We start from the raw sequence: 288,358 nt of genomic DNA, 5'->3' as shown, positions 1-288,358 counted from the left end.
TAAGCTGAAACAAAGACATTTTAATGTACACACACCATATCTCTGTTTTAGCAAATTACTGAGGTTTTGCCATTTGTTGTGTTTTATGTTGCCAAACATTTATCTGCATAATAACTTGAAAACTACTGGATGGAAATTATTTAAACTTCATACAATGGTAAGAAAGCACAAATACTGATAGTGCAGTGTACAAGAACTATAACTCTATTTTAGCTTATTACAGAGTTATTGCCCTTTGTAACCTTTTTGTCCGGAGCATAACTTTAAAACTACTAGATGGAAATGGATAAAATTTCATACAACAGTAAAGCACTATGAAAAAAAGTGCATTATAACTGTGTCTTCACTAATTACAGAGTTATTGACCTTTGTTACATTAAAATGTCCACAGCATAACTTCTAAATTACGATGTTGAAATTGTATACTGGCAACATTTCTTTCGGACTGACAAAATTTCAGAGGTTGTCAGACCGAATGACTGACACTTGAATAAGTGTCTTTGACTTCCTCTGTCCAATATGACTCTGCGCTCACGGGCAAAGATAAAACAAGTATCGGTATGGAACTCTTTTTTTATTGTCTTCACATAATTTTTATTTCCTCTCTTGTTGAAGATGGTAGTCTGCAGCATGGAGACCTTGGCTTGTGATAATATTTAAAAATCCAATTTAATTATTTCTCACTTCAGATGGCACCATAAAACGTTTTCACGCTGCATTCAAGAAATAATGCTGCATTCTCCTCAGAGTTCGAGCAAAAAAATTTTTTTTAACTTTATTTTGTTTAACTAAGGTGGGAGAAAAACTACTATAGCTGCTCTTGAAAGATGATACGGTAGATTCATCTCAACCCTTGAGCAGTGTGTTCTGTGAAAACTGGGTAAACCTCGTTTCCGCAAAACACCCTCACTAGGGCTGGAATGAACCTATCTTACAATCTCGGCCATGGAAGATACTTTTAATCTTTCAAAATTTGTTGTAAGTTTAAACATAATGACGCTATATTTATTATGTGACTTTCACACGCTAAATATACACACAAAATGTTTTCCCAAAAGGACGGACAGTGGAAAACCGCTGCAAAACAACGTACCGAGAGATTAATATTGGTGATGTGATTGATCAATGCCATTATGGCAACTTTTGAAAGAGATTACCCCTGCTGAAAATGACAGTGCATCAATTGGCGAATACTTTTTTGGCTGGTTAGTGTGTGAAACGATCACATGACTTGCAAGTTGTTCGGAAGAAAAATTCTCAGCTGTTTATAACGGGGAAACTAATAAGATGAGTCAGCGAGTGAGACAATATGTCTGTTGCATATATTCTTGAAAGTTAATGTATTATCTGCAATAGTCTTGCTCCTGTTGATAATTCACTGATTGTTTTTAGGAAATACTGCATTTGCAGATTTTTGGACCATCTGTTGTTTAGTCCCTAGACAAATGGGAACTCTCTATAAATTGTGTTGGGGTCGTGAGGTCTAGAAATCTTGCGTGCAACTTGGTCAATTGGCTATAGAATATATAGGAAATTTATTTAGTGGTGTCTGACTTTATGCATTGCATCACAAATCAAATCCCATTGATTCTTAGGTGAGTGATTCAGGGCCACAATGACCTTCTTCAATTCAATTTAATTCAATATCTTTATAGAAACGAACAGCACCATGTTGACTGTTGATTAAAACTTTTTGTTCTCCTTGCACTATTTAAAATTTGGCGGTTAATAGTAAAAATGCTATTTTTTTTAAACATCCCTATTTCATCAAAAACACATTGGAATGTAATAAATATCTCTTGTTTTCTATTTGCAAAGACCCTTTAAACTAGAAAATATTTCTTGCACCATTTTATTCACTTAAAAATTTTCATCTGGAAGATGCATTTAAAATAACTATTATTACCATTATATGAAAAGGCATTATTCATACATTATAACAAACAACAAGATTGTTTACACAGAAGAATTTTATATAATGAATAAAGGTTGTTAGTATGTTCTTACAAAACTAAAGGGTTTGAATTACCCTTCTAAATGGGTCCGCCACTGTCCATAGCTATTGTTTTACCTAATTTAAATATATAACTACTGATAAAATAAATAAACATATTGGAAAACTTTTAAAATACTGCTTTCTTATTGGACAAAAGAAAATGTAAACCACTAAATATTTAAAAGCTGCAGAATCAAACCTGAAATCTGTGAAAGTAAACAATTTTGATTCCTTTAAATCACATATTTATAGTCCACATTTATTTCAAGTTCATTTTAACATAATTTCAAACTTAACTTTGAGAATGGCCAATTTTGCCATATTAAATGGTATAAATTTCTTTTTGTATTCATGATTTTTGGTATATTGTAACGGTAAGCAAAGTCTTAACTTTCTGTCATGGATGGAAACTCAAGAACAGTATTACGAAAACATTGCAAAATTAGACATGTTCTATTATTGTATGATAAAAGAGAACTAAGTTATACTCAAAGTTCCTTACTTACAGCGAACAGTCGCACTGATACAACATGCGAGAGATGTGTTAACGGGAAAACATTCTCCAACATCAGCTCCGAGGTGACGCCATGCCAGAACTGCACACTTTGCCCTGAGGGATGGGTGCAGAAACGTCCATGTAACGAAACTGGAGACACTGTGTGCATTTCAAAAGGTGATTTATTAGTGTTTAAACATGTATTTACATTAGGATCGTTCAAGCTCACCAGCTTGGGTTGTTTGAACTTTGAATAGGGTTGAAACAATGTCAGACCCATGATGGCGTCGTCCTCATATATGCATCCTGCTGAAACTTTAACTATGATCATAAGTCATAAATCATAAGAAAACTTGGTATAAATATTGCGACAGACAATAAACACAAGGTCCATAACTTTGGCTTTAAAAATACTTAAGTAATTCCCCTTGTTTGACGCGGTTACAGACAGACAAGCGTAATCGGTCGCTCTGCTGCGCTCTCGTTCGTTACTTTGAGCTGTCTGGAACTTCAATTGGGTTTGCTGGCGAGAACACTTAAAAAAGATTTTAAACTGTTTTACATTGACATTTGATGATTTTATTTCAAACAAAAATGAATGCTATTTTTGTCTTTTGATATTCATCTGCATTGATATCATATCAAAGATGGTTAGATTAGGCCATTAGTTCATTTGAAAAGTCAGGAAAGAGTCATCTATGACAGTTCTTGAAGCTGCATAATGAAAAATTTCCTACCATGCGTTAACAAAAACAAAGCAAAGAGACTTATTATTGATGATCTGGAAGTTGTTCCTCCAAAGATGTTGTCAGAAGAATAGCACATTTTATTTAAGAAAATATTCAACCATCTGCTTAATAAAGATATATACCATAAGTGCACACACACAGATTAACAGTTTTGGTGTTTATTTATTTTTGTCTCAGAATCAGCTTATTTTGGCACCATTGCCATAAATTCAGTCATATATGACAACTCAAAATAGAATAGATCGCAATTGTTCGGAAACCGCCAAATTCAATATTCTTATAGCATTAGTAATATCCATAAATTATCAATATTCGACCATAAATATGAAATTCTGCGATCTAGTCAGCATTTTTTATGCCCCCCTTCAAAGAAGAGAGGTATATTGCTTTGCACATGTCGGTCGGTCGGTAGGTCGGTCGATCCGACGGTAGACCAAAGCTTGTCCGAGTGATAACTCAACAATTCCTGGACATATGGTCATTAAACTTGACATGAAGGTTGGGCATGACTAGTAGATGACCCCAATTGATTTTAGGGCTCATCGGTACAAATAGTTTAATGGTAAAATAATTTTAAAGTTAGTCTGAGTGATATCTCAACAATGCCTAGACCTATGGTCATCAAATTTGATATGGAAGTTAGGCCTGACCAGTAGATGATCCCTATTGTGTTTTTTGGGTCATCGGGCCAAAGGTCAAGGTAACAGTGACTTTGAACGATAAAGGGTTGTCCGAGTGATAACTCAACAATGCCTGCACCCATGGCCCTCAAACTTGACTTGGAGGTTGGGCCTGACCAAACTCGACAATTTCTGGACCTATGGTCAAGGTCACAGTAACATTTAACGCAAAAAAGTTAACAAGTCTTCTCCCAGTGATATCTCAACAATGCCTGAACCTATGATCATCAAACTTGACATGGAAGTTGGGCCTGACCAGGAGATGACCCTTATTGTTGATTTTAGGAGTCATTGGGTCAAAGGTCAAGTTCACAGTGACCTTGAATGCAAAAATGTTTCAAGTGATAATTTGCCAATGCCTGCACCATGGCCGTCAAACTTGACTTGGGAGTGGTGTTTGACCTGTAGATGGCCGCTTATGATTTTAGGGGTCATCAGGTCAAGGTTACAGTGACCTAAAAGCTTGTCTGTGTGATAACATGTCAATGCCTTCACCCATGGCCCTCAGACTTGACATTTAGATTGCTTGTGACCAGCTGATGACTCCTATGGATTTTGAGGTCAAAGGTCATGGTCATAACACACTCTATCCTTAAACTTTGAATTGTCATAATCTTAAAACTGCCTCAATGGCATCCAATGTCAGTGACAAATCAGCTGTCATTTCGGTCCATGCATATTTGTTCTATTCGATTGTACATAAAATCTTGACAACATGGCGCTCAGGGGGGCATAATGTTTGACAAACATCTCTTGTTCATATTTTTTATTGGTTTCCAGTCATTATTAACGATAAAAAATGGCTGATTCGAAGACAAAAATTAATAAAAAATGTCAATGCAATCAATCCTTGAAGTGCATCTTTAAACCAATTATATTTACTTTCATCCGGATACAATGTTAATAATAATTAGTTTGTCTTTGATTTAATTCAGATGAAGTAGAGGAATACGGTGTTGGTCATTTTGTGGGAGCAATCTGTGGCGTAATATTTGCAGTTGCAATACTTGCTGTTATCATCATTGCCTTTTGCTGTCCGGAAAGAACCAATGAGGATCATCAAAAGTTATATAGAAGGTACTTGTCTTCTTACATATTTAAATATGCTTTTTAGCTTGCTGTTATAACGCACCATTTCTATTTCACTGCATTGCCAAGTAATGGAAATAATTTGAGAAGCTTTCTTAAAGAATGAAACCATTATTTATTCCGTCCGAGACTTCCAATACTTTGAAGCAATTCGTCCCTGGAAGATCTTTTTTTAAATAAATAAGGCATCCTTCTGTGTGTGGCAATTTGTGTTGCCATCTTTTTGTTCAACACATTTGTGTATAATTATTGTGACTCGTATATTGCCCAATGTTTGAACATATCATTTGCATCAGTTTTGTAAATACAATAGAATATAAACCAGAAACCAGAGTTCATTCTTGAATACAGCGAGTAGTAGTTATTTACCGAAATTAGTGTTGTTTAGGTAGGGGACTATTCAAATATATGTTAAGCCAGAAAGATTTTATCACCATCAAGCTGAAATATATTCTTAAACACTTTAAGTTGCACTCGCACAGAGTAACCGTTCTGACAAACTTTTTTGATTTTTTTTTTGTCATGGAAATTTGTGTAAATATCTGAAAACTAGTGATCTAAGACTGCTGACCAAATATCAGATTGCAGTTTTTATGCCCCCACAAAGTGGCGGCATATAGGGTTGCCCTTGTCCGTACGTACGTCTGTCTGTCTGTCTGTCTGTCTGTACGTACGTACGTCCCGAAGATTGTTTCCGATCTAATTCTTGAAAACCGTTTGTCCAATCCTCACCAAACTTTAAACACATGTTTGTGACCATAATATCTTGATCAAGTTCGATAGTCATGGAAATCGCTTTAGTCATTTAGGAGTTACGGCCCTTTTTTGCCAAAAATACTTCAAAAATATATGTTTCCAATCTAATTCTTGAAAAGTATGTGTCCAATCCTCACCAAACTTTACATACATGATTGTGACCATAATATCTTGATCAAGTTCGATAGCCATGGAAATCGCTTTTTTCATACTTGTGTTTGAAGATTAATGATTTATGTCACCTATTACAAAAGCATCTTAAGTTAAGATCTTAGCTTTTCCTTAAATTCAACAATTTCTTTAACTGATTTATTTAATTTGAAGAAAGTATTATGCTAATTGCTTATTCTGCAAAAGTTTGGACACTTAGTTTTTAAAAATGAAAACTTAATTATAAAGAGTTTGTTTTTTAAAGAAATATAACAATTCCAAATTTTACACTTAAGTTAAAATGTGTTAATGTTTTTATTAAGATGCTTCTGTAATATGGACTCTGTCTTATATCACTGGTTTCTATGCATATTTTTCCAAAAATAGGCTCGTTCCAAGACAAAAAAATAAAAAAAAGTTTTTAAAACGCTCAATTTGTGTGAGCCATTGGACATTCTTCTATATTTCCTTAACCTTTTAAGATTTTGTCACTTACTAGAGATATTGAACACTCGATGAAAATGATTTTCTTTCTATTCGTTGCAACTGGAAATATAGATGGATTATAGAAAAGTTGGATGAAGAAAAACAAGCCAAGCAACAACAGCCATTCATAGCGCCTCAATAAAAATGTAAGTACTTTTAAGCTATTCGAGCCATTGTTTGGTAGTAGCTATTGCTTTGGTTACTGCCAGTGGCAGTGGTGTCACTGTTAGTCATATTGCAAAAATCTTTATTGGCTATTACTGGTACATAAAAAACGTTAACATACTAATGCCAAACTTGGTACACATGTTATATATTATAATATTCATATGTATTACAAGACACAGTGCATCTGACTAATACATTTGCTTTGACCGACTGTTAAAAAAGAAACACGCCCTGGCGTCCGCTTGTAGTGCTCTTTTCGTATAGTCAGGGCACCTTGAAAACTACCCATACATTTAAGAAACCTCCAATATAATACTGATTATTCAAGAATATATAAAGGAGAACATGAATCTATAAAAAAGATACATTGCTATCAAAAATATATGTGCATACAGGGCGTCCAAATCTGTGTTTAATATACCAAGACTTTGAACTCTTATAATTGTACAGATATACAATATTGTTTATTGGTTAACAGTTTTGTGACTTCAATAGGCACTTAATTTATAATTTTAATATTTCGATTTCAGCATATCAAGACAGAAATTAATGAACTCCATTGGCGCACGTGATAGAACTTCATTGTTTAACTTTTGTTGACAGTTTTCTGTGTACAAATTTGCCACCTACCGGGATATTCAAGGGGTGGCACTAAAACTTGGTACCCAGTATCGATATTGGGAAAAGCCGACATCACAGTTTTTGATACCGGATTATTTTGATTCAGGGATTTTCGTCCCCATTGGTACCGGGTAATATTATATTTTCTTAAGAAAAAAAGAAGCGGATCGATGACATCTATACGGAAATTAATGAATAGTTCTGACCATGTATCGGTATGCTGTAGCTCACCAACTATGCAATCGCCTGTGACAAGTCATATCTATTTTTAGCTCTACTGGCCAAAGGCCAGAAGAGCTTATGCGATGGTAATGTGTACGTAGTATGTGCATCCGTGCGGTCGTGCGTCTGTAAACAATTGCTTGTGAACACGATACAGTCTTCAGTTTTGATTGTATCTCAAAGAAACTTGTACAGTATATAGATATCCATTAGAGCTCGGTTCCTTTCGAAAACCAGCCAGATCCGTCCATAAATGCCTAGATTATAGGCCATGAAAGTTTTAAAGAAATGCTTTCTATTTTTAGCCAGGTCTGCATGGGCGAATTCTATTTTTAGCCAAGTTTACATGTACATGTAAATTCAAGTCTAGAGTTAAGGGAGACAATTTGCAAGTCTAGGATTTTGAGAGACAATTTGCTTTTTGCTTCTGCAGCTGATATTGTGAATTACTCTGCCTTGTTCTTGTTGAAAACCCAAAGGCCATTTTTTAGCTTTAAGTTCTGTAGTTTGCACATTCATCTTAACAAAATTGGTTGTGAATGTTTAAGTTATGCACCTGGTGTCATTACTGGCCACACCCAGGGTGCACAGGTTTGGTAAACATAAATCTGGAAAGGTTTGAAAATCTTTTTGTGTGTTCGTGCATCCATCTCAACACAATTGATTGTGAATGTTTGTTCAAATTGATCAATGTTGTCCTAGGATGCCCTTGACTTTGACCTTTTGACCAACTTTTTTTAACTTCTAAAACTACAGAAATTTTTACTATGAGTACAGTTTTGAAATCATTTTTTTTTGTCAGATGACTTTTACTTGGCACATATTAAAATAGTTCATGCAACTAATCTGCTTACAATACTTTCTGGGCTCAGATGTTGAACGTGCTACGTTTTCAGGTAACCCAAACACAAAACATAAAGTATATGCCTGTTGCCTTTTGCCCATACATATATGCTCTGGATTGATATGACCACAAAAGCCATGCCAGTAGAGCATAGGCCCTTTTGGGCCTCTTGTTAGACTTAATGTTGGAACCCATGAAAATCTCTGGTTTGCCTTGCCCCATTCATTTCATCTTTTGATAATTATTTTGTTGTAGAATAGATCTGTATGATTCAGTATTGAATATGCCAGTTTTGGGTCTAAAGTACTCCTCAAAAACGCCGAAATGGTTGATTTCAGCCCTTCTGCTGCCAGGTCGATCATGCATGTCTAGATCCAGTTTGTTTGATTATATGTGATAAGAATATACATCTGTGATAGATATAGTCTATTTTTGCGATTTTTAAATTGTATATGACACAGTCAATACAATTGTTATACAATTATTTTAAGTTATCAGTTATGAATAACTCTTACCAGCTTTTTTTTAATTATTTACTGTTATATTCAATGAAAGGCCAAATTCGTATGTGGAGGAAAATAGTATATAAAATCATGCTCAGTTTGGGTTTAAAAATAAGTACTGTACTGTGAATCCTGTTTTAAGCTAACATTTTATTAGAAGGCATAATAAAAAATAAAAACAACAACAATGATATCAGTTTTTAAAAAGGATGTTACCCTTACCAAACCCTAACCAAACAATTTTGTTTTGCCCAAAGTGAACAAATGGTATACCATAAAATATAGAAATAATATATCACCTTAAAAATATGATTTCATAGCATTGTTGTTGATTTCATAGTATTGTTGTTGATTTCATAGCATTGTTGTTGATTTCATAGTATTGTTGTTGATTTCATAGTATTGTTGTTGATTTCATAGCATTGTTGTTGATTTCATAGTATTGTTGTTGATTTCATAGCATTGTTGTTGATTTCATAGTATTGTTGTTGATTTCATAGTATTGTTGTTGATTTCATAGTATTGTTGTTGATTTCATAGCATTGTTGTTGATTTCATAGTATTGTTGTTGATTTCATAGCATTGTTGTTGATTTCATAGTATTGTTGTTGATTTCATAGCATTGTTGTTGATTTCATAGTATTGTTGTTGATTTCATAGCATTGTTGTTGATTTCATAGTATTGTTGTTGATTTCATAGCATTGTTGTTGATTTCATAGTATTGTTGCTGATTTCATAGCATTGTTATTGATTTCATAGTATTGTTGTTGATTTCATAGCATTGTTGTTGATTTCATAGTATTGTTGTTGATTTCATAGCATTGTTGTTGATTTCATAGCATTGTTGTTGATTTCATAGTATTGTTGTTGATTTCATAGCATTGTTGTTGATTTCATAGTATTGTTGTTGATTTCATAGTATTGTTGTTGATTTCATAGTATTGTTGTTGATTTCATAGTATTGACCCTGTTAGTTTAATATATTTTATATCTCTGTGATAAAAGATACAGTCAAACCCCTTTGCCTAGAACTCACAGTGACCGGCGAAAAACCATCGAGTTTCGAAAATTAGAGCTGAGTGGTAATGCTATAACTTATTGAAACAAAATCGGTCCTTTTCATAAATTTCGAGGCAAAGAGGAAATCGAGCCAAGCGAATTCGAGCCAACGGGGTTTGACTGTAAATGACTATTAGGGTTTGTAAATTGTATGTTGATATTCAAAAAGGAATCTGTATGTTTGTTTTGGGACATACTTTAGTGATCAAGCTATGTGACGGACACCTGTGTTATACCGTATATACATTCTACTACTGGGATTCTACCATAGTTAATATTTCAATTCTAACTATTGCATATAATGTCAAGGCTGAGGATTACTGTGTCTATATTTGCATATTTCACTATATTAAAGATACATGTAATTAAAAATACTTTTTTACTGTGGTCCAAATAATGTTTGCATAGTTCAACTAATGACAAAAAAATTCATTATAAGACCAAAGTCGTATGCAATATTCCATTTTTAGCCAGATTTTTCATAGAAAAATTACGGGTTATAGAATGGCGAAAACCGGGCGGGCGGGCGTTAACGATTAATACAGTGGTAAAGCATAATGAGAGGAAATGCAGTGTACAATAACCATAACTCTATTCTTGCTTTTTACTGAGTTATTGCCCCTTGTTAGTTTTTTTTTGTCCGGAGTATAACTTGAAAAGTACTCGATGGAATTCATTGCAACTTCATACAATGGTAAAGCACAGTGACAGGAAGTGCAGTGTACAATAACCATAACTCTATTCTTGCTTATTACTGAGTTATTGCTCCTTGTTACTTTTTTTGTCCGGACTATAACTTGAAAAGTACTGGATGGAATTCATTGGAACTTCATACAATGGTAAAGCAAAGTGAGAGGAAGTGCAGTGTTTAAGAACCATAACTCAACCTAAACTAATTACTGAGTTATTGCCCTTTATTTGTTTGTATTTTCTGTCAATTGTTTTTCCAGACATTAACTTGCAAACTACTAGATGGAATTTATTAAAACTTCATACAATGGTAAAGCACAATGAGAGGAAGTGAAGTGCACAAGAACTATGACTCTATTTCAGCTTATTACAGTTTTACTGCCCTTTGTTACTTTTTTTCTTTTCCGGAGCATAACTTAAAAACTATTGGATGGGATTTAATAAAACTTCATACAGTGATAGATCATAATGAGAGGATGTGAAGTGCACAAGAATCATATCTATATTTCAGCTTATTACAGAGTTACTGCCCTTTGTTACTTTTTTCTTGTCCGGGGCATAACTTAAAAACTATTGAATGGGATTTAATAAACTTCATACAGTGATAGATCATAATGAGAGGGAGTGCAGTGTACAGGAACTGCAATTCTATTTCAGCTTATTACATAGTTAGTGCCCTTTATTTATTTATTTTTTGTCCGGAGCATAACTTGAAAACTATTAGATGGAATTAAATAAAACTTCATACAGTGATAGATCATAATGAGAGGAAGTGAAGTGCACAAGAACCATAACTCTATTTTAGCTTATTACAGAGTTAATGCCCTTTGCTACTTTTTTCTTGTCTGGAGCATAACTTAAAAACTATTGGATGGGATTTAATAAAACTTCATACAGTGATTGATCATAATGAGAGGGAGTGCAGTGTACAGGAACCATAACTCTATTTCAGCTTATTACAGAGTTACTGCCCTTCATTACTTTTTTCTTGTCCGGAGCATAACTTAAAAACTATTGGATGGGATTTAATAAAACTTCATCCAGTGATAGATCATAATGAGAGGGAGTGCAGTGTACAGGAACCGCAATTCTATTTCAGCTTATTACATAGTTAGTGCCTTTTGTTACTTTTTTTTGTCCGGAGCATAACTTGAAAACTATTAGATGGAATTTAATAAAACTTCATACAGTGATTGATCATAATGAGAGGGAGTGCAGTGTACAGGAACCATAACTCTATTTCAGCTTATTACAGAGTTACTGCCCTTCATTACTTTTTTCTTGTCCGGAGCATAACTTAAAAACTATTGGATGGGATTTAATAAAACTTCATCCAGTGATAGATCATAATGAGAGGGAGTGCAGTGTACAGGAACCGCAATTCTATTTCAGCTTATTACATAGTTAGTGCCTTTTGTTACTTTTTTTTGTCCGGAGCATAACTTAAAAACTATTGGATGGGATTTAATAAAACTTCATACAGTGATTGATCATAATGAGAGGGAGTGCAGTGTACAGGAACCATAACTCTATTTCAGCTTATTACAGAGTTACTGCCCTTCATTACTTTTTTCTTGTCCGGAGCATAACTTAAAAACTATTGGATGGGATTTAATAAAACTTCATCCAGTGATAGATCATAATGAGAGGGAGTGCAGTGTACAGGAACCGCAATTCTATTTCAGCTTATTACATAGTTAGTGCCTTTTGTTACTTTTTTTTGTCCGGAGCATAACTTAAAAACTATTGGATGGGATTTAATAAAACTTCATACAGTGATTGATCATAATGAGAGGGAGTGCAGTGTACAGGAACCATAACTCTATTTCAGCTTATTACAGAGTTACTGCCCTTCATTACTTTTTTCTTGTCCGGAGCATAACTTAAAAACTATTGGATGGGATTTAATAAAACTTCATCCAGTGATAGATCATAATGAGAGGGAGTGCAGTGTACAGGAACCGCAATTCTATTTCAGCTTATTACATAGTTAGTGCCCTTTGTTACTTTTTTTTGTCCGGAGCATAACTTAAAAACTATTGGATGGGATTTAATAAAACTTCATCCAGTGATAGATCATAATGAGAGGGAGTGCAGTGTACAGGAACTGCAAGTCTATTTCAGCTTATTACATAGTTAGTGCCTTTTGTTACTTTTTTTTGTCCGGAGCATAACTTGAAAACTATTGGATGGGATTCAATAAAACTTCATCCAGTGATAGATCATAATGAGAGGGAGTGCAGTGTACAGGAACCGCAATTCTATTTCACCTAATTACAGAGTTACTGTCCTTTGGGTCTTTTTGGTTAAAAATACTAGGTCACTAGCTCGAATCCTCGGTTTGCAAAATCTGATCATCAAATAAAAATCCGGCTTTAATGCGGCATTGCCGCATTGGCGTCTTGTATGATATATCGCATGCAGAATTCTACTACTGAATACATATTATGACAAAGCCGTATGCAATATTCTTATTTTTAGATCTCTAATATTGCTAAAAACATGTACAAAATTGCTGTAGGAGACAGCAAAAAAGGCTGCTTTAAATCGATCCTTAGCAATGTACAGTAAGTGTTTTGTGAGGGGGCGAAATGGGCAGTTTCAGTATTGACACATGGAAATTTTAATCAGCTTAGGTTTGTTTTATTACATATATATAATGCAAACATGGATGAGTTTACAAATCGTATTCAAATAATGCAGGACATCTTTCAAGCTTTATTTTACTTTAGGCCACTACTTTTATATAAATTGGTTTACAAAACCGGCGGGTCTAATTTTCCGAAAAGTACAAAAAAAATGAATTTCACTTTTTTTTCTTTTTTTTCCCCGACCGTATTGATTTTGGTGCGAAACGAAAGAAAAACGAACAGATAAGAGAACGACATTCGGAACTCCTCGGCTATTGTATCGAAAACAACCTCGGATGTATGCCGGTACATCAGTTGAAGTAGTCCGTAAATTTTTGAATAATATCATTAATTAAATGTAGTGTTTAAGAGTTGTATTCATTGCTCTCAGTTTAAATTGATTGCCAGTGAAGTGTATTATTGCAAACATGATTAAGATTCCCAAGAGTTAAGTCATACAGTTTAACAACTAATTCAGATTACTACGCGATCTATTTGCAGCGGACTTAAACGTACCACTTTTTGAATATGTAAACCGTCCAAATACATCCGAGGTTGTTTTTGAAAATAATGGCCGAGGAGCTCCGAAAGAAGAGAACGAATGCAGTAGATCTCGACTGGTTTGTTGTTCCGTAGCCGTTATGGCCAATTTATAGTGATAGCATGTGAGCCAGTCAACTGTTATGGCAGCGCCATTGGCAGTGGCGGAATTGACGATAGCAGTCATTCTTTGTATAAAATAATTAATTAAAATATGCAGGAGTTGTTAAAATAACAATAGCAATAAACATTGGAAAATTTAGCAGCCGACACAAACAATAATTGTCACGTGATTGTTGTTTTTCCCCGCCAATTTAGGTCATGAAAGTATTGTTGTTTATAGATAAAAAAATAAAATTGTCAGCGGCTGCCATCGAATTAGTAGACACAAATATCTGTAAATTTTGTGTGAGAAAAACGTTTTTTAACATTTTATGGTTAAATATCAAATAACAGTGCACTAAGTGTGAGTGGTGAAATCGAAAGTAAAATTTCTAAGTTGACACCGGTGACCTAGTTTCACAAGTTCGGTCGGTGGTGTTGACTATAAGGCTTATTTGTTCTAGTCATGTTAGTCAGGACACAATGTAAAATGGGGCGAAATGAACTGAGAAATCTCGCCAAACTTAATATATTTTTTATTACCTCCTCCTCCTCCTATGTGGTTTTATTATAGAATATTTTTATTTCATATTATTTACATTTTCTTCCAGTTAATGATTTCTATAGTTGATATACCTTTGTAATATCTTTACTGATTTTTACAATTCATGCCTTACTTGTTACCTCTTATAAAACTATTATGATCATTCTTTTTCCATCATATTTTATTGCAAAATATTGAATAATAATGTTTTAAGTACAATAAAAAATAAACATTTAATTTTAAAATAGACGTACCATATTTAGTATAGAAATGATTGTCTATTGGTATAGAATTGACTCAGATAACTTAAAATATCATTTCTTGATATTATAAACACAGGTATGTGGTTTTACTCTGTTATTAGATTGTTATTATATTTTTGACTTAAAAGCTTGGAATTAAATTAAGTTCTTTAAATAGGCTAAAATAAGTTATGTATATTGTTGTTACAATTATTTTGCAAATACCCACTGTTGACCTTATAATTCACTTGTACTATATATTAGTCATACAAGTTGTTTCTCTATTTAATACATTCATATTTATTGGTACCTTTCACATTGCTAAGCGTTATTATTATCAATATTTCCCAAATATTGTTAATAATCTTAATTGTCACATATTCATGCATTTACATAATTATGCGTATTTACCTTAATATTTAGTTTATTATAATTTGTCATTTAACCTTGGACAATAAACATCGGAAGTCTGATTTGGGTACTTGTCATCCTATTCACAGGGACGACCCCCTCTAGCAATCTTCGCTGTGCCGTCCTTCTGGCAGTAGTAGTCTGACACCGAAATTAGAGTCATAACAAAACCAGTGTGTTGTTTCTTACAAAATGTTTAGCTTTTATTTCCTTTCTTTATGTGTTGTGGGCGGTTTTATCCACTTATATATGATCTCTTGAAAAACTACATGTGTATATATATTAGTTTATAACACTTTGTCTTTTTTGAATAAATGCCTGTTTTCATTCAATCAACGTGTTTGTTTTTTCCTCCGTCCATACAAGTTCGCCTTAGACTGGTTTTCGTTCTGCATAACCTTGGTCAATATATAAATAAAAAGTGGCACTTTTATTCAAAATTTGAAATTGAAACAATATAAATGCAAGTTAAAAAAAGAAGTGACTAGAAATGAGTGTGACATGATATTCAGAATGTAATCAACAATATATGGTTTTGAAACACAGATGTGTCCTTGAAGTATGAAATATGCAACATGTAATACACAGTTTCATATTATATACAGGTACAGCCGAAACTCTTTATGTCGGCTTTGTCGGGACCTTGGGTAAAACGTCGAGATAACGAACATTCGACATATCCGAATTACAAAAAAGTATCACCAATCCAAACACATATATGAATTTGATATATGTCTGACATCCGATACCTTCAATTGAACGGTCTTGTTACGGTCGTGGAAACAGCAAAGGTATTATATAAAAATAAATTGATAAAAATAATGAAATATTTGTGCCAAATTAATTTAATTCACATTTATGGTTTACACATATCAACTATTAAACCACAATTACATACACTTATATATTGTAAGATAACGGTAAAGCACATATCTTATGCCCGTTTGTTTTCTACATGCAGTTTATAGAAATTACTTCGTCGCGTATCATGTCGAAAGTTGCAATGATGTCATCGTCGATTTAAATTGTGCGTTTCAATGTATAGCTTGATCAATAAAAGACTCTTTTATCAAAAACATAAAAAACACTTTAAATTATTCACACTAACCGATTAACCTCCAATTATGAAAGTATGTTATTTTGACACGCACAGTAATTTAGCGACATGCCGCAAACCTTCATGACAACCTGCACCTACAAATCGATCTACTGTTCGACATAAGGGAAAACGTGTTAAATTCGACCAATGGGACTGAAATAGGAGGTCGACATAGGCAAAAAAATCGAGATAGAAAAATCGACACAAGCATATTTATTTTATGTAGAATAAGAAGGAATAAAATCGGGACCGGAGAAAAAAGTCGAAATACCCGGAAAGTCGAGATATCCGGCGTCGACATAGCGAGTTTGGACTGTACTAATAAAAATAATAATAGTAAACCCTGAGAAATAGCACAAATGAATAGTTTGAAATGGGATATATGGATGTTTATTTATACTCCGACAAATGCGCTTGTTGTCGGTGCAAACGACATTGGCTGTAGATCAGCAGCTGCAATTGTAGAGGGAATAAAATGGAGAGCTAGGAGGAAAGCGAAAAGCCACTGGTCAATCATTTAAAACAGTGCTTTCTGCTATTTATAAGATACATGGTTATAATCATGTTATCTGGAAAGATATGTTAGTCTGTTGGTGCTGTTGTTAGACTTTTTTTTTATTTACCTCTACTTATAACAGTCATTGAAGTTAGACTTTCGGATGAACAAGCACGAATTCTTATACTTTTGTTTGGCATCAAATTTTTTAACAAGCCCTGCTATATAAATTTCTGAATTTGAGCAAGCCAAAAAAACTATTTTACAAATGCAGGGCTTGTCGGCTTGTGTTAATTTCGACCACTATTATAACTGCAATGTATTTAAATAATTTACAAAATATGTAACTTGTTTTATATACTTATTAAATAACATTTTTTTGTTCAAAATATGGAAAGACAATTTCATCCTCTGTTTTTCCTGAGCTCTGTTAAATTTAAATGTTCAATGGGATTTTATATTCATGAGCAATTTTCATTACGGTTCATTTAAGTTTCTTGCAGTGTGGAATATAATGATATTCCTAAAATCAACTACTTACGTTAATAATCTAGTAATCTACTAAGTATAATTGTGTTTTCTTCTTGCTAAAAACAAGTAAGTGGTCCTAACAGATACATTGTATTTTGAAATAAGAACTAGATGAGCACAAAGAATTTTCATTGCTACTCACTCTGAAGTATGTAAAGATACCTTTCGTGAATTTTAAGTATGTGAGTCACTCTTATAAGATAATTGGGTAAAAATTTCACAGAGAATATTTATGGGTATGTAATACATCATGAAGCATTTTGATGTAAACTTGATGAAGTATCTATATTCATTTTGCCTATGATATTGTTTTATTGTTGTTACTAGTTTTACATGTATATTTGCACATATTATATACATTCATAATAGTTGTTGAGTTTGTGCAATTATTTGCTGCAATAGGCCATAGTTGTTTCACTTGTTCTTACTTAACATTTACTTCAAAAATTACCTGACTTCATTTACCAAAGTCTGAAAGATGACAGTTCTTTAAAAGAAGACATTTAGAAATTCATGTTGTGTTCAAATCGCTTTTGTGAAATTGTTTATTGTTTATAACAGTTAAAAAATTATATCACTTGTTGGCCATGATAAACTGATCTATGTATATGTTTCTACAGTTTGTTGATATTACTTCAAAGCTTCTTTACCATTTCGTTCATAGCAGAGGGAGGAATTGCATATATAACAATTTTCATGCAAATTTGTGATACTTTATTCTGTGATACTCAATACTGTCATATATGATATTCTCATCTGTAAAATGACTTATTTATATTCATATGTTGTTTTGTTTTTATTTCTACTCATATACCATTAAGCAATGTATTCTGTATTCCTTGAATAAGTAATAAATAAAATCCATCTGAAATAGAAGTTAAAAATGTATGAAGAGTTACCATGTTTTCTTTTTAAGTCCCATTTCATTTCAGAATGGCCATTCAAAATTTTCTTAAACTATAGAAGAATTAACATATTAAAACTTATTGAAAGACTCCAGAATGTGTCATCCATCCACCTGTACTTTCTGTTCATAGGTCTAATTTTACACAGACTTAAATAGTTTTTTAAGGCTATTACAACTACATTTCTGACTTGCACCATGTTACGTTAGTTCAATACTCAGGAGGTAAAATATTCACATCATTTTATTTTTGCAAATGTTAAATAATGAATACAGTTTTCACTCCATATGTGGCAAAGACAAAAATGATAACATTTCCATTTCTACAGAGACAAGCTTTAACTTAACAAGAGATGTTTGTCAAACATTATGACCTTTGACATGATGACCCCTCAAATCAATATGTACTGGTCAGGCCCAGCCGCCATATCAAGTGTGATGACCATAGGTCTAGGCATTGTTGATTAATCACTCGGACAAGCTTTAAAATCCTTAAAATTTATTGCCACTGTGACCTTGACCTTTGACTGAATGGCCCCCTAGATCAATAGGGGTCATCTACTGGTCAGGCCATACCTTTATGTCAAGTTTGATGACCATACTTCAAGTTATTGACGGACTGACCGTCATGTGCAAAGCTTCGAAGGGGGGCATTAAAATATAAAATTCGACTTATAATATAAAATCACTAATAATTTTGAAGGTGCTTGATGTTTACCAGTTTGCATTATTGCAAACAATATTAAACCATACAGGTTTTTAAAAATAACGTTTGGCCACAATGCCTCTATATCGAAGTCCATTTTCGTTTGCTGGGATAACATCTGCCTGAGGCTGGTCAATGTCTGTAGCATCGTGCATGTTTGCCATGATGTCTCTACATTCAATGCCATAGTTATAATGATAAACACAGGCATGCCATTTCTGGTTCCAAACGAAGACCATACAACAAGCATGGGAATCGTCTTTTCAGCACTCCAAAATACCTCTCCACTGTTACCCGTGTTCTAACCAGTGCTTCGTTATACCTGAAAACATTGTCTGCCTTAAACTGGAATTTTGACCGCTATAAATAACACACTTATTTATTTTTTCATATACTTCTATGTCTTGTTGTAACAAGAGATGTTTGCCAAACATTATCCCCCCCCCCGAGCGCCATGTTGTCAGGATTATATGGCCAATTGAATGAAATATGCATGGACCGAAATGACAGCTGATTTGTCACTGACGTTGAGGCAGTTTTAAGATTATGACCATTCAAAGTTTGAGGATAGAGTGTGTTATGACCATGACCTTTGACTCTATGACCTCAAAATCCATAGGAGTCATCAGCTGGTCACCAAAAATCTAAATGTCAAGTTTGAGGGCCATGGGTGCAGGCATTGACAAATTATCACACAGACAAGCTTTTTTCATTCAAGGTCACTGTGACCTTGACCTTTGGCCAGATTACCCCCAAAAACAATAGGGGTCATTTACTGGTCAGGCCCAACTTCCATATCATATTGATGACCATAGGTCTAGTCATTGTTAAGTTATCACTCGGACAAGCTTTAAAATTATTTTACCAAGTTTGATGACTATACGTCCAGGAATTGTTGAGTTATCAATCGGACAAGCTTTGGTCTACCGACGTACCGACCGACATGCCTGTGCAAAGCAATATACCCCTCTTCTTCGATGGGGGGCATAATAAAGATATAAATCTCAAGTAATGCTGCTGCAGATTAAATGGTATATATTTGATTTTTTGAGAATAACAGAAAAAACTTGTTATTGTAGATACCTTTTTCAGAAAATATGATTAGTTTTATATTTCATAACCGATTGCATAAAAATACAGGTATTGACACAAATAAATAAACAAGAGCTGTCACAGAGACAGCGCGCTCGACTATTCCGCCGCTTTTCAGTGTAAGGATTGAAAAGTTTTGGCGAAACATGCATGGATCACTGTTAGATAAGATTTCAATGCAATACATGATGTGCGGAGATATTAACATAAATGTGGTTACATGCAAAATTTTAACCAGAATTTTTAAGTGTAATAAGAAAGGGCCATTAATTGCAAAATACAGTTATCTAACTTGGTTATTCAATTAGGTTGGGTGGTTGAATACCATTGTATAAAGTCTCAATGCAATACATCAAGTAGTTAATGAGATATTAACCTATGTGTGCTTGCACGCAAAACCTTAACCAGAATTTCTAAGTCAAATAATAAAGGCCTATTATTTGCATTAAATGCAAACTATAGTTATCTGACTTGTTTAATAAGGTAGGTTTGATGGTTGAGTAACATTGTATCAAGTCTCAATATACCTCAAGTAGTTGCTGAGATATTAATCTATGTGTGCTTGCACGCAAAACCTTAACCAGAATTTCTAAGTCAAATAATAAAGGCCTACCGGTATTATTTGCACTAAATGCAAACTAGAGTTATCTAACTTGGTTAATTAAGTAGGTTGGATGGTTGAGTACCATTGTATAAAGTCCCAATGCAATACCTCAAGTAGTTGCTGAGATATTTACCTATGTGTGCTTGCATGCAAAACCTTAACCAAGGGGTGACACCGACACAGACGCCGACGATTGGGTGAGTAGTATAGCCCTCCTTATTCTTCGAATTGTCAAGCTAAAAATAAGCATCTATACTCTACATAAAAGTAGTGTATGTGAACTACCTTTCTTGAGGTCCTGTTCTTGGATTCAGGTATGGTGTGAGATGGTATGGCTTACAGCCATACCCACTGTCTCCCAGTATGTACCCATTATGTTGGCCTACAATACAACATCAAGCAAATTATAACAAATGGTCAGTGTTCTGTTTCCAAGATTGATTTTAAAATATTGCAAATTAATACTGTTATTTCATAATCTATAAATCCACCTTTTGTGTGTGTGTGTGTGTGTGTGTGTATATATGTGTGTGTGTCTTTAGACCTTGCGGTATGAGGCAGCCAGGGATCGAACCAATGACCTCCCGCTCAATAGGTGGATGCATAACCACTAGGCCACGGAGACAGTTAATCAAGATTGGATTAAAGAAAAAAAATTCTTAGACAATATAAAAAATATTGACCTGACATTTTAAAGAACGGCCTAAGTTTATCATATAACATCATAATACCTCTTGAAAAAAAATCACATAAAAGCCATATTGACCAGTTTGTGTAAAGACCAGGAACCGTTTAGCATAAGACTTCAAAGTCTTCATAATATATCCCTAATAGGAGTCTAGTACTTTTATTATCCACCATGCACTGCTGTTTCGCTTATGTCGCACTAGTAAATTGGAACCACATCTCTTTTCCCTGATTCTGGAGGGCTGTGGTTACAATTGACTACCATTACTACCAACCTAAAGCAAAATAATTCAAAAGGTTAGAAAGTTAAACAAAACAAAAATCACTCCAGGTACCTTGCTCTAATTCTGAAGCAAGGCATGACTCTCTGAATATTCTCGAGTGGTGGACACTTCCTGGCCACTTGGCAACAACATTCATAAAACGAAGCTTTGCATCACAAACCATCTGAAATAGTACATATACAACAGTAGTAAAACTTGTATTCAAAGCTGCACCCTCACAAATTGATCTTTTGGTAAACCGTCTTCAAATCTTATAGAGAAAAAATATAATTTTAGGTCAAAAATGTAATGCTATGGAGAGGTGCCTTACCCTTATGGAAGAAATTTATGAATAATACATGAAAGACCTTAGTACATTAAAACACACTTTGGTTGTCCGGTATGCGACTTGCTTCTCATCTAGTCGACCCTGGTTCGATTTCCCAGCTTGGGTGCATGACTGCATCATGCCAGTGCATCAGTGTGAGATTGATTAGTGGATACCAAGTAAGACAATTGTATTCTCCAGGTACTCCGGACTCCCAAACAACATAAGACCACACTCTCTCATAAAATCCTGCCAGCGAGAATGAATAATATTATGCTTATTAATTAGTTTTACAATCATTGTTAAATGAATAAGTTTAAACTAGAACAAACTCATTACAACTTCCTTCCATGTACCTGCACATTGATCGAATGATACCCTTTCCTGTTTACATAATCGGCTTCAAACTCATGAGGGGCTCGTACACGTACTTGAGTGCAGTCTATCAAACCAATGACATTTGGAAATCCTGAAATTTTAGTAGGTTATTTAGAGTAACATTATATTTACATCATTTCTATTAATACTTAATAAGTACTGTACATAGTGTGTTTGCGGGATAAGAACCAGCTAGCTTTTACACTCTGCTGGTTTAATAAAGAGTCATGCTAATGTTTATTCAGTTGTGGATTTGAGCCCCACATTGAGTGCATTTTTCCTCCCATGTTTCTTTATACTAGAAATAACCAGGGAGTGAGCAGTATGCTTGGTGTGGAGCTCTGATCACAGCAACAATATCAGCTAACCCGTCAGTTGGTTCTTACCCACATACATGCACAGGCATCTGGATCATTGTTTGTCACTTAAATGTTGTTTAAAACCATTTTGGGTACATACAATGAGATAAACAACACATCTGAAGATATTTAGTGTCTTTCATATACAAAAAAGAAACAAGGTATGCAACTCGAACTTACCCTATTTCACGGTAGAGTCCAGTTTTATGCAAATTTCTTAACCAACATAATAACAATCCATTTTTAAATAAGTGACATGGAAAGAAGAGTCAATTACCTTTAAAATGGTGTGCGATATGTTGGTATATCAATAATGTCTTTAGACAAACAAGCATAATTCAATGTCCAATTCTCGTGTTTTTCTTTAGTCGGAAAGAGTACAGCAAATTCAAATCTTCAATTTTCCCCGTGTAAACAGTACTAATGACAGTCCTATTGAAGTTATTTTATGCTTCAGTGTACAGATAAATTAATTCCATTCCTTAATATCACCATAAGACTAACACCACAGTTTAAGAAACAACCGTATCAATCAATTTGCAATCATCACTGGCTAAGTTTTTTTAGATGTATACTGGGTGAGTTCTAGTTCTGGCTTCCATAACTTTAATGTTGATATTTTTTTGATGTTTACAACACATTAACATGTCCAAAAAGGTAATATATAACGTGTTCGCTGAAGTTCTTTAGCTAGGTGAGTAGCTAAATCGGAACAGTACCTAAATATGGAACACCCGTTATAAAAGCGTTTTTCCGATTGTGATCTGTTTATTTACAATTTTAATTAATATAGACGCATGCCTTAGATACACGTTCCAAATAACACGATACTCCGGTAAGTATTTAAAATACTGCTATCATTCAAAGTTGTTCATGTTCAAATGTCAGTACATGGCATGTGGGGGAATGACTTCATGCTTTCCACAGTTACAGCATACTGGTACACTCTGTATTTTTATTAATTAAATCATCAAATTTTACTGACAAAAATGACAAAAAAAAAGCTGGAAATAAAATAAATTATACGTTTACTTAAACAAAACATGTAACGTAAATGGACCCTGAGTCGTTACTTTCAGAAACATTTAATGTCGATCCTAAAATCTATCAAGTTTAAAGGTAGTTTTCTGTGTCCCAAATTGTAAACAGACATCTTTGGCACGTATGTTATCCTTTGCTTAACTGATATCTGGAGAATAATATAGTGAAAAGAACCTTTAAAGATGTAATATACAGCACTGACGACTCATAGACCACTAGAACCTTAACTCGTCAGCAGTTAATAAGTTTAATGCCTATAGGTCGGCACTGAGGTCTTTAAGTCGTCATTTATTTATTTTTCTACCCATCTGGGCCCCACATGGGTTTTGCAACAGGGCTCCATGTGGGTCCCATATGGGCAACCCATATGAGCTGAATGTGGGACCCATATGGGCCCCACATGGGTTTTGAAACTGGGATCGATTTAGGACCCGTATGGGCCCCACATGGGTTTTTGAGCAGGGCTTGATATGGGACCCATATGGGCCCACATGGTATTTGTGGGCTCTATATGCCATACCTAAGCAATTAATTTGGGGTAAACCGTTACTTTTGTTATTACAGGTTATAATATATTGATTCCAATTACCTAAAATATTTGATCTTGAGTGTTCACCTATTGCATTACTATCCATTCATTGATTATCTCTACAAACAGCTATGTAGAGAAGTACAAATGACATAATGTCAACATAATATTTCATTACACAACAAAGATAGCAATAATCTTATTAAGTTTATTAACATGAAAACATTAGAAATGTAAAACAAGATGCACTACACTAAAAAAGACAACAAAAATTACATACTGACAATGATTTTAAGATTTTGCGTAATACTGGCAATATAAAAGTGGCACACAAGAAAAGTGTGACTGAAATTATGACACATTTTTTTCAGTTTGGTTTGACAATACCAAGCTAAAACTATTTAGTACATTTATATGGTAATTTGATTAATAACTTAATAATAAGTGATAACTTTGTTTTATTGATTTTATCTGTCAGTTAAAGCTGTCAAACTGAAAAAGCGTGTCAAAACTTACATGTAAAAAAACATTTTTTAAAGGCTTTAACGACATTCGGAGCTCCTCGGCCATTTTATCAAAAACAACCTCTGATGTATTTGGACGGTTTACATACTCAAAAAGCGGTACGTTTAAGTCCGCTGCAAGTAGATCGCGTAGTATTTTTTTAGCAGTTAAACTTTATGACTTAACTCTTGGGAATCTTAATTATGTTTGCAATAATACACTTAACTGGCAATCAATTTAAACTTAGATCAATAAAAACAATTCTAAAACCCTACATTTAATTAATGATATAATTAAGAAATTTAACTGATGTACCGGCATACATCTGAGGTTGTTTTCGATAAAAATGGCCGCGGAGCTCCGAATGCTTTAACGAATGTGTTTAAAAAAATACACTAATCGAAAGACGCACAATTCTAATAAACAGAGCATGGAGTGCATCTACACATTTAAGTATAACAATATTGCTTAGACATAAAGCAGCGATTCAAACCAGAAATGAAATAACAGTTTCAAGTTCATTGGTACATTGGATTCAATCACAAAAGTCATACATGTAAAATAAAAAGAATTTAAAAGGAGAAAAATTAAACACAAACCAGAGCTATTGACTAACACAATTAATGCACCTTGTAATACTAGTAGTATAGATGGTCCTCCGTAGTCAAATTTGCATAATGACATCATCAATTATAAATAGCCCTCCGTAGTCAAATTTGCATAATGGCATTATCATTGAGATCTTGACAACATCCTCATATTTGGCGCTAATAAATTTGGTTTCGACCTAGCGTTTTGTATAATTAAGATTTAATCTATTTACATTAATAAAGGTAAAGTAGGTGTCTCGCCAGTCCAGCTTTTTTTAATAAACAGCGGATGACATGTTAATCATGTGAGTTTGATTGAGTAGCAGCAACGGCTGAAGAATCACAAAGCTTGTACTTTACGGGGACGGTCCGTCTTCATTAATCAAACACTTGAACTGTCAATGATCACTTAAAAACGTTCGCATGAATTCAGCAATTATGTTAAGAGCTCCTTTATATAAAGTCTTGACCCTTCGCGCCTATCATTGTAGTGAGATCAGTCATTAACACACACAAAGAAGTCAACTTCAGAGGTAACTACATTTATTGTACATACCAATTTGAAAATAAATGAACAAAACCTTGTACACAATTTTCAATAATCATTTTCTAAAGGAAATTCGCTAAGATGTATGTTATAAATATGAGTATGTACTTGATAGTTTTATATAGTTTTAAATAGTTTTAATAAAAAACATTGATAAAAGTAATGTAAATTCATAAGTAATAATGTTGGTTAAATGTTTGAAGCAATAAAACGTTATCTAGGCGACCATTTACAAAAGTCTTTGTTACATTTCTACTGTATGGTTTTATAAAACGTATTTCAAACAAAATTTCAGATAATCACTTGAAATTGTTAATCTTGGGAGACTACACGCCATAAGAAAGAAAAAAAACCACAGGCACTCTACAGGCAGTTCTTTGTGTCACTACACAGGCACTATACAGACAGTTCTTTGTGTGTAACTATTTTTAATAACAGCAGATGACGGTTAGGGTCAAGTGAGTGCAAATTATAACCTTCATCCGCTGACCTTTGAATAACCTTCATCCGCTGACCTTAGATGACTGAATGTCATTAAACGACCTATTCAGTCATTCACCTATCACAACCTAAACATTTAACCTTTAATAACATTGTACTGCTCCGCTAAAACAGCTTGACCATTCATCCGTCAACTTAATCATAGTGTTCTTATTAGAAAGAAAACATATTCTAATAACTGTAAACATAATATTAAGTATGGATTTGAGAGTGTATGATGCAAATCAGAGAATGATATATTCTTTTTTTGATGAGAGTGGATCAGAGTTACCATGGATATCTGATTGTGAAGTTTTAAGTATATATTGGTGGATGCAAACTAGCCATCGGCGTATCATAAACCTATTAAGACATTCCAACTTTCAAGCAATTGTCGATGAATACAATAGCAATGAGCCACAGTTACATGAAGAAACATATGAATTTATACCATATTTATTAACCTTCTCTCAAAGTAAAGATATTGAGGACTATATTCCTAGACAATAGTTTTAAACTGTTATATGTTACCTTGTTCAATAATTGTAAAAATCATGACACAAGCACACCTGGATGCGATCAATTTTAAAATTAATGCAGATGTTAGCATAGTGGCAGTTCATCACGAAAAAGAAAAATCAAAAATTAAATATATTCTATCTAATGAATGTGTCTTAAAACCATGGAAAAATAGTTCTGTCATCATTGTAGAAGACGGTTGCTGACGCGTAAGACTATCTTCAAACCAATTATTCAACTTGTATGATTTGAAGGAAACATTGTTGTTTTTAACTTCAATTGTTGAAAATCAGTGAAAATGAATCAAACAGATTGTATTTCTTTTCAAAGTGGTATTCCTTTTTCGGAATATACTCATCCAGTGTATTGATGAGGATCGCCTTAGCACTTATACGTTTTGGCCGGAGCAAATAATCCCTACTAAACAAAGTTTAGCCAAAGCCGGATTTTTCTATACCAATGTGGGTGACAAGGTGACATGTTTTAGTTGTGGAAAGACATTGTTTCAGTGGAAGTCATCCGATAACCCCTGGGCGGAGCATAGTAAACATTCAAAAGATTGTGAATATATAAAGATGGTTGGAGGAGATCCATCACATCATATTGCGTTTACCAACCACAAGAACACATCTTCAAATTCGTTTTTTCTTTGGAGTTAATGACAATGGCGTCTGTTTCAATTAATACATCAATCGAATTGTTATTTGAATCTTACTTCAAAATATTACATGCAAGGACAGTGTTGAACTCATTTCCAAAGAATGTGAAAGAACATTGTTATGGATGTCAATTTGATCGATTTAGTCAATCAGATCACACTTGTATAATGCGTACGGAGAGAGAAAATTTGGATTTGTTTTTCGACATAACACTAGATAAACTTGACTACAATAGTCTTATGTCTGTATGGGAGACATCTGTTTATCTATCAACAGAGGAGGCTGATCTCGTACGATTAAAGTTCTATTCACAAGGATGGAAAAATCAAATTGACTCTAATGGATGGAAGGAAGAACTGAAAAATACTGTTTTGAGAATGAAAGCAATAGATGATCGTTTACTTCCTATCAATGATGAACCTGATAGCCATTTGATTTACCCGCCTATCAATAAACAATGTGACATGTTCCAGAACAATTGTTTTCATCAAAACCAAACAGAAATGGAGTATTGTTCATTGTGCAGTGAACAACAAATGGACGAAGAAAAACATTTGACATGTTTTGAGTTCAATGATTAAATTTGACTTACCAAATTGTTTACATGTATTACTTTTATGTCCTTGAATAAATCGTATATAACCATAAATGTTTCATTTTCTGTTTATGTTTCCAATGAATGTTTGTTACTTTTACCAAGTACATTTTATTTATCTTTTATAAACTATCATTAAAAATTAGTGACAGACATTCAAGTGATTCATATTGTTCAATTTAAAAAAAAAAAAAAAAAAAATGAAATGCTGAACATGATAACTTGTCAACATTAGATTCAGATTGTTTTATAAGACAGATGACAAGTATTCAAGTTCACCATTCAAGATGAATGCACAACAAAAAGAAGACATATTAAAAAACTGTTATTTTAATAGTTCAATTATAGCATCATACAGAGGATCACAAACATTATATGCAATATTGAATAAAAAATATCCAGGACTATTCACAAAACAGTTCATTCGTCAATGGTTGGATAAACAAACTAGTTATGCTACTTCCAAACAGGTTCGTCGAAAGTTTAGAATGGCCCAAGTACGAGTGTCTTCTATTGATGAACAGTTTGATGCTGATCTCATGTCTGTAGGCAATCTGTCAAAAGAAAATGATGGAATTTTTTGATAGTTATGGACATTCACCAGGATATTACAATGATTTCTTTATCACATTTATTAAACAATTCAAAACTGTAGACTATTCTGACAAACATCTTCAAAGCAATTATTCAAATATTTGTGGACTGTATTGTTTATTTTATTTTATGTTAAGATTAAAAAATATATCACTAGTAGATATTGTAAATATGTTTCTTCTTCTAACTTTTCTAGAAATGATGTTTTTGTTTATGATGTTATGTCCAACATATTTTGTTATTGTATAAAAACATGTAAAAATAATAATCAAAGTAGCAAATCTAGAATTAAAAACATATAAAATTAATGTAATTGTTGTTTCTTATCATTTTGAGTTCATATCTTAGCAAAGGAATATATCTCAACTTTCATCACAATAAAACAAGATGGATAAAGCGACTATTAAATTTGAATGTCCCAGCACATGTATTATTGCTGGAAGTACTGGGAGTGGAAAATCAACATTTACAAATGAATTGCTGAAAGTGGCAGATAAAATATTTACCATACCACCAAAAAGAATATTTTATTGTTATGGTATATACCAGAACTTGTATGATAACATGAAAGCTACCATTTCAAATATTGAGTTTTTTAATGGTCTCCCAATGAGGGAAGATTTAGAAACATGGGCCACTGATTCATCCCACAAAGTAATAATATTGGATGATTTAATGAATAAAGCTGCAGAAAGTAGTGAAATCTCCAATCTCTTTACTCAATATAGTCATCATTTAAATTTCAGTGTAATTTTTTTTATGTCAAAATGCTTTCACTGCAGAAAAACAATTTCGCACAATCAGTTTAAACACACACTACTTTTGACTATTTAAAAATCACAGAGATAAACTGTTAAAACAAATGTTGGGTAGACAGATGTTTCCAGGACAATTACCCTTTTTTATGGACGCCTACACCAGGGCTACAGATAAAAAATATGGATACTTACTTGTGGATATTTCACCACACAGCAACCCTAGTTATAAGTTGCGCACAGACATCCTCCCACATCAGACTACCATCGTTTTCTCACCTATAAACAACAAAACATGAGTAACACTGTAAAAAAAGAACGCCTTTTCATTCAGTTTATCATTCAAACTAATATCAACCAACAAAAGGCTCTCATAAATACTATGACATCATCACAAATGAAGGCAGTTATGGAAATCATCTACAACGTGTTGCAAGGAACATTGAAGTTTTCAGAATTGGATAAGAAGACTTTAAGTAGACATAAAAATATAATTCGTCAATTCATCAAAAAGAGAGTATCAATAAAGAAAAGAAAGCGACTTTTTACAAAATATATAAAATTCATTATTTTATTGTTAAAGTCTTGTGAAAGAGAACCATGGCTCAAGAATTAGTACTTATTCCTAGGATGAAATATGAAAAAATGATTGAGCAAATACAGAATAAAAAGATTTTGAATTTCATAATAAAAGTTTGAAAATCAATAAACATGATAATCAAAGTGACTCAAAAATTATTCAAACTGGAGGGATGGATAATGATCAAATTGAAAACAAACCAACAAAACCTACTAAAAGTCATATGAAATTTTTTTTTATATGTGAAACAATCCATAGCACAATTTTCTCAAGCAAAGAAACATCAATCATCTTCATTCATTCAAGCAAAGAAACGTCAATCATCACCAAAGTGGATACCTTATCCAATATAATTGAAACAAACTCCTATTTAATATAACAAATTATGATTGGTTATGCATTGATAATGTGATGATAATAATTTTCATTATATATTTAGACTTTATTAAATTAGTGTTTAGTTTACAACTTACACAATGTCGTCTCAGGATAGATTTCTTGATGGGCTTGTTTTACAATATCCCACTGGTTCTGATAAATTGGAAACTGAAATTAAAAGTTTGAAAAGGAAATTAGAGGAGGTTGACTTTAGTGATGCTGATGAAAATGAGTATTGTCAAATGGTGGATAGAATTGACAAAAAGAAAAAGAGGAAAATAAATAAAGAAAATGAAACACCTGGAACTTATAATTGTGATGAATGTGATAGCAAATTTAATAGAAAGGCCAATTTTGTGCGTCATATGTTATCACATAATGCAGCATTTAAGTGTGGAATATGCCAGATGCAATTCAGACGCAAGGATTATTTGCAATGTCATGAAAAAAAAAGAAACATCATGGTGAATTTAAATCTGAGTATATATGTGGACAATGTAATCATAACTTTGATATTTACCGAGATCTTGTTGATCATGTTAGCAAAATGCATCAAGATACACAACATGGTGGACGAGTTGCATTGTCTGAAAACAATAGCATACAAAGTAACAATGAAAATGCAAGAGAATCTAAAGACAAACACGAAAACATGGATGATCAAGAAATAATCCAACACCCTCAACAACAACAAAATGCTATAGAAGATACAGTTCAAAACAGAACACTTTATCCAAGAAATGATGAAAAATATGACTTGTTAACCTTTTTAGCAAATTGTAAAAATGATATTATGAACTTTTTACATAGACGTTTAAAAAAAACATTCAATAAAATGGCATATTTCAACAAAAGTTGAACTGATCAAAGAAGATGCCGATGGGAATGTAACCGCAACCAGTACACCTCACTTTCGTAGCTTAACCTATTCTACATTGAATTGGGACACTTTTTCTGAGCATGACATTAATGAAGCTTTTCAAAGAGTGTCTAAAAGTTTGGAAAATTATTTAAAAGAAGCATCCGGATGGACTATAAGAAAAGTGATTCTTCTTCAGATGTTAACAATAAACTACTCACCAATAAAGGGTTCTAGCTATATGGAGCTGCCTTCAACTTTGCGAAAATCAAACTGCATTTTGAATATTGAAAACTCTGATCAGAAGTGATTCCTATACAGCATAATCGCTTCTCTATACCCTGCTGAGTCACAACCTGAATTGGTAAGACATTATGAAAAACACATACAAGAGTTAGACACAGCCTTTTACTCTCACATTAAAAAAGAACATATATCAGATCAAGATTATTTACATGCCAACAATGTATTTCAAAGCTTAGGTTGTCACAATTTAGGAGAATATCATGATATATATCTCAAAACAGATGTATTATTGTTGGCTGATGTATTTGAACAATTTCGAAACATGTGTTTACAACAGTATGGTCTTGATGCAGCACATTTCTATACAAGCCCTGGTCTAAGTTGGCAAGCAATGTTAAAAAAGACTGGTGTCTCCTTAGAGTTAATGACAGATATTGATCAAGTATTATTTATTGAAAAAGGTATTCATGGTGGGATTTGTCAAATTTCAAAAAGATATAAAAAGGCCAACAATGAGTTTTTATCTGATTACGACCCTAGTAAACCGAAATCATGGATCTCATATATTGATGCTAACAATTTGTATGGTACTATTATGTCACAAGAATCACTTCCTACTGGCTCATTTAAGTTTTTATCACAAAATGAAATTGAAAACTTTAATGTTAATACCTTTTCTGTTGATGGTTCAAAGGGGTATATCCTTGAAGTGAGTTTGCGATATCCTGAACATCTTCATGATCTACACAACGACCTTCCACTGACACCTGAAAGTAAACACATTGAGGTTGATGAATTATCATCATACACAAAAAGACTGTTGAAAAAATTTAATGGAAAAAAAATGAGATGTCACCACTTCCCAAAACAGAAAAATTACTAGCAACTTTACATGATAGGGGAAAATATGTTGTACATTATAAGAATCTACAACTCTACTTACAATTGGGTCTCTAGATTAAAGAGATACATCGTGTTCTGCAATTCGATCAAACATCCAGGATGAGAGACTATATTGATTTCAACACTGAAATGCGAAAAAAGCTACATCTACATTTGAGAAAAACTTCTACAAACTCATGAATAATGCAGTCTATGGTAAGAATTTCCTTTAACATTTTTAATATCCGAAATTAAATTATCCAAATTCAATGATACCATCCAAATTCAAATTTTTAAAATTCATTGTTATTGTTTTATTAAAAAGAATTAATTTATATATATATTAATCTAATATCACTTTACTAATTGTGACAGGGTCATTATTTACGACATACTGGTTTACGTTAGAGGGACTACTTTCTTTACTTTCGTTTTAATATATTTATTGTTTGACCTTTATTGAACTCCAGGGCTTGGTATGCTTGCAAATGCAAGATTTGATTGGTCAGTTGTTTTAACCGCTTTCCTTTAATTTTCGTTCGTCACAAGGTTGACACAACTTTTTCACTTGTCAAACAATATAGACATATATATTTTACTATAAATAATAAAGGATCAGGGTTCTAAGGAATATAGGATTTTGGTAAGTCTTGTTGTTTTATTTGTTTGTGGTTGTCATTTCGTTGCTATTGTTTCTAAATCAGTTTGATGTGGTTTCCGATTGAAATTGGGTAATTGCTAATTGCAGTGTTGTACTCATTCTCGTTCACTAGAGCGATTAAGTAAATACTCGTTGATTTATCATTGTCAACCTCTGATAGATGAAAATGTGTTTTAATAATAACTTCTTAAATGGCAGTATTGGTTATTTCTTCTTATATATATGTTATCACTTTTCCATACTTCTGGGCACATGTTAATTTAACATTGCAGATACCGTTTAAACATAAACCCCACACGAGTGCTTGAGATCGAGTGTTAGAGACATATAGTGGAGCTCAGTACCACATACTGGTAAGACTGTCATAATGTTATGTCATGTATGTTTGTAATGTTGTAATTATGTTTGTAACATGTCTGTACTGTTTTATGTTGTTTACATGTATGTTATTGTGTATTCATCCATGGTCATTACTGTAATACTTATATTCATGTGATTATATTATATTATATTATAACATGTAGTTATAATATGTAACATGATTAATATTCAGATGTCATATATTTTGTATTTTGTATGCTTTCAGGGCTCACGCTCATATATTTCTATGAAGAAATAATAAACAATAAAACGAACCTATTACCTGCTTATCAAGTGATCATTTAACCCCAACGATAAGCGCCCGGTAACATAATGAATTGAATAAATAAATAGTCGTAACACAAACCATGTTTAAATAATACTTGCTAGTTCTTTAAAGGGTGCAGGACGAAGTGAACCATTTCACAAGTGAACCAGTTCCTTAGTGTACCATTTCAGGACCAAGTGAACCACATATGTATTATATAGTGGCTATTGTGTGATGGCACACTGCCTGAAAGGTGATAATAACTAGTAATTATCGCCATTTGAATGCAAGACTTCACACATTTGCTACACTGTTAAAGATGTTTATTTAGCTGTTAGAAATTGACTTTTAAGCTTCATGACAATTAGTATAGTAGCTATTTTATGATAGTAACATAAATACAAGAGATGCATAAACATTATGATATTTATTACTTGGTGCATTCAACATTATTGGCTATTACTAAGGTGTTTAAAAATTCAGTATTTTGTTATTATTATATCATAGGCTCAGATTATCTTTAAAATGCTAGCGAAATGCAGATGGATCCAGCCGAAATGTCATGAAACACCCACACTTATTTGTTTTTGGTACATGACTGAGGTGTAAATAACAAACATAGAGAATTTTTGAACATATATGGAATAAAATTCAACAAAGTAGGATGTATTGATAATATATTCATTATAAGGATTAAATAAAAAGGTATTTTGTTTTTCATTTTTCTTTTCCTTTTTTCAAAACATTGTTATATCAAAATACATAATTCTAATAAATAAACACTTTGATATGATTAACAATTTATCCATATCATCTATTATTTCATTTATACTCAGGAAAATAAACTCTGAAACATAATATTTCATTAAGAGAATATTCCCTATATAACATATAGATGGTTCACTTCGTCTCACCAAGTGGTTCACTTAGTCCTGGTTCACTTAGGAAGTGGTTCACTTCGTCCTACATTCTTCTTTAAAATTGTTGTTGACGATATCTTATTTTTAATCAACTTTAATAATCGTTATCATTTTAGGTAGCAGTTAACAGTTTTGCATAGATGTTGCTAAAAGTTGTAATGTTGAAACTTACCATTATTTATTTAATTTTTTTTTTTGCAGGAAAGACTATGGAAAACGTTAGAAAACATAGGAATGTAGAACTCTGCCATCAGAAGAAGCGATTAATCAAACTCTCAGCCAAACCTACTTGCAAAACTCATAGGATTTTTTCTGAAGATCTGGTTGCCGTGGAATTACTTCGTGCCAAAGTGACAATTAACAAACCATTATTTGTTGGCATGTGTATTCTAGACCTCAGCAAACATTTGATGTATGATTTTTATTACAATCATCTAAAAGAAAAATATCCTAATATAGAACTCTTGTACACTGATACTGATAGTTTTGTTCATTATTTAGAATGTGATAACATATTTGATGAATATCGAAAACATACACATTTGTATGATCTATCTGAATTTCCAAAGAATCATCCATTGCATAGTGATGTCAATAAAAAAGTGCTTGGAAAAATGAAATCAGAAACAAATGAAAAAAGTGTATTTCAGAATTTGTTGTGAATTTCCAAGGAATCATCCATTGCATAGTGATGTCAATAAAAAAGTGCTTGGAAAAATGAAATCAGAAACAAATGAAAAAGTGTATTTCAGAATTTGTTGCATTAAAACCAAAAATGTATGCTTTTGCGTGTGATAATATTGAAGTCAAGCATTGCAAGGGTATTTCAAAAACTACAGTCAAAAACAATTTAAGACTAGATCATTACAAACATTGTTTAATCAGTCTAGAAGTTTCTCCAATATGTCAGTAATTCGTAGTCATAAACATCAAATATATATTGTAAAGACATTGTAAAAACTGGATTATCATGCTATGATGATAAACGTTTCTTACTCGAAAATGGTATTGACAGTTTGGCATATGGACATTATAAAATAACACAACATAGATAGATAGATACTTTTTATGTATAAATGATGGCATGTACATTTCTTTACAGAATAATCTTTAAGTTTTTAGATGAAAAAATAAAATAAAAATAAAATGTGATGTTGTATTTAAATAAAATAAAATTATTAGATAAATGTTTTGTTTTTTTTGATAATGTATTATTTTTATACACCACGACCTCTTCAGGGTCAAGCTGAATTTTTAAAAAAAAAAAAAAATAACGTTGAATAATAATAAAAATACATACTAAAAGCGATGTTTAAGAGTTTTATATAATACAAGTTCTTAAGAATATTATAATGAAATATTGAATCATTTTCTACTATCTATTCCAATAATTGAGTTGAAGATTACTATGATTAATGGGTTAAAAGAGAAACAAACTTACCAAGTCCCACATCAATTGAGCCTGTTGCTGGTGTTGTTGTTGCTGCTGCTGCCGTTGCTGCTGTTGGGGAGACTGTCCTCACTGTTAATAGCATTATGGCTTTCTTTTCAAAATATTAAAAATATAATTAATTTATTTTTAAAAAAGAAATCCATGAGTAAAAACATTATTACCTCACTAACACTAATATAGGTCCTCTGTGGTGCGTAAAACCGCACACACATTCACGAGGAATGTTTTCACCTCTTTCCAAAAACATACACAAAAAATCTTTTACTCTTTCATAATCAAGGAGATTAAACTCCTCAATTAACACAAACATATGACGAGAGCTAGACCCCCATTTACAAAACATTGAGAAGGCAATACATATAGCGTTGTCACAATACATGATGTATGGAAAGAAGAAAAAAATCAATGGTCATGGTTTTTATATCATTGTGTGACGCTGTATGCATGGCATAGTCTAATTTATCTATAATGAGAATCATTGTGTGACGCTGTATGCATGGCATAGTCTAATTTATCTATAATGAGAATCTGCACTTTTTAAAAAGAGATAACATTTCAAATGTCTCACCTCTAAAGTTGTTAATGTGGATGCTAATTGTGTCGTCGTCAACTGAAAATGTCAAAGTAACCATTTTTAATTTACATTTTATTAGATCATTGTTACTATTCAGCAAAAACTTTTTTAATAGATGTACTCTTATCGTTTAATTATATTTGGAGTGTTTACTTACTAGTGACATGTTGGTCAAAGTGGAGGACACACCTGGGGATGTATTAATCGACATCTGATGTTGATCGGAACAACCAGTTGCTCCACCCTGATGCATGTCGGTCTTTGTATCATTTGTTTGTTTAAAAGTTAGTATAGTCATGTATTAATAGTGCAATATGTTAATCTCACTTACCTGTTTTGAAAACATGGTATCATAATTGCCACCGATGTAAACCAAACAAGCCAGGTCTTTCGCTTCTTCATAGGTGAAAGACACACTTTTCGATTTGGTAACATCAAAATTGCCACCGCTGAAACATTTCGACTTATCCGAAACGTGAACATATGTTCTGTTGTTAAAAGAATTAAGACAAATTTCTTTTTGTTTTCCAAAATAGGCACGCGCTTTAACAACTCTTCCGAATTTATCATAGGATTCTTGAAAACCTGAAGCCATTTTCAAACTTGTATAAAAAAAAATTATATATCTTCTTCTTTTTTTTTACTTTGAGTGAAATAGAATATGAGAACTTATATATATGGTATTTGACAAGGCGTGGTTAAGTCAATGCATTTCCATATATGCAAAATATTTTCATGAAACGTGACAATAAAAAAGACTGTTTTAAATGAACTGTATAAAAATATCGACAAATAAAAAGCAATCTACATCATACGTGTCTTTCGACGAAGGCGTATTTTAAAAAAAACAGGTGATACATATGCATTATAAAATCAATTAGGAAATCTTTATTTTAATCTTACTGTATATGCATCAATTGAGACGTTGAATGGTGTTGATTTCAACATTTTCATTAAAAGTGTTGATCAATTATAGGTTTCACATTTAAACTGGTTATAATGTAGGATTTATAAACATTAAAACTTATTCATTTATAATCCTTACCCTTATTAATAAGTTAGGTAATTCATGTTAATCTTTTATACTTTCCACTACTTTTTCGTTGGGTTTATTAATTTTCACAACAACCTTTCGAGAAAACCAATCCACCGGCTCGGTTTGCTTTTGGTTCCCCGCTTGCTTTTTATTCGCTGCAAACGGGAAACAGAACAAAAATCAAAACAAAAACAGTTTGCAAAAGTTGGGTTTGGAGAACATCTCTTGGATAAATATCTTATTTACACAGGTAATTTTATTGTTTTCTTTTATTCATTATTCAGTCCTACGCATACTGGTTGAGTTTGTAAATTTGTAAGTACACTTTCACAAAATATTTTGATTCATAAACGCAAAACGTTCATTTCAAGCACAGTAAACAGGCGCGTAGGAAGGAAATTGACATTGGGGCTGCGGAAGTTTCTTTTTCAGTTTTAAGCATTGAAAGATGATTTCCAGTTAGTTCAGGTATCTTAACCTTTTTTCGGTTAAAATTACTTTATGAGCAACAGCGACATGTTAATTATTGTTCAATCATAAACTATTGTATTCACCAGTATTTATTTACTTTTAAATATTTATATTTGCGCAGTCTCACAATGTATGCTAAATAACAAATTAGCGCAGTTTACCTCGTCATAGTGAAGCCACGAGTGACTTCAGAACCATTGCGAGGTGAATGCCCCTTGTTCAGTTTTTTAGTGCCAAAAGATCTCTTTGGCCACAACAAATTGATCATTTGTTCTACGCATTTTGCCAATAAAAAGTAGGAGCGAGCGAGTGAAAAAAAAATTAAAAAAATAAAATTTATGGCAAATAAATTACAAACAAAGGTTCTCAGTTAAAAATGAAAAGGTTTTGATTGTATCACATGAAAATCTGTCTCAATATTTAACAAATGGCAATGAGATCCAGTGCTTTACTATTAACTGCAATTTAAACGTGGATATATTGTAAAGACTACATTCCTCATAGTAACATGCAATTATTCGAGGACCAAAAAGAAAACTATTGTATTCATTCTGTAACTTACTATCACAAAAAAACATTTTAGACTAGTAGGATAATTCATCATTTGAGCATTTTCAAATATTGGGTCAGGTCTAAATTTGAACTTCTTGAAGCACATGATAAAATTGTAGTGACTTTGACATCGCAGAAGATTGAAAAAGTAAATAACACAGAGAACATTCCTAAATAAAGAAACACTGTGGATTGAATTGCGGGACAACATACTTGAAGCAGTATCAAACAATTCTGCAAATGTGGCACGGTCATTATATTAGACCAGGTGGTGGAATAAAGATGTTTCCCTTTCAAGACCTCGCCTTGACCACGAACCTATGGTGTATAGGCCCGTGCCTTAAAAAAGAATAATACGATGCCCTCCAGAGCTTCAATGACCGTAAGAAACAGGCCACTTTAATAACAGGCCACTTTTCTACAACTCGGTCAAAGAAAAATGTGGATAAGCACAAAGAATTGAGAAAATTAAAACATTCATTTTACTTATAAAAGGTTTTATTTTCTGATTTAACTGATGTTATTTTCAAACTGTGTGTGTTATGCACTAGTCAATTGTAACCACGCCCCCCCGGTCCGGGGAATAGCGGGGACTTTTGGTCCAGCCAACCCCGGGTAAATCCACCGCATTCACCCCGCACCGCGGGGCCACCTGGAAGTTGAAAACACGGTTCATTTACCCGGCTATCCCCGGACCTGACTGGGTGGGGAAGGGGGGGGGGGCGTGGTTACAATTGACTGGTGCATAAATACAGAATGTTTCTAAAACATTTACAAGTGCTATTATTTTTATCTGTTTAAAACAATTATCAGTATATGAAAACTGAGAAATGCATTTAACAATTTAAAAAAATAACTCACGAAAACATGTTCAATGGTTGTACCGTAAGTCGTGTGTCCGTGTATTTTAATATAAGATTTGCACTCAAAATCCGATTTATTTAACACGAAATTTTGAGTACAAAACAATAAATTACTTAAAACACTCATACATCATTATTGCCTTCGACGCTGTGAAACTGTTGTTGTTTACTGAAGACTATAATCCATTGACTATGACACTGATTTTCACTTAAAACGTGTATTTTACATTACAAATACTGAAAGTTCAAATGGGTCCGATAGTCAGACCTGTGGGTACTATAGAAAAAGCCCTGAAAACTATGACAAATGCTTTGATCGAATGATTATACGTTAGCGTTCGACCTTTCAATTTTTTATTCAATAAATGGCAGCATAGTAATTTGGTCATTTATTCATGCCCTGTTTAATCTAAGACAGCTTTCATGCATTAACCTTTTTTTATTGGAACTGAAAATTAACAAAAGTTGATTGATAAATGTTCATAAAATGTTTGCACTTAGAATTGAGTGATTAATACACTATAAAACAATGCATATATTTTTTTATCCACAAACCGGAAATAGAAAATTGACATCTACGTCATCAGCTATAATTTTGCGTGAGGGCCATCTCAAGGATACAGTAGCAGTGCAGAAAACTCTCTTTTCGAAAAAGCGGGTATTTACAGAAAAATATTAAAATTCTAATAAAACTCTAAAAATAAGCATTTAAGAAACATACAATTTGTTGAATTCAGTGTGATCTTTAAATTATTTATTTCACTCGTGATTATAGAAAAACAATATTTTCACTTGTTTTTTAGCTCACCTGTCACATAGTGACAAGGTGAGCTTTTGTGATCACAATTTGTCCGGCGTCCGTCCGTCCGTAAACTTTTACTTTAAACGACATCTCCTCATAAACCGCTTAGCCAATTTCATCCAAACTTCACAGGAATGTTCCTTGGGTGGTCCCCTTTAAAAATTGATCAAAGAATTGAATTCCATGCAGAACTCTGGTTGCCATGGCAATGGAAAGGAAAAACTTTAAAAATCTTCTTCTCCCAAACCACAAGGCTTAGGCCGTTGATACATGGTAGGTAGGATCACCAAATGGTCCTCTACCAAGATTGTTCAAATTATGGCCCTTGGGTTAAAATTGGCCCCGCCCCAGGGGGTAATGGGTTTTCTCTATATGTTTATAGTGAAAACTTAAAAAATCTTCTCCTCTGAACTTACTTGGCCTAGAGCTTAGATATTTGTCATGATTTATCGTCTAGTGGACCTTTACAAAGATTGTTCAAATTATGGCATTGGGGTCAAAATTGACCCCGCCCCGGGGGGTCATGGGTTTTCTTTATATGTTTATAGTGAAAACTTAAAAAATCTTCTCCTTGGAACTTACTTGGACTAGAGCTTACATATTTGGCATGATTCATCATCTAGTGGACCTCTACAAAGATTGTTCAAATTATGGCCTTGGGGTCAAAATTGGCCCCGCCCCGGGGGGTCATGGGTATACTTGATATGTTTATAGTTAAAACTTCAAAAATCTTCTCCTCTTATCTTACTTGGACTAGAGCTTAGATATTTGGCATGATTCATCATCTAGTGGACCTCTACAAAGATTGTTCAAATTATGGCCCTGGGGTCAAAATTGGCCCCGCCCCTGGGTGGTCATGTGTTTTCTCTATATGTTTATAGTAAAAAAAATCAAAAATCTCCTCTGAACTTACGTTGTTTAGAGCTTAGATATTTGGCATGATTCATCGTCTAGTGGACCTCTACAAAGATTGTTCAAATTATGGCCTTGGGGTCAAAATTGGCCCCGCCCCCTTTGGGGGTCATGGGTTTTCTCTATATGTTTATAGTTAAAACTTCAAAAATCTTCTCCTCTGAACTTACTTGGACTAGAGCTTAGATATTTGGCATGATTCATCGTCTAGTGGACCTCTACAAAGATTGTTCAAATTATGGCCCTTGGGTTAAAATTGGCCCCGCCCCGGGGGGTCATGGGTTTTCTCTATATGTTTATAGTGAAAACTTAAAAAATCTTCTCCTCTGAACTTACTTGGCCTAGAGCTTAGATATTTGTCATGATTTATCGTCTAGTGGACCTTTACAAAGATTGTTCAAATTATGGCATTGGGGTCAAAATTGACCCCGCCCCGGGGGGTCATGGGTTTTCTTTATATGTTTATAGTGAAAACTTCAAAAATCTTCTCCTTGGAACTTACTTGGACTAGAGCTTACATATTTGGCATGATTCATCATGTAGTGGACCTCTACAAAGATTGTTCAAATTATGGCCTTGGGGTCAAAATTGGCCCCGCCCCGGGGGGTCATAGGTATACTTGATATGTTTATAGTTAAAACTTCAAAAATCTTCTCCTCTTATCTTACTTGGACTAGAGCTTAGATATTTGGCTTGATTCATCGTCTAGTGGACCTCTACAAAGATTGTTCAAATTATGGCCTTGAGGTCAAAATTGGCCCCGCCCCGGGGGGTTAGGGTATTCTCTATATGTTTATAGTTAAAACTTCAAAAATCTTCTCCTCTGAACTTACTTGGACTAGAGCTTAGATATTTGGCATGATTCATCGTCTAGTGGACCTCTACAAAGATTGTTCAAATTATGGCCTTGGGGTTAAAATTGGCCCCGCCCCCCTGGGTGGTCATGGGTTTTCTCTATATGTTTATAGTAAAAAAAATCAAAAATCTCCTCTGAACTTATGTTGCTTAGAGCTTAGATATTTGGCATGATTCATCGTCTAGTGGACCTCTACAAAGATTGTTCAAATTATGGCCTTGAGGTCAAAATTGGCCCCGCCCCGGGGGGTTAGGGTATTCTCTATATGTTTATAGTTAAAACTTCAAAAATCTTCTCCTCTGAACTTACTTGGACTAGAGCTTAGATATTTGGCATGATTCATCGTCTAGTGGACCTCTACAAAGATTGTTCAAATTATGGCCTTGGGGTTAAAATTGGCCCCGCCCCCTTGGGGGGTCATGGGTTTTCTCTATATGTTTATAGTGAAAACTTCAAAAATCATCTCCTCTGAACTTACGTGGCTTAGAGCTTAGATATTTGGCATGATTCATCGTCTAGTGGACCTCTACAAAGATTGTTCAAATTATGGCCCTGGGGTCAAAATTGGCCACACCCCGGGGCTGATGGGTTTTCTCTATATGTGTTATAGTGAAAACTTATAAAATCTTCTCCGAACTCACAAAGACAAGTAATGTCTTGATTTAAACTGGATAACATATTTAGTACACATACCAATTTTCAATATGGGCCACATACAACAATTAATAACAAATATATATATATATACATACACACGTAAAATCAAGTAGTGACAAGAGCTTAGATATTTGGCATGATATATCATCTAGTTGACTTGTACCAATATTGTTCAATCTTTGGCCCTGGGGTCAAAAAATGGCCCCACCCGGGTGGTCATGGGTTTCCTTATTAGCTCACCTGTCACATAGTGACAAGGTGAGCTTTTGTGATCACAATTTGTACGGCGTCCGTCCGTCGTCCGTCCGTAAACTTTTACTTTAAACGACATCTCCTCATAAACCGCTTAGCCAATTTCATCCAAACTTCACAGGAATGTTCCTTGGGTGGTCCCCTTTGAAAATTGTTCAAAGAATTAAATTCCATGCAGAACTCTGGTTGCCATGGCAACGGAAAGGAAAAACTTTAAAAATCTTCTCCAAAACCACAAGGCCTAGAGCCTTAATATTTGGTATATAGCATCATCTAGTGGTCCTCTACCAAAATTGTTAAAACTATCCCCCTGGGGTCAAAAATGGCCCCGCCCTGGGGGTCACTTGTTTTACATAGACTTATATAGGGAAAAATTTAAAAATCTTCTTATCAAAAACCACAAGGCCTAGAACCTTGAAAATTGGTATGTGTCATCATGTAGTGGTCCTCTACAAAGATTGTTCAAATTATTCTCCTGAGGTCAAAAATGGCCCCGCCACAGGGGTCACTAGTTTTATTACATAGTGTTATATAGTAAATCTTTAAAAATCTTCTTCTCCGAAACTGTAAGGCCCAGGGCTTAGATATTTGGTATACAGCATCATCTAGTGGACCTCTACCAGATTTGTTCAAATTATTGCCACAGGGTCAAAATTGACCCCGCCTAGGGGGTCCTTGTTTTTACGTAGTGTTATATAGTAAATCTTTAAAAATATTCTTCTCCAGAACCGTAAGGCCAGGAGCTTAGATATTTGGTATACAACATCATCTTGTGGACCTGTATCAAAGTTGTTCAAATTATTGCCACAGGGTCAAAATTGGCCCCGCCCTGAAAGTTATTTGTTTTTATATAGTCTTATATAATAAAACTTTAAAAATCCTCTTCTCCAAAATATAAGACCCAGCTTTCATATTTGGTATATAGTGTTACCTAGTGGACCTACACCAAAGGTATTCAAATTATTGTCCCGGGGTCAAATTGGCCTTGCTCAGGGGTCATTTGTTTTTACATTGTCTTGTCACTTAAACATCTTTTCCTCTGAAAGTAAAGGTCAGAATGACTCCATACTTGATATGTAGCAACCTTACATGGTCCTCTCTCAACTTTGTTCAAATGGTTTTGTTTGGCCCCTTTTAGGGGTCACCAGAGCAAAAAATAGAAAAACCTTTAAACAACTTGATCTTATTAACTGCTTGATGGATCTTCAAGTCTGAAGCATCCTAGCATGGGCCTCTGTCAGGTCTTTTCAAATAATTTTGTTTGGCCCCTTTTAAGGACCACCAGAGCTAAAATTAGTAAAAAAAACATAACATTTTCTTCGCATGAACCTCTTGATAGATCTTCAGCAAATTTGGTTTGAAGTGTCCTTGCATGGACCTCTCTTAAATTTGTTCACATAATTTTGTTTGGCCCGGTTGCCATGGCAACCTAAAGGAAAATGTCAACAATTGGTTATAATCATCTTCTTCTCCTAAACCGCTTTGACAATTTTGATGAAACTTCATAGGAATGATCCTTGGTTGGTGCTTTTTCAAAATTGTTCCAAGAAATTAATTCCATGTAGAACTCTTGTTGACATGGCAACCTAAAGGAAAAGTGTCAACAATTGGTTACAATCATCTTCTTCTCCTAAACCCCTTGGACAATTTTGATGAAACTTCATAGGAATGATCCTTGGTTGGTGCTTTTTCAAAATTGTTCAAAAAAATTAATTCCATGCAGAACTCTGGTTGCCATGGCAACCTGAAGGAAAATCCGCGCTGTGACTTTCTCTTATTTGGACAGATTTTAAAATGACTTGCCATATGTTTTCGACATACCAAGACAACGTGTCGTGTGCAAGACCCATGTCCCTACCTCTAAGGTGAAAGATACACTAAGTGTTTATTCACAATGGAATGCTGAATATGAGGGCATAAAGAGTGTTGGCTGTCATTTAGTATGATTGTGGTTTTTTCTATGCTCAGAGGCAATATAATATAACTTGCAATATGTATTTGACACATAAAGGCAAGATCAACTTTTTATGTACTTGTTCATAGATCAATGTCACATTGGGGGGCATTTGTCACATACTTTGACAGCTCTTGTTCAATATTCTTTGAGAAACAAGCTATGTTAAACTCTTTTACTCAGGTGAGCGATTTAGGGCCATCATGGCCCTCTTGTTTATAACACTCATGAAATAAATTAGGATCGTACTCTGAAATAAACAAGTGTCCTTTATTTATCGGAATATTTTATATCGAAATATATTTTCTTAACAATTGTTTTAATCATATTTATGGAAAAAATAATTATTTTATTGTTTTACAATTATTAAATTCAACTTCAACTTTCAAACTTCACAGTACAATGTGTGGTAAGAGTTATGGTTCTTCATAACTTTTTAAACAAAAACTACATATTTGTCATGTTTTTATATGCCGGTTTCAAAACATAAGTATTTTAGTTTCACCATTGGCATATGGGCAGGAGGCGTCCACTCCAGTATGTTGTCAGATCAATAGCTTTGTAACCCTTTGTCCAATCAGTTGAGCGATATAGGGCTGTCTTGGCTCTCTTCTAATTATATTAATAATTTCAGTATCTAATTAGTCATGATAATGATTTAATAACTTAATTATTACTGAACTACGTTATTTTCATTGACCACATTGAAAAATAAAAACCAGAAAGTTAAAAACACTTACATAACAAACCGCGTCTTCTTTGTTAAGATGTCAAAATTTGAAATGATGAAATTGAAAAAGTTCTTGTTCACAAGAATGCAACATTGATTGATGATACATAGAATAGATAAGAAGAGCAAAGCAAGGGTGATGAAAATAATTTGACACAGATTTAGCCCAGTATGTAATTGACAATGCTAGTATAGTTTTTGCTTAGAAATGAACTAATTTAATGTCATTTAATTTTGTCAGGGTTTCATTTCAATTAAGGATATTTGTTCTATTTTTCAGGAACTACACCAAAATGAGAATTGTGATGCAAATGGTTTGTTGTGTGTTCGTGCTGGCTGTATCCATAACAGCACAGTCAAATGACACTTATTATAATGTAGAACTTAACCATCAAATCATCCGTTGTCAAATGTGTCCGCCTGGCACTTTCTGGATTAAGCATTGTAGTCAGGACGGTGGCAATGCACAATGTGAGGACTGTCCGGATGGAGAGTTTATAACGGACTATAATCGAGTGTTTTATTGCAAAAGGTGTACTGAATGTACAAGAACTGATCAACCATCGGGTGAAGTTTTGGTGGAGGCATGTACACCGTCTCACAACACAATATGTGGGTGTAAACCGGGGTACTGGAGAGAAGAAGGAAAAGTCGGGGATTGCCAAGAAGTGTCGCAGTGTGAGCTCCGATATGGCGTGAAACAAATAGGTATGTTGTTTTGCATTTATCTCAAACCAGAGCTACAGATATATTTTTACATACGGTACACAATAGGCTTGATCCTAAATGCAGAACTTCAAGGCATGTAACATAACATTTAAAAAAAAAAAAAACAGACAAACTAAAATACAGGATAAGTCGACCATGAAACAAAGTTATTGACTCTACACATGTTAAAGTGACTAGCTCATGGATTGTAAAATGCACTTTTATTAATTACGAAATAAAGTGTGGCAAATTATAAGGGAAGCTGGAACCCTTCAGCAAATGTTGATATTTATTTGCTCAATTATTGTCTTTGAAGACCACAATTTTCATTAAAGCGTTTATATCGCGATTGAAAATAAATTACGGCTGCGGTGTTGCGTGATTGGTTGTTGACATTATCATGTGATGTTATCAATGTATCTTTAACAGGTCAACATATCCTCCACTTTTGTTAAAGTTCCGCTGGCCGTGTGGACTAGCCGGCTGATGTCTAATTATGCCCCCCTTCGAAGAAGAGGGGTATATTGCTTTGCACAGGCATGTCGGTATGTCAGTCGGTCGGTCGGTCCGTCGGTAGACCAAAGCTTGTCCGAGTGATAACTCAACAATTCCTGGACGTATAGTCATCAAACTTGACATGAAGGTTGGGCCTGACCAGTAGATGACCCCTATTGATTTTAGGGCTCATCGGGTCAAAGGTCATGGTCACAGTGACCTTTAATGGTAAAATCATTTTAAAGCTTGTCCGAGTGATAACTCAACAATGCCTAGACCTATGGTCATCAAACTTGATATGGAAGTTGGGCCTGACCATTAGATGACCCCTATTGTTTTTGGGGGTCATCGGGCCAAAGGTCAAGGTCACAGTGACCTAGAATGGTAAAAGGATGTCCGAGTGATAACTCGACAATGCCTGCACCCTTGGCCCTCATTCTTGACTTGGAGGTTGGGCCTGACCAGTAGCTGACCCCTATTGTTTTTGGGGCTCATTGGGTCAAAGATCAAGGTCATAGTGACATTGAATGGTAAAAGGTTGTCCGAGTGATAACTCAACAATGCCTGCACTCATGGCCCTCATAATTGACTTGGAGGTTGGGCCTGACCAGTAGATGAACCCTATTGTTTTTGGGGGTCATCGGGCCAAAGGTCAAGGTCACAATGACCTTGAATGGTAAAAGGTTGTCCATGTGATAACTCGACAATGCCTACACCCATGGCCCTCAAACTTGACTTGGAGGTTGGGCCTGACCAGTAGATGACCCCTATTGTTTTTGGGGGTCATCGGGCCAAAGGTCAAGGTCACAGTGACCTTGAATGGTTAAAGGTTGTCCGTGTCATTACTCGACAATGCCTGCACCTATGGCCCTCAAACTTGACTTGGAGGTTGGGCCTGACGAGTAGATGACCCCTATTGTTTTTGGGGGTCATCGGACCAAAGGTCAAGGTCACAGTGACCTTGAATGGTAAAAGGTTGTCCGTGTCATTACTCGACAATGCCTGCACCTATGGCCCTCAAACTTGACTTGGAGGTTGGGCCTGACCAGTAGATGACCCCTATTGTTTTTTGGGGGTCATCGGGCCAAAGGTCAAGGTCACAGTGACCTTGAATGATAAAAGGTTTTCTGAGTGATAACTCGACAATGCCTGCACCCACGGCCATCAAACTTGAATTGGAAGTTTGGCCTGACCAGTAGATGGCCCCTATTGATTTTAGGGGTCATTGGGCCAAAGGTCAAGGTAACAATGACTTTGAACGATAAAAGGTTGCCCGAGTACTCGGATAACTCAGCAATGCATGGCGCCCATGGCCCTCAAACTTGACTTGGAGGTTGGGCCTGACCAGTAGATGACCCCTATTGATTTAAGGGGTCAGAGGTCAAGGTCACAGTGACCTTGAAAGCAAACTCGACAATTCCTGGACCTATGGTCATCAAACTTGACATGAAGGTTGGGCCTGACCAGTAGATGACCCCTCTTGACTTTGGGGGTCATCAGGCCAAGGTCAAGGTCACAGTAACCTTTAACGCAAAAAAATTAACAAATCTTCTCCCAGTGATATCTCAACAATGCCTGAATCTATGATCATCAAACTTGACATGTAAGTTGGGCCTGACCAGGAGATGACCCTTATTGATTTTAGGAGTCATTGGGTCAAAGGTCAGGTTCACAGTTACCTTGAATGCGAAAATGATTCAAGTGATAATTGGACAATGCCTGCACCCATGGCCCTCAAACTTGACTTGGAGTTGTGTCTGACCTGTAGATGACCCCTTATGATTTAAGGGGTCATTGGATCAAAGGTCAAGGTTACAGTGACCTTGAACGAAAAATGCTTGTCTGTGTGATAACTTGTCAATGCCTGCACCCATGGCCCTCAAACTTAACATTTAGATTTTTGGTGACCAGCTGATGACTACTATGGATTTTGAGGTCATAGAGTCAAAGGTCATGGTCATAACACACTCTATCCTCAAACTTTGAATGGTCATAATCTTAAAACTGTCTCAACGGCATACAATGTTAGCGACAAATCAGCTGTCATTTCGGTCCATGCATATCTCATTCAATTGTCCATATAATCCTGACAACATGGCGCTCAGGGGGGGCATAATGTTTGACAAACATCTCTTGTTTTTATCTTGACTTTACCGGCGTGGGTTCAAACCCCACTTAAACCAAAACACTTTTTCTGCTATAACTGTATTTTTTTCTGCAATTTCTATATCAACAAGAAAAATTATGATAATATAAGTGTTTTCAGATGCATTACCGGAAAAACTAATTTTTGGTCCCAAAACATGAGCGAGTCACTTTAAGCAGCCATCTTCATTTTGTTCAGAACAGCTTTTTTCGTAAATTGATTGTAGTACCCGTACTGCCTTTAAGCTTCGTACTGATACAAACAGATAGCATTAGACCACTGTTATTTTTAGCTCACCTGAGCACAAACTTCTCAAGGTAAGCTATTGTGATCGTCCTATGTCCATTGTCCGTCATCATCATTTTTTTTTTTTAAATCTTCGAGTCTAAAACCATCAGGCTCATTCCCTTGATATTTGAAATACAGGATCATGTAGTGGTTCTTACCCAAGCTTGCTCAAATTTTTGCCCAGTGGTCTCAGGTTTTCTATGTATTTATATATATTAAGTGCTGTATTATCTTTGAAAATCTTCTCTGAAACTGCATGAAAATCTTCTTCTTTGAAACCGCATGGCATAGACATTTAATATTTTGTATATAGTCTCATTTAGTGGTTCTTAACCAAGAGTGTTTAAATTATATCCATGGAGTCAAAGCTGGCCCCGCCCCAGTGATATTGAATTTCTATATACTTCTAAATAGTAAGTTTTGTGTATACTTTTATGTTTAAATTTTATTCTCTGAAACTGCAAGGCGCAGACCTTTGGTATTTTGTATGTAGCCTCACACAAAAAACTATTTATTTAAATACATGTTGTCCTTTGTTACTTTTCTTGTCTGGAGCATAACTGGAAAACTACTGACCGGAATTTAATTAAACTTCATACAATCATAAGCTGAAACAAAGACATTTTAATGTACACACACCATATCTCTGTTTTAGCAAATTAATGAGGTTTTGCCATTTGTTGTGTTTTATGTTGCCAAACATTTGTCTGCATAATAACTTGAAAACTACTGAATGGAAATTATTTAAACTTCATACAATAAGAAAGCACAAAAACTGAAAGTGCTGTGTACAAGAACTATAACTCTATTTTAGCTTATGACAGAGTTATTGACCTTTGTAACCTTTTTGTCCGGAGCATAACTTTAAAACTACTAGATGGAAATGGATAAAATTTCATACAACAATAAAGCACTATGAAAAAAGTGCATTATAACTGTGTCTTCACTAATTACAGAGTTATTGACCTTTGTTGCATTAAAATGTCCACAGCATAACTTCTAAATAACGATCTTGAAATTGTATACTGGCAACATTTCTTTCGGACTGACAAAATTTCAGAGGTTGTCAGACCGAATGACTGACACTTGAATAAGTGTCTTTGACTTCCTCTGTCCAATATGACTGCGCTCACGGGCAAAGATAAAACAAGTATCGGTATGGAACTCTTTTTTTATTGTCTTCACATAATTTTTATTTCCTCTCTTGTTGAAGATGGTAGTCTGCAGCATGGAGACCTTGGCTTGTGATAATATTTAAAAATCCAATTTAATTATTTCTCACTTCAGATGGCACCATAAAAATGTTTTCACGCTGCATTCAAGAAATAATGCTGCATTCTCCTCAGAACTATTTAAAGAACGACTGACTATTTACATAATTGGAATCACTGCGCGCATATTTGTGACAAAACAAATATCACATAATCATACGCAAATTATTTTCACTACGCACAAAAGAGTTTGAGCAAAAAAAAATTTTTTAACTTTATTTTGTTTAACTAAGGTGGGAGAAAAACTACTATAGCTGCTCTTGAAAGATGATAGGTTCATCTCAACCCTTGAGCAGTGTGTTCTGTGAAAACTGGGTAAACCTCGTTTCCGCAAAACACCCTCACTAGGGCTGGAATGAACCTATCTTACAATCTCGGCCATGGAAGATACTTTTAATCTTTCAAAAATTGTTGTAAGTTTAAACATAATGACGCTATATTTATTATGTGACTTTCACACGCTAAATATACACACAAAATGTTTTCCCAAAAGGACGGACAGTGGAAAACCGCTGCAAAACAACGTACCGAGAGATTAATATTGGTGATGTGATTGATCAATGCCATTATGGCAACTTTTGAAAGAGATTACCCCTGCTGAAAATGACAGTGCATCAATTGGCGAATACTTTTTTGGCTGGTTAGTGTGTGAAACGATCACATGACTTGCAAGTTGTTCGGAAGAAAAATTCTGAGCTGTTTATAACGGGGAAACTAATAAGATGAGTCAGCGAGTGAGACAATATGTCTGTTGCATATATTCTTGAAAGTTAATGTATTATCTGCAATAGTCTTGCTCCTGTTGACAATTCACTGATTGTTTTTAGGAAATACTGCATTTGCAGATTTTTGGACCATCTGTTGTTTAGTCCCTAGACAAATGGGAACTCTCTATAAATTGTGTTGGGGTCGTGAGGTCTAGAAATCTTGCGTGCAACTTGGTCAATTGGCTATAGAATATATAGGAAATTTATTTAGCGGTGTCTGACTTTATGCATTGCATCAAAAATCAAATCCCATTGATTCTTAGGTGAGCGATTCAGGGCCACAATGACCTTCTTCAATTCAATTCAATTCAATATCTTTATAGAAACAAACAGCACCATGTTGACTGTCGATTAAAACTTTTTGTTCTCCTTGCATATTTAAAATTTGGCGGTTAATAGTAAAAATGCTATTTTTTTAAACATCCCCATTTCATCAAAATCACATTGGAATGTAATAAATATCTCTTGTTTTCTATTTGCCAAGACCCTTTAAACTACAAAATATTTCTTGCACCATTTTATTCACTTAAAAATATTCATCTGGAAGATGCATTTAAAATAACTATTATTATCATTATATGAAAAGTCATTATTCATACATTATAACAAACAACACGGAATAATTTTATGTAATGAATAAAGGTTGTTAGTATGTTCTTACAAAAATGAAGGGTTTGATTCGACGCAACTAACAGCCTATCTTTAACTTTTTTAGTGTCCACATTTTCTTTTTTAGAAATTACCCTTCTAAATGGGTCAGCCACTGTCCATAGCTATTGTTTTACCTAATTTAAATAAATGACTACTAATAAAATAAATCAATGTATTGGAAAACATTTAAAATACTGCTTTCTTATTGGACAAAAGAAAATGTAAACCACTAAATATATAAAAGCTGCAGAATCAAACCTGAAATCTGTGAAAGTAAACAGTTTTGATTCCTTAAAATCACTTATTAGTTAAATATTTATTGTCCACATTTCAAGTTCATTTTAACATAATTTCAAACTACTAGTAAACTTTGAGATTGGCCAATTTTGCCATATTAAATGGTATAAATTTCCTTTTGAATACATGATTTTGGTATATTGTAACGGTAAGCAAAGTCTTGACTTTCTGCCATGGGTGGAAACTCAAGAACAGCATTACGAAAACATTGCAAAATTAGACATGTTCTTATTATTGTATGATAAAAGAAGACTTTGTTATACTTAATGTTCCTTACTTACAGCGAACAGTCACAATGATACAACATGTGAGAGATGTGTTAACGGGAAGACCTTCTCCAACATCAGTTCCGATGTGACGCCATGCCAGAACTGTTCAGTTTGTGCTGAGGGATGGGTGCAGAAAACTCCATGTAACGAAACCAAAGACACTATGTGCATTCCAAAAGGTGATTTATTATATTAGTGTTAATACATGTATTTACATTATGATCGTTCAAGCTTTTCAGCTTGTGTTGTTTGTACTTTGAATAGGGTTGAAATAATGTCAGACCCTTAATGGCAGTGTCCTCATATATGTATCCTAAATATGGTCATAACTCATAAATCAGACGAAAACTTAGTACAAATATTGCCATAGGCAATACACAAGCAAGGTATAGCAAGGCCCATAACTTCGGCTTTAATAATGTTGCATTAATTCACCGTGTTGGACTCAGTTACAGACAAGCACAAAAGTGTACTTTGCAGCGCCTTTGTTCTAAACTTTGAGCTGTTTGAAATTTCATTTAGGTTTTGCTGGCGAGATACTCAAAAAATGATTTTAAACATTTTTTTAGCTTCACTTTCAGTGATATTGTTTCAAACAAAAAAAAGACTGCTATTTTTCGTCTCTTGATATTCATCTCCATTGTTATCATAGCAGAAATGGTTAAATTAAGCCATTATAAGCTCATTTGAAAAATCTGGAAATCGTACTCTTGAACAGTTTTAGAAGTATAATGAAATATTTCTCACCATTCATAAACAAAAAAACAAATCAAAGAAAATCTAAGAAAAAAGTAAGAGACTTACTATTGATTATGTGGAAGTTGTCCCTTCAAAGATGTATAACACATTTTATTTGAGAAACTATTCAAACATTTGTGTAATAAAGATATACCTTAATATATGCACACCCACAGACTGACTGTTTGGTATTTATTTTTTGTCTCAGAATCAGCTTATTTGGCACCAATGCTTTCAATTCAGTCATATAAGACAACTCAATTAGAACAGATCGCAATTGTTCGAAAATAGTCGAAATTTCTTATAGCGTTAGTATTGCTTTTATCCATCATTAATGATAAAAAATGGCTGATTCCAAGAAAAAAAAAATATAATAAAAAATGTCGATTCGATCAATCTGTGAAGTGCAGCTTTAAAACCATAAATTATATTTACTTTAATTGTACTGGTAACAATATTAATAATAATTAGTATTTCTTTCATTAAATTCAGATGAAGTAGAAGAAGACAGTGTTGGTGTTATTGTGGGAGCAGCCTGTGTCGTTATACTTGTAGTTGCAATACTTATTGGTATCATCATTGCCATTTGGTGTCGGGAAAGAACCAATGCACGTTGTCAAATGTTGCTTAGGAGGTACTTGGCTTCTTACATATATTAAAACTATTTTTAGCTTGCTATTATTACGCACCATTTCCATTTCACTTCATTGTCAAGTGAGATTAATATGGAAATAATTTGAGAAGCTTTCTTTCATTAAAGAATGAAATCAATATTTATTTCATCGGAGACTTCCAATATTTTGTAGCAATTCCTCCCTGGAAGATCATTTTTAATAAATAAGGCAAGCAGCATGACTGTCAGCTTACTGAATGTCTCTGTAGACCAAAACAGACACTGGCTTCTGAGATTAATAATACATTAATTACATAATTACATTATGCTTACCAGACACAACATCCTTCTGTGTGTGGCAATTTGTGTTGCCATCTTTTTGTTCAACACATTTGTGTATAATTATTGTGTCTTGTATATTGCCCAATGTTTGAACATATCATTTGCATCAGTTTTGTGAGTACAATATCAGAATATAAACCAGAAACCAGAGTTCATTCTTGAATACAGCGAGTAGTAGTCATAATTTACGGAAATTAGTGTTGTTTAGGTAGGGGACTATTCATATATGTGTTAGCCAGAAAGATTTTATCACCATCAAGCTGAAATAAATTGCTAAACACTTAAAAATAAGTTGCATTCTCACAGATTAACCGTTTTGAGAAACTTTTTTGATTTGTTTTGTCTTGGAAATTTGTGTAAATATCTGAAAACCAGTTATATAAGACTGCTGAACAAATATCAGATTGCAGTTTTTCATACTTGTGTTTGAAGATTAATGATTTATTGGGAAAAGCGTTACTAACCCTTTATGAAAAATGCATAAAACATTATTTTTACACGTAAATATGAAAACCTGCAGTTTGACTTTTTGTCACCTGGGGCCATATTACAAGTTAAAATTTTCTCTTCCTTAAATTCAACAATTTCTTTAACTGATTTATTTAATTTGAAGAAAGTGTTATGCTTATTGCTTATTCTGCAATTAAAGTATGGTTTTAAAAATGAAAACTCAATTATAAAGACTTTGTTTTTTGAAGAAATATAACAATTACAAATTTTACCCTTAAGTTAAAATGTGTTAATGTTTTTATTAAGATGCTTCTGTAATACGGACCCTGTCTTATATCACTGGTTTCTATGCATATTTCTCCAAAATAGGCTCGTTCCAAGACAAAAAAATAAAAAAAAGTTTTTAAAACGCTCAATTTGTGTGAGCCATTGGACATTCTTCTATATTTCCTTAACCTTTTAAGATTTTGTCACTTACTAGAGATATTGGACACTCGATGAAAACCATTTTGTTTCTATTCGTTTCGTAGAAGACATCAAGAAAAGTTGGATGAAGAAGAAGCCAACCAATAACAGCCATGCATTCACGTTACTGAGATGATTGAAGTAAATAGTAAGTACTTTTAAGCTATTTGAGCCATTGTTTGGTAGTAGCTGGTGCTTTGGTTACTGTCAGTGGCGGTAGTGTCACTGTTATAGTCATCTTGCAAAAATCTTTATTGGCTATTACTGGTACATAAAAATCGTTAACATACTAATACTAAACTTGGTACACATGTTATATATTATAATATTCATATGTATTACAAGACACAGTGCATCTGACTAATACATTTGCTTTGACTGACTGTTAAAAAAGAAACACGCCCTGTCGTCCGCTTGTAGTGCTCTTTTCGAATAGTCAGGGCACCTGTAAAACTACCCATACAAGAAGCCTCCAATATAATACTGATTATTCAAGAATGTATAAAGGAGAACATGAATCTATAAAAAGATACCATTGCTATCAAAAATTAATGTGCATACAGAGCGTCCAAATCTGTGTTTAATATATCAAGACTTTGTACTCTTATAAATGTATAGATATACAATATTGTTTATTAGTTAACAGTTTTGTGACTTCAATAGGCACTTAGTTTATAATTTAAATATTTCGATTTCAGCATATCGAGACAGAAGTTAATGCACTCCCTTGGCTTACGTCATAGAACAGCTGTGTTTTGGTGAACAAAAGTCATAAGTGCACGAAAAATGTCATGTTGGTGCTCGAACAATGACATCCTGACATTTGGAAGTTCCGAAACACAGCCTCTTGGATGTTTTATGATCCTGCTGGTTCAAGAAATCCACAAAACGTACCAGCAAATATTAAATATTTACCGAAAACATTTAGTAATACATATCATTGCAGCGGACACAAGCACATGCAATTTCTTTGACTCTGGTGTATATGATTGTTGTAACAGACTAGGATTAGCATCTCAGGGATGTGATTTGGTCATGGCTCCATGGTCCAACTAATAAAACTAAAACAAATACATATAAATGTTTATTTCAAAGTTTATTGGTTGGTTTTGGCTGTAACTTTTTTTGTCCTCAAAGAGGGCTTCCAATCAAGCAGTTTGCTCCTGTGGCCGTTTTGAGGCCTAAAGCACCTTCAAATACGCCGAAATGGTTGATTTCAACCCAGGGCAATCACATCTCTGCACATGCATGCCTTGGTCGAGTTTGTTTAATTATCTGTGATAATTTTGTACATCTGTGATGTAGATAGTTTATTTTTTGCGATTTTTAAATTGTGTACACTGTCAATACATGTTGATAATTGTTACAGGATTATTTTAAGTTATCAGTTCCAGTAATCATTGGACCATTGAATTCCTTCTTTAATCATATATTGGACTTTAAGTCATTTCAAAGTTCTGGGACATCTGGTGCTATTATCCCAATCCATAAAATGGCCCATCAATCAGATCCTAAAAATTACAGGAGAATTACTCTTTAATGGGTGATTTTAATGCAAGAAGTGGAACTCTGTTGGACTTTTTACAAATTGTTGAAAATATTGCACATGATAATTTTGATTTTGATACCAATTTTATTGAAATAGAAATAGTAAAGCGGAGTTCAATATATGTTTACTGGCTCCTTCATAACTACTAAGAATAGTCTTACTGATTATGTACTTTGTACCCCTGAATTATTAACGTTTGTTAGCTCAGTTGTTGTCCTAGATTTTGACCCACTATTGTCTGATATTGATAGGCCAGTTGAATTTTCTTTACGGGGTGTAAATACTATTAATACTGTAATAGTATGGTTGTCATTTGTCCGAAATGCATGTCCGAAATTTATGTAACTCATAAATCAATATACCTGTTTGAAGTAGATGGAATTTCCACTGCTGCATCACATTATTATAATCCTTAGTAATTGAATGAAATGTCTAGCAAATGCTTTCTCCATAACTCTACCAGATTAACTCGTAGTTTTGAGTGCCAGCATTGAGTCAACGCTGTGCACTTGTCAAACTTGTCCGCCATTTGCATTTTGTAGGTTACAGCGTAGTAAATTATTCAAATCAGTAAATCGAGTCATTTCTAACATTTAAATGTGATGTATTATTGTATTTATGTATGATTTATTGTATTGTTTTAAATTCATATTAATATGCTGTGTGTTATTTAAGGTATCACCCCAGATCTCTAATGCTGGGGAGCACTATTTCACTATTGTTCTTGCGGAATGCTGGTGTAATGCTGGGCTCACTTATCTTATAAGCATCACTGTTTTACTTCAAAGAAGTTAATGCTGCATTGTATTGTTAAAGAGTATATGTTAATTTCTCTACTTCAAGACTTTATATTCACCTTTTAAGTGAATATTATATTATCTATGTTTCATACAAAATATGAGCCGCATTACTCAGCCAGCGTTGCTGGTGAAAATACCCAATTCTAATGCCAGCAACGCCAGCATCAGCAACCACTATATAAGGCGATGAATTTTTGCGATGGAGTCAGTTGTCAGTAGTCACTCGTCTGTAGTCAGTCATCAGAGTAACCTACACTTAACTAAACCAGCCATGAAAAAGAGCTTTGCTGGTAATTTCTACATTATATAAAATTCTAACTACATTTAATACCTTAATTAACTACATATATACCTACAAAAATACTACTAGCATACTTAAACAATTTAAATACAAAACTGACTACTGCAGTACTGGTTCCATTGCTGACTCGTGTATTAAGTAATTGACTAGAGAACGTGAATAAATTAATAGAAATCCTGACAAATCTTGAGTTTCAATCTTGAATGATTAGAAATTTGAACCGCCTGGCTTACAATTTTGGTGTCAGAAGTGCAGATAATTTTATCTGAGCGATACGAGCTTTTCCTAGGAAATATATATTACGAACAAGTTTATTATGCACAAAAATCAACAACAAATAACATATATAACAAATTAAGTAGAAAAGATAACAGTTAATAACCATGAGTTCCCCTGACCCAGAGGTGTCTTTCAATTCCATTCATGATGACGATGACAATGAATCCCTCCACACTATTGACCAAGTAGATGCTGACCAGTCCAACACCAATTCTGATGACACACGAAACATCAATGTTGTTCATAATCCTTCCGTACCATTTAGATCCCATAGTCAACAAAACAGAACAAACAACAACAACCCATTTTATAACACCAGATCAACGGATCATTCCAGTTCAAATAACCATGATAATGGTGACATTTCTCGCCCCCCTAGGCTTGATTACAGGGTACCAGTCCAAACCTCCTCATAAAACCAGATGCCTATGATGGGTCTGGTATGTTCGACCATCATATGTCGCACTTCGAGGACTGTGCAGAACTGTCCCGATGGGATGAAAAAACCAAAGTCCTTGTCCTTGCGTCCAGCCTTAAGGGTACTGCCAGAAGTTTTTATATGTCCTTGACTGAAGATGAAAGAAGAGACTATAGGCTCCTCGTCTCTCGGTTGTCAGACCGGTTTGGTGGAAGTAGACTCCAAAACCTTTGGCTAGCCAAGTTTGAGGGCCGACGTCGCACACGTGGTGAGAGTATTTCCACTTTTGGATATGACCTACGCCACTTGGCTCAACTAGCTTACTCGGATCTTGATAGGTTTGCACAGGAACGCCTTGCCCTCAACCAGCTGTATAAACACATTTCAGCAGATATGCAGTGCAGGTGTATTGACAAGCAATGCAGAACTATTGTTGAAGCTATTCATGTTATCGAACAGTATGAGGCTGTTCTTGGCTCCATGCCTCCAGCAAACATCAGGGCTGTTGATGTTGCATCGCCTCAGTCCTCTGCTACGTTGGATGATACTGTTAAGCAGATCATGTCGCGCCTTGACAAGCTTGATAAATCACACAGTATGATGCAACGCCCAAACGCCACGTTTATGTTTTGGCTGTAAATCCCCCGAACATTTCTGGGCAGAGTGTCCACAGAATGTTACCCGTAGTGGTTTGCCTTCTTTCATGCAACCCCGTGAATACAATAGGTCTTTTGGGAGAGGTAGAAGTTCACAACCACCGCCACTTCTGCCTTCAGTTCAACCAAGTGCTCCTGTAAATTCCAGGTCAAGGCAGACCCAGGAAAACTAGTAAGCGCTGGCTCTGATGGCCAAGAGTCAGCAAGCTATGAGAGGCCTACAAAATCACAAGATGCTTATGTTCACTCAGCTCGGTCAGGTCATAGTTTCAATAAACTTGACAACGGCTTTTATGTCACTTGCAAGGTTGGCTCCCAGTCCATTAACTTCCTTATAGACTGTGGTGCAACCACTTCACTTCTTTCAGACAAATATCTTCATGAACTTGACCATAAATTTCTGTTTCACCTACAACCTACTACAAAATTTCTCAAAACAGTAAATGGGGAAAATATCACCACCAGTGGCAATGTTGATTTAGTTCTTGGAATGGGCCATGAGAAGTTTGATGTTCCATTTGTTGTTTGCGCTATGGATAGTGATGGCATTTTGGGCCAAGACTTTTTACGCAAACATGTGGATAGCATAAACTATAAGCGCTCATGTCTCCTGATTGGTTCAAATGAAGTTCCCTTGTGGACTGGGGGAAAAGCAAATCAAGTATGTCGGGTAGAGCTACATGAAACTGTTCGCCTTCCACCTAACACCAGAAAAAAATGTTTCTGTCAAAATTCCTCAACGAGAACATCTTGCACAATGTGGTTTCGTAGAGCCTTCCATTGAAGTGATGGCTGAAGAGGAAGTCTGTCTTTTGGGTGGTATAATTGAAACTACTTCAGAATCCTTGCATTTGAATTTGATGAACTATGGTAGCACTGAAGTCCTTTTCAAGAACACAAACATGGGTACATGTGAATCTTTCTATGCAAACACCACATAAATCAACCACATTGCAGCCGTTAAAGACGTTGAATCTCCTACTTCTCCCGATGAAATTGTCCTACCGGAACACCTCACTGATCTATACTCTCGTAGTTCAGAGCACTTAAATGACATTCAAAAATATGACTTAGCTAAACTCCTTTTCAAATACCAATTCACCTTTTCCAAAAGCGCTGAAGATATCGGTCACACTGATATCGTGAAGCATTCAATAAATACAAGAGATGCAGAGCCAATACGCCAGCCTCCACGTCGGTTGCCCTTCGCAAAGCGACAAGTTGAACGCGAGGAAGTTGAGAAAATGTTGAAGCGAGGTGTTATAGAGCCATCTGCCAGCGCCTGGTCTTCGCCGGTTGTCCTCGTCACAAAGAAGGATGGGACGCCAAGGTTTTGCGTTGACTATCGTAAGCTGAACGATGTCACCGTAAAAGACGCTTACCCCCTCCCCAACATCAATGACTGCATCGACGCTTTGTCAGGTGCTAAGTTTTTTAGCTCCATGGACCTCAACTCTGGATTTTGGCAGGTGGGCATGAAGCCTGAAGACAAGGAAAAGACTGCTTTTGCAACAACTATGAGATTGTACCATTTTACGGTTATGAGTTTCGGACTTTCAAATGCTCCTAGTACGTTTGAAAGGCTGGTCGAAAAAAAATTCCGTGGTCTCCAGTGGGTCGAGTGCTTACTCTATATGGACGACATCATTGTTCCAAGCAAAACAGTGACCGAGGGCCTCGAACGACTTGAACGTATCTTTATACGACTTCAGCAGGCGTGTCTAAAGTGTAAACCTTCTAAATGCATTTTCTTCCAAAAGAATTAAAAAAAAAATAAAGTCCTTTCTTGGTCTATGTTCCTACTACAGACGCTTTGTTGAAAATTTTGCAAAGATAGCCAAACCAATTCACAAGTTAACTGAAAAGAGTAGCAAATTCATCTGGTCTGATGACTGTTGCCGGGCGTTTACCAAGTTAAAACAAGCTCTTATTTCAGCGCCCATTCTCGGTTATCCTATTCCTGATACCAAGTTCATACTTGACACAGACGCTAGCAATTTTGCAACTGGTGCTGTTCTTTCTCAAGTCTATGGTGGAAGAGGGACCGTGATTGCTTATTTCAGCAAAAGCATGAACAAACATGAACATAGTTACTGTGTCACTCGTAAAGAACTTCTTTCAGTTGTTAATGCACTAAAGTCCTTTCATCACTATTTGTATGGTCAGCCAATCTTCTTACGAACAGACAATGCAGCGGTGTCCTGGATGCGGTCATTGAAGAATCCAACAGGTCAAGTCGCTAGGTGGTTGGAGACTTTGGGCACTTATGATATCACAGTTGTCCATCGGCCAGGACTTCAGCATCGTAATGCTGATGCCCTTTCACGATCACCTTGTACAAAGTGTTATAAGCAGCAAAGTAACCAAGATGAAACTGAAGAAGTATGTCATGCTGACCACGATGAAGTGTTGACACACGATACTAACTCCATGAGTGCTGTAGCAGACCTTGCTCGAGTAGTAACTAGAAGCCAAACTGACCCTTTATCAGCCTTTAAGCATACCACATTTTCAATCCATGGCTGGTCACTAGACAATATCAAATCCCAACAGCGGTCTGATTCTTCACTTCAGATTATTATTCAGTCACTTGAACGGTCAAGCAAGAGACCCTCTTGGCAAGCCATATCTTCCAAATCAAATATTGTCAAAAGTCTATGGCGAATGTGGGAACGCCTTGTCTTAGAAGATGGCTGTCTAATGCGAACATGGTTTGACACTGAGAAAAAGAATCACAAACAAATTATTGTACCACAGCAGCGACAAGCAGACCTTTTAAAGTATATGCATGATATTCCCTCATCAGCACATTTAAGCACAGATAAAATGCTTGAAAAAATACGTCAGACGTTCTATTGGCCTGGTATGTCCAGTGATGTTGAAAAGTATTGTGCACAGTGCCACCAGTGTGGTTCTCAGAAACCTTCAAAGCCAAAGAAGTCTCCACTTGGTTCTGTTCCTGTACTTCAGCCTATGGAACGTGTTGCCCTTGATATTTTTGGACCGTTGCCAAGAACTGACCAGGGGAACCAATTTGTCCTAGTTATTTCAGACCTGTTCACTCATTGGACCGAGGCTATTCCGCTGCCAGATCAACAATCTGAAACAGTAGCAAAGGCATTTGTGAATAACTTTGTGTCTAGATTTGGTGTTCCTTTACAAATACACACAGACAGAGGTACAAATTTTGTCTCTAACCTATTTGAAGACATGTGCAATTTATTACAAATTCATCATACCCGTTCGGCACCATTACACCCTCAATCAAACGCTTCAGTTGAGCGGTTTAATAGAACCTTACGTGTTATGTTGAGCATGTATTGCTCAGAAAATCAGAGAAAATGGGATGAGTTTCTCCCTCAAGTAATGATGGCATACAGATCTTCCATTCATGCTAGTACAGGGCAAAGCCCAAACAAAATTTTATTTGGACATGAAATTGTTTTACCCCTGCAGGCTTTTGTTGGACTCCCACCATTGGGTGTGGTCACACAGGATGGCTTGTCACCCCAGAAGTATGTGCAGGAACTCCGCAATGAGCTGGAAGCCTTCCATGAAACAGCCCGTGGGTTCCTGAGAAAAAAAAACAGAATATCAAAAGAGACACTATGATCTTACAGCCAGAAAGAGATCTTTCAAAAGTGGTGATATTGTCTGGGTGCACGACACTTCTCGTCGGCCTGGTGTCTGCACTAAGCTATCTGTAAACTGGAAAGGGCCATTCATTGTTACCAAAAAGATAGATGATCTTGTTTATCTGGTGAAGGGATCGGCAACAAGCCCTGCAAAATCAATTCATATTGACCGCCTAACAAAATACAAATGTTCATCCTTGCCAGCATGGCTGGTTACCATGAAAAGCAGTTTCAAATAGTTAATTCACCTAGTTCTGGAGTCCATGGGGAATAGTTATAGCCCACAAATATTCCTACCCATATACATCCATATACACATAATTACAGAAGACAGTCTGCACAATCAAGAATTTGATAAAAATATAGTAAAGCTGGATATTTCCATTGCGATATAGTTGCAGTTAGGTTAAACTGTAAATTCTTTATTTTGGAGTTAAAAGCGTGCACGTACTTGTTTTGGAGCGCTCCACCTCGGCAATGAGGGAGGATTGATCACCCACCCGCGATTTGTCGTTTAAGTTGTACCGTTGAAGCCCACTTGTGTTGTGACGTAGTCCACAGTGCGGCAGTCCAAAATATTGCAATGTTATTATTCACTAAACTCAGCAGTGGAACCATATTTATGTTATAATCAAATATTGTTAATGCATGTAATAAGATACAACATTTATTTGCAGGCAATAAAGCCTGTCATCAGTGCCTGTCATGCCCAGCCATTCACACCAATAGACGGGACTTGGTCCACCATATTATTAAGGAACACCAGTCATGCCAACTTGTTTGTCCATGGTGTACAAAACACGAGAAATCCTACCGTTACACACAGGATCTTCATCGCCATGTCAGATCCCAACATCCCACCATCTACGTGACACTTCCTCCCAGAGCCCTTTCTACATCCAACTGCTTCTTCTTTTCACGATGTCCGCAGCCTTTCATCAACATCCATGAAACTGTATCAGATTTCAACTCCCCAGAGGCCCATTTTGCGATGGACTGTATGGCACGTTGGTGCACAGGCCGCACCCCTGGGGTAACCCACTGGATGGAGGGTTGGAAGTTAAGCAAACCTACAGCTACCACCAAGTCCAATCTCAAACGCCCAGCCCCTGAGTTTACACTTAATTCGGTAGAATTTTCCAATGACGATGCTAGAATTTATCTTTCGTCCACAGATGACCTCTACAAAGTCCGAATACTGCACAAATCCCACTCCGACCCAAAGGTGATTTCACGGCTCGCCATTCTCTCTTCAACCCTCATTGAGAAATTCATCTCTCCTCCTCCCGCGCAATTCCATCCCTGCTCCGACCCAGAGGTGATGAGAGAAAATATAGGGTCATTTTTGGACATAAACCCCTGCCATCTGTCTGGCGTCTGGAGGCATCCATACCAGTTCAAACGACTCCCACTGCCCCCTACAGTACCAGAATTTCGCGCCCAAAGGATTGATCTTCAAGCAACAGCATCCATCGACCAATGCCCACCATTCACTATCCCTTCCACTACGTCATCTACATCTAGCAAGACATCATCCCCGCCTCAAACAGCCACAAGTTCAATCAACCAGTCTCCCGCCACTGATCCATCAATATTGGAGAGCACTCTTCTAATGAAGTCTAGATCGCCATCCCCAAATGTGCCATGTTCACCAATTCCCTCACTTAGTGACCTGAGGACACCTTCCCCACTGTCCATTGGGTCTCCTTCTAGAAAAGATGATGAAGTTACCCGTCTTTCATCATTAAACCTTCCAACAACAACAACAAATGCATCATCATCATCCGTATTGTCTAACTCAGTAGTAGTACCAACATCAACCGCTTTATCATCACCAACAACACCAGCATATGTCCCGTCTATTATAGGATTCAGACCCATCTCAACGCCCCTTCCAATGCCGCCAATAACCGAAGAGCCGCTCGTCCCTTCCAGCAACTCATCAGCCCACCTTATTCAAGAATCTTCAACCAGGCAATGTGATGGAATACCGCAAATCGCCCAAAACCTACTCCTAATTGGAAACATGCCGTTACTACCTCCCGGCAGACGCGAATGGAGTTACGTCCCAGAAGAAAGTGTCATGCTAACTCCCTCCATCCATTGGCCCCCAAAAGGCTGGAAAGACTACAGTCCTGAAGAAAAGGCAGTGGCCATTGAGTTTGCTGCAGCATCAATAGAAATGAAAGACGGGATTCACCCAATAAGCCGGCAAGTGCTTTTATATACATACAATCATCTTGTTCTTCCCGGAACCAACCTCCCTGCCGGGGACACTTCCACGAAAATGATGTATTATAACCATGACACAGTCAAAAACATTGCACTAGGCATCAGCCCATTCCCTTCAGCACTCCAGCGGAAAATCTTAACTTCTCTTTCACCCCCATCTCCAGTCGACATGTCTGCCTTCTCTGCTGTAGCCCTCCGACTCAGGAGTTCTTCAAAGTAGATGTTTCCTGATGTTCGCCCCTTGGACCGATGTCCCTCTTCGCCTCCCCGAATCCATTCGCCTCCCGGAATCTGATGTCTCTCTTCGCCTTCCCGAATCCCGATGGAACCCTCTTCCCTTTGATCGACGTCGCCACCGCTCCCCATCGACCTGAAAGGAAACCTTCAACTATAAAACCTTTAATAAGTAATAAATAGTAATATTAACAGTGTTTAAAAACTATTAAAGTACTCAGGAAACTTAAAGGACTATTGGCACCTATTTAAGGTGTAAGAGTAAGTTATTTTCAAGGACTAGAATACTAATCAGTTTTCATTGTATTTTTAAATTGTATTATGATATAGAGTTTGCATAATATATATATATATATAATGAGCCAACAAATACTTAAGATGTGTGTAATTCTCCTCTTTTGTTTGGTGCTTATTGGACTTTTTCTGAAAATCAAAGCACTGAAAGTCTTTAAAAGGTGTGTACCTGAAATAGATAAAAAGGTGTTATTATGATAACCTGCATTGTATGATTGTTTATTGTTATTTGTTGTTAAAAATTATTTCTTAATACTTATTCATATTGAATGCACCCCTTTTAACAACTTCAGGAGAAGTTTAATCTTTTAAGGAGGGGGAAGTGTAATAGTATGGTTGTCATTTGTCCGAAATGCATGTCCGGAATTTATGTAACTCATAAATCAATATACCTGTTTGAAGTAAGTAGATGGAATTTCCACTGCTGCATCACATTATTATAATCCTTAGTAATTGTATGAAATGTCTAGCAAATGCTTTCTCCATAACTCTACCAGATTAACTCGTAGTTTTGAGTGCCAGCATTGAGTCAACGCTGTGCACTTGTCAAACTTGTCCGCCATTTGCATTTTGTAGGTTACAGCGTAGTAAATTATTCAAATCAGTAAATCTAGTCATTTCTAACATTTAAATGTGATGTTTTATTGTATTTATGTATGATTTATTGTATTGTTTTAAATTCATATTAATATGTTGTGTGTTATTTAAGGTATCACCCCAGATCTCTAATGCTGGGGAGCACTATTTCACTATTGTTCTTGCGGAATGCTGGTGTAATGCTGGGCTCACTTATCTTATAAGCATCACTGTTTTACTTCAAAGAAATTAATGCTGCATTGTATTGTTAAAGAGTATATGTTAATTTCTCTACTTCAAGACCTTATATTCACCTTTTAAGTGAATATTATATTATTTATGTTTCATACAAAATATGAGCCGCATTACTCAGCCAGCGTTGCTGGTGAAAATACCCAATTCTGATTGGTTGCCAGCAACGCCAGCATCAGCAACCACTATATAAGGCGATGAATTTTTGCGATGGAGTCAGTTGTCAGTAGTCACTCGTCTGTAGTCAGTCATCAGAGTAGCCTACACTTAACTAAATCAGCCATGAAAAAGAGCTTTGCTGGTAATTTCTACATTATATAAAATTCTAACTACATTTAATACCTTAATTAACTACATATATATCTACAAAAATACTACTAGCATACTTAAACAATTAAAATACAAAACTGACTACTGCAGTACTGGTTCCATTGCTGACTCGTGTAATAAGTAATTGACTAGAGAACGTGAATAAATTAGAAATCCTGACAAATCTTGAGTTTCAATCTTGAATGATTAGAAATTTGAACCGCCCGGCTTACAATACTAATTACAATGTTGTCAATTCTAATGACAGTAATACCCAGAAACCTATCTGGGACAAAACTTAACACGATAAGTTTGTTAATTCTTTTGACATAAATACAATTGATTCTGTCTTATCTAAACTTGTACATTTGTCCGATAATAGTACAGATGTTTCTGCTTAGGAAATTATTGAAATAACCTCATCTATATCAAATATTTTATATTGATGCTGTGAAGGAAGCAGATATGCTAAAAACGTATGTAGTGTTTCGAAGTATCACGTCTTTGAAAAATAATCAAAAGCAATTCAAGCCTTGGTTTGATAATGAATGTAAGAATAAACGCTCCGAGTTCAGAAACCATGTCTTACTGGTCTTTGCTAAATAGGTATTCAAGCGAGAAAAGCAAAATAGTTTTAAAATATCTTCTGAGGCTTTCATTGAACATATTTGTAAGCTGAATGAAAATATTGAGGAAGCAAATGACTTTGACTATTTAATTACTGAGTATAATGTGGAACTCAACAAGCCAAATTCTGAAAACAAGATATTAACTGCTTTATCCAATCTCCATAATAACAAATAATGTTCTATGTTTGATAATATTCTAAATGAATAATTATATTAAACATTCCAAAGATATAATGTTAAGTGTTCTGTGTATGTTGCATAATATTATTTTGGAGACTGGTCTCCCCGAGGTGTAAAGGTATTATTATGCCCTTGTATAAGAAGAAAGGGGACATAAATGGCCCTGATAATTATAGACGTATAGCCATATTAAGTTGTTTCGGTAAATTATTTACAAGCATATTCAGGCTCAACATTTTTTAGAAGACTCTGGACATTTGTTTGAGGAACAGGCTGGTTTTAGAAAAAATACAGTACTTTTGACCATGTATTTACTCTATAAATTGTTGACTGATTTTAACTTTCACAAGGGTAAACAACTTTATTGTGCATTTATGGATTATCGTAAGGCGTTCGACTCTGTTGACCAAGTGTCACGTTGGCCAAAACTTTTAAGCACTGATATTAATGGTTAAGTATTCAAAATTATATACTCCATTTATAATAAAGCCAAGTCTTGTGTTAAGAGTAATAATGGCCTGTCTAGTTTCTTTGCCAGTTCATCTGGTGTCAGGCAAGGAGAAAACTTATCTCCGATTTTAATTTCAAATTTTCTTAATGCCTTAGTAGCACATATGTCTAAGCATCATAAGGGCCTGGAAGTTTTATCGGAGTCTATTCAAAACTCTTTGAGCGATGATACAATTGACGTCTATTTAAAACTGTATTTGTTATTATATGCTGATGACACAGTTTTTTTTTTATCTCCATCAGCCTCTGATATGCAGCATGCACTTAACGCTTTGTGTTTTTATGGTAAACTATGGAAATTAGAAGTTAATGCCAAGTTGTCATATTTTCAAAAGGAAAGTGTAGAAATCTGCCAGACTTTTATCATAACAATAATAAGCTGGATATTGTTGATAGCTTTAGTTACTTTGGAATTTGCTTTAATTATAATGCCAAGTTTAGTAAAACCAAAAAACTCTTATGTGATCATGCTAGCAAAGCCATGTATTCTTTTTATTAAAATCAAGGTCATTGTATCCTGGTATAGATATCCAACTTCAATTATTAGATACAATGATTGCACCTATTTTATTTTAAAACTCATTATGAGTGTTAAAAAACAACACCTAATGTTATGATTTTTGGTGAATTGGGTGTATTACCTATTAATCTTTTGATAAAGAGTAGAGTTTTGAATTAATGGTGTATAATAGTTAATAGTAAACAAGATAAAATTTGTAATCTCATGTATAAATTTATGTTTGAACTTCATAGAAATAATATTTATCAGTGTCCATGGCTAACATATATAAAAGAATTCTTAGAGCAGCTGGGCTTTTCTGAATATAGGATAAATCAATCTGCTTTATTACCACGTGTTTTCCAAAATATTGTTTAATCAAGAATAAAAGACCAGTATATTTAAACATGGTATGAAAAATTCTTCATATAAGTGAATCAATTATAGAATTTTTAAGAATGTGTTCAATGTTTAAAAGTTATCTAAAGATATTACCCAAAAATTTAGCTTTGTCTCTCTTTCATTATAGGTGTTTTAATCACAAGTTACCAATTGGTAAAGGTAGATTTAATAATATTGAACGTGTTAACAGAATCTGTCACCTGTGTCCTACACATGCTTTAGGTGGTTTAGGAATTCCATTTTATATTTGAATGTTCACATTTTTGTATTGATAGAAAGAAGTTTGTGCTTCGTTTTCTTCAAGGCCGAATACTATAATTTTTCAAAACAATGACAGTAATATCCTTCTTAAATTGTCTATTTTTGTGAGAAAAATAATGCTATAACTGTTGTACTAAAATCCCACCTTTATTTTCCATTAGAGTACTGACTATTGTAAAATATATTTTCAGAATGTATATAATGTTTCCTTAATTAACAAATACAATGTATTTGTGCATACATGTGTATAAGGTTTTCTGTTACTTGTTTGTTTTATATTACTTAGTCGTGCAAATTTATGTTTATGCACGTGTATTTTGTTTGTAAAACTAAAGCTGTAGATACAACTATGATACATGTTGTTTTGTTGAATGTATCATAAACTGAAGTGATCAAACTTAAATGTGTAGTGCTTTGAAATATACAGATACGTTATTATATTTTTTATAAATCAATATTTTATACCCTTTTATACCCCCCCTTGCTTTGCACATTTATTTCGGTAGGTCGGTCGGTCCGTCGGCAGACCAAAGCTTGTCAGAGTGATAACTCGACACTTGGATGTATGGTCATCACACTTCGCATGGAGGCTGGGCCTTACCAGAAGATGACCCTATTGATTGAAGGGGTCATCGGTTCAAAGTTGCAGTGACCTAGAATGCTGAAAGTTTGTTTGAGTCATAACTTGACAATGCCTGCTCCCCCCCCCCTCAAAGGGCTGTATCCGTCACTGGGTCAAAGGTCAAGATCATGGTGTGCTTTAGCTGAGTATTCCTTTCCTTTCATTAACCAAAGAACGCTTAAGCCCAGGGACATTAAATTAGAAGGAAGGTTGGTAATGACCAGAAGACGACGCCTTTTGTGGTCAGTGGATCAAAGGTCAAGGTCGTGGTGACCTTTAGCTGATTATCCCTTTCCTATTATTAGCCAAAAGACGCTTGAGCCCAGGGACATAAAATAAGAAGGCGGGTGGTAATGACCAGCAGGTGACGCCTTTTTATTACGAGATCAGTGGGCCAAAGGTCAAGGTGGTGGTGACTTTTGGCTGAATATTCGTGTTCGATCAATAACTAAAGAACGCTTAAGCCGAGGGACCTAAAATAAGACAGCAGGTTGGTAATGGTCAGCAGACGACGCCTATTGATTTTGAGGTCAGTGGGTCAAAGGTCAAGGTTATGGTGACTTTTAGCTGAAATTTTGCATTTCCAATCAATAACGTAAGAAAGTGATGGTTGACATACACTCCATCTTGCAGTGACGACGTATCATCTGCATGTACATACATGTACTCTGCTTGTAATAACTGATTCAGATCAATAGTTCTAAACTTCATGGGAAGGTAAGGTAGGTCATCATGAACATATGTTTCATAATCAAGGCTATCTGTCCATACAGGCCCATCAACTAATGGTTATATGTCCTAAAACAGGTCCAACTACTAAAAGCTTTATGTTCAACGGTCCTAGGGTTATATCGCACCAAGGAGCATGTGCAGTGGGGGAGCATGTATGAAAAACACGCTCATAGGGTCTAACTTTTGTAATATTTTATAAAAAAAAATATTTTTTTTGTTCTATTGTAAAAAGTAACTATCAGCTACACAGTTTAAATTATTAGGTTTGATATTTGATATAGATCTTAGCAAAATGGTAAAGTTAAATTTTACAAGCAAACTTGAAAAGGTGAAGAAATGTATCAGTTATTGAAAAAAGAAGGAAGTTAACTCCAATGGGAAAGATCACTGCTGTAAAGTCATTGTTACTTCCCATTTGTTAAGGATATTTTGCTTGAAACCAAAGGGAGTAAAAAAGTTTATTATGAATAGATAAAAAATAACGACACACCAACCTGTCAGGCTAAATTGAACATTGTTTTCCAGGATTTAAACTAAAAAATATATATATATATATATTCAATGGTTTCAGACAAAAAATATACATAGGATTTTAGCTACAAACTCACTTTTGAAAATGAATAGTGATATGCACCAGTCAAATGTAACCACGGCTCCCAGGCCCGGGTAATAGCGGTGACTTAGACTTTCGGTCCAGCCAAACCCGACTAAAATCCCCGCCTTGCGGGAACGAACAGAAGGTAAAATCCCCGCCAAATGCCTCCGCATCCCAGGGACCCTAGGTAAGGCCCATTCCCAGCTATATTTAAAGCGAAGCAAAACCACCGCATTCACCCGGCACCGCGGGGCCATCTGAAAGGTAAAAACACGGCCCATTTCCCCCGCTTTCCCTGGTATATCCCCGGACCTGGGGGGGGGGGCGTGGTTACAATTGACAGGTGTGATAGATTATGTAAATTCTGTTTGTATGAAGAGAAAACCTTGATTCATATATTCTGGAATTGTGAGATTGTTCAAAACTTAATAAACTGTGTAAAATATTTTTTATCTGTTCTAAATGAATCTTTCCAATTAAATTGCCAGACATTTTTGTTGGGAACCACTTGTAAAAATTCAAATAAATATAATATACTTAGTTATGAAATTAAAAAATACATTTATCTTTGTAAAATGAGAAAACTAAGACCATCCTTTATTGGGTTGAAGAGTAGTGTAAAACTTGCTTGGAATATTGATGAAAAATCAAATATTGAAGATAAAGAACTTAGTAATTGGTCAGTTGTAAAAATGTTTATGTATACCACATACGGTTTAAACAGTAAAAACTAATAGACTTTGTACAAGAACATACTGTTATATTTTCATCAGTTTTCACATACTTTCTTTGTTTATACATATTTATTACATTTATATAATTATATGTGTGTTCACCTTGTTAGTTATGTCATAATTTGTTTTAACATCTATAATAGAACTAATAAGATAAGGACGTAATAATTCAACTACTGACTATATGTATGCAATATTCCAGTTATGATATATCGTATTCAGAATTCAACTCCTGACTATATGTGTGCAATAGTCCAGTTATGATATATCGTATTCAGAATTCAACTCCTGACTATATGTATACAATATTCCAGTTATGATATATCGTATTCAGAATTCAACTACTGACTATATGTATGCAATATTCCAGTTATGATATATCGTATTCAGAATTCAACGCCTGACTATATGTATGCAATATTTCAGTTATGATATATCGTATTCAGAATTCAACTCCTGACTATATGTATACAATATTCCAGTTATGATATATCGTATTCAGAATTCAACTCCTGACTATATGTATACAATATTCCAGTTATGATATATCGTATTCAGAATTCAACGCCTGACTATATGTATACAATATTTCAGTTATGATATATCGTATTCAGAATTCAACTACTGACTATATGTATGCAATATTCCAGTTATCATATATCGTATTCAGAATTCAACGCCTGACTATATGCATGCAATATTTCAGTTATGATATATCGTATTCAGAATTCAACTCCTGACTATATGTATACAATATTCCAGTTATTATATATCGTATTCAGAATTCAACTCCTGACTATATGTATACAATATTCCAGTTATTATATATCGTATTCAGAATTCAACTCCTGACTATATGTATACAATATTCCAGTTATGATATATCGTATTCAGAATTCAACTACTGACTATATGTATACAATATTCCAGTTATGATATATCGTATTCAGAATTCAACTCCTGACTATATGTATACAATATTTCAGTTATGATATATCGTATTCAGAATTCAACTACTGACTATATGTATACAATATTCCAGTTATGATATATCGTATTCAGAATTCAACTACTGACTATATGTATACAATATTTCAGTTATGATATATCGTATTCAGAATTCAACTCCTGACTATATGTATACAATATTCCAGTTATGATATATCGTATTCAGAATTCAACTACTGACTATATGTATGCAATATTCCAGTTATGATATATCGTATTCAGAATTCAACTACTGACTATATGTATGCAATATTCCAGTTATGATATATCGTATTCAGAATTCAACTACTGACTATATGTATACAATATTCCAGTTATGATATATCGTATTCAGAATTCAACTACTGACTATATGTATGCAATATTTCAGTTATGATATATCGTATTCAGAATTCAACTCCTGACTATATGTATGCAATATTCCAGTTATGATATATCGTATTCAGAATTCAACTACTGACTTTATCAGTGTGTGTATACCACGTGATAAATTGCGTCAAAAATGCTACGTCGGAAGTCGATATTTTGATTGGAAAAATACTTTAAACAAAGATATTTTCACTATTTCTTCACCATTTTAAATGAAACATAGCGCAGTCTACGCCGCTTACGGAGCCCTACCTTCAGTCCTTTAACACAATTTGATTGCGAGTTTAGTTTCTTAAAACACTTCGACAAACCTTTTCACAATACGGCCGTCTGACGGAGCACTGTCAAAACATTATTTTGGAAACAGGTTTGTCGAAGTGTTTGATGAAACTGATGACCTCATCAAATTTCGGAAATAAAAACAAATGCGGTGCTCTTTAAGCGGCATAGACTGCCCTTTGATTCATTTAAAAAGATGTTGTAATTGAAAAGTAATCTTTGATTTAAGTCTTCATTTTAAGCAAATTTTTGCCTTCCGACGTAGCATATGACGTAGTTTATCACGTGGTATACACACATTGTCTATGTATGCAATATTCCAGTTATGATAATTATATCGTATTCAGAATTCAACTCCTGACTATATGTATGCACTATTCCAGTTATGATAAAATTGTATGTAGAATCCAACTACTGACTATATGAATGCAATATTCCAGTTATGATAGATCGTATGTAGAATCCAACTACTGACTATAAGAATGCAATATTCCAGTCATGATATATTGTATGTAGAATCCAACTACTGACTATAAGTATGCAATATTCCAGTTATGATATATTGTATGTAGAATCCAACTACTGACTATAAGTATGCAATATTCCAGTTATGATATATTGTATGTAGAATCCAACTACTGACTATAAGTATGCAATATTCCAGTTATGATATATTGTATGTAGAATCCAACTACTGACTATAAGTATGCAATATTCCAGTTATGATATATTGTATGTAGAATCCAACTACTGACTATAAGTATGCAATATTCCAGTTATGATAGATCGTATGTAGAATCCAACTACTGACTATAAGTGTGCAATATTCCAGTTATGATAGATCGTATGTAGAATCCAACTACTGACTATAAGTGTGCAATATTCTAGTTATGATAGATTGTATGTAGAATCCAACTACTGATTATAAGAATGCAATATTCTTGTTATGATAGATCGTATGTAGAATCCAACTACTGACTATTAGAATGCAATATTCTAGTTATGATAGATTGTATGTAAAATCCAACTCCTGACTATAAGAATGCAATATTCTTGTTATGATAGATTGTATGTAAAATCCAACTACTGACTATAAGAATGCAATATTCTTGTTATGATAGATTGTATGTAAAATCCAACTACTGACTATAAGAATGCAATATTCTAGGTTATGATAGATTGTACATGTATGTAGAATCCAACTACTGACTATAAGTGTGCAATATTCCAGTTATGATAGATCGTATGTAGAATCCAACTACTGACTATAAGTATGCAATATTCCAGTTATGATAGATTGTATGTAGAATCCAACTACTGACTATAAGAATGCAATATTCCAGTTATGATAGATCGTATGTAGAATCCAACTACTGACTATAAGTGTGCAATATTTTAGTTATGATAGATTGTATGTAGAATCCAACCACTGACTATAAGAATGCAATATTCTAGTTATGATAGATTGTATGTAGAATCCAACTCCTGACTATAAGAATGCAATATTCTAGTTATGATAGATTGTATGTAGAATCCAACTCCTGACTATAAGAATGCAATATTCTAGTTATGATAGATTGTATGTAGAATCCAACTACTGACTATAAGAATGCAATATTCTTGTTATGATAGATTGTATGTAGAATCCAACTACTGACTATAAGAATGCAATATTCTAGTTATGATAGATTGTATGTAGAATCCAACTACTGATTATAAGAATGCAATATTCTTGTTATGATAGATTGTATGTAGAATCCAACTCCTGACTATAAGAATGCAATATTCTAGTTATGATAGATTGTATGTAGAATCCAACTACTGATTATAAGTGTGCAATATTCTTGTTATGATAGATTGTATGTAGAATCCAACTACTGATTATAAGTGTGCAATATTCTAGTTATGATAGATCGTATGTAGAATCCAACTACTGATTATAAGTGTGCAATATTCTAGTTATGATAGATTGTATGTAGAATCCAACTACTGATTATAAGAATGCAATATTCTTGTTATGATAGATCGTATGTAGAATCCAACTACTGACTATTAGAATGCAATATTCTAGTTATGATAGATTGTATGTAAAATCCAACTCCTGACTATAAGAATGCAATATTCTTGTTATGATAGATTGTATGTAAAATCCAACTACTGACTATAAGAATGCAATATTCTTGTTATGATAGATTGTATGTAAAATCCAACTACTGACTATAAGAATGCAATATTCTAGGTTATGATAGATTGTACATGTATGTAGAATCCAACTACTGACTATAAGTGTGCAATATTCCAGTTATGATAGATCGTATGTAGAATCCAACTACTGACTATAAGTATGCAATATTCCAGTTATGATAGATTGTATGTAGAATCCAACTACTGACTATTAGTATGCAATCTTCCAGTTATGATAGATTGTATGTAGAATCCAACTACTGACTATAAGTGTGCAATATTCTAGTTATGATAGATTGTATGTAGAATCCAACTCCTGACTATAAGAATGCAATATTCTAGTTATGATAGATTGTATGTAGAATCCAACTACTGACTATAAGAATGCAATATTCTAGTTATGATAGATTGTATGTAGAATCCAACTCCTGACTATAAGAATGCAATATTCTAGTTATGATAGATTGTATGTAGAATCCAACTACTGACTATAAGAATGCAATATTCTTGTTATGATAGATTGTATGTAAAATCCAACTACTGACTATAAGAATGCAATATTCTAGTTATGATAGATTGTATGTAGAATCCAACTACTGATTATAAGAATGCAATATTCTTGTTATGATAGATTGTATGTAGAATCCAACTCCTGACTATAAGAATGCAATATTCTAGTTATGATAGATTGTATGTAGAATCCAACTACTGATTATAAGAATGCAATATTCTAGTTATGATAGATTGTATGTAGAATCCAACTACTGATTATAAGAATGCAATATTCTTGTTATGATAGATTGTATGTAGAATCCAACTACTGATTATAAGAATGCAATATTCTAGTTATGATAGATTGTATGTAGAATCCAACTACTGACTATAAGAATGCAATATTCTTGATATGATAGATTGTATGTAGAATCCAACTCCTGACTATAAGAATGCAATATTCTAGTTATGATAGATTGTATGTAGAATCCAACTACTGATTATAAGAATGCAATATTCTTGTTATGATAGATTGTATGTAGAATCCAACTACTGATTATAAGAATGCAATATTTTAGTTATAATAGATTGTATGTAGAATCCAACTACTGACTATAAGAATGCAATATTCTTGTTATGATAGATTGTATGTAGAATCCAACTCCTGACTATAAGAATGCAATATTCTAGTTATGATAGATTGTATGTAGAATCTAACTACTGATTATAAGAATGCAATATTCTAGTTATGATAGATTGTATGTAGAATCCAACTACTGACTATAAGAATGCAATATTCTTGTTATGATAGATCGTATGTAGAATCCAACTACTGACTATAAGAATGCAATATTCTAATTATGATAGATTGTATGTAGAATCCAACTCCTGACTATAAGAATGCAATATTCTAGTTATGATAGATTGTATGTAGAATCCAACTACTGATTATAACAATGCAATATTATTGTTATGATAGATTGTATGTAAAATCCAACTACTGACTATAAGAATGCAATATTCTTGTTATGATAGATTGTATGTAAAATCCAACTACTGACTATAAGAATGCAATATTCTAGGTGATGATAGATTGTACATGTATGTAGACTCCAACTACTGACTATAAGTGTGCAATATTCCAGTTATGATAGATCGTATGTAGAATCCAACTACTGACTATAAGTGTGCAATATTCCAGTTATGATAGATCGTATGTAGAATCCAACTACTGACTATAAGTGTGCAATATTCCAGTTATGATAGATCGTATGTAGAATCCAACTACTGACTATAAGTGTGCAATATTCCAGTTATGATAGATCGTATGTAGAATCCAACTACTGACTATAAGAATGCAATATTCTAGTTATGATAGATCGTATGTAGAATCCAACTACTGACTATAAGAATGCAATATTCCAGTTATGATAGATTGTATGTAGAATCCAACTACTGACTATAAGAATGCAATATTCTAGTTATGATAGATTGTATGTAGAATCCAACTACTGACTATAAGTATGCAATATTCTAGTTATGATAGATTGTATGTAGAATCCAACTACTGATTATAAGAATGCAATATTCTTGTTATGATAGATTGTATGTAGAATCCAACTCCTGACTATAAGAATGCAATATTCTAGTTATGATAGATTGTATGTAGAATCCAACTCCTGACTATAAGAATGCAATATTCTAGTTATGATAGATTGTATGTAGAATCCAACTACTGACTATAAGAATGCAATATTCTTGTTATGATAGATTGTATGTAAAATCCAACTACTGACTATAAGAATGCAATTTTCTAGTTATAATAGATTGTATGTAGAATCCAACTACTGATTATAAGAATGCAATATTCTTGTTATGATAGATTGTATGTAGAATCCAACTCCTGACTATAAGAATGCAATATTCTAGTTATGATAGATTGTATGTAGAATCCAACTACTGATTATAAGAATGCAATATTCTTGTTATGATAGATTGTATGTAGAATCCAACTCCTGACTATAAGAATGCAATATTCTAGTTATGATAGATTGTATGTAGAATCCAACTCCTGACTCTAAGAATGCAATATTCTAGTTATGATAGATTGTATGTAGAATCCAACTACTGATTATAAGAATGCAATATTCTTGTTATGATAGATTGTATGTAGAATCCAACTACTGATTATAAGAATGCAATATTCTAGTTATGATAGATTGTATGTAGAATCCAACTACTGACTATAAGAATGCAATATTCTTGTTATGATAGATTGTATGTAGAATCCAACTACTGACTATAAGAATGCAATATTCTAGTTATGATAGATTGTATGTAGAATCCAACTACTGATTATAAGAATGCAATATTCTTGTTATGATAGATCGTATGTAGAATCCAACTACTGACTATTAGAATGCAATATTCTTGTTATGATAGATCGTATGTAGAATCCAACTACTGACTATAAGAATGCAATATTCTAATTATGATAGATTGTATGTAGAATCCAACTCCTGACTATAAGAATGCAATATTCTAGTTATGATAGATTGTATGTAGAATCCAACTACTGATTATAAGAATGCAATATTCTTGTTATGATAGATCGTATGTAAAATCCAACTCCTGACTATAAGAATGCAATATTCTAGTTATGATAGATTGTATGTAGAATCCAACTACTGACTATAAGAATGCAATATTCTAATTATGATAGATTGTATGTAGAATCCAACTCCTGACTATAAGAATGCAATATTCTAGTTATGATAGATTGTATGTAGAATCCAACTACTGATTATAAGAATGCAATTTTCTTGTTATGATAGATTGTATGTAAAATCCAACTACTGACTATAAGAATGTAATATTCTAGTTATGATAGATCGTATGTAAAATCCAACTCCTGACTATAAGAATGCAATATTCTAGTTATGATAGATTGTATGTAGAATCCAACTACTGACTATAAGAATGCAATATTCTAATTATGATAGATTGTATGTAGAATTCAACTCCTGACTATAAGAATGCAATATTCTAGTTATGATAGATTGTATGTAGAATCCAACTACTGATTATAAGAATGTAATATTCTAGTTATGATGTATCGTATTCAGAATTCATCTACTGACTATAAGTATGCAATATTCTAGTTATGATAGATTTAATGTAGAATCCAACTACTGACTATATTCAAGTCAAAAGCCGTATTCAATATAACTTTTTAGATATCTAATAGTGTAATAATATGAAAACGAAGGATTCAAAATGTGACGGACATATACAATTATTCACGTGTTCACGTCGGAAACATCGGACATCATCCCTACATTTAGTGTTTTTTTTGCATTTTTAATACATGCTTGTTTTTTTTTCAAGTACTATATTACTTTTCATCTGTACCTTGTTTGTATGCTACATTGTATTTCAGTGTGTGCTTTTGTGTGTTTTCTTTGATCATGTCATTAGAAACCCCTAAAACATTAAGTGTTCATTGTAGTCTTGAGTCTATGATACATGGTGTTTCGCATTGAGACCCCGGCATCACAAAAATATCGTCAAGTAATAACGCAATCTTAAACTTTACCTTTTTCCCCACAAGTACAAATCATTCATCTTTATTCAAACTAGGGAGGAGATTTTATTGTTGAACAATTTGATTCTTTTTGACTTGCTTTGGAATCACACACACACACATACACACGCACGCACGCACGCACGCACACACACACACACGTGTGCGCGCACGCACTCACGGGAGCATGCACGCAAAATAAACAAAACAATACAAAAAATATGTTATGTTTTGAAGTGTTTAAGATGTTTTGTAGATATTTCTACGGTGCTTTTGTTTAGTTTTTTTTAAATAATTTAATTTTAAATACTACAATGCCATACATCTACTTATTAAAATCCCTCCTCCATTGTGGCTCTAAGGTTGGAGACCTTAATGATTTTGACCTCCAAGCTATAGACCACATGCTCAAGCTCAAGTAAATGATGGACTGAGTATACACATTTAAATGATGTGTATATTGTAACAGGAAAAGGTATTATTTCTTTAATTTACTAGTATTTCGATGTCGATAACCAGGCATAAAGAAGAGTTTCTTTCATACTGGGCGTGTGTTTCCGGTCATGTGACCAGTGCTGGAAAACTCATCTTTCACCCCCCCCCCCCATGTAGCGCAACAACGCGCCACTTCTTATTTCTTTTATTGCATGGGTAATGAAAAGAATAGTATGTCATTTGAATAAAGTGCATTCAAATATATGTGTATGCAATACTTTAAACTAAAATTGAAAATAAATAATTGTAAAATAAGCGAGTTTTAGTTATTTAAAATTACTACGCTTTATGACGTCACTAAACAACGTCGCGCGCGCTTTTTGGTGTAATGTACAAAAAATCGATTTCTACGTCTTTTTTCACAAATTGATCATTTTTGATATGCAAGAAAATTATCAATCATGTGTTTCCGGTTCGGATCAATAAATCCGACCCTCGGGCACGCTGCGTGGCCGGTAACTCGGCAAGCCTCGTTACCGGCTTTCTATCCGTACCGGAAACACATGATAGATACTTATAAACTAATATGGTGAATATATGTTGTTGTTTTCAAAGTGCCATTTAATCAGAACCAAGTTATTTTAAAACTTTACTCGGGGAAAAAAGGCCTTACGACACGGTATATCACTGAAAAATCTATGTGTATATTTTCATGTTCGAATTTTCCTTGTATTATATCATATAAAATGAGATTCTTCGCCAGTTACACTGCTACCAGTTTCATAATGATCTATTGTAAATAACATTGATCATAATTTATTCTTCCTTATTATTTAGGGGCAAGACATGAATATTCACAAAGTCGCCCCCTTTTACAAAGTCCAATTTCAAGTACCCCTAAATCCAACTAATTCCGACAATAAGCAGGTAATTGTAATGATTTGACAACAGCAATAACACAATGTTAAGCACGTTAAGAATAGCCGGTCACTTTGCTTTGCATTCATGACGTCGACATACGACGTCAACGTTCGTCAACGGCAGTAAGTTAATATGTTGTACGTGGAGACATAGATAGATATATTTATTTCAGTAAAATAATTTTATTTCTTTAAAATAAACAACATGTATATTAAATAACATTATACATACATGATATTATCAATAGCCATGACAGGCACACAGAACCAAGGATGACACAAAAAAGAAGTCCACGTCGCCTTAAAGGTAATTAACACAATTTACGGTTTGTAATGCTCTGACTGTGAGTGAAAGTGAGTAATCATGGTTTCTACGCTAGAACAGTTGATTTCCAGTCAATCGTTTGAGTTGCGAACGAAACGACTAAGAGCCAGCGTCTGTGTCCGGTCTGCCAATGGTTGAACGTTACGATTGCATGAAGTTAATATTTAGATGATCATTTATCTGTTAAATAAAATGTAATCTTCAAATAACCTCGCGATCATGGTAAAATCTTGAAATTTGGCTTTACTGTTTTTATATGAAAATAATGTAAATACCTAGACTTTTAATGTAGACCATTTTCAATATCAATCACGTTTTTGACGTTTTTTCCAATAATTGTATACTACTTGTAACTAATACCAATTTAACGCGTTGTAGCATGACTTGTTTTGTTGAGTATGATATTCATTTAAGGTTGATCGGTATACCCTATATTAACCGATTTCTGGTTAGAATCTAGTAGTAGCAGTAGATATACCCGATATTAACCGATTTCTGGTTAGAATCTAGTCGTAGCAGTAGATATACCCGATATTAACCGATTTCTGGTTAGAATCTAGTCGTAGCAGTAGATATACCCGATATTAACCGATTTCTGGTTAGAATCTAGTCGTAGCAGTAGATATACCCGATATTAACCGATTTCTGGTTAGAATCTAGTGGTAGCAGTAGATATACTCGATATTAACCGATTTCTGGTTAGAATCTAGTGGTAGCAGTAGATATACTCGATATTAACCGATTTCTGGTTAGAATTTAGTGGTAGCAGTAGATATACTCGATATTAAAAGATTTCTGGTTAGAATCTAGTGGTAGCAGTAGATATACTCGATATTAACCGATTTCTGGTTAGAATCTAGTGGTAGCAGTAGATATACTCGATATTAACCGATTTCTGGTTAGAATCTAGTGGTAGCAGTAGATATACCCGGTATTAACCGATTCCTGGTTAGAGTGTAATAGTAGCGGTAGAGGTATAACTGTCCTTTTTCGGGAGTTCAAGAGAACGTTCGAACCAACACTCGGATGAGATGCCCACTTAATAGCCAACTGAACACTGTCGTCCTTTTAAATCGATCCTCGCCTTTGATATAAAAAGGTCTATAACACGCCTATGGACTTTTTTTACCAGTTGCCTTTGCCCTCGTGGGGTAACGCTCTTGTAAGTTTATCAGTACTGCACCAGATATGACGTAGACAAGGTTTCAGTAAGGTGCATTCGCTGTGCATAAGGAGCAGCTTCTACACTGTACGTGTAGAGTTGCTGGTATACCGGTGCGCATCCGGTAGCTGTACAGTGTATCATAGAAGTTCAATTGTACCATCAATTATACACATGTGTACAGTTGCACATGTCAAACCTATGCTGCACATGTGACTAATTCTATTTATGACATCCGTACGTGGTACGGATATTGACGACCCATATCAGGGGGTCCAACGTGATTTGTGTTTGCCGAATTTTAAGTGAGGGAATTGTGTGAAGTCGAATCAAATGGCGGCGTTTGAAGGAATTTCGGTGTTTCAGGTAGGTATTTTCACCTTGTCAGTTAGTTACATCACCATTTTGGCAATATCAATACGCCTACCCGGAGACCACACGTGTAAGCGTCTCTCGTTTTTTTTTTTAAGTTTTTTTTTCTAGAGGCCTTTACAAAAAAGTTATTGAATGTATAAGCTAATCGATTGATTGTTTACAAAGTGAAAATAGAAAATTTGCGTGAGTTGAAACTGTGTTTTCAGTCCAAGTTTATGTTTATCATTCTTGTACCTATTTTAGCTATTTCTTATTATATTTTTGCATTATTAATCATTTCGACGGTTAATGCACTTACGTGGGCACTATACTACCGATTTTGTTATGTGTAAACACCTTTTGTGTTGGGCGAAGAAGTTTTATTCAGTTTTTGTGTAACTGACTAGCATTTTAAGTATTGTAATTTTAAAACATACAACTCTGTGTATTATGCAAGAAAGCCCAGCTTTCTGATAAAGCAGTAGATTAAAAGGGTTGGAAAATCATTTTAATAAGTTGATCATAACATTTTGCACAAAGGAAAATTATTCCTCTGTAATTATTTTGTGATTATTGTTTTTGAGCTAAATCACAATCATTTGTATACATTCAGAAGTAACCTTGAGGAAATATTTTATAAAGTTGCATCTTTTGTTATTTATTAAAGAGTTCTGCCATAATTTTGATACAATAGCGTACAGCCACTCGATACACTCCGCACACGTTAAAAAAGTGTCAGTAGTTAACTTCTCTTATTCAAATGTTTAAAACATTTTGAAAAAGGTTTTCATCCAAAATATTTTTAATGGGGGCATGGGGATGGGGGATGGCACGAACCACGAATTGATTTAATTCTCCATTTTTATATGTGAATGTTTACTTTGACACCCACTGGTATGAATGAACGCCGTTCCAGGACAGTGCCGGGACGATACGCAAATACAGACCCCTGGTCAACATTTTTAGTTGAGTCAATAAAATTTTAGGGGCGGTGGAAAAAGGAAACGGAGGGGAATGTAAATTGATTTATTGTCGCCTAAAAGAATTCATTGCATAATTATTCTCCCTGCATGGTATCTCGCGTATTTGATATTTTTACCTTGATCTGCAGGCCTCAGGGTCTTTTTTTAAATAGTGAGGATGCTTTCTTAATCCCTTGTATATTGTAAACAACAAGTAATTATTTCTGTCATTCGTAAATTCTGCTATTTATTTTGCCTTTATTAGTAATTAAGAAAACAGAAGTATTTTCAATCTGAAAAAAAACGTCATCATTTAGGCATGGCACAGCCGATTAATTTGAACTTTCAATATTTAAACTTTAAAGTAACATGTCGCTTATATTCTCAAGTTACTGTAATACTCTCTTTAAGATATTTTCCCTAACAAATATATCAACATGATTTAACATAATTTGGCATCATTTGAAAGGAGTTCATGTGTATTATGCATATATACAATCCCTCTTCGAATGGTTAAGAGAACATTCATGAGTATTTTGATGAGGAACGGTCACCATGACAGCTTTCACCCTCGTCCTAGAGAGACTTTTCTCCTTCAATATGAAAAGGTCTATAACACGCCTATGGACTTTTGTATCGCTAGGATACATTCTCTCGCCTTTAGGTTCATTGTAGAGACGTACCTGTGGCAGAATATGCGTAGAACGCATAGTTAGGTGTTCAGCAGCACCAGCAAACGAACCTAACAAACTGAACCGGTGGCTGAATGAGCACGTAAATTTTTGTAATTTAAACGATACCGACGTCGATTAAATTTATATTCACAATTAGTCCACAGACGCATCGGACCTCAATTATTGCAAATTCTGTCTGTTCTTATATAATTCATTATTTGTTATTGAACATTGGTGTGGGTTGGAACATTTAAATAAACATTGTTTTGGAAATTCGTGCTGCTACCATCAATATGTATAATGGTTTTAACACAGATAACGTATCTTTTTAACGGCAAAATATTCACATTATAAACAAACCATTAGTAATTCATCTTTCCGTATAATTAATTTTAAAAACAAAAGAAATGCCAGCTAATGCAGCTGCGTTTTAAATATAGTTTAACTACCTGTAACTATACATCATGTCTATTTATGTGCATTTCATCGATTAGCAAGAAATCCATTGCTTCAAAGGATCGTGCGCCGTCTGTAATATATTACATATTCGAAATAGATTGTTTGAAGTGCAAATATATGTTAATAATATGCAAGACCTCAATTTACGAAACAAAACTTTTTTTCGTTTTCCTGTTTTTTCGTGTTAACAAAACTTATTTCCAAAATATGTCGAGTGACTTTATTTTTAACTGCAATGGAAAAATGCCGAGAGCGTATTTATAGTGGTATTGATAAACTTGGCATGAGTAAACTTCTCTTTTTAAAATGATTACAAACAGTTTGAAATAGATTCTAACGTTCTCATAGCATACTCTTCTACATTGTATATGCTCCATTCAGTATACCGTATATACATTCCACTATTGAGATTCTACGGTACTCAGTATTCAAATTCTAACTATTGTTTATCAAGACAAAGACTGATATTGTCCATTTTTGCAGATAACACTGTTGTATACATACATTTTATTGAATGATACCTTTTAACTACAGACCAAATTCTGAATTATTACATTAAGGCTCAAGATGTAAGCGCGATTTTTTTTATTTATATTCGCTATGTAAGGCAAAAGTTTTATACAAAATTTATTTTAAGAGCTCTTATATTGTTATAAAGCGTATTTTGTTTGTTTAATTTCGACCTTATGTTTTCCTCCTGACCCTTCAACTGTTTTGCCGTAGTGTGGATTTTTTTCGTTATTTCCTGAACAAATGTGCATTTTTGAGTTAACATGTTAAAATATGACCATTTTATATTTAAAGTTTCCTACAATAGTTATATACCCTTATAATGGTCGCTTTTGTACAGAATCCAGGTTCTCAAAAAAGAAAAAAAGGTATGCCTACCACCTCCCTCCCATTTTTAGATGCTATTGAAAACATAGAAGTTCCTTTTTGGCCTAATATGAAAAAAAAGAAATACGAAATGGCGGCTATATACACTAATGCACCTGTTCCCAACGCGAACACCAGAATTTGAACGGTTCTCTATATTTGGCTTTTATTTTATTTAACATCATATTTCTTTTCATCTGCACCTTGTTTGAACGCCACTTGTATCTGTGCGTGTGTTTGTCTGATGCTTCGATATTGTCATTGGAAACACCTAGACCATTGATTAGTCATTCGAGTCCTAAGTCTATGAAACAGGCCTAAACATCACAAAAATACTCGAGTAATCGCTCAATCTCAAACTATTTTACCACAGATTCAAAATCTCTTATCTCTGCTCAAATTAGGGAGCATAATTGGTTGGTATTTATTTCGTAATGCTTTGCTTAGGAAATACACATACAAACGCACGCACGTACACACTGAAACAAAATCATAAATAAAAACAGCTTTATTGAAATGTTTATTCCTTTTTTCAGATGTTTTGTAATCATTTCTTAGGTGCTATCAATTCGTTTTTTTTTAAGATTTAATGTCGAGCATGTTTATTAAAGGCCATATAAAGGTTAAAAAACATTGGGTTTTCTCGCCAAACCGATTAAGATTTAAACGATGTGCCATGGAGTACATGTCCTTCTTAAAGACCCCGACTCTCGGGAGTTACCATGTCTCTCCATACCATAAACGATTATTAAAATGTATCTTATTTATATACATTATAAATAAACGACCTAGATATGCTTTGCCCCACCATACATTAAGCCTTATATAGCAGGCATTGACTGAAGTTTCGCTATGGACGCTGCTTGTCTCACGATCATGGGAACACAAACATCAATCAGTATGTGATATCTAGTACATTGTGAGTTCTTTTGTCACTAGGATGGCAAGGCATTACTCTCTCGAGGGGAGCACAGATAGGTTCACAAAGCCCCTTGTCGCTGGTATAGACTGCAGTTTCTTTATGGACCATGCTTGGAGTGTAGAAACACACATGGCTACCATGGCGCCAGCAAATCATCCAGTACACATACAAAAATAATCGGATCAAAATAAGGATCAATTTTTGGATCAAGATCCGTAGATTTTTTACGCCCATATCTTGTAAAGTAATGGTAGTTTTTATTTCTAAAAGTTCATATACATGCTATTTCAGGTCCACTTTTATTAACTTAACATTGCATTTTAAATCTTAGGACAAACACTGGAGAATGTTTGAGTTTTTAATTTTGATCCTACATATATAGGCGTTTTCTGTCACATATTTTAAAACGATCAACGCAATAATACGATAACAATAGGTAAGAATATAATAAAATAGAGGTTACCTGTGATATAAAAATCAATAGCAAAGAGGTATCCCGTGCCGCTATGAAACCGAAAGTAGGGTGTTTTATTGAATTTTACATATACTTTTGACAAATTATTGCAATTTGTATGAATATGATATATAAATGAATACATTTAATATGTATGGTGTGTACATAATCAAACCAGTGGTTCATTTAAGCCCGCAGAACATGCAGAGGCGGTGGGCGAGGCAAGACATATTGTGTAGATTATCGTGGAGTTGCAGCAATTGAATGATGGGCAGATTACAAAAAAGACACAGCTAAAATATTCTAGTGTTTCGTGGTATACTTCTTTTGCACATGACACGCCTCTTTGTATCAGTAGAATGAATACTGAATTGTTGTCCATCGCCGATTTGTTTTTAGCAGAGAATGACCGGTGCATGTACAAAAAGGGTACCGTTTCAGTAGAGTTCGCGAAGAGGGTACCGATATGGATACGCACCTTGGTTAGGGTACACGTAATGTTTTAGGGATCTCTAACAAGTTCGAAAACCGATTTTCAGCTGAAGGTAATCTTAAGGTTAACACAACATTGACCCTGAAGGTCCATATGCCGACCATATCTCATTATCCGGGTCCCAAATCGTAATATTATAAAAGGTCTACTTCGACAATTTTATCGGTGGGGGGACTTTTACTAAACTAAGATTTACACCCATGTATGTACACAGTGGCTTGATGATAAAGGCTCATTAAGATCACAATAAATAATTTCAATTAGCCAAAATTATATTTTATACATACTTGAACACGTATACCATCAAAATAATACATTGCCATAAACATAAAATAAAATTTGACAAAAATAAAAAATACCCTATACTGTAATATGAAACATATTACAGTGTATAGGGTATTTTTGAATTTTGTCAAATCTCATTTTAAGATTAATTGCCAAATTAAATAACTACGCGATCTACTTGCAGCGGACTTAAACATGCCGATTTCTGAGTATGTAACCCGTCCATATACATCCGATAATGTTTTCGAGAAAATTGCCGAGGAGTCCCGAATGGTTTTTTCTTGTGGGTAAACTCAAACCGGAAGTATCTTACTTGAAATTCCTGCGATTTGATTGCCTGACGGTTTCGGTGAGCCTATGTAATTGTTGGGTTACGCTCAGTTCCTACATGATATCATTGGTAGTGTTTACCCATTCATTCAACATCAGATTATTTTAAATAAGAAAAACATCCCCAGAAACGTTTTTCCGGAGCTTTGAGGAATCGGGTCCTAAGGTTCATAAACCAAGATATAAAAAATCCGTAGCCTACGAGTTTGAGGACAAGTTATTAAATACCCTTTCAATGTGCCCAAAGGTTTGTAATAACGGCATAACTTTTGATATATGGATGTTTCCTCATTAAAGTTAATAAGTTTGTACAATTGTTCGTTAATAAAGGTTGTTTTGTAGTAAACATATTTTATAGTTTTATTTTACAATAGTAATTTTTGCTTCCTGAAAGTAATCTGATATAAGACAGTATCCCTGTCTTCGTCCATTTTGTTCACTTTTCATGGGTAACAATGGCGTTTTAGTACAAGGAGTGCGAACTGTGTTATTACAATCAAGCGGTAAAGATGAAACGAGTGTTTTGTACGGTGCCACAGATGTGACGTCTGCAACACTTTATATATATACTAGTATATTGTGGCCACAACTACTTAGTAATGTGTATGTGTGTGGGTGGTGGTGGTGGGGGTGGGGGTCACGACTAACTTTATTCATTCAAAACTAATATAATAATCTCGGTCGCGATAGGCCCGGTATCAATGTCCACACATATTTACATATGAAAAAAATGAGTTTAAATCCGAATAGTGACTCAGTTTGAATCCAAAATTCTTGAGTACATGTGACAATGCATTATAAATGCAATATAGTTGATTGAGTTAATTCATTTTAATTTTACTCAATGTATTTCACTTAATTAACTGAAAAAGTATTTTTTATCTTTAAAACTAAAATAAAATACAGTTATGAACAATCGCTGAGTTTTGTTTCATTCCTTTGCTGGTGACATTCAGAACACACATCACATGTAAAATTCAAACAAAGATGAAACATTCAGGCCTTTTTTAACCATTACGTCTTGTACTGAACTGTAACAATTGCTTGACATGTTACTGTTATGGGTACCATTGTGTCTTACCCGGGTAAGGGTAGGGTTTTTACATCAAATTTCGCAATTAAAACGGTTATTTTTTTCAGAAGTACTCGCTCGTGTATTTGCGTAACGCTAGGTACACCGCATTAAGTATACCGTAAATGCATGTCTTCGACTGGGGTTCTGAACTTTTGCATATTCATGTCAAGGCTGGGACGAATTTTCTCTATCTTTGCAGATCTTTCATAGTATACACATGTATTCATATACATTCGATTGAAAATATCTTTTTAAGCGGACAATTATTTGTATGCAAACTTCGACCTAATACGATAAGGCCGTGTCAAGGCTGGAAAGAAACGATATTATGATAGATTGTTTGCTGAATTCAACAACTGACTATGTAAAAGGCCAAAGCCGTATGCAAAATTCCTTTTTACGAGCTCTGATATTCTTATATATAAAACAAAGGAAAGAAACATGACGAGTATTTACAATGAGCCTCATGTTGACGTCGGGAACATCAGACCATTTCCCTACATTCAGTGCAATCTTCATTGTTCATACGCGCTATATATTCTTAACATATGTATTTTGTAGTAGCTAATGTATTTGTTTGTATGAAACGTGTGTTTTTGTTTGTGCGTTTGTATGTTTTCTTCGATCATGTCATAAGAAACACCTTAACCATTAATGCGTCATTCTGGTCTTGTATATATAAAACATACAGTGTCGCATCACAAAAAAATACTCCAGCAATTACTCATTGAATCTCAACCACGACTCATTTAACTATAGATATAAACCTTTCATCTTTGCTAAAACTAGGGAGATGAACGCACGAACGTAATCGCGCACGCAAGCACGTTTGCACGCACGCACGCACGCACGCACACACGGACGGACGCGCGCACACACACATACACACGCACACACACACGCACACACGCACGCACTCACGCACACACAACAGCACAAATGTTAGTACGATTATGCCTAAAAATGCAACTCACACATACGCACGCAGGCAGCTCACATCCGCGCACGCACGCTCGCACGCAGTTCGCACGCAGCACACACGCACGCACGCAAGCACGTACGCACGCACACACATACACAGAGCTTATACGTATAGCTCGTATATTGGAACCAGTATACCTAATTATGCAATGGATTACATGTACTTTTATATCTTCCGCCTGCGTTGTACGTCCAAGGTTAGACGTTGGACCCTTAAATAACCTTGACCCCCAAACTCAAGCTATCCGAAAAGTATCCAGGTCAACTAAGTATACACTGTTTAAATAATGTGTTTACCTGTTATTTTTGTTCATCTTAACTTGCCGGTGATAAAAAATATTTTACTAGAATGGTGAACAATTGAGGTTTTTTTGTGTTTTTTTTTTTAATTTCAAGGTCCCATTATGAGCAGGCTCTAGTGATGTTTATACTTGACAGTTTTGCGACAGGGTTTATAACCAATAAATATGTGTATATGATCAAGTCCTTTTTTTCTTGTATTACATTGTATTACAACATACTGAAGGATATTCTTAGCTGGTCACACTGCTACCAAATTGAAATGATCTGTTGTAAATGACATGAATTCTTAGGCCTCCTTATCATATAGGGTAAAGACATGAATATTCACTAAACAGCCCTCTCAAACAAAGTCAAATGTAAAGTACACCTAAATCGAACTAATGCCGACGATAAGGTAGGCTTAATGAGTTGACAAGTCCACAATGTAAACCATAAACGGGCACTATACTTTGAATTCATGACGTCGACATATGACGTCATCGTTCGTCAACGGCAGTTTGTTAGTTTCATTGTACGTTGAGACACGTGGCCTAACAAAATGCGGTCTTACTGCTTTAACGCTTTGTATGTTGCTAGACAGCTATGCGTGTGAATATTCATAATTTCTACGCTAGATTAGATGTCGTTACGTCAATTGTTTGAATCCTGAATGAAATTAGGAAGAGTCAGCGCTTGTGTTTGCTCTGGCAATTGGTGTTCGATCGGATTACAGAAATATATTACAAGACCGATTCAATTGCGGATGTAAACATAAAATATAATTCGGACTCAAATGTGTTGGGTTTGGTGCTATATTTTTCTATTTCGGATATGTCGAATGTTCGTCATCTCGAACTTTTTCCAAGGTATCGACGACTTCGACATAACGAGTTTCGACTGAACTGACAGCTGAAACCCTTCAGAAAATATTGATATATGCTTAACTATCGTTTTTGAAGTCCACGATATTCAAAACCGTTGCTAACGCAATTTAGCAAAAGGCTGTACATAGTGTGGTTTATTGAATGACATTATCACATTCAATGTATTTAATAAAGTCAAAATATCCAACAAATTTTGTATGAGAGGTTGATATCTGTTTTCTATTTTCTTCTTGGCTACACTATTGTGGGTTACTGACTGAAAACCAAGAATCGTTTTCAATGGGTCCAATGTAATAAAAAGATTACCGAAATTTAACTTAGGGACATGTTCAGTACGGAACAAAGTGGCGAAACCTTTGGGTATTTTCGAAGGATATTTTGACCTGGTAAGTGGGTTTATATCACTGTTATCGTTATATAATTACGCATACCCGGGGGTCAGGCGTGTAAGCTCCTCTGGGTTGTAAATGACATGAGTTTTTATTCCTTCTATTAAATCAGGACATCAAAAGTGACAAAAAAGCCCTCTATTACAATGTCCAATTTAAAGAACGCCTTAATCAAGCTAATGTCAAGGATAAGGTATCCTTAATGATTTGACAACAGCTAAAACACAATATTAAGTACGTTAAGATCCGGCCATTTTACGTTGCATTTATGACCTCAACATATGACATCATTGTCCATCAACGGCAGTTAGCTAGTGATATGTTTATTGTACGTTGGAACACGCTGCCTAAAAACAGGTTTAAAGCAAAATTTACGTTTTGTAATGCTCTGTCCGTTCATAAATAGCCATTTTTAATATAAATGCGTGTAAGTATGTATGGTTTCTACGCTGGATCAATTGACTTTCATTCTGAGTACACGACGACGAGCCAGCGCCTGTGTCCGGTCAGCCAATGGTTAAACGTTAGCGGCACTTGTCTTCTTCATGTACTCGGTGGATCTTGAACAATGCATATTAAGCCCATTATGAACACAGCTGTCAACTTTATGTTTGTTTGTTTTTTAAACCGAGCAATTTGGGCTGATTGAGTATGCTTGCAACGCATTACTTCTCAACAAGCATTGTAAATCACCAAATAATATTGTTTAACCTACATATCAGTGTAGACCACCTGTAAGAGTTCACTTTTTTAAAACACACACGCACACACGCACACACGCACACACGCACGCACGCACGCACGCAAACACGCACCTTATGCACACACACACAAATAAAACAAACAAACAAAAAACAACATTTGTTACAATTCAAATTGTTATTGTCATTTTTTTAAATATCGTTATTGTCGCATGCCTTATCTACTGAGTGTTATCTTTAGTTTGATTGGTACGCTAGCGTTACCATTCCTGGTAAGAAACTAACAATGGAAGTAAAAGTATTCAAGTCCTTTTTCGGGAAGTCAAAAGAACGTTCGTTCATACTTACACTTCGGTGAGATGCTTTTACAATGACCAATTGTTAGATCGACCTTTGCCTTTAGATAAAAAGGTCTAGTTTGCGCTTTAGAGAGTTTCTACTCCGGAAGTCGTTCCCTTTATGAAGTAAATCATTCGAAATTACATAGTGGAGTAGCATTGATATCTTTTCACTAAAGACGCATCGGACCTACTTTTAGACAGAAGTGTCTGTATTTATATAATACAATATCTTTTATAAAGCATTGGCTAAGGTTTAAACATTTCCATAAACGTTGATTTGGAAATTCGTCTTTCTGTCATCATTTCACAATCCGGATTTAACACACATAGCGGATCTTTTTTATTGAGAAAATCTTCTCAATTTAACAAGACCTTTTGTTATTCATTAATATGTAATATTATTTTTAAAAAACAAAAGAAATAACAACTACAATGTAATGCAATCACATTTTAAATATAGTTGAACTATATGTACATAAACGTCTTATCTATTTCTGTGCATTTTATGGGAAGGTATAAAAACCGGACCTATAACGCCCCTACAGAGGCATAGGTAATAAAAACACGGGCCAAAGGTTTAACTTTTCATTTTTTTTATCAATTTATTAAAATTTTGTATCGAATGAAAAAACAGCCAGATTACAGAAAATGTGTTTGGTTCTTAATTTCTAACGTAAAGGGTATGCTAACATTGTCTTACAATCATCGTTGAAAATCGCGTAATATCGCAAAGAGGAGCCGATGTATGAAAAACACGCTCATAGCTGGGTCTGACTCTTTTAATATTTTATCAATTTAATAAATTTTGGTATTAACACAGTTTAAATTATTAGGTTTGATATTTGATGTAGATCTTAGCAAAATGATATAATTTAATTTTACAAGCAAACTTGAAAAGGTGAACAAATGTACCAGTAATTGGAAAAAGAAGGATGTTAACTCGAATTGGAAAAATCACTCTTGAAAAGTCATTGTTACTTCCCATTTTTACACATATCTCTATGTCATTGCCAAACCCTAGTACACATGTGTTCAATAAAATCATAAATATGTTCTATGATTTCATTTGGGATGGAGCCCATGAGATATCAAAAACCATGCTGTTTTGGTAAAAGAGTACAGTAATGGAGGTCTAAAAATGATAGATGTTGTAGCTTATTGTAATAGCTTAAAACTCTCTAGCTTAGAAAAGTTGTAAAGAGTGAAGGAACATGTTATGTATTAGTGAACTCATTGTTTGATGTTTGTAAAGTACTTAATATAGGAAAATTGTTTGCCGAAAGTATAATAAAGAAATCAAAAAAAGAATTGGAATGATGTATTAAGCATATTTAATAGTTACATTGATAAATAATCCACTGATACTGTTCAAGATATAGTATATGCATCTTTGTTTTACAATCATTATTTGAAGATTGATAATATAGGTATCTTTGTCAAAAGTCTAAAGTTATAATAGAGAATACGTTTTATTAAATATATTGTTTATGAAACAGACACATTTGTAACAAAGAGATACTTAGAAAATTGTACAGGGACAAATATAAATTTTATGTTGTTTGAAGGTTTAATAAGAGTTGTTAAGAACTACATAAAAACATGTAAAATTATGTTTAGTATGAATGAAAAAAATCAAAACCTATCAATGTCATGTTATGTTAAGGGTATTTTGCTTGAAACCAAAGGAAGTAAAAAGGTGTATTATGAATAGATAAAAAATAACGACACATCAACCTGTCAGGCTAAATGGAACATTGTTTTCCAGAATGTAAATTGGAAAAAAGATCTATGGATTGGTGTTTAGTATTACAAGTCATACATATATTCAATGGTTTCAAACAAGAATTATACATAGAATTTTAGCTACAAACTTACTTTTGTTTAAAATGAATAATGTTAATGATAGTTTATGTACAATCTCTATGTCTGAAAAGGAAACCTTGATTCATTTATTCTGGAATTGTGAGATTGTTTGAACCTTAATAAACTGTGTAAAATATTTTTATCTGCCTTAAATGAATCTTTCCTTGACATTTTTTGGGGAAAAATCAGATAAACATAATATACTTAGTTATGAAATTAAAAATACATTTACCTTTGTAAAATGAAAAAAATAAGACCATCCTTTATTGGGTTAAAGAGTAGTTTAAAACTTGCTTGGAATATTTATGAAAAATCAAATATTAAAGATAAGGAACTTAGTATTTGGTCAGTTGTAAAATGTTTATCTACGTTTAAAACAGTAAAAACTAATAGACTTTGTACAAGAACATACTGTTATATTTTCTTTATTTTTCACATTCTTTCTTTGTTTATAAATGTTTATTACATTTATATGATTATACTCAGTATGTGTGTTCACCTTGTTAGCTATGTCACAATTGTTTTAAAATCTGTAATAGAACTAATAAGATAAGGATGTAATACAATAATTCAACTACTGCCTATATGTATGCAATATTCCAGTTAGTATATATCGTATTCAGAATTCAACTACTGACTATAAGTATGCAATATTCCAGTTAGTATATATCGTATTCAGAATTCAACTACTGACTATAAGAACGCAATAGTCCAGTAAGTATATATCGTATTCAGAATTCAACTACTGACAATATGTATGCAATATTCCAGTTAGTATATATCGTATTCAGAATTCAACTACTGACAATAAGTATGCAATATTCCAGCAAGTATATATCGTATTCAGAATTCAAATACTGACTTATATGTATGCAATATTCCAGTTAGTATATATCGTATTCAGAATTCAACTACTGACAATAAGTATGCAATATTCCAGTAAGTATATATCGTATTCAGAATTCAACTACTGACTATATGTATGCAATATTCCAGTAAGTATATATCGTATTCAGAATTCAACTACTGACAATAAGTTTGCAATATTCCAGTAAGTATATATCGTATTCAGAATTCAACTACTGACAATAAGTTTGCAATATTCCAGTAAGTATATATCGTATTCAGAATTCAACTACTGACAATAAGTATGCAATATTCCAGCAAGTATATATCGTTTTCAGTTATCAATTACTGATTATAAGTATGCAATATTCCAGTAAGTATATATCGTTTTGAGAATTCAACTACTGACATAAAGTATGCACTATTTCAGTTATGATATATCGTATTCGGAATTCAACTACTGACTATATGTAAGGCAAAGCCGTACGCAATATTTCATTTATGATAGATAGTCTGCAGAATTCAACTTCTGACTATGTTTACGACGCGAACACCAGAAGTTAAACGGTTCTCTTTATTTAGCTTTATTTTCATTTAACATCATATTTCTTTTCATCTGTACCTTGTTTGTATGCCACATCAGTGCGTGTGTTTGTCTGATGCTTCGATCTAGTCATGTGAAACACCTTAACCATTGCTTAGTCATTCGAGTTCTGAGCCTATGGACAACCAATGTGGCAGAGAGGCCACAATTTCGCAAAAATACTCCAGTAATCGCCCAAACCATTTTACCACATATTCAAAATCTCTTTTCTCTGCTCAATTTAGGGAGCAATTAGATGTCTTTATTCCGTATTGCTTTGCTTAGGAAACACACATACAAACACACACGCATACACACACACACGCACGCACGAACGCGCGCACTGAAACAAACACAAAAGCAAAAACAACAGAAATATGGTGGTATGGTGGTATGAGTTTACCTGTACGTTTAAGTGTTTAAGATGTTTTTAGTTATTTCTAAGGTGTTAGTAAATCGTTGTTTGTTTTTTTAAAAATTAAAAATTAAATATCAGACATGTATATTAAAGGCCGTATAAAGCGAATATGTTATGTTATGTTATCTTTAGACGCTATCAATAAAAAAAAACAACTAGACATTTGGGAGTTGCCGTATTACAACATAAACTAAGCCTATTGCAGCAGGAATAGACTGCAGTTTCGTTATGGACGCTGCTTGGAATGTCGAAACACACTTCACCATCATGGTGACAAAACAATCAATCTGTATGTGATATCTAGTACATTTTGAGTTGTTTTGTCACTTTAGCATGACAAGGCATTACTCGTTCTCTCTCGAGGGAGGCCACAGAAAGGTTCACAAAGCCCCTTGTCGCTGATATAGACTGCAGTTTCGGTAAGAAGTGGCTTGGAGTATAGGAACACACATGCTTACAATTTTGCCAGCAAAGCATTCAGTATGTGAATATGTAACATTTTCTTTCAAACTTTGATTTTGGCTTATGCCTAGTTTAGTAGTTTATGATGAAAAGTAAATTTTGAAATGACAATTTTACTACAATATTGTGGAAATCCGCAAAACATTATTACAATGTACATCTTTATTTATATTTAAAAAAACATTGATATTTTAGCAGAGAAATATCAGAGACAAAATAAACTTAATGTAAATGATATAATGATGACATTGTTTAAGGATAAAGTTGTGTATAATACTCCTATTTGAAAAATAACTTTCAAGATGTAGAAGAATGATCATGGGTTTATCTCCACAACCAATCTGGTAATTTCAAACTAAATGCAACATCTACATGCTGTTAATCAACTTCTAATACTAAAGAAAATGACTACCTTATAATTGGTGGTTTGACATATTATTGCACCTATCAATTCGAATAAACTTCTGAAATGGGGAGCTCATAGCACAGAAAAGCATCAAGACTTGTACAATTTGCAGAGGATTCCCTTCACGCGATCAATAGTTGCTTAACATTATGTAAGACAAACAAACGAACCCATAGTTAATTTTATCGTCCCTGTAAATTCTATTGTAGTACGGTATGTTGAAATCATATATTTACATGGTTTCCCGCCAAACAACATTCTATGGTGGCCAGTACGCGGCACGACCTGCTTCCCCGAATCGCTCACCTCGTACAGTGATAATGGTGACGAGCGGATTCACTCCCTTGTTAACGCAGTATATCAGTGTGTGCTCGACATGGGAAACATGAAGCAAGAGTTCAGACTGTTCCGCTTTCATTCCCAGTTTTAATAACCGATACATCGATCAGAATCAAATGACGTGCAAACTTTGACTAGAAGAGTATTGGCGTTTATGATACCAATTTTAAATCTACACAGGTTTATATATTCCTGACATTCTGTGATTCTGATGATTGATTTGAAGCTTTATTTTTTGTGTCAAGCCTGACACTTCAGAGAGTCCGAGATTCGTCATTCTAACTAGGACTGTAACAGTTTGGCATTTGGGAGTCCGCCAGACTGCTTGTTCACACAAAAGAACACTGATAATGCTATGCTGCATCCATGAGTGTTTGTTTTGGTTTCTGGAAAAGGAATTCAAAATTTAATTTTGTTTATGTTACCTTCGTATGAAAATATATGCCTTTTTGTAGCTTTTTGTCCTCAATTAGATAGAAGATAGCCAGGTGGACATTTGTGCTAAACCGGGTAAAGTGTGATATAAAATGAATGATAATTGAATTATCATAACTGGATAATGTTACTGTCAAAATCAAGAGCCAATCATTCATTGCTATGTGGATGAAAACGTTTGAGGATAAAACCTATTTACCTGAACAATGCGATGTTTGTCACTTAATCTAAGAACTTGCCAAAAAGAAAAGCGCATATTTAGGTATTCCTTTATGAAATAAAGTGTTTTAGACGACATGTGGATAATTTAATGGTGCTGTTAAATTATTTAGCAATTTAGTCATTTTAATCACGAGCCTTTAAGTTTATAAATGCCTTATATATGGAATAAATTATATTAACATTCTTCATTTTCTTTCTTAATTCATTTCAATTTTTAAATGATAATCTGAGAATTGTTTCAGTGAAATACCGGTCTGTCAGCACCCTACATGTGTATTTTGTTGGGTGGGTGGGTGTGTGTGACTGTAAACAGTCATTATAACCCCCGATGTATTTGAATAAATTTGATAACAGTGTTGTTTTGATGACTCATACACAATTAACGCTTTGTTAAGCTATCAGCCAATAAAAAACTTGCCAATCAGCTTGGGGTACCTGCAATATACTTCACACCCACTCTTTACATCTAAGTGTCAGTCCAATATGCATTAATTGCATCAAATTATTTTTTAAATGGGGGCATGGGGTGGGGGATGGCACGAACCACGAACACCATCGTTTTAATTCTCCCTTTTTTATATGTGAATGTTTACTTTGACACCCACTGGTATGAATAAACGCTCTTCCAGGGCAGTACTGGACCGATACGCAAATACAGATCCCAGGTCAACATTTTTTGTCGAGTCAATAAAATTTTAGGGGCGGTGGAAAAGGGTGCGTTTGGGAATGGAAATTGATTTATTGCCGCTAAATGGAATTCATTTCATTACTATTCTCCCTACATGGTATCTCGAAGATTCGATATTTTTACCTCTAAGTAACCTTGACCTGCATGCCACAGTTTTTTTTTTGTTTTTTTTTGTTTAGTGCGGATGCTTTCTTAATCCCGTGTTTATTGTAAACAATAAGTAAATTATTTCTGTTATTCGTAAATTCTGCTATTTATTTTGCCTTTGTTAGTAATTAAGAAAGAAAACGTCTTTTCTATATGAATATCGTCATCATTTAGGCTTGGCACAGCCTACATTTGAACTTTAAATATTAAAATTTTAAAGTAACATGTCGCGTACATTCTCAAGTTACTGTAATACTTTCTTAAACATATTTACCATAACAAATATATCAACATGGTTTATATGAGCTTGTGATAGGGCCCAAACTATTAAGTTTCTAAACATTCGACGCTGTAAAGAGGTAGTTCGTGACTAAGTAATGAGCAGTATTTTTGACAGCTATGGTCACTATTCAGAAACGTTTTCCCATTAAGAAGGACCTTGGAGTATTGGACCCAAGCCGGACCCAGTGCCAAGTAACCCAAAACGATTTTGTCATCATTTGAAAGGGGTTCATGTGTATTATGTATAGCAACAATCCCTCTTCGAATGGTCAAGAGAACATTCACGAATTATTTGGTGAGGGACTGTCACCATGACCACTTTCACCCTCGTTCTAGAGAGACTTTCCGCCTTCGATTTGAAAAGGTCTATAACACGCCTATGGACTTTTGTATCGCTATGAAACATTCTACCCTTAGGTTCATTGTCTTGACGTACCTTTGGCAGAATATGCGTATAACGCATAGTTAGGTGTTCAGCAGCACCAGTAAATGAACCTACTTAAACCGGTGGCTGAGTATAAGCACGTAAATTGTTGTAATTTATATCATGCTGACGTCGATCCTATTTCTTTTCTCATGATAAGTCCACAGACGCATCGGACCTCAATAATTCTAAAATCGGTCTGTGTTTATATACTTCCATATTTGTTATTGAGCATTGGCGTGGGTTTGAACATTTCAATAACCATTGTTTTGGAAATTCGTGCTTCTATCATTAATTCGCATAGTGGTTTATACACAAATTACATATATTTTATCGAAAAAATATTTAGCATATACACAAAACCTTTTGGTTTTGATTTCTATGCAGAATTCCTTTTAAAACCAAAAAAATGACGACTAATATGCACCTGTATTTTAAATAGAGTGTAACTACCTGCAAATATAAATCATATCTATTATTGTGCATTTTATCGATTAGCATGAAAACCATTGTTTCAATGAATCAGGCGCCGTGAAACAGCTTGTAATGTATAACAAACTATAGATTGTTTAGCAAGAAATTGAAATAAGTAGAAGTCATAATGTAGCGAAAATGCGAAATGTCTTTTTAATATTTACACGAAATAGCTCAATTTAAAAATTATATTTGAGTTAATAAAATACATTTCCAAAATATGTCGAGTGTCTTTATTTTTTAACTGCAATGGGAAAATGCTGAGAGTATATTAAAGGTAGTATTAATACAATTGTCATAAGTCAACTTTTCTTTAAATGATTAAATCGTTTTGAAATAGGTTGTCACGTCCTTATTAACATACAATGCTATATTCTCCATTAAGTATTCCGTAAATACATTCCACTACTGGGATTCTACCGTAGTTTATATTTAAATTCTATCTATTGTATATAATGTCAAGGCTGGGACTTATTGTGTCGTATACAATGTTCCATTTGATGATAGAGCGTATGCAGAATTATACTGCTGATTTAATATATAGTGATATAGCTGTATGCAATGTTCTTATTTAAAGATCTCTAATATTGTTATAATGAGAACACAAAGTAAATACAATATGACGGGTTTATAAGAGTTTGGTTGAATTTGTTTCGTTGTTTAAATAGTGTGCATTTTCATCGTTGTATTTATTACGTCATGTGAGAATTGTATCTATATATTTGTTTGAATGTCACCATGTTAATGTCATAGACACACATTTTGTCCTTACATGGTTTGATATCTAAATCGATTTATATACTTTTTTTATAAATTCAAGTCTGATGAATAATAATAATAATAATAATAATAATAATAATAATAATAATAATAATATATTTGTGTTTGTACGATTGTAAAAAATTGTAAATATTGTGTTTGTTCTTATAGACCGTATGTCTTATTTGATGTGAAAATAAACCTTCTTTTATACAAAAATCTTCATGTGTAGGCGGCGAACATCAGACCAGTTCCCTGAATTAAGCGTTAATAGTGCTTCTAATACAAAGTGCGTGTGGATATTTATGGTTTCTACGATACCTTAGTTGACTTTCAGTCTGAGTAAAACAACGGAGAGCCATAGCATCTGTCCGGTCTGACAATGGTTGAACGTTGGGATTGTGTGTTAGCGGTACTGACTAACATGAAGTTGTCGTCTTCATGTTCTTGGGTGTATCTTGAATAATAAATAAGCCTATTTTTAACACAGCTGTCCACTTTATTTTCTTTCTTTTTTCAAACCGACCAATGAGAGCTCGATTGAGTATGTTGCTTGAGACGCATTGTGATTCAACTAGCATTGCATACCTTATACGTTCGTCACGTAAACATCTGACATCGTAAGTTTGGTTTAATAATTTGATGATTGATATAAAATGATTTGTCCAAATAACCACGCAACGATGGTAAAATCTTAAAATTTGGCATTGTTGTTTTCGGCCAGACCATTATCAATATCAAGTATGCTTTTGAAGATGTAAATGATTATTGTCTCCTACATGTTAGGGTATTTTATAGTTTTAATTTTCCACTGATACATTTGGTATTTATCGAAATATCTATGCTTTAAATCGACCTTAGCCATTGATATAAAAAGGTCTATAACACGCCTGTGGACTTTTCTGGAAGGATTCCAGTTGCCTTGCCCTTGGGTTGTAACCACCATGTCTCTGATCGTTTTTTTTTTGCACCATAAACGATAAAGACAGGTTTACATTACATGGTGAAAAAGGAGCAGCTAAGCAACTATTTCTATAGTGAGCCTGCTCGACCGGGGCGCAGCCGGTAGTTCTACAGTGTATCGTAGTTTAGCTTCATGCTAACAAACTACCATCAATGATACACATGTCATGGCCGTTTACAGTTGCACATGTCAAATTTGTGCATGCACATGTGTCTTATTCCTGTATTTGATTCATTATGGCATCCCCATGAATTTGGCCTGAGTTATGATTCTTTAGTCCACAGACGCACCGGACCTTGACAAATTCTTCTTAATTAAACAAGACCTTTTGTTATTCATTGTTATGTAGAATTAATTTTAAAAACAAAAGAAATGACAACTAATGCAATTACTTTCTAAAAATAGTTTAACTACATGCACATATAGCTCATATCTAGTTTTGCGCATTTTATCGTTTCGCAAGAAAACCATTGCTTTCGCGTAACAGCTTATTATACACCATGATATTAACATATTAAATATAACACATGCATCGTCATAAAAGAAACAGAAGTAAGGGAATGCGAATTCTGTAGCGAAAATGTTTTTTTTGCATGTAAGAGCTCAATTACATGAACGAAGCAGTTGTTTGGGAGTTTCATCTTATCTTGTCCTTCCATAAACATACATGGCACAGAAATCATCATGGCCAAACTGTTCGGTATTGCTGCTAATGGCAATACAAAGGTAAGGGCTTCATTAAGATGCTCCCCATTGTTGTTATTTGTAGACGTTAAAGATGAGCTACGTCACTTAATGAATTTTCTCGCGTGTCGTGAAGCAAGTATAGCCACTCTTTATTCTTGTTCCTACTCGCATGTAGTGGTCAAGTTGTGTGTTTGTTCATTTATTTTTACATGGCTAAATAAGTCAGAACAATTTATTGCCCTGTTATTTCCTTGCTGCCACTATACTTATATATCAACTGTTATCTCAAAGCTTCTAATGTACTTAAATTTGCAAGTTGGAATTGTGTTTGCTTTTATTAACCTGTCCTCACCACGATCTAAATATACACATACATATACTGATACAGTTATTGTGAAGTCATATAAGCTATATCTACCGAATCATCAGAACAGGGGAACTTTTGATAACTGTTCATCATCTCTCTGGTTTCTACAATTGACAAACAACACTAATATATCCACTGACTTACATGTACTAGCTGATAAGCCCTATATCATGATAACGTTTACATATTACGAAACTGTGATAAGAATAACATTTTGATGGCACATTCAGTTAAAAAAAAAACTTAAATATTTCATTTCGTATTAAATTACTTAACTATTTTTTTCAATACAGAATGTACATATAAACGTAACTTTTACAGCTCGACCACTAATTGCCGTGCATTCAATTTCAATAACTCCATGCATGTTTATATAATAGCGGTCGACGTGCTAGCTTGTAACCAGGGAATGTGAACAATTTGATATTCCGTAAACCCTTGCGCTTGATCATTTTTTTATTAAAGGCTTCCTATTATCCGCCAAGATCAATTACACAGACTGGAAGATATGTATACCGCAGTAGTATTGATGCACATATTTTAAAATGTATGTGTTACATCAAAAAATATCGCGCCTTGTTGGTGTGTTAGCATGTTCCGTCACGAACGAAACGCGCTTCTGAAAAACAGCCAAACATTGTATTATTCCCTTTGTTCGCAGTGTATAAAAAAGAATTGAATTGGTTACTGAAATGGCTGCAAGTGACTTGCAAGATTTAGGCCCAGAGACGAGTTGACATTCACTCCATCTTGCAGTGACTTATCATTTCCATGTCCATACTTTGCTTTTTATAACTGTTTCAGATCAATATGATTAAACTTCATGGCGAGGTAGGGTATGCCATCATCAGCTTATGTTTTATACTCAAGTCTATCTGTTCATACAGGCGCAAATACTAATGACCATCTGTCCTACGAGGCCTTTCGGGGGCATTTATCACGTTCCTGTGACAGCTTTTGTTTTCACTGTTTTCTATATACCTTTATTGTAAAAGTGTTTCAGATTTTAAGTTGCTATTAAATGATTTTGCGTTTCATATATATTCATGATGAATATGTATATAAAGTGCCATATTAATGGAATATTATTTGAATAGTAATGTTTCTTTCTTAACTGATTCATATTTGAATGATATGCAATGTCACACTTTTAAATGGACTCGCTCATGGTTTGTCAAATACGGATTTTTCCTTTTAAATGCGAATCTTCAGGAGTGTTAAAACTAAGAAACTGACAGCTGGAACCCTTCAAAAATGTTGATCTAAGCTCATATATCGTCTTTGAAGCCCAAGACATTGCAAAACCGCTGCAAGCGCATTTAAGCAAAAGGCTGTAGCGTGATTTGTTGATTGTCATTATAACATTCAATATATTTAATGAAGGTCAAAATATCAAACAAATTATGTATGAGTTCCAGTGGCCGAGAGGTTGATATCTGTTGTTTTTTTCTTGACTGAACTAGGGTGGGTTTTCTCCCGACTTAAACCAGATAATCGTTTTAAGGGTGATCGAAGTGAATTATTTTGCGGAATGTTAACTGATGGACATGTTCAGTGTGGAACAAATTTTTTAATGATATTTCGACTTGGTAAGTAGGTTTATATCACTGTTATCGTTATATGAATACGCCTACCCGGGGCCAGACATATAACCTCATCTCGGTTATAAATGACATGAGTTTTAATTCTTCGTAGTCATATAGGGGTAAGACATGAACAGTCACAAAACAGCCCTCTCTTACAAAGTCCAATTTAAAGAATGTTGTATTATATACACTACTCAAACACTACAATAGACAATGAGTTAAATTGCATTACTTCCCTTTAATCATAAACTCTAGTGTATGTATTGTTTTTTTTTGTAAACTGGTGGCGTACACTTTCATAGCACCTGTTAATCGGACCTAACACAGTAACAATGTAACCAAAACCTTGTGTCTTTGTACATCTCACACCCATCCCAAGGAAAACAACAAAAAACACCTCAATCAAGCAATAGACAAACTTAGTGATTTGAAAACAGCAATAACACAATGATAAGTACATAATAATGACGTTGCTTTTATGACGTCGACATATATACACCAATGCTTGTCAACGGCAGTTAGCTAGTGTTTTTGGACATTGAGACACGTTGCCTAAAAAGTTATTAACAAAAGTTATGGTTCGTAATGCTCTGTCCGTTCGGAAAAGCAATTTTAATATTATGTGTGTGAGTATTTATGGTTTCTATGCTGGATCAGTTAACATTCAGTCTGAGTTAAACGACGAAAAGTCATCGCGAGTGTCCGGTCTGATGATTGTTTAACGTTGAGATTGTGTGTTAGTGGCACTATCTAACGTGAAGTTGTCTTCTTCATGTTCTTGGTGGATATTGAACAATATATAAGCCCATTTGTAACACAGCTCTCCACATTGTGCTATTTTTAAACCGAGCAATTAAAGCTCTACTGAGTATGTTTGCAACGCATTACCTCTCAACAAGCATTGCATAACTAATACGTTTGTCACGTAAATAACTGACATGGTAGGTTCGGATTTATATTTAGATGATCATTAAAGCTGCACTCTCACAGATTGAACGTTTTGACATCTTTTTTTGTCTTGGAACGAGCTGCTGACAAAAAATAAGGTTTTATGCATTTTACTTAAACCACGAGTAACGCTTTTAGCCATAAAACATTAATTTTCGAACGGAAATTTGCGATGTGATCTTTTGTCAGCAGTCTTATATCACTGATTTGCAGATATTTACGCAAAAGTAGGCTCATTCCAAGACAAAAAAAACGTTGTCAAAACGTTCAATCTGTGAGAGTAAAGCTTTAATGATCATTTAAATATTAATCCGTAATATTAATACGTAAGATTTTACATTTCAAAAAACAACAAATAATAATAATAAATATCGATATTGTCGCATGGCTTGTTTTACTGCGTGTAATCTTGAGTTTGATCGGTAGGACAGCTTTACGATTCTTGGAGATAAAAAGGTCTATATTACGCCTATGGAATTGACTGGATGGATTCCAGCCGCCGTTGCCCTTGAGTATTGGTTTTATAAAAACGCAATACTTTTGATCCTTTAAGTATAATGCCCTTCAACAGGTCAGGTTTTATTATTTTCCACAGACACATCGGACCTTCCTTATGCCTAAAAGGTCTGTATTTATATAATACACTATTTATTATCAAGCATCGGCGTGGGTTTGTACATTTCAATGAACATTGTTTTGGAATTTCTTGCTTCTATCATCAAATTCGTTTATCGGCTTTAACACAAATTACGGATATTTTAAAGACAAACTCCTCACATTTAAACAAAATCTTTTATTACTCATCTTAATTCAGAACTACTTTAATAAACAAAGGAAATGACGGCTAATGCGTGCTAATGTGGTTTAAATATAGTTTAACTACCTAAAAATAAACATTATATACATGTTTGTGAATTGTACCGTTTAACGAGAAAACCATTGACTCTAAACAAGGGCTCGCCGTAGAAACAGTTTGTAAAACAACCGGATCTATTATATTATAAATATTTTGTTTAGCATGAATTAGAAATAAATTTAACATTCTTTCTGAAAGTATGTTTAAATAACATGCACGATCTGCATTACATAAATTTTCTATTTTCATTTCTCCCCTATTGTGTTCATAAAGGAAACTTTCAAATTAACTCGTGTGATTTATGTTTATCTGTAATGTGAGAACGTATATAAAGGGAAACGAAGGTTGCCGGAGATGGCCAAGTTGTTACGAGTGACTTCTATACACTACGACGAATTTTTAATATACAGGGAAACGAAGGTTGCCGGAGATGGCCAAGTTGTTACGACTGACTTCTATACACTACGACGATTTTTTAATTGGCCACTTAGTTTTTATCATATTTACGGAAAAGTATTTGGAGAAAAATACAAACAACCAAATATAAGGTTAGTACGATTTATTCCTAATGCGTAAATCAAAACTTCATTGAAATATGATCACGGGAACAAACTTAACAGAGAGGGTTAACATTGACACCTTAAAACAAAACTGCATATAATGTATATGTGGTTGTGGAATGGCTGCCCAAATCTGAGGAATAATACGCGTGAGCACCCTGAGATTTGGTTGCAGCGGCTGGGCACGCACCTTGCGCGTCAAAAGGTCCCACACGTGCTCGATCGGATTTAAATACGGACTTTTTGAAGGCCATTGGAGTGTTATTGTTTGCTACAAACATAACTTGTGTGCTTCTAGCCGCGTGTGATGGTGCGTTATCCTGTACCAACATCATAACGCGATTCGCACGGATATGAGGTAGAAGAACCGGCCGAATGTCGTCATTTTGATACCTCATAGCGTTCATGTTGCCTTCAATGGGTACATTTGGAATTTTCAATCCAATCAGTTTCAATCCGTGGAATTGTTTACGACTATTTTGACGTAAATAAAAATCACGTACAGATTAAAATAAACAAACATGTTTCTGTCAATATTTTGCACTTAATAACAAATAATAACACATATTGCCCTAGGGATGGGGGTTGCGCGCCCCCTCCCTTAAATCGTCCAAGTTAATTATATAATTCGATATAGGAGAAAAAAGGAAACAAAATATGCCCAAAGTATGGGAGTACTTCCCACTGAAATTGTTACCATTTCTTTTCCGAAATGGTAAAAATTTCATGAGGAAGTACCCCCATATGCTCCTATTTTAATTTTAACCAAATAAATTTCGGTTCTGAGGGAGGGGCGCAAGTCAAAATGTTACGCCCCTAAGTTACGACCCTATCACATCAGTAACACATGCTTATATTAAAAGCAACTGTCGGTAAGCGCACTGGTTATCGTACTCGCGCGACCCTGGTTCGATTCCCGGCCTTGGAGCATGTGAGTTTGGTTTTTGGTCAAGAAGTCGGACAAGTGGGTTCCCTCCGGGCCTATCTGCTTTCCCCACTACGCAAAACCACACTCTCCATAGCATCGTGCCAACGAGAGTGATTTCAATTCAATTCAATTCAGTTAATTCAAGTAAACAATGGCCACCGGCTCAAAAACACAACATTTACGAAAACGGCTCAAAATACACAACAATTACAAAAATACATAGCATTGTAGTTGACATACGATATTCGTATTTATCATGTTTCAAAGATGGTTCTTAATACATACATTGTTAACTTAAATACATTTTCAGGCGACACGAAAGAGAATTAATCATTTAAATTATTAATAGATGAATACCAATTAAAAAGATAATTATTGTCTACGAATAATATCGAATTCAGGATATTGAAAGTATGCATGATGTTCACAATCAATAATTGATAAATTTTGATTCCGACAGTATATACAAAGTCTCTCATCTTGTGGTGTGTTTATATATCTACCAAATTTCATGTTCATGTTTGAACTGCGAAAATCTAGCAAAAGCAATCTCATATTTTAATGGAATTTCCGGATGTTGATACCTTTCTGTAATTTAAAATGATTCGTTACGTTTGTAGAGTAGTGATAAATATAATGTTTTCATAACTTTTTCACACTCGATATCAAATAAATAAGTTTAGAATAGCTGTCGATAAAAAGCTATTCATAGCTTATGTCAATATGTTACATGATATCCGACAATTCAACTAATATTGACTTGTCTTTAGTCTTCGAAATATGCTATGTCGAAATGTCGCATGAAGGTTCAAACAACATAAAAATACTTCAGTAGTTCCTGAACCTCAACCTTTTTCGCCACAGAGTAAATATATCTCACCTTTACTCAAGAACCTTGAGTCAGCCATGGTACAATCATTAACCTCACGACCACAGTACAGTCAACAACCTCACCACCATGGTACACTCAATAACCTCACGGCCATGGCACAGTCATTAACCTCACCGTCATGGTACAATCATTAACCTCACCGCCATGGTACAATAAATAACCTCACCGCCATGGTACAATAAATAACCTCACCGCCATGGTACAATCATTAACCTCACCGTCATGGTACAATCATTAACCTCACCGTCATGGTACAATCATTAACCTCACCGTCATGGTACAATCATTAACCTCACCGTCATGGTACAATCATTAACCTCGACCCCATGGTACAATAAATAATCTCACCGTCATGGTACAATCATTAACCTCACCGTCATGGTACAATCATTAACCTCACCGCCATGGTACAATCATTAACCTCGACCCCATGGTACAATAAATAACCTCACCGCCATGGTACAATAAATAACCTCACCGCCATGGTACAATAAATAACCTCACCGTCATGGTACAATCATTAACCTCACCGTCATGGTACAATCATTAACCTCACCGCCATGGTACAATCATTAACCTCGACCCCATGGTACAATAAATAACCTCACCGCCATGGTACAATAAATAACCTCACCGCCATGGTACAATAAATAACCTCACCGCCATGGTACAATAATTAACCTCACCGCCATGGTACAATCATTTACTTCGACCCCATGGTACAATCATTAACCTCACCGCCATAGTATATTCAATAACATTACCGCCATGGTACAATCAATAGCCTCACCGCCATGGTACAATCATTAACCTCACCGCCATGGTACAATCAATAACCTCACCGCCATGGTACAATCATTAACCTCGACCCCATGGTACAATCAACAACCTCACCGCCATGGTACGATCAATAAACTCACCGCCATGGTACAATCAAAAATCTCACCGCCATGGTACAATCAGTAACCTCACCGCCATGGTACAATCAATAATCTCACCGCCATGGTACAATCAATAATCTCACCGCCATGGTACAATCAATAATCTCACCGCCATTGTACAATCAATAATCTCACCGCCATGGTACAATCAATAACCTCACCGCCATAGTACAATCAATAATCTCACCGCCATGGTACGATCAATAATCTCACCGCCATGGTACAATCAATAACCTCACCGCCATTGTACAATCAATAACCTCACCGCCATTGTACAATCAATAACCTCACCGCCATTGTACAATCAATAACCTCACCGTCATGGTACAATCAATAATCTTACCGCCATGGTACAATCATTAACCTCACCGCCATGGTAAATCAATAACCTCACCGCCATGGTACAATCAATAATCTCACCGCCATGGTACGATCAATAATCTCACCGCCATCGTACGATCAGTAACCTCACCGCCATGGTACAATCAATAACCTCACCGCCATGGTACAATCATTAACCTCACCGCCATAGTACGATCAATAATCTCACCGCCATGGTACATTCATTAACCTCACCGCCATGGTACAATCATTAACCTCACCGCCATGGTACAATCATTAACCTCACTGCCATAGTACAATCAATAATCTCAACGCCATGGTACAATCATTAACCTCACCGCCATAGTACGATCAATAATCTCAACGCCATGGTACAATCATTAATCTCACCGCCATGGTACAATCATTAACCTCACCGCCATGGTACAATCATTGACCTCACCGCCATAGTACAATCAATAATCTCAACGCCATGGTACAATCATTAACCTCACCGCCATAGTACGATCAATAACCTCACCGCCATGGTACAATGAATAATCTCACCGCCATGGTACAATCATTAACCTCACCGCCATGGTACAATCATTAACCTCACCGCCATAGTACAATCAATAATCTCAACGCCATGGTACAATCATTAACCTCACCGCCATAGTACGATCAATAATCTCACCGCCATGGTACAATCAATAACCTCACCGCCATGGTACAATCAGTAACCTCACCGCCATGGTACAATCAATAATCTCACCGCCATGGTACAATCAATAATCTCACCGCCATGGTACGATCAATAACCTCACCGCCATGGTACGATCAATAATCTCACCGCCATGGTACAATCAATAACCTCACCGCCATGGTATAATCAATGATCTCACCGCCATTGTACAATCAATAACCTCAGCGCCATGGTACAATCAATAATCTCACCGCCATGGTACAATCAATAACCCCACCGCCATGGTACAATCAATAATCTCACCGCCATGGTACGATCAATAACCTCACCGCCATGGTACGATCAATAATCTCATCGCCATGGTACGATCAACAACCTCACCGCCATGGTACAATCAATAATCTCACCGCCATTGTACAATCAATAATCTCACCGCCATGGTACAATCATTAACCTCACCGCCATGGTACAATCAATAATCTCACCGCCATGGTACGATCAATAATCTCACCGCCATGGTACAATCAATAACCTCACCGCCATGGTACAATCAATAATCTCACCGCCATTGTACAATCAATAACCTCACCGCCATGGTACAATCAATAATCTCACCGCCATGGTACAATCAACAACCTCACCGCCATGGTACGATCAATTATCTCACCGCCATGGTACAATCAACAACCTCACCGCCATGGTACAATCAATAATCTCACCGCTATGGTACAATCAATAACCTCACCGCCATCGTGCAATCAATAACCCCACCGCCATGGTACAATCACCAACCTCACCGCCATGGTACAATCAATAATCTCACCGCCATGGTACAATCAATAATCTCACCGCCATCGTGCAATCAATAACCCCACCGCCATGGTACAATCAATAACCTCACCGCCATGGTACAATCATTAACCTCACCGCCATGGTACAATCATTAACCTCATCGCCATGGTACAATCATTAACCTCACCGCCATGGTACAATCATTAACCTCACCGCCATGGTACAATCAATAATCTCACCGCCATGGTACGATCAATAACCTCACCGCCATTGTACAATTAATAATCTGACCGCCATTGTACAATCAATAACCTCACCACGATGGTACACTCAATAATCTCACCGCCATGGTACGATCAATAATCTCACCGCCATGGTACAATCAATAATCTCACCGCCATTGTACAATCAATAACCTCACCGCCATGGTACAATCAATAATCTCACCGCCATGGTACAATCAATAATCTCACCGCCATGGTACAATCAATAACCTCACCGCCATAGTACAATCAATAATCTCACCGCCATGGTACGATCAATAATCTCACCGCCATGGTACAATCATTAACCTCACCGCCATTGTACAATCAATAATCTCAACGCCATTGTACAATCAATTATCTCACCGCCATGGTACGATCAATAACCTCACCGCCATGGTACAATCAATAATCTCACCGCCATGGTACAATCATTGACCTCACCGCCATGGTACAATCAATAATCTCACCGCCATGGTACAATCAATAACCTCACCGCCATGGTACAATCAATAACCTCACCGCCATGGTACAATCAATAACCTCACCGCCATGGTACAATCATTAACCTCACCGCCATGGTACAATCAATAACCTCACCGCCATGGTACAATCAATAACCTCACCGCCATGGTACAATCAATAACCTCACCGCCATGGTACAATCAATAACCTCACCGCCATGGTACAATCAATAACCTCACCACCATGGTACAATCAATAACCTCACCGCCATGGTACAATCCATAATCTCACCGCCATGGTACGATCAATAACCTCACCACCATGGTACAATCAATAACCTCACCGCCATGGTACAATCCATAATCTCACCGCCATGGTACAATCATTAACCTCACCGCCATGGTACAATCATTAACCTCACCGCCATGGTACAATCATTAACCTCACCGCCATGGTACAATCATTAACCTCACCGCCATGGTACAATCATTAACCTCACCGCCATGGTACAATCATTAACCTCACCGCCATGGTACAATCATTAACCTCACCGCCATGGTACAATCACTAACCTCACCGCCATGGTACAATCATTAACCTCACTGCCATAGTACAATCAATAATCTCACCGCCATGGTACAATCATTAACCTCACCGCCATAGTACAATCAATAATCTCACCGCCATGGTACAATTAATAACCTCACCGCCATGGTACAATCATTAACCTCACCGCCATGGTACAATCATTAACCTCGACCCCATGGTACAATCAACAACCTCACCGCCATGGTACAATCAATAACCTCACCGCCATGGTACAATCAATAGCCTCACCGCCATGGTACAATCACCGCCATGGTACAATCAATAACCTCACCGCCATGGTACAATCAATAACCTCACCGCCATGGTACAATCAATAACCTCACCGCCATGGTACAATCAATAACCTCACCGCCATGGTACGTTATTCCTGACAACCATTGTACAATATTTTGTTTTATTTCAACTACGAGTCTTATGATGCTAGACCCTTATCCATAACAAGTATTTTTGACGTCATAAATCATTATTGGACATTATTTCACATACATTATTAAAATTATTACAGGAGATAAAAAGAGTTTACATTTTCCAATAAAAAAGAACTTCACATGTAACTCATACATATGTTTGAATATCGATATAACAAAAAACATAACAGCTTAAATATCGGTAGGACACCCTTGATATAGACGTGTCTGATATTTAACAATCCATGTAGATGTAATATCGTCTTTCTTCGAGAAGTCAGAAAAACGTCCCATTTGGAACACCTCGGCCATTTTCCATCGAAAGCAATCCCTGCAGGTGTATGCGGGTAGTTCGTAATATTATAAATGAAAGAATAAATTAGTTTTGTGTTTAAACATGTATTTTGTACTTCTAAGTTTTAATTGATTACCAGTGAATTGTATTATTGCATGAATAATTGATATTCCAAAGAGAAAAGTCATTCAGTTTATTTGCTAAATTGAAATTTCTGCGCGATCTACTTGCAGCGTAGTTAAATGTCGTGCATCATTTCGTGCATCATTATACATCCGAGGTTGTTTTCGATGGAAAATGGCTAAGGTGTTCCGATTGGAAAATGTCCCATAAGACGAATGATCGGGTGAGACGCTGTCACCTAAAAATCACTGAACAACCTAAACACTCTCATTCCCTTAAAATGACCTTCATCTTTGAAATAAAAAGGTCTATAACACGCCTATGGACTTTTCTGATGACTATCAGCTGCCCTTGCCCCTGGGTAACAGCATATGTTTTTCTGTATTTATTGCGGGGTATGACGTAGACAAGTGTTTATAGCGTAGTACATAAGCAGCAGTAACAATTTCTGGATTCTTGCACAGTAGTAGGTTTTGTATGGGTAGGTTTGTTTGTTTTGTAGTAAGTTTCTTTCAATCATCAGTGTTACATATGTTTTTTGCAGTATTCAATTTCGTATGTCAACCTTGTTTTTCACATGTGAGTTTCCCTGTTTCAAATCGTGAGGCTATAGTCCACAGACGCATCGGACCTCAATAATAGCTAATTTTGTCCGTGTTTATATAATACGGTATTTGTTATCAAGCATTGGTGTGGATTTTAATATTTAAATAAACATTGTTTCTGAAAATCGTGCTTCCATCATCATTTTCTGACCCGGAATCAACAAAGTTTACGGATTTGTTTATATACAAAATCTTTTCGATTTAAACAATTCATTTTGTTTTTGACTTATGTGTATAATTGTTTTAAAAATCAAAATGACAACTTATGCAACCACATTTTTAAAATGGTTTAACTACAGGAACATACATGGGGTATCTATTTGTGTGCACTTTATCTTAATAACACGTGATATATTTATGAATAGAATCAGATATATGTACCATTATTTTCAGAAAATGTATCAACATGATAACAATGTCATTTTGGGAGCAGTCCAGTTTTGATAGTATATTTATCTGCGTGCAATTATGTGCAAGACATATACCCAATTTACAAAAAAAGTATCCTATCAAAAGATCTTTACTTCGATGATGTGTCTAGAAACTATTGTAAGTTATGCATTAATTATGCGTCAATTGTAACCACGGCCCCCAGGTCCGGTGAATAGCGGGGACTTTGACTTTCGGTCCATCCAAGCCCGGGTAAAATCCCCGCCGTGCGGAGACGAACTGCTGGTAAAATCCCCGCTAAAAGCCCCCGCATCCGAAGAACCCTAGGTAAGCACCATCGCTTTCACGCGGCACTGCGGGGCAACCTGGATGGTAAAAGCACGGCCCAATTCCCCGGATATCCCCGGTATGACCCGGACCTGGGGAGGGGGGGGGGGGGGTTGTTACAATTGACTGGTGCATTGTTCATTCGATTATTCCGTCTATAAAACATGCAATGTCGTATTTAGCAAGCCAATACCTATTTAAGTCATTTCTAAATTTCAATCTACTCATTTTACCACACGAATACCAGTATAAAATGATTTAAAATCTGATTGTTTTCCCTGTTTTTATTAAAGCGCATATTCTCAAAGATGGTGCCTGTATGTAAATATAATTCTGCTGGTCCATTTTCTAAAGAAAAAAATGGTCGTCCGGTTAGCCCAGTGGTTAGCGCACTCGCTTCTCACCAAAGCGACCCTGGTCGAATTCGATTTCCGGCCTCGGCGCATGTTAGTTCGGTTGTTGGTCACCAAATCAGACAAGTGGGTTTTCTCCGGGTACTCGAGTTCCCCCCACAACACGAGACCACACTCTCGCGCAACATCGTGCCAACGAGAGTGACATAGCATATGTTATCATAACTTTCTTCACAATCGTTGTAAAATAAATAATGTTTAAACTAAAGAAAAAAACAATAATAAATTAAAAAGTGCTAAAAATGATAGGTTGTAATCAATCATCAAGACAGTAAGGTCCACGCTTTATTATAATAAATATAAAAAATGACAATATAACTAATATTAACAGCTGAAATTTTAAGAATACATTTAACATTTACATTGCTATATATACAATGCGAGACAAAAATAGCAAGCACCAACGGAAGTCAAGTGTGAACAGAGTAAGAAATGGGTTATGACATGCCGCTAATATTAAATTTCCAACCATGAAATACATACAATTAGTGTTCGAAATTATATTTTGTCTAATAGTTTGGCATTTGTTTCAAATTCGAAATTATATTTTGTCTTATGGTGTGGCATTTGTTTCAAATTCGAAATTATATTTTGTCTTATGGTTTGGCATTTGTTTCAAATTCGAAATTATATTTTGTCTAATGGTTTGGCATTTGTTTCAAATTCGAAATTATATTTTGTCTAATGGTTTGGCATTTGTTTCAAATTCGAAATTATATTTTGTCTAATGGGTTGGCATTTTTTTCAAATCTGAAATTAACATTAATTTTAGTAAATCAGCAGCCAGCCGTTATTTTTTCTTCATCAGGTGAATCGGTAGATTTAAACAGAGGCTTGGTCGGTAGTCAAAATATATTCTCGAACACAAACTGGTCAAAGTGGAAAAGGTAATAACCTTTAACCACTACATACTGATAAATGTAAAAATAGATAAAAAAAAAGAAGAGCAAACAGGAATTCACTTATTATGCGAAGAATAACATTGCGTATATAAAAGTATAAACAAAAAAGAATGCAACACAAGAAGGTAAATGCAGAATGTTATTAGATTGGCAGAACGATCGAATACAAATTATGTGAACGACACCGTCTGCGAAAAAGAGTCCCGTGGAAGCAATTTATTTTCAGACGTTTGAACAATATGAATTAGGCGGGAAATAATTTCCTCTTACAGTATGATAATTTCATTGGTTATTGCAAACTTGTTATGGTAGTCAGCTGACCAATGGTGGTCATTCAATACATATTGATGTACAGTACGCCGTTGACTCGAACTTACATGAACCGGCCTAAATACATCGAGCCTCGGAAAATTCGAGCCAAGCGAGTTCGAGTCAACGGGGTTCGACTATTAAATGTAATGTTAAACAGTATTTAAAGCAAATACATATTTTTAATTATCAGTGAGTGTTAAATGTAAGTGTTGCATGTTGGCGTGTTTGTTACAGCATTGTCCAAACGCTCATTCGCAATAAACTATTAAAGGGACTGGACACCGGATGATACAATTGCTAAAAAGAAGAGAAGAAAATGGCCGAGTTTTTACGATTAAGGCACAACAAATGAGCATATCACTTTTACCTCTCGCAGACGTTGTCACATTTTATAACATGAACTGTTAGATAATAATAATAATAATAATAATAATAATAATAATAATAATAATAATAATAATAATAATAATATTGTCCATTATCACAGAAATAGGCGGTATCACAGACAAATCAGTGACGTAACAAATAATAGAACAATTATTACACTGCCATTTGTATACAACTTGGTAAGTAATCCAAAGGTTAAATTGATTAAAGCAATATGATTGGTCAACAATTATCATTGGATAAATATTGACCAATCAATGTACATTTTTGCTAACTTTAACGAAACCAAAGATTTAACCACGTTGCTATATGCCTCTGTATTCATAGGCATGTACATTCACTTGAGTAACCAAGAGATCACTTTTTCTCTCTGATTGTTTTTCAAATACACTGATGCAAAGATACATACCAAAGAAAACTATAAGCGATTTTAAAATATTGTTCTATGTTTCACAACTTCAAGGACTTAACTGACAGTTATTAAACGTTATGTTTTTATCGTCGTGACATATCATCTCTGTATAAACGTCATCAAAGAGAATCGCCTTTTTCTATTGGTATTTTAACATAATGACGTCATAAAATATCATGATGACGTCATCACAGATCGTCTTCCTCGTCCTCCTCTTCGTCAGAAGTATCTCCAGTTGATTCACCGAACAAATCCTCGTGCGTGATATCAACAATGGACTTCACGTCTTTGCCGGTCATCTTTAAAACCACCAACTCGGGGTACTCGTGCACGCCGATCGTGATCAGCTGGCCGCTCATTACCGTTGTAACAACCTCAATCCTCGTGTCCGGGGTGAATGCAGCAAGCAGGGTAGCGTTTTCTAGATCCCACAGAGAAATATCGCCAGCAAACACAACGGCGCTTTTACCATCGTTTAGAATGAATATTTTGCTGTTGACGTCAAATTCCAAACTATCGTAACCTTTGACCTTTTTCATAGAATTAGCGGACTTTCGCATCGGGTCCCAAATGCGTAGCTCTTTGTTTGCCTTGCCGAATACAACTCTGTTGCCGTTATCCGTTATTGCAATTGCAAGTACGTCCGTCTCGTTCTTCAGCCGTTTCTTGACGTGACCAGTCGTTGTGTCCCATAACGTGACGTAACTGACTTTCGATGCTTCGTCATAGTTCGCGTGAACTAGACAACTGCCGTCGAAATTGAGCGCAGCAACATGAAGGAATAACATCGAGTTTTCATTTTCTAGAGTTTGAGTGTAAAGCTTTGAGCTGACGTTAAATACACACAGATGATGCGCGAAGAAAGACGCCACGATGACGTTTAAATCGCCACTGATGATAAACTGTTCGATCCCGTTCTTTTTTTCGCGCAATATTTCTTCAAGATGGTGTTTTTCTTCCTCGCGCGCCTTCTCCCGCCTTCGCCGTTTTGCAGAACTACTTTCAGTGCGCCTATCCCACGGCGTCATTTTCGCGGTGCTCGCTCTCATCTGCATGGAATGTTCAAGGTCGGCCTCCTTAATGTTTCCTTTGACGTCGACGTCAACGAATTGAGGTCGGATTCTGAACAACTCTCGCCCTGTTTCCAAACTCCATATGATGAAGTGGTTGCGGGTCTCGGCCGGGCCTAGGAGGGTAATTCCGTCCAAAAGAATGTATTCATGCGCCGGGGAGGGCACGATGAAGCACTGCGTAAGTTTCTTGACATATCGCTTGGCTCGCAAGTCGTAAATGAGAACCGTCTTAAAGACAGGTTTTGAGTCTTTGAGCCCCCTTTCCGTCAGGATAACCACATTGATGTTTCGAATAAGGACGACGTCGGACGATTCGGACAACCCTCGTTCGATTCTTACCGCGCTTGCAAGACATTTCGCCTTCGCCACGTTCCATATACTAATCGGTCCGTGGTTGACCTGTCTCGCAATTGCGTATCGCGGGTTGTCGATCATAGGGTGAATCTCCGCCACGCCAAGAGATTTCTTCATTTTCGGCATTGGTTGGTTGATGAACTTGCTAATATTCCAAATCTTCAACGTGTTATCCCCTTTCTGCGCGGTGAGACAGTACCGAAAGTCTGCGCATGCGCTAACCGTGGAAACCCCAGAATGCTTTGCGAGATGCTTGTGGTCTTCCGTTTCCAAGTTCCAGATTGCAATGTTTGACGCGTTGCTAGTCTCTGAGGCACACACAACGATTGCGTGTGAACCGACCAAGTTGATATGGAGCTCTGTTATAAAATCTTGCGTACAGCCTCGAATACTTCTCAAGTATTTTCCCTTCTTTGCATCAAATAGCTCCAGTTGATGAATCTCGTGCAGTTTCATGTAGTTCTGGCGGCAAGCGAGAACCATGTAATCACGAGTGATCGCTAAAGCTACGATAGAAGACGAATCTTCGTGGCATTTCAACTTATGGATAACTTTTCCTGATCTTGCGTGTTGAATCGTCGCCCAGTTCGCTCCCCTGAACGCATACAGAACGTAGTCCCCGTATGAGTTCGGTGACATGACCACGGCGTTGTCGCTGTACACGCGCGAGCCTTCAATTTTTGTCTCACAAACGTGCCTAAATTCGTTCTCCAGATCCCACGTCCGCAGCGCACCAGCGCCGTCAAAGAACCCTACAAGCAACTTCCCTTCGCTAGCGATACTCAGCACAGGCGGATCAAGATACTGATCAATGACGGAGCAGCATTCCTTGGACGCCAGCGACCATATCTTTATCACACTTCCCTCAACGGCTATCACAAACTTGTTATTAAACGCCGTCCGTAGTTTTGTGACGTTCTTTCCAAAGTCGTACAAAGTCGATGTGACCTTGCCGCTTTTTAAGTCCCATACTTTAAGCGTATTGTCCTCTGAAGCAGTTAACGCTCGTTGAGCGTCCGTAGTTGTGGTGACAGCTGTTATTGGTTTCATGTGGCCGGAGAGTAAATCATACAAAATTCCACCGGGCTCCGTAAGACACCCGATGGAGGGCACCAAAGCCGGGATGGACGTATTCTTGGCCTGGGCAACCATGCCGTGTAGAAAAGGGTACCTTGGAGGATCACCAGGGGTAGCGGGCACATCACGATTGACGATTCCTTGCACGCGGCCGACGAGTTGTCCCGCGAGTTGCCGCGGGTCGCGGAGAACGGCTGTCGCAGACAGCTGCAAAGTGTCGGACAGAAGCTTTAAGTCGTTGTCGGAGGGCTCGGCTTCGAGACCAATGTGATATTCTTCTACCAAGCTTCTCAAAGATGTTCCGCACAGTTTCGCTAGCACCCATTCAAAATTGCACATAGTCTCAGATTTGTACAACTGCATTTGATTAGAGTTCAATAAATGGTACGGAAGTTCGTTGATTTTCCTGAGATTGTACACTCGGCCCGATCCGTCGTTCTTAGCGTCCTTTTGTTCCCAATAGAGCGGCTGAGGCGCCACGTATCGTAACACGCCTTTATCATATCCGGGGTAGGGCTTAGGTTTTTCAACCCACAAACCGAGAAAGTATTCGGCCATTGCTCGATGGTAGGAGGGCGCCTTGTCTTTCTGCTTGAGGTAACGCTCCGTTGCAGCTTCGTTGAAATGCGCATGCGCCCACTGAATCGTTCTCACGTGATCTGCATGAATCTCAGTCAGGTAGACGCTGAGATCTCGACGCAGACGTAACCATAACGACGGCGGAACGCGTCTGCGCACTAACGTATGGTTAGGAGCGACTTCCGCCATAACTGCATCATCCAGAGACAACATGTCAATCATTTCCTGATCTGTGATACCATTTCTTGACGCTGTTATGTATCCCAAAGCGCGTCTCACAAATGCTTCCCCATATTTCATTTCCATCCGTCCAAATTGCACAGCCGTTAATTTTTTAATGGAGTCCGGAAGCTTGGATTCCTGAATCGCAGTGTACGAACACCATTGCATAGATTCTTCAAACAATAGTTTTAGAAACAAAGGTGATGGACATTTTCTTAGAATGTTAAATACTGTGTCAAACTGAGATTGAGTAAGTGTCCGGTTACGTGTATTGCACAAATGATTGAGAATAATCATGGCGTCCGATTCCTGTAGATCAGGAATTTCCAGGAACATATCCGAATCGTCTCCTAGCAACGACCGAAGTGTTGGCATGCAATCAAACCTGTCGTCTGGTAACGTTGATACAACCACGTGAACATTGCTAGGCAACTGTCGGGGTAACCATGCCAACTTCCTGCCATTGTGATCGTCTGAAAAAATAGAAAAATTAAAGCCATAAAAAATAAAGTTTGAAAGTTTTAAATGTATATCGTGTCTTAATATCATTCAGTGTGTTTAACCTAGAAAAGAAGTGGTTGTCGTTGGTTGCACTTTACAATGGCTACTTCTAAGATTATAAGTATCTCCCATGGCCGAGAGTATAAGATAGGTTCATCCCAACCCGAGCGAAGTTTTTTTTTTTGCTCAAATGAGGTTTACTGGGTTTTCTCCAACCTCAGTTGACAAAAATAAAGTAAATATGTCCTTTTTTCACTGGAACTCTTTAGTGAAAAAAATAGTTTCATACAAGTACTTATTTTATCTTTGCCCGTGTCCATATATTTGGATCTACTTATCTGGAGCGAGAAGAAAAGTTATTTTATGTCAGATACCATGGCAAAATGACACCACTGTATGTGATCCCATCATAAGTTTAAGCGATAAAATGGAGAACCCGGCTACGAAAAATATAAAAGCATGAATCGGGCTACTTGTTACCTCGTAGTTAACTGCTAAATCATAAATAAGTGACATTCACCTTCTAGGTTGTCAAGGGCGTCCAAGTAGATGACCAGCGGCCTGTCTTCTGTTGCCAATGCCATTCGGCCTGAAAATTCGTTCACCAGTCCGACATAGTCCTGAAACATTGAAAAGGAATTCATCAGTTATTACAGAGGGATGATTGGAGCATCATAGAGGGTTATTGTTTATTTCAGTGTGAGATCGCCATATATTTCACCGAATGAGCACCAAAAGATACCTTTCAAGAGCGGCGTAGCCATGAGTGAAATATTTGCTTTGACAATGTGAATTTTATTGCGATCTTTCACACGAAATAAACATCTTTTCTGTTTATCAGATAAATAAAGAAGAATATTAGATAACAACTTCTTGTATTTTTGACAATTTCTTGTATTTCTTTTCCAAAAACCGTATCAAATTGTTTGCGAACGTAACGTCATTTCGGGCGTCGTTAAAATTGGGCCCAGGGCCAGGGTAGTATTTAATATTATTCTTATCCTTTACTTTAGTTATGCATTGGTAATTCCATTCTGTCTATTGGCTACTTATATTTACTGTCCTTTCAAAACACTCAGATCCTACACTTCAACTTAAATTAGATCTAAGCTGTCATCAAAGAGGTCGTTTGTTTGAGTCATTCCACATGCATAGGTAACTAATTTGTGACGTCACAGATAGGACAGGTCGACACCATTTCCGATTTCTACCAAGCGAACGGTGAGTCATATTAGCTAACAGTGCATTGTATTCAAAACCAAGCTAAAATAAATCATATCACTAGATTTGCTAAAAATTAAAGCTTACAGTCGGCACGTTCTCCGCAGAGTCTGTGTACGCGAGAGAGAGCTGGCGACAGACGTCATACAGAAGATGCCGGATGTTCCGTGAAGCCTGCGTGGCACCCACAGACCGTACCAATACACACACTGATTGCCTGAAATTATGGATACATTCTTTCTATATGAAGTTTAAGGAAAATCACTTAATTTAGGCAAAGATTCAGCAATATAAATCTTGATCTTACAAATTAAAAAAGCAAGTGAACAGTATAAATTTAAGCAAGTGGCAACATGCCAAATGCTATGGAAAGATGAGTTCAAAATTTTAATTTTTGAGTATTTTAAAGTCAGCTTACACCTCATTGTCTATTATACTTATATATCACATAACCAAATCCAAACACGGTCTTTCCAACCATTCATACCCTTTCAGCCATTTGTGGGTCTCCCTGGCGGCTTTTGCTAGGAGGGCTGACTTTCCAGCTCCCGGGCGCCCATGGACGACGAGGGGCGCGCGGCACGTGGACCGGATGTACGCCTTGATCACGTGCAGACTCTCTTTCATGCCCTGGAAGCTTCGTGACCTGGAGAAATCCGGTTTGGCACAATTTGACAAAAAAGAAATGTTTTTTTTCAAAGGGTAATAAATTAATTCATTTTACTCAAGATTTGCACGACCATTATTTTAACATTGCCTTTGGTTCGAAAAATTGAAGCGACCGTCCAATGGCACTTTAGTAAATAACTTCACAATTTTTAAAAATAAAATAAAATGTTTGCATATTTTTTTGAAAACTGACATTTTAAGGAGACATAGATATTTGAGAGAAAAATAAAATACTCGGTGTATGAATTTTTTTAATTATTATTTTGCTTACCTTTCCTGAAAGAAATGAACATGTTCTGACATTTCATCAAACAATTTGTAGTCTTTTCCGGTCTCGTCTGCTTCGGCTTGCGCATGTGCGTCTTCTTTGAAACTCTCGAGCAGACGACGCCTGATGACGTCACAAAGATGACGCGCTAGACGGTCCAGGTAGGTCTGATGGGAGCGGTCCCCGCCCACACGGACCCCACCGGGCGCCCAGGACACGGGGAAGTTGATGATGTATTGTTCGTTGACCTAGTTTTAAAAAAAAAAACCGCATTGTTTGATTTAGTAAATTATTGATCAGTAAAGAATATTCGAGTAAAAAGATGTCAAATTTCAGCGCACAAAATTCTTATCTAATTGTCTTCCAGTGTTTGATTGTGTGACATGAAAAAGTTGAAAACCTTTCTGACAGTAAATTATATTAGTTATAAAATTTATCTTATTCCATACCTTCTGTGGAATAATATTTTTTTTAATCTTCATGAGACGTTTTTGTGCATCTCTATTTATGCGGGAAGGTTTTGATGACGTCACATCCGCAAAGTCATCTGCTCCAAGGTCATCCAAATTGTCCTCAAGGTCATCCATCGTGCGACAGACGACAATACATTGATCGCTATGGACATCGTTCTCTAGCAAGTGCTCGAGTTCGGTTTCCAAGACTACAAAAGGCAAATTAGAATTGTTAACTTAGCATGGGAAGAAAAATGGCGAAAAAGTCGAGCATTCATGTTAAAATGTCAGTCGAAGGAGATCAAAATAATACTCGACCAAAAGCATCTGGATTGATAAAAATGTACTGTTTAAACTGATGTTGATATTAAATGTAAAATAATTTCCTTTTAAGGACAGTTTTATCCAGATCCAACTGCTAAACATTGGACAAGACTCTACATGTGACGGTAGTATTAAGTTGCCAGCTCTGGCGATATTTCAACCTCTACGAAAGATAAAATAACGGATGGAGTTGCATGTATTCAAAAAAATATGCTTACGGGATCTATTGAATTTTCGGGAGCCAAATGTGTTGAGGAGAGCCAATAAAGAGGCGGCGGTGTCCGCCCACAACTGCCGCGAGTATTCCTTCCGGTTCGCGTCTCCTCGTCCGTAATCCTTAATTACGGTGCTAAAACAAAAATAGAATTTGTACTAGTTCAATTTTGAATGTACGAATTCCATTCACAAACAAATGGGTTATTTTATATTTTTATGGATTATCATCGGCTTTTTCGATTGCAAAAATATCCGAGTAACAGGGAGAAATAATTTCGTTTGTTTGTTATTATTATACTACTTGTGTAAAAATGCATTTTTCGGGAACCGACTCAGTTAATTTTAAGTTGATTATCATGAGGAAAGGAACATTTATATATGTGTGTGTGTGTGTGTGTGTGTGTGTGTGTGTGTGTGTGTGTGTGTGTGCGTGCGTGCGTGCGTGCGCGTGTGTGTGTGTGTGTGTTAGTCTGAGAGATCCCCAGCATAATTATTGCGTCCAAAACGGATTAAAACTTATAAACTAGTGAGAAAGGCGCCAAATGAAGGAGTGCGGACAAATTAACTTACGACAATGAAAAAGAGTTCCCTCCCTTAATAATTATTAAATTTCCTCAAAATTTGTAAATTTACGCCTGTGAATGCACACATTATGAAACAGATGCAAGTCTGGTCATACAGTGCTAACATGGAGCTACGCCAATGGGTATGAAATATGGTTACATTGATGAGATTTGTAGATACTTTATGAAAATGATAAAAGCTCCTTCTACTACACAGATCCAGTATAAACTGCAGTCAAAATTAACTTTTGCAACAAATATTTTCTCTGTTGTGTATACCTTATATTCTGTAACCGGTAGACAGGCGGCAAGGCGTTCTCGTCTAAACGGTACCACGTGGCGAGCAGCTTCGGGCTTGGGAGCCGCGCTATAGATTCTCTCAACTCCTTGAGCCGTTGCTGGTCTTTCTTAGACTCTACACCCTCCTTCCGCTGGCCGGCGGCCGCTGTCGTCTTCGATGACTCTTGTTGCTGGTCGCTGCTTTCTTGGCTGATAGTGTGTCCATTTATACTAGTTCCATCCGGATGTACACTGTTTACTTCAGAGTCGTGATTATTATTGACTTCTGTGTAGTTTCCGGTCCCACCGGAAGTGGGTGGCTCGATTACGGCTATCTCCCGCTCAATTGCGGCGCGCTCCCTGGCGGAGAATTCTGTAACTCCCTGGAATGCTGTCTCGAACTCTTCCATCTGAAGGATCGACGGCAACATCGGCTCGCCGTATTTGTCCGTTAACAAAACCTGAAATAAGAAATTACACTTTAACAAGGGAATTCAGATACAAAATGTATATCTAAGAAAAAAAAATCCAGAGCTCAACAAATATAATTGCAGTAATTGTTTTAACTTCGTACAATTGTCACCAAAAATATGGAGCTATTCGTCGAAATACTATAAGTCACGGGGTTAGTAGGTGCCCCGATTGGATATATACAGGGCGAAGGAAACATATCGGATGAGAGCGGAGCCTCCCTACAAACTCCGTAGCGTATACATCACGTTGACAACCTGATTACATATTTAAATGTTTCATTTATTCATCGGAATATTGATCGCAATCGGAAAATAGACGCCATTTTGGTACGATAAAAATTTGGTGACCCAATATGGAAAAATATGGGGTCATCGCGTGACCAGCCCTGGACCAATGGCGTTGCGTCATTTATGTTGGAGGCGTGATATAGATTTATACGGGATGCATTCCGCTTTTTTAAAAACCATTTTAAATCTCACCACTGCATGTAGAGGCTGAAGCTGGTCCCGACAGCATCTTTCTAGGTTTTCGAGGCACATGGCCGGCACGCTGTGGTCGTCTGCTGCACTGGAATTTCGAAGCCCCCAATGTGGGTCCACCATCTGAAATTCACGGCCGTGCAGGGCGCACAACTCTTGCATTTCTGGGTAGACCCGCTCTAAGAGAAAGGTTCTCTCGGCCTCGGAATCTGGATGAAATTGTCATTAAAAATACGCTTTAAAGCTGCACTTGCACAGGTTGGAAATTTTGGCATTTCTTTACATTTTTTGTCTTCGAACGAGCCAATCTATGCGAAAATGCATGTAAACCAATGATATAAGACTGCTGACAAAAATAGATCGCATAGAACTATATTTTATCAAAAACGGTATGTCCCAAAATGTTTCAGTGTCGGAATATATGCTACATGCAAGCACATTGTCTTAAACCAAGACCTACCTATAAATCCTGAGCATAGGTACACGCGGATTACTTTGTTCCTAATTGGGCACGTGACATGCACGTGACCACGTAATATCCGGGACATACGCTCGTCAAAACTGAGTCTCGTCTGCTCGCGCGTCATTGGACGTATGACCTGCGGCGTCTGAACGGGGCTGACGTCGAGATGGCGGAAATGTTCGTCACTGTATCTGAAAAAGTAACGAGAGCATTCACAGACTGCCATATTCCCACCGAATGAAGAACAGTATCAACTTCGCATTACGACAAAGGGTTTCACTTAAAAAATGGACAATAACTTAAAACAAAACTGCAGCCGGAAGAGCTATGGATCTTGTGAGCACTGCATTTTTCCTCAATCCTTTTTATGAAGTTTGAAGCCAATACTTCATAGACATTTTAAGTTACGCTCCGGACAAATTTGCCCGGACACACACGCACACACGCAACCCACTCGCCTTTTAGCGGGGGGTAACAAAGCAGCACCAGGTTATGTGGGTTTCCGAATTGTGGGACAGGTTTTTCGTTCTGAAATTCGAATTTGTTACTTCCCTTTGTTTGTCTTACTAATCACTTTTAGTCCGTACATCCAACCTAGCAAGATACCAAATCTGGATTGTTCAATTATTCATACCTGAACTTGACGTCAGCGACATCAAACTCCCCCTGACAAGGCGAAGGAAGGCTTTCTCCATCCGATCCGGCTCCGTCCGTATGATCGCCATTAGCTATGTTTGTGTTCGACACGTTTCCGTTTACATGGCGATCCCCATTGTGGTGGCCTTCCGGAAACTGAACTCTAATGGCCGCCCTGTCACCAACCTCCCCAACTCTGATATCCGGAAGATGTTCTGTCTCTCCTACTCTGATATCCGGAAGAGGTTTGTCTGATTTCATTGATGCTGGTGACGAGGCGCGCTCACCGGTTTCCGTGTATTTGTGGAATATATCCGACTTCCCATTCTTTTTCTGAATTAAAATAAAACAAAGCTTAAAATCACGCAGCATTTCATTAGAAAATACCGATCAAAATGTATTGCTGTACAGCACACGTATTACTATAATAAAAAAACATTGTAACAAATCTGGTACGAAGAAAGTACGGCATTTAGCGAGCGCTACAGTTATTAATCAAGCGTGCCGTTTTTGGCAAATTAATCGATTCCCTTGGCCGCAGACGACACGGTTAGAAATTGAAATATGAATTGTGTATTGTCTTTATTTGGTCCATAACATATTAAATTGATCAGTGCGCAGCCAAGAATTAAGGGCTGGCTGGCTGCAGTTGATATAATTCCTTCCATATGAAATTAGAGTGGATATATCTCTGTACTTACATGTTTGTGTTTTCCCTCCCAGGGGTTATATCCGGGACCATGCCGATCACCACTGTCGTCTGACATCGCATCCTCCAGACGTTTGAGGCGCCGCTCAAACCGAACCAACAACTGACGCTGAATTGGAAGGTTAGTGTTTGTAAAAAGAAAATCAAGTTTACTATACAAGGGTTAGAAACTTAGTTCAAGCCTTTCAGTATAAACATATATGTTAATTCGTGTTTTTTTAATATATCACCAAAATAAACCAAAACCCCAAACACATAAATATCTGGAAGTCTCAGGGCTTTGATTGTATGTACACTTTTAAACGTATAAATGACTCTGACTGGTGACTTGTATTGTTCATTGCACGACACACATCTTAAAGATTTATGCAGTATAACAATATTTTGAAAATAGTGAATAATTTATTGTCATTTGCATAAATATTCGATATGTTATAATGTCTTTTCAAAACACCAAACTCTATACTAATAGTAATATTTACCTTAAGATGTGACTTGACTTTGTTGTCAACTTCCACGCTGACCTTTTCATAGCTCTTCCGCCAATGGCTGTCCGCGGCCTGAAATATTAAGATCTAGGTTTTAACATGCATAAAACACATTAAAACTAAGAACAAAACAGTATCCGCAAGATGACAATAAGGGGACACCATCGTGCAGTTGATCAAGGGGCATTACTCTATAGTTAGTAGTTAGTTTTACTTAAAGAGTAATGAGCCTTTCTACGCATATATATATATATATATATATATATATATATATATATATATATATATATATATATATATATATATATATATATATTGGTATTTTAATTGGTTTAAATACGAATATATTGAACAGTTTAAGAGTTGGATGTTAAAGATTTGCACAGACAACGACAACCTTCCTTACTATAAAAATAAGTAATCTTAATTCAAAAGGGCTCATAAAATAAATTTGCAAAAGAAGGCAGTTCTATGTAGCAGTTATACTGGTTAAGAAGTTTTTCGAGTTTCTATAATACTTTTATAATTGTGAAATGAATGTAGGGCAATTATGAGTGACCAATATTCATTTTACAACACTCTCCATATATACCTCTTCTGCGTTTCCTTCATACGGGTTAAAGTATTTCGGTTTCCGCTGAAAGGTCGGCTCTCGCTCCAGAGGCGGCAGGGTGGACGCCCGCTTCCGTCCCTCCTCCGAAACCTGCGAGTAAAGAATAACAAGTGATGAATGTTTTGGATTAAAAACGTATTTATTCACACAAACTGTGCCAATTTAATGTATACGGCGAACAATTGTGTGAATTTCGGATGCTTGGAGAACCCATGTTATTATGGTATCATTTGAAAGGGTCTTGTATGTAAAAAAAGAATATGGAGAAAGCCTAGCGGTGAACACGAGTCTGGGTGAGACGGTGGTAGGAGTCAAGTGGTAGAGGAGTGACGATGAAATCAATGTTTTAGTTTCAGAATATCTCCTTAAGGGAGTGTGATGAATTTGTCGGTAGCAAAATACTTAACATAGCATTTACAATAACATTACCATGTTCAGTTTCGAATCTTAAGTCTTAAACACGGACTAAATATGTAAGTGAATATAGTCCCTGTTTGATAGAATATCAAGACGAAAGTAAACTCCCTTCTCGATATTTGGAGGTACCACGGTATATTTCATTTAACTAACAAAGGCTACAGAGTTCATTTATTGGTACAATAAATGACTGTTGGGTTCAAATAATTATCACAGGTCCCGTATACGCACATTTGAATCAAATTAAAGTCCCTGCTTGTTACATTCAAGTCGAAATAAAACTCTCTCCGTAATATTTAGAGATACAACGGTATATTTTAAAGCTCCAGGAATAAAGGGCTGGTGAGTTCAAATCACAGGGCACATATATGCGCTTATAAAATCTTACGTCCCTGTTCGTTAAATCAAGCCGAAAGAAAACTCATTTTTTAGAGATAGTACGGTATTATTTAATTTTACCTACAATAGCGACAGAGATTCACTTATTGGTACAATAAAGGACTAGTTAGTTCAAATCATTATCACCGGGCTCTTATACGCTTATTAAATCTTAAGTCCCTGTTCGTTAAAATCGTACAGAAAAAAACTTCAATATTTAAAGACACTACTGTATAATTCATTTTACCGACAATAGCTACGAATACAGAGATTCACTTATTGGTACAATAAAGGACTGGTTAGTTCAAATCATTATCACAGGGCCCATATACTCACTTATTGAATCTTAAGTCCCTGTCTGTTAAAATAAAGTCGAAAGAAAAAAAACATCTCAAAATTTAGAGATACTACGGTAAATTTCAGTTTACCGACAATAGCTACAGAGGTTCACTTATTGGTACAATAAAGGACTGGTTAGTTCAAATAATTATCACAGGACCCTTATACGCGCTTATTTGCTCAACTTATATTTACAAATCAAATAAAAAAAATAATCATCCAGTATTCAGCATGCCTTCATATCGAATAACAAGCACTTACACCCGGTCATAAACACAATGTACTAATCAAATATCACATTGTGGGTGTATGTAAGGTTCATAATGGCAATTAACGATATATTTCTATTAAGATTAAAATCAAATAAAACTTTATTGACAAAATTATGAAGTACAGTTCGATTTCTCTTTACCAGAAAAGTGTTCATGGTATACTACAAGAAAGAATTCATGAAGTGTTTGAACAATGTTCGAACTCTTTTTCTCTGTACTTTTAAGTATGGGAGCGTATATCGAATATACTGATAATGATTAATGTGATATTGTAGTGTGTTTTTCCTCACTTGTTTCATGTCAAAATGACGAGTTATAAAATCAGAAGTTGCCAAATTTATGTCGATTTGTTCATTTATTAAGATTTAAGGGTTATGATTACGAACAATCACATGTCCAGGTCTAGTCTCAGACTCAGAAATAAACTTTTATTAAATTACAAACAATCTTTATTATATTCGTTTTTTTACCAAAAATAAATGTGAATAATTGTATAATTTCGAATAGTTATATCAGCAATTTTCATCATCAAAACTTAACTAGAAAGACAGTTACAATGAAACAAAGATTTTCAGTTTTGCCACTTGAGACCTATCACTAGGCAGGTATTCAGTTTTGGTGGCGTCTACTGTAGTCCAAATAAATTGACGCCGAGAGTCTTTTAACGATTTTGAAACTGGAAGATTCGTGGTTACATGACGACATTCAAATGCTCACATGTTACTGAATGCCCAGTTTCGTGGAAACATCGTTTCCACAGGTCACCTTTGTTCACACCAAAGAAATGTTCAAGCTATTGGTATGAAATTTAGTACGTATGTTACCAGCGACATTTGGAACATGCTTAGCTTCTTTAATGCATATTTGTAGCTTCATTTATTGGGAAAAACAACAACGGACGAGTGTTGGTACCCGCTTACAGGGATGGGTCCAGGAATTGACGTAACAGGAAGCGTAGCTCAGGGGCGAAGCATTTTAACATGCGCGCTTGCCCCAGAACCGATATTTTCATGGTTTAAAATTTTGGAAGGGGGTCCGAGGGTATTCCAACAAGAATGTTTCAATAATTCAAGTCCGAAATAGTGCATTTTGAGTGTATTTTTTTAATTGTTTTTCATTCGATTTTTACAGAACAAGTGAAGTTGGACAATTTTAGGGAGGGGGGGGGGGGGGCGTTGGACCCTCCCTGGATCCGATAGTGGCTTAAAGCGCTCTCGTTTAAAAACCTGTTTATTTCCTCATCGCGTATTCCAGTCACGACAAGTCAGATTTGATTAATTTATTATGAAGAAGTTCAGACAACTTGTTTGTATAATTCGTACTTTTTGCTGTACCTTTCAAGCTGTTGAGTGTGTCGTTGCGATTTTAATCGATCGGTGGCATTTTGTTATAAACACTTAAGAATTAATGTTTAATAAACATTTAAGTTTCACAAAGCGATAGAAATAAATCTTGACAACATGTCATTAAAATTCGATTAGCGTTTTATATGACTGACATATCTAAGGCGTAGAAAATTTTAGTCTGAAGAAATAAAATATCTTGAGCAAAAACCAATGCGGCATATTTCGAAGTATTTGAGCAGAATTTTATTGAAATCAAGATTGTAAGCAAGCTCCATATAAATACTTAATATCGTAATCTCATGCACTCACATTTGATTGAAATGTTATTACAAAGTTCTTTTTGAAGTTTTAATTTTTTGATGAACTCTTCTTATCTATTTTAATACAGATTTCAAATAGTAAATATTAAAGTTAACTAATTCGTCCTAAAAGCCATCTTTTGTAGTGTTTTTCTTTTGATGATTTTGGTACAAAAGAATCTCACTAAATCTTATTCGAGCATTTAAAACTAGGTATTGTATGTGTAGTCATGTACAAAGCTTAGAACAAATAGTTTTTATTTCTGTTTACATTCCATATAAATATATCACAAGTTTTACTTTTCAAATTCTCAAGTATCTGGACTTGATAAAATCTTAGATAGAACATTATTAAGTTGATTTATTACTTATGGAGTGAGATTGAAATATCCTTGTAGTGTTCGTATTTGAATGGTTTTAAGTACCATTGTATATCGCATAATTGTTTGATATATTACCCTACCCGCTTGCTCTGGGGTATAATGTGTATCGTATAAGTATTTGTTAGAGTTTACAGGCCGTGGTAGCCCGCTATTTTTTCTGAAGATCGTCTAAAATGTTACTCTAATGCACCAGTCAATTGTAACCACGCCCCACCCCCACCCCCAGGTCCGGGGTATAGCGGGGACTTTGACTTTCGGTCAAGCCAATGCCAGATAAAATCCCTGCGGTGCGGAGACAAACTGCTAATAAAATCCCCGCCAAATGCCCCCGCGTCTCGGGGATATCCTAGGAAAGGCCCATTCCCCGCTATTTTTGGCGCGAAAACAAAACCACCGAATTCACTCGGCACTGCGGGGCCACTGGAAGGTAAAACCACGGCTAATTTCGTCCACTATCCCCGGTATACTCCTGGACCTGGGAGGAGGGCGTGACTGATGCATAAGTTATTTGATGTTTGTTTGTGCATTCGGCAGATCGACGTACAATTATTGAACGGAAAATTTGAAAATGCTCTATTTTCATTGGCCCATACAAAAATACAAACACTAGGCACAGACAGGATACCGTTACCATTGAAACCAAAGTAACTGGTAAGCCTTGGTGAAAACTAGACTCAAATATACTATTTGAAACTATTGTTGGTGCATTCGTCAAAATCGATCTAAAAATAAACCAGAACATTTTAAAAATCCTCGATTGTCATTGGCCCACACAAAACAGTCGGGAATCCTCCGCCATTTTCCATCGAGGAGTTCCGAATGCACACGAAACATACAAAGACAAACAAGGCTTATGAGATGTTCAAAACAAGATTGTTTCTTTTTGAGATTTTTTAAAATGATAAACTGTGAGAAAATACATCTTTCAGAAAAATTAAGCATTTTTCGTTTTATCCTAGTCGTTTTCAGGCCGATACTTGTCCTAAAGCTGAAACAGTTTAATACAATGGATTCGGTTTTAATTATTCAGATCAAGATTTATTTTCAAAAGCGGACGGGTACCGATTGTTACTGCATACAATACCCTGGGTAATTTGATACGCAGTCTTAATTGATAAAAGAATCCGTATACCATATATGTAAACACATTTTGTTATTTTCGAACGAATTATATTAACATATTTCAAAGAACCCGTATTTTACAATCAGCAATAAATACCATAAATATTCCAATCTTTATCAGTCGTTGATGCATTTCTATACATTTTTTGCAAATTTAGAGATGCCTAGGTCAAGGAACACATACTATATTTTTCTTTCTATTGAATCGTGCAAAATCAAAATGGCGGACTAGGCCATTAATTAAAATTGTTTGTTTGTGGTTACTCGGCCGATTCAGTCAAATCGGCCCGACTTAATAAAATCGGCCCCGACTTAGTAAAATCGGCCCGACTCAGTAAAATCGGCCCGACCTAGTAAAATCGGCCTGACTTAATAATATCGGCCTGACTTAATAACTTTATCAATATTTTGGCCGTTTATGTATATAGGTACATTTGTTTCTGTCTATGTTCTGCAGAATGATGAAGGTAGCTTAAAGATGCAATACAATTGGAAAAAAATAATATTAAAAAAAGAATAATATAATAATCTTGACCTGCCTAGTCAGTCACAAAACTTAGGTTAGGGTGACCGCTCATAGACATCTTTTAAAGTGTGGCCTTACTAACGCTTTTGCTATGTGTGTTTATAAATACCACGTTTTAAGCAATATACCATTTTCTGTTTATCCCCCATCAAATTCTTTTAACGTGTTTGGCATTTCCATCATCCAAATTAAGTTAATTTTTATGTAAACCCTTTACGATTATGACAAAGATGTGCCAAATAGAAGTACAGATAACTGAATACATTAAGTGGTAAACAAGGTTAAAGATAGATTAAATACAGGCTTTCTCATGAAAATTGCTGCGTATACTATTCTGAATGTTTACATTAAATCGGAATATGATGGTCAAACAAGCCCATTGAAACTCATTAAATAGCCATTGACATCAGTCTAGGTCAGAAAGTTTCAATAAAAAATCGAAGAAAAAAATCTGTAATATGTCAAACAATTTTTATAAACAAAGTAAAGGCGCCATAGATGAAATAAATGTTTTCGATGTTTTAATAATCAGATTTTTTGTTTGCTATAGGAAAATCAAGTACAAAACAAAAAAAACTTTAGATAAATCAATATTTAACTGAAAAATCGGTAATAAGTTATCTCGACTGAAGTGTGAAGTGATTTGACAAGCTGCACCATGTTCTTAAAAGTGTCAGATTAATATGGTATTTTAGCAGGGTTGATAGAATTTTGAGGTTTTTAAAAGAAAATTTAAGGCCAATTTGATATGATTTTGAGTTTTTTTTAAAGAGCTTTCAATATCGGTAGATTTCGACGGGAAAGTGATATGGCGTAAGAAGGGTCTCAAAAGCGGTATATTTAACCTACCGCAGGTAGAGTTCACATGTATGTAATAACTGATATTTAAATAGGTATATTTTCATAATAATACAGGTATTTATAGATATTCGTATTGTGTGTGTGGCGTCTGCAACATAATTCAGTGTTCATAATTATAACCGTGACGTTAAAATGGTATGATACCTCAATGTTTCCTTATTTTAAACGTAATGCGTTGGGTTTTTTCAATTAAGCAAATGTTTAAGATTAACAGTTTTTTAAGCTGCACTCTCACAGATTGACCGTTTCGACATATTTTGTATTTTTTTATCTTGGGATGAGCCATTGTTTTGCGTAAATGTTAGGAAACCAGAGAGATATAAGACAGCATGCTGACAAAAGATCAGATCCCAGTTTTCCAAATTATCGTTCGAAAATTGATATGTTATGTATAAGAGCGTTATTAACGCTTTATGAACTAAATAAACTTTTCGGCAGTTTCCCGAACAATTGAGATTTCAATATTAAGTTAGCTTATAAGACTGAATTGAAGCCATTGATACCAAATCACCTGATTCTGAGACAAAATTTAAAAAAAGTCAAAACTGTCAATCTTTGAGAGTGCAGCTTTAACAACCATACGGAATTTTTTTCTCGTCTCTCGTAGACGAATGAAGTATATTGGAACATCCTTCAGTAATTTGAAAGACATCTTGACATTTTGTAAATGAAATGTATTCAATATAACATGTATGCAATATGCTAATTTGCAAGACCCAGACTTATTTCCATATATTAAAATCCCAATTCATTTTGATAATCAATAATAATAATAATCAGTGTGCCTTTTTTCAAGTTCAAATATCATATTAAAGAACTTCGATCTCATTATATTGTCAAACTCAATTAAAGTTTAAAAATGTTCAGAAAACATGGACGCGACTTTTTTTATTGAACTGCTAATGGCCATTTGGTGGTGTGGCTATTATAGTATACAAAAGCCATAAAAGAAATTAAAAGTTACCCTTTAATTTTCTGATTTTTTCTTCAGACATTAAACTAATGGCCAAACACATTTTATTTTCTACTCAAATATCTATTGAGTTCATAAAGCCTTAAGTTGTTTAAAATGGAATCTATTTATGACATGGGCAAATATGAGCTATTCAAACAACTTACTTAGCAATTTAAAGTACGAAACTGTAAATTGCGCAACGAATCTGTCAAAAATGAAGATTCTTTTTCAGCTTGCAGTTGCTGTTATGACTGTATATTCTCACAGATTGGCCGTTTTGAAAACATTTTAATTTGGTGTTTTTTAATAAGCCAAATTTTGCGTAAATGTCTGGAACCGAACGATAAGAATGCTGATGAACGATGAAATCGCAATTTTAATATTTACGGTCGAAAATCAATGTTTAAATGGTTAAATGCGTAACTAACGCTTATAGAAAAATGAAATCTCAATAATTTTCAAACAATTGAGATCTGTTCTATTGTGTTTTATCCTATATGACTGTTTGATAACACTGATGCCCAAATTAGCTGATTCTGAGACAAAACCTGAAAAAGGTTGTCAAATCGGTCTAACTATGAGAGCGCAGCTTTAACGAAAAAGTTGCAAATTTCTATGCATTAACGGCTAATACCATGGATTAGATTTCACAAAAAAGGACCAGATTAATAAAGTAATGAATAGTGCACGGATGAAGTCGCAAACAAATGATCAAATAGAAACGAACGAAGGAAACATTTAATAATCTTTTTAAAAGGCCCAACGAACGTGAAATTAATTAAAATTAATCAATGAAAATATAATCAAAGTCGACCTTTAAGAGCGATAGAATCCTGGTGTTGGTTTCCATGAGATTAAATCCCTTTAATCGCTTTAATTTCTTTCTTCTGCCCGCTGCGCCTGGCACAGGCTCTAGCCCAACCCCCTGGCGTCTTTCCTTGACACCCGGGCGTGATTCTCTGACCCCCGGCCGCGCCCGGGGGTACTTGGGAGCTTCAGTTCCCGGCATTCTCACAATGAGGACGGACATTTTTACCATTCATAGTTACACATCTTTCACGAGCACTTGATAAGTGTCACTGATTGATTCCAATGTACATATTACCAGCTTTTGGGGATCACAATAGTTCACTGATACTTAATTCATATTATTACTTTATCATTCAAAGCATTTTTTACTTTTCTAACTTTGTTATTCAAAGCACTTTTCACTAACTAACTTTGTTATTAAAGCAGTTTTCACTTTTCTTACTTTATTTTTCAAAGCACTTTTCACTAACTTTCTTTATTATTAAAGCATTTTCACGTTTCTCACTTTTTTATTCAAATCAGTTTTTACTAACTTATTAATTGTTTAAACATCTACCGAATAGATTTAACTATGTTATTCCTCACACGAACGGTTAATAACTTAAATTTTACAATAAAACATTTCATCTACGTGATTAATATTTCCTTTCATATAATAAAATAAATAACAGCACAAAGCAGGCCTAATAAAACTATGAAGAATTCAAAATATTTGAACGGTCACTATTTATTTTCATTGGTTTCATGAATACAAGACAGAAACCCTTCTTTAATTCTACAAATCCCTTAGATAAATAAATTAACACAAGGCTTTGAAAGTTGTAAAATCATTTGCTTAACTTTAAGAGTTTAGAGCATTAAAATTCAGGACACAAACTTTAATCCAACTGTCGTTAACTTCCACATTTCATAATTCAAAATAATATCCCCAACAACCAGATATTCAATAACTATTTATCATTTTCACATTAAACCTTTCGTAATAAAACAATAATTTATCGGTGGGCATGGCTTATAAGTACCCAAATCCACTCATGAACGGCAAACTACACACATTTTCAATATCTGTTTTAACCCCCTCCACATCTATCAAATAATTCAATCATACACTCCAATAGCAACACATCAGCGATGTTCGAATATGCGATGATCGGGGTTTGAAAACTAATTATGTATGCAAATACTTTATTCCGACAAATCCTGTTCTTTTAAAACGCTGAATGGAAGTTTGACTCGTGTGTGGAATCAATTTTCTATCAAAGGACGATGTTTTAAAATTACGGTAAGAGAAATTATTAATTGCATCGCCATACAAGAGCGTAACTCCAACTGATTTAAAGTGACTCGCTCATGTTTTGGACCAAAAATTAGTTTTCCCGGTAATGGATCTGAAAACACTTTTGTTATCTTCATTTACTCTATGATATTGAAATTGCAGAAAGAAATACAGTTATAGCATAATTTTTTTTTTTGATTTTAGTGGGGTTTAAACCAACCCCGGTAAAGTCAAGCACAAATTAGAAAACATTCGGCTAGTCCACACTGCCACCGCGACATTAACAAAAGTTGTGGATATGTTTACCTGTTAGGGATACATTGATAACATCACGTGATAATGTCAATCAACCAATCAAACAACACCACAGTCGTAATTAATTTTCAATCGCGTTATTAACGTGATCTTTGCCTTCAAAGACGATATTTGAGCAAATATCAACATTTGCTGAAGGGTTCCAGCTTTTGGTAGTTTTGTTTTTACACTCCTTATGATTTGCCACACTTTATTTCGTAATTAAAAAAGTGCATTTTACAAACCATGCGCGTGTTACTTTAAAAGGAAACCTTATACACTACCTATATAAAAAGGTATTCTTTGTAAATATGGATAGTTATTTGAGTGATGGAACCGTGCTGAAGTGAACATTAAATAATACCATCCCGTCTGAAATGGATATGCATTTTTAAAATGAATGAAAGCAATTGTTCAAATAAATCAAAACTTGAACCCTAAATGACATTAAACATAAAAAGCATGCCATTAAAAAACCATTATTGTCTTTTGTCTAAATCGGAAAAACCTTTTAGAAAAACATGGGCAAGGATCTGACAAATATAGATTTTGATATTAGCAAATACCATATTTCAATTATTAAGCAATGTGCTTTGTTCATGAATGAATATGTCCAGTAATGAGAACAATAGAATTACGGACAAAAACGTAATTTCTTAGAATATACACGTTGCATTAATAATGGTGTCTTTGATAAGAAAAAATACGAACAAAAACAAAAACATCTTAGAATCGAAACGCAGTTAAAATGTGTCTAGAAAAAATACGGACAAGAACGAAAATTTTAGAATGGACTCGAGGTTTGAAAATAGCAACAATAACCCATGGCTATGAAATAACGATAACACAAACAAGAGCATCGATGATGTGTAATAATAATTCACCAGTCAATTGTAACCACGGCCCCCAGGTCCGGTGGTATACCGGTGATATTGGGGGTTATAGGCCGTTTTTTTTTTCTTTCAGGTGGCCCCGCAGTGCCGGGTGAATGCGGTGGTTTTGTCTTCGCGTTAAAAATAAGGAGAAATGTTCATAACCTAGGGTCCCTGGGGAGCGGGGCATTTGGCGGGGATTTTACCAGCAGTTCATCCCCGCACGTCGGGAATTTTACCCAGGGTCTGGCTGGACCGAACGTCAAAGTCCCCGCTATTCTCCGGACCTGGGAGGGCCGTGGTTACAATTGACTGGTGCATAATGATAAAAAATATGTATCATTATCCATCTTTTTTTTAATTCACCTTACCCATTATCATTATTATTTAGTTATAAACATGTTTTAATGTCCATATTTTTTTATTGCATTGTTTTGTCAGATGCTTAAAATGAATCTTGACTAAAACACTTTCTTTCTTTGCAATCTTCACAAAATTTTAGCCAACTTCACACATCGTCGCATCTATCAGTCAGTCACTCGTCGATCACTCAGTCCGAGCCGTACTATGATCGCAGGTTGCTCAAAAATCGAGTGTTTCAAATCTTAGTTTTATCAAAATATTAATATATATTTACTTAACAACCAATCATTCGTATCAAGGGAGAGCATACGAAAGAAGAAAAAAAATCGAAACCAATTGTAGGTTCAAGAGTTGCTTCCCTTAAGTTTTAGTATAAATGGTTTTAAAATTAATACAGAGGTACAATTGGAATGTGGAAATAGCAGTTAATCCACGACTTGGCTAAAGTACGAAAACCGCGCTAGCATGCTACGTTTTAACGGGGCATTCTCGGCTTTGCCGAGCTCATTCGTATATATTTGAAGGAATTAAAAAAATACCCGGTAATATTAGGCGCTGTGAACTGTTTTAATTTCCCAACAAGATGTTTTGATTACGAAAACTGTCGGCAAACAGCTTTGTTTTAAAGTGTGTTTTTTTACATTTTGCTTGAAAGATCAAAATTCAAATGCTTCAGATGTTCGTTATTATGATATATATCTTCCCGTAAGTTCATTGCTAAACAGTATTGAAATTTAACATTACGTAGAGGATTCGAAAAACTCTACATGGTGCTGTTTGTGACGTTCTTACAAATCTTTTAGAATGTTTGAATAACGACCAAACTCCATTAATTATTCCGCTCAGGAAAAACAAAGACAAATGTATAATATAAATTTAATTTGGCCGAAATAATGGGCTGCTAGATTGGAAATGAAATTAGCATATAGATATAAAGCTTATGTCAAAAGCAGTCATAAATCCTCCACGCGAGGATACACCATATCAGAATGCATAATAAAGTAAAAAACATAATATAATATTCAATATCCTTAAATAATAGAGGGAAGAAAAGGATTAACCATGTAAGCAAAGATAAAATTGAGAACTTGTCCGACAAAAAGAAATAAAAGAACCGGGCGGGAGGGAGGGAGAAAACACACGTCCGGACCGGATTAAAACTAGAGAACAAGTGAGAAAGGCGCTAAAATAAAGAAGGCGGACTATTAAACATTCGGCGCTGAGGAGAAGTTCCCTCCCTTGATAATTATTAAATTTTCTCAAAATTTGTTAAATGACACGGCCACCCTGTTCTTGTCAGTAGATAATAGTTCCAAGGCGGTACCTAACAATCCTTGATAAACATACCTATTTTTCCATATAGTATATATGCACTTTGCTGTTTGTGGAGTTTTGTGCTGTTGTTCCATGTTTCTTGTTTGTGATTTATTGCTTTTGTGTTATAAGTCTTTGGCGTTTACCCTGTTCCATTAAACGGGGTTAATGTTTAAACTTAAACTTAAAAGGTCCATCAAATGGCCCTGGACCTTTTCAGTGGATTATATTACAAACATGTTGTAGGTAAAACAAAAACCCTTGAAGTAATTGTAAGCATGACAACATACTGCAAGGTCCATCACCTAGTCCTACTTTCCATTGAATCATATTGTAAATACGTCGAAGGTTAAACCTACTCTATGGAGATAATTGTAAGTATGACATTATACCGTCTGGTCTGTCGAATGGTCCGGGTACATTTCAGTGGATTATATTATAAACACATCACACGTTAAGGCTACACTGTAAAGATCGTTGTAAGTATGACAAAATACCGTTTGGTCTGTCGAATGGTCCGGGTACATTTCAGTGGATCATATTATAAAAACACCACACGTTAAGGCTACACTGTAAAGATCGTTGTAAGTATGACAAAATACCTTTAGGTTCATCAAATGGCTTATGAACATGGCAATGGTTCATATTATAAACACGTCGTAGGAAAAGCCTATACTTTCAAGATCACAGAAGGTACAGTATTGCAAAATACCGTTTGATCCATTGAATGGCCTGCACATCGTAATGGTTCATATTAAGAATACGTCGTAGGTTATGCTAACACTATTAGGATAATTGTAATTATGACATCATACCGATGGTCGATTCAAAATGGCCAATAAACATGGCAGTGATTCATATAATAAATACGTCGCATGTTAAGCCTAAACAGTTGGATCTAGGAATGACAAAATACCGTTGGGTCCATCGAATGGCCTTGGTACGTTGTTAGAAAATTATATTATAAATATATTTTAGATAAAGTCTTAAACGTTAAAGATAATTGTAAGAATGACATCATACACTTTGCCAGTAACTCATATTATACATACGTTGTAGGTAAATGTTTATATGAAAAGCTACAGAAACAAGCTCAGTAGCCAACAATTTAAACAGAAACCAAAAAAAAAAAAAAAATAAGCCAAAAATATGATAAATGATAAAATGAGGTGTACGTATGAAAAAATACCGTTAGTTTCATAATTTGTCCATGCTTCAAAGAGCCACTCCAGTATTTTAGAAAAAGGAAAAAAAATGAACAGCGAACATATAAACTATTGATACATAATAAGTTTCATACTGATAAAAAGTAATATATTGAAAAGGATAAAGTCTACGAAACATTTTGATATGTCGTTTTCGTAGCATAGGAAACACACATGTATCATTGTCACATTTTCCATGTCAAATCTGTATGTATAAGAATGTTTGTATATCTAATCCACAAGTATCCGTTACATAGCTTGATCACTAACATTTGGCCATTCAGTCCTTTGATATGTTTAAAAAATTATGATTAAAAAAAATAATATCATTATACATATGTAAAATAAACAAGGTTGCCGTGTCCAGAAATCCCCAAACCACAGTTGCCCTGAACAATGTCAAATATTTCCTAAATCAAGTGACAAAATGCTAACTTTTTTGTCACTGCCGGAAAGGTAAAATACTAAGCTACAAGAAAAATGTAACTTTTATGCCAGCTCTTGATACAATTCTAACATAATCAGACGAAATATAAGTTATACTCTTAGAAATTTATTGAAATGCCATTTTATCAATTTTAATTAGTTTTTGTTAATTTTTAAACAATAGCAAAGGACTGAATGGCCATAATTTAGTGATCAAGCTATGTGACGGACACCTGTGACACCTTGCCGAAGATCAATACACTATTTCAGAAATATACCAGAAAATAGCACTAAACATGGTATAGGTATGGCCCTCGATTTGTCAACTTTTGTACAACTTGACCTCCTACTCTCTCTCTCCCGCCCCCCCCCCCCCTAACCCCCAGCCCCCACCCCCAAAAAGGAAGAAGAAATGAACAAATTCTAGTCCGAAATGGTACATCCCCTCGATCCCTTAGTAATATGTCATTGGATTTTATTTATTGAATTTGCTAATTATCTACAATGTATATCGTTTTGTTCATTCGAGTGCTCTTTTGACTACACCAGCGCTCCTGAACTATCCCTAGATGCTTTGCATTTGGAACACCTCGGCCATTTTCCATCGAAAACAACTTCGGATGTATGCCGGTACATCAGCTAAAGTAGTTCATAATTGTAGTGTTTAACGTGTATTTTGTATTACTTAGTTAAAATTGAATGATTTAAAGTGTATTGTTGCATAAAAAATAAGATTCCAAAGAGAAAATACATTAAGTTTCATTGCTAAATTGGAAGAACAACGCGATCTACTTGCAGCGTAGTTAAATGTAAAGATTTCTGACATTGTAAACCGTCCATATACGTCCGAGGTTGTTTTCGATGGAAAATGTCCGAGGTTTTCCTAATGATATGCCTTGTACACAATAACTTCAATTAATACTTGACGTACCTGAGGCTGGACAGCTGAAAATGTAGTTCCATGAAATGACACAGGACGTGACGTCACAAGTTTCAACCAATCATATCGCTCGTCCTCACTTAACCCGAGTAAAATTCCGGACTTAAGTTCAAACATGGTGGAAGTCACTAATGATACACTTTGTGTCTTCAAGAACGATTTCCAAGTTGATAAAAAAATTCAAAGCTCCAGAGAAGGAAATATTCAAATTAAAAGAATAACAAAACAGCATGAGATAAAATGTCGTATCGTCTCAATTTATAGACCTGCGAAATCTTCAAACATGAATCATTTTAAATCAGGAGTCATTATCTTTGAATTACATGACACTTTTCGACCTTGTGGAATTTTAAGCATACGTTTTTACTACAATCTTTTCATTGAAATGTCACCTTGTCAATTATGTAAAGGCAATAAAAAAAGTTCTTTATATTCATATATTGAAACGTGCATTCTTTTTCACCGGAGGTCGAAATGTATTATAGGTCTAGTCAGAATCATGCAGATATTATTCATACTCAATTAATTAATTCCCCTTGCTCAATTTCTCTCAGAATTGCATAAAAAAGTTCATAAGTTCCGACCATATCAATATAACGCAATGTTCCTTATGATATCAATGCAAAATGCACTGCATTATTCATAATGGCCTATCCTTTAATGCAAATTAAGAGCCATAAAAAATCCGTATCCATATGAGATTATGTCAACGCAGCCAGCATCATATTAATAATTGGAAATCACGACTGGGTAACTAGATGAAATTCTATTCCCTTTTGTAATTCCAGGCACGAGTTGATAATTCCCCAATCAACATCCAATTTAAATATATCCCGGATGGCTCGCCTTTAGAAACATCCAACAATGCGATCACAGTCAATAAATATGGAATCATAATCCTCAAATCAATAAACCCGGTATACTGTATACATTACCAACGGCCACGGATACCCGGGTTAAACAATGGGTAATTTATTTGTTGGAATAAATCATAAGACCACCTAATGATATATGAAAATATCTGTCACTTCATTGTTTTATTCTTAATTTTGAAGGAATTAAAAAAATGCGGTGAAATCTGTTGGCTAATTTTAAAACTAGTTCATTCAAATTATCGATGACAAAACATTAAAACAGTATTAAGTTATATTTACATATCACAATAAATGAGTTTTTTTATTGAAATAAACCATCAGATCTCACACCGTACATGTTAATATCAGAATTCTAATTTGTAAAGAAATTTGAAAGTTACGGTAACTCTGCTAATTTAAAAAAAAAACACCCCTGAATTATTCAAATTGTCGATGACACAACATTAAAACAGTATTAAGTTATATTTACCAATCGCAATAAATTAGGTTTTTTGTTGGTTAAACCATCAGATTTCACACCGCACAGGCTAATATCAGGCATTGCGTTTTATTCTAGTTTATAAAGGAATTTTGAAAAATTCGGTAAGCTCTGCTAATTTAAAAAAAAACAGCCCTGGACTATACAAATTATCGATAACAAAACATTAAAACATTATTAAGTTATATTTACACATCGTAGTAAATTAGGTTATTTATTGGAATTAACTATCAAATCTCACACTGTAAAGTATAATGTCAGAAACTGTACTCGAGTGAAATTTGCAAAAACATTTAACCGTTTAATATGGCTAATTTCATCCATCAAAATATCAATATCGACGATACAAAATTAAATATTTACACGCTGCAATAAATTTGTGAATTCTATTTGATTAGACAAAATTCCATGTCCCAACATTTGATTGCTGAAACCATTTATTACACATCCTTATTGTAAGCAAACAATTGAACAATGCCTGAATGTTTAACTTAAAACAATCCATCATGCATTTCAGGAAAAACGTTTAAAAGCAGAAAGTAAATGTTTTGCCACAACATTTTTTAATCACAGAAAAAAAAATGAATTCAGGCAGTACGATCATTTTTCTTCTTCAATAATTATGCCCTATGCGTATTAAAGCAATTATTCAAATAGTGTACAATTCAATGACTGTTAATGGTACTCAAAACAGATTCTTTTATAAAAAGCTTTCAGTAGCGACTTATGACTTATATCAACCTGGCAGACCTACATTAACTGCTTAATATTCATAAAACACATCAAAAGCCATAAGTTAACAGATTCATGGACATTTACAAAACATGGCTATGCTTTTATCCCTTGGAATTTCAAACCGTGTAATTTTCGATATTGATAATATGATCTTTGCTAATCAAAATTCAATTACTTTCCCGTCTAAATTCATGTCTTTCATTATGAAGATTTTATTGACTATGGTGTCAATGTCGTTGTTATGCGATTTTCTCCGTCCATAACAAAACCTCCTAAGCCGCCGAGGTCCGCTAATGGATTTTGTTTGTAGCATCTGTTGTTTTTACAGGATCCGACTTAGTATAGGACAAAGAATATGCTGAATGATAGAAATTGTTTAACAATTGTGTTGTTGTCCTTTTAAACATTGTTTCACCAAGTTCTTGTTCTATGACATTGTGTGTGTGCATTCGTATGGCCGCAGTAATATAATTCAATGACAAACACTCTAAATACGAAACCATGTCCGCTTCTAACGCGCAATATTAACCATTATCATAAGCAGCAGTCTATCAGACAAAAACCACTCCTGACGCAAGCAGCGAACGTTCAATCAACCATTTACCTAAACAACAACCAACCAGGTAAAAACCACTCCTGGCGCAAGCATCGAACGTTCAATCAACCATTTACCTAAACAACAACCAACCAGGCAAAAACCACTCCTGGCGCAAGCATCGAACGTTCAATCAACCATTTACCTAAACAACAACCAACCAGGTAAAAACCACTCCTGGCGCAAGCATCGAACGTTCAATCAACCATTTACCTAAACAACAACTAACCAGGTAAAAACCACTCCTGGCGCAAGCATTAAACGTTCAATCAACCATTTACCTAAACAACAACCAACCAGGCAAAAACCACTCCTGACGCAAGCATCGAACGTTTAAACAACCATTTACCTAAACAACAACCAACCAGGCAAAAACCACTCCTGACGCAAACATGGAACGTTTAAACAACCATTTACCTAAACAACAACTAACCAGGCAAAAACCATTCCTGACGCAAACATGGAACGTTTAAACAACCATTTACCTAAACAACAACTAACCAGGCAAAAACCATTCCTGACGCGAGCATCGAACGTTTAAACAACCATTTACCTAAACAACAACCAACCAGGCAAAAACCACTCCAGAAGCGAGCATCGAACGTTCAATCAACCATTTACCTAAACAACAACCAACCAGGCAAAAACCACTCCTGACGCAAGCATCGAATGTTCAATCAACCATTTACCTAAACAACAACCAACCCGGCCAAAAGCACTCATGAAGCGAGCATCGAGCGTGTAATCAACCATTCACCTACACAACTAACCAGGCAAACACCACGAAAGACAAAAACATCGATGATGGAATCAACAATTCAACAAACCGCCCCAAACGCAATCATATTGAACATATACGCAAAAGTTCGTTTATCAAGGGTTTATGTTAAAGTTTTGGAAGACCTTTAGTCAAGAAAGCATTGTAAATATACAAGCACATGCATGTATTTAGGTCATTACACTGTACATGCACGGCTGAATAAAGTACAAAGTTTCCCGTCAAGCCCTTTCAGAGAATTGAAAGATAACGCAAAAGTACACAAGTAAAACCCATGTTTCTGGAAAGTCATTGAACCAGTTAATATAGCTAGCTATACCTGATTTATCTTCAAGGGTTCACTAAATTTTGGGTTATCATCAAGTGGAGGTGATGTCATTTTCCGCCATTTTTCCCATTCTTGATCCGTCAGTCCTGAGGGTCGGTGACCTGATATTGGTGACCCTGGCGTCACCGGTATCCTCGTTCTACGATTTGGAATAACAGTTCTTGCCTCTCCAGCTGTAAAGGTGCTACACCTCCGAAATGTCGATGAAGATTCGAACATGGTTCTGGTCTGTTTGGGGTCAACAAGTTAAATAAGAATCTTGATTTGTTTTGCGCTCTATTGATATATTCGAACGAAAATCTACAACTTCTTTTTAACACATTTCTCCGCAATTATATTAAAGATGGGCAACATTCTCGACATTGTCTATGCTAAATCCTTTTAAAAATACAATTCATCTTTAAATCGTCAGTTCCTCTATTATCCATTGCATTGTCAGGAATGACAGCACATCACTTTCATGACACACAGGTCAATTCACTTCCGAAATGTATAATCATGCACTCAATTCTCTTGTTTTTATTGTGTCCGCAAACCACAAATTGTTCTTCTTCAAATAGTACATTTGTTTGAAGTATTTCCGAAAATGTCAAAGGCGGTTAAATCTTCCGAAGATTTCTTGTAATCTCAGCCTTTGACGCAAAGTCTCAAAAATAAGGAAAAGGTCAAATTCAATTCAGTTTATCTTCAATGTTTCCACTTCTTGAAATGTAATAATTTATTTATGATATTTCTATTTATTTACTTTACCATTGAATTGCTTTGATAATGTTTCTAAATTGATAATATCTGAGCTTACAATGGGTTTTTACTTTTAGTAACTCCCAGCTGTGCAGGGGTTAAACGCGAATAATACATTCGTTATCGGCGTTTTAATTAAGGAATCCAGATTATTCGAAAAATGATAATGAAAAAAACACACAGAAGTTAACATTTGAATTATCTAAAAGTTGGTCAATCATCTCGGTTCAGTTGTAAACACACATCTTTTGAATTGTTCTCAAAATGCTTGATTCCATAAGATTTGTTCGTATTCTTAAGCAAACACTCGTTGACTTCAACTATTAATGTTTTCACCTTTATCCTGTCTAGTGAACACGTGTTGTCAATTAGGTTAACTTCAGTAAGCTTCTTGCGAATACACGGTGACCTTCAGTTGTTGTCAGGTTAACAAAACAGCTCTTGAATTCTTACTAATAGCTAACAACCACTACTGGACTACTGGTAGTGCTACTTATTGTCTTACAGTTGCTGATCTCCTTCCATTTGTCCTTTTGGTGTAAACCCCGTCTATAATAATTCCTTTGCAATTGCCTTTAAAATCTTAATTCCATCAGAAACAGAAAGGCTCACTTTGTCCTCCAAACATAACTTGTATTTCAGAGTCTTGCTTTTCTCAAACTGACCAATTGGATAGACAATGTATATTTATACTCTTCTCCGAGGCACTCCTTTATTTTACCGGAAATGCTTCCATCTCATACATTTGGCGGCGTATTGTCTATCTAGGTGTCGATTTCGCCGACATCTGCCACCTTCCCTTCAAATCGTCGGCGGCATCCTGTCTCTTAAAATCCCTAAGACTTATAAAACTCTTTCCCGTATGTAAACACATGCGCATTGTCATTATTTGAGGACTTGCCTATTACAAAGTCTTATTTCCAAATCTTTATTTTACACCGTACAGAATTTATTTAATTTCGGCTTGAGAATGTGTAATGATATAAGTGTTTACTTCTGAACAAACATTTTTGGAAAGAGCACTTAATATTTCATGAATAATTATATTTTCCCCGTTGTTTAATTTCATGTCAATTAAATATATTTGAGAGCAAGTACATTCGCTACACAAATGATCGTCTGTGTTTTATCGACATTGTCGGCTGTTAAGATCGTCCGTATCATTAGATTTGAAAATGCACAAAACCACTATTGTTTTAACTTATTTGAATACAGAGAAACGAACAAAATGTTACGTTTAACGACGAGTTTTTTTATGTTATAATTCATCTTTGATCGGAAATTCTGATGTTGACAAAACACTTGAGATTCTGTAAAAATACACTTGTATAACCAAATGCCTTTTGGTCTTTCGAATAGACCTTTAACTTGTCAATAGTTTATGCATCACCTGAGAACTATTGAAATAAACTCCCGACTGCCTTGCAGTAATTTGACTTCAGTATATTATATGTGATTGGAGCTGGAGGGTTGTCACCTCCTGTGGGAAAACTTTGAAGAACAGTCTTGAATATAACCATTTTCAAGATTTCGAAGCTCAAACAGATAGCGAAGTTAAAACAAATTTTAACCAATAAAGGTTTGTATGTATATACATACCCTTAGCCTTCGTTATTTTATACATTAGCAGAAAAGCGTTTTTTTGGGGGGAACCAATACTGATTTGTCAGTCCGTGCGTTCTGGCATACGCATAGTTACGCCCCTTGTATATATCAATATTGACTGGGTGCAAACTGCTTTCTCTACGTTAAAGTTACTCGCTCATGTTTTTTGTAAATTGCACTTTTTATATGACGAAATAAAGTGTGGCAAATCATTAGGAGTGTTAAAACATAAATTCCAAATGCTAGAACCCTTCAGCAAATGTTGATATGTGCTCACATATTGTCTTTGAAGACCACGATTTTCATTAGTGTTAATAACGCTAATGATTCACTTAATTACGGCCTTGCTGTAGTGTGATATGTTTATTGACATTATCACGTGATGTTATCAATGTATTGTTAAAGAGTAATAATATCCTTCACTTTGAAATAAGCCCTGGTGGCCTAATGGAGAAGATCCCGGTTTTCTAAAAAGAACTCTTGACTTGACCGGCGTGGGTTCGTGTCTCACAAACACCAAAACACATTTTGTATTCTATAAAAAAAATTTTCTGCAATTTCGATATCATATAGTTAACTAATGATACAAAGAGTTTTCAAATGCATAACCGGGTAAATTTATTATTGGTCCAAAAACATGAGCAAGTACCTTTAACCAAAGCATACAAATTCTTACTTTTAATGAGCGTTGTCCAGTTCACCTTGTGCGCTTAAGACACTAAATAATGCAATTCTTTAAAAACCATGACAGTATATATGCATGGAACCGTACTTTGATAAGAACTTTCATTGTCCATGCATTTTATACATGTACTGGTCTGAACATCTGCCTGAATGTACACAATATGGTAATTGTGTATTATTTGCTCATGGGCCTATGGCCTTTATGCATTTTTAATAAATTATGAAAATATAGTAGGTGTCTTTTGAAAAAAGCACATTTAAACAAGGAATGTGTTACACTTTGACTACACTTATGAGTTGAAAATGTACTAAAACTCTTAATTTGCCTTAAAATCAAGTCTTGAAGTGACACTGTTATTCAAAATCAATACATACACATGTATAACAATCATAAATTTTGAGTAATAAACCTTTAAATACTTACTAAATAATGCATTTACGGAAAATAATAATTACTGATAACAAGATTGTAACCATGTATTTAATAGCTGAAAACGCACAAATATTAAATGATTGGTATGTGCTGAAAGATTGACTGTGATCTACTATAGCCTCATAAGGAAGAAATACCGTGTTTTCTGCACCTTTTTTAAAATTTTACTCGGTATTCTTCATAAGAACCATTATTTTCGACATTTATATATCCTTTTTGGGATATTAAAACAAATGTATTTATTGTGGTAAATCTTATTTTGGAGAAAGAGTGCATCTTTTAATTGTTCCCGGGACAATTAACACTTTGTTGTCATGCATTAATGAGAGTTAAGAGTTAAGCTACATGTCAGACAAAATTTGAATTTGAAGATCAAATTTGTGTTATTGAGTTAAAGGTTTGTTTGAAAATGGTATGTTTCTGAATAACTCTCCTTAATATACTCTTGACTTAAAGATTTGTCAACATTGAACACTCGACAGATATTTATTCGCACAATATTCCCTATTTAACAGACTAATTATAATATTTGATGTGAAATCTCCAAAGATCAATAAAGGACAAAAAAGGTCAAATAACATCACTTAAGTGTTTACTAACATCACTTAAGTGTTTACTAATACAAATAAATATAGGCGCATTGGCATAGCAGGGTACCTTGTTATTGACTTGATGAAAATACACAATTTATTATTCTGAATAAGGCACCATGATTTCAGCAAAACATCTTTAAAAGCTGCACTCTCACAGGTTTACTGTTTTGACAAATTGTTTTTATTTTTGTCTTTCAATGAACCACTTCTTACTAAACAATGCATTTATGGAAAATATTTATTACTGATAACAAGATTGTAACCGTGTATTTAATAGCAGGAAGCGCAAAATATATTAAATGATGCGCGAATGCTAAAAGATAAACTGTGATCTACTGTAGTATCATAATATAGAAATACCGTGGTCATGCTCATTTCTTTCAAATTAAACTTGGTACCCTTCATAAGAACCATTATTTTCGACATTTATTCATCCTCTTTGAAATATTTAAACAATATTATTAATTGTGGTAAATCTTATTTGGGAGTAAAAGTGCATCTTTATATGTCTTGAAACAAGTGATATAAGACTGCTAATAAAAGATCGGACTGTAGTTTTTCTCATATTAACGTTCAAAAATTAATGTTTTTTTGTAGTTTTCCAAGCAATTGATACTATTGTGATTATCTAAGACTGAATTGAAGGCATTGATGCCAAAATCAGCTAATTCTGAGACAAAACAATAAAACAGTCTAAACAGTCTACCTGTGAGAGTCCAGCTTTAAATATTCACACACTCGTGTTTCGTTAAATAGGAATTTAATTGAAATCGAAGTAAACACGTTATGTGCAAGTTTTAAAGTAGTTTTTCGATTATGTGTTTTGTTTATGGGCTGTTAACATCCATTTCTAACCATGGCTACAATGCTATATATACATTTTAAGATATTGTGAATGTCTATGTTTGAAGTATCGAATAAACTATACGAATAACTTAAAAGATGTCATTGAATTTATAAATAGTACAATTTATGACTAGTCATCTAAAAAATGCACTCTTACTCCCAAAAATGATATAACACAATTGTTTTAATATACTAAAGAGGATGAATAAATGTCGAAAACAATGGTTCTTATGAAGGATACCGAGTTTGATTTGAAAGAAATGAGCATAAATACGGTATTTCTACCTTATGAGACGGTAGTTGATCACAGTAAATCTTTAAGCACTCACCAATGTTTTAATAATTTTGCGTTTTCAGCTATTAAATATACTGATACAATCTTGTTATCAGTAATTAATAGTGTCCATTAATGCATTATTTAGTAAGTAATTAAGGTTTTATCACTCAAAATTTATGTTTATAATACATGTGTATGTATTGATTTTGAATAAGAGTGTCACTTTAAATGAATAAAAGTTCATGTTTTGTATCATTAGTTAACCTGAACATATTTTCATTCAATTCAGTGGTAATCTGTTTACGTACGTGTTTTTTTCTTCTTAAAATAATGATTCAGCAAAAATACTATCGTACATTAAACTCGTGTCAAAACCAAGATCTCAGAAATCACCAATACCCGGACCCTGTGAGATTAAGGGTGTTTCCCTTTTGTATATATGCATGTAACTTTATCATCACTTGCTCGATAATGCTAGTGTATCACCCAATTGTCATTGACTGAAGGGCCCTTTTTAACCGATTACAAGAAGTCAAGATGGAGTTTTATCATCATCTACCGTCATTGGCGCCAGGTCGTGTCCATTGTTTTAGACGGGTTGATAATATATTTGAAATTCCCTTAAACTTAACAACCACTAATATTTAGCTTGATTCTTGCAATGAGAATGGACAAGTTTCGTATAAAGAATACTCAAAACGCGAAAACGTATGTAAGAGTTCATCGAATTAACCCATAGCACAAAAATGAAGTTCATAGCTCGTAATGCACCAGTCAAATGTAAGAACGGCCCAGGTCCGGGGAATAGCGGGGACCTTAACTTTCCGGCCAGTCCCAGGTAAAAACCCTGCATTGCAGGAACAAACTGCTTGTAAAATCCCCGCAAATTCCCACGCACCCGGGGACATCTTGTAATTTGAAACTGACATCTTTCAAATTCAGTGAGAATCAGGATGACTTTTTTTAAAGAGATCTCGTTAAACACATGGAAAAGCTTGGCTGGAACGCGGACAGATCCCGTAAAAAGAACGGATATTTCCCGGCACAAAGCTACAGCCCATTCCCCGCTATTTTTGGCGCGAAAACAAAACCATCGCATTCGCTCGGCACTGCGGAGCCACATGGAAGGTAAAAACACGGTCTATTTTCCCCGCTATCTCCGTTACACCTCCAGGGTGGGCCGTGGTTACAATTGACTGGTGCATAAACAAAACCGACCAGCTTTCTTTTAAAGCTCCTGGAATTAACTCAATTGATATCGTTGAAATCACTTATGTAAATGGAGCAATTAGTTCTTCTGATTGAAATCATCTAACATACTTATAATGGTATGCTTCAGGGACCATATTCATGTGCTTTTAACGGTGAACCACAAACGCGATCGTGATAATTCTCCTTTTTAGAATGTGAATGTTATACATAGACACCGTAGGTATGAGAAAGCGCCGTTTCCGGACAGAACCGGACCGATGCGCAAATAAAGACCCTAGCTCAGCCTTATTTATTTTTGAGCCAATACATTTAAGGGGTAAATGAATAAAGAGGGGACGGGCGGGGATGAAAATCATACAATTAGTTTATAGTCGCCAAAAGATTCTACCTGACACAAACGTGTGTTGTTTTTGTAAATTTAAGTGGCAACCACCATTGAGGATTCAATGTATGTTTTGTGATTTCATATATAAAATGGCCGAGGGTTCACTTTCGGTTTTGTGAATACAAGAAGTATTAAACACAATTGAGGGTTCGACAAAGTTTTGTAAATACAAGTAGCATCAAGTACAATTGAGGGTTCACTTTCATTTTTGTGAATACAAGTCGCATCAAACACAGTTCACTCAGAGCGCTTGATGAAGTTTTGTGAATACAAGTAGCATCAAACACAGTTCACTCAGAGCGCTTGATGAAGTTTTGTGAATACAAGTAGCATCAAACACAGTTGAGCGCTAGATGAAGTTTTGTGAACACAATTAGCATCAAGCACAATTGAGGAGCCGACTGAGCTATGTGAATACAAGTCGCATCAAACACAGTCGAGGGTTCAATTAAGTATTGTGAACAAAAATCGCATCAAACATAATTGAGGGTTCGACGAAGTTTTGTAAATACAAGCTGTATCAAATACAATGGAGGGCTCGACTAAGTTTTGTGAATGCAAGTCGCATCAAACACAGTTGAGGGTTGGACTTAGTTTTTGTTTATATACGTATGTTGTTTCAAATACAACTTAAGGTTTCGACTTGAACACAAGCAAGTGTAGTGTTTGTAAAAACATTTTATCTATAACTCAACTAACACTGTTGTTGCTTTTATAAGAATGGGAGCAAATATTATCTTTAACACAAAGTGGTTTAACATAATAACGTAACTTGTAAGTAGCAGGGGGTTGGGCTGGGGATGTAGATTTAAGTAAGACTTTTGAATCTGCAACCAAACATGCCGACCAAACTGATAAACATGCTGTGTTTTTTCTGCGCTTGATGCAGACTCAAAAACCTCCCTTAAACCTACACAGACTCTCTGTACGTGTATTCCTCTGATTAAGGGCTCAACTCAAACGCGAAAAGGAACCATATTTGTTAAAATATAAAGTCTACAACACCACTGAGGGTTCAACTTAAACACGAACGTGTGCTGTTTTTGTGAAACAGGTAGTATTGACCACACTCGAGAGTAACAGAACGTGTACACATAACAAGTTGACGTAGCGCACAAAACGTAGTGTTATTTTGTATATAAAGGTAGTATCGAACTCACTCGAGGGTAACAGAAGATGACGATGTACACAAAACGTTGTGTCACTTGAGAGTTACAGAACGTAAACATATGACTAGATGACGATGTACACAAAACATAGTGTCACTTGAGAGTTACAGAACGTGAACAGATGACTAGATGACGATGTACACAAAACGTAGTGTCGCTTGAGAGTTACAGAACGTGTTCTTATGACTAGATGACGATGTACACAAAACGTAGTGTCGCTTGAGAGTTACAGAACGTGTTCTTATGACTAGATGACGATGTACACAAAACGTAGTGTCGCTTGAGAGTTACAGAACGTGAACATATGACTAGATGACGATGTACACAAAACATAGTGTCACTTGAGAGTTACAGAACGTGTACTTATGACTAAATGAGGATGTACACAAATGTAGTGTCGATTGAGAGTTACTGAACGTGTACATATGACTAGATGACGAAGTACACAAAACGTAGTGTCACGTGAGAGTAACAGAACGTGTACACATGCCTAGATGACGATGTACACAAAACGTAGTGTCGCTTGAGAGTTACTGAACGTGTATACATGACTGGATGGCGATGTACACAAAACGTAGTGTCGCGAGTAGCATAACGTGTACACTTGACTAGTTGACATAGAACACAAAACAACGTGTTCTTTTTGTGAATAAAGATAGTATCGACCACAATCGATAGTAGCAGGACGTGTACACATGACATGATGACGTGGCACACAAAACGTAGTCCATATACATAAGAAGTGTATGATCAACATAAAACTTAAACAATAAGAAAATACATTATAGGCATTGAAAATGAGTAAATACAGAAACTCCATATTTTTTTATATGCTTGTGCATACATATTTGAACAAACATAATTGATTACTGAATAGCTATACCTCAACAGGGCAAAACACTTACTCGGTCGTGTCTGTATTTGTCGTCTGGTGAAGACTTGCGAACGTACGTGGATAGGTAAATCTTGCCTCGTGCCTTTATAAACCATGGAAAGTCCTCCATTATGTGTTCATTACTTTAATAGTCAATATTTGAATATTTTTCCTGTCTACCTATTTTTTTTTAATGCACACAAGAAATATTGAAACTGAACGTATGTGTCATTTTACAGTGTATTTTTTTTTTGAACAAAAATTACACTAGTCTTCCAATAAAAATCTGACAATTTGCCAGCATTTGATTTTTTTTTAATTTTTCAAATGCTTATTCACTGTATAAGTGGCCATTTATACTATTATAAAATATGTAAGTCCTTTATACACACACTGCATCTTAAACATGGTAGTCCTTTTTGTAAACACTGCAGTCCAATACCGGCACTCACATTTTGTGATATAATATTTGATAAATTATTCAGTCGTCATACACAAACGCGTATATATGTGTCAACCGTCCATGCTGCTCAAGACGTATCAATTGTAAAATTGACCAGCAATAATATTGACTCTTTTCCCCCCGTTTTGTTTGTGCCGTTTCAAACACCGTATCAATAACATGCACTGACCCAGTATGATGCCTTTAACCAATCCATTAATTGTCAAAATCCATGAAATCGTGATAACTATATTTCTAATCAATTCCCATTACCGGCTTCAAGTTTCAATTCCATTCTCCATCTAGATCATCCATAGCGATAAAATACAAAAACAGCGGCTCAGTATAGATAATGATCCGTGTGCGAACATCTTTAAAGGTAAACTATATAAAACAAGTAGTTTTTTAACTGTAACACTGTTTGATATTTTCTTCAGGTCGATGGCACAAGGAAGATGCTTAAATAAATCTCCATAAAATAAAACATATCTTGAACATTGATTATTAAAAGTGTTCAGGTGTTCAAATATGCTTTGTCTTATCTGCGGAACAAGAGGCACTGTTCAAAATTCAAATAAATCTACAAATGCTTGTTTACACGTTTTAAATGTCCAAATATTAAACAATATCCGACTTTGAGTTATTTATACGGGGCGGTATTTTCTCCATTATAAACCGTTTCATCAGTGCCCGATATTATCTGTATCGAAATGTTTAATAAGCGCTCCCGTTCGATAATTCATTATTATAATTATGACTGCTCCCAATGCGAGGATATTTTTCTCCATTTTTTTCCAGCCATGCTCAATAGATTGCAATGAAATGTGGCATGTTACTGCCATTATTAGTTTTCAATCTGCATGCGATTTATTTATTTCCTTTGCTGCAGTGGGGCACGATGGATTTCCGCCTTAATTATATTTCTTATTTGTGCCGTAAGTTAATGTGTTTTCTTTCTGAAAGGTTCAATAATGAACCTTCTCGTTTTGTAAAATCGCTTACAAATAATCGAAAATCAATATATTAATCAACGTACAGTCGAAATCCGTTGGGTCGATGTCCTCGTTGACTCGAACTTGATGTAAAAAGGGTCGATTTTTACTGTATATATATATAAGCATTTTCGCTTGACTCGATATTCGCGAGTCTCGAAGTATTTTGGCCGCTCCCTGAGATATCGAGCCAACGGGTTTCGACTGTAATTTTTATAATGTTTTTGGGGAAAACAACAGACAGGTCATGTCTAAGGCATTACACGAAAACAGACGAACATGATAGTGGCAAAAAAATGTATTTTCCTGGAAGCTAAAATGGAAAAAATCCAGAAAATAAAATCTGAGCCGCTTAAATGAAGGTTTTCTTTTGCAAAAAAAGAGAATATATTGGCAGCCATTTGTATTAAACCTTGTTAGTTATTGACTAATCAATAATCGTTTTGGCTACCTTTAAGTAAACCAAAAAAACTATCCAGTTAATACAATTGGCTATATGGCACTTATACCAGGTCATATGAAACAATACGAAGTGGCTTATCAGTAATAAATCATATTCGTTTCGCGGCACTGTACCGAACTAACAAGTTCATACAATTGGCTGCACAGGACACTTTAAACCGTAAGAAACTATATGATCAGGCTTATCAGTAAAAAAATCATATTTGTTTACACAGTATCGAACTACCCAGTTTAACAATTGGTTGTAGGACACTTAAAACATATTTACATCAATTTGATTAGACTTATCAGTAATAAATCATATCAGTTTGCACAATACCGAACTAACCGCTCTATACGATTGGTTGCAGGAGTCCTTAAATCATATTAAAACAATATGAGCTGGCTTATCAGTAAAACACATTCAACGTTTGCACAGTACCGATTTAAAGCTTTATGGTTTGTTGACTACCTGTGGTGGTATTCAATATACAATTTAAGCTAATCTTAGGGTCATACATCATTTACCTCATTAATTCTATTATCCGATTAGCAATCCGATTAGCTACGTGGTTATATTCAATAATCATGTTAAGTTAATCTGAGGGTCATGCATCATTGACTTCATTCACTCTATTTGTCAATTATTAATAAGAAGTATTCCGATTAGCTACATCGTTCTTAGATCATACACCATTGACTTCATTCACTATATTGCTCAGTCATTAATAAGAAGTAATCCGATTAGCTACATCGTTCTTAGATCCAATGAAGGTCAGTATTGAATACCAGCCCAGGCTTGTCCCTGTAGTTTTTATCGTATTATTGTTCCAAAACCTATTTTAGCTTGAAAGTTAATAGCATATTAACATTTGTTACGTTTTAAACGATATTTTTTGTCATAACATATAGGCGTCAAGATATATCTTTTCGTGATAAAAAATAACAATGCGCGCTGTGTTTAAATGTTAATTTGGATATTTTTGTAATATGTAATGAAAAGTGGAATAACATTAACACTGAAAGAAGATAGACTTTAGACCTCTTGAATATAATGGCGTTAATTTTATTCATTAGAAATTTAATAAAATGATAGTGATATTTAATGCATTAATAAATTGAGGGTATTTTAAATAGAAATCGATCCGTTCCAGACTTTTATATTGTCTGAATTAACAAAACATTGCTATTTATATATAAACGACTGAATAGAAATGGCATGAGTGAAGATTTTATAGAGATCGTGGAAGAAATTATTGCTTTTATTGAAATAGATGTGGTTCAAATAAGGCTGAACATTTTTGTGGACAATGGACGGCGAACTCGTTTTTATCTTTGCTCTGTCGGAGTTTAATGATTGATTGTAGCGGAAATATCATCTTTTCATAAGCCCAATCCAATGTCTGGAATGCATTGAACTTAATATCACACATAACCGTTTTAATTAAAAACTTGCACCGTCTCTTAACATGCATTATTGCATTTTCACTCTGAAGATCTTATTTTGAAGAAAAGCAAAGATTTACTGATATTTATCTCTGGTTAAAAATATTGACAAAAAAAGTAATCGTTTTTGCAGGGGTGAGGGAATACGCTAGTTTTATTTCAGTATTAAAAAATCTGATTCAAGACTCTGATTATCTGAATAACTTCGCGAATTTAAATTTATTTCTAACTCAGGTGTTATCTTCCTTGCTTTATTGCATGTAGGAAATGCGGGGGGGGGAGTTAGGGGGGGGGTAGGGGGGGGGAAGAAGTTTTTAAAGTCTGCGCGCTCCTGTTGACTGCATTGTGGCTTGGCTCCACCGCATCCCTCGTGCCGTTCAGAGAGGACTTTAGCAGCCAAAGTGGGGCAGAAAGTTTTTACCCTCGTTTTCGAACGAGGTTCAAAGCCAAAGAGAATAACTAAGCACGTAAAAGGTGAATGTGTAGCAGCGATGGTTTGCGGGCATTAAAAGCGTTATACAACCGAAAGAAGAGAAGAAAGAGAGACCAGTTCCGGTTAACGAGTAACAACGATGAAATGGCTGTAAAAGCGTTTTGCAACCGAGAGTAGAAAAGAAAGTGAGGTCAGTTCCGGTTAAATGACCGCCGACGGGACTCCGTGCGCCTCACCTGGCTTTGGTTTCAATGTGTCGTCCCTCGAGAGGCTCAGTGTCTCTACTTATACCCGTTTATATGATAAAGTTTTGCCCATGGGGTAAATTAACACCACCCCGAACGCGTTTATATGGCACTTGAATACATGAATGATTTTAATAAAAAGTCAATAGTTTGTTTTGGGAAAATGCATCAATCATATTGATCAAGCTATTATTATTGGCATACGATACAAATATGAATGTTGTAATAATACTCTGCAGGAGATGTATTTAAGTTGTATAAAATTTCTCCATTTGCACATTCAATTATTGTAAGACTTTTAGAAAAAAATCCGCCTGTTCATGTTTTAACTATAAGGAAAATCTAAATAAATGGTAATCAAATATGCCTTTAAAACCCATAACTTCAAAAGTTCAATGCATAATGGTGAATGGAGTGCTGTAACTTTTAACTTATTGCATATTGAAAGGTTAACGATCCATTTTGATATTTGTACGAACAACTTCAAGGGAGACCAAATAGCTAATGAATAGAACATTACATTTTCACATTTAGTATACGACAGCCTTTGAACATATGAGCGATTTCCACAACGCATTACATTATCGGTGCTGAACTTACTTGAAATCAAGTCTTTCAATGCTTAAAATTGAAAAAAAAAATCTCGACGGGAGGGCACCCCACCCGCGGCCCCAATGTCAATATGCTTCCTACGCGTCTGTATGACGACACCAAACTTTGAAAATACATTGTAAGACATCTAATAACGCATAGCGGATTAAACTGGAAACTTGAGTCGTTCGATACTTCGGATCACTCGAGGTTTTAGCTCGGGCCCCAGCGTCCTCGAGCGATCGCAGTTTTACTGTTGTTGAATCGGACGTTTACATTGTAAAAAGGTGTTGTTACTCGCTCAATTTGACGATGATAAGAACAAATACCTAGCAAATACACAAATGACAGTTCCAAAAGCACCTGAGCTGATACTTTTGTTTCTTTCTTTCGAACAAATACAATCAGAGAAGGACCCAGTAAAAAACACAAATTATTCATTGCTTTAAATAGCAAGATCGTTCAATTGCGTATGTAAACATGAGACATGAATAGTGTAGGGTTTGATACTATTTTCTTATGTATTTCGGATGTGTCGAATGTTCGTTATCTCGAACTTTTTTCGACTGTACAAAACGAGAGAAATAAAACGAAAGAGCTCGTCTGGAAGTACAATCAAAAGCAACAGTTGATGCATTAAATTTAGAATGGTCTAAAGAATGTTGTCCGGGCAGGAATTTCAACAAAAGTTTTAAGAATTAAGTATTTAACTATTTACAGTCAAACGCCGTTGGCTCGAACTTGCTTGGATGGAATTTCCTCGTTTGGCTCGAACTGGATTTAAAGGACTGATATATTTATAGTTTATACTTATTATAAGCATCCCGCTTGGCTCAAAATTTTCGAGGCTCGAGGTATTTACGCCGGTCCCAGGAAGTTCGAGCCATCGGGGTCCGACTGTATAACAAGTTTCTGTCTTACAGTCTATTTGTTGGAATTTCGTCGTATATTTACTAGAAACCACTGCCAAAAATCGAAAAACAATTTTGGAAACCAATCAGGGTGTGCATTTATATTATGACATGAAATACCGACTGAGGCAAATTTACCCCACCTCTAGAGATGAAGCAAAATTGCCCCCGAAGAAAATATCGCCATATAAACGCGACCTCATATTAAACGATAATTATAAGTTTGAAGGAGATAACACGGCAGTATCTTCTATACCCTATTCGAGTTGTCTTTCTTGATCTACTAGCATCCAAATGCAGTGGCTTTTAATACTTCTACATTTATTAAAGATGTATGTTTTGTGTAATTGCTGGTTCGATTTTGACTTTTTTTGTCAGCGTCACTACTTGTAATAATTTTCTTAGATTGCTACGTTGCAATGTACGATATACTTTGTAATAAATGTATAATATATACAATTATATTGTATTAAAATATCTAATTTGTAGAAGCTTGTTGTTTGTAACTTATCATTTTCCTTTAACATTGTGACCAGTTTGTGTTTACTGTAGAACAAATGTTAGCTTATGAGAAAAACCAGGACAATGCATATGATGAAGACAGGTGGGTCGTGGTCGGAATGTAATATATCGTTTCAAAATCTAAATTATTTCCTTCATGAGACATGAAGCGAACGTCAATAAGAAGTACATGATGAACTAAGTAGTGACGGTACATATACAAAGAAGTTTTCGTGCAAATAATCAAAGCGCTGATAGCACTGGTGAATTTACAGCATTACACTTCCAGTGGCAATGCTTTCAAATCAGGGTGAGGAATCATGTGACTTCAACGGGGTTCCCACATGGGTCACCACGGGTCATAACGGATGTTATGGTGCAGTCACACTATAGCGTATGGCATTAACGTATGTGTGCGTACGATAAAAACATGCTTATACGCTCGCATACGCTGATATACGTTAGGGGTATGTAAGGCATTAGTTGTTAACGTTCCAAGCATGCTGACATACGTCAGTGTGCGTTCTTATACGCAGAGGCCATTTTTTTTTTAACATGTTGAAAAAAAATCAGCGTATGCGAGCGTATAGCATATACGTTACGCATATGCTCATCATCATACGCTAGACATAAGCTTGATACGCTAGAGTGACGCTTAAGGTACGTTATTCATATGTCAAGTACGCTTCTCATACGATGGCATGAAAGTGGTCAGTTGAGCTGTAAATATATATAGGGCTCCACTTCCTCATCTTCGTCAAATGTAGATCGACAGAGAGACTATGGAGGTAGCTCTTCTCCAACACCATTACGAACTTATAAATTTAACAATTTGTTATGCTCAACGATATACGATATAGAAGACAAGGAAGAAGGGGGAGGGGAATAAGACGCCAAATCTGGTTGAGACCATGGATTGGACGACAGTTTGGCCTGTATGACCAGCTCATGGTTGAACTCAGAAATGAGGACCAGAGATCGTTCAAAACTTCTTGCGTATGCCCCCTGAGATGTATGATGAGCTGCTACAGAGGGTGGGTCCAAACATCATACTAGGTACAGGCCTTCCCTAAAGCCCGGTCTGAAGCTTGCATTGACTTTGCGTCATCTTGCCTCTGGAAGCACTTATGCAAACATGCAGTATGGATGGAGGGTCCCGCATAACACCATGTCAGTCGTTGTTAGAGAGGCCAAAGGCCAAGCTATAATCGTTGAGTATTTGCCTGAGGTGATGAACTGCCACACTACTCCAGAGTGGCATATCTGTCAAATTCCTCAAAAAGTGGAACTTCCGATCTTAAGGATGCTGCCAGACTCAGCAACTCTCTTCTGCAAGGACTCGAGGATGTCATTGTCTGGATTCTGAGGTATTTTTCTTGACGATGAATGGACAGAGTTAGGCTCCTCCGGGTCTTTCTGCATCTCAGCACATACAGTACGTCTCAGCTCAAACGTTACTCATAAGCTCACATACGTTATGTAAACGTTACTCATAAGCTCACATACATTATGCATATGTTACTCATACGCTTGCATACGCTACCCACACGGTGATAAACGCTACACTGACGGTGACCTAAGTTGATATACGCTAACACACGTACGCAAACGTTTCTCATGCGCTACCTGTACGTCGGTTATATGTTATACAAACGCTGTTCACACGCTATTTAATACGTTTCTAAAGGACTGTCGTCGATAGTTCGGGTTTAAACTATGGAAAACTGTGCGTATAAGTATTGTTTCTAAAATTTTCGCACGCAATACATACGTTTCTATCATACGCTAGAGTGTGACTACACCTTAAACAACCAAGAAAGTGACATTAATTCCTAAATAACTTTGTTTACATCGGTTATGACCCGTGGTGACCCATGTGAGAACCCCGTTGAAGTCACGTGATTCCTTGCCCTGAAATATAAGGCCGGTATTCCGTGAACACGCTTTCCAAATAAGAAGTCCGCATCTGTACATGTGTTACGCATCCGCGTTTCAAAACAGAAACAGTATTCCATGTGTCCGCATGGATAAGACCAAATGATAGTTTACGCATGCGAACAGCTGACGCGGACAGCGTGAACATGGAATATCTGCCTTTAAGTATGTTTATGCATTTATGTAGTCAAGGAAAATGGATACAAGCATACATGTCCTCTAAGAGTTTATTCTCTTCGTAAGAGCTTATGAATGTCAGTAATTTATTGAGTAAATGTCACAAACTCATGCAACTGGTAATCTAGGTAATCTGATAAAAAAATAACAATTGTTAATAAACGTTGAAAGCAAATGGATAAAACCTGATTTGTGTACCGATTTTTACGATTTTCATGTGTAAAGAAGGCTTTAAAATTCATATTTTGAAAAATAAAATCAGATCTTCAAATTTGGGCATATTTATAAACTACTAAGCATGGGAATCACACAGAATGCATCATTTTCTGATATCAAATGCCAAGAATACTAGTTCAAAGTATGAAGCGTGTTGTTGACACTTGTGTTCTGTAGTCGGAATTACAGTAAAGGAAATTGAAATATGCGTTAAGATCGTTGAACATTTAAAACGTTTTTTTTTTCGATCGAGAAGCCCAAAACCAATCCGTCCACGGACACTAAACATACAAACGATTTGGTATGGCCTTACCTAATCTGGAAACCTAAAACCTATCCGTCCACGGACACTAAACATAGAAACGAATTGGTATGGCCTTACCTAATCCGGAAGCCCAAAACCTATCCGTCCACGGACACTAAACATAGAAACGAATTGGTATGGCCTTACCCAATCTGGAAACCTAAAACCCATCCGTCCACGGACACTAAACATAGAAACGATTTGGTATGGCCTTACCTAATCTGGAAACCCAAAACATATCCGTCCATGGACGCTTAACATAGAAACGAATTGGTATGGTTTTACTGTAAGGATGGATTTGAACTATAGCGCAGTGTTAAATTGAGATTTTAATGTTCCAATAAGCATTAGAACAAGGCTCTGTGAATGAACAACTGTCGCTGTTTTAAAATTACCTACCTGCTTCTCTCCAACGCTGAAAAACGTGTTTTCAAGTTTTCCAAGATACGTCATCTCACGCGGTAGCATCGTCATCGCACGTGGAAACGTTGGCACGCGCGGTTTGTGTACATGGTCACCCGGGTCGTATGTCGCCTCGCGCAGGAACTTGAACTTCCGGCCCATCTTTTCGCTCTCGTTTTTTTTCCTCCGAGTTTTTATGCCATGTATCCGAACTTAAAATGAACCATTTGAGAGTTATTTCATAAATGTACTAATATTAAGTATAGATCAAGTTTTTTTCATAGTCTTACTTCATATATTTCTGACCAACATAAAGTCTTAAATTATTATTAAATGTTCTGTCCATATTTTCGGTAATTTTATTATTTCCTCAAAACTGCTAATTTCTAAGTGTTTGCCTTTCTTGACTAAGATTGAATCACCAGGACTTGACTTGGAAAAACATTTTCATTAAAAAAGTCACCTTTGTTTACCTAGGGTAATCTGGAAGGAACACGACACCTCTAGGAGCAATTCAATCACTTCCGATAAGTACTTTTGCAAACATGAACAAAATCTTGGAGAAAAATCTGTGTTTCTTTTATTTGACTTTCCCATAGCAAATAAGTCGTGGCTAAGCGTATTAAGTATATTGTCATTTTAATACTAGTACGTGGAAAGTGACTTACTTCCTAACCAACAATGTAAACAATTTCAAAATAAAGTACGGAAGTAGATCAAGGTAAAAATGTTCACAACATACAATGGGTCGATTGTTTAGAACTGTATTATAGTTAACAACGTGATTGACGACAGCGTTGTTAACTTGTAAAGCTGCACTCTCACAGATTGAACGTTTTGACAAGTTTTTTTTTTGTCTCGGAACGAGCCCATTTTTGCAAAAATACATGAAAAACAGTGATATAAGATTGCTGACGAAAAATCAGATCGCAGATTTTTTTATTTAAGTTCAAAAATTGTTTTTTTATGCGTTTTTCTAAAAACGTTAGTAGCGGTTTAAGCCATAAAACATTAATATTATTTTTGAACGGAAATATGAAAATCTACGATCTGAATTTTTGTCAACACTCTTATATCATTAGTTTGCAAATATTTACGCAAAAAATGCTCTTTCCAAGACAAACAATAAAAAAGTAAAAAAAAGGTAAATCTGTAAGACTGCAGCTTTAAACATGAAATATCTGATGATATGCGCATGTATTCAAATAAAAAGTACAGCTGAAATATCTAAGTAATATTGCAGATCACAAGTTTATCCATAAATTTAAGAAATTCAGAGCAACAAAGATTTGAAAGTTAACAACGATGACTTTTACAACGTTGTTAACAATTTTCTGAACAAACGGCCTTTAATATCGTATCAGAAGAAAATCTAAGAATGTTTGAAGTTTTGCATATGGCAAAAAAAAAGAACTAACTCAGATTATAAACACAACTCTAGAACTCCACAATTCGGATGGTTCGCCAGTCGGAATCGCCCATGATTTTTCTTACAGAGATTATCATGACCTTGACCTTTAACATATTGACCTCAAAATCGATAGGGGTCGTCTACTGACTATGACCGATGTGCATACCAAGTTTGAAGGTTATTCACTAAGTCGGTCAAAAGGTTTTTGACCAGAAAGTGTGAAGCCAAAAACACGAAAACTACATTTGACATTCAATAAGGGGAATTTATAAGAGAAACCGAAATATGAGGCCTCGAAAAATTAAAAGTACATGTATACTAAAAATACTTGAAATAAATATATAGTAGTGCACAAAAAGTAGCCAACACGTACACGTAAGTGGATAACGAAGTGTACAAAAAGTAGCTCTCATGTACACGTACCTGTACAAGCAGTGTTTCGTAACCAATCTTTCGATTTTGAGCTTTTTATTATATCCTTTTTATTCTGAATCATATCATGTTTTGTCAAGAAACTGTTAAAAACATGTTAACGACAATGAACAATTAAGTCTGTCTGTACGTGTGTTTGTCTGTCTGTCTGTTTGTGTGTCTGTCTGTGTGTGTCTGTCTGTGTGTGTGTCTCTGTGTCTTTCTGTTTGTCTGTGTGTCTGTCTGTGTGTCTGTGTGTCTGTCTGTTTGTCTGTGTGTCTATCTGTCTGTCTGTGTGTCTGTCTGTGTGTGTCTGTCTGTCTGTCTGTGTGTCTGTCTGTGTGTCTGTCTGTGTGTCTGTCTGTCTGTCTGTCTGTCTGTCTGTTAATATATTTAAATGCATTCAACGCACACAATCATTAAGTTGCTATAATATAAGGGCACCACTGACGGATACCAACGCCAGTTGACGGCTAGTTCATGGAATTGTTAGGCCAAAACAGTTATTTGTTTCCACTAACATCTAAAAAATTGAGTAGGTAGGAAGGATATATTTCTATTTATTGAGAACCGGCATTTTATAACAAATTGACCTAAATCATGGTATATCACTATTGTATAAATATTTAAATACATGTTTAATTAAAATGGTCAATTTTTAACATGTTCACTAAGAAGGACAGATTGTTAAGAAAATTAGGGAAAAATCAACACTACGGGGAAAAGTGTAGGGTCGAGAGGAAAACATAGGGTGGGTCGTCTTAGTGGACACAAACACCTTTTTGTTATGCCTTATGAGTATAATTTTGAAGATAGAGTGGTCGACTTTTCTTCACATGTGTTGAAATTTTTTCCACATGTGCGCATTGTCATGATTGTCACCGCATGAATATCTTAAACAGCTGCCGATTTATGATTAGCATTCCTGCCTAGGACACCAGCACTATGACAATACCTCGATTCTCTTGTATATATCGTGATAAAACGTTACAACCGCTGCATAGAGTGAATATGTACCGTACATGGAGTGAATTGGGTGACCACCGCTAGGCCACACTTAACTAATTATTTGTTTGGTGTTCCCCATCCACATTTCAGTCGAATGTAGAGTTGTTATTGTTTGATTTTTGTATTGTTGTTGTTGTTGTTGTTGTTGTTTACCCCTTCAGGAATGTCAAACGAATAAGAAATAGTTTGATCACCGGATAGTTTACACGAAATGAGGTCGGGGGTATTTATGTGATTCGGTCGGTAAACGCAAAGTAAAGTTTTTATTAATTTAGGCCATACTAGCAATATAAAGTGTTACAGGTTAATTGTCATTACAATTAAAGATTAGAATTCTTAAAAAAAGATCATATTTATTACAGGCAACCGTGAAGGTAAGGATAATATTTATATGAAATCATGACAAAAACCAATGCAATTCAAATATTCCTAATAGTCCTATAATCTTATATTAAAGCCTGTCCTGCTAGTGGAGTGGTTAGCGAGTTGGCTTCTCACCAAGGCGTTCCAGGGAACGGGCGGGTTCGATTCCTGGCCTTGGTGTATGTGAGTTTGGTTGGTGGTCACCAAGCCGGACAGGGCTCTCCTTTTTCCCCAATATAACAAGTTTACTCTCTGACGCAACATCTTTCCGAAGAGAGTGACATAGCGTTAATTATTACAACGACCTATCGTGAATTATTACAACGAGCGTGACCTATCGTGAATTATTACAACGAGCGTGACCTATCGTGAATTATTACAGCGAGCGTGACCTATCGTTAATTATTACAACGAGCGTGACCTATCGTGAATTATTACAACGAGCGTGACCTATCGTGATTTATTACAACGAGCGTGACCTATCGTCAATTATTACAACGAGCGTGACCAATCGTTAATTGTGACAACGAGCGTGACATATCGTTAGTTAATATAACTTTCGTTATTTTTCTAACGTTCTATGTAAAACAACTGAATATAAACTAAACGTATTATAACATTAAGCTTAACAATCGTATTGTTAAGCAGTCGTGCAGTGTGAGAGAGAGAGAGAGAGAGAGAGAGAGAGAGAGGGAGGGAGGGAGGGAGGGAGGGAGGGAGGGAGGGAGGGAGGGAGAGAGAGAGAGAGAGAGAGAGGGAGGGAGGGAGGGAGGGAGGGAGGGAGGGAGAGAGAGAGAGAGAGAGAGAGAGAGAGAGGGAGGGAGGGAGGGAGGGAGGGAGGGAGGGAGAGAGAGAGAGAGAGAGAGAGAGAGAGAGGGAGGGAGGGAGGGAGGGAGGGAGGGAGGGAGAGAGAGAGAGAGACGGGGGGATTTGGAGCACCAGAAAAAAACTAACTTTGACTACCCCCACTACATTATCCGACTATTCTAATCGTATCGTAACGCAGTGGTGATATTTGAGAGAGAGTGGGATATTGAGAGTACCCGAAAAAAATAACTAATCCCGAATAATTTTAAAAATGATAACTAAAGAAAAGCAAGAATTTCACTAATTATGATGAAAAAAATAACACAACTGAATGATTTGAAATACAGAACATATAGGCTTGAATTTGAATAACCATTATGACACGTGAAATAGCATCTATTTAATCACTTAAAGATAGCAGCCACACCTAGATTCTAAAAAGTTCTTAATTTATTCCTAGATTCTAAAAAAGTTCTTAAATTCTTACTCACCGCGCTTATAACATCCCGTGTATATTCTAACCGAATCGTGTTTCATTCATATTTTGTCTTCTTTTTGCAATTCTCAATATTTTAACCACGTTTTGTGTAAGATCAAAAAAGGCAAAACAAAATGAGAACACTGAAAAAGGTTAGAAATAACTCAAGAACATTCCTAGCCCTAAAACATTTTTGGTTCGATCATTTTACCAAAGATTTATATCAGAACAATCTATGAAAGAATACGATTCCTATCAAATAAACACATTTCATATTTTGAACCATGCTTTGTCATAAAGTTTAAATGAAAGGAGTAAGTTGTTGAGTAATTACTTAAAGTTACACTCTTATTCAAAATCAATACATACAGATGTATAACAAACATCAATTTTGACTGATAAACCTTTAATTACTTACTAAATAATGTATTAATGGAAAATATTATTGACTGATAACAAGATTGTAACCGTGTATTAAATAACTGAAAACGCAAAAATATTAAATGATTGGTGAATGCTAATAGATTTACTGTGATCTACTATAGTCTCATAAGGTAGAAATACCATGTTTTTTGCATATTTCTTTCAAATTAAACTCGGTATTCGTCATAAGAACCATTGTTTTCGACATTTATTCGTCCTCTATGCTATATCAAAACATTTGTAATAATTGTGGTAAATTATATTTGGGAGTAAGAGTCCATCTTTAAGTATTATCAAGAAACTGGGGGCAGTATATTAAACTAACCAGATTTCGAAGAACGCTTACCTTTTGTTTTCTCAAATGTTGAGCCAAGCTTAACTGTTAAGTAATTTAATGAGTAGAGTAACTTACTGAGATATTACTAAGAATTTTGGAGAAACAGCGAACAGTATTAAACTTTCCATACTTCAAAGAACTCTTACATTTTCTTTTCTCAAATGTTGAGCCAAGCCTGACTGTTAAGTGGATTAATGAGTAGAGTAACTTATTTAGTAGCTACTTAAGTATTTTCTAGGAATAATCATTATCAAATAAGACTTACCTTTTGTTTTAAATCGTTTTAATTATCATCCCAGCAAGTTTCGCCTTTGTGAAGAATTTTATTCGAAAAATAAGAGTCCAAATTGGGAGTAATACTCCTGATTATATTAATCCAACGTACACATTTCATTTTTCATCATTTTATTTCAGAACACACATATTTTTTAAATTTATTTTACTGAAAGTACGTTTTAAAAAACGGTCCGAAATCCATACACCAGTCGGGCTCATGTATTTCTTTTTAACTAAGTATATATCTACAGTATTACATAATGTTGTTTACTGAGACACATCAATATAAGAATTTATTGATAGGAGATAAAACTTTATAATAACAAAATAGCAGATTGAGAAAATCATCTCCAATACACTGACGCTATCGTATTGAGAAAATACCGCATTGAATGAAAGAAACATAAATAATAGATATTTTAATCTTCAAAAGACTGCACTTCGTTTCACAAAAATGACACATTCAATTTAGTTCGGTAATAAATGGCTTTCACAATGAAACCAGAAACCACGGCCAAAGGATATTTACAGAAAGTTTGTCACAATAAATATACACAAGATACTTCTTATTTCATTTAATGGGGCTCTCTATTTGTTAATGTGAGTGGTTCCATTGTGTGTTTGTCATAGAAGTGTCTGAAAGTGAAATCAAATCCTTGACCTTAGCCTTTGTCTGTCTTGGACCGTTCCGCCAGTAAATCAATTAATGGTACCGTGCAGTAACGAATTCAAATAGCACTCGAGTTGGACCACATATTACACAAGTCACGATGTTCACATTTCAATTGTGAAAAATATGCTCTTCGATACAATTCAATTCAATATAATATCTGTATTTTCTTTTTAAAGAAGAAACGCATTATATACATGTATGTACTAACCATTCATTTCGCACGGTGAACACATTTATTCTTGAATCCGGATCGGAATATTTCATTCATTCATTCATTCATTCATTCATTCATTCATTCATTCATTCATTCATTCATTCATTCATTCATTCATTCATTCATTCATAATTCATTCATAATTCATAATTCATTCGTTCGTTCGTTCTTTCGTTCGTTCGTTAGTTCGTTCGTTCGTTCGTTCGTTCGTTCATTCATTCATTCATTCATTCATTCATTCATTCATTCATTCATTCATTCATTCATTCATTCATTCATTCATTCATTCATTCATTCATTCATTCATTCAATTCATTCATTCATTCATTCATTCATTCATTCATTCATTCATTCATTCATTCATTCATTCTTTCATTCAGTCATTTATTTATTTTATTTATATATTTTATTATTTATTTAAATATGATTTTGTTTGGGTGGGGGGGGCAGGAGAACGTCGGCATTGCAATATACTGAACTGAAGATTAGTGTATTCCCAGTTTTGAAAACTATATTTCAATAATTAGTTCCATATACTTACACCTAGACCGTCTGTCGCAGGATTTTAATACATCAAAGAACAATCCTAAATGCGTAAGATTTTCCAAACAAATTAGAAGAAATATTTACAATGGTTCTACTTCTTACCTTTGTTATCACTTAGAGTAAAAATATTTGTCCTTAAATCCGTAACACCTGTGTATTTAACAGCCTACGTAACTAAAACTAACTATATTAATATATGTCATGCTTTGCCAAATGTAATTAAAGCGTCTTGTTACCATAATAAAAATACATAATGTAAAATTTTCTCAAATTTTCTTTAATAGTTCTTTTAAAAAAAATCAATTACAGAACAGTCATGTTTTTACATGAATATGCACAAGGACTGAACAGCCATGAACGTAAGGCGACTATAAATTAATTGCCAGATTTTCACCCCCGCCCACCCCCTCTTTTTCCGCCGCCCCTTAAATTTTATTGACTCGAATAATAATGTTGAAATGGTTATGTTTTTGCGTATCGGACCGGTACGGTCCGGGAACGGCCTTTATTCATACCAGTCGGTGTGGGTGTAAACATTTACATGTGAACAGGAGAATTGTTACCGATGGTGTTCAAGGATCGTCAAAAACATGTTTATCGTCCCTTATTCAGTAAGAAAGGGCATGAACACATATTCAACGGTGAAGCAGTCATATAAGAAAAATAAAATGCCCCCCCCCCCCCCTCCATCTAGAAAAATATGGATGAAACCTGAGGATTATATGGTGTGTGAGTGTGTTAATTTAAGAAAACTATATTGTCAGGAATGATGCAGAATTAATGAGTACTAACAATGCTTGTAATGCACCAGTCTATTGTAACCACGCCCCCCCCCCCCAGGGTCTGGGGGTATACCGGGGATAGCCGGGGAAATGGGCCGTGTTTTTACCTTTCAGGTGGCCCCGCAGTGCCGGGTGAGTGCGGTGGTTTTGTCTTCACGCAAAATATAGCGGGGAATGGGCCTTACCTAGGGTACCTGGGTGCGAGCGCATTTGGCGGAGATTTTACCATCAGTTCGTCTCCGCAGGGCGGGGATTTTACCCGGGGTTGGCTGGACCGAAAGTCAAAGTCCCCGCTATTCCGCGGACCTGGGGGCCGTGGTTACAATTGACTGGTGCATAACACAGCTGAGAAAACTACATTGTCATTAATGACGCAGCGTCCATAATAACTAACAAAGTTTGTTACCAATCAACCAATGTACTAAGAGGTAGTATAACATAATTATGCATAAATGAGGCTCTCGTTTATAGTTTGGCAATTTCATGTCATCTGATTATCAAAGAATACAAGAAGTTGAGATACTGTCAAGGTTGATTTGGTGTTATCAAAATCTAGCAATTAATTTATATTGGCCTAGCATATATAACTGTCGTGAACACACATGCAGTTACACGTGTATTTTGATATGTTTCAAATTTCATATTGTCTGTGGCAACTTTTGTACCAAGTTTCATTTAAATATCTCGAATAGTTTTTTGACTTATGTCCAAGGTTAACTATTTTGCACGCCCACCACAACGACTCCAGGTTATTGGCAATACCCTCGAACATCAGACGAGGTAAAAACCGAAGTTAAGGCCAACATAAGGTAACTGCTAGAATTTCATTCAAATATTTTTGTAATGGGAGCGAAGGGTGACTTTTTTTCCTTAGATGACTGTTTCACCGAAGAATTTGTGTTCATGCTTTCTCTTATTGCATAAAGGACCATATGCATGCGTTTCTAGGCGAATAAGTAAGTAACTATTCTCCTTTTGTACTTTTGTACTAGTGAATATTATACGTCGACCACGTAGGTATAAATAAAAGCCGTTCCCGAACAGTACCGGACCGATACGCAAATGCAGACCCTAGTTTAAGGGGCGGTGGAATCAAAAGGGGGCCGGCGGTGATGAAAATCTAGCAAGTAATTTATAGTCGCCCGATGGCCAATGTTTACTATTTTGCACGCCCCACAACGACGCCAGGGCCATGGCAATACCTTCGAAAATCAGACGAGGTAAAATATCAGCTTTAATGCATATTCTACAGTGCAACCTTCCAACATGTGATTCAATTAGGCAATTGGCGTAGTATATTGTACGCCAAGAATATTGAATTTCCTATTTTATAACTTAAAAGACCCATACAGATTCATAGATAAAACTGCATTTTTGTCAAAAGGCAATTATGAAAATTAAATATGAAATTGAAGTCGGGTGCTTTGGAGTCATGGGCAGTGTAAACCATGAAAATAATTGGTTATAGTGGTATTCAAGATTTTACCACACCCTCTTTGTTTATTACATTTTGAATTTCTTTTAAATATATAAATTCAAAAAGTTTTTGTTTAAAACTTAACTTTTGCTGAATACTAAACCAGCATTGTCCCAGGTGTTCGGAACTTTGTAATAGTAAACAATGTGATTACCGACGCCGTTGTTAACTTGTAAAGGTGAACTATTTTATGTGGACTCATATATTTAAATACAACATGTACTGCTAAAACTGTAGTCCTTAGTCTTGTTAGGAATACTGTAAGCGTGTCCATGAAACCGCCAGAGCAGTATATATTTGAAAGTTAACAACGATGACGTTAACAACGTTGTTAACTCTTATAAAGTTCTGAACAGTCAGCCCATTGTTTTTTTAAACAATTTGCCAAATACAAAACCAATACTGGGACGATTGTTAAGATTTTTGTTAAAGTTAACAACGTTGTTAACGTCATATTTGTTAACTTTCAAATCGGTTCTGCTGCGGAAGGTTTATGGATACCCTCGTGTTCTGCTGAATTTCTAATAAGATTTAAGACTTCTTTTTCACCTGTACTTTTTTATATCAGATCATAAAATAGTTCACGTTTAGAAGTTAAAAATGTCACTTATCACATTGTTATTTCAAAAGGGTCATTACGGACCAGACATTACGGACCAGATTTAGGGACATTACGGACCAGATTTAGGGACATTACGGACCAGATTTAGACCAGATTTAGGGACATTACGGATCAGATTTAGGGACATTACGGATCAGATTTAGGGACATAACGGGCCATATTTAGGGACATTAAGGACCATCTTCAGAAACTTACGTACCATGATTTATAATGTTATTAACACTTTTAAATTAATTCACTCCTTTTTTCATTTGTTAATAAATACTTGAATACGAGTGCTCAGTATGATGACACATGACAATTATCTTCCATATAACTGTGAAAAATCACGTGAAATTCGAAAAGATCTATGGTTCAATATAAATTCTTGTGAAATTATTGAAAATAGCTCTAAACGGACGGTCCATTGTCTGTGTATTGAAATAACCTTATTTTCAACCCAAAATTTGCCAATATTGTTTCTTCATTTTTTTAGTTAATATACTTATCTGTGTTCATACAATTGCAATCCGTAAATTTCTTCCACTTGATATGCAGATTTCTTCCATTTGATTTCTTTAATCTTATTATCTAATATTAATAAAAAAATATTGACATTCTTGTCAACAGATTTTGTTTGTGTAATTTAAGTAAAGAAATAGGCTAAAATTAAAGCTTTATATTTTATTAAATAAAGGTACATGTGTATTTACACAATAATAATCATATACATGAATAATCCCAAAAGGTTTTTATACATGAATAATACCAAAAGGTTTTTATACATGAATAATACCAAAAGGTTTTTTAAAAGGTTTAACAAGATTTTGTATATTACAGGAGTTCAAACTGCTGAGAATTGTAAATACTGAAAAATAGTCAGAGAATTAGGAATTATATCCCAAAGCATAGTAAAGGGACTTAGACCTCTTTGAAATTGTTTCTTTGGTCCTTAAAGCTGCACTCTCACAAAATGCCTGGAAACCAGTGATATAAGATTTTCATATCTAAGTTCAAAAAATGATGTTTCATGCAGTTTTCTTAAACCGTTAGTAACGCTTTTAGTCCAAAACATTCATTTTTGAAGGGAAATCTGCAATCTAATCTTTTGTCAGAAATCTTAAATCACTTGTTTACAGATATTTGCACAAATATTACCTCATCAAAGACAAAAAAAATAAAGAAAGTTGTCAAAACCGTAAATCTGTGAGAGTGTAGCTTTAATATTATTTTAAGATACTTTTGATGTTAATATTCGAGCAAAAATCAATCTTGACAATTGTTTAAAATTTAAATCGTGATTTCATGATTGATCTTTTCAATTATTATTCTTTTAAACTTCAAAACCCCTTGTACTAAACAACATTTACTTGTACTATTAGTACAATATTATTCTCAAAAATGACTTGAACAACAAAACAAAATTGGTAATTGCGGTATGGTTTTTATCTTATACCGATTGATTGGCATCGAACAAGGAAGATGTAAATGAGATTCAGAACTTCGTGGTTAAAACAAAAGCAATTCTTGTAACTGGGTTAAGCAATTTCTCTACAAAAAGCAATGAATTAACAAAACAAATTAAGAACATGTAAATGTTTATCTTTTTTTTTACTCAATGTATCGAGGGCCATAACTCAACAAATAGTAAACAAAGAGTTTTTGGACTTTCTACACAGGCTTCAATGTCAATGTGAACATATGTATCAAGTTTGATAACAATAAGACAAAACAAATTCCACAATGTAGACAACACAAATGCTGTAACACTTCCTTGTCAAGCTGTAAACTTAATAATGCTGATGATATAACGAAGCGCTGATTCAAACATAACAAGTTTTAACTTACACAACCAAACTTTCGTGGAATGTTGTTTAGCAATGAGGGAGTCAACTACATGTAAACTTATATTATTGTACAACTAGAAACATATGTATTTTTTTTACTATTAAAAAAAAAAAAAACAATATTTTTTCTAATAATTACAAATAATGATTACAGCAACATTTACATTGTTTCTGATTTATTCCATATTACATGACTAACTTCTGGATTAACAAGGATAAGAGACAGTACAGTGGAAACCCGTTAGCTCGAACTCTTAGGGACCCGCGATAATACTTCGAGCCTCAGAAATTCCGAGCCAAGCGAAAATGCTTCGCTTTAGTATAAAGAAAGCGGTCCTTTACATAAATACGGGGTTCGACTGTATATGCTTTGTTTTTAAGTGAATACCATATTTAAACATGAGAAGGTATTATGAATTTATTTCTCCCATTAATGTCTTCAATTAATCATGAATAATTTAATAAAGGTACCCACTCTACTGTTATGTAATCTTTGGATGACTTGTGACTCGACTTGTGACTCCATATCAACTTTATTATCTTTTGTTAGGTGTTTATGCAAAGCGAAAGAGTATGTAAAAACTCAGAATTAATATTACAAACAAGCTTTCTTGGCCTTGAAATATTGCAGAAACGGTAATTTCATGGCAGATTACAGTTTAAATAAATAACAAAAATACAAATGACAATATATCTTTAAATGACAATATATCTTTCTATAATGTTCAGTCATATAATTAACATATTAAGTTTCAGCAAGCAAAGTACTTTTAAGCGATAATAAAAAATTGTACGGGATCACCATCCATTCATCTTTAACATTATTGCCAAAACGATCATTTATTTTACAATGTCTCGATTATTAATTATCAGCGGGTTAAATCCGACCAAAATGATAATAAAATTATATGGGATTAAAGTCCTTAATATTTAACATAATTGTCAATACAGTGGCTTGTTACTAGGACAAGTTTATTTGTATAATGGAACCCATTAATGACAAATATCAACTTTATGTCTAATGATAAATATTAAATGCTAAAAAATAAAGCAGCGTGTGACATTAATCCAAAATACAATGAAGTTGTAAAATAAGTAACGCTAAAGTTGTACAATAAAAAACAAATCTATTTATTATCTATATTAGAACACACTTTGCAAAGGGAGATAAGTCAGACAACCAAAGAAAAGTCTTTGTACAAAGTAACCCTTCAGAACTAATCGGCCATTTTCCTTCGAAAAAAAAACTCAGATACAAATGGACGGTTTACAATGTCAGAAATCTGAACAGTTTTAACTATGCTGCAAGTAAATCGCATAGTAAATTCAATTTAGCACTTTACTCTTGGGAATCATAATTATTTATGCAATGTACAATTCAATGACAAGCAATTTAGACTTAAAAATACACAAAACACGTTAAAACACTTCAATTAATGAATACTATTCTACTTATGTACCGGCATACATCCGAGGTTGTTTTCAATAGAAAATGGCCGAGGTGATCTGAATGACAAAATATCATGTAATTATCAGTATCATATTGCATAAAGCTTAATTCATACAATTTTGGCACGAATGTACATTGTTTTTACAAAAATACAAACAAATACAAACAGATATAAAATGAGTACATGGCAAATACATAATATGAACACTTCAATAACTCACATTCAATTTTACAATGACCATGAGTTTAAATTTGCACGTTTTTTTTATAATTCTTATGAAAAGAGAAATAAATACGTTATTCCTTTTTATACAGCAATATTGCTTTAAAATGCTCATGGACATTATTATAATATCAAACCTTATAGCATATTTGACTGCTTGTTCTAAACTACATTAAAGTTAATAACATTGTTCACTTAACAGTTGTTAATATTCAAATCTTGACTGCTCTGGAAGTTTCATGGATACACCTATGATATGAAATATTTTTAACAAAATTTGAAACCGCTGTTCAATCTGTGCTTGTTTTAATTAAATTTAACAGCATATCGTAAAATATTTCATCTTAAGTAGTTAACATGAATAGCGACATTGTTGTTAACTTTGAAACATTAAACATTTAATGTTGTGCTCATATATTTAAATGAAACAAGTACAGCTGAAGTAGTTGTCCCAAATCTTGTTAGAAATACTGCAAATCACAAGTGTATAAATTAAACATCCAGATGAGTAACGATTTGAAAGTAAACAATGATGATGTTAACAACATTTTTTACTTAAACAAGGCTGAGAGCAATGAGCCCCTTGTTACAAGAAAACAAAAGAAGATTCAAATATTTTTTTTGTTTTTTTTTCTCAGTTGGAATTAAATGGGGGAAAATACAAAAAAACAAAATAAGAACTTGCTAACACCTACGAAAGAGTTTCTTCACTGCTACATGATAATGAACTAAAATAAAAAACAACAAAAAAATGAAAAATACAAAGCAGAATAATGAGTGAGACATGATTGAAAGTCCAGCCCAGACAGAATCAATCCCACAATCTGATTCGGGGATTACAAGATAATGACAACTAACGAAGCAAAAATGAAGGTCAAGCTAGCATGAGATACTAAAATAGCTATAGTATACACTATTTAACAAACTATCCCAGTAAGATATATGGAAATGATGAATCATGAAAAAGGTGTGTATGTTCATCAAAATTGACCAGGGGTCGTATTCAATTCAAAAACCATCTTCGATTTGACTTGAATTTAAAAATAGAATCTGAGTGTTTTGATTGGACAGTAAAAATAACTGCCCAATGGAATCACTGAGGCCTGCGAAGGACAAGGATAAGAATTATACTGGAAACAGCCCCAGGTTTTTTTAAATAACCATCTTAGATTAAACTTGAATTTAAGAGTAGAATTTGAGTGTGGTGTGAGTTCGGTTTGTGGTCACCAAGCCAGACAAGTGGGTTTCCCCCGGGTACTTCAGTTTCCCCCACAACAGAAGACCACACTCTCATATAAAATAATGCCAACAAGAGTGATTAATATATGGTAGGTTGTAATAAATTGTTTCACAATCATTGTAAAATAAATATCTTTTAATTAAGGAGAAGAATAAGAATTATATCGAATATTGAATACTGGCCCTGTAGGAATAACTTAAGTTAATTGACCACAAAAAGGTGGCAAAAGGGGAAATTAATGTTATAGAGAAAATAATAATGCACACACTGAGACATGAATGAATAGTAAGCGCAGGAAATACTTTCATGACTTATCCTCCCTTGTGAATACAAATTAAGTGCATTTGTGTGCAAAACAATTGTGCTTGCCACTACGGCATTTCTATTATTTAAAAGTTGCATCTAGAACAACTGTGCAATTATTTTACAAACATAAAACTTACTGAAAGTGATAGAATAGCTATAAATTAACCTTAAATAATCAACATAATTTAACGATTTTAATTTTTTTAACAACTTGGCCAAATTACTACATTTACAAGCTTTTACACCAGTATACAATAACTGTAATTGTACAAAACTGTATACATGCATATATATATATATATAACTGTATACTAATTTGCTTAAAAAATTATAAAGGTGTATGCTAAGTGAAAAATAGCTAATTGTCTCTGAATGTACTAGTAAATGATGTATTTTTTTCTCTCTTAACATACATGTATAGTGTATAAAATAAAAATTTCCAACACTTAATTTCCTTCTTTAAAATGAACAATTATAACCTTAAACACTCATTTGTTTCAGGAAATGAAATAAGACGTACATGTACTAATTATTATCAGAATTCTGTTTACTTAAATTAACTAAAAAATTGTTAATAACTGTCGTTTAGTCTCAAAATTAAATTTAATTTACATTTAATTGGTACAGATTGTTTTCATATACCGTATATTTGCTTAGATCAGGATCCAGTGTTTCATAATCAAGTCATTAAATGAAACAGACAACAGTTTTATTGCAATTTTTACAAGTTTGATTTTATAAGCTATTGAATGAAGAGCTGGGCCGGAAAGTGACACGTAGCTTGACCTTCTCTGGCTGTCAGTAGCGATACTCGGCCTCCTTCACCTTGCGGATGAGGCAGCAAGAGAATATGATGCCGAATATCTGTATGAAACAGAAGCCGAGGGCGATTCCTCCAATCAGAATCAAGGACTCTTGGGTGATTGTTTGAAGAGTGACTGCACAGCCCTGAAGTATGGAAATATTGGATATTAGTGTTTTGACAACCAAAGCCAAAAATTATAATCCAAGTTCTTTAATAAAAATCATCGAATTCATTTGAAGATTGACTTCAAAGATCAAGCAATGTATCATTCCAAATCTAACATTTCCAAAACAGTTTGTCTCGAGAAATAACTTTTAAAATTATGCTATTAAAATATTATTTATATAATACATTGATAAGTGGTATTAAAATATCTAAAGTATGAAACACACCTTAACTAGCTATACATTGAAAGTATGAAAAAAACCTCAAATGTTTATAAATTGCAGGCATAAAATGGCTTTTTAAGAATGAAATGAAAGTTTGAAGTATTAAATGGAACTCAAACCAAATATCCAATGACCAAATTTTACCGGGTAGTGGATATTGGATGGATGATCTCTGAGGGCACACAGATCGCTCACGGTAATACAGCAACTGTCCGGTGTCTTCCTGGAGTCATTGCTAGACTTCAGCCACTTGGAGTGACGCCAGTCTTCAAATGATCGTGAACCGCAACATTTGAACTGAAACATTGATCAAGTTCAATATAAAGTCCAGGATTATCAACTTATATAAGTGATAAATAAGTGAAAACTGTGAGTTTACGGCTTTAAAAATAGTTTTAAAGCCTTTGTAAAAAATGCTTGTCAATGCTTATCTTTAATAAGGCCACAAAAAAGTGTTTGGGCTGACCTGACTGACTCACAAAAATACCTCGAAAGAATTTGAGCCTTTAAATCGGTATATTTTTCATTTTGATTTCCCTACTGAATTACAGGGTTAAGAAGTAAAAAAAACAACACGAAAACAAGCAAGCTATTAAGAGAAGTACTATCACCTTTATGCTTGAAACTCATATATTCCTCTTTTTGAAAATCATCAATTATTATTCATGATGAGTGACTCGCAATAACAATTGTGCCTAGAAAGTTATTTTTACCTCGCTTGTGATCATACTTGTTTCTTTTTCTCTTTTTTATTCGTTAAAAATTAAGGAAAAAAAGTATAAAAACAAACAAACAAACAAACCCAAGCTAGCTCTTCACATAAGCTACCTACATGTACACACCAACTATCATCACTATCCATCAATTCTTACTAAAGTTTTTGGGTGGACACCATTTTTCTATTTTTAGTACCAGTGACCTTGACCTTGACCCCCTCAAAAGCAAAACCAAGCTAGCTCTTCACATAAGCTACCTTAACACAAACTATCATCACTATCCATCAATTCTTACTAAAGTTTTTGGGTGGACACCATTTTTCTATTTTTAGTACCAGTGACCTTGACCTTGACCCCCTCAAAAGCAAACCCATGATTGCTCTTTACATAAGCTACCTACACACCAACTATCATCACTATCCATCAATTCTTACTAAAGTTTTTGGGTGGACACCATTTTTCTATTTTTAGTACCAGTGACCTTGACCTTGACCCCCTCAAAAGCAAAACCAAGCTAGCTCTTCACATAAGCTACCTTAACACAAACTATCATCACTATCCATCAATTCTTACTAAAGTTTTTGGGTGGACACCATTTTTCTATTTTTAGTACCAGTGACCTTGACCTTGACCCCCTCAAAAGCAAAACCAAGCTAGCTCTTCACATAAGCTACCTTAACACAAACTATCATCACTATCCATCAATTCTTACTTAAGTTTTTGGGTGGACACCATTTTTCTATTTTTAGTACCAGTGACCTTGACCTTGACCCCCTCAAAAGCAAAACCAAGCTAGCTCTTCACATAAGCTACCTTAACACAAACTATCATCACTATCCATCAATACTTACTAAAGTTTTTGGGTGGACACCATTTTTCTATTTTTAGTAACAGTGACCTTGACCTTGACCCCACCCACCTCAAAAGCAATCTCACTATCATTACTATCCATTAATGCTTATTTTAGTTATTGGGTGGAAACCAATGTTTGAAACCCGCCTACCCACCAAACAACATCCCCACCCTAATAACCTGTTTTTTGTTGAAAACCTGATTAAAAAGGAACCTTCTTAACTTCCTAACCTAAAAAAATGAGGGTAATTGAATCACCGAACAAAATATATATTAAATGTGATCTAAGCATTCAGAGTTCTGAAAGTATTTTGACACAGTCACACTTTAGAGTTTAACCCTGAAAATTCCTACCTCAACATGCATATCGTCAATGGCCTTCGTGAGTGTGGCATCATACTTGTAGCTGTTCATCATCGTGTCATTCAGATTTCTCGTCAGTTCCTCGTGAATCTGTTAACCGAACGAGACCCGGGTGATTAAGAGTTACATTTCATGTGTCTGTGAGGATATTTAGTGAAAATGGGATATATTTCTGAAATCCTTGGGACAGCTTTCATCAAGAATTTTAAGAGCCTTTAGTACCAAGGAGAGATTTTCAATAAAATCGCTCCTAGGAACACATACAAAATCGCTCTAGAACTCTTCGTTTATCCATGGACACAAACAATCAAAATGTTCAAGCTTCTGATCAAAGCTAATTATTTTACATCATGTTACTGTAATCTGGCAATTTTACGATTGTAAACATCCTTCATGCAAGAATTCTCTTTAGACTCTGTAGCAGATTAACTGACATTCATGATATATATAGGGATTTTGCTTTAGATTATAGAAGTGTTCTTCACACTGTCCTTTTCTGGAAGCACCCTTTTGCCTTCATAGAATGAACTACTTAAAAAACTATCAACTATTTCTTTTGTTCTGATTTAATTTGATTAATATTTATATTTGTCTTTTAGTTTAAACTTTATTTAATTTTACAACGATTGTGAAACAAGCTATAACAACTTATATTAATCACTCTCGTTGGCACGATGTTGCGCGAGAGTGTGGTCTTGTGTTGTGGGGGAAACCGGAGAACCCGGAGAAAACCCACTTGTCCGGCTTGGTGACCACTAACCAAACTCACATGCGCCCAGGCCGGGAATCGAACCCGGGTCGCCTTGGTGAGAAGCGAGTGCGCTAACCACTGCGCTAACCGGACAACCGGTATTTGGCTTTTAAAATCTAATATAACTTAAGTCAAACACAATTCCTGAATTTTTTGTCAAATTTATACGTTTAAATTCTTTATAACCCAATAAAATGTAACCATTCACCTCATTGTCCCTACTCTGCAGCATCCTGTCCTTTTTAAAACCTGCCTGAAACCCTATGTATATATATATATATAAAAGCCACTATTTATTATTAGAAAAGTTGTTGACAGCCAGTTTTGGAACTCACCACTCCGTTGTACATGTATGCTAGCACACCGGCCACAGCCTCCAACAGGAATATCAACAGCAGGAATAATGCATACTGGAATACAAAACAAATTTAAAGGATTATACACAATGTAAGTACTAAATAAAATACATGCATACAAAATTAAGTTAAATTACAAATTATCAATACTTACTTCAGTTGGTCAATTACATTACTGGTTGAGAAGCAGTTTCCGACGGAAAGCAGTTTCCGACAAATCGCTTTTTCGCGTACTTTCTTTAGATCTTCATAAAGAAGGTACTGCAATTCAACTATATGGTAACTAGGCAATCAAAAGTTGAAGTTCTTACTGAGACACGTAAGTAACTTTAATTATTATTTAATGTTTAATGGTTATTTTTCATTTTGTACACAAACTTGCACGTGGGGGATCGGCACGGGCAGCGTATTGCGCATGCGTGTGAACCTAATTTGCATATCTATGAATAGCTACAAGGTTTTCCTAAATTGACGTATACAAATGATGATCATTGTGTACATATTTATGAACACTGGTGTCATGCTTGTTTCGCACCCACATTGACTTAACTGTATACAATCACAAGTTTCTATCAGAAATGAATCAAAATATCATTGAAATTCAGTGTCTGCCTGATATCGAGTATGCATTGACTGTCGTAAATTTTAAGGTTTAAATTTTTCGTTAATGCTGAAAAATTAATTATTTTTATCTCATTTCATTCTTATATTTAGTATATCGAATAAACAAATAGTAAAAACACACCATAGGCAGCTTAAATCTGCCCGGCATTCGATTTGTCGAAAACTGCTTCTCACCACAAGCTAATCAGAACAGTATAAGTACCCTCTTTGCGTCCCTATTAGATACACTATATTAGTGTTTTAGCCAGGAATTAAAAAGGGCAGGGTGGGCCAAAAAAAGGGCAGGGTGGGCCAAAATAGGGGCATGGTGCTTTCTTAAATGGGAAAACAATGCGCACAATATTAGTTTTGTATTGTTGTAAAACGACCATGTACCTTATCAAAGTACATGCATGTTCATACACACATTGTAGTAATATCCCTACAGAATACTCTTAATTCTTCTTTCTTGTTCATTTTCACGTCAGACACTTTCTTTAACATCTCTGGCTTATTTTTTGGGGAGAAGTCACTTCTCCCACCAGTCAAAATAGGGAGAAGTGGGGAGACTTTAAGGAGAAGAGATACTTATCGTAAAACCTGAGATAAATATTGTGCCATGCCACAAAACTTTAAATTCACATTTACTTTGATTGCTTTTACCAGATGGAATGTTAAAAAAGTGTTATTTTTTGGCCTATCAAAAGTGTACTTGTCTAGATTCTCCTTTTTGCAATGTATAGTTTACCTCCGAAAAGCGTCTAAAATAAAAACAAAGACATTAAAAAAATACCATTTGAAACAAAATACCATTTGAAACAATCAGAATGGCCTTATATATGAGCTGTTAAAAAACATTTAAGTGCAGGGGGCGAATCTTGTTTTGGTATGATCAGGATAGAGTACGAATGTCACATTCAGCTTTGCTGTTATTTACTTGTCTTTGGTTCAACAAATTTTAATATGCTGACATTTTAAAACAAAATGACATTTAAAATATCTATCCTTCATGAAAAACTCACTAACACTTAATAATAGAACTAGAAAATCGAGAAATAAACTCCGAAAAATGTTATGACAAAATGGCGGTGACTCGCCGAATCTTCTACTTTTAAACATCGTACAAATGAGCAAAATACTGTAAGTAAACGCTATATAAAGCAAATAAAAAAGTTTTGAGATTACAAAACAAATTTTCATTATGAACTTTCAACACAAAAACTATCAAATATTGGTCATGCAGTTTTGAGTATTTGATTTTCTTAGCGCCACCGTCTGTTATTCAATGACCGTCTGCTTCAAACGAAACAATGTTCTAAAAAGTGTGCCTTGTTTTTACACTGCAAGAATCAATTGTTTACTAATTCTTGACAACATTTTTCATCAATTCTTCGCTTTTTCTATCGCAATTTAACAAACTTAATCATTTGATCAGTGTCTTCTCTGGTTGGTTAACATGGAACGTTTCGATAATTGGATGATAGACAACCCAATTATGTGATTAGGAGATTACCGATTATAAGTGGCTAAATTAATTAAATTTGTAACAACATCAAAGATCGACATTTAGAGGTACAACTTCGATGTCTCAGACAAGGAATAATGTGTCATAATGAACATCAATTAGCACCCTGATTATAAGCGTGATTTACTGTTAATCAGACCCGCGGTGATGACGGTCGTGTGCCTTAGCACGCACTGATCTATGACAGATTAGGAAACGGCGACATTGACCAATGAAATACTTTTAGGGCGTAACTTTGTGATAAACAACGATCTGAATGGCCAGGAAGGGCGCAAGGGGGCGGGAAAAATATGACAGGGCGTGTAAAAAGGGGCAACGGGGCGGGGTAAAAAAGGGCAGGGCGGGCCGCCCTTCCATTCCGCTATAGCTAAAACACTACTATATGTGACGTCACACATGTGAAAAATATATCGACAATAGCAGCTTGAGCTGAATTTATCTAAATTGTGAACAATTTTAGTACCGTATTTTCTCGACTATAAGACGGGGAAATTGGGTCCCAATTTTTACCCCAAAAGTAGGGGACCCGTCTTATAAGCGAGTCGATAAATATTAAAAGATTCAAGTCAAAATCAGTTAATTTTAACATAGTGCATTCGTCTATCCAGTATATCGTCTGCTGATACAAGTATGGGGCAATTAAGTAAACAACAACACGAAATCTCTTCACCGCGCGTGCTCTGACGTCACACAGTGTACCATTATATCTGCATTTTTTCTCAAGGCGCGTGTCAGTATAATTAGTTTGACAGATATATCAAATCAATAAATTGGAATCTTAATATGATGTAGGTACCTAACTGTCAATTTGATTAAGCAAACAAATGACAATGCGAATATGAATCCTTTATGTTCGTCGCCAATCAAGGGACAATATTGCCTAAAGCATTATTGCAAACTTAAACGCGTAACCATGTACTCATTTTTAACCTACCTCCAAATAGATAGCTCACACGCCATTTTCTTTGAGTAAAACAAAAACAGTTACCGCGAATGTCGATAATTGTCTGTTGAGCTTGAACATTTTTACACATTAGGAAGAATTTTAGCATTTTAGATTTGCTTAAAAATTGACCCCGTCTTATAAGCGAGTCGAAACAAAAAGCACCAGATTTCATGGGTAAAGTTAGGGGGCCGTCTTATAAGCGAATCGCCTTATAGTCGACAAAATACGGTAGGTATTTAAACACGTATAAATAATTCAATAAAAAAGTGTTAAAACTGTCGGAAACTGCTTCTCAACCAGTAATGTTCCATTAATGTTAAATTTCAGAGGTAATTACGTAATTACATGAGTATGTATTCTCCATTTGATGTTACAAAACAATGATGGTTACAGTGGTAAGAATTTTTTTTTTTCAAAATACATTTTACAGGCAGGATAAACTATAACAACACCTTCAATTAAGATTTGACCATTTCTGACTTTGTAACTGAAAACAATAATGTTTTGCATCACTCACAGTGAAAAGGAGACACCTGTTCTCCTGGCAGGAGGCCACACATCCAAGCACTCCCATGATCAGGATGAGCGCACCAGTTGCGATCAGTATATATGTCGTCACGGGGAACATGGTGCCTCCTAGCAGACTGACAAACGAGTGACGGTCGAAAACCACATACAGACCAACTGCTAGGAATGCCAGCCCAGACACCTGATATGTAAACATATTTGTTCAGTGATATTCAACAAAATACAGACTTCAGCTCATTGTACATCTTTTTTAGGAATAATAGGTTGCTCAGTTTCAGATATATAAGAATAAAAGTAATCAAAGATCTGTTATAAATGACAAATTCTGAACATAGTTTTAACGTAATGTCTGTTAATGTTATTTATTATATAGATTTTTTTTATTTATATCAATTGGAAAATTAAATTGCCTATAATCACATTAGGAAAAACAACAACAAAGCTGTAATGCAACAGTCAATTATATCCACGGCCCCCCAAGGTCCGGGGGTATACCGGGGATAGCCGGGGAAATGGGCCGTGTTTCTACCTTCCTGGTGGCCCTGCAGTGCCGGGTGAATGCGGTGGTTTTGTGTTCGCTTCAAATATAGCAGGGAATGTGCCTTACTTAGGGTCCCTGGGGTGCGGGGGCATTTGGCAGGGATTTTACCATCAGTCTGTCCCCACAGGACGGGATTTTTAACTGGGCTTGGCTGGACCGAAAGTCAAAGTCCCCGCTATTCCCCAGACCTTGAGGGGCTGTGGTTACAATTGACTGGTGCATTATTTATAGATTTCTTTTAATTTATAGCAGTTCGAAAAATTGAATTGCCTATAATCACATTTGGGAAAAAACAACAAAGCTTTAAACTTACAAAGAATATGAAATTGAAAACATATAAAACATTGCGCAGGAATGTTTTGCCGCAATAATCTGGATTTTTCTTCCTGTTTTTAGCCGGACTACCCGCTAACTGGCTACTGTTTGCGTTGGCAGGCATTTCTACCTGAATAAGTACATAATATTCATATTATAAAATTGAACAATGTTTAAATATAAATTTCAATCTTTCTAATCAAATTTGACATTTACTAGCATTATTTAATGAGACAATTTTTGGATGACACTTGTTGAGTACGAAAAATAAATGACATAACTTTTTGCGATTCTATATCAAAGCAATTCAGCCATTGGGATGTATGCTACGTTAAATAAGTGATTAAATTATAAATAGCAAAGCATTGATGGAGAAATTCATTGAAAAATACCTGTAAAATTGTAAACAATCAACAGGTTGCAGTCTACAGGTGCTTGATTTATTTATCGAATTAATTTCTTTGATGTCTGGACGAATCAATTTATTTAGTTAAAACGTCGAAAGTCATCATTATTTACGCTTTGCTTGTGATGAAAAATGACGTTAATGATGATGATGATGATGATGATGATGATGATGATGATGATGATGATGATGACGATGCTGCTGCTTGATGATGCTGCCGCTGCTTGATGCTGCTGCTGCTGCTTCTGCTGCTGTTGATGATGATGATGCTTGATGATGATGATGATGATGATGATGATGATGATGATGATGATGATGATGATGATGATGATGATGATAAAGTCAATAAAGGGGGTAAAGATGGTGATCACACAGCTGGACCGGAATTAGTTGCGGCTCCATCGGCTTTATTCTTTGAACTTTTATTAAAATACTCATGGCCTATTACAGACATAGTTAAAAAACAAAATGCAACAATAAAATGGAATGGCGATTCAGCATAGTTATATAATCGTCCTAGAGAGTCTAGTCTCCTTACTTCGCCAGCGGATCGAAAAAAAGAAACCCAAGACAATGCTTTTCAATATTTATTTTGCTAAGGTGTCTTAATGGCCGTTACAACTCATAAACATTGTCAGCTGACGCCTAGTTGATTTTAGATATAAAAACATGAACATACATTTTATTTCGATTTAAGCAACAATACACAAATAATGAAATAAAATTCAATTACAATAATTTATTGATAGTACTAATTAGCTTTCTAATGCGCAAAATGTCAAAATCTACAGTAGATAAGGAAGTCCATTACAAAATATGTTTGACTGTACAGTATTAATGATATTGTCTCTTGTTTTAGAAGCTCTAGTGATATACAAAGCTAGTTTGTGCAATTGATGCTTATTTCTGACATCAATTGCATAAACTAGCAATGTATATCATTAAAGATACATGTACACTCTCACCCTCAAATTCGATTTACTACAATCAATACAATTGTTCCGATATACTTAAGGATGAATAAATGTCGAAAACAATTGTTCTTATAAAAGATACCGAGCGTAATTTAAAAGAAAGGTGCAGAAAACATCGTATTTCTACCTTGATACTATAGTAGATCACAGTAAATCTTTAAGCACTCACCAATCATTTAATATTTTGCGTTTTCAGCTATAAATATGCGCTTATCATCTTGTTTTCTTTAATTAATATTTTCCGTAAATGCATTATTTAGTAAGAAGTTAAAGGTGCATCACTCAAAATTGATGTTTTTTTATATTTAAGTTCAAAAACTGCTGTTTTATGCATTTTTCTTAAACCGTTTAGGCCATAAAACATTAATTTTCGAACGGAAATATGACAATCTACGATCTGACTTTTTGTCAGCAATCTTATATCGTTGGTTTGCAGATATTAACGCAAACATTTGCTCTTTCCAAGACAAAAAATAAAAAAAAGTTGTTAAAATGGTAAATCTGTGAGAGTGCAGCTTTAAAGCTACATATAGTATACAGGGAATAAAAACTAAAAGTGACACCCGTATTTAAAATCGATACATACACATGTATAAAACACATACATTTTGAGTAATAACCCTTTAAATACTTACTAAATAATGCATTTATGGAAAATGTTCATTACTGATAAGACTGTCACCGTATATTTAATCGCTGAAAACGCACACATATTAAATGACTGGTGGGTCCTAAAAATTTACAGTGATCAACTATCGTCTCATAATGTAGATATATCGTGTTTTCTGCACATCTTTTTCATATTAAACACGGTATCCTTCATAAGAACCATTATTTTCGATTTTAATTCATCCTTTGCGGTAAATTAATGCATTTATATTAATTGTGTTACATCTTATTTGGGAGTAAGAGTGCATCTTTAAAGGACATTTTCAGTAACGATAAGCCGCGTTGGAGCTTAATTCCCAGGTTGAACTAATACAATTAATGAAACTACATATGACAAATGAAAACTATTGGATTTGTATAATAATGTACTTAAAAAAACGAGTAACCCTCCGTATAATACAGTGGTTGTGATCATTATATGTATTGAACTGTGTTTATATCGCATTAGCAAGGATAAATACAAATATTTATGTAAATCTTAATCGAGATTGAAATAAGCATGGTCATTGAGCCCAAAGAAGTATTTTATCGATGTATGAACTAATATTTAAATTCAGTGAAAAGAAATGGAGAATGTGAATGAAATTGTGCTTGAATCCGGTCTTGTTATACTATCAGGTAATTTTTATCATTCATCTCATTGATATAATAATAATAATAATAATAATAATAATAATAATAATAATAATAATAATAATAATAATAATAATAATAACTACTACTACTACTACTACTACTACTACTACTACTACTACTACTACTACTACTACTACTACTACTACTACTACTACTACTACTACTACTACTACTACTACCTACCACTACTACTAATAATAATAATAATAATAGAAATAATAATAATAATAATAATAATAATAATAATAATAATAATTTATAATAATAATAATAATAATAATAATAATAATAATAATAATAATAATAATAAATAAATAAATAATAATAATAATAATAATAATAATAATAATAATAATAATAATAATAAATAATAATTAATGATAATAATAATAATAATAATAATAATAATAATTACGATTACTTTTTAATATAGTGCACACGTATGTGAAAGAAATTTTTCGAAGATTTATTAATTATTCATCGTCGTGCCACGTTTCTTTTTTGCTGTCGTTTGTTTTTGGTTCTTTGTGCCACAAAATAGGCTCAAAGTTGATTAAATTATGACTACTGGGTTTGTCCCTGTAGTTTCGATCCTATACGTATATCCTTAAACGGCGAGCGCAACTCTGATTTCCTTCCAGCCAGATTCCGCAGACCTCATTGACATTTCAACAGCCGGCGTGCTGCAGTTCTAATTGTTTCTGTTATAAATATATGCTGCAGGACTTATTGTTTCTCCTGTATTACTTTAAACTCATATCCTTAATCTTCAGGAGGGTGGAGCAAGTCTGGTTTCCCGCTGATCACGTTTGAACCAGACGCTGCAGATTTCCTGGTCATTTACATAGACGGCGACTTACTGCAGTACTGATAGTTTTTATATATTCGCTTTAGACATATACACCATGGACCTATAAACCATGGTGTATAGGTCCGTGTATACTCGTATCCTTAAATCCTTAAGCTTCAATATTTAGAAGGTATGTGCAAGTCCGGTTCACCGCTGAACACGTTTACACCAGACACTGCAGACCTTTTGTTAATTTATTCAGCCCGGGACATACTGCAGTACTGTATATATATATATAGTAATTACTTTACAAAATGCCTTAAACTTCAGGAGGTAGGTGCAAGTACGGTTCTCCACTGATAACGTTTCCACCAGACGCTGCAGACCTCTTGGACATTTACCTAGCGCGTGACGTGCTGCAGTACTTACAGGTATTTTGTAAGAATACTACTTTCTCGTCGTTATTTTCATCTTCGTATTTGATAGGTGATATTGGTGTTAAACATTTATCCTAAAACGACTAAAACCATACATTGTTTTAGTTGCAGGCCTGGTAGCATATCAATTATGTCGGTTACAGAATTTATGATGATATCGAGTTGAATCAATTGAATACATGTACTAATATTTTGGAGATGAATGTTCATGCCTTTGTAGTTAGTATGAAAGACATATATATTTTTGTTTTAAAATCAAATTTTTCATTACCGTGGTTTTGCATTTTGTGACAAATTAATCATAACAATTTAAAACATTTCTTAAACTCTTTACAATGTATCTTTTTGGGCTCATTGATTTGTTGTAGGTTCTTGTCGAGATGGTCCGTGGCGAGAAGGTGTCTGTTGTTGCAGATATCACTTCTGATTGGCCAGAGGAGTGCATCAACAAACTAGCCGATTTGTTGAACGAACTGCAGGTACTATAACATAAAGTTGAAATTGTATAATGTTTGATTATATTTATATACCACTTTGGTGTATGTAATTTCATGTGGGCCAATGCCAATCGGGGATTTAAAAAAAGAAGATTTATTTTACGTAAATATATATTGACAGAAAATGCACCAAAATGTAGCTTTATAGAGTATATTTTAGTCATTTTGTTTTTCCATCAAGACTAACTTGTTCAACAAGTGTCAGTAGTAAAAAGGTAGCATTTTTACTTGAGGGTTATGTGGGCCAATGCTAATTGAGGATTTCTTTTTAATTTTCTGTTGATTAATTTCATGTAGAATGATTCTGTCGAATGCACCAGCAAATACAAAGTACGTTAGAGTCCAATTTGGACCATCTACAAAAATCTGTATCGCTAGAACTGAACTGTTACATATACATGTACTGAGTTAACCTGAGTAGTTTGTTTGGTTTGAGTCAACTCCTGTTTTTGCTGGTTGTTCCAAAGTGGTCACCCAACGTCAATTAAGAACGATATTTTAATGTATTTTTAGTTTGTCCTGGTTGTTTTGTCGCTTTGCGTGTCTCTCGTTTAGTTTCTGCAAGGTCAAAAATATATCTAAAAATATATTTAGCTTCTCAGCCACTTTTATTAAAAAACGAATTAAACAGATTAATTGAATTTATCACCCAACCCTCTTTTTCCCTTTGCCTCCAATCCTTTCCTCACAACTTCTAACAGCCATGACACCCTCAGCCACACATCTTCCTCTCTCTTCCAAACCCTCACCCCCAACGTCCGTCCGTCATCTTTTCTCTCACATACTATCTTCTGTTGTTTCTTTGTCCACTACGTCTGTATCTCTTTCCACCATCTCTCCTCTCTTCACCCCATTCTCTCTTCATTCTTTTCTTTTTCATCCCCTCTCTCACTCTCCTTCCCTATCAATAATTCCACAGCCTTAGCACGTCCTCTTTCAATCATTATCGTCACTCCCCTGCTATATTGATGATGATGTGACGAGGGAAAGTTCGCATAGAGCAAAATCCTAAAGACTTTTAAGAAGAGGTCATATCGGCGACCAATTTGCCCATGTGACTGGGATCAAATTTAAAGAACCTTTGATTTATCATTGTGCTGTGTAAGTGTTTGTTGCTGGTCGATGCAAGTGTATGACTTGTCTGGTTGCGTTCAACATTTTGTTATATACTGTAAATGTGTAGAACTTTCACATATCGCATATGACAGTAGATCAGCAGGCTGTTTTTTTCAGGCCAGCGTAAGTGGATGCATAAAGGCCGTTTACCTAGTCAAACCGAGGGGGAAGGAACTATTTAGCAATGGGTTGTCAGTGTTCAGACCTTCAGGAAGTTCAACTTTACAACATGAAGTAAGTGTCCATTTATAATGTATGGACTTTTGATTTCAATTTAGTGACGTTGCGGACATCACAGCGGTTGTAACTACCCGCATTGATGTTTTCAACGTTGTCTGTCTCTCATTTTGTGCCAGTTTATCCTTCACCGTGTGCCTCTTAACAACCTCTTCGTTATAGCTTTAGGTACTGTGCTTGTCAGTGTAGTTTCCTTTGTAATAGTAAAGTGTTTTTGTTTGTGTTTGGCGTGTATAGTCCGTGTCTGTATTATCGCTGTTGTGTATGATATTGGTGACATATAACTAGCCTTGTGAATGTTTGTACGAGTGCTACTTGTCATTTTAGATAATCCGTGTTGACTCCCGAAAGGAACTGTACAATTTCATCGACAGGGAGCAGCTTACTGTGGACTATGGTGGTTCTTTCAAATACAACCACAGGGCAGCTATTGAATTTTACAAGGTTTTATCTTTTATTAATTTTCCAGATTGCATTATGATGAATGACTTTTTATAAAATATATGTCAGCAAATTATAAAAATAACATTTATGTATACATGTACTTCTTTCAATGGTTTTAATAAGGTTTTACGCATGTTTTTTTCCCCTTTTACTCTGACATAATTGATCTATAATCCATCTAAATAATAGAAAATGATTCAACGTATCACCTATAGCCTTTTATATTTAAACGAATTGCATTCTGAAAGGGAAATGCGCTTATAGTAACGGTTGGTTTCTACCTTTCAGACGTATATACCGGTTTTGAAAATGGCTGGTGGTTTGTTGTACAGCCTAGCAAATCTTGTTTACACCCTACAGACTCTGCAAGTAGATTTTGCCACTCTTCAAGAATTTGATGAGTCAAGAGTAGAAGATAAAGTGTTTAAATTTAATAATGTCATCAGGTACGTCTTAATTTGCTGTTTTGCGCGAATAACTTTCTTCTAAATGTGCTGTTTTGCGCGAAGAACTTTCTTCTAAAGTTAATTGATATTAATGGTTTCTGTGACTATGAGTTTTTTATGAATAATTGACTGGACACGATACAGTTATTTTCAGCTTACCTTAACAAAACAGATAACATCAGTATTTTTCATCTGTTTATGGCGGAAATATTTGCTGCTTTGTTGTATTTCATTTCCAAATGTCTTGCAGTGACCTCGAAATTGAAAAGAAAATAGAAGACTACCAGGAAACATTAGAAAAATTAGAACACCCAGACTTCGATCCAATTCTTATGAAAATAGACAAACAGGTAATCTTGCAATCAGCGAAGGAGCTTTCAATTAACTGTGAAAGACTACAGCAAGTTAACATAATGGTTGGAGAAAAGTTTGATCACGTTCAAAAGATGGCTGGAAAGTTCGGCCTTTTGAAAGACTGCCATGATAATACTAATGAGGTATGATGTTGTACTAAATGTTGATAAAGCAATTTATTTGGAGTTATCGTGGTCTAGTTATAAAGGTATCCGCTTTTCAACCAATAGGTTGTGGGTTCGATTTCAATCAGGGGTATTTTCTCATGGTCTCTCAAAAGAGGATACTCGTATCGGTTTCTAACTTTCTACCTAGGAAACAAAATCGAGAGTGGTTCATATAAGCCTTCAACTGTTTCACAATTAAGCTAAAATAAATAAGTATACAATAAACTATAGCTAGGTCTTGTTTGTAATATCACATGCGTCTTTTACGTTCAACTTAAGTTTTGCTTTTGTTGTCTTAAACAAGCATATTTGTAAACAGCTGAGCTCGTTCCTGTGATTTCCATTGAATTCGTAACATTAAACAAAGTCATGGTAGGGTTTTGTTGTCTGAGTTTGTCCTTGATTACATATATAAAAATTTGAGAACTTCTTTTTTCAGGTTTTGGAAACGATTGATCTGTTGGTTCAGCAGACTGAAAATTTAACGATAAATGGTTCGAATGCTAGCGAAGCATACTCACTAAGGCAACAATTTGTAACAGATATTCTTGGACCGACAAAGGTTTAGTTTTTAATATTTATTTCACATGCGTATGTTATAAGTATACAAATGAAAACAATTGTATATTGTAATATAAATGTTAACGACTCAGTGGCTTTTATCGAATGTATTAATTTTAGAACCTTTATTTTTTTTTAAATACCTCTTGTTATTTAACTCATTATAATTAAACAGATGACAACATATATTATACACGTGCACTGTTTACAAATCTCTTTCAGGAAATTATGGACTGTTCAGCATCAATTCTAGAAGATTTAGCAATCGATTCAAATAAATCAGAACACTTATATGCTATTGCAAAAGACATTTCCAATAATCTGACAGAAAACTTGCATCCATTTACGGACAAAATCAATAAACTGAACGAATTATATACTCGGATACACCTGTTCCACGTCATTTTTGAAAAGGTAAAGTTTCATTTATTACAGGCTCACATACTACATGTATTTGTAAATGTATTAGAAAACAGATCCCAGGAGACATACAGTAAATCAAAAGTATGAACTAGCAGTCTTGATGTGACTTTCCGATGCTAACAATAAACAGTTTGATAAGATTTACCTTTTACGTTTTTTAGGATTGTTGGGATAAGAGTGAGGTTTGTGCAAGTAAACTGGTTTAAACCAGTAAATTTACATTTTACTGTTTGCTGTTTGTGGAGTTTTGTGCTATTCTTTTATGTTTCTTGTTTGTGATTTTTTGTTTTTGTGTTCATTGTCTTTAGCGTTTACCCAGTACCATTAAACCGGGTTTATGTTTAAAGCTTAAACTGTTTGGTACTGAGCTTGTTTCTGTAGTTTTTCACTTTTCACAAAACTGCAATTATCAAACTTTGGATCCTGAATGCAATTGATGGCGGAGTATGTTCGATGGCAGCAACAGTAATTTCAAAATGTCAATTTCCCAACACCGAAGGAAGCGGCACTTACTACATTACGCACAAGTCCTAGAAGTATATTGTGACTAATGACTTTGCAATACAAAGATCCTCAACTGCCAGGCCCTAGTTTCACCAAAAATACTTAAATATCGTATCAATAACAAACTTATTCGTTATAAGTAAAGTGATTTCAGGGGAGAACTAGTCCTTTACAAGTTTGCACGAAATAACTCTGTAATACTCACTTGAGAAAACAAAACAAAACAGTTTCTGTTTCTTAGGCCAAAAACGTAACAACAGGAGTAATGAGAATAATTTGTTTTGCAGACTAACCGCTGGGGAAAGAAAGTGACTAAATTTCTTAACAATGCCTTCTCATGTCTACAACATGAAGATATTCAGTGCTATTTTGTTGTTCTTCCCAGTAATTGGGAGACCCTTTTGCAAGTATTTTACCATAAACATCCACCGCCACTGAGAACGCATTTGCACCTACTGGACCAATTTGTTCCCGAAGGTATACACATTGATCACAGAATACAAGCTGAAACTCTTGCGGAAAGGTAATTTAGCTTTTGTCTAGTTACGTTCAAATTATAAATACGTAACACAATCTGCTTAATTCAGTCTAATCCATATATACACAACAAAGGAAAATGGTCCTATCATCACTTTTCTATCGTCAGTTATATTATATATGGTTACATTTGAGTCCCGATCTAAGCAATAACGTTCGACATAAACTTCCCAACTGTGTCATGCTTAGTAAGACCGGTCGCAATATTAGTATTTTTCTTCTTTTCTTTTTCAGGGTTTCGTTTATTTTGCACATGCTTGAAAAAGACAATATCAAGAAGGAAGACATTGTTACTATCAAAAGCTGGGCATTAGGCGACACTATGACATCGTTGGAAGTTTCTCTTGTTTGATGTAAAAGACTCACAAAAGTTCCACAAATTAAATGCTATATTTATGTTCTTCATATTATGATGGTTTGCAGTTTCACAAAAGGTTACAAACAAAACAACTAGGAAAATCCACACAGACTTAAAATTACAGTGAAACATTTATAAAGCAACACAATAACTTCAACCACGAGAGCGTGGTGTTGTAATTGTTTTGTAACATATTTTTGTATGATATTCGGCCACATGGGTCTATGATCTTCTGGTAAATAAATGATCTGTTCTGTTCATATTATCAAAATTACCGTGCAATACAGTACTATTGAGAGCAATGTGCGGATATTGAAAGTTCGTTGTTAATTACAACTTTGATTGTTACCCTAATTCACTGGATGCTCAAACTAGTTGTATACATGTACAGTTGCTCAAAGTTTTGAAAATAAATGTTGTTGTGACCATCCTTCAAGTCGATCATTGTTCATCATTTTTGCATTTCTCGGATATGTGCATTGTAAAACACCAGCGGGTTCGAACTCAAAAGCTATGTTGATACTTTAACAGATAAATGCGTTAAAAGAAATTTAATGTGGCATGCAAAGAATGCGTGTGTTGTATAATCACATTATCTTTTCGACGGGGTTAAAAAAGGATATACACGTATGTAGAGTTAGGACCGTGGGTCCGACTCCAGGACGATCGATTATCCTAGAGCTGGGTATCAACTGTTTTGGTCTCAGATGAAGTCATTGGCAACGGCTCACCCGGTATTTCACAACCAGTATCCCATGTATAAACTTATATTTTAGGTTAATTAATATTTGAATGTGACCAATGCAACGCATGCTAAATATCTATCTCTTATATTCTCTAAAGGTAAGCAAATCATTTATTTCGTAACTAAGGTTTTCATTGCAAATATATATAATGGAGTTTTTTATTCATGTTTTGACGGTTGTCTGGTATGCAGTACAAAACTGGGTAAAAAAATGACAATCCAGCTAAATATATTAAACTTTATAAATGTGATCTTCAGGTCAAATACATGAATTGTGAATAAAAAATGTTTAAAAACACGTTAGTTATATAAAAGAAATCATCATTTACTGCGAGCAGATTCGAACAAGTACCTGTAGTGGTATGTATGCCATTATGTCTGCACGCACTAAATGCTCTAATTGTGTTTTTCTGATATGCAAAAAGGCAAAAGGATGAGTATCAAGTTAGCGATGCGGGTCCGACGTCGGAACAATGACTTGCACCCGACGCCGGGGATCAGCTGCTTTAGTCTCAGATGAAAGATAAATTGATATCAGTATTCCACAACGCTACGGCTCACCCACTGTTTCACAATCATTATTGTATATATAAACCTACTACTTAGTATGTTGATCAATAGTGCATGGTGAAAGATATAAATAGAAAATGACGCACTCTATCAATAGTCAAGTATAAATTATTGATACGGCCATAATACGGTAAATAACTTTCATTCTCCGTATGTCTGCTTTATATTTCCATTCTAGCTCATTTATGGTTTATAAACTAGAGTTATTGTCACTAGTTCTATATATTTTTCAAGCTAAACCCAGCCACCGTTGAATCTTGAAACTCAACTGTATTTAACTGGTTCGGATTAAACGTCAGCTATCCACAGTCCGCGCAATCAGATACTACTAGGTATATTTCATGTGTCCGCGTCCGCTTGCGTGTCCGATCAGTAAACATTTGTATCGGTAAGAGTGGAAAACAAGTGCGCCCTTTGAAAAAAACAAACTTATGATTATCGGCTGATATTTCTACTTATAAATATGATGTTCAGTTGTTGTTGTTGTTATCTTACATATAGAGAGTGTGGTTTCCGATTTAAAATGGGATTGCGGACGACGGATGCGAACAGCCTACACATGGAATATTGGTCTAAAGCTCAGTTTTTCTGCTTTGTTGGCAGTGACGGAGCCAAAAACGACGTGCATAACATTTAAAATAAAATATGTTTGACAACATTTCTATTGCAATGAAAAATTGTCTTATATATACAATATTTATTCTGTTGTGAATATTAGTGTATTGCTTAACATAAACGTATTCAACCGAGTGCCCGTCTGTCAGTGGGTATTTCGCCCCTAATCTCGGTACACCCTCTAGATGACGGGGCAGGTAGTAGTGATCAGTCACTTGCTCATTTATGCTGGCTTCCAAGTTGGTTCCATGCGTAATAGCCAGAGTAACCTGGACGCTCTCTCTGCAGCTCTCCAAAGAGCGTGGATGGCGGTATATCTTGCTCGTCCCTTGATGTCCACGGCTCCCAGCATTTTCCACACTGACTGTGAAGGAAAGCCTCCACATCCAACTTCCACGGTTCCAACCCCTCTCTCTACATTTGTTTACCAAGTCTTGGTAGTTCCCCTTCTTCAACCGACCAAATAACTGTCTTGCCGAAGTTTGGCATGGGCCAGTCTCCTCGGGAAACTTCAACTTTTCCCCCAGGTCTACCAACAAATCCCAGTTTTAAGATTTTTTCCGGGTGCCCCTATACGTTGATGTTGTTCGCTACTTCTCCCTTTGTCTAACAAAGCTAAACGCTGGGGTCCTGTCTGTTTCAATGGTCTCTCTTTCCTGCTCTCATTTTCTAAGGTGTTTGCCATTTCTCTTAGAACCTGGTCGTGGCGCAATGTATACCGCCCTTGCGCAAGAGCTGTTGGGCAAAAAGATGTATATGCCGAAGCGATCCTAAATATTCACACACAGAGAAGGAAGGGTCTTCTGATAACGTCCACTGCTTGCAGATTAGCTGGAGTGGGTAACATGTCATACAAGGACCTGAGAAGAAAACTCAGTTGAAGTGACTCATACTTCCACAGCCCCTGCCATGTGATCTTCCTCTCAGGTAAGTTTTACAGCTTCGTCCAATTCCACTGGGGTCCAAGTTGTATCGCCTTTGCTGACCGTGCCTCTTCTTCTGCTCTCCGAACTTCTCCCTGAGCCATTGTTCTCTTCTCGACAGTATCAAAGTTTTCCCAACATTGCTAATGACTGATTCCCAAACCTCTTCTACCCTTGTTTGTAGTGCAAACAATGTCCTTGTGTTTAAGGCTGCTTGCCAGATCTACAGCCTTGCTCACTGACCATTTCTTCTCATTCTAACTTCCATTCCTGCCCCGCTAATCTTTCCATCTCTCGAGTCTCTGGGTGTTAGTAGCAGACGTGTTTTAACAACCTTGTACTCCTCGACGAGGGAGCTGATGGGTATCTGTAGTTTTGTTGACTTGCCATAGAGGCCAATATTGGTAAATGAAGGCGGAAGTCCGAAGCACATCCACATATGCTTGCTAATTGACTGATCCAATGTTTCGATTGTGCTGATGGGGCTTTCGTTGACCATTAATGGCCAGATGAGTCTAGGAAAGAGACCATACTGGAGGATCCATGTCTTGAACTTTCCAGACAGTTCTGATTTGCCTATCTTCCTCAGCCCCTCTTCTGTTGTTTTAACCTGTCTTGGCTGCGAGTGTCCTTAGTGTGAAATCAAACCACTTCCCTAAACACTTGACTGGGTAAATTGTTGACAAGTGAAGGGATTTCGTCATCTTGTATGTGCAGCTTGAACTTATCAGTCACCTTGCCTTTCCTTACTACCAGACACCTTGACTTAAAATTACTGGTTAGAACAGCATCCGTGCCCATGACACAGTTTCATCAAGTGCTTTGATGATCCATCTTGCCTTGATATGGGTTTCTGTGGTGACCGTCATGTCATCCATGAATCCCCTGTTTAATGGGAGCTGGACCCCAGTGTTTGAAAGTGGGCCTCTTTAATTCAATCTCTGCTGCTTTGATAATCATGTTCATGCACATGGCAAATAAGAAGACTGTTACAATTCCTTTCTCGATTGGTAAGCAGTTTGTTGTGAAGTTGCCACATGCGAACATAAGGTTGATGTTGCTAAAGTAGCTCATGATCAGGTAACTAGCCTTGTCTGGTATGTGTAAATGATGTAGTGCCACCTTGATTAGCTGGTGGGGTAAACTGGGTAAAACCATGACAATGCAGCAAACTAGTTATTTTAACACATGTGATCTATTCAGATCAAATACATGAGTTGTGAACAAAAATGTAAAAAAAAAACATAAATGTATAAAAAGAAATCATCATTTACTGCGAGCAGATTCGAGCAAGTACCTGTAGTGGTATGTATGCCATTATGTCTGCACGCACTAAATGCTCTAATTGTGTTTTCCTGATATGCAAAAAGGCAAAAGGATGAGTATCAAGTTAGCGATGCGGGTCCGACGTCGGAACAATGACTTGCACCCGACGCCGGGGATCAGCTGCTTTAGTCTCAGATGAAAGATAAATTGATATCAGTATTCCACAACGCTACGGCTCACCCACTATTTCACAATCATTATTGCATATATAAACCTACTACTTAGTATGCTGACCAATAGTGCGCAGTGAAAGATATAAATAGAAAATGACGCACCTATAAATAGTCAAGTATAAATTATTGATACGGCCATGATACGGTAAAGAACTTTCATTCTCCGTATGTCTGCTTTATATTTCCATTCTAGCTCATTTATGGTTTATAAACCAGAGTTATTGTCACTAGTTCTATATATTTTTCAAGCTAAACCCAGTCGCCGTTAAATCGTATTTACCTGGTTCGGTTTTAACGTCTGCTGTCCGCGTAGTTAAATAGATATTGTTAGATATATGTCTTATGTGTCCACGTCCGCTGGCGCGTCCGATCATTAAGCAAGTTCATTGGACAATTGCATATCGAACATTGGTATCAGTAGGTGTGAACAACAATAACAACCTTTGAAAAAAAAACTTTTTAACGATCGGATGATATGTCTTCTTAGTAATGCGGTGTCCTGCTGTTGTTTTTGTTTTCTTATTTACGAAGAGTGTGGTTTCCGATTTAAAATGCGGATTCGAACGACGGATTTGAACGACGGATTCGAACAGCGTACACATTGAATTCTGGTCTGAGGCTCGCCGGTTTTTATGCAGCGTTGGTAATGACGGAGCAGAAAACGACGTGCACACATTTAAAATGAAATATGCTTGATTTTTTTTCATTGCAATGAGATGTGGTATTTTTAACTATATTCATTCCGACAACATTCACAGATGAAGTCCACTAATATGTCAAAAATATGCATCAAGTTCTGTCTCTTGAAGGACCGAAAATGAATAAATAAGAAAATTATGCTAATGGTATTTTCTCTTTCGTACAACTGACCGTATGTATCTGTAAGCAAGGGGACATTGGCATAAATTGTTAAACATACGATGAATCGTTATATACTGCAATTATTTATGTGTGTGCTTTGTTTGCTTTGTGTTTTGCCTTTTTGAACGTGTATATTCGTTTTATACTATGCTAAGGCACGTTGAAAAATTGCATATCATATATTATATGTGTGGTACGAATCGGACATACACTGACTAAATGTTTTTCAGTACCGTCTCTTTACATTTTTAAACGTAGGTCATTCAAAAATACCGTTTATTGGATTTATATTTAAAATCTATTTAAAGTGACTTAGGGTATACATTTGTTCTATTGTGCTTATTCTTGGATGTTACCTAGTTGCATCTGGGCCGATATGACCAATATTTATCTACTTCATATACAAAAGCGATTATTAATTCGATAAATGTTAGCGGAACCGGAAATGTTAGTCACGTGACATTTAAGCGTCAACAATGGTGGACATGTCAACAATTGTTTCCATGCTTTAATGGATTTTAGATAAAACTGATTTCTAGAACGAAACATGAATGACATATTGAAATAATTCTGATGCTTGTTATCTCTTGATCCTGTCTACAGTTAGCAATCAGTAAAGGTTTTAACATAAGTGTAATTACGTGCAGGTACTTGTGTTTTCTTATTAATTGCCAATTAATTTTGTGTTTATCTAAGACTGTGAGCTCTGTTTTTTTATTTCCTTATTTACAAATGTCAATCTTTATGTTAAGTGTTAAGTTCCTGCATTTTCATTGCTGTACATTTAAAGACAAGTGAATTTCGGTCTCAAACTGAAAAAAAACCACTAACTCTTTTATGCGTTCTACCTGGGAGTAAGATTACATGTATTATTGGTCCCAGGTTCTACCTATGGAGATTACCCACACACACTCTACACCATATTGGGCTCAAACTCAAAAACACTAGAAAAGTTCTGTTGTATGGCACTCTATATATACCTAGTGAGATGATCGTGTACATTACATTCCTCCACTATTGGAACCATCTTTACTGTGCCATCTCTAGAATTTCCTTATTTCTAACAGGGATGGGGGTGGGGAGAGTCTGTTTCCCTGCTTGTTCTATAAAGGGGGTGGGGATTTACATTTGTTGAGGTAAGAGTTACCTCCCTAATCTTTTAAACAAGAATAATAATTAATAATATCATACATGCCATATTTTCTGGAGACCATTCAGGGGGATTTGTTCAAAAGGCTGAAAATTCAGGGGGATTTGGGTTGTATTCAGGGGGATTTTTTTAGCAGGTCTAAGTTGGCGAAATTTTAAAGTATTTTTAGACGCAAGTACGAAAAAAATGTATTCACATATAGTTTGCTTTGAAAACCTCTTAACTTTTTCATTATACAGAATTATTTTATGTCATGATTTATCATATTCTTATGATACGCTGTCATGTCATACTGTAATGCACTTGCAAGACAAAATATGTCATGGGAAAAATATGTTTTCGAGACAATTAAATTAAATTTACCTTCCTCCAAAGTCTTTTAAAAAATTGTGCTTAATTATATCAGCTTAATGACTTTCAGACAATAAGAGAATAGAATAAATATTATTAATTTCTTCCTTCCAAAAAAGTAATATTTCTTTGCCTTTGATAATTACTACAAATTAATTGATCACTTGTTGTAAAAGTTTCCTTTTGGCATTTTACCCTTGTGGAGTTGTTAGTTGTTTCTTTACATTCGGTTTCACTCACATACTGTGGTTTCACTTACTTTGTCATTATTGCCTGATGTAAAATTTCTAAAAAAAAAAAAAAAAAAAAAAAATTTTTTTTTTTTTTTATATAAATTCCGGGGGATTTTTATCTCCCGCCGGGAGACCGGGAAATGGATCGAAATTCCGGGGGATTTTTCCCCCCGCCGGGGGATATGGCATGTATGTAATATTCAAGGTGCGTCTGTCTCATTATTATACACCAGTCAATTGTAAGGCCCCCAGGTCGGGGGGTATACCGGGGATAGCCGGGGAAATTGGCCGTGTTTTTACCTTTCAGGTGGCCGCACAGTGCTGGGTGAATGCGGTGGTTTTGTCTTCGCGCCAAATATAGCGGGAAATGGGCCTTACCTAGGGTACCTGGGGTGCTGGGGCATTTGGCGGGGATTTTACCAGCGGTTCGTCCGCGCAGGGCGGGATTTTTCCCAGGCTTTGCTGGCCCGAAAGTCAAAGTCCCTGCTATTCCCCAGACCTGGGAGGGCCGTGGTTACAATTGACTAGTGCATTAACCAGTGTTCATGTAAACAGTTTTTTAAATTACACTGACTGGAAAGTTAACAGTATCTATGATCTTCACACTCATGTTACAAAAATAATCTTTGAAAAAATAGGGTAACTTCCTTATTCATCCTAGAAAAGACACAGCTCATGAACACTGCCATGCCAATCTCCATTGTGCACAAATCTTTATTATAATTCATGAGTTGTTCTTTTAATGAGAATATTTTATACTCAACAGGCTAAATGCTATACATCAGTGCTGTCTTTCTAGTGATTTTGGGACAAAAATGTGACCGCATTATCTATTTGTGTGAAAATTCTTGTTAATGACAAATTTAAGTTCAAGTTTGATTACAAGTTCAAAATTTATTTTCAGAGAACATCAAGTTCAACTATAATTACATGAAATGCATATACGGTAGTAATTATTTAAAAGTATTGCATTTATACATATATACAAAATACTAACTCATTTTAAGATAAATGAAAGAAAAGGTACTTTATATCATAAAATGAAAGCTAACTATTATTAATATCACACGTAATACTATTTATGTATTAACTATAAAATATTTCTATGACAATGCTTAATTAAGTTAGCTTAAAACATACATTCTGTACTATGATATACAAGCACATAGTACATGACAGGTTTGATTAGTTAGGATCAACATGATTTTTTCCTCTGCAATATACTATCACTAGAATGTACATTTATACTAAACAGTAAACAACATTTAATGAAAAATATCATTTGCATTTCTTTTTTGCCGACAAAATTTCCCCTTTAGAGGAGCCCAGTCCCCTGAGAGCCAGAACATATATAATTATATCTTAAACAGGATCTATAGAACACCTACAACAATTTGGTTGTTCAACTTTGCCTGCTTTTCAAAGAAAAATGTTCACAAAGTATTTGCATAGTGCTAGTTCTATGGGGTTGGCATCTTACTGGGCTACTCTTGTTTGTTGAAAATTTGAGAAGCCCAAACTATTCTGGATTGAAAATTGTAGAATTAACTTTTAAGATTACCTCAGGCATGTTAAACAGTATATAAATTTGTACCATATTTAAATAGAGAGTCATTTCTTTCTTTTGGTTTATGCATTAACTAGTATTAGAACCGTTAACCATATAACAAAGCTCTTACTGTGCAATAAGTACCATGTGGATAAGTTACAAAGATATTTCAATATACACATGATAATTTTTGTGCTAATCTAAGGTTTTTGCTAGAGGGTAACGGTAGGGTGCTGCACCCTCCTGCCTTCAGTGAATTTAATGTCTAAGGTAATGAAATATTTCATTTGTTTTTATTAAAACTTATAATATGATTATGAATTCAAACGTACATTACAAATTTGGAGGTCGAAACCTAATGTTACTTCAAATTTCTAACATGTTCTATGAAATTCATAATGCTTTATAATTATTCACTGTCCAGCACAATGTGCCCTTTCGGGCCTCCTTAGCCTGTCCCTTTTCTGTGGCATCATTTCCTTTTTAAAACCTGGCTAAAACACTAGCTACCCTATGAGTAGTAGGTGCAGTATCTATTGTGTTAGTTTAACTGTTAGAACATCGCAAATATTAGAAACGTAGTAAATTTATTATCTGGTCAATTATGTGATAGTAAACAGCTTTGATGTAAAATAGCTTGAACGTTTACAATTCATGTAAGTAAATATTATGAAAAATGATCTGAAGATAAATGATAACATTTTGACACCTGCACAAGAGTTGATCACTTTTTATCAGGACACATTTAACAATTCACATGATAATCACGGTCAAGTGGTCCAAATGTAATCTTATTATGTTCCGCCCAAATTTCTTCATAATGTATCATATGACTGTATGAAATTTGGTTCTTTGTTTCAAGTAACACACATTGAAGTATAATTTTGTGTATTATGTTAATTAACCACTCTAAATCCCAATTTCCCTAATTTCAATGCTTTAAATAAGTCAATTAGAGCTGTTAATATTTTGCGCACTCTATCTTGTTTTTTGGTGTATGTGACTGAGTTAAAGATCCACATAGTACCTGAGTTTCAACAATAAATTATAAGCTTGTTATAATTCACGCATTACAAATTAAACAAAATTATTTTTCTCCCTTGGAATAAACTTGTTTATTTTGTAATGCATGAACTAAACCTGCTAATAGATTATTCTGTATTAGCTATGACTATGTATAAGCTTCTATTAAGGATTGATCGCTCATTTTTCTTGTGTTGATGCTCTATGAACGCAAATTCCATGAAGCGCTAGCTTATGTACATTTTAAATTCTAAATAATTATTTCTTAAGATTTAAAATTAGCGGACTCTTCAGCGATTGGGTATTTGTTCTTAAAGAAATGTAACCAACAACATATGTTTGTATAAAGGAATAGCTGATATTTGTAACGTTGTATATCATTGGTTAAATCATGTAGTACTAAATCCAATTAATCAAAGGGCAATATTGATATACACAATGACATGATATAACTCATTGCATGTTTTTTCTATATAAAGGGCTGGGCAATTATAAATATTTGCATATAAACAGTTAATTTAAAACATGTTAAATTTTATTTTCAGAAGGGAAAAACAAGAGAGCCAGTGTTTGAACAAAAAGGCGCTAGAATCAACGTTCAGTTTTGAGCACACCTGTTTACTTCCCCTTACTGCAAATATGGAACTAACCAGGTAATCAAGTATTCTTGATAATTCTTAGAACTTTGTAACTATCAAAGGCCTACATGTAGCTGGACCAGTGAGAGTTCTTTCTTGATATGCACTTGCATGTAATCATTACTTTTTTGAAAGTATATAGTGCAGGGCCTTTTACAATATAAGGGGAATACACCCTATTTTTTAATTTAATTTTTTAAATATGGGGAATTTCAGAGGCTATTTTTGGGAATAAAGCAGGGTCTGGCCCTAGGGGAAGTAGAGTATTATAAGGCTACGGTAAGGACGAGTAAAAAGGCTCTGAGATGGGTAATTGACCTTTGAAAGAAGCTTGGTTGAGGAATTCCACAGTGCTGCACTGACTTTGAAATGAGCTTTCAGACATTTAGTTAAAACGGCCCAGTAACATTATTTTTATGTGCATAATTTATTTCATCTTCTAAAATGCCTTTAAAAAATTATTCATTTGTCTTGCACTAGGCTGTCCACACCCAAAAACTGTAACTAAAATTTACTATGTAATGATTTACTTGTTTTAATTGTGGAACAGCATTTAAGTATTGAATATTCAATGAATAAAATTAAGCCAAGTTTTCATTCAGCCTTTGAAATTTCATGCAAATAGTTTCAGTTTCGTTGTTCATTTGGAATCATTAGTGAATTATTAAGGTTATTTCTATGGTTGAGGGATAATTACATCGAGACGTTTTTTTGTAGTTTGAATATAATTGCACAAATTAGACAAGAATAGATTGAAGATTGGCTTAAATAATTTAACAAATTAGTCATATATTTTCGTATAAGTCCAACGTTACATAACTAAGACAATTACATATATAAATGCTTAATGTATGAATTTTTAATAAGATAAATCATTAATCACAATGTTTTAGCTATAATGACATTAAGGGAATGCTATTGTGTCAAAATAAAATATTTACACCTCAACTTCCATTCCTTAAATGAGCTGCCTTTCGGCAATAATGCGTTTATCAATCGATGAACGCAACATCTTCGGATATGTTCGGATTGCAATTTATCCCATAACAATACACATGAAAACTATTGATCTTCTTATTGTTTGTATTCTGTCAGCAGGTCCCGTAATATATAAATCAACATTTTAGAAATTGTTTAGTTATTATATTTTAAACGCATTGTTGCTAAAAGTGTTTCAATTTTATGTTTAAAAGTTATTTCAAGTGGTTGATCTTTTCCCGCGTAATTGTGACGTCATTTGAATAAAATTTTCCTTCGGACTCCACACACTTTGACCAGCCTAATTACGTTGGCATACCCCGATAATGACATCAGCCCCGCAATTCATTCCTTAATTGGAAATGACTTATTTATTGTCATCTACCTAATTTTAAATACAATGTTGTATTAATATTTCCTTACATTTAATGCAGTGCATATTATCGTTTTCTTAAAATTCATTTAAAAACATCGAGGTAACAAACTGGTCCATACTAGATGAGATTCTAAGTGCAAGTCGGCACTCGTCTTTATAAACTGTCTGTTCTGTTCTGTTTTGTTATGTTCTTATTATGTGTGGCAAATATCAGTTTAAAACAGCTATTGTTAAAGTATTTATAAACTGTGTGTTCTGTTCTGTTCTGTTCTTATTATGTGAGGCAAATATTAATTCATAGATCGACGATGCTTTCTAATATTCTTTTCTATGTAACTGTTATGTTATTTCCATCAAATTATATCCATTTAAAGATGATAATATTACAAATATTTGCATCGTAAAATAAACTACCAAAAGTCAATCTTAGTACAAATGAGAAAATTACAGCTATTATAAGTATGACATGTATAAAGTGTTGAAGTTCCTTAACCACTGTCCCTAGAGTGATCAGCCGAATTATTGACCGTCCCAGAAGACAACTGAGTCAGCCTGCCTCGCTCTCTAGGCACTCTAGGTCGGGTAGCTGTTTTATTGATCACTTTGCTACATTTATAATGTGAAATCAATCATTGATTGGTAATAAAGTTGTTCAAGAGCTTCTCAACTGCAATGCTTAAAGTTTTCCGTATGTTTCATATGGGATTTTCTGACAGTTTGTAAACTTCATGTTTGGCACTTTTAACTTAATTATTATCTCTTTGGGACAATGGTACGTAGAATTTCTTTATATATAAATGAGGCATTAAATATTTACATATGCACTCGATATAACCTGATGGTAGAAATGATATTGAATTGTCCCCTATGTTTTAAGCTTGTTGAGATCTGCTTTTCAATGGAAATAGTTGCTGTAGTTATACCCCCCAAAACAAAGTTTAGGGGGGGTATACTGGAATCGGGTTGTCCGTCTGTCCGTCTGTCCGTCCGTTTTTTTTTGTCCGGGATTCATCTTTGTCGTTATTGAACAAATCTTTTTCAAACTTTCAGATATTAATGGCCATGATGTAAACTTGCGCCTCTGTGAAATTGGTACGGGTCACATGACCCTGACCAGAGTTATCTCCCCTTGATGTGTTAAAGTAGGCAAAATAAGCCCTGTCCGGGATTCATCTTTGTTATTATTCAACAAATCTTTATCAAACTTTCAGAAATTAAAGGCCATGTTGTAAACTTTCGCCTCTGTGAATTTGGTACAGGTCACATGACCCTGACTGGAGTTATCTCCCCTTGATGTGTTAAAGTAGGCAAAATAAGCCCTGTCCGGGATTCATCTTTGTTATTATTCAACAAATCTTTATCAAACTTTCAGAAATTAATGGCCATGTTGTAAACTTTCGCCTCTGTGAATTTGGTACAGGTCACATGACCCTGACTGGAGTTATCTCCCCTTGTAGGCAAAATTAGCTTTGTCCGGCCTAACTCCAGGGCAAACAACCTAGACATGGAGGGGTGGGGGGTATTCGTTAGCATATGGCTTACAGTTCTAGTTTAATAATGTTCTCGTCATTGTCATCCGATGTATAATCCGTTTTTGGTGTAAACTTTATTTGAAGTCAAGAGATTTACCCCTGATGGGTTTCTAAAAAGACCAGAATAAAAAAAAACACTTATTCAGTAATGTGTGTACCTGTATTACCAATATAAGAATACTTAAAATTCCTGAATTCTTGCAAGTAATTGAATCAAGGGGCTATCATTATAGCATTAACACATTTTTGCAATGTATTTTCTCATCCTGATAAAAGATGTATAAATGTATATTGGGTGCCATCAACACTATGTTAGGCAATGGGGTATACGTTTTTGATGTTTAAGACATTAAAGGCATTTTTTTGATAATAGTAAACAGTTGTGATAATTAATGGTAATGATTTCCCAATAAACAAATTAGTATTGTGGATATCTTGCTTAGATGTTAATTATAAGCCTCTTTTAGCAATTAAAACTTTTTAAATGTGAGAATGATCGCTTAATACTTATATGAAATCAGAAATGTTGGATTAAATGTTTGAAACTTACGGTAGGTTAAGTTTTCTAAGATTTGAATGGTTTTAGAACTTTGGCTTTGTGCAAATTGTATTTTCAGTTCATTCTTGCAATGCATGGGAAATAATATTTATAATGTTTAAGTTTCATAAATCACTGAATCATTAATACTTTTTATTAAGAAGTGTATCGCTATTTCTCTAATAAGAAAGGATTTGTTTAATATACTTCAAAAATATTTTTATTTTTTTACGGATCCGACTGATAAATTTGTAAGTTTTGGACACCTGGCACCCCATATTATTTTTGTGTTTTTTAAAGAGTTTTTTGTGTAGAAAATGTTAAAAAATATTTAACAAAATCGAAAAATTGACATTAGTACTACTGCAGTAAGGGCATAATTGTTAGTTACATAGTCAGCATGCATAATCTTAAAAAAGACACAATTATGATATAGGATCACCATTACATCAAATTTTAACACTAAAAGGACTATATTTCTACATTCATGCTTATTAATGTGGGTTAGGTCACATTCCTTAAAAAAGGCCACCTAAAAAATTTATGTTTCATTTTTTGAAATTACTGTCAATTTTATGGTTTATAGGTTTCCTTAAATTCCATTTTTTCCACCAAAAAATTGACAACATGACAAAAAATGTTTTCTTAAATTAGAGCCATTTAAGTGTCATAAAACGACGTAATAGCATGTATATCAAATATGTCTGCTAGCGCTTGTTCCAATTTTTCTTTGCCAAAGTCTGAAGGAATAAAAAAGTTTGGTGTGGGCTTACTGATTAAATGCTTAACCTTTTTTTGCAAAATGTTGTCCTCTGTGCCAGCTTCTTTCCACATTTTTTTGTCTGGTTCTATTTTCTACTGGCAACATTACTGTGAGTATTTATAGCCACTTTTTTACCAGTCATGGCCAAAGTTGCCAAATACCATAAGCGCGTCAATGCTATTATAAAAGGAACTTAAATACTCTCTTGTTTACAGGACATGCTCTTATTTGATCACTTCTTTATCAGCGATAAAATTAGAACACCCCCCTGGTTTGATTTCGATACTGTTTCAGACTTCGAGGTTGTTATTGCTTTGAGTAGGGGAATAAAGCATAATCCTTTAGTATAATTTAGATGGATTATGTAATTTTGTTTTATATTGCATATTAAGGAAGCAGGTCATCTGTAGCTTACAAAACGGAAAAAATTGCTGGGCCAATGCCATGATTATAAGATTTTCTGTTTTTAAGTTGAAAGAAATTATTTTATTAAATGGTGTTGACTATCTTCTTCGGAGAAGATTATTAGCTTAAGAAAAAAAGGAGAGTGACCGTTATTGACATTATAAAAAACCTTGGTGTCTTATAGTCAACAGTGTTGTTTTGCAAAAGCTTTAAAACTTTAAACTGTTGTAGATATTTAAATGAAACTTGGTATATATGTTGCCAGAGTCAATACACTTATGTATAGCAAGGCCCATAACTCGATCTGGCTTTAATAATTTAAGAGTGATGCCCCTTGTTTGTTTTATTATATGTTTTGTGTAGGAAAGAAATATTTCATGAGTTTAAGTAGTGGCAAAAAGAAGACTTAAAAAGGACCATAACTCTGGTTTAATAATTTATGATAAAAAGTGAAGCCAGTGACTTGTTTGTTTTATTAAATGTTTTGTGTAGGAAACACCAGTTAAAGTAGCGACAAAAATAAGGCTTGAAAGCCCAAAGTAATTGCCCACTATGGAATTTAATTTGAAGATATTTTATTGCATGATGATAACTATAATGAAGATTTAACAACAACAAAAAAGTGCAATGTATCAAATCTTGCATTCATATAAAATGACAATCGTCGATCATGGAAAGGGATTGGGCCAGGAGTTTTTCAAACATAGGTTACGGCCCCTTCCCACTATGGAATGTACCTAGTACTTAGTTGAAAAATCAAACTTCACCAATGAGCAATTACGGCACCATCACCAACAATGATAATGTACTCAAGGTCTTTTTCTAGGCATAAAGTGAATTGGTACCCTGTGAATTTTATTTTTTGGCGCTTAAACCATATCTATAACATTTGGTTAAAATGCCAAATAAATAATGAAAATGTAAGAAGTTTAACCTTTTAAAAATTGCAAATTTTGAGTAAGGCCAGAGTTTTTAAATCTTTAGATTTACGGGAGCGCCGTACCTAAATATTGCAAAACCCAAATAAAAATAAAATTCATTTTCGTAGTTTTATTTTTATTTTTTCCGACGAACGTTGCTCCAAGGTTAAGAAAAAAATAAAATAAGTGTTCTATAACCCATATCTCAGAACCAACTGGTGTACCAATTGTCATTCATTATCGGTCTTTTTACTGCACAAATCACGTAAACCAGTCGGAAATACGCGGGGAAACAGAACAGGTACCCGTTACCATAACAACGTCCTGTCAAAAGTGAAAGTACTTTTTGTCATACCCCATATTTCTCACAATTTCTGCAGCTATATAGAAATGTTTTACTACAAAAACGTTCCGATGTTTATGTTTCATTCTTTAAATCAAACCGTGGTGAACTTAGAGCGTGTTTATTGTGATTTTTTTGTAGATTCAGTATGTTGTTCGCGTTTCGTGGAATGATTGCGAAACTTCCGGTCAAAATAAGGAGACAGAAATTCGTGGGTTGTATTGTCTATTAAAAAGTCGTTGGCGCACGTCGTATATTAACAAGGATGAATTGGATTACAGCGCAAAAATGTATAGCTTCTGACAAAAACAAACTGCAAAATGATATCGTGTTCATCATAGTCAAAATATCCTTGTCTGAATTTGACTCTGGGGAGCATTGAATACACTGCTTCACGATCACATATTTGAAGAGAAAAACACAAGGTATCGTGATATTCGTAGTTGTTAATTAGTTTAATAATGATTTAGAATTTAAATCGTTATAGAATACTTAAAATGATGTAATAATAACATAGTGTGTGTTTCCGATAAAACAGAAAAAATCTGAACGTAAGATATCTGGCGGTCAGTGCAAGAAGTCAAACTTATATGTTGCTTATTGCCAACGGGCAAAGCTGGAATTAGAAGGATATTTTTCAGGACTGATTCTAAAATCAGTTCTTAGACCTGGTATTTTGAAACATATAACACTTGTAAAATTTATCTTAATGCTCCCGAATTTTCTTTGGTGAAGTACATAAATGTAGATTTTGACTGTCTGTGTATCCGTAAGCCCTGTCAAACTTTGAAGTGAAGAGGAATTTCCATCAGGGCTTCTACTTTTTTTGGTTATATTTTCTATATAAAAAAAACACATCACGGTAAATTGTCACGGTGCTATTTATTTAAAGACAGAAAAACACATTTGACCTTATTATACCGTGTCTGAAACTTTGTTCAATGTTTGATTACTTAAAATGGAAAGGATATGCTTATATTGTGGGCAAAAGGTTAGAATTGGCCATTTAAACTTCTTTATTACACTGACATGTTTCATAAAATCCATGGGTTGATAATATATGCACCTCATATGCATAGAACAAATATATACAATTAATTTCAATGAGCGCTTGAACTCACAGTGTTGAGGTCAATATTTTCAGTCATTAAAAGGATCTTTTAATTATGATTTTGAAACTTTGTGGTGATCTATCACCCTTTTTTCAGCCTATGAAATAGCTGACACAAGTAAGGTGTGTTTTGTCTTCAGGATATAAGATTTAAAAAATAAAAAAAATCGGAGAAAAATCCGTTTTATTTTTATTTATTTCTCCTTTGGGACATTTTATGGATTTTATTTTTATTTTTATTTCCTCCTCCTTACCCAACTTTTTGAAAAATCTCCCGTAAATCTAAAGATAAAAAAACTCTGGCCTAAAATAGAAAAGATTTTTTAAGAATTCAGCCATTCCAAGGAAAGTGTCAGAATATCTGACCAGTCAATGCCTAGAAAATGGCTTGTTTCGGTACAAATTTAAACTTTGTTTTCACATAATATGATGATTTAAGGCTGAGGTAATCGAAGGACAATTTGATGATCAGTGAGACTGAGGTAATCAAAGGACACTTTATACGGTCAATCACTTCCAATTGATAAAACTCAGCCAGACAGCTAATAAATAAAGTGACCATTGCATAGCCCAGTATGATATGTTGACCTTATACTGGCACGGTGCCGTCACAACGTAAAATATACTGGCACATGATATATAAAAGTACTACCGTTTTGAATTGGCAAACTTTCCATGACATGATAAGCATTTTGGCACTGGAAATTTGTTGTGGCGCATTTAAATCATCTCGAATATATTTTGATTTTATTATTACAAATAAAAATGATGAAATTATGTTGGAGAAATTCTACAGTTGTGATACCCAATTTTGACCTTTCGAGGATAGTAATACTACCAAATTAGCACAGTCTGCTTTAAAATTGTGTCTTATTTTTTTCCCTAATCTTAACCAAACTTGACCACAAAATTGTATATAATTATATATATAATTGGCACAATGTCTTGGATAGGTTTGAAAACCAATCAATTTGCCTCGATCAGACATTCTAGATTGTGACCTTTCATTGTTTTGTAATTGCTGAATGGCTTTTGGGATGGGTATAATATAATTTGTATGTTGATTTATTTGTAATTTCATAAATTATTACTTGAAACATTTTTTTTTTACTTTATTTTTTTCAACAGTAGCCTAAATTGAAGTCATTTAACTGGTTAATCATTGGGAAAAAACCTTGCAATCATGAGCATTGATTTTGTCAGGGATCAAGGACTTGGGACGCTGCCAGAAATAGGGTAGGTCAAAACAGTAAAGACGTAGAACAGCTGATCGAGAAATTAAACACAAGAAAATCATAATATTGACGGTTCTCTCAGTGCAAGGAGCTAGAGATAAGTTTAGAAGTTTGAAAAGAAATTTGATGTTACGATTTTTATGGTCGTTGATTGAAGCTTTTATCTAATAGTATTAAATGGTAGTTTTGGTGGACATTTAAATTGCTTGGTGAAGGAGAATAACAAGGGCAGATTTTCATTATTTTTGAAAGGTAAATGTTTTATTATGATTTATTTTGTTGTTTTGTATAGTCATTAAAACTAAAGTTTTGCATGAAGTTATAACAGTAGAAACTGGTGTTTTGAAAGAAATTTGGCAAAGGCATCATAATTAAAGACATTTACGCATAGAGATTTTTTCAGACAAATTTGCCTTTAATAGTAATTCTTATTTGCCCAATCTTTACCTATGATTTTTTTGCAAGATTTTGGCAAGCTATTTGCAAAGTTGCGTCACCTCAATATCGTGAAAATTCTCAAGTCATTTAAAGCTGAACCTCTACTCATTTGCATCATAACGATTCATTATAATTTCAATGTATCGATGGTTTAGACTTTTTTAAATCGTACTTTCTCATAGAATGTGTTATTTGTTTTGTCAATAATTCCAAGAGAAGTAATACTTTATTTCTACAGCATTTTTTAAAACAACAACAATCAGTTGTTCTCTCAACTTTTTATTTGCTGTAGAATAATTAAAAAATATTTTGGAATCTTGACAAAAGTTTTTAATCAACATATTCATCGGGAGAATGCACTTTTAAAAAGTGCTTAACTTTTTTTTATACTTTTGATGCTATGTGGTAAAATGAGTTGAGAATTAGAGTTGACTGGGGTATTTTAGTGACATTCGCATTGATGGATTGGGCCAAATAATGAATTCCGCTTTTTTTTTTTGTACTGTTCAAAATGCCATTCAAATTCATTGTTCAATGTTTTGTACAATGATACTTCTTTTTAAAACAATTTTCCATTCTAGAAATAACAGCAGCTTACAAAATGTCCCAGACAAATTGGCCGTAAATTGATTTGTTTTGTTAAGGATGTCATTAAAAGTTTCATCGGTGACAACACTGCTATCGTTGGGGGCCTGCATTTCATTGTATTGATCAGTAGGGGTGATTTTAAGACGTAGTTGGTTTATAGTCCTTGCTTTTGTTCTGAAAGTGAGAAAAAAATTGGAACAGATTGATGCGCATATTATTGATATGTTATTTTCTGTGACAACGTAGCAGAACATGATAATGATATGTTTTGTGCAGAAATGATATCCAGAAATGATATTTAATTGGTGCAGAAATGATATTGATTTTGCAGAAATGATATCCATGGTGCATAAATAATATCATTGGATTATGCATAATATAATATAATTATGATATATCCATTGTGCAGAAATGATAATTATCAATGATGCAGAAATCTAAACATGCATGTGGTGCAGAAATGATATTTGTGGTGCAGAAAGATATCTGTGGTGTAGAAATGATATCTGTGGTGCAGAAATTTAATGATGCATGTGATGCATAAATTATATGTGGTCAGCCGAAATGATATATGTGGTGCAGAAATGATATCTGTGGTGCAGAAATGATAACTGTGGTGCAGAAATGATAACTGTGGTGATGAAATGATATCTTATAATGGTGCTTTACTGTTTGCATCTTGACCAATCTTTGCTATGGTGTTATCGTCATAATATTTCAGAAAAGTTTGATAGTTAGTTAGTCACTCATGAGTTATATAACCTTTGAATAATCAAAATTTGATCAAAATCTCTGTTTTCCATTAAATATCCCATCCCTGTCAATCTTTACCAAACTTGGTTAAAAAGTGTATATAAGCATAATGTTTAGCAAAGATTGATCAAGCCTGCAAGATTTAATAGTATGCAATGGTCCTTTAATTGAATTGTTTGGGACCCAAACTTGAGCATGCATTGTTTACCTATTAATAAAATAAGTCTAGGATCACCAAACTTTGGAAAATTTTGAATGGGTATATTATTAATGATAAACTAATAACCAGTGAAAGATTACCAAAGTCATTCCAGAGTTGTGGCCCTTGAATTGCCAATTTGTTACAAAATCAGAACTGCCTGCTTTAAAATTGTGATTTATTTTATCCAAATCTTATCCAAACTTGACTAAAATGTATATTGGCACAATGTCTTGGATATATTTGAAAACCATTCAATTTGCCTCAGACACTCTGGATTGTGGCCTCTCAATTTTTGGTGATTGCTCGCTCTTGGGATGGGCTTTTAACTATTGTTTCTCATGGCGCTCTTAGAATTTTGTTCATGATTTTTGTAAATGAAAAGCAAGACTTCACATGACTGATGAGTTGGTACTATTTTAACTGTGAATATTTTGGTAAGTAATTTGTTCATATGATACTTGACAGTCCTGAAGTCGCTCAAATAATCTACAAGTAGATAGATAGACGTCTTTAGTTGTCATTATCAGCATGACGATGACAGCCTTTTAAGTTTTGCGAGGCACACAAAGTATTTTTGGAGAGATTTTATCTTCTGCTCCTTTTGTTCGAACTTTAAAGCACTCTATCTTGGTTCATTGAAGATCAATTATTTCTACACGGTGAAATATTTATATACAAATTCTACTTAGCTTTATGATATATTTAAGGTTTCACAAACTGAAAATGGTTTTCAAGTACATTCTTAAACAAAGTTACAATTTATGCATTAAGATAATGCACATTATCAAGGAATATGAAAGTAAATTATGTTTCGAGTATTAAACATGGAAATATTTGAATGATCATATCTGATAAAGGGATCGTAAAGGCAGAGAATTATGCAAATTGGACTTTTTGTACGGTGAAGGTCAGCTTATGTTTTGGTTTTCAATAATGGATGATTAATGACATGAAGGTCCGGGACTGCTATGTTGGGTCATTCATTGAAAGGTCAGATTATTTTCTTACGATTTCAGGGTTATAAATGGGTTGTTTTGTAATCAGTAGGAAAGAAAAATGGTGGTAGTATTTGAATATACTTGTTGGCTCAGCTATCATCAAGTTGTCTTGTTTAGTGTTAATGATATATGATCTTTTGTATCTGACAAATAATTTTGTCTTCTGAATTTATATGTAATTCAGGTATAGTGTATACCACTTTTTTAAAATATGATTGTTAAGAAGACAGCTATGAATCATGCTTAAGGTAGAGAAACTTAAGTTTTGATGTCCAGCTTGAGATTTCATAAGACTGTGAGTGCCCCAAATCCTATTAGCTGACACCTTAAAGTATACCGCTATACCAACTTACCAATGAAAAGGCTGAGGTAGATTTGTTGGTATTGGTGGCGAATTTGTGGTTTAGTGGTAACACACTTAACTTTTAATCCAGGGGTTGCAGGTTTGATTCCCCATAGCACCACTAACAAATGCTTATAATTAAATCTCCTTTTGGGAGGGACATTAAATGGAGGTCCCGTGAGACAGTAATAAACACTGGTGCATGTTAAAGAACCAGCTGGTAACTAAATTAACAAGGGTTACATTCTGTCTGTGCATATGCTCCAAAACACCTTAAATGACTAACAATCTTATCAGAGCACTCGCTGAATGGTCAAGGCCCGAGTGCGAGTTTAAATAAGCTTACACACCACCATGTTGGTATCTGTATGTGCCTCTCACTAAATAGGTTGTTGGTTTGAGCCTCTTCATTGGAAATAACTTAGAGACAAAAGTACTGTTTTATACCCTGAAAACAGACTTTGAAACAGCTAACTCACCTTCTTAGGGTAGTAGTTTTTTAAAAAAAAAATAGACACAGACTGTGCAAGATTAAATTGCTAAATATTTGATTGTTTGTTTCAGGTTTCAACGTCGGGGTAGGACAGAAGCTCGACATCTGTGGTTATGCATGCCCTCCTGACAGCAAAATGCCAGAGAATCCAAACGTCGACCAGGACATTGACGGTTTCTATGGTAACAACATTACCATGGCAACCGCTTCAAACACAAATGCCAACGCCCGAAGACAGGGCGGGCAGGGGGTCCCAAGGGTGTCGTCTGCTGGTTTGCAGTATTACGACATCGCCACGCAACTGCTTGGGAAGAAAGGGTCGGATTTGGAAGAATTGTTCATTGCTGCAGCCCGAGTGAGTAATGATATAAAGATTAGTAGCTCTATATATATATATGATTTTTGTTGGTGTCTAAATAACAAAGCGAAATATTTGCAGAGTTCAATATTTAGGTGCCTTGTATTGTCCTGTTTCTGATACAAAACAGCACCTAAACCAGATTCGAACTGTAGGTTCGCAGGATAAATGGATTGGTATGATCTGCAAAGGCCAGTTCAGGAGCAGTAATCAATTCAATAGCGTTGTCTGCTATTTTTGAGAAGTAAAAATTTTACTAGGTTTATATTCTTAAAATGAAAAAAAAATGGTAGATTACAAACAATCAAGTTTCACCTTGATTGCCTTTTTGTGTCGCCTGCAAAGCATGGCAGACAAAGGAATTAATGTGCAGTGTCTTTGTCCGTGGCAAAGGCATTTAGCACTTTCATTTTCGATCAATAACTTTTGTATGACCTGTTTGATAGAGTCATCAAACTTGGTATGCACGTTGGTCACGGTCATTAGATGGCTGATATTGAATTTATGATTAAGGTTATCATGACCTTTACTAGAAAATGTATCACATCTGATTCTCGGAATTCTAGATTTCCTGGCAAATAGGTTTTCAAGAGTGTCATCTTTGCTTTGTGATTTAGCAAGCAGCATGTTTTCATGATATGAATAGTTGTACATTCGTTTTGTTCTCGCAAGAAGCATTTATACAAAAATTACACAAAGTTACTATTTATTTCTTTTAAAATAATCCATCTCAATTCCAGGATGGGGTTTACGAGCGGATAGAGAATTTCCTACAGAGGAACCGTATGGAGTATGTGGTCAGTATTGATGTTAAAGACAAGAAAACAGGGAATACTCCACTCATATGGGCTGCCAAGAGGGGACATGCAAAGGTAAGCTTATACTAATTTTTACTTGGCTGATATTTGAGTGCATTTGCTGGCTTAAAAAGTAGTTATGTGTATTTTGAAACAATTAATGCTTAAGATAGACCAAACTGATGTTTATAAGTGGGCCCGACTTTACCTGACTATTTATGTTAGGTTTCATAGCTCTTTTCGCTATCTTTCCTTGGAAAAGCTGTATGATTTTTTTGTTAAAATAATTTGAGAAATACAAGTGTGTTCTAATATGCCCTCAGCGTGATTAATAAACAAGCAAATGAAGTGCACATTTAAAAAAAAAAAAAAAAAATAACAGACAGCGCTGGCTGGCCAGTTACTCAAGATTTGATCCAGTTTTACAAATATTAATTTGCAATTAATAAACAACGAAATTGATGAAAAGGTTCAGTAGTTATCTATTTGCTTCAATATTTAAGTAAAGTAGACCCTAAAGTTTATATTTCTAAATTTTCACCTTCAAATTACTTTGTTTCCCTATTTGTCACTTGAAAGCCTGCAAATGGGGATACATTAGGAAGGAATCTCAGACCTACTGGGATATAGACTGGCACTTATATCACTTATGACCTACTTACTGTAAGGAGTAAATGATAGTTGTAAATAAATTTGTACCAATCATTCGTAATAATGATGGCGAGGATCAAATATAATCAAATGATTGTCGATGGGTGATGCCAAAAATCAGCGATATAAATCAACTATGATCATAATTGATTGATTTTCATCGACTGTACGTTGTTAATTTTACTTAACCACTATAAAATACATGTGTCAGTTATCATTTGTTGAATTATAACATGGTAATTATATCCAAATTGATGGCATGAACGTTCACGTAATTAATCACTCTTTGAATTATTAAATCTTCTGTCATTCCATGACTTGTGCTAATAAAATACTACTTTAATGCGTAGAAGTAGTTGAAATAAACATAGATAATATTGTCATACCAATATTTAGCTCTGTATTACAGTCTCGATTATTTCCGATTTTGTAATTGATAATAGTTGTCCATTTTGTTTCAATCATCGATTACGAAATTTGTTAATTACTTGTAGAGTAAATTAAAGGAGTAAAATTGTGAGTGAAATGCATATTCTTAAACCAGAAACTTAACATTCTATTTATTGTAAATATTTTCTAAAACTGCATTGTAATTGTATAGAACATTTTAAGTTGTGCGCTGTCAAAAGTGCAACGTAATATTGCCCTATACAAAGGCGTGTCACAGTTTTGTTATCGAATCCATCTTAATAGATATATTGAATATCCGTGTATTGAAAGTTTCGAACATTTAATTCAGGGCAATGTCCCTTAAGTGGTACTTGTATTTTAAATATGCAGTTAAGTTTACTGGATTAAAATGGCCATGAAAATAATAGTACCATTTGCATACCGATTGTTAACAAAACGTAGAAAAAGCTGTTACAAGAACTTTGACTTTTCAGCCGATTTAAAACATCTTGGATTTCAAAGTTAATGTTTTTGTTACAAAAGGTCAAAATACTTCAGATAAATTAAATTTTATTATTGTTTTTGATCTCATTGAAGTCACTGTCCGATTGCCGATTGACCATTAAGCTTTGTAATTGGTGGAATTGCAATTTTCATGCAATTTTAATGACCAAAATTTTATTGCTTACAATTTATATGATACTATGCTGAGCACACCCAGCAAATTCCATCATATATATATAATAGCAACAACCATTAATAATGTTAAATAACTAGAAAAAGTTCTTTTTAAACTGATTTGCGGATTGGATAATGATTTAAACAATTTTGGTAAGATCTCATTATTTGGACAAAATTGTTAATTTTTAAAAAGAATAATGCAATCTGAAATAAATTTGTCGGGTTTTTTTTAGATCTCAATTTTTGGGCAGATTTTTTTCTGATGATTTTCTTTCATTTAGCCATCAAATTTTTTTTATGTCACTACAAAGTATATGATATTGTTAGACATTATCTGTAAACAAGTTTACTTAATTTAGCACGGGGTTATTCGACGTCCTCAAGTTACACTTCATTGACCTTCCTCTGAATTTCTTTGTTGTCAATCATTATGATGCAAATTTGAAACATACTGCAGACTCATTTTCCAAATCAAACAAACAAAACATGGATTCATTTAGTCACAGTACCAGAAATTCAAATTATAATGTTCCATATGTCATGTAAGGGGGATTTAAATACGAAAATCAATCGATAGAGTTCAATAGAATGATCAGCTGGTTTCTTTCTCCTCTCTGGCTTGTTGCCATCTCTTTGTCCATTCTACCCCCTCGCGACTGTTGTGTCACTGATAAACTCTCACGTATATTTACTTATCAAAAGTAAACTCAGTAATTGGGCTGAATTATTGTCAATATTATTAAACTCCCAATGAAAGAAGAACTGAAACGATTCCAGCTCGTTGTTGATAGTTGTGGTTTTTATTCAGGACGTTGTGGCTTTCTGTACTGTTTATTCTGCCTCTGAAAGCTTTTAGGCATCTTTTGTCCCACAAAGATTCGACTTAAAGCCAGTTAAGACCCATAAATTATAATTTAATTAATTCAAAACGAATAGCAAAACTATCCCCACCCCCTTAACCTTGTTTCCTGGAGATGAAAGTAAAGTGTCATTTAAAAAAACAACACATTTTAAATACATTTATTTAAGGAATGGACAGTAAATAAGAGTTTATTCCTGTAACTTATAAAGTAAGTAGTTAATTATAAAGAATGTCCGTATGAATGGTTATGCAGTCATGTAGGCCAATAAGGAAAATTGAGTGCACAAAATACTTGTCTCTAATTGGCTTATGTTTTAAGCAATGAACTTTAATCTGGATTTTAAGTCAAATACTTGGTCCTTAAATAGATTAAATTAAAATAATTTGGATCCCTAATGGCTCACTTTTCTTAAGGATCTCGCACATAAACTAAATGCAAGTCAAAAATTGTTCCAGCATAATCAATACATGATCAAAAGTTGAGTCTTATATTTTGATTAACATCATACATTGATTTTAAGGGGTAGCAGTAGGTTGTCAAAATGTCTACTTGGCATCGCCCTAACTTTGTGGTTTACCTACATGTAACTCTTGCAAAGATTTTGACCCTCTATGATTTACCCATTAAATACTGTTTGTCTTTTTAATAATTGCAAGGTAAGCTTTAAATGTTTCAATGTCCAAATAATGTTTACTATTAGTTAATTATGAACATTTGTTTTCTTTTCTGAATAATGAAACCAAAAACATTGTTTGATATGAAAATAAATATACAAATATGGCCTTGATTGCTTAGTACATGCTTTTTAACTGCATGATGTTCATTCGGACTGGCACTTATAAGTCCATGTTAAAAGCCGCTTCAGTGTCTAGGACGATTTTTGTTTTGGCAACTCAACGCGTTGTTAAGGGAACAAATTGAATGTCCAAATGTTAATTAAAAGAAAATCCTTGAATTCGAATTATTGTGGCTAACTTGCACTTAAATCAAGTCATAAATTTGGGATTGTTTGTTCTTTTAATAAGTCATTTGTCAGTATTTTGAGACTAGAAAACAACTAATGTATTCACAATAATGTTTAATAATATTTTCATGCATATTTATGTGCAAAATGCTGGAAATAAGTTTAACATAATTTTGAGAATGTAAGTACATATGTTACACTGTAACACAGTCTGCATGGATTATTCACTATATTTAACTAAGACAATTCCATAATATACAGCTAAAATATAAAAGATCTGTTCATAATATTATAGTCCATATCACAGTACGAAAGACACAAATTCTATTCACATATAATTATCTGTCCATTTCATTCACTCTAAGCATGAAACCAGGGACCACTATCTCAGCTTTACCATAAACATGCTGATAAAATTTGATCCTTATAGAATTTCCTTAAATGAAAAATTTATAGTTTTGTTTTTTGATTTTTGATATCTGGGGATATTTGCCCCCTGCTGGACGATCAAGTTTCCGTTTTGGGACAGTGATTCTTGGTATTGGAGGTCCATTGGGCTGTCCATCGTGAAAGTCATATGGCTGAACTCCTGCTAACTTCTGTACCACAGGGTTGCTGGCAATAGCGGGGTAATCTTGGGTAAGATTTACTTGCCCGTGGTTCTTTCATCAGCGTGCAACCTGCACTTGACCAGTGATGCCTGTGAAAGCATCACGTTTTAAATCCATATCGGCTAGCGACGCCCACTTGGCTGGGGTCATAGATACAAATACGACGTATCTCCATCGACCAGGGTTCTCTCTTCCCTCGAGAGGCTGGGCATTATCGTGAACCAACCTGGAGTCCCAGAGAACCAGTCCGCCTTTTGGCATAGGCACTCTCACAATTTTGCATCCATTTTTCTGAAAGTATTTCACCTGAGTCTTGTTAAGTTTGAAGAACTTTTTTTCTATGGATACTTGTGCGGCTTTGGGATTTTCCCGTAAGAATTTCTCAAACACGTTATGGGAGTTTTCCATGACCTGTAGGGTCCAGTCGTCATGACACGCCTCCTTGAGGTAAACTCCGCCCTGATAAACATGAAGCCCATCTTTCTTAGATTCTTGGTCCAGATGCAACCAATGGCTGCTTCCGTCATCGAAGGGCTCCTTCCCTTCCTCAGGGGGTTGACCAGCGGCGATCGTGTCAAAGCTTGTTAGAAGTTTCTCAGTTTTCCATAACTGTGAGAACACCTCTTTGGCTTGAAGCCGTACTTCCCAAGTTGATTCTAAAAACCCCGTGCCGTAGCCCCTAATGATTCCCTTACTCCATTTCTGCCATAATGCACTACCTTTGAACTGCTTCAACCATTCTTTGTATTTGTCTATGTATTTGTCACAGTCAGGGGGCGATATCACGCCAGGAACAACGGTGTATCCTTTTGTTCTATTTCGGTCAGATTTGCTTGCGAAAACAATAATGTATTCTTTATATAATTCCTCAATAAATATATATAAAATGCATAAATTAATTTATTTAATTTATCTTTACAACAAAAAATAATTATGACGTTTTAGTTCGGTCATTTTCTTCATTTAAAGATATAAAAATAATTTATGTATGCTTAACAGTGTTAAAAATAATTGTTGAGTAAAGATATAAATAAAACTGTAAATAATTAAATTATAAAAAAAATCTACCTTTTTGCCTTTTCAGCAATTCCTGTTAACTGTTCTTGGACTGTTATAGTAATGAGGAAATTTTAAGACTTATATGGTTTATATATAATACAATTCATAATTTGATCAGGGTATTTCACAGTATTTGTATACATGTTTTTTTGCACCACTGGCAGGCAATGACCAGAGTTTGTATAGAATGTCATATTGATTTTACTGAACATGAAGGTTGATATTGATAATTATAATGCAGCTCTTATTTTAAAAGTATGTAGTTGTTTTAAATTTTAAGATTTATCAAAAATTAGTTGTTTGTATTTTGGTCAGTGCTAAAGTTTCCGTCAAAACATGTTTTAAATAAAAAAATCTTAATTTTTATACATGAGAAAAAAATGTACCTATATATATATATATATATATATATATATATATATATATATATATATATATATATATATATATATATATATATTGAACAGATTTGTTTACTACGATGTTTTAATTTAAGAAGAAAAAAAGATGACCTATTTCATAGCCATGGTGTTATTCATCTGGGTGTTGATGTCGTGCAAGAACTTTAACCCTTGTCCGAACAAAAAAAAACACTTTAACCCTAATGCCCGGACTAAAATAGTTAAACCCATGCCAAACTATTTAAAGCACTTAAACCCTTGCCAAACTATTTAAAGCACTTAAACCCTTGCCTGGACTTAAATATTTAAACGCTTTCACAGACTAAAATACTTAAAGCCCAATGCCAAGACTAAAATACTTTGAAGGTTTTCCGAACTAAAATACATTTACCCTTTCTCAAATTAAAACACTTAAGACTTGGCGGGACGAAAATACTTACTCCGTAGCCCGAACTAAAATACTTAAATCTTAGTCCAAACTAAACTTTAAGCTTTAAAGGAACCCTAGCCCTGCAAACTCAAATGCTCAGAGCCTAGCCCGAACTAAAATATTGTTCAAGATTTTCATATCAAATTATTACCCACGTAACCAATGACAATATGCACATTTTGTAGCATTCAGGCCCAAGTCTCTTGCTTGGATTTTTAAATATGGCTATTGACTGAGAAAATTAGACATGGGCTGGTTTCTACTTCCATGCATGCACTTAAACTGCTGTTCATTCAGACTTAATTCTTGAAGGAGACATTTTAAAGCCATTCATTTTAATTTGATGTTTTTTTCTTATAATACGCATTTGTCAGTATTTTGAGGATAGAAAACATAGCAATGTTATCATAATAATACTATATTTTTATGCATATTTATGTACATAATTCATAATACTTGAAATTATTTTAACATAATTTTGAGAATATGATTATGTACAATTCTGTCTGCATTGATATTCTTTATTAGTGCTGAGTATACTGAACTAAAACAAATCTATAATACAGCAAAAATATAGAAGTACATTAAAATTATCATAGTCTATATTGCAGTATAAACACCATGTTATGAAAACTTCTTCACATATATCTGTCCATTTCATTCACTTTTTTCGTTGGGGCGAGTCTTGTAAACGGTGTTGGAGGCCCGTTGGGCTGTCCATCGTCAAAGTCATATGGCGTGACTCCTGCTAACTCCTGTACCACAGGGTCACTGGCAATAGCGGGCGTAAACTTTGGATAAGATTTACTCGCCCCTGATTCAGTCATCAGCCCCATACCCTCACTAGACCAGTGATTGGTCATCTTCATACCCATGAAAGCATTACGTTTTAAGTCCATTTCTGCTTGCGATGCCCACTTGGCTGGGGTCATAGAAACAAATACGACATATCTCCATCGACCAGGGTTCTCTCTTCCTTCGAGCGGCTGGGCATTAGCGTGAACCAACCTGGAGTCCCAGAGAACCAGTCCGCCTTTTGGCACAGGGACCCTCACTATTTTGCATCCATTTTTCTGAAAGTATTTCACCTGAGTCTGATTCAGTCGGAAGAACTGTTTTTCTGCGGATACTTGAGCAGCTTTGGGATTGTCCCGGAAGAATTTCTCAAACACGTTATGGGAGTTTTCCATGACCTGTAGAGTCCAGTCATCATGACACGCCTCCTCAAGGTAAACTCCTCCCTGATAAGCATGTAGCCCATCCCTCGTAGATTCTTGGTCCAGATGCAGCCAATGGGTGCTTCCGTCATCGAATGGCTCCTCCCCTTCCTCAGGGGGTCGACCAATCGCAATCGAATCAAAGCTTGTAAGGAGTTTTTCAGTCTTCCACAACTCCGAGAACACCTTTTTGGCTTGAAGCCGAACTTCCCAAGTTGGTTCTAGAAACCCAGTGTTGTAACCCCTAATGAGACCCTTATTTGATTTAGGCCAACCACGACCGTTAAACTGCTGTAACCATTGGTTGTATTTGTCAATGAATTTGTCACAGTCAGCCGGTGATATCACTCCAGGAACAACGGTGTATCCTTTTGTTCTTAGTTCGGTTAGGTTTGCTTGTGACAGCATACTGAAAACAGACATGAATTCTTGAAAATATATATATACCGGTATTTATTTATATATATATATATATATATAAGAGATATGCCTACATTATGTTTATTATTATTTTATTTGTTTTCCTTTACATTAAAAATTATTAGGTGATTCAGTTCAGTAATTTTCTGGATCTGAAAATAGAAAAATATTTTAAATTTGTTCAGTGTTAAAATAAATAAAACTGTTAAATTTGAATTAAAGAAAAAAATCTACCGTACCTTATTGCTTTTTCAGCCATTTTTGTTAACTGTCCTTCTACTAAAAATTAGGAAGTTTTAAGACTTGTATGGTCTTTATATAAATATATGATACAATGTCTATTTTTACTATGATATCATATTCGTGGGTATTTCACAATATTGACAATATTTACAATTTTTGTATACATGTATTTTTAATTGCACAACGGTAGGCAATACCCAGTGATTGTATAGACCATAGAATGTTGTATTGATTTTATTGAACTTTAAAGTTAATACTGATATAATGAAGCTCTATCTTCAAATGTATGGTTTAAACGTTTAAATATATCGACAATGACCCTTTTTTTTATCTTATGACCTGAGTGCGAAATTAAAAATAAGCTTCCATAAAATCATGTGTTATATTTAAAGTCCTAATCTTTTTTATACATAAGAAAAATAATTACAGTATTATAATGCCTTTTAGGGCTGTTGATATTCACTTCACCTAATTTATATTTGTTATTAATGTCTTACTTGTTAAATATATTTATGTGTTATTGTTTTTTTACCATTCATCTAACTTATGAAATCTTATGGAAAATCAGTATTCAGTAATCAGTATGCAGCTAATAAAAAATCTCGACCAAAGTGAAACTTAATATTCCTACAAATATATAATGTCCTTTAAAGACAGGTGCTGAATTTCAGATACCTTTGGCACAAAGACTGCCAAGTGTTTGCAAAAGGCTTGTGGTTACTTTGATAACATTTGATACAATAATGATGCATTAATAATCGAGGCCAGGGTGAGCATTTATTCTAAAGTAGATCGAAAATCTTGCTGATTTTTCTTCATCACAAAGGTGGAACCCTGCCAACAATTTCGATGACCAATATTTTCTTTGTTTGCGTATATTTAAATAAAGTTGTTGATAATGTAATATAAGAATTAATCTGTAGAGGAATCATTTGCTAGTGATGCCATCCTCAGATAGCTTGTTGCCTTAATGTAGCGTTTGGATGTCAATGAAATTGATTCTTTGTGAAATATTATTTTTTTTATAAAATACAAAAGAGGTTATTGCAGGTCTTCTGATGTAAATCTTTGCTTTAGAGAGTTTTCCATTTGCATTACCTATTTTATTTAAATAAAAAAAGGTTTGGATTAATAGGAAGTCTTATATTGGAATATTGCTTATATTACTCAATGGAAAACACATAATGCTTAAAATTATTATTTTAAGGATTCTTCGCTAAGAATTCTGCAGGTATTTTTATTTATATGTGCTGAACTTTTCTACTGAAGTGACCACCATGGTATTAATGTATTAAGAATTGGAGACAAAATTTGTGTATGAACTTGATTACATTTGAATAATGTTTTTTTTTCAGATTGTTCAACTGTTGCTGCGTCACGGGGCAGACGTCACACTCAGGAACTACGAGGGTCATACGGCAGTTGAGGTCGCATCCAACGCTATACGTTCCATTCTTCTGGACTCAGTAGAGCGATCAACCGAGGCCTCTCACCAAGTTTTACTGCAAGCAGCTTGGCAGGGAGATCTCAAAGTTATTAATAGACTGTTGGTAAGTAGGTCAAGGTTATTAAATTTTCATTACCTTGTCGTCTTTTTTTCGAAAATAATGTGGTTACTTTTCATAGCCTTAGTGTCAATCATCCTCTGTGTCATTATGGCAAAACTTGGCGATAGTCTCAAAAATGTTCATGATATGGACATGAAACTTAGTAGAAATGCTTGCAGTGACATAATATACATACAGGTATGTGTAGCAAGGCCCATAACTCTTGCTATAGTACTTGTTAATTTAAGTCCCTTGATTGACCCAGATAAAAGAATGAGCCATGGCATCAGCTTGTGGTGCTCTCCTTCCTTTATTTTAAGGTCATTGTAACATTTTCATAATTTTATTCTTACTTCCATCCAAAACCTTTTTGTTTCATGAGTTTTGTTCCGAATTCCGGATGCATTACAACCATACTGCTATCCTTTAAAAGCTATCACATGGTAAAAAGTTCAGAAATTTCACTTAAAAAGGCTTTATCATGTGAGCCACAAATACGAAATTGTTCGATACCTGTGATACACAATACAGCGCCATACTTCGTCGTGTACCGTTGGCGACTTGGTCGGGAAATTCTCGTAATCATGAATAATTAATGGAACAGATTCATGTTTTTCTGCAAGAAACCAATGCAGATTTACAATTGCTGTGGCTTTAAGATTAGTTTGAAAAATCATGTCATCTAGATTGATAGTACTCAGATAACAGCATTTATATAATTGCTAAGATTGCAATAAATCGATGCCTTGATTGGCGGCTACATATAAACTTATACTGGCGGACATATCTTTGCTATGTCAATTAATTTTGATTGGCAGCTATACATATAAATTCATACTTGCGGATCTACTTTTTTGCTTCTTTTGTGGATTAATTTTGATTTGTGACTACATATCATTTTTACTTGCAGACATATTTTTTGCTACTCTTGTGGATTAATTTTGAATGGCGGCTACATATAAACTTATACTTGCAGACATATTTTTTGCTGCTTTTGTCAATTAAAAGCTTGAAGATAGAGTTTAAATTTGTTTGAATTGGAGTTTAGAAGATTCTTTGTAGATAAAATGGTATGATTCATATAAGCTCTTAACATTGTTAGATCTTTTAACAGTCGTAGATTTAAAAATTGATGATAAGGACATAAAATTCAACTGATCAGCAATTTTTGTTGTTTACTTATCTACTTAACAATGAATGTTTTTATTTGGTTCTTAAACTTCAATAGAAGTTAATGAATCCTGGCATTTTATAGTATTTTTGTTTTGTTAGTCATGTCCAAGTTTTTATATCAGGCCATGCAAAAATGATTCTATGTTTAACATCACCTAGAGGGCAGGTTTTCTTTCAAATCATAAAATTTAAACGACAAATAGGAAACTCAAAATTGAGCCAAGATAATCAGATTTAAAAAGTAAAAAATAATAATCTTGATAAGTCTCTCATGGGGCGGCCACTGCCTGTAGTCATTTCTTCACATCTTTTCACTTCACATTGAGGCCTAGATATATTAATATAGATATATGACATCACTGGATCAAATTTTGTGACATAACTTTGTTGTCAAAATACATGTACAGTGGTCATTGATTCTTGGTAATAGTGATACTGTGTTTAACTGATGGAATTTATTTTTCTTGTCATACATATTATGGTCCTATAAATGTTTATGAATCTTTATATAATTAATATCATTAAGTTTTCATGGTAAATTCCTCAAGCTAATGTTGTTTGAGAAATTATAAGATGTTGTTTTTTCAAGGCATGTTTGTTTGTTTCATCCCGACTTTTTTAAACTGGCACCTGGGTCTGTTTTCATTAACGTCTCGAGTCTGACTTTCAGACCCAAGCTCAGAAAACAGAATTTTTTTGAGTGTTTCAAAATATCTATAATATAACAAATTTTGTCAAAGCATTGTAGTACAGATTATTTGTAACGCATAAATAATGTTTACCTTCTTTGCTCCTATTAAAGCATTTCTAATAAAATTTAAAAAAATCACATAGTGTTTCGCATTCTGAGTCTAACCGAGGTCGTAATCTGCTATTTTCACAATAGTTTCTTTTGTTGCCACTGAGTAAAATTACAGAAACTTTCCTTGCAAATAAGGTAGATATTTTTTGGGGCAAAATTATGATTTTTTTAATAATTATTATCTATCTATTTCTTTATTTATTTTTTTGGCGGGAGGGGGTAGGGGAGTGTTAACCGATTGAGATATCAACATTTTAGAAGGACATTAGTAAATACAGGCCCAGATGCTAAACATAGAAACAAATTGGTACGGCCTATGTGAATCATGCTTCATTATGAATGGTAGTAATTTTTGTCTTTTAATGACAATGCTTTTAGTATTGGTAATATGCTTGTGGTACGATTAGTGTTTTAAACCATTGTTACCATTATTTTCTTTTGAATTGCTGATGTAATTGTAACATTGACTTAAAAAATCCCCATTTTTAAATAGCCAGCACTTTATATATAAGTATTTATTATTCAACAGTATTTTGAAAGGCTTAACGTTATAGTTTTAAAGTTTACCATTCGAGCAAGGCCAGATTAAGGTCATGGTAGAGTTGTGATAAACTTAATTCCGATGTCATAATGTTCCTGTATTTGTCCTGCATAATTTTTTCCAAAGTTCCTGAGGACTTTTAGGGAAATAACCTCATTCAGTAAAAATTATGATCTATAATCAATATCGAAGTTTGTTATGAAATTGGCGTTCTCTATCAGAAGGAGAGAAGGACAATTCAAGATAAGTGACAATAATCAATACAATGTTGCAGTGAACTGGAAAAATAATTCCATGTTGAACATGTTCTTAATAAGAGCCTTAGCTGTTAACTAAAAAACAAAATAAAGAACACTAAACTTACATTACTTTTTGTATTTTATACAGAGTAAGTAGAAAACTAACTTACATTTTTTTTTAAAGAAATGATGTAGTGAAAATGCAATTTCAAAGTTCTTAAATAGATTTTAACGAAGACATCAACATATTTTCCAAGCTGCCTGACAGTTTCTGAGTTTTGTTGGTGGTCACCAAGCTTGGCAAGTGATATTCTTCAGGGTTCACTGATTTTCCACACAGTACAAGACCACATCATCGTGTAACGTGATGCCACCAAACTCCATAAGAATTAAGCTTTTCTAACTTGTTTCAGAGCACAATATCACCAAACTCCATAAGAATTAAGCTATTCTTACTTGTTTCAGAGCACCATATCACCAAACTCCATAAGAATTATGCTGTTTTTACTTGATCAGTGCACCATGCATGCCACCAAACTCCATAAGACTTATGCTGTTATAACTTGTTTCAGAGCAGTTCTAAAATAATCAAAATTAAGCTTATTATATTTTTCCCTTTCAGAGCCAAAAGAAGGTTTTAGACATCAACTGCCAGAATGCCGAGGGTTATACGCCTGTGATGCTTGCTACCCGTGATATGCACTTCTTTGAACGACATGCTGTTCAGATGTCACGACCCTATAATCCTGCTGAAGTTGTGGCTGAACTGCTGAATGCAAGAGCGTAAGTCTTTTTCTGCCCTTTTGGCCAGAAATAATATTTTAGCTTTGTTTTTTTTTTGAAGAAAAAAAGGTCAGATATTGTCATAGCCTTGGTCGTTATCGTTAGTGGCAGCATTGAGGGCATTGAAAAAAATTAACCTTGGCCATTACTCCAAAACTATTTGAAATAAGTGAAGTGTAACCTTTATTCTGCCCATTTCAGTGACCTACATGCTCCAGACGGAGACGGCAAAACGTGTCTACATCACGCCTGTTCTTCTAAGGCCTTGATTGCTCATTCTGTGGTGGCAACTATCATATCTGGAGGCCCAGATATGGGTAAGCTTATCAGTAGCTAATTTTGTATTATAGTAAGACTAGGAAATTGGCTTAAGATACAATAGGCTATGCTTACATCTTCCTCTAAGGCCTAGATAGCTCATTCTGTGGTAGCTACTATCACATCTGGGGGCCAATGGGTTAGTTAATTAGGGCTAACATCATGCCTGTTCCAATTAGGCCCAGATAGCTCCTTCTGTGGTGGCAACTATCATTTATGGAGGCCCAGATATGGGTAAATGTATTAGAGTTTACTCTTCTTTAAAGGCCCATATAGCTCATTCAGAGGTGGCTACTATCATATCTGGAGGCCCAGACATGGGTAAGTATAATTATATGCTATAAGCAGCTTATGTAATGATATTAGTAACTGGCTGAATGTACAGTAAGCTGTCCCTACAGAACACCTATCTCTCTGAGGCCCTGAAATCTCAATTCTATGGAGGCAAACATTATATCTGGAACCCAAAAATTGGGTTTGTACAGAAACAGCTGATACTGTAAATTAAGAAACAGGCTTATGATGTAACAGTTAGATGATGTGCTAATAAAAACTACACTGGCTTAATATACAGGAAAATGTGCCTATATAACACCATCGCCTTTCCTTTGCTTCTAAGGCCCATGATATTGATGCTGAACATGTACAAACTGTTAAGGTTTAAAATTTAAAAGACATATTGCTATGAACAAAGTTTTTATATCAATTTACAGAGCAGAAGGACAAGCGTTGTTTTGCCCCGCTCCACTGTGCCTCTCTGACAGGGAACGCTGACTGCCTATCAAGGTTACTGGACGGAGGATCGGAGGTCAACTCACGGGGGTTCGCAGGGGCCACAGCGCTTCATATTACAGTACTAAAATTTACAAATAAAATATATTTTATGTAGTACAAATGTAACATATACATTTTTAACAAATTGTATAATGTAAACTTTATTAGGTAAAGTTGAACTGAAAAATGCACAATGCTTAAACGTCATTTCATTGGCCTTCCTTCGAAGGAGGTCCTTTTAAATTTATGAAAAAGTGACTCGTGGTTTGTCAGGATGATTGACAGAGCAGCATGTTTCTCTGCAGGGAACTTAAACATCATCATCAAACATGATCTTCAGCCATTGGCTGTTTGGGCACTTATAGGAAGATCAGATCAAATTGACAAATACTGAAATGTTATTTTGACTGTTTTAAACAGTGAAATATCAATTTTATTTCATCGATAAATCTCTATAAATTACTGAAAAGCATATAATTAATTGATGTTTACAGTCATTGAAATAAAACTTATGGATTAACAAGCCTGATTCTCCCACCTATGCTTGGCATCAAATATTTAAAAAAAAAGGCTGCTTTTTAAAATCCAGAAAAATTAAGTTAGCCTAGGAAGCAAATAACCATTTTGGGGCTTGTGCTTATTTCTTCCTCTATGTTTATGTTAAAGATATCTCTTCTTTTTAGTCCTATAACAACCACGAGAAAGCCACTGACGTCCTACTGGAGCACGGTGCCAACGTGATGCTGACTGACGACCGCGGGCTCAATCCTCTAGACTTTGCCAAAACACGGAAAATGAAGAAAAAGCTCAAAGACGCGTGGGCTGAGGCATCTACCAATAAGTCTACGACGAGTTTAGGTCCAATACGGGCTCAAAGTCGGGAAGATTTGAGGTCATCTGTGGAAGATCTTACGAAGAGAAAGAAGGGGGAAGTAATCTTTGAGGTAAGAAAGCATTCGATGGCCATAAAGAGATTGGAGTTGAAGTTTTCAGTTTACAGTACTTAAAATACGAATTTGGAGTTTCCAGTTTCAGTTAACTGTGAGTACTTAAAATACTGAGTAGGAGTTCTCAGATAACTGTTGAGTACTTAAAATACTAAGTTGGAGTTTACAGTACTTAAAATACTGAGTTGGAGTTTACAGTACTTAAAATACTAAGTTGGAGTTTACAGTACTTAAAATACTGAGTTGGAGTTTACAGTACTTAAAATACTGAGTTGGAGTTTACAGTACTTAAAATACTGAGTTGGAGTTTACAGTACTTAAAATACTGAGTTGGAGTTTACAGTACTTAAAATACTAAGTTGGAGTTTACAGTACTTAAAATACTGAGTTGGAGTTTACAGTACTTAAAATACTAAGTTGGAGTTTACAGTACTTAAAATACTGAGTTGGAGTTTACAGTACTTAAAATACTGAGTTGGAGTTTACAGTACTTAAAGTACTGAGTTGGAGTTTTAGTTAATACTAATTTCTTTTAGCTTGATTGTGACAAAAGCTGATAGCTTTTAGAATCACTCTCAAGTCTTTTTCTTTGGTAAAAACCAGTTCTGGTGCCCATTTTTATAGGCCATGGGAAAGTACCCCTGATGGGGATAGAACCCATGCCATCTTGGGTGAGAGGCAGATACCTTTACCACTAGACCACCCTCACCCAACTCAGTTTACAATACTTAAAATACGGAGCTGGAGTTTTCAGTTTACTCTACTTAAAATAATGAGTTAAAGTTCTCAGTTTATAGTACTGAAAATCAAAATACAGATTTGTTATCTTGTTGATAGAAGTAGATAAAAGATTGTACATCTTAAATGATAGCAGTGCACTTGTGTATTTTACCATTAAATGACTGATAATCTGTTTACAGTCAAATGTACATGTAGGTTTAACAAAGGAGTTTAATTCTAGTAACAAATGATAATAAATGATAATGTGTCTTTTCAGGGACTGCCAAGTAACCCATTCAGTGATTCAAATAAAAAGGACACAATTGCAAGTAAGTATGTTTATATGTTTTATAAAATAGAGAAACCTCAGGAATCCATTGTGAAATGAACTACCGTAAATGACTGGGTATAAGACGATAGGGGGTATTAGACGCAGGGAAAAAAATCTGTGAAAAATCCGAGAAAAAAACTTTTAATCTATGTTTTTGGTTAAAAGACGCATAGAAAAAATGTCAAAATCGTCCGGCATTTTCAGCCACCATGTTTGTTGACAGTGACAAAAAAAAAAAAAATTCGTGAAAATGGCGATGGTTATCTTTAAAACCATACAACCATACTGTCGAGAATGAAGTTATGTTATGCAAAAAATATTTTGACAGTGCCCAACTTTGCTTTTTTATATGTAAGTTTGATTATTGTTTAATTCAATTTATTTTTCAAAATAATATTGAATACCGTAATTCACAAGAGTTCGGACACTATAAATTAATTATTTTTTTCGCTCTCCGAATACATAGAAAATTATCATTTTTACATTTTATTTACATGTTTGTTTAACCTGCCTTTTTTCTTCATGTTTGCTTTTTACCACTTATTAATTTATCCGTAGTAATCAATGGTCATAAACTTATTTATTACGCCTATAAGTGTAAATCCTTCTTGAAGTTAATTAAAACACCATTTTATACATGCACTGAACTGAATAAACACATTCTATCGGCTTCAGATCAAAGAGTCACACTGTGTGACGTCACATAACTTACAGTTATACCCACGAGGATCTCGTGGAGAGCATGGACATTGCTATGCAGGATTAATGTATAACTGTACCATTCATATAGTCTATAAGTGTGGTACAAGTTTGAAAGCTTATTGGCAGATCGTTTTACAAACATGCCATGTCGATGTTTTCTTAATCCCTTGATTGCCCTTGTTGTTTGTTTAATCCTCAAATAAATATATCACACTTCCTTTTCAACAGGCAATAAATCGTTTAGGATGGGTAGTAACTAATTAAATTGTCACAGTGGTGTATACGGTTAGGTAATCTAGCCAGGCATTGTAAAGATAAAAATCAATAATCTTCGTCTGTGAAACTTGGTAACTATGAAAGTTATGATTGATGTCCTTTGGGTGTCCGAAAATTATGTACGCAAAATAAATTATTAATTAAATTAGGTGAATTACGGTAACTTTAATCGAAAAATATTTTTGTTGAAATTATAAACGTCTTACGATATACCGTATCCCGATCTTCAACTCCTGTTTTAACCCGTATATACTCGATCAATATGACGTGAGTAACATCCCTTTCTACATAAATCTAAACAAACTCTCGGCATGAAATTGACCTCAGAAAAAAAAGTTCAAAAAATTGTTACTGGGTATTATACGCAGGCATTTTTTTGCATCAAAATCTGAGGGAAAAAAGTGCGTCTAATACCCAGTCATTTACGGTAGTCTTAGGTGATATGAATTTTGTTAAAACAAAACTTATCAACAATGGAGCATTTTAAGTAACATAAATCTTTTTGACACGTAAGTTTTTTTTATGAAAACAAGTAAAGGTATTGTCATGGCGTTGTTGTTGGCGTTGTTGTCAGCGTTGTTGTCGGCGTTGCCGTCTTAATGGCAATAACCTAAACTTTGGCAATGAATAATGAACTCTAAAATGTTTTCAAATGAAACTAATAGTGAACATCTTGCAAAGCACAATATGCATAAGATCAGTTAAGGTCAAAGCTTCGGCTTTGTTAATTGTTGAGTTATGCCCCCTTTTTTGACTGAAAAACTAGACGAGCATTGAGGTTCACTCCATGGCACTCTGGGTCAACTATGGAGCAAATGAATAAAAAAGATTCTTTTTCTTTTCAATACAATTTTGATCTTCAGCATTTACCAAATCATGTGATTTAATGCTACTGCATCATCAGTAAATAATTGTGCATTTAAAATATATTCTAAGGCTCGTTAAGAAGAACAAATAGCTTGAAAGAAGTTGGAAGTCTCAGATTTGACGCACTTCGTGACTTTTGGCTCACAAAGCATCTTGATGTTACATTGCCCAGAAGTATACTTTTAAATAAAACTAAATATAGCTGGCTTTTATAATTTACTGTTATGGGATTTATATTTTGTTTTGAGGGTATTTTTTCCTAAGTGTAGATTTACATTAGGTTTTCTCTTGGTTTTTTATTCTGCATGTACTTTTGGTCTTCTTAAACTTTCTAGCTTGATTTCTGTGACATTAATATACTAATGAATATGTTTATGTGATATTTGCAGACTTGTTGCAAAAACTTGGTAAATTGTTGCACATTTTAGCGCTGATATATACTTTAAGCAAATAAGGGCATCAGCATGTGATGTCTATATATTGTAACAGAAAAAATTATCAAGCATTAAAGTTCATCATTATAAGGCTCAAAAAAATGAACTGGGGCATACCAAGGCATACTCCTTGTACACTCAGCCATAAAAAAAAACAATTTTAGATCCCCCAAACTGTCAAGTGCTTAAATATCAAAATCAGAAATTAAAATCGTCTCTAAGAAGTGAGTGTATATATATGCAAAGTTTTACAGGCTGCAGGATTTTGTATTTTGACTGAATGATGGCATATCGAGTGCCTAAAAAGGGTTCTTGCAATAATTTAATCTTCATAATTTGCCTACTGTAGGGAACACCCCTCCCACTCCCATCTCATATAATACGTGAGAAAAACTACTGAAATACCTTAACATGTTAACAGCTCACGCTAGTATACAGGCATACAATTAAAAGTGCTGCAGACACGCTCCTGATGTTTTGTTACAAACCTTTTCAATATTTATGAGACATTGAAATAACTAATATCAAAATGTAAAGTTGTATATTTTCAGTAATATTTCTTTACATATGGAGCCTCAGACGAAATATATATATTTTGTAATATTCTTATTTTTCATCGAGTAGAAATTACTGTGTAAACACATTAGAGGGGTTTTCAGTGCACACTCTTTAGCCTAAGACATCAATTTCAAGATATATGATAAACAGTTAACACTCTAAAATTTGAAGTGTATTTGTTCTATGCAAACTTGTGCATTCTTCTGTTTCCCCAGTTTTAGGTGCCGGCATTGTTCTTGAGGAGATCTATAGAATTGGTACTTGAAAATTTGTAAACTTCTATGTGATTGGGTTTTTCGGTGGATGGGTGATTTTTCTCATTGTTTGTGATTCAAACTAACCACTGAAATCGTGAAAATAATATGACTGTTCTGTGTTTGTAAGTTTTTATGCGTCTGAGGTTTCTTGCTGTCTGAGTGTATGTTTGTCTGTTTGCAACGTCGCAAAATGTGTCTTTATTGGTTTAAAGAAATTGTTTTGAAATTTGTGCAGAGATATTTTGAAGATTTAAATTTGAAATATTGTTATAGGCTATAACTTAAAGCCAGTAGGTGTCATGTTAAAACAGGAATGTTGGCCATAACTCTAACACTGTTCAAGGTTTTCATATGAAACTTTGTACACATGTTGCTAGATACAATACTCAGATGTATAACAAGACCCATAACTCTGGCTGTAATATCTGTATTACATTTGAAAAACAATATTTTATGGCTAAAAGCTAAACGCTTTCAGAAAAATAAAATTTTCATCAGTTTCCCAAACAATTGAAATCTGTTCTATTGTGAGTTATCTTATATGTCTGAATTGAAAGCATTGATAACAAAATCAGCTGATTCTGAGACAAAAACTAAAAAAATGTCAAAACTGTCAGTTTATGAGAGTGCAGCTTTAAATGTTACTACAAGTGAATAAATGAACAGTTGTCTTTATTTTGTATTTAACACATGAAACTATGAATCAATAATAAAATAGTCTTCTGCGGTAAATAAAGAAGTAAAAAAATAAATAACCAAGCTTAAAATAAGAATAATATTTTTATACCTGCCCAATTCTTTCAGATTCCAAGGGCCTTACTCGCCATCTCAGCCTGAAAGAGAAGAATGGACAGGAGGATGACCAAAAACAGGCGTATACAAGGTGATATTGTTGTTACCTCCCTTTGACTGTAATATGATTTAAACTTGAAGGAAGTAAATATTGACTTTTACATAAGTTGAGGAAAACATGAACATTTATTATAGAAACTTGCACGGAAAATAGCTTACATAAGATATGTAATAGTAAGATGAAGTAATATCTAAATGATTAAGTTCGAGCTGAGTGAGCGTGGAGAATAATCATTAATTAATCATTAAGCTATAACCTAAGGTCATTTAACTGACTTAGAATACAACTTTATTGGCTAATGCATTGTTACCCCTGCGAAAATGATGGCCAATAACCATGGACTACCATGGACTACCATGGTAGTTCATGGTCATATGACCATGGACTACCATGGACTACCATGTTACGTCAAATGGCCGCCCCACGGTATCACACCATGGTAGACCATGGTATTATACCATGGTAGACCATGGTCTACCATGGTTTGATACCATGGTAGCACACCATGGTAGCACACCATGGTAGACCATGGTCATAAACCGTGGGGCGGCCATTTGACGTTACATGGTATACCATGATATATCATGAACTACCATGATATATCATGAACTACCATGGTATATGACCATGAACTACCATGGTAGACCATGAACTACCATGGTATATGACCATGAACTACCATGGTAGACCATGAACTACCATGGTATATGACCATGAACTACCATGGTATATGACCATGAACTACCATGGTAGACCATGAACTACCATGGTATATGACCATGAACTACCATGGTAGACCATGAACTACCATGGTCACATACCATGGTAGACCATGGTCACATACCATGGTAGAATATGGTCACATACCATGGTAGACCATGGTCACATAAATAGGATTGACAACAAACTTAACAAAGATCAAAATCAGTGAAATGGAATTGTATTGATTAAAATATGTTTATGGCGTCATCTAGTTTAGCATGCCGAGTACTGTATTCTGTTGATATCCCATTTACATGTATATGAGAAGGAAAAAAAAATGTCTTATTTCTCTGCAATAGCTAACAACTTGTGCCAAACTTTGACTAGAACAAAATTATAGTATATATATATATATATATATATATATTTAGTATGATATAGGCCTCAAACTGTCCATTATGTAAAATATTGGAGCGTCTTCAATATAGTTCTTAAACTGAAACTGTTACATTTCAAGAACTTGAATTGTTCCTGCACACTTAAAGAGTAGTAAAAGTACAGTTTTTGAACAGTTCAAGAACAATTCATGCACATTTCTTAAATAGTAGTAAAAGTACAGTTCTTGAACAGTTCAAGAACAATTCATGCACATTTCTTAAAATGTTCTTATCATTTTCTAGTGGTTCTTGTACACGTTAAGAATAGATCAAGTACGGATCTAGAAATGTTCTTGCATGGATTAAAATCTTGAAATCTACCCAGTACATTCCTGACTAGATGTGATAACAATTGTTAAACGATAACGTTTTAGGAACTAATCTTGAACAATTGTTACATTATAACTTTCTTGTTTAAAATGTCAACCACTATTATGAAAGAAATAGTCAACAAGAAAATTGAAAACACTTTCTTATAAGCTCCAGTTTTAGGTAACCAATTTCAATTCTTCATGAAAAGTAGATTACTTTTCTTAACTGCTTCTGTTTTACCACAATGAACATTTTTTTCATTTATGATTATGTATTAAAGTTACAAGTATTGCTCACATTTTACTGCGCTTATGCTGTATGAACGCAGTAGGGTAAGAAAGCAAATGACCCAAGATGCTCTAACATGCTTTATGAAATTTGCTCACATGCCCTACTGGGCTCTTACAGCATAGACGCAAGTAAAACTGTTATCTCTCCTTAATTATATCATTATATTTTTCAAACATGTACTTTTAACCAATGTGCATAAAAACATGGATAAAAAATTCAAACTAACACAGTTGATAAAGTTATTGTATTTAAGAAACAAAAAGTATGCACCTGTACATTAATGGTTCTTAAAGGTAATTCTGGAGTTTAAATGCATAGTTATTAATGACTTAATTTTTTGCATCAGCGCGCCAAACTCAGTTTTGTATTTACTGATAAAAGTTAGTCATACAGTTGTTATTTTGATTCTAGAACGACAGCGTATTAATTGATTCGCATTTATCATTTTCCATGTATCGAGCTTCTTTAGTCCAGCAAATTACTTATCCATGTCAGTGACGTCAAGCGTTTGATGAGAATAACATGAACTATTCATGAATGACAATTTTGACAAATCATGTTCATGAACTTCCACTAAGTTCATGAACTCCTGCTTAGTAAATGAACTTGACAGTTCATGAACATTATTTTTCCAAAATGTCATTCATGAACTAAATTCATGAATAGTTAATGTCATTCGACACAAGGTGATAATTTCATCATTACTACACATCCATTTATAACAGTTTTAATTTCTTATGACGCATATAAACACAATTAGTAAGAAACCATTGAATTGCTCATTTCAGTCCTTGACATTTACATCTAGTCTCTGTACCCAGGTCCCTTTTCCTTATACACTTGATGATGAAACGCATCTGCGAAAAGATTTTTTGCAGTCATTCTTTGCATGATTGTTTTTGTTGAAGTGGTCTTTTCTTAACTCTGGAAGCCTTTCGTTGTCTAAGACTTTGACATCCATCTTCCAACCTGAAAAATATTTCTTTTATTTATTTGTACTGCCAACATTTTCAAATAACTAACGGCCAGTTGGTTATCAAATCAGTGCGAATTAAGATTTCAATGTTGCAGGTATATAAATTAATGATAGCTTATTTAATTCTTTCGAACCAAAGAGCTCAAATTTATTGAGTCTGATTTTTTTTAAAGATTCTCATTAGTGTTTGTCTGTTACATATAAAATCCACTCCACACATCCAACCATATTGTTTTCAAAACCAGAATGAAAATCTTACCATTTGCTTTAAAAAATAGTCTACTCACTGATGGATTTGACAATTTACGGCTTTGAATGTTTTTCTCCTTCACTGGTTGATTCGTTTGAGGACTGATGATTTATTTGTTAGCTCCTTTGGGTTGGCTAAAATAGACGAAACAACATTTCAGACACTTAACCATAATTTGCTTGCATAGTGGTTATTTAAAAGGTCAAGGGTTGGCAGCGATGCAAAAGTCCATTGAAGGACCAAAATTTAAAAATGTTAAAAAAATCAATTTCTTCTTAGTTTTGAGGTTCAATATTTAACAAGCATGATTCATACCCATTTATCCATTGCAACATGAGAAGCTGTAATTAGGATTTGAGCATATTTTATGATATAAGATTTTATCAGATTTCAAATCAAAAAGCTATATTGTCTTTAAACATAAAGAGTATATTTGTGACTGAGTCGAAGTTATTGAAACTGTCCAATCAACAATGTCTTTGTTTTGATTGCAGCTATATTTAAAAAGATATTAACATATTTGTAACCCGGAAATGATCTCTCATCCACTACTTTTCATTATTAACCTGAAGAACTTTTATTTTTTATTTGACAAGATATAATAACGAACTCACAACATTGTTAAATAGGTAGTCTGGAGCATTTTGACATGAAAACAAAGTGATAATGTCAACAGACTTTTTAGAATAAATGTGAAAGTTTTTTTTATAAAAAATATTAATATTCTATTGTAAAATTTGTTAACTCCCTACTAACATGTCGCCAAAAATATATGTTTCACTCCCCTAAAAGATCGTTCCTCAAAACAATAAAAACTTTTTTAAAGGTTTTAGTTTTTGACCTTCCCCACCCACTTTTGCATCGCTGCCGGCCCATTACAATTGATCCTTTTTCTCGACAAAAATAGCTTACCAACGTTAAGAAACAAATTTAAAAGCTGCTTTAATATATATATAAATTAAGTATTAGCTGAACGCTAGTCAAAAACAAGCATTTAACTGTGTTTCTACACAAACGTATTTCGTATGTTTGTCGCGAAAATGTATTACAACAAAACATATTTGCTCATTACTTCAAAATGTTGCTATGTTATTTTAAACAATAATATTAGCGTAAAAGATCTTTATAAACGTTACTGAATTATACTCCTTACATCGCTTGAACTTACCTTAAATAAACGAAACAAGACATCAGTTTATTTGGCGCATTATTTCGACAAAAATGGCGAGCGTTCGAAACTATCTCCGCCAGTGAAGAGCGTTTCGTCTTAAATGCGTAACCGTTAGAATATAGTTATATAGCTACGTTAGAATATGGCTATAGTATTTTGTAAATATTATATTTAACCGGTTTAACAACTAATTAACCAGTGTTGACCACAGGTGCTCGTCACATTGCCTGGATACAGTAATTTTATATAAAATAATTTTTTTTTTTTTTTTTTTTTTTTTTTTTTTTTGACAAGATAGTGAATATATGTCATTTTAAAAAATATTCCACATTTTTCATGAAAAAAAGTTACTAATAACTTGACAAAATCTTGACAAAAAATAAATAAAAAAATCTATTAAAAAAAAAATATATAAAAAATATAAATTACTGTATCCAGGCAATGTGACCAGCAATCCATGGCACCTTACATGATACATATGATATATGTGGTGCTTTAATTAAAATAAATTTAATTTTAATGTTCATGTTATTTTGATATGGAATTTTCTTTACGTTTGTTATTTTTTATTTATAATCTTTGGGTTATAACTGGGCCAAATGTGTTACACTAAATGCACCAGCCAGTTGTAACCACAGCTACCTCAACTTCCTGCCTGTTGCTGATGCAACTACTTGTTTTTGTACAAGTTTCCTTTCAAAGACATATATATGCAGAACATTTTAAGAACTTGCCATGTTCATAAGCTGTTCCTATGATGCACCAAATTGTTTAAAAAGAACATTTCAAGAACATATTAAGAACATAAAAGTTCATAAACTATTCTTTAAATGTGCCAACTTGTCTTTATGAACAGTTCAAGAACATTTTAAGTGCAAACACTATTCATGAACTGTTCTTATATTGTACTTAAGACTTTAATATAGAACAGTATTAGAACAACAATAGTCTTTAAAAAAATCAAGAACTGTTCTTAAAAAGTATTCTTGAACTGTTCAAGTACAACTGTTCTTAAAAGTGATCAGTTACTGTTCTAGTACAGTTTTGCATAGTTCTTGAACAGTAATTAAACACAAGAACATCATTTCACAGAGGAATGGAGCATAGATGCTCATTAATGAGCAAATGCTCTATTTCCCACAAATTGTTTTCAAAGGTTTTCAAATTTGGTATTCTTCCTTTCCAATAGATATTCTTCCTTTCCATCAGATGCTTTCGTTGTGGATGAGTCTAAAATTAGCAGAACAGCTGGTAAAGGGTTAATACTGAAACACAACTTCTGTTGTTGACAAGTTGTGTGTTTACTAAATATCAGTAAAGAATAAGACCACATTTATTAAGTTGCTATTTCTGTTATTTACCAAAATCAACAAATCATTTTTAGACTTATCCAAAGTAAAGAATCAGATAAAAAAGGATGATGGTAGACTATGGTAAACTGTCACAGTGGCTGACCATGGTCAACCTTGGTGTACCATGGTAGACCATGGTTGAAATGGTGACTCTCGGAGTAAAACTTTTGTACCATGGTCTACTGTGGGGTTTTTCACGGTACTTGATGGTTGACCTTCAAAAACCATGGTATACCATGGTGATCTTTTTTTGTACCATGGTAGACCATGGTCGACCATGGTCAAACCATGGTATACCATGGTGATATTTTTTTGTACCATGGTAGACCATGGTCGACCACGGTCGACCATGGTAGACCATGGTCGACCATGGTCGAGGCAATGATTTTCCCACGGTACTTGATGGTTAACCATGAAAAAACATGGTTGACCGTCAAAAACTGTCAAAAACCGTGGGGACCATGGTCGACCATGGTCATTATTTCGCCGGGGCAACGCAAAATCTGACGCAGGGAGTGTGAATCTGGCCCCATTTTCTCGAAACTATTTAAGCTTAACAGGCTTAAGTAGCTAATTTCAATTAGCAAAACTGCATATTTTAATTGGTTTTAGATAAATGAAAAATGGATTATTCTGATTATCAGAAAGATAATTCCTATCTTAAGTATAAAAACTCTTTAAGAAATAAGTATTACCCAAATTATTGAAAAACAAAAAATAATGAGCTTAGCTTAATCCTGTTATTAGAGACATAAGAAGATTCGAGAAATTGGTGCCAGATGAGTGGCAGTAGGCAAACCTTTATACACCTGTGAAAGGTGAAATTCTTTAGTATGAAGCCAAGTACTAATTGATTGCCTATCTGCAATGTCATTGGCTGAAAAAGTAGGATGTATTCTAAAAAAATATAAGTTTTATGGAGTTAAAATATAACATCCAACTTTATAGGAAATAGCAATCTCGTTAATCATACAAATATACTATTTTTAGTTTGCATGTCGAAAGAACAAAGTTGATATACAAGTTTGATATATAAAAATTGAACATCAACTCCTCCTACTTAAAAGCAAAAAATACATTGTTCAAAAATAAATTTACAGAGACAGCGTTCGTAAGCTGGGTCAAGTTCGAAGCCAGCAGAAGCCATCGCCACTGCCGCGTAGGAAATCTCGCAGTACAGAGAGACTTCCAATGATAAGCCCTGATAGGCTGGGCTCAGACAGAAATCTGGAGTCACCAATCATGTTCAACAGAAACGCTCGTGCTAGGAGGTCCTTTGAGGATAGGAGGGGTGGGTTTTATAAACAGGCTAAATATTGAAAAAGATCTTTAATTGTATGTTTATTTGTAAATAAATTTTGACATTTTTTTGCTAAGGATACTTCAAAATCCATGAAATTTAGTCAAACAAGTGATTTTGTGTTTAAAGTTTTTTTTATGAAATCCTAAATTTAAGTGTTCAGTCTAACTTCAAGACAATTTGGATAACAAATTGAACTATTTCTGTAAAACATCCAATGTCTTATGTTTGTGACGGGCTGTTGGGCCATGACTTCAAACAATCTCAAGTATAAGTCTAAATTCAGACTCAGGAAAGCACCTTTATTATATTATTTTTATATATTTCATTTTCTGTTTGTTATACAAAAACAAAAGTAAGTAATTGAGCAATTTAAAATAGTAATAAAATTCAGCAAATTTTATCACCAATATTCAACTAGAAGGAAAGTTACAATGAATTAAAGCTTTGCAGTTTTGCTTCTTGAGTCTGAACTCAGACTTGAGACTTCTCATTATCAAGGCCCCTGAGTTGATTGCCTCACGTTTAACATATTAGACTATGGATCAGAGGATCATGGGTTTGATTCCCACATCAGAGCTTTACCGGGGTATCTATGATTAGAACTGGTTATCAACCTGGAATGGTAAATCGTTCTTAATTACATGTTCATATAAAATTTTAAAACTGTGCATAATTATGATTGTGGCTATAAAGTGACATTTATAAAATAAATAACACCTGTAAACAAGTTTATGGCTTTCTGTCAGTAAATGTAAGATAGTATTTACTGGCCTGCTAGTCAATACCCAGTTTATTATGTTATTTGAACATTAGATTCATAAACTTAAAAAAGGCAAAGGTTGAAAAATGCAATGATTTTCATTAACAGGTCGTAACAGAAGGGCCCCCATATCAACCCGAGAGGATGAAGAGATACATGAGCCCATGACCCCAGGGGCTCCCTCCCCCACCCCCTCCCATCGTCGGAGTGAGTCTGACCCCAACAGGGGCAATCCTAATCTTGGGGACATTGCGGCAGGGTGTGAACCCTATCTTCTTACACAGAGGAAAGGTATGGTGGTACCTTTGTCTTTGTGTGTGTGTGTAAAATTTATTTTGGAAAGTATAGTCAGATTGTCCTTAAAAACAAGTGTTTGCAGTGATGCCAGGTCTTTTATTCAATATTGGTCTTGAATCTAAGAATGATGTAGCTAATCTGATTACTAGTTATTAATAACTGACCTGGAAAGTGAATGAAGTCAATGATGCATGACCATTATATCAACTGAAGTTGAGTATTGAATACCACCCCAGACCCAGACTTATTAATTAAATTAGTAGGTTGGGAATTACTTCTTAGCTGTTCTGTTTTTGAAACAAGTTTAGTGATGCCTGATGGCAATGGTGTCGTTGCTGTCTTCGTATGCAGCCTCGTTGTACGAAGCCTTATTGCCTTGCAAAATCTGAAACATTATAGGCCATAACTCCAAATTTGTTTGAGATAGTCAAATGAAACTTGGTATATGTTTTCCCAGAGACACTAAGCACATTTATTGCAAGGCACATAACTCCGGCTTCAATAATTGTCAAGCAATGCCCCTATTTCAACTAAAAACAAACACAATTTGGCATTTGCTTGTGGTGCTCTTCTTTTAGACTGAGTTATTAATTAACAAAAAGATCTGCTTGCTCTAGATGTTAAAATTTTAAATTTAAGATTGTTTGGCCACTGCAAACAGTTAATTTTTAAGGTTTGCTCCGTGTTAGTTATTTGAAAGATAGACGCGCCTGTAATAAGAAGTTTCTTTTTTTTGTGGTTACTAGAAAAATTAGAATTTTATTAAGTTAAAGTAACACTTATAACAATGTGCGCAACTATTTGTGAGCTGATCTTGGAATAAATTTCAGGTAACAGTAAAAAGTCAAAAGCTTTAAACCCGTAGATCGTATTACCCTTGAACTCATTGGATTGGTTGCGCACTTTCACTGATTGGTAGAACTCATCACAAATTTTTTGTAAAATTTTATTTTAGATAATGAATATAAATCAGGTACCATTTTTGATTATCTAGAGTTTATCAAGAATAATATAGAGTGTGTTGATAACTATTGATGTTAATATTGTAAATTGTGCTTCATAATGTGTTATTCACTTTTGGGTAGAGTATTATTAAAGGGACTGAATACCAGATGGTCCAAAAATGGGCAAATACGTTATTTCTACACGAAAAGTCTTGAATTGTCAATAAGAGCTAGTATGAGGCTGATTATACATCATTTTATATGATTAAGAATATTTTTTTTGCTGCCTCAGCTGGGTTAACCTGTTTCAAATTAGCACATAATGGTTTCCTAGTTTATAGTGTGTATATTTAGCATGTAAAAATCACGTGACACATATACCGACGCTATTTTTAAATTAACTGGGATTTACGTGGTAGACAAACCCAGAAAATTTCGAGTTAAAAAAATATGCAAAAACTGCGACAGATACATGTGTCATAAGCTATGTGATACATCATTGACTAAGATTCAATACATTGTACACAACAATATCAATTTTATGTAAGTTTTTTACAATTTTCTTTTTTTCTTGCAAAATTGTATCATCTGGTATCTAGTCCCTTTAACACCATAATTTAAGTATTATATGTTTATCCTTATAACCAGTGGGTGATTTGCTTTTAACCTTCATTTTCTACCAGGGCGCTCCTTTTCTGTGACTTCTAACCCCTCTAATGACCCCACCCCGCTACCAGACAGATTTACCCCCCCTGGGATTGGTGAATACTCTCCCCCGCAAAGAGAAGTAACTTTCAACCTCCAAAGAGAAAGTACTCTTGCAAGCCTACAAAGGGAGGCCACTCTATTGAGCATGGCAGATAGTAGAATGTCGAATAACTCTAACTCTCCAAGGCTTCTAAACCTTGGTAGGTTCGCTAACAAATACTAATATACAATACATATTATATAATTTATACTTGAGAGATTTATTCAACCAGGCATTCAACCCAGCATTACGCGGTATGTTTTCAACTGCCTAAATTTTTGTCCAATATTTTAAAAAAGAAGTAGTATTCCTACAGGCTACAGATCTATCTTTCCACTTTTTTTAAAAACTGTACAATTTTAACGTTTAAACTCTTGAATGAAATAAAAAATGATTTAATTGAGCATGTTGAATGAATCTCTCATATCTGATAAGATTGTATTTTGTTTGGTAAATACTTTTTAGAGAACTTTGTTTTACCCTAGTATCACATTAGATAGAACTTCACGTAGTACAATATTGTTTCAGTTCCATGTTTATAATTCATATAACTTCTTTGACAAAGTTCATACCCCTTTCTCCCCCCTCTACAGGTCAGATGCTGAGCAAGTCCCGTACCCCCGTTCAGCCCCTGTATGGCCCCACCTCCAACAAGGTGATCCCGCCTACCCCCACTTTCCTCACCCAGAAGGCTTACTCAAATCTTGAGGTAAGTTGTTTGAAATCTTTTCAGGGTATGCGCAGGGCAAATACAATGTTTAATATAATAAAGCTTTAGTATAAGCAGATTTTTGTGGTAAATTAGGTAAGTGCTCAATGTTCAATTCCCCTTTCCCCTCCAAAACAAATGAACCTCAAAATAACATTGATTTAAAAGTTAAAAATAGTTCTTGTGTTTAAGTAAACAGTCTCTATATAATCTTCAAATGTAATTGAGAAAACACTTGAAAGGAAGGCAAATCTTGTTGACTCTTTGGTTTTTAATTTTCAGGATGTTACCTCCCCTAGATCTGATGAGGACAGTGATATTTACAAGGATCGTCTAGGCCAGCCTTATGAACTCTCAAGATCAAGGACATTCTTCAAAGATGAATTCATTCTTGAGGAGAGTCGACCTAAGGACCCATTTATCAGGTCATCTTCAGGGAGTGATACATTGTCTTCAAGCGGAAGTAGCCATTTGTCGTCTTCATCGACAGATTCACCAATGACCTTGAAAGGAAAAGGGGCAAAGTATTTGAAAACAAACTCTGTGAAAGCCAATCAACAAGTGACTGGTAAAAAGACAGATAATGCTGGTGGGGCTAATAGTGATTCTGGGGTCAAGGTCAATGAGAAAAAGACTCAAAATGGACCTCAAGGTCAAGGGTTAAAGGTCAATGGAAGTGGTATGCAAGACAGTAGAAACTCTCCTGTGATAAATTCTAAAACGAACGGCAATGCAATGGCAAGCAATACCTCAGTCTTACATTCCATGGCAACAAGAAATGCATCAGTGGTAACTGCTAACAACGGCAATGCAAAAAATGCCAACAATAAAAATGGTGCTACTAAAAGTGGTCAATCAGGTGGATTTATTGTGGTTCATAGTGAGTTTTCAGACATAAGAAGTGAAAGCGAAAAGAAAAGGGACAAAATGTTTAGTAGGAATACGGAAAGAAATGATGAAGTCAAAAGCGTGGGTGAAGCATGTCCAGATAAATTGAATAACAATGTTACAGAGAAGCAGAATGAATCTCCAAAGAGTGGTATAAATGGACCTAATAAGGCAAGTGAGAATGGTGCTGCTAAGGGAGAGTCTAAACCTGCTCAAGTATCTAACGCAAAGAAAAAGGCTCAAGCAAAAATGCAGAATGTCCTTCAAGTGGTTCCTACAAAACTGACTCAAAATATTGTACGGACCGCCCCTAAAGCAGTCAAAGAAAACAAAGCTGAGACAAAGACAGTTTCAAATAAGGTAAATGCAAAACCAACAGGAACACAAGGTGTTAAAAATGTAAATATGCAATTGTCTCCTTCTGCTCAAGTTGTTAACAGAGTTGCAGGTCAAGCAAATGCTGCAAGTGATAAGGCTGATGACTCTCCAACAAAAGATAAAGAAAACATAACAGACAATAAACAGATGGTTTCTCAGGTTTCCGGTCAAGCTGGTGAAACAGATAAAAAGGACAATGCCAATACACAGAATGTGAAGAAAAACAATGTAAATGTTATTGGTAAAACCAATACAGCAGACAGTTCAAGAATGGCTCAAAATGATAATCGCCTAGGTGCACAATCAAGAAATTCAGGCTTTTCTGTGCCAAAGAGTACAACACCAGTGCAGAAACCAACAGCGGGTAATGTGCGTAAAACAAACTCAAGTTACACACAAAGGGTTCAGACAAACAATCCTTCAAGCTCAACATTAGAAAAAAGTATGTCTGAAGCTAAATTAACTCTTAACACTTCTGTTGCGAATGCCACTGCAACAAAAGCTGCTGATGCTGCTTCAGCAAGCAGTTTAAAACCACAAAAGTCTTCATCTCCAACAGATCTTGTTCCGCCATCAGTATGTAAAACAACTTCAGTTTTAAAGTCTTATAACATGTCTTCAAATCAGCCAACAGTTACAAAATCCCCTAGTAGTGGATCATTATCATCAGAGTCAACAAATGTAACAAAATCGACTGCCTCACCAACAACAACAACAACAGATTCTAATAAGGCAAAAACAACGAAACATTCAGTACTGTCTAAGTCAGTTTCTGAGCCAATTCAAGCTAAAGCAAGCAACAGTAAAGTGTCAAATTCAGGTATAAGTGTCAGTAAGAGTATATCCCAGATGCCTTGTGTAGGAACAGTTACTTCTACAAGAGGAATTCAAAAATCTCCATCCATGTCAAATGTAGAGGAAGCTAAACCGAATAAACTAATGTCATCTTCAGACACCAGAATTCAGAAGGATTCTATTTCAAACAAAAAACAAAGGCCAGCTAGTGATGGATCTGTAGTTGTTGCTACAAAAGAGGAGGACAATCTTAATCCAAATGGTGTAACCCCATTGGTTGACATACTACCAGAGGGCCTTGCTAAGATTAATAGGAGGAATTACATTGATATTAATAATCCTATTACTACACCCGTGATTGTTAACCCCTTTGAAGAACTGGAACAAAATAGAGAAAAAGAAAACATGCAAAAACTTGGTGCAAGAGCTGTAACAGCAACTGAATTTGGTTTTATCATAGACAAACCGGCAATGGAAAGATCTAAGACACAAGCTTCATTAAAGAGTAGAGGTAATAAAGGTACTAAGAGATCTAGTAATAAACCATCATCTGCTCAGAGCAGAGGGGCAAGTGCAAGGAAGAAGAGATCTAAAAGTAAAGAACCCGGAAACAAATCGGACAATGAAAACTCAAGACCTAAGAGTGGCAAAAGTGGAAAGAGAGTCAGATCTGGAAAAAGAAAGAGGAAAGTTCCTGGTGATAATCTTGGCAAGCAAAATGAGCAGGATGATGTGGCTCTTATAGGCGGAATTGGTTGGCAGATTGCTACTTCATGTATTGATAAGTCAGATGCTGACGCAGTTATGGTTAGTGCAATTGATTCAAGTGAGTCAGATTCTGAGCTCACTGAAGTTGTTCCAAGTACAAATCCTTTAAAAATTGATATACCAATAGATCATCTTGTCATTCCAAATGCAATAGAAACACCATCTTCTGTATACTCACCACGATTTAAAGAAGTACCCTCAGAAAGGCATGAAAAAGAGCTTGCATTCGTAGACAATGATGGTTATAGACCTATGAACCTGGATATGACCCAAAAGAGTGTCAGTAGTCAGAATAGATCTGGAGTTATTGTTGGAAAAGATATGCCTGAAGACATTGGAGATTTCTTGTCGTATCTGAAACATGAAGACAATGAAGTGTTTGCTGAAGATGAGGCGGAATATTATATTGATGATGATTACAGTGAGTATACTCAAGGAAACGGTATGGATGATGATGATGATGATGATGTTGATACTGATGATGATGAGAATATAGCTCACAGAGTACAATTCTTTCATGATCTAACCCCAATACCTGAATCACCATCACTTAGTAATACATTGACTTCTATTCAGAAGACAACTGCTGCTATTCACAACTTTGACAAGACCACTAAAGATCATGAACTTAACAAGTTGTTAGGTGAAACACCTAGAGATAAAACTAGTAGTAAGGATACAAGTTCTACTAAAACGGACAAGAGCAGTGCAGGCTCTCTTAAAACTAATTCATTGAGAAATAGTGGAAACACCATCAGGTCATCACAAAAAGATTCACAGAAATCTCCAATTACTAGCGCAGCTCAGGCTAAGAATCAGCAGATAAGAAATTCGTCCTCCAAGTCACAGACATCTAGAACATCAAGTCTCAGTGCTGAAATCAAGGAAAGGGCTAATAGAGCAATGTCAAAGTCTCTCAACTCTCCTAAGGCTAACATAGGAGAAGTTAAAAGTATGAGTAAGACGTATACTGGTGCTACAAACAATTCAGCAAGTTTAAGAAAAAGTGGCTCTAAAGAAAAGCTAAGTAAAAGTCAAGATCTCACAAGATCAACGAGTGTAGAAAGTAATGAGTCAAAGCAAGGTGGAGGTGATACAGCTGACAATGTGCAAACTAAGGAAAGAATTGACAGTAAGGTTATGGACTTAAAGAAGTTATTAGCAGATAAAATGCAGACTACCCAGAAACTGTTGGAAGACTCTGCTCCTTACAGTTCGTATAAGAGAAAGCAGAGTGAAGAAAACTCTGAAGGACTTGATAGAGAAGGAAGTGAAATCAAACTTAATATTCAACCTTTGACTGAAGAGAACTTGAAAGCTTTGACTTCTAGAACTGATGAAGATGCTAAATCCACAAGAAGTTCCAGGAAAGAAAGGAAGTTCTCTGAGACTAAGAATGAAACAAGAGATGATGATATGAAAGAAGCAATTGATGAGATACTAAGTAACACTTTTCCCTCTTCTAAAGGGACACTTAAAGCACACATGTCAATGCGAAGTGCTAGTAGTACACTGACTGAGGCTGATAGAAAAGTTCTTGCTAAAATGGTAAAAGAAAACCAAGAATCTCCTTTCCACGCTAAACAACAAGTAAGAATATCTAGCTCATATGATGAATCTGTGACTTTAAACAAAGACAATCCTGAGCTAATGAAAAGATTTCATGCAGATAATTATAAGGTAGGTCAGAAGGTACATGCCATGGTTGAAGCTGGAGCTGACAAGGGTAAAGTCAAAGCAATGCTGAATGTGGACAATGAAGCTAAACAACTGGCTAGAATTATGAACAGTTTTAAACAAATGGAACTCTATGCAGGAACGAGTAACAATAAGTCGTCAAAGAGAGAAACACCAAGAAGAGATGGAGACCACATGTTCAGAAGTTTGTCCAAGTTTGACCAGCACTTGTCAGGAGCGGGACACCACCACTCGGGCATGCCACCGAGGCCAGGGTCGGCAGGTGCTGGTAGGCACCGTCCTGGGAAGTTTACAGAAATCAAGGGAGGCAAATCTGCTACCACTGAGACGAGAGAGAGGCTGAGCAGTCCAGTAAATGTCCCAAAGGTATAAATATTTGGATAATGTAATCTATTAAAAAATATATATATATTTTTTGCATATATATTTGTTTTCATGAATGTATGTTGCATCAGAATTTTGTAATACAAATATTATAATGAAAATAAATTACAGGACCTGGCGGATGAGTTTGCGCGCAGCCCATATGTCCGTGTGAGCAGTCAGGAAGATGATGCCATAGATGAGCTGGCTAAAGTGATCAAAGTATCCTCTCATGATAGTGAGGTGGGTAAAAGTAATTCGCTCAATTTTGAAGTAATATATACAGTCAAACGCCGTTGGCTCGAACTCATTTGGCTGGAATTCCTCGTTTGCTCGAACTGGATGGTAAGGACCCATTTCTTTAAACTGATGGTAATAATTCCCGCTTGGCTTGAAGTTTCCAGGGCTAGAGGTATTTTCGTCGGTCCCTAGGAGTTCGAGCTGTAGTAAATATTAAAATTCATAGCCATATATTGATATATTAGGCTGTATATCTTGACTTGATTTTTTTTTGTAAAAGAAATTAAACATTTATTAAGTCTTGGTCTTAGTTTTATTATGTCAGGGCCTTTGTCTTATACAATCACCCTAAGGACAAAGGTGTATAATTGAAGGTTTCACAACCCCATTAAGAGAGTTTTTACATACAGTTGAACTTCCTTGGCTCTAACTCTCAGGGACCAGAGAAAATACATCGACCCTTGGAAAATTCGAGCCAAACGGAAATGCATACGTTCAGTTTAATGAAATCGGTCCTTTAAATCCAGTACAAGCCGACGAGGAATTTGAGCAAACGGGGTTCGACTGTATATGAAATGCATTTTAAGGTATTCGACCCACAAATATGTGAATTTTGAATGCCTGGTGATTCTTTATTATCTTAGTATCAATTTAAACCGAATATGAGAACAGAACAACACAATTTGAAATACTTACCATAAATGTAATAAATAGGTTTTGAGACCTTGAGACACAGTCGAACCCTGTTCAACTGTATTGCAAAATAGGTTTTTACGTCTGATTTTATTTCAAATTCAAGAGTTAATATACACACTGTAATTCCAGTGTTGTTGTTTTTTTCACTTAAGGGAATGGTGGTGGCTTTGATAGGGTTGTTTTGACAAGGTTTTTTTACCTGGACAGGGGAAAATATATACTTTTTGAAGAGGGGAGGAGGCCAAAAAGGGCTGCAAAACCCACTGTTACATATAAGCCAACAGCAGGCAAATACCTTTAAAATGCTACCAAACATAAGGGATCACAAGGCATCAGAACTTAACTTGGAAGCGAATGGGGTTATCAGAGGACTAGCTTTTTTGTGGGTCGAATTCCTTATGGCAATTATGTAAAATTACACAGTATGTATCAACACTTTGAATGGGCCAGATTTTTGCATGGAAAATCGTGTACAATTTCCCAGTAAATATGAACAATTTGACCATGACAAATCAATATATGGAAAACCCAAATCTTGATAATGACTCATTTGAAATCTAACTTTTACAAGTACCTGACTAAAATTGTTGACACTTATGCAACCCTCATTGTAATGGCGAGGCATACTTGTTTTAATACTAATGGGAAAACAATGCTCTTCAGCAAATGCAGTTCTTTTGTTCTTGATAAAAACTTAATCTTCAAGGTTATCGGAAAATAACACTAAGACTTTGAATTCTTCTTTGATAGTGATAGTATTTTCTTGAAGAGTCCAAATGGTCAATTGATGCTTAAAGTCACGTATAATCTCAAATCTCGAAATCACAGTTTTATGACAAAAATGATTTGATGAAAAGTTTTACATTGCACTCTTGTAAGCTAAACAATTTATTTTCATTTTAATTTAAAAATAATTGAATGGAATATCACAGAAAATCCATGATTAAAATCACTCAATTTCAAAATTTTAAGACCCTAAAAATTAATTGAAATAAAAAAAGTACAAAAAAGATGCAGCTGTGACCCTAGCATCTTTCATTGTTGAAGATTGATACAAGTGTGTCGAAGTTTGTTTGTTATCATTATTATCATTGTTATTATAATTTTTTATATATATATATTCAAAGAGCATTTTTTGTTCCGATAATATAATAACTGCACTTATTGGCATCAGAAATTACCCTTTAAGACAAATAAAATAAAGAATTGTTTTTCAAACATTAATCACTTAAGTCATCATGAACAAGCTGACAGTTCATGTACAAAGCCGAGCTCTCACCCATTGATGATTGAAGAGATAGGTATTAATCTGTACAAGGCCATAAAAAAAAATGAAAAACTGTATCCATATAAACATTTATTTGTTATTGAAGGAGGACCACCTGAGTATAGCAGACAGCGATCACGAGCGTGCGGACAGTGCGTGTACGACACTGAGTTCCCATTCCTCATTTATGGAGGAGACAATACAGTGGAAGAAAGGCAACGTCCTTGGAAAGGGAGCATTTGGCACTGTAAGTGAATGCATGCATAAATGAAATAACACATGGCTTTGGTAAGTTCTTGTTCCAATATTGTACCTATTTAAAATTATATGCTTAAATTTCCAGGTCACTAGCTCGTTGTTATGTTTAGATACGTTATTTATGTTTGTTATTCTTGTTGGAAAATAGCTCATTGAGTTAATGTTTCTTGTTATCATAGACTCAACTTTAAATAAAGATTCTTGTATTGTATATTGTAAGTGATGCATTTTCATTATGTGTGTACTTTTTCTGAATCAGCGTTTGTTATGTTGCGTGAGTCAATCCTCAGACAGTTGGAACTCCGTGGTAAAAGCTTCACGTGTTTCCTCCTCAAGTTTGTGTGAATGAACAATACATTGCCATGAATGTTCTGATTCTGATATGTCAGAATGTGTGTGACTTTTTGCAGCACATTGTTTACGTTTTGTTTGTTCTATCATTTAACAGTACTGTCTGAAACGTCATGTTCTTTCCAAACCACTTAAAACTGGACTTTGAATTTCTTTAACCTATTCTTTATAACAGTGGGGAATTTTAATTGGTGTCAAGATTTGATGGGGCGTTTTCGATTTGTTTAGTAAGCAGAAAATGCTAGCTTAAATTGTTCACCGATTTTTGCATTTTGTATCAAAATTGTCCCGTCATATTACTCATATTGAATTTGATATGTTGAACGGTTAGTGCAGTAGTTACTGCATTTGATTGTCAGCTAGCCCACCCGGGTTTGATTCCCAGCCTGGGTGCATGTGAGTTTCGTTTGTAATCACCAAGTCAGACTAGTGGGTTTCCTCCGGGTGCTCTGGTTTCCCCGAAAACACAAAATCACACTCTCGCGACTAACAATGTGCTATTAAGAATGATTAATATAATGTTGAAATAACTTGTTTATCAAGGGGTTGTAAAATAAATAGGTTTAAATCGTACTGAATTTAAATTGAATCTTATTTTATATAAAGTGATAATTTAAGTCTAATTTTTTTCGCTCCTAGGTATGGTGTGGGTTAACCAGCGAAGGTCAGCTAATAGCGGTGAAGCAGATCGAACTTAACACAGCGAGTCAACAGAAGGCGATGAAAGAGTATGAGAAAGTCCAGGAAGAGGTCGAACTGCTTAAAACGCTTGAACATAAGAATATTGTTGGGTAGGTGGAATGATAGATAAAACATGTCTTATATAACAAGGGGAGATAACTCTAAATATTGATTTTTATCCCTTCTAGGCTTTATATCATCAACAAACAATAAAAAACTGTTAACTCTATATTGACTTCTATCAAAATAGAGTTTTAATTTAGATTAAAACAACTAAATATTTTCTTTCCCAAAAATCATCATAATTTTCCGATACTTACCTTGTTTATAACTTTAAATTGATTCCATAATCAACATTTGAAACATTATTTTAGTAAAGCTGATCTAAGGTTAAAATAGCCACCCTTTATGTTTTACATATCCAGTTACCTGGGCACAAGCTTAGAGGACAGCATCGTGAGCATCTTTATGCAGTTTGTACCGGGCGGTTCGATCGCGAGTATTCTTGCAAGGTTTGGGGCTTTGGACGAGGCTGTATTCCGTAAATACACGAGACAGATATTGGAAGGTGTTGAATATCTGCATCAGAATGATGTCATTCATAGGTATGTGGGCTGTGGGGGTTGAAGGGAGTGTTTATTTATTAGCTGGTCTGTCATTTTGAAGAAAAATGTTTCAGGTTTTGTCATTGCCTTGGTGACGTTGTTGTCGACAGCATTTGCAGCAGCAATAGCAGCATCATTGTTGTTCAAAATTTTGAGCCTTGGTCTGTCTTTTGGAGAAATATGTTACAATAAATTTGGTCATAGCCTTCGTGTCATTCTTGTCGAAGGCATTTGCAATGGCAGCAGCAACATTGTTAGCATGAACATAACTCTCGAACTGTCTTTTTGAAGAAAAAAGTTAAAAAAATATTTGGCATAGCCTTGGTTTCGTCGTCGCTGACAGCATTCGCAGTGCCAGCAGTGGCGTTGTTAAGCATTTGCAGCGGCAGCTTTGGCGTTGTTATGCAAACAAATTTTCCTCGGTTATTACATCTTTTAATGTTTTTCAAATGAACTTAGTACAGTCTATAACTTTAACTTTAATTGTTGTGGCTTTATGCCCTTTGTTTGACTGAGAACAAAATCGACGAGCATTGGTGTTCGTTCCATGACGCTCTTGTTTAAAGGCAGCAAAAACTTTTTCATTTTTACTTCTCGAGGTATACTTCTTTCTCATCAAACAGCAGGAGATATTCATGATTTCTGTAAAATTAAAAGGGATATTGAAAAAAGCAATTTGAGCAGTTGTTTTAAGAACTTATATGTTACATTTTGGACCGAATGTTTAATAAATCTTCATGTATCAGACTTTTGGCAAATGCTTCCTGTGGCAGCATTTTATAATGCATAGCTACACATGGATAATTTAGCTCCTGGGTAAAAGAAATGAAATCGCAAATCAAACTATTGCAAAGGATAGCGATTTGGGTGTAAATCCAGCTAAAAAGCGTATCCATCAAAAGGTTAATAGCATCTTCGAATACAATTTGCAAGGAATAAAACTTGATCATTTTTCATTTGTTTCGAATTCCTCTGACTAAATGCACTTTCAGGAAAGGTCGTACACTCATTTAGAATTGTGTCATTGTGTGAAGGACAGTTAATAATCTGATCACCGCAATATTATTGAAACTGTATAGTCCTTATAAAGACAATTGCATTTTCCGGTTAACCAAAAATAGACGGGGCTCCTGCATTTAAGTGGCTGTCTATTGTTGAAAGCTGGTTTCCTCGGACTTGTATTGTTCATAATTGTATTTGATGGAGATAAATTATGTAAGCATTGTTTTCGTTATTAATCAAAGGAAATTGGCGATTGTTACTTTTGAGGGATAGTTATTTGGCAATTGAGACCACTTAAATAAAGCATGGTTCAAATATTGTCCATGGTCGATTTAATGAAAATGAGTAGGATTGTTTAATTGTCTGTTTATCCTAAAAACCGCAGGACTGTGATTTCATTGATATTTTTTAAAAATGTATTACTCCTGCTATAACAAACACTTAAGTGGAAATTTTAATGTCAAGTTTTATGAAAATTGACCACATGATATCAATTGTAATTCATTAGTATTTGTTTTTAACAATCCCATGATTTCATGAATTTTTTGAGGTCAAAAGAGATATCTATATAAATATAACATGATAAATTATTGTCTCGTCTTAACATCAAACAAATCATACAAAATCACTTTTTGTTGTAATTGATTTGCCTGGGTATAAGTAATATTTCGGAACAATAAAATTAAAGTTAACGTGAGATGAGGCTGATCTGATCATTCTCACTTATCAGAGGTTTTACAATGACAAATCGAAACCTCTGATTCAAACACTTTTTAATCGAGTAAGACTCTTTCTTCATGGGCTATAGGCAATCTGCAGGGTTTGCCAACTCCCAGCAAATCTATAAATAGACAGCAGATTTCTCTAATTGGCTAATTTCCATGTTTGCACTCAAAATCAAGGGTGATTGAACCAGAATGTTGTATACAATTCATCATGGTTCTGGTGTACGAGAATGTTCTGAATTTGCAAGAAAAAAAATCGCTATAGAAATCCCTGATCTTGCGATATTTTGTGTTATGTCCAAAGAGATGGCTACTATATGCTTAATTGTTGCCAAAGGTTTAACATGCTCATTATCGAGGGCTATTTATTTGCCAATCCGTGCAAACATCAATACCAAATATTATATAGTGAACATCTATACCAACTATACATAGTGAACATCTATACCAACTATACATAGTGAACATCTGTACCAACTATACATAGTGAACATCTGTACCAACTATACATAGTGAACATTTGTACCAACTATACATAGTGAACATCTGTACCAACTATACATAGTGAACATCTGTACCAACTATACATAGTGAACATCTGTACCAACTATACATAGTGAACATCTGTACCAACTATACATAGTGAACATCTGTACCAACTATACATAGTGAACATGTGTACCAACTATACATAGTGAACATCTATACCAACTATACATAGTGAACATTTGTACCAACTATACATAGTGAACATCTGTACCAACTATACATAGTGAACATCTGTACCAACTATACATAGTGAACATCTGTACCAACTATACATAGTGAACATTTGTACCAACTATATAGAGTGACCTTCTGTACCAACTTTCATGTTTTCCTCATAAAATGCATGACATGGGTGATTTTGAATATGAAATTCTCTTACAAAGTTTTGTTTTCTTTTTCTTCTTCAAAATAAATAGTATCACAAACAGCTAAACGTAGATAATTACAAAAGAGCTCAATATAATAGTGTCACAACTTTAACTAATCTGTAGTGTTGCGATTCATTGCCTGCTGTATTCTTTAAAAGAAGAAGAAGAAAAAGATGAAATTCTCTAAAATAATTAACAATAATTACAGTCAAACCCTACTGGCTAAAACTGTCTGGGACCGGCGAATATTCATTGAGCCTCAAATCTTTTTGAGTCTAGCTGGAATTTTTACCTGCAGAAAAATAAATCGGTCCTTTACATCCTATTCGAGCCAACGAGAAATTTAAGACAAGCAAGTTTGAGCCAATGGGTTTGACTGTATAACAGAATTAAAATAATGTTTCGGCCATCGGGGCCTTTAATTTATGAGGGTGTTTGTAATACAAGAGACATATACATAATGTATTGTGTGGTTTTAACTTATTAAATATGCCTTTATTATATTTTTATTATTATTGGTTTGCCTTTTATTTTCCATTTGTTGTGAAATGTTTCCTCTTGGAAGTTTTTTCGATCACAAATCACAATGGTTGAAAAATCATTAAATACCTGCTTCCCTAAGATGACCAGTATATAACTGTGATTTGCAGATTTTTATATGATTTCATAGTAATTTAACTTGTGACTTAAACGTGTTCTTGGAAATTATCTCATGTTGTTTTTTTTACACAATTGTGTCTTTATAAAAAAACTTCACTTATTTTTATAATAAGTTCCTGTATATTAGAAATGGTAATAGTTTTGGAGATTTTCGAAATTTATTTTTGTGTTCAATGGAGATAGGAAATTTATGCATGAAAACGATCAGCAAATATGCTGAAATTAAACATACAAGCTGAATTCTATATGAAAAGGTTGCAATAGGTCATATTATGTTTATTTTTGCTTTTCTTAACCATTAAGTCGGCTTAAGCTTTGCAAAGATTAGACAATCCCATTGGCAAAAACATAGGCATAAACACTAACTTAACAAATAATTTTCATAAGCTCAGTTTTAAATGACATCATATTTTGAATAACGCTATGTCTGAAGGAGCACAATTTTGTTTATTGAATATTAATCATTTAAATTAAGATAAAAAACAATACAACAGAATCCAATATAACAATTATTTTATTTCAGAATATCCATTAATTTGCAAATTTTCGTTCATAATTTACGTTTAAATTTTCAGGGACATCAAGGGAGGTAACGTGATGCTTATGCCCAACGGAGTTATCAAACTTATCGACTTTGGCTGTGCAAAGCGTCTCTGTATAAACCTCAGTATGGGACAGTCGCAGATCCTCAAATCGATGAAGGGGACCCCATATTGGATGGCACCAGAGGTCGTCAATGAAACCGGGCATGGGAAAAAGTCGGACATCTGGTACGGAGGAAGTTTGATATAGATTGGTTTAATTTTGCAAAGTTATTTTTTTATTGGGATTTTGATGAATTAACAAGGGCGGAAATTTATGAACTTTACTGTTGATTTCCGATGTCATATAGCAATGGCATTGTAAATTTTCAACCTTTACACTATCGGCTAAAACCGACAGAAAAAAGAAGCAAAAAAATATATCTCTCAAATTAAAGCAGTCAAAAGTAGGCATGTAATATTTTTTGATGTGGATAGAAGAAGGCTTCAACATGTGCACTACTTGGATGTAGAAGTTGAAATATTTTGCACGTTCGAGCGTTTTGGCATTGAGTCAACCACAGAGACTTTTTTTGGAAAATTATTTCCTGAAATTGGCCACGTTTAATTAGATAAACTGTTCACTCTTTTAAGAATAAGTTAAATGAAAATTTGATAATCATAAAGATTTGGAATTTCCAAGTATTTTTAGATATAAAAAAATATGTTTAAATTACATGGGTCAAATTAATTTTCCTTCCTTTTAGAAAAAATATAATCTGATAATAAAATCAGACTGGAAAGTTAAGAACCATTAAAAATACTTCAATCTTTTTGAAATTACAACTCTTTGCATTCATTCAAGGAAAAAACAGCATAATTCGCAATTACTGTTCAGAATTTCCGTAAAACGATATTCAAGAAAATATAATTGGTAATAAATGACGGGAATGAAACTGTTGTCCTGTATGACACGATCATGTTTCATTTTAAATTATCAAGGGGTGAAAGTTAACTGATTCTATTAGCTGCTTTATCTGATTTTAGTTAAAACCTTATGGCTTTGCCCTTTTTTTTGTAACTGTTTTTTTGTTACCTTTTTAAAACTTCCTGAGGGTCGCTTCAATCAGGGATTTAAGCTGTTAATTATATTATCTTAAATCTGTGTAAGCGTCACAAATGGCGATACATTTTCAATGTTGGCTATTAGGTTTAAATCACTGAAATATGTAGGAAAATAATGCAATTATGGCAGTTAATGCTGCACTCCCACAGATATACCATTTTACAACTTTTTTTATTTTTTGTCTTGGAAAGAGCAAATTTTTGCGTAAATATCTGCAAACCAATGATTGCTGACAAAAAATCAGATCGTGGATTTCATATTTCCGTTAAATTTTTTTTAAAGTTTTATGTTTTAAACCGTTATTAACGGTGTAAGAAAAATGCATAAAACATCAATTTTTGAACTTAAATATAAAAATCTGCGATCTGTTTTTTGTCAGCAGTCTTATATAACTAGTTTCCATTAATTTTCATTAAAATTTGCTCGTTCCAAGACAAAAAATAAAAAAGTTGTCAAAACATTCAATCTGTGAGAGTGCAGCTTTAAATTATTTCAATTTACTTTTCTCAATTTACGTTTAAAATAGACTTTGATCTTGATCAAAACAGTTCCTGGTCCCCAATATCGCAAAAAACACTAAAATCAAATCTCAATCTCAATTCATTAAATTTAACCACATCAAAGCATTGTTTGATTCAAATCTGATTTTTTTTATTCTTTTTAAAAACATATTTTCTCATAGAATGATTTTACAAATGTTTTGAAATTCTTGAGTAATGGAAAAAAATGAGTTTTTCTCAAATTCAGAAGAAATAAATACAGAAAAGATACCGACAATTTATACCAAACTTTCGTTATTTAGAAAGATACTTGCAAATATATATAAATATTGAAAATGAAATAGCCATCGTGAAAAACAAATAAAATATCCATTTACATAAATGAAATTTATTATCATGAAAAAAAAAAAAAAAAAAAAAAAACTTAACATACAGTATAAAAAATAAATAAATAAAGAGCTTAGCTTAATTGTGTAAAAACCGACTTAAGTAGTTTCAAAAACTTGGGGCCAGGTATTCTTGATCTTTTTTTAGACAACCCTTTATGGCCCCACCGGCTATAGCATTATTTTTTTTATCTCATGATCATATAGAATAGAACAGAACAGAACAGAAAATTGACATAAGCTTGTACAAAGTACATCATCTTCTTTACTACATATGAATAATAATCTCATGTGATATACCCAGTCTAACATTTAGTTAGTAAGCTTTCCATTTACTATGATGACAATTCTAAGTTTATCTGTTTTTCGGAGAAAAATTATAAAGTGGGACTATTGTGATGGTGGGATGGTGCTGTTGAGGTCATCAGCGTTGTGGTGCGAAACAATCAACCTTGGCCATAATTCAAAAAAAATTTCGAATGATAAAGACAATTGATCATAGTTCAGCGATGATCGCTATACAACTCTCTTCTAACATTTTTAGTTACGGTACGCTATGGATTCTTAAGTACGGGAAGAAAAATAAGCTTTCTATATGTTATATCTCACTGAGCCGATTTCTGACCACTGCGCACAAGAGTGAACAGACAAGCGTTCGTTCCAAAGCTCTCCACTCAACAAGTTGCACTATGGATTCTTAAGTAGCAGAAGTTTTGTTCTTAGTAATGCACCAGTCAATTTTAACCATGGCCCCCTTAGGGGGTATACCGGGGAAATGGGCGGTGTTTTTCCCTTTCAGGTGGCCCCGCAGTGCCGGACGAATGTGGTGGTTTTGTCTTCGCTTTAAATATAGCGGGGAATGGGCCTTACCTAGTGTCTCAGGGGTGCGGGGGCATTTGGCGGGGATTTTACCATCTGTTCGTCCCCGCAGGACGGCGATTTTAGCCGGGGTTGGCTGGACCGAAAGTCAAAGTCCTCGCTATTCCCCGGACCTGGGGGTGCCGTGGTTTAAATTGACTGGTGCATTAAGACATACAATGGCAGACTTGTACATTCATGACTCACTTTTTCTGTTATTACAAATATTTCTGAAATATGTGCTATTGTACCCGTCTATCTATAATGTCTGTGTTTATTTTGCAAACTGCGCGCATGCAATCAAGAGCAATTATAAATTTTGATTTTCCAAGAAGCGGTGATTTTATTTGTTAAGCAAGCAAAGATTATATAAATTTATCAAAGTTGAAGCTTTTTACAGCCATATACCAGTAAGAGTAGTTTTTTTTTATGTGGTTGCACTTTTTAGAGGTTAATTCGGTACAGCCATCTTTTTTGAGGAAATTATTTTCTTTACTTTTCTGAAAACAGTATTTATAACTATTGACATAATATATGAAAGCAATTTCGAAAATAAGGCAGTTATATAGTGTTTTTTTTTATTTTTACCTCTGGAAAGAAGATTAAAAAGTTATATATCGATATGATGTGATATGGATTATTTAAAGTATAATACAGCCTTACCATTTTTTTTAAATTTCACATGTGTAATATAATTTGACATTGACTTCATTTCACCCTACTAATTTGTGTCAAACATTTAACTGAAAAATGAATAAAATCTTCACTTTTGGCGCCAAATGTGTTGAGCAATAAAAAAATCCTACATTTGTTGCGATTTTTTCAAAAATTAATTAAACTTAGGGAAATGTTATGGAAAAGTCCAGCCTTCGAGGAGCAAAACAAAAAACTTAGCACAGTGGTTCGAGTACCGTACTCGCTTCTCGCCTAGGCCACCTGGGCTCGATTCCGGGCCTGGGTGCATGTGAGTTTGGTTTGTAGTCACCAAGCCGGTGAAGTGGGTTTCCTCAGGGTACTGCTGGGTTTCCCCAACATCACAAGCCCACACTCTGGCGTCGAATCGTGCCAATGAGAATAATTAATATTATGTTGAAATAACTAATTTCACAATCGTAAAATATTTAAGTTTAACTAAACTGATATGAAAGACTTGAAGGGGAAATTTTTAATAATAAATTTTGATTTTTAGTCTTTTGTCAGGGTCACAAGGAACTTTATCGTTTCGAAACCGTAACACAAATAGGGAAAATATTGTATATGTTATGGTTAATGAAGTGCTCTCAGATTTTAATGAATAAATAATTGAGCCATTTATATTCATTTAACAATTACGGAAAATAACGATATAAAAATATAGAACAACTGGGTCGCAAATGCTCAAGAGTATTTTGCAGCAAACAACATTGAAGAATAGGCAAGCAAAATTAATTATGGTCATGTTATATATAAAATATTGCATGATTTAGAAATGAATATTTCTTGAAAGGCATGACATTATAGTTTGATGACATGAAGGAAAATCTTAATGATTAAGAAAGAGCGCAGTGAGTGTGCGAACAAGCCCTTCTTAATCACTAAGATATTAACTTAAGGTCATCTTACTGACTTAATTATAATACAATCTCATTGGCAAACACATTGTCAATGCGAAATCTGATGCAGGGCAGTGGCAGTAGGCAGAACTTCAAAAACCGGGGAAAGTTGAAATTTTTAATAATTTGTTACCTGGAGAAAACCCACTTGTCTGGCTTGGTGACCACATACCACATTCACATGCGTCCTAGCCAGGAATGGAACCTGGGTCGCCTATGTGAGAAGCGAGTGCGCTAACCGAACAACCTGTTATGTCTTGTGAAAGTTCTGATCATTGCAAAATCAAGGGATCAGATTGAACCTTTTGAAGGATAGGGGAAAATATGCCTGATTTCTTCACCCTTCTTGTATTAAAATTATTCCAACAATTTATTCACACAGAAGTTAATGTTTGCAGGAAGCGTGTGCTATTTTTTATGTACTCAATGAACAAGAATTTCTCTATTGCAGGAGTGTTGGATGTACAGTGTTCGAGATGGCGACCCGTAAACCCCCGTGGGCCGATATGAACCCCATGGCGGCCATATTTGCGATAGGGTCAAACAAGCCTGTTCCCGAGTTACCCGACAGATTCACTGAAGAAGCCCGCAACTTTGTTACCCTCTGCTTAACCAAGTATGAATGCAATTGAAGATAATTATTTTAGTGTGAATTAAACAAACAAACGCACTTAAATTTAAACTTAAATTTGACCAAGATCATGTTCGAAGTCACAAAGACTTGAGGGCAAAAAGATTTGCACACTGTCCATAGTTTATAATTGATACATTGGGCCGATTGATCAGAACTTTGTTAAAGTTAACAACGTGCAACAACATTGCTGTTAACTTTTAAACATAAAATATCTGATTTGTGCTAACATATTTAAATATTTGTAAGTTCAGCTGAATCAGTGGTCTCAAATCTTGTTTGTAATACAGCAGATTACAACTGTATCCGGTTAACTTCCAGATCAGTAACGATTTGAAAGTTAGCAACGTGGTTTATTTTAACAAAATCGGCCCATTGTTCATATATCATGTTAACTTGTATATACAACTGCGTATATCAGGTGACGTGAAAAGGTTAGGTCATAGCCTTGAATTTGTTGGCTCTGTGACATCATGTAAGAACTATGATTTAATAGCATTGCTATGCGCTAATTTCTTTTCACGTTTTGTATTTTTAACACCGTCTTTATTTGATGGTATTTTATCTTCAAGTTTATTCGCAAATTTATGAGAATTAGAATTATCAATAACTCGCTATAATAATAATTAAAGTCTCTATGTAAAATAAGTTTTAAACAGCCTTTTTTAAGAAAAAAATTCTGCATCAATTCAAACAAATATGTCATTGATTAACGAAGATTTCGCATCTGTTTTGCAAAGTGAATATTCAATTTTGTATTTTGTCTATCAAATTGCCTAAACCATGCATATGCATTATGTAACCCTGAATTGAATTTTAATACAGTTCATAAAGCATGTTTAATGGCTTTAATGAATTTACATGCATGTATTTTAAGCCAACAGTGATGTTAAAACTTGGAAGGTGACATATAAAGTCAGATTTATGGCCAGATCTTGGAAAAAAAATAAAATAAAAGTATTATCGTACTTAAAAATTTGAATATTAATGTGTTGCTATGGAACAGAAATAAACAATACAAAACATTGACATCTACATCTATATGTTACGTCATCTCAGTCACGCTTGACTTTTATGTGACGGGTGGTATAGGGTCAAGAAAAAAAGAATGAAATGATAGGAAAGATTAGAGTAAGCGGATAGATAAAAGAAGAAAAAGTCTAAAGTACTTATTGTCAGTTACGTTTTCACCTCCTTAACCTAAGCCAATCCGGTTATGGTGGCCACTGCCTGCACAGCCTTAAGAATCCTCGAATTGAGACCTAACTCATAAATGTACTGTTTAAAATGTTAATATCGCCATAAAATTATTCAGTCCTGTTTTATGTACATTGTCCGTAATTATGCTGACTCATTTTCAAATTTGTTGTCATGCAGCTACGATGTCACAAATATAGCAATCTACCCTGTTGTTACCATACCGAAACACGGGCTCAATTTCAGGACATAAAATACCAATTTATTTGATCAGGACAAATTAAACTTCCATATTACATGGAAAAAAACAAGATACCTGCAATTAATTTAAGTGTATTAAGAAAACCGAGCAAGCTGATAGGGTACCTTTCATCCCCATGACAACAGTTTTGAAATATGAGTGATTAAAAGGAAGTCAAAAAGTATCATAAATTAGATAACGAACCGTTATAATGCAGAAAAAATATATTTTCCTTATTTCATTGAATTTGATTTTTATGCAAATACAAACAAGATATTTTGACACAATATTGACTTATTATATTTCAACAACAATCACATGAAAATCGACCTTTGTATTATAAATGAAAATTTGATATTAATGTCACAGTTTTTAGCACTCAAAAGAAAATAATTTAAATCAATTAATAAATCCAATTAACATAAGCAAAGCCTTAAATTAAAATCTTAAATAATGCTTCAAGTATATTATGTATCATGTATCTCCCAAATTTAAATGATTTTGTTTTTCATCAAACTTGATTAACCTATCAATTAGCATAAGATTATTTTCAAAATCTCAAATCCTCAATTCTCTCCTTCACATAGAGTGCAGAAGGTAAAACTGTCAGCATTTTATGTGCTAATCAACTATTGCTCTCCCTGAGCCAATTTGTGACCTGACTGCGTGCAAGAGTGAATAGTATGTATCTGATCATTTTAAAGCTGTGAGTTTGTTAAAGAAAGTATATTAGTTTGTTAAAGAAAGTATATTTTCAACGAAAAACCAATTTTTGTGTTGCAGAGACCAGTCAAAAAGGCTCTCGGCCTCCGAGTTGCTCAGCGGAACATTCCTGAAGAGACGATCGAAAAAGACCTCAGTCTGCTGACCTGTAAAAGAGGCAAAGTCGTTCGACATTGCTGGATCTTAGATTTATGCCTATAGAGCAAATGACAGTTCAGTGTGAAAATGCTGATCAAGTTTATAACAGCTAGTATCAGTATAGAAGTCGTTTGTGGGATCGACATAAAAGACTTTAAATAGCTGCAGAATTTCAACATCACCTACTTTGCATTGAGGAGTTTCGATTGTTTTTTTACAACCGCGTTAACTCTATCCTTCAGACAGACAGACTGAGTGCTATTGCACCATTTAACCACATAATGGATTTATTGGTAGGCGTCTCGTTAAGTGAAGATGAACCTAGTGACATTCCCTCATTGACCTGGCGGTTTTTAAAGGTTATCATTTTGGCAATCGAAAGAGTGACATCTTTTCTGCAAACTTAATGTTCCAAATTTCGAAAAATTATCTTATTTTAGACCAGCTGTGGAGTAGATAGTTAAAATGCACATAAGCAGTTAAAGCTCAGGGATTGCATTGTTCAGGAGAAACCGACACCTGCGTACAGGTGTTTGATTTAGAAGTTTGAAGAAAGATGCACAATATTGTCATCAAAGTATTGGGTCAGATTGCATGACAGGTTGCTATTGTGAACACCAAAAGTTAAAGCAATACTTTAGGCACCCACGACCCAGATTAAATGAGATTATTCTCAAGCTCTTAAAGCTGCACTCTCACAGATTTACCGTTTTTACAACTTTTTAATTTTTTGTCTTGGAATGAGCAAATTTTTGCTTAAATATCTGCAAACCAATGATATAAGATTGCTGACAAAAAATCAGATCGTAGATTTTAATATTTCCGATAAAAAATTAATGTTTTATGGCTTAAACCATTACTTATGGTTTAAAAAAAATGCATAAACATCAATTTTTGAACTTAAATATAAAAATCTGCGATCTAAGTTTCTGTCAGCAGTCTTTTATGTCTGGTGTCCATGGATTTTTGGCAAAGATTGTCTTGTTCCAAGACCAAAAATAAAAATGTTGTCAAAACGTTCAATCTGTGAGAGTGCAGCTTTATGGGAGAGTGTATTATTTCAATAACAAGGGTTGTGAGTGACTTTAACTGTTGTATATTATGTTGTCGAGGACAACCATGTTGTCTAGGACAACATTCGATAAAAAGCATGCGATATAAGTGAATAGCATTGTAATTTATATGCCAGGTAGATATTGAATGGTTAGGCCCATTTTACTTAAATCCGTTCCAATATGAAGGTTAATGTGTAGACAAAAAGCAAATAAATCCTCTTAAACATGGTACAAAAATAAAAATTGAAGCAAAATGGAAACAGCGAGCTAGAAAAAGTGGAAAAAGGAAAAAAAATCCTTTGATTATTTTTACTCAAGACTTATTGTATTGCTCATGCTAAAATGGACACATTTATGAATAGAAATTGATTTAGAGTTATTTTACCTATTTTTATAAATAAGCATTAAACACCAACTGGCAGAGACTTGTTTGAACAGAATTTTGTAAAACCAAGCTTAAATTGAATTAATTTTCAGTAACGTTATTTTTAAAATGCTTTTCAACAAAATAGAGAATTTAATATAATATTTTTTAAATATATATTATCAATAAGTATTATCTAATCTTTTGATACTGTTTTATCACTGAATCAAGCATTTTCTTCATTTTTCACACGAAATCATATTTTTGATGTCTGACCCTATGCAACGTGAATGAGTCAAAGATTGCCTATGACAGTAAAACTAAGCAATTAAAATTGTCAATAATTGTTACGGTCTTTTGTTAGACATTAAATGTCATACTGATTAGACAATTAAGCTTTCTACAAGTAAATACAAATTGTTTTCTATGCAAGTCATATACTATGACATCGCCGTTTAATCGTATAATGTTGGAGCCAAGCCATGATAGGCTTTGTGATACTGCTGAAAGACATTAAATAGCGTATTGTTATTCGATCGTAATGGTTGTCAAATTAAAGAAAATAAACATAATTTTCTTTAAATATGATGCAGTTCTTTAACCTTTGTAATGGATGTCAAAATTCGCCATTGTTAGCCAGACTAGAAAACTGCAAGCGTATGCCTATTTTAATAATTTTGCATAATTCTTCTGTATTCTTATTTGCTTAAGGGCCCATAGATCTAAAATTTGTTTGAGTTTACAACATGATTAACGACCTAGTTTTTAACTTTAAAACTTGTAATATTTTATCATATGCTAGCATAATTATATATAAACAAATACATATGAAACAGTTGTCTCAAATTTTGCGAGAGATACAAGTGTTTCCATTAAAATTCCAGAGCAGTGAACTAAAAGTTAACAATAAGTACATTAACATCGTTGTTAACTATAATGAGGGTCTGAACAATCGACCCTAAGAAACTGAAAGCCCTTAGCAGGTCCTTATTTTATTTTAAATTTTTGCTTTTGGGTTTAATTTCAAAAGAATATTTTTTCAAATATATTAACAATCTTTGTGAAAATGCATTTAGGATGTACATGCAATTTCGCATGGGTTGCATGTATAAACAATCATATAAGATTTCATGAGTTTTCAAATATGTAATGTATCATATATAGATCAATGCAATAAAATCACTTAGACAGTTATATCATAAACAGGCCCCTCAATTTCTCGGAAGATCTTAAGTGTCAAGCCGAATTTCTTACTTAACGTTACTAAATTAGAATTAGTCAATTGAGATTATCATTAAGATAATTAATTTCCTTGTAAAGTCCTTAAACTCTTAAGAATACAAACATTACGTGAATTTTACCAAAACAAAATTAGTTAGCTTAGTTTAATCATGTTATAAGGGGCTTAAAATGTTTCGAGAAATTGGGCCTTTTAATGTATAATCACGTAATCCTTCCAATAAGATAAATAATGTTTTGTGAAAAAATTAAATATTATATTTGTATCACTGTGCTTGTGAAAGTTTTTGCAAAATAATATTGGGCCAATTGGTAAGAACTTTGTTAAAGTTAGCATCTTCGTTAATGTCACTATTGTTAACTTTTAAATCGTTACTGCTCTGGAAGTTAAATGTATACACTTGTAATATGCAGTATTTCTAACATGACTTGAGACAAATACTTTAGATGTACTTGTTTTACTTAAATATCTGTGCACATCATCAAATATTTTACACTTAAAAGTTAACAACAATCTCGTTAATCATGTCGTTAACTTTAACAAAGCTCTGAAGAAATGGTCCAATGTTATATAAATTTAGATGTTTATGGTTCAATTTGAAATTATATCATAAATGATGTTGCCATCATTATTATAAATGTGCCCAACTATTATATTAATGATGTTTTATGTTTGTAACGCTATAAATCATCAAATTAGTGATTTTTTCTATAAATAACGGTATACTATTACTTTCATGGACATTCATTAGAAAATTTATTAAACTTGTTTACCAATATTGATGAAAACTCGCCAAGCCTGATTTTTATCAGTTCTAAATTATTAATTTTACTAAATTACGTTATGAATGTCACTACTCATGTCAAACCGTCTATGTATATCATTTGTAAATAAGTGAATTTGTGATAATGCTTTTAAGATGAAGTTGAAAAATGTGAGACAATACTAAATAATGTTCCAAGTTAAAAAAATATTTCCAAACTTTTAGTTATGTATTAAGTAGATAATTTGTGTATATTACTCATCTTTTCTTGAATACTTTTTTTCAATAATTTAAAAGTTGTACAATTTGTGTATTGATTTGTTTTATGGATGATTTGATGCTGTTAAATTTTCATAAAACCAATATCGGTTTGAAAAGTGCTTTTTAGAAAAGCAAACTTACTTTTTATGCGTTTTTACAGAGATTTAGAGATATTTATTTGTAAGAAATATATTTTGAAATAATGACATTCATTAACTCAATTAGTGCCAAATGTTTTAAATCAGATGTTTATTTCAATGCTAAATTCTTATTATGTTTTTTTCTATGTTGTTGTAAATGCTTCAGTGTTTAAATGCTTAAATGATATTCTAAGCTAAATGCTTATATGTTTTATTACTTATGATGTTGTTGAAATGCTTATATCTTTATTTCTAAGCTAAATGCTTATGGTTTATTTCTAAGCTAATTGCATACATGTTTATTTCTAAGCTAAATACTTTAGTATTTATTTTTAATCTAAATTTGGAAGTGTTTATTGCTAAGCTAAATGCATAAGTGTTTATTTCTAAGCTAAATGCTTAATGGTTTATTTTTAAGCTTAAATGCTTATATGTTCATTTCTATATCGATGAAAGGCTTAGGTATATATTTCTAAGCAAAATGCTTAATACAGGTTTAGATGTACATGTAGTGTGTTGTATGTAATAAAATCTGTGTATATATTGTGGGAATTAAGGGGCATTTTTACATTGAACATGTATTAACATACATTTGTAACAATATGTATATATAAATTTTAATGTCATTGATATGAATCATCCTATTTTATGACCTCCTGTTTTGTTCCTTGTCCGCTGTTGCCGTTTATTTCTTTAATATTGAAATCATTGTGTTCATTTAGCCTGTTGAAAATTTGATAGTTTAGTTAAAGATTCCTTTCATGTCCTGTTCCATATTCAAGTGACCTGGATGAAATCTTCCTTTTTCATGCATGTACATTTTTAAATGATTTGAAATTTTTAGACTTTAAGCATTAAGAGTATGTACATAATGTAGTTCTGTATGTTGAGCTGTTAATCTTCTCAGAAAGTCTTAAACAAGTTCAGGAAATTATTTAGCAATTGAAATTTTGATGTAGGCACAAGTTGGGCCATTTTATCAATGACTTTTAGGATTGATTTTGTACATAGGAGTGATTTCTTTTACCTAGGAGATATTTTGAACATTGCAGTACTACTGTTGAAAATCTCTCCTACTCCTAGGTGCAGTTTCACTCCTAGGAGTATTAATGAATCCTCAAGGATGTCATTTCGTTAAGACTCTTAGGAGCAATCTCATTTTTAGGAGAGATTGTTAACACTGTAGTACTTCTGTTGAAAATCTCTCCTACTCCTAGGTGTAATTTCACTCCTAGGATCAGTGATGAATCCAGAAGGCTGCCATTTCATTAAGACTCCTAGGAGTGATTTCATTTGTAGGAGAGATATTCAACTGTGTAGTACTACCGTTATTAATCTCTCCTAACCTGCTCCTAAGATTATTGATAATTACTTCAGGTATTGTTTCAGTGTCACAGAAAATACATGTACATTTGATGTAAACATACCAAGGTAAAGTTTAGCAGAATCTGATGTAATGGTATGACTGAATAATGATCTGTATATACTATATAGTGTTTTGAGGCTTTGTTTTACTTTTAGAAGTTAAAACTATGTGTAATTATTCAATGAAAATGTATTGATTTTGGAACATACATAATTTATAGTGCCAATACTTTGTTCTGCATATCTGGTCGATGAAATGAGTGGAATTTATCAAAATATGCATTTTGTAAGAAAGCGATATTTTTAAATGCGATTATTATATCATATATTTGTAAGTGTAATAACATTATATATGGAAGAGTATATCATTTATACAGGTGATGTGATCAATTAGTCATGTTAACTTGTTTAATGTTGACTTTAGTTATAACATGGCATGTGGCAATAATTATGTTGACTTGTTCACTTAATACCTAAATACGTCAACATAATTTATTATATTGTGTCTAGTTAAAGCTTGAAGGTCAACATTTACCAAGTTAACTTGCAAGTTATAACACAACATATCACAATAAATCTGTTGACTTGCTCATTTATTAAACAAATAAGTTGACATAATTTTTGCGACATGTCTTTTCAATCTCGCAAGTCAACATTAAGCAAGCTGACATGACTATATGATCATAAAAGCTGTATATACTATATATCCTTCCATACATTATGCAATTTGTTGTTGACTTAAATGCATTCTATTTCTGTCTTCCATGATGGTAATACATATTTCTTATTAAAAGAAAGTAGATTATTGATACAGTGTTGTTTTTTTGTGTTGACATGTTAGAAAGAATATTCTGGAAGTGAGGTCGATTGTAAGCACAAACTACATCCAAGTATAAAAACAGCCACATCGGTTTCAGCAGTCTCGGTTACAGAAGTTTCAGTTACAGTGGCCTCTGTAACAGCTGTTTTGGTTACCACATCAGTCGCAGTTACAAATGTACACATGTTTCCACTGAAGGTGGATTTCTACAAATTTGAAAAAAATAAAGGTATAGCAGGGGGTTGCGCCATCCATGTGCAGTAGTCACCTATTTGGCAGGTACCATTTCATGCCCCACCGAGCTGAAGGTTTAGGGAGGGGGATATTGTTTTGTTGTTGTGTGACCATCCTTTATCACACTTTTTACCATATCTTGCTATTGATTGGTTAGATAATGTTCAAATTTGGTCAGAATCTTGATTAAATCTCGACAGTTTGTAAAAGTGGGTCACTTGGGGTCTAAAACTAGGTCACTAGGTCAAATCTTAGAAAAACTCTGGATCACACTAGAGGCATTATATTTGGTCAACCATTAATCAGAAAACTTAATCAGAATGCTTCCCCTTGATAAAATCTTGGACATATTTAGAACTGGGTCACATGTGATCAAAATTAGGTTACTAAATCATATAAGATTGTTTTTGACCTGCAACCAAAACATGGTAAAGATTGTTCAGATTATGTTTAAACTTGGACAACATGTTACCCTTGATATAATTTCACTGCATTTAAAAAAAGGGTCAGATTAGGTCAACGACTAGGTAACTTGGTAAAATTATAGGAAAATATCTTGGAAACATAATAGGAGTAATATATCTGGTCCAATATCTAAGAAACTTAATCAGGCTGTTTTTCTTTATGAAATCCCTGACTTGTGTAAAACTGGATCAAATGAAGTCAGAAAGTAGTTCACTAGGTCAAATCTCTGAAAAATCAAATCCGGAACCAAATATTGGTATTGATTGGTGAGACTTGGATAAAACTTTGGTCAAAATGTTCCCCCTTAATGTGATCTTGGTAGACTTTAAAAGTGGGTTACATGGGGTTAAAAGTTAGGTCATTAGGTCTAATCTTAGAGAAACCTTGAGAAATAAACAGACAATAATTCCACTCCAATCAAAAGATTTGCCTCGATGATATCTTTGATTAGTTTGAAATTTAGGTCACATGGGTCAAAAACCTTGTGAACAATCGAGATGTTTTTGCATTAGTTTTTGTTCATTTTTCATGAAACTTAATCAGAATGGTTGCCTTGAAGAAATATTCTATTAGTTTGAAACTTGGTAACGTACATGTGGGTTAAAAATAGGTAACTATGTCAAATCTAGAGGCTACGCTATATACAATATTCACTCTCCAGCCGTATTTCATGTTTCACCAACACTTGGGTTTCCATTCCATCTGCTTTGACTTATCAGGCGGGGGATATCAATTTAACGAATTTGTTTGTTATTGACTCCAATCGGGGGGGGGGGGGGGGGGAGGGGTCCGAGGGTAAGCCGCAAGGGTGCCACAGGATAATCCTGCTGACGACTGGTGCGGCGTCTTTGAAGGCTTTGAACACATCGTACGGGTCTCGTGAGGGACTTGCACGGACATCGATAGATACTCGTACGATGACATTGGAGGTCGTAATGCTGCGGGGACCCGGGCGATGCTGTATACGACGTGTGTACGGCTTCAATGTCCGTAAAATATTACAGGACACATTGGTAATATGTATTTCCTCGCTAAAAGCTCCCGATGCGCCATATGACAAAGAAAGAATGTGTACACAGGATGGCCACGATACCCTAGCGACCGTCGTGGGAGTTTGCAAATACGCTCGTACGGACGCCTTAAAGGTCCGTTGCCGAATCGGTGGACATGTGACTAGGGTTTGTCCAATTTTACAATGAAAACTACAATGACAAGGCGCCCGCAGATTGCATTTTCCCCACACGGACGCCTTTAAGCTGCACTCACACAGATTTACCGTTTTTACTTCATTTTTATTTTTTGTCTTGGAATGGGCCGTTTTGGTGTAGATGTGTAAAAAATAGTAATAAAAGAATGCTGACAAAATCAGAGTGTAAAAGTATTTTTATATTTAGGTTCTTATATTAATGTTTTATTGCATAAAGCTTAACTAACGCTTTAAGAGAAAAGAAAATTTCAGCAGTTTTCAAACAATTTAGATTTGTTCTATTTTGAGTCATCTTACATTACTGAACTGAATGCATAGATGCCAAGATAAGCTAAATCTAAGTAATTTTTATGTCAAAACTATCTATCTGTGAGAGTGAAGCATTAATACCCCGTTCACACACGAGCTACGATCTCACCACGCTCATGTTGCTCATCCCGACCTGAAGAATTTATCAGATCGGGGCGAGAATGGCCTCAAAATCTTAAAAATCGATGAGCATCGTCCGCGCATCGCCTGATCTATGCTTGTACTACGATTTTTCTACGACCACCGCGTTTCCGATACGCTGCTTTCGCGCTTACTCCACATTTCCACCGTGACCATCACCGATCGTGTGCCGCTTCTACTACGTTGTCGCCACGATGTACACAACACCGCAACGTTGGTAGACAGACTTAAAAAGACTGCTCCATGATGTCGCCGCGCTCTTGCCGACCACACTACGTTCTCTTCACGATCATTGCACGATTTGATCCGATGTGTATATATAAATTGAAGGATTCCAAACAGTTTTTCAGTTCTCTCAAAAACGTTGAAAAATGAACAGGACAGAATTGGTACAACTTTCTATCATTCAGCAAGAGCTGATGCTTGTCGAATATCAGATGGAAAATATTATTCGGAGGAGATTAAGAATGCGAGAAAGAAGATACTGGGTCCGACCATGTCTAGCTGCAGAGAGAAGGTTTCAGTTTGGACTTAACGATAGTCTGGCCAGTGGGTTAAGATTGGAAGGCACGACGCCAGTGTGTATAAATGTAGTTCAACTATTCGCCGATTGCACTACTATGTTATTACGATAGTAAGGATCTTGCCGTGATGCTTCCACGATGCTTCTACGCTTATGCCGAGCATACTATGCTCTTACAACGTCCTTTATCTGATTCATTTTAGGGTTCGTGGAGCTTCACGAACCTCGCGATCCTACTAAGATGCTACCACGTTCATGAAGACCCTCGATTTGCCAAAATGATACCACGATTGACCACGATTAGGTACCAAGTTCTGAGCGTGGTAGAAGCGGGGCCCTGTGTGAACGGGGAATAAGCGGTATTCTTTTTCCAAAAAAAAGTTGGATGTTTTTTTGTTGTTGTTGTTTTTTAAACACACACACGATTTCAGCATAACAAAACTATTTTTTTTTAAATCCACTAAATTAAGAATCGTTTTTCAGACTCTTCGTTATCTTGCAAGATATTCTGTATATTTTGTCGTTATGATCAACATGCCTTTGCTGTCATCACTTTATCAAATAACAAGCTTTATTTCTCCGGAAGAATTGTTTGAAAGCTTAGAGTATACGTGTCTTGTTTTTTTAATAGATTTCCCCTATAAAGGATTTATTTGACAGTGTATTTAAAAGGGTTATTTTCACGAAAGAGATCTCATTAATCATCAAGTTAATAGAATTCGCGGATCATGACACATGAATAGAAACGAGTTCAAAAATACAAAAATACATGTATGTCACTATGTAATAAATATTTTGAGTGTATTCTAGGCCGTAACTAGGGACGCTTAACATTTTATTTATAGTCCGAATGATTCATTCCTGCGGTAAATAAGGGTCGATGTACTTGCGCAATAGCTGGCGTCATGTCGGTCATAAACGCGATTAACATAATGGTTTTCTATCAATTGTAAAAAGATAACTATCGCATTGGTAACACATTTTGTAAACCATGAAAGTCCAATGTCAATATGGATCAAATTTGAGATAATCTTTATATGAATTATGATGCTGGTGTCAATAGGACCACAGCCCTATAAACCATAGGTCCGCGATAGAAATCAACCTGGAGTGGATATTTGCAAACAAGTCAACTCTGATAAATATTAATAGCTAAGGGTGATTAAACGCTTGTGTAAAAATAACTTTGATTTGGCTAACAAGGCACGCGACCTACTTGGCTAAGGTTACCACTTACGTTTTAGCGTCTCGACCTTATTTTGTACTACAACAATCAAAGTTATAATCTTTCTAGTGATTCTTAAGATTGTGTTTATCGCGTCATATTTGTTCGTGCGCCTTTTTGTTTTAACACATGCTGGTAAGGGTAAACATCATCTTATCAGGGAACTTCATATCGCGGTTTGTAACCAGATCTCTTTTTGTGTATTCGCCTTTAAAGGAATATTTGCTGTACCGATTTTTTGGACAAAAATGTATTCATATTTATTTATCTGTCTATGCGTGACATAATTTTGAATCATTAAGAGGGCCCATGATACATACACTTTATTGCACAATTTTCATGACATAAATTTGTATTCATGCAATTACAAAAAATACAGACATGGCAAGAAAAAAACCAACATCGATCGTGTGTTTGGCTTCTCGATCGTGCCTGGCCATCTTAGAAACATTAATTAAATGATGAAGATTTAACTCTTTAAAGCTGCCTTCTCACATATTTACCGTTTTTACAAGTTTGTTTATGTTTTGTCTTGAAACGAGCCAATTGTTTGCGAAAATTTATGGAAAACAGTGATATAAGACAGCTGACAAAATACATCGCAGGAGTTTATATTTAAGATCAAAAGTCATGTTTATGCATTTTTTTAAACCATTAGTAACGATTTAAACCATAAAACATTAATTTTCGAACGGAAATATGCAAATTTGCGCTCTGATCTTTTGTCAGCAATCTTTTATCATTGGTAAGCAGATATTTACGCTAAAATGTCCTCTTTCCAAGACAAAAACAAATGTTATTTTTTTGTAAAAACGGTAAATCTGTGAGAGTGCAGCTTTAAAGCGTCACTCTCACAGATCGACCAATCTGACATTTCTTTTGTCTCAGAATCAGCTGATTTTGGCATCAGTGCTATTGATTCGGTCAAACAAGATAACTCGCAATAGAACTGACCTAAATTGTTTGGAAAACTGCGGATAATTTCATTCCTTCTTAATATTTATGCGAAAAGCTACAGAAACAAGCTCAGTAGCAAAAGGTTTAAACATAAACCCGGTTAAATGGCACCGGGTAAACGCCAACGACATAGAACATAAAATCACAAACAAGAAACATGGTAGAACAGCATAAAACACCACAAGCAGCACAGTGCATACATACTATATATACAAAACTAGGTATGTTTATCAAGGGTTGTTAGGTACCGCCTTGGTACGGGTAGTAAAATGTAAATTTACTGCGAGACTAACTTTCGATCGTAAATTAAAATAAGCTATCTAAGACAAGACGTTTTGTGAGTTTTGTCGATGTTTTTTTCGTTTGCGTAAGCTGTGATATTTTTTATATAAAAAACTAACTGAGACGTAAATGCGATCTAGTTGAACCGAGTCTAAAGTGCCCGTTGAACCACCACCTCTTGTTGACATATGTTTATTTATTCGTAATATTTCTACTCCGCTCCGAACACCAAACTACGTCTTTTAAACTTGAATTGAAAGTCATACTTTTTTCTGACAATCACGTTCCGGACTATTGTACAAATATTTTTTTTTCGTTTCAAAAGAGCGGATTCATTGGACGCGAAACATGATCGTTTGTAAGTTTAACCATTATTAATGTCATAAAACACATTGCAAAAACACATATCAAATATCATTGATTGAAGCGATATCTAAAAGCTAATAACATTTCCTCAGATCACTTTGTTGAAGCGCAGCAGGATGCTCAGCGTCCCTTGTGTCAACGCGTTTAAGTATCAGTGGTTATTGCAATCTGATATGAAGTTGCATAAATGGATACTAGTGTAACGACCCAAAAGTCATCACGATTTTAGCGTCGGTGCTAGTGAGCGGTTTTGTTTTTAGATGGTCGAGAATACAGTGTGTATATATACCACGTGATACATTGCGTCATAAATGCTTCGTCGGAAGGCAATATTTTGCTTCGAATGAAAACTTAAAAACGAAGATAACTTTACTATTTCTTCACCATTTTTAAATGAAACATAAAGAAGTCTACGCCACTTACAAAGCTCCGCCTTCGGTCTTGAACATGTAAAGAGGATGTCGACGTGATATATACGTTACGGGGTTAGTAGGTGACCCGATATGGGATGTACGAGGCGCAGGGAACCATATTCGGGTTCGAGTTTCGCTCTATATGGTTTCCTTTGCCCCGGACATCCCATATCGGGTCATCTTCTAACCCCGTAACTTTTAATATTTGTAACATTATAACTCCAGTCCCAACACCAAACTGCGTCTTATAAACCTGAATTTGAAGGCATACTTTTTTCTGACAATCTCGTTCCGGACTATTGTACAAATATTATTTTTTTTTTCGTTTCAAAATAGCGGATTCATTGGACGCGAAACATGATCGTTTGTAAGTTTAACCATTTTTAATGTCATAAAAACACATTGCAAAAACACATATCAAATATCATTGATTGAAGCGATATCTAAAAGCTAATAACATTTCCTCAGATCACTTTGTTGAAGCGCAGCAGGATGCTCAGCGTCCCTTGTGTCAACGCGTTTAAGTATCAGTGGTTATTGCAATCTGATATGAAGTTGCATAAATGGATACTAGTGTAACGACAAAAGTCATTACGATTTTAGCGTCGGTGCTAGTGAGCGGTTTTGTTTTTAGATGGTCGGGCATACAGTGTGTGTATATACCAGGAGAAACACTGCGTCATAAATGCTTCGGAAGGCAATATTTCTCCACCATTTTAAATGACACATAGCGCAGTCTACGCCACTTACAGAGCACCGCCGTCGGTCTTTTACCAGAGTTTGAAAGTTTAGTTTCTAAAAACACTCCGACAAACCCGCCGCCTGATGGAGCACTGTCAAAACATAGTTTTGGAAAAGGGCATGTCGAAGTGTTTTACCAAACTTATCACCTAATCAAACTCCCGTAACAACACGAAGGCATATAAGGAACGCCAAAATGAATTAGCGCAACGACGTACTTGCACCGATGATAAGTTAAGCTCGTCTGGTGTATCGAGGTGGTGTTGGTGTCATCGTTGACATCGTCGTCAGCATTGTAATGCAAACACTTTAACCATGGTCATAGCTCAAGATATTCAAACGAAATTTGGTACGAATGTTGCCTGAGACAATACGCACATGCCCAGCAAGTCCCATAACTCTGACTTTATTGATTGTTGGGTTATGCCCCCTTTTCGACTGAAAACAACAGACTAGCGTCGGCGCTCGCTCCGTAGCGCTCTAGTTTTGAAGATCTGTTATGAAAGTCTGTATTTTATTGGCTGCATCCTTCATGTTACGCGACGGATAGAAACAAACCATTATTTATTTACATCGGTTGTGACCCGTGGTGACCCATGTGAAAACCCCTTTAAGTCACATGATCTCTCACTCCGTATTTGATACGCATGTACACTTACCAATCCTTCTTTAATATTACTGAGTGGGCTTCTTTCCTTCAGAACAGGGAAAACCCTCCAGATAGGGTTTCATTATGCACTTTTAATATATTCGCTTCATTGCTCATTTTGTTTGCCGCTTTCTGGTTGACGTTATAAGTACCGCTTTAAGTTAATCTGTCAAAGTATTTTTTTGATGCAGAACTCGTTCGACGCTGTCAGGTCGAAGTCGAAGAAGCAATAGAGGTAACATTCAATAAACATGTAATAAAAACAGTCTATACCTTTCAGATTTACAAACTCCATGTGCACATTAGAATTTCCTCCAAATCGTCTTTCTTTTTACGTAGACCGTCCACATGGAAAACTACATGGCGACAGACCTATACCTTATGATCTTGTTAAAATAAAAATAATCATAGGTCCTCTGTATAACACAAAAATACATCGACATTTTTTTTTTCAATTTCAGCTACTTTTACATATAGCATCATTAGCGATTCAAAGGCATGTATGCTTCAAATCTTTTTAAGTGCGCATTTTCTTTTATAGATAAAGTTGAGTAAAATGTCTTTTTTCCTAAAATGAAGTAAAATGATTTTAAATTTAAACCGAGATTCGACTTAAGTATATCCGTGATATCTAAAATTACCTAGTAGTTTACGTTTGTTATATTTGGGCGAGTAGTCATGCGCATGCATTTCAAAAATACCCGTTGATCTAGTAATTTATGGATATAACTTTTAAAGGGACTAGACACCAGATGATGACATTACAAGAAAAAAAAAAGAAAATTGGCAAAACCTATATTTGCCAGACATGTTCAGCCATTTCTGAGTTACTCTTCATTTTCCCTCTTGTCACAAATTAACTGCGGAAACTTGGCTGAGCAAACATAAAAGACAGTTTTCAAAAACTGACATAGAATCGATAGTGTTTGGCACAAAGCTTTAAATATTCCAAACTTATGTATCATACCGCTTCCGCCACATGTATCTTTAGAAGTTGTTGCGTATTTCTCTATTCGAAATTAACTTAGTTTATCTACCACCTAAATCCGAGAAAATTAAAAAATAGCGGCGGAATATGCTTCTAATCACGTGACTTTCACATGCTAAATATACACTTTATACACTGGGAAACCATCATACGCAATTTCTAAACGGGTCAACTCAGCTAAGACAGCGACGAAATATTATTTTAATAATGTAAAATTATGTATTATCGGCCTCATCCTAGTTCATATTGACGATTAAGGCCTGTTTTGAGGAAATACTGTATTTTCCGATTTTGGGACCATCTGGTGTCTAGTCCCTTTAAGTATTCAATTTCTATTTATACTGATATAACAAAGTACTCCATTTAGTGTTTTTTTGATACGTGGGTTAGTCATGATTAGCGCTTTGTCATTTAGTAGCTACTTTTTGCTTTTGTCTATTTAATCTACAGCTTAAGCCGCAAGATTAAATCTCTTCTTTGCATGTACCTTTACAAGTGAAAGATAAAACGACACAATTATATCGATGCAAAGTGTAGGAATTGGTTTTCCCCTCATTTCGTAAAATTGTGGTTAAATAACAAAGTATACTGAAACTAAATACTGACGGTTAGTAATAGAATTAAAATAAGCCTAATGTAGTTAAAGTGGCACTCTTATTTAAAATCAAAGCATACACATGTATAACAAACATAAATTTGAGTGATAAACCTTTAACTACTTACTAAATAATGCTTTTATGAAAAGTACTAAATACTGATAACAAGATTGTAGCCATGTATTTAATAGCTAACAACGCAAAAATATTAAATGATTGGTTAATGCTAAAAGATTAACTGTGATCTACTATAGACTCATAAGTTAGAAATACTGTGTTTTCTGCACCTTTCTTTCAAAATATACAAAGTATTCTTTATAAAACCCATTGTTTTCGAAATTTATTCATCCTTTTTGGTACATTAAAACATTTGTAATAATTGTGAAAAATCTCATTTAGGAATATGAGTGCATTTTAAGGTGAAGGTCGCAACCCGTTGAAGTCCAGGTGATGGTCGCAACTCGTCCATATGCTTTGAGATCCACGTAGAGTTCAGTTTGGGCGATCTACGGATGAAAGACCGTGCGTTCCTCGGCCGCAGATCGTCAAAATCGGACTCTAACTTATTTGGTATTTTATGTTGCATTCGGCAGAATCGATATACGTTAAATAATTGATTTTTTTTCACATAACTAAGGGCGTTTTTGTTGGTAATAAACTGGTTTTGGTTTTATATCGGTTTCACGAACAGTGTGTTTGTTGTGACAGTTTCAAATAAAACCGAAACCAGTTTTGGAAACTATCGAAACCCCTACCGGAGGCGGTTTCATCGATGTGTTCCATCCGAAAACTAGTTTACTTCCAAAACAACATGGTGGAAAGTAATCAACCACGTTTGTTTAAACTCAATATTTTTAAAACAATGCC

At 34.7% G+C, this 288,358-nt stretch overlaps 6 protein-coding genes and 3 long non-coding RNA genes across 19 annotated transcripts; 4 read left to right on the top strand and 5 right to left on the bottom strand.

The window, feature by feature from the left end:
• Window positions 1-28,204: 28,204 nt before the first annotated feature.
• LOC128232490 (uncharacterized) lies at window positions 28,205-34,545 on the bottom strand. The gene is made up of 9 exons (XR_008260538.1): window positions 34,388-34,545; window positions 33,489-33,719; window positions 32,246-32,329; window positions 31,975-32,069; window positions 31,278-31,412; window positions 30,718-30,784; window positions 30,293-30,365; window positions 29,435-29,518; window positions 28,205-28,444 (listed from the first exon to the last, which is right to left on the bottom strand). It is a non-coding gene; the product is annotated as an uncharacterized LOC128232490 (long non-coding RNA).
• Window positions 32,645-35,536, top strand: LOC128232491 (uncharacterized). 2 transcript variants are annotated; one of them, XR_008260540.1, is made up of 3 exons: window positions 32,645-32,827; window positions 33,118-33,198; window positions 34,595-35,536. It is a non-coding gene; the product is annotated as an uncharacterized LOC128232491 (long non-coding RNA). The 2 variants fall into 2 exon arrangements; XR_008260539.1 differs by lacking the exon at window positions 34,595-35,536 and adding an exon at window positions 33,432-33,530.
• A 2,033-nt stretch (window positions 35,537-37,569) lies between these two features.
• Window positions 37,570-57,826, top strand: LOC128232489 (tumor necrosis factor receptor superfamily member 16-like). Its single transcript, XM_052946062.1, has 6 exons — window positions 37,570-37,706; window positions 45,786-46,213; window positions 52,412-52,576; window positions 53,628-53,769; window positions 55,071-55,153; window positions 55,704-57,826. The coding sequence occupies exons 2-5, from the start codon at window positions 45,799-45,801 to the stop codon at window positions 55,111-55,113; spliced, it is 765 nt and encodes a 254-aa protein (XP_052802022.1). The 5' UTR covers window positions 37,570-37,706; window positions 45,786-45,798; the 3' UTR covers window positions 55,114-55,153; window positions 55,704-57,826.
• Window positions 57,827-115,988: 58,162 nt separating this feature from the next.
• Window positions 115,989-172,535, bottom strand: LOC128232006 (uncharacterized). Of its 4 annotated transcripts, none has more exons than XM_052945334.1 (16): window positions 172,481-172,535; window positions 165,429-165,643; window positions 129,369-129,479; window positions 128,771-128,848; window positions 128,281-128,397; window positions 127,578-127,912; window positions 126,941-127,134; window positions 126,481-126,689; window positions 125,528-125,988; window positions 124,688-124,818; window positions 124,143-124,354; window positions 123,697-123,941; window positions 123,244-123,402; window positions 122,844-122,973; window positions 122,056-122,155; window positions 115,989-121,507 (listed from the first exon to the last, which is right to left on the bottom strand). In XM_052945334.1, exons 2-16 carry the CDS (start codon window positions 165,591-165,593, stop codon window positions 117,918-117,920), a joined length of 6,237 nt encoding a protein of 2,078 aa, XP_052801294.1. In that variant the 5' UTR covers window positions 165,594-165,643; window positions 172,481-172,535; the 3' UTR covers window positions 115,989-117,917. The 4 variants fall into 4 exon arrangements, with proteins under 4 accessions (XP_052801294.1, XP_052801292.1, XP_052801295.1 ...); XM_052945332.1 differs by lacking the exon at window positions 172,481-172,535 and adding an exon at window positions 170,935-171,316; XM_052945335.1 differs by lacking the exons at window positions 165,429-165,643; window positions 172,481-172,535 and adding an exon at window positions 156,427-156,534.
• Window positions 172,536-175,913: 3,378 nt separating this feature from the next.
• On the bottom strand, window positions 175,914-189,444 carry LOC128231759 (CD151 antigen-like). Its single transcript, XM_052944938.1, has 7 exons — window positions 189,387-189,444; window positions 188,993-189,124; window positions 188,128-188,319; window positions 184,516-184,590; window positions 183,421-183,519; window positions 181,643-181,795; window positions 175,914-181,252 (listed from the first exon to the last, which is right to left on the bottom strand). Exons 2-7 carry the CDS (start codon window positions 189,116-189,118, stop codon window positions 181,103-181,105), a joined length of 795 nt encoding a protein of 264 aa, XP_052800898.1. The 5' UTR covers window positions 189,119-189,124; window positions 189,387-189,444; the 3' UTR covers window positions 175,914-181,102.
• A 2,113-nt stretch (window positions 189,445-191,557) lies between these two features.
• LOC128230191 (triple functional domain protein-like) lies at window positions 191,558-198,673 on the top strand. Of its 2 annotated transcripts, XM_052942254.1 has the most exons (12): window positions 191,558-191,661; window positions 192,453-192,543; window positions 192,800-192,900; window positions 193,275-193,385; window positions 194,637-194,753; window positions 195,084-195,200; window positions 195,489-195,646; window positions 195,897-196,143; window positions 196,607-196,729; window positions 196,951-197,142; window positions 197,943-198,178; window positions 198,427-198,673. In XM_052942254.1, exons 4-12 carry the CDS (start codon window positions 193,287-193,289, stop codon window positions 198,542-198,544), a joined length of 1,407 nt encoding a protein of 468 aa, XP_052798214.1. In that variant the 5' UTR covers window positions 191,558-191,661; window positions 192,453-192,543; window positions 192,800-192,900; window positions 193,275-193,286; the 3' UTR covers window positions 198,545-198,673. The 2 variants fall into 2 exon arrangements, with proteins under 2 accessions (XP_052798214.1, XP_052798213.1); XM_052942253.1 differs by lacking the exon at window positions 192,453-192,543 and having other exon boundaries at window positions 191,595-191,661.
• A 5,584-nt stretch (window positions 198,674-204,257) lies between these two features.
• On the top strand, window positions 204,258-278,382 carry LOC128231131 (uncharacterized). 5 transcript variants are annotated; one of them, XM_052943557.1, is made up of 25 exons: window positions 204,258-204,410; window positions 208,615-208,722; window positions 220,795-221,078; window positions 221,822-221,953; window positions 231,164-231,358; window positions 234,733-234,893; window positions 235,095-235,210; window positions 235,925-236,064; window positions 236,669-236,929; window positions 237,930-237,981; window positions 241,036-241,077; window positions 241,882-241,960; window positions 248,522-248,712; window positions 249,593-249,775; window positions 250,737-250,754; window positions 251,409-251,633; window positions 252,067-252,182; window positions 252,465-257,075; window positions 257,205-257,315; window positions 259,382-259,522; window positions 260,524-260,675; window positions 260,991-261,170; window positions 265,050-265,244; window positions 269,909-270,073; window positions 272,310-278,382. In XM_052943557.1, exons 3-25 carry the CDS (start codon window positions 220,860-220,862, stop codon window positions 272,392-272,394), a joined length of 7,770 nt encoding a protein of 2,589 aa, XP_052799517.1. In that variant the 5' UTR covers window positions 204,258-204,410; window positions 208,615-208,722; window positions 220,795-220,859; the 3' UTR covers window positions 272,395-278,382. The 5 variants fall into 5 exon arrangements, with proteins under 5 accessions (XP_052799517.1, XP_052799519.1, XP_052799518.1 ...); XM_052943559.1 differs by lacking the exon at window positions 241,036-241,077; XM_052943558.1 differs by lacking the exon at window positions 250,737-250,754.
• LOC128231132 (uncharacterized) lies at window positions 228,236-229,931 on the bottom strand. The gene is made up of 2 exons (XM_052943562.1): window positions 229,805-229,931; window positions 228,236-229,554 (listed from the first exon to the last, which is right to left on the bottom strand). The coding sequence occupies exons 1-2, from the start codon at window positions 229,822-229,824 to the stop codon at window positions 228,567-228,569; spliced, it is 1,008 nt and encodes a 335-aa protein (XP_052799522.1). The 5' UTR covers window positions 229,825-229,931; the 3' UTR covers window positions 228,236-228,566.
• On the bottom strand, window positions 244,384-246,125 carry LOC128231133 (uncharacterized). 2 transcript variants are annotated; one of them, XR_008260300.1, is made up of 3 exons: window positions 246,067-246,125; window positions 244,936-245,032; window positions 244,384-244,641 (listed from the first exon to the last, which is right to left on the bottom strand). It is a non-coding gene; the product is annotated as an uncharacterized LOC128231133 (long non-coding RNA). The 2 variants fall into 2 exon arrangements; XR_008260299.1 differs by lacking the exon at window positions 246,067-246,125 and having other exon boundaries at window positions 244,936-245,988.
• Window positions 278,383-288,358: the final 9,976 nt, after the last annotated feature.

This window comes from Mya arenaria, chromosome 4 (assembly GCF_026914265.1).
Source record: "Mya arenaria isolate MELC-2E11 chromosome 4, ASM2691426v1".
Taxonomy (NCBI): domain Eukaryota; kingdom Metazoa; phylum Mollusca; class Bivalvia; order Myida; family Myidae; genus Mya; species Mya arenaria.
The sequence above is the reverse complement of the archived record's forward strand: the minus strand, read 5'-3'. Positions and strand labels throughout refer to the sequence as shown.

Excerpts from the sequence above, each read along its gene's own strand:
- LOC128232489 (XM_052946062.1), top strand. The coding sequence starts at position 45,799 with ATGAGAATTGTGATGCAAATGGTTTGTTGTGTGTTCGTGCTGGCTGTA. Across the intron at positions 52,577-53,627 it reads CACTATGTGCATTCCAAAAG|ATGAAGTAGAAGAAGACAGT; the intron begins GTGATTTATTAT and ends CATTAAATTCAG. Across the intron at positions 53,770-55,070 it reads TGTCAAATGTTGCTTAGGAG|AAGACATCAAGAAAAGTTGG; the intron begins GTACTTGGCTTC and ends TTCGTTTCGTAG.
- LOC128232006 (XM_052945331.1), bottom strand. The coding sequence starts at position 137,326 with ATGGTAAAAATGTCCGTCCTCATTGTGAGAATGCCGGGAACTGAAGCT. Across the intron at positions 129,480-137,101 it reads GGATTCTATCGCTCTTAAAG|GTTTCGGAGGAGGGACGGAA; the intron begins GTCGACTTTGAT and ends CTTTACTCGCAG. Across the intron at positions 121,508-122,055 it reads CGCCCTTGACAACCTAGAAG|ACGATCACAATGGCAGGAAG; the intron begins GTGAATGTCACT and ends CTATTTTTTCAG.
- LOC128231759 (XM_052944938.1), bottom strand. The coding sequence starts at position 189,118 with ATGCCTGCCAACGCAAACAGTAGCCAGTTAGCGGGTAGTCCGGCTAAA. Across the intron at positions 184,591-188,127 it reads ACAGGTGTCTCCTTTTCACT|TATGCATTATTCCTGCTGTT; the intron begins GTGAGTGATGCA and ends TTTGTATTCCAG. Across the intron at positions 181,796-183,420 it reads TTGACGATATGCATGTTGAG|TTCAAATGTTGCGGTTCACG; the intron begins GTAGGAATTTTC and ends TCAATGTTTCAG.
- LOC128230191 (XM_052942253.1), top strand. The coding sequence starts at position 191,610 with ATGGAGAATGTGAATGAAATTGTGCTTGAATCCGGTCTTGTTATACTA. Across the intron at positions 191,662-192,799 it reads CGGTCTTGTTATACTATCAG|GAGGTAGGTGCAAGTACGGT; the intron begins GTAATTTTTATC and ends CTTAAACTTCAG. Across the intron at positions 197,143-197,942 it reads TCCACGTCATTTTTGAAAAG|ACTAACCGCTGGGGAAAGAA; the intron begins GTAAAGTTTCAT and ends TTTGTTTTGCAG.
- LOC128231131 (XM_052943557.1), top strand. The coding sequence starts at position 220,860 with ATGCCAGAGAATCCAAACGTCGACCAGGACATTGACGGTTTCTATGGT. Across the intron at positions 221,954-231,163 it reads CCAAGAGGGGACATGCAAAG|ATTGTTCAACTGTTGCTGCG; the intron begins GTAAGCTTATAC and ends TTTTTTTTTCAG. Across the intron at positions 252,183-252,464 it reads AGGCTTACTCAAATCTTGAG|GATGTTACCTCCCCTAGATC; the intron begins GTAAGTTGTTTG and ends TTTAATTTTCAG.
- LOC128231132 (XM_052943562.1), bottom strand. The coding sequence starts at position 229,824 with ATGGCTGAAAAAGCAATAAG. Across the intron at positions 229,555-229,804 it reads ATGGCTGAAAAAGCAATAAG|TATGCTGTCACAAGCAAACC; the intron begins GTACGGTAGATT and ends GTCTGTTTTCAG.